Raw genomic sequence first — 282,365 nt, forward strand, 5'->3', positions numbered from 1 at the left:
AGCGTATGTCAGCTCTCCTGGGAAGTTCAGTGTTGCTGTAGAGATATTTGCTATTCTGGCCTCCAGTTTTGGACTTCTCATTTGTATTTTTATTCCAAAATGTTATATTATCTTACTAAAACCTGAGAAAAACACAAAAAGGAATATGATGGGAAAGGAGGCACTAAAATAATTCTGAAAACAAAAACAAATTAGTACCATTACAATTTTCATATCATTCAGTAATCTGTCAATTTGAACACAGTAATAACAGGCACATGCAAATACCTTTAATCCCACAAATTTTTTGATGCGCAATTAACGCATGCACATTGTGAGAATACTGTTCACCTTTCCTGCTTCAGCACCAGACCATGGTCAAGAATCTTAGGGGAGACTTATGCTCCAGAGCCAAAGTTATCTTCTCTAAGGAGTTCATCCCCCCCAGACACACACCCCTTCACCACCACATTCCACTGCCCTGTCGTCACTCACCCTGTTCCCTCTCCTAGTTCTTTCTTACCACAGCCATCTGATGTTGTCTGTTGAGCTTCAAGTCATCAAGTTTTGCTTTCCGCATAGTTTTCAAGCATGCAGTAGTTAATCTGAAAAATATTCTGGATTCTGGAAATTTTAAATTTATTTTAATATTAATAAACATACTGTATATTTGCTTAACACAAGCAAATTGTGCACTCCATGTTAAAAATAGTATTAAAATCTTGAGAGATATCAATTTGAGATACATTACGAACAGATTAATAAGCCACAAGACCTGTTATTTTGGAGATGCTCTGCTCCAGTGATTTAGGCCTCTCTATGGCCTTAGTGATTCTGTCCATCAATCTATTCAAGAAACTTTTGTTTCATGAATCTTAATGTGTTTATCCATCCTGTGCATGACTTTCTCCCCTAAAACACTTCCATTTGAACACTTAATAATGGAATTCACAGAACTAACATCAGGTAAAAGAAAGAAATATTGCATTGTAATAAATATGTGGAGATTTTTACAACCACAATGCTGATACTAACACAGTAGCAAAAATAGTACAAAGAATTTTCCTTTCACAAAAGGGTAGAACAGCCCTACAAAAATGTGTTTATAATGAGGAAATTACTGCACAGATGAGAACAGTTTTCTTCATAATATTAACAGTAATCTTTTAATTTAATGTTTAAACTGGAATTTTAAATTCAATTGTGAATTGTGTCCTCCAAAATCAAAAATGTATGATTAATAAATTCAAAATTTATAAAAGGAAAACAATTTACTGCGCAACAAAATTTTATTTCCCGACAACACATAGAGTAAATAAGCTTAAAATTTTTATACTACAATAAAACTTTAACACACCTTTAATACTCCCAATGCCAAGGAATTCTGAAAAGAACCAATAATAATTAAAATTAATTTGATGTTCTGGTTATGATTATGTTAGTATCTTAGTATGTTTAGCTTATATTATCTGCTATACCTATTTTACACCACATTTGTTTGCTAATATATATAAAAAAAAAATAAAAAATTCCCTTCTCACCCCTATGGGTGGTGTGTGTGTCTTCTTCAATCTCGGGTCCTCTACCAGAGGCCTGGGAGTTTGAGGGTTCTTCGCAGTATCTTAGCTGTTCCTAGCACTGCGCTCTTCTGGACTGAGATCTCTGATGTTGTTCCCGGGATCTGTTGGAGCCACTCTCCCAGTTTGGGGGTCACAGCCCCGAGGGTGCCGATTACCACGGGGACCACTGTTGCCTTCAACTTTCAACATCTTTTCTAGCTCTTCTTTAAGCCCTTGGTATTTCTCCAGCTTCTCATGTTCCTTTCTTTCTGATGTTGCTGTCACTTGGGATCGCTACATCTACCACTACGGCTTTCTTCTGTTGTTTGTCCACCACTACTATGTCCGGTTGGTTAGCCATCACCTGTTTGTCGGTCTGTATCTGGAAGTCCCACAGGATCTTAGCTTGGTCATTCTCCCTCACCTTTGGAGGTGTGTCCCATTTTGACCTTGTTACCTCTAGCCCATACTCGGCACAGATGTTCCTGTACACTATGCCGGCCACTTGGTTATGGCGTTCCATGTACGCTCTGCCTGCTAGCAGTGGACCGCACCCCTCGTACGGTGGCGACGACGCCGGTGGAAAACCCCAACTTTCTAACCAGTTCCTCCCAGCAGCCAAACCCACAGGTGCTGCCCTATTACTGGAGGCCTGACTATTACGCCCTCTGCCTGTGACAGAGCATCCTCCTTCCGTGGAATCTTCCAGGAGGAAGATGCTAGCATGCACTGAAAGGAGGGGAAAACCATGATGCTTCAGGGCGGTCTGGAGCTATCAGAATCACTTGCAGATCCTCCTCCTGAACCCTCAGCTGAAGGATCTGGGAGATTGGGGGAAACGCATAGAAAAGGTAACGGGGCCATGGCCGATGAGCAAAGACGTCTACCTGTAGCGGAGGGTTGTCCTTCGCACACAGAGAAAACCACAGGTCGCAGTGCCCGTTGTCGCGAGCTGCGAAAAGAGCCTATGTGGCGTGTCTCCATATCTGAGTCACCAGGCTTGGATGGAGACGCCAGTCGCCTGCACGAGGACCGCTGCGTGAAATGATATCCATGGCCACGTTGCATTCTCCTGTAATGTGCACCGCTTTCATGGAGAGAAGCTGCGTGTGAGTCCACAGCAACAGGTGACAAGCGAGGGAGAGGAGACGCGACAAGCATACCCCCCCTTGCCAGTTGATATACGCCACAGCTGTCGTGTTGTCCGTTCGGACCAGAACGTGGCAACCCCTGAACAGAGGAGAAAAGTGCTGGGACTTTCAACACTGTGAGCAGCTCTAGTTCGTTTATATGCGCTGCCTCCCTGACCATCCTGTGTTGGGGAATGATGGAGACGTGGAAATATGTGTCCTTCAGATCTATTGACATGAACTAGTCGCCTCGGTGAAGCACTGCAGGAGCTGGGCCGTCGTTAACATGTGAAATCTCCTGACCTGCAATGATTTGTTGAGACGCGTCAGATCTAGGACAGGCCTCTCCCGATTTCTTGGGAACCAGGAAATAATGGGAATAAAATCCACGGTCCACATCCACCGGTGGAACAACTGAACAACTCCGTTTGATAACAGATCTTGTATCTCTGTTAGCAACGCCCGCGCATGCGCCAAGGAGGCGAGGTGTCTATTACCCCGCTGAATGGTGGAGAGGGCCATGCAAACTGAAGAGTATGGCCGCTGTGGATGAGCTTCAGTCCCTCTGCCGCTCTCTGTGTTAGATATTGTACGGCTCTCTCTGCCATCACCGGACCCGGAAGCGGACCAGCGATAAACATAGGGAGCTCTGCCCGAAAGGGACGATGGGACATGAAAATAGCGAGGATGCCTGATTTGATATCCATAGGTGCCCTATTGTGGTCAAATCGAAGTTTAGCTGACAGAGGGCCCAAACGACACAACTGTGTGAAGGGAGTGTGCTGATTAGCATGCTCGCTCAAGTTAGCCGACACATGCTCGGCAGCGTGAGGGCTGCACTGTGTGGGAAATGTGGGGGAAACATCCATGGCTGCCTTATGACTGGCAGGTGTCAGCTGGGCTATGGAGGTATATTTGCCCTTCAGGGGGATGTAAACATGTTTATATTCCTCAGAACCATAAACATGACATATACATTCCTCAAAACACCACACATATTCACCATGCACCATCAGAACCTTTGCTGTTTGCGGGGAGGTTCGGGTGCCAGGGTAGACCAGGAGCAGGCTAGCCTAGGAGCCTTGGGGGGCTGCCGAGGAGCAGGAGGCATCTGGTCCGAGGAGGAAGGGGTCGGAGCCAGTTCTGAGGGTGGCCACCGGGAGTGGGAGCTCGGGACCTCGTGGGACGTCTCGCCCTCGGGTGATAATTATTGCGCCTATGCCCTGCCCAAAGGGTGCGAGGGTGGGCCGTCACATGACGTTGAAACCTCTCGTCTGCGGTGGATGGGAGCTCCTTAACCAGCTCCTGGAAGTATTGTCCAAATAAGCCGTCATGGCTAATGGGACCCTCCAACAAATCCTTCCTCAACGTCTCTGGGATGGGAGAGACATGCAGCCAAATATTCCGGTGCGCCATCATCTGCCACGTGGTGATGCCCACAGCAATGAGGGCACAGACAGCCAGAATAGCGCCTGCCATCTTGCATCATCTTCTCCTCATCAGGTGGGAGGGCCTTGGGGTCTTCCGCGAGGTCGGACAGGGAGTGAGCCTGGAGGGCGATGTTATTAGCTGCAGTGGCGGTCTGGAAAGTGCACTGATGGGACTTGTCCGCTAGCTGAGCAGTTGGCACATCCTTCGGATCCTCTGTTCCAGTGCTGGGACAGTGGGAAAAGGTCAGGTCAGCCACCTGCGTGACGGGGGGGACGGAGCTTTTAGTTTGGCTGGTTCCGAAGCTGCCATGGAGAGGTAAGCGGAGATGGTAGGTGATGGAGGCCAAACAGGTACACGGCGTGGCGCCTGCCGCGGCTTTTACTGGCCGAAGTGGGCATCCTGAAGCGGTTAAACCAGCTCAGGAGGGACGGGGAGCTTACACCTATTAGCCACCATCGTGATAATGCCCGGGAGCTCTTGTAATAGCTGAGCCATGGCCAGCAGAGGCGTAGAAGAGGCCGGTGTAGGCTGCTCAGGTAGCATGCAAGTGGCAGACATTTGCACCAGCTTTCCGGAGGGGAGACGGTGGAGCGGGAAGACGTCCGGCGAGTGGCATAGCAAGGAGGCAGAGTCATCTGACTCTGGGTCCAAGGCTAATACCAGGATGGGTTCAAACTCGTTATCCTGGCCGGGAGTTTCCTCGGCGGGGAGAGAGAAGGGGGAAAGTGTGGGAGCGGAGGGCAGAGCAGAGGGAGGAGGCCTCTCCTCGGTCTGCCAGCACTCTTCGGCAGCAAGAATGAAAAATTCCATTCTCTGGCGGAGTGCCTCGAGGGGCAGCCGCTTGCAGAACGCGCAGTTCGCCCTTGGAGTGAGGGCTCTGCCAGCGTGTTCCGCTCCCATGCAGTCCACGCAGCGGGGGTGCAGGTCATCCCCGAAGATGTAGCTGGTACCACACTTGCCGCAGATTCTGGTGATGGAGCAGTCTGCCGAAGTCATGTCGTTCGAAGATCTTGTTCTCAGTGCTTAGGCTGAAAAAAAGAAAAAAGGGAAGAGCTCACAAGGGAGGCCCACCCCGAGTGGGCGTAAATGAATTTCTCTTCAGTGTGCAGGCGCGAAGAGTGGATATGGCCCGTAGCGATAGCCCAGAGGGCTGCGCACCAATGAGACAGATCTACAACTGAGGAAACCTGTTTGCAGAACCAGTTTCACCCCAGCCTTTCAAGCCAAGAGACATTCATGGAAAAAAGGGCAGCTCCACTTCCAATGTGACTGCGGTCACAATGGTTGATGACAGGAAAAACCACCTGGCATTAGCCCAAACACTTGCAGGACCGCCAAAAAAACAGCGTCCACTATCTACCTGAGCATCTGCTCAAAGTAAGAAATTTTGTTTTCTCTCTATCAGTACAAGCTAATATTTGTAATTTTTACTCACAAAGGCCATGGACATAACTCAAAATTCAGACTTTCACTGAAATAGCCATGGTTTGATTCGCAGATCTCTATCAATTTAGCATGAGCTAAATTTATAATAACTCAAGTGTAATTTCAGTATAACTTTAATATTCAGATGTATCAGTTTAAATCATCTCAACTGCTCAGGTCTCCAATAGTCAGATTAATTTTGTGCTCCATTATATTCTGAAATCAAAAGCTTTAGCAATTAAATATTAAATATATATGTATGTATTATATATATATATATATATATATATATATATATATATATATATATATATATATATGTATGTATGTATATATACATATGTATAAATCCTTCTAAACCCAAAATATTGGGTCCACAGGGATAAAACATCACTGATATATGACGTTTCTGATCCAAAATGTATAAATACCTGTTCAGTGTTTTGATTTACATTAAAGGTACATTTGATTCCACCCAGTGGTATAGCTCTCAGATATTATGACGTCCACACAGAAGCCAGAGTGGGGCTGGGCACTTCTGCAACTGTTGCTCATTGCCTCTTTCTCTCAGGCTGAAGAGCTGGTTTGCAGACAGACAGAGGATCCTGAGAACCCACAGCTTTCTAAGGATGGGGACATTGTTCTGGGGGGAATTTTCTCCTTCCACAGCAGTTGGAAAGACAGACAGGAGACCTTCAAACACAAACCACTGCCACTGGAATGCACCAGGTGAACTACAGTATTTAAATGTAATTATTTAATTTTGAACATTAAAATATTAGGTGATGTATAAACAATATAAACTGTTTTCATTGATGATGAGAGTATTTTAATAGTAATACAATCAATTGCTCTAATTATATGTTATATTATATTATATTGTATTATTCCATTGTTGTTAAGTTTAAATTTCAGAGATTTCCAGTTTGCCCAGGCTATGATTTTTGCCATTGAGGAGATTAATAACAGCACAGACCTACTACCTGGCATCTCTCTGGGCTATAAGATGTATGATACATGTGGCTCTGTTGCCAGAAGTGTGAGGGCTGCACTGGCCTTGGCTAATGGTAATGAGGCTGTTTCTGCACCAACTGAGGAACAATGTACTAAACCTGCACAAGTACAGGCCATTATAGGAGAGACCTCTTCCTCTCCTTGCTTAGCTATAGCTACTGTCATTGGACCTTTTTATATTCCACTGGTGGGTAAGAGTGGTAAATATGTAATTATGTTTGTTAAAAGATCCTAAGGTATTTTTCTTGCTTAAATCAAATGTAACTGTGAATAGTTTATTGATTGGTCTTAGGACATAATTCTTTTTTTTTTTTCTTTCAGATCAGCCACTTTGCCACCTGTGCTTGTCTCAGTGACAAAACCAAGTACCCATCCTTCCTCAGAACAATACCCAGTGACTACTATCAGAGCAGAGCCCTGGCCCAGTTGGTCAAGCACTTTGGGTGGACTTGGGTTGGAGCCATTAGAAGCAACAATGATTATGGTAATAATGGCATGGCTACATTCACAGAAACTGCACAGCAGCTGGGCATCTGTCTGGAGTATTCTGTATCCTTCTTTAGAACAGATCCACCAGATAAAATAAGAAAGATAATTGACATTATCAAGGCTTCAACCTCCAAGGTGATTGTAGCTTTTCTCTCACACATGGATATGGATGTGCTAATACATGAGCTGTCGAAACACAATTTGACTGGGTACCAGTGGGTTGGCAGTGAGAGCTGGATCTTTGATTCCCAAACAGCAGAAACAGACAGACATCACATTCTGGATGGTGCCATAGGCCTGTCCATCCCCAAAGCACATGTCAGTGGCATGAGAGAGTTTATATTAAAGGTGAAGCCACTCAATTCATCTGGTCATGAAATATTTACTGAGCTCTGGGAGACATTATTTACCTGTAAGTTTAAGGAAACAGAGTCATCAACAGGAAATGAGAGAGAATGTACTGGACATGAAGATCTGACTGGAGTGCAAAATGGCTTCACTGATATGTCACTGATGCCTATATTTAACAATGTCTATAAAGCAGTTTATGCTGTGGCTCATGCACTTCATAGTATTCTTGGCTGTAATAAAACATGTCAGTACAAAGGGCAGCTAGATCCATTAACGGTGAGTTCTACAATAAATACCTCAATCTCACATTTTACATCAAGTTAAAAATTCCATATATTATTTTGATAAATAAGTTATTGCAATATATTATATTGGTATGACATCATGCTGTTCAGGCTGCAGGTAGGTGTTCATAATTCAATTCATTATCTTCACAGATTTTACAACATATAAAAACAATTAATTTCAAAACCAAGGAAGGAGATGAGGTTTACTTTAATCAGAATGGAGATCCAGCAGCAAAGTATGAAATTATAAACTGGCAGCCAACAGAAAATGGCATTGTGGACTTTGTCACAGTTGGTCTTTATGATGCATCTTTACCTGCAGACAAACAGCTGAAGCTGCAAAATAAGTCCTTAGTGTGGGCACAGAACTCTAAACAGGTAAAGTCAATATGATGATTGTAATACTTTATTACAGAATAATGATCCTAATTGTATTATTGTTACTGTATCATACAGGTGCCTGTGTCAGTTTGCAGTGAGAAATGTCCTTCAGGAACTCGTAAGGTTCTCCAGAAAGGAAAACCTGTCTGCTGCTATGACTGTATAAGATGTGCAGAGGGAGAAATAAGCAAAACAACAGGTCCAGTAAAATTTTATGTGAGGTTCAGAGGAGTATTTCTGTTATTTAGTCTATCCTTTAATATAAATGATATACACAAAATAAAGAGAACCTTCTGAAAATATATGATCGTATCTGTAATTTGAACTGTAAGATCTAAATAATTAATGATGTCATAGCTTGTCTCAAAATAAATCTACTGAGCACCTGGTTGGACTCCTGCTTTCTTATCATGTTTCAGATTCTATCACCTGTGCGAGATGTCAACCTGAATTCTGGTCAAATGAGAGAAGAGATGCCTGTGTGAAGAAGGAGGCAGAGTTTTTATCATATGAAGAAATTATGGGAGTGTTGCTCACTGCAACATCCTTATTTGGGACATGCATGACTGTTGGTGTTGCAATCATTTTCTTTAGACACAGAAAGTCTCCAATTGTCAGGGCCAACAACTCTGAGCTGAGCTTCCTGCTGCTCTTCTCCTTGACTCTGTGTTTCCTGTGTTCTCTGACCTTCATCGGCCGGCCCTCTGACTGGTCCTGCATGCTGAGACACACAGCATTCGGCATCACCTTCGTCCTCTGTATCTCTTGTGTTCTGGGGAAAACTATGGTGGTGTTAATGGCCTTTAGGGCTACACTTCCAGGTAGTAATGTCATGAAATGGTTTGGGCCTGTACAACAGAGACTCAGTGTCCTGGCCTTCACTCTCATACAGGTTGTTATTTGTGTCCTCTGGTTATCAATTTCTCCTCCTTTTCCATTTAAGAATTTCAAGCAATTCAAGGATAAAATCATCTTAGAGTGTGCCCTGGGCTCAGCTCTAGGCTTTTGGGCTGTACTGGGGTACATAGGTCTTCTGGCCATCTTATGTTTTATTCTCGCTTTTCTTGCTCGGAAATTGCCTGATAACTTTAATGAGGCCAAGTTTATCACCTTCAGCATGCTGATATTCTGTGCAGTTTGGATCACTTTTATTCCAGCATATGTCAGCTCTCCTGGGAAGTTCAGTGTTGCTGTAGAGATATTTGCTATTCTGGCCTCCAGTTTTGGACTGCTCATTTGTACTTTCATTCCAAAATGTTATATTATCTTACTGAAACCAGAGAAGAATACAAAAAAGAATATGATGGGGAAGGGATCTCCAAAGTCATTATGAAACACCACGAGGCAGTGGCAATCTCATTCTACTTTTTACATAAAAATTTGTTCAAGCTGTCAAGTAGAAATCAAGTAGTTAAGTAGAAATCTATATTCATTCACCTATACTTACTGACTCTGTGCTATTACAGTATTTCCCATCTTTATATTATTTTGTTTGTGAACTAGCATATGTATGACAGGATTTAATTCAGGATACATTCCTATCAAACAACATATGTAGAATGTAGCCTATAGGTATCAATCAACATGAAAGAGAAATAAATGCACAAGCTAAATTAACCTAACCTGCATTTCTCTACTTATTTATTAGTTCAGTCATATTATCGGTTTAAACTGTGGCAAATCATCTGCTTCCAGTTAGGGCCATATTTCAGGAAATGCTCCTACAAATCTACAGTCAAAGGGTTTATACATGTGCACATTGTAACAATTTGCATGTGCAGATATTTCACCTGCAGGTGCAAATATCCAACTAACGAGCACAAGTCATATAAAATTTTCAAGCAGAGAAAGAAGAGATGAATGTATGTTTATCACATCATGCTCAAACTGTTTTTTCTTTCTTCATTTGATAGTTGCAATACATGCCAAGTGCATTTCCTTTGGCTCCTTTCTGTGCTTGACTGACATATTTGTGTGTGACGTGACATGGGGGGAGGTTTTGGCACACTGTGGGTGGGCTCTTGGCTGTTTCTGCTATTGGCTGATGACTCCTGCTTTTGTGTATGTTATGGCAACTACTCCCAAAGACCAAGATTGTGGACAAGGAGTAACGTCACAGTGTAGGTTAAATTAACACTTCGCATTCTCTATCCTACAGTAATTCATTAATTAATTGACAGCCAAAATGTATTTCTTCTAAAAGTGTGTATGATAAAATAATTCTATAGGTTAATGATAATTTTATCAGTACCTCAGATGTCGACATTAGTTAACATGCTGGTTGATTAGCTAATCTCAATAAGAAGATGTCGACATGTCTGTATCTCAGAGAGAATGTAATATGTACACAATGCTGAAAATATAACTAAGTAATGGCACAAATAAGACTGCTGATACAGACTCTGTGTCCACTCCACTGTTAACAGCTCAGTCTTCATTATTTCCTTCCTTCTTGTCAACTAATTCTCAGCCACCAGCTGCCCCTCCACCTGAGAAGGCCAGACCCCTGTACTTAACCACCCACCAATAAATCAGTGAATTTCACAGCTTGATTTACACAGGTATATAAAATCTTCTAACATCTTTGCACTTTCCAACAAGTTTGCCTATGTGAACCATGTAGACAACTGACCACTGCAGACTCCTCTTTGCACTTTTTGTAAACAGTGGACATGAGAAAAAAAGTCCCTGGTAGACACAAAGTCTTACTGAATGCACATGCTACACTTTCAATACACACAAGCATATGGCGTTACTTCAATGTCAAAACTAAAGGGGCACTAAAACACAAGGTGAGAAATATAAATCTGCACATTTTAACAAATTTCATTTGCAAATATCTTACAAGCGAATTAAAATAACACGCTACAAATACGAAATGTGCAAGCACTGGAAGAAGAGCTTTACAATAATAATTTAATAGTCAAACAGTATTTCTTATAAAACATGTATGCCATTCTATATACTAATCATTTTTTCACTACCTCTTATGTAGACATTAGTATGATGTGACCATTGACAGTGTATAGGGGGTGGACCTATACAGTCTGATGTCACCCACAGCATTACGTGCTGCAAGAATGATGCCAATTCATTCGCCATTTTCAGATGTTATGGACATCGCCATGTTGCTTTTATGGAGCCAGAAACACCATATTTGAACAATAAGGCAGTATCTACAGAATGTTCCCATGGCAACCACTGAGCCAATCAGTAGTGAGCTTGTTGAACGTAAATGCCCCCTGATTAGAGCGTCAAAAGCTCAGAACCTAGTCTGATCTGGCCTTGGCCATAAGGCTTTGCCTAAGGCCAAACATAGATATCTGTTATGGTCAATTAATTCTACGTATAAAATGGCAGGGCAACAGCAATTTTTCTACATTGTTCTTAAATATCCAAGGAGCCACAAATGTGCCTACCATTGAAGTTCGAGTAGTCTAAAGCCATAATCTTCATGGATAAACAAGCCTGTCAATCAAACCTGTCAATCATGCCCATGTAGGGGTGGAACGAGGTGACGTGTATTAAAGGAGGCACCTGATTGGTCAGTTATTTACCCTAATATCTTGTGTTACGGAGCAAATATCTCAGTTCCCCAATGAAGATGTGTTTATATTTTATCAATCTCAGTTTCTGAAACAGAAAACATTGGTTATGTATCATAACCCAAGATTCTGTGAATTGGGCGCAGACCTCTGGGCTATAGTTATGGGTCATATCCCTTCTTCAAGCACTGAACAGAAATTCCACCTGGGGTGGGCCCCCTCGCCAGAACCAAGTGTCCCATTCACATCCAAAACTCCCAGATATAAAGCGGAGGTTTGGGCGAGCTCTTCCCTAAGAATCAAACCATTCTTTTTTTCGTGGGTTACGATACGTAACCAACGTTCTGTCTCATTGGTGCGGAGCCCTCTGGGCTATCGCTATGGGTCAAAGCGATAGCCAGAAATGCTCTACGCCTCACTGGGCTAAGAGTCCATAAAATAAAGGAAGTGTGAGTGTCCACAACATCCTGCAAGTAGAAATGCACGAAGGAACGCAAGGAGGGCCACGAGGCCGCCACACAAAAATCTTCCACTGACAACCCCTGCAGGAGAGCCATGAAGTATGACACTCTTCTAGTGGAGAGTGCGTGGATGGTAACCAGCAGCTCTCTGCCCAACGTGGAGTAAGCTTGCGCAATGGTGTTACATAACCAGTAAGCCAAATGTTCTGCAGAGAGAGGGGAGCTCAGCAAATACACTCTGTAGTGAACAAACAAGCATTCCGAATGGCCTAACTCTGCAGTGCATTCCACATTACATGGTGGAACATGCAAAGGGCAGAGAAGATGTGAAGCAGCTTCCTCTGTGGATACATGCGGAGAGGGGAAGAAACCCTCCAGCGTGATCACTCTAAATCTGAAAGAACTGAAAGAACATGCATCCCAGAAGTGTGAGGGCTGCATTCACATCACCGATCAGGCCATAACGCGTCTGCATGGAGCGAAGTGACTAAGTAAAAAGGAGATGGTCGCTTCTCTCTCCTCCGAGGGACCGTCCATCATTTGTAATGAGCTCAGTTCCACCCCCAGTTACACTATAGACTAAGTGAGCTGGGGTGTGCTGTTTTTTTTAATTTAGGGGGTGCAGGTTGTCCCCGAAGATGTAGCTGGTACCACACTCACCGCAGGTTCTACTGACATCGCAATCTGCTGAAGTCATGGTTGAAGATACTTAGGCTGAAGAAAAGAAAGGGAAGAGCTCACCTGAACTGCCACTTTCCTCCGGACTTTCCCCCAACTCAACAACTCTGAGTTTTTCACTAAACAAACTTTCTGGAATATCCCCTGAGCGTATTTTTAATAATCAAAACTACTACTGACCCATTATTATGCACTATAATGAAGTGCATCAAGAGGAACATATTGAGGCACATTAATCTGCAGTTTGCAGATCATCCCTACAATTCACCATCACCTTCTTACATCTGGCACATACGCAAATGGGGATACAAATGAATTTTTTGTCTTTCTTGTAAACTTTCTCTGTGACATCTTGTCCACTATTGGCTCTAAATTATACTGCATATTATCAATCTATAAAATTATGGATCTACATTAGGTCTGCCAAGCAACAGTTCTCTTACATTTCATGGCATATTGTATGATTTGTTCCTCTGTTTTGTAGATTACTTAACTTTAATTATGACATCTCTGTACTGGTTGGTGCTGCTCTGTCTTTAATTGTGCCCTTTGTCTTTTCCATTGTCTAATGTGGTATCTGAACTTACTTGCATGTGTGCACTTGTTCATCTTGTGTGGTTTCTGTACGTGTGTGTGTATTAAATAGACACACACACACACACACACACACACGCACAATAGTCAGCGTCAAACTATTTTTTCTGTTTAGCCACCTCCCAAAGCTTTCACAAATTTAAATGTCCACAGAGATAAAGCATGATATATGGCATACATGACATGTATAAATACTTGTGCAGTATTTTATCTCACATTCAGAAAAACATGATGCCACCCAGTGGTTTAGTTCTCTACACACAGGGGTGGCCAGAGTTCAGCTGGGCACTTCTGCAACTGTTGCTTATTGCATCTTTCTCTGAGGCTGAGAGAGGATCCTGTAGGCAGAGAGAGGATCCTGAGAACCCACAGCTTTCTAAGGATGGGGACATCATTTTAGGGGGAATGTTCTGTTTCCACAGCAGCTGGAAAAAGAGACAGGATTCCTACAAACACAAACCACTGCCACTGGAATGCACCAGGTGAACCACAGAAATGCAAATAGAATATAGATATAATAAAAAAAGTGTATGCAAAATACAAAACAGATAAAAAAGTATTAAGCTGAGTTTGAAATGACATTATTTAATTGCAAAAAGTTAAATATGCTCTGTTGTACTAATAAGGTTAATTGTGCATTGTTTTCTATTGCATTTTATTAAGTACTACTAGAAAAATTATGTAAATCTGTCCATATCAAGTTTAAATTTCAGAGAGTTCCAGTGTGCTCAGGCTATGATTTTTGCCATTGAGGAGATTAATAACAGCACAGACCTACTACCTGGCATCTCTCTGGGCTATAAGATATATGATACATGTTGCTCTGTTGCCAGAAGTGTGAGGGTTGGACTGGCCTTGGCTAATGGTAATGAGGCTGTTTCTGCACCATCTGATGAACAATGTACTAAACCTGCACAAGTACAGGCCATTATAGGAGAGGCCTCTTCTTCTGAGTCCATGGCTATAACTACTGTCATTGGACCCTTTTACATCCCAGTGGTGAGTAAAATTGATAAAGCAGTAATTGCTGTTGTTAAAAATTTTAATCTGGAATTCATCCAGCTGTTCAGAGCAAAAGTGACTGTGTTAATGTTTTATTGCTTTATTTTAGGATATAATTTATTTTTCTTTCAGATCAGCCACTTTGCCACCTGTGCTTGTCTCAGTGACAAAACCAAGTACCCATCCTTCCTCAGAACAATACCCAGTGACTACTATCAGAGCAGGGCCCTGGCCCAGTTGGTCAAGCACTTTGGGTGGACTTGGGTTGGAGCCATTAGAACTAATGATGATTATGGTAATAATGGCATGGCTACATTCACAGAAACTGCACAGCAGCTGGGCATCTGTCTGGAGTATTCTGTATCCTTCTTTAGAACAGATCCACCAGATAAAATAAGAAAAATAATTGACATTATCAAGGCTTCAACCTCCAAGGTGATTGTAGCTTTTCTCGCACGCATGGATATGGATGTGCTAATACATGAGCTGTCTAAAAACAATTTGACTGGATACCAGTGGGTTGGAAGTGAGAGCTGGATCTTTGATTCCCAAACAGCAGAAACAGACAGACATCACATTCTGGATGGTGCCATAGGACTGTCCATCCCCAAAGCACATGTCAGTGGCATGAGAGAGTTTATATTAAATGTGAAGTCACTCAATTCATCTGGTCATGACATATTTACTGAGGTCTGGGAGACATTATTTAGCTGTAAGTTTAAGCGATCAGAGTCATCAACAGGAAATGAGAGAGAATGTACTGGACATGAAGATCTGACTGGAGTGCAAAATGGCTTCACTGATATGTCACTGATGCCCATATTTAACAATGTCTATAAAGGAGTTTATGCTGTGGCCCATGCACTTCATAGTATTCTTGGCTGTAATAAAACATGTCAGTACAAGGTGCAGCTAGATCCATTAACGGTGAGTTTTACAATTAATTGGTGAAATATATCAGTCAACAGGTGGGTGTTCATCACAACTTATTATATGAGTTTTTTTGTAGATTTTACGACATATAAAAAATATTTATTTCAAAACCAAGGAAGGAGATGAGGTTTACTTTAATCAGAACGGAGATCCAGCAGCAAAGTATGAAATTATAAACTGGCAGCCAACAGAAAATGGCATTGTGGACTTTGTCACAGTTGGTCTTCATGATGCATCTTTACCTGCAGACAAACAGCTGAAGCTGCAAAATAAGTCCCTAGTGTGGGCACAGAACTCTAAACAGGTAAAGTCAATATGATGATTGTTATACTTTATTACAGAATAATGATCCTAATTGTATTCTTGTTACTGTATCATACAGGTGCCTGTGTCAGTTTGCAGTGAGAAATGTCCCCCAGGAACTCGCAAGGTTCTCCAGAAAGGAAAACCTGTCTGCTGCTATGACTGTATAAGATGTGCAGAGGGAGAAATAAGCAACACCACAGGTCTGGTAAACTTTAATGTGAGGTTCAGAGAAGTGTTTCTATAATTTAGTCTACCCTTTAATATAAATACACAAAGTATCACAAACTCCTTTTGCAACACAGTTCAAGTGCATCGGAAATATAGAATTTTTACTACTAAATGTCATGTAGTTTGTCACAAGATAAACCTAAAGAGCACCTGATTTGACCCCTGCTTTCTTGTCATGTTTCAGACTCTATCACGTGTGTGAGATGTCAACCTGAATTCTGGTCAAACGAGAGAAGAAATGCCTGTGTGAAGAAGGAGGCAGAGTTTCTATCATATGAAGAAATTATGGGAGTATTGCTCACTGCAGCATCCTTATTTGGGACATGCATGACTGTTGGTATTGCAGTCATTTTCTTTAGACACAGAAAGTCTCCTATTGTCAGGGCCAACAACTCTGAGCTGAGCTTCCTGCTGCTCTTCTCCTTGACTCTGTGTTTCTTGTGTTCTCTGACCTTCATCGGCCGGCCCTCTGACTGGTCCTGCATGCTGAGACACACAGCATTCGGCATTACCTTCGTCCTCTGTATCTCTTGTGTTCTGGGGAAAACTATGGTGGTGTTAATGGCCTTCAGGGCTACACTTCCAGGTAGTAATGTGATGAAATGGTTTGGGCCTGTACAACAGAGACTTAGTGTCCTGGCCTTCACTCTCATGCAGGTTGTTATATGTATTCTCTGGTTATCAGTTTCTCCTCCTTTTCCATTTAAGAATTTTAAGCAATTCAAGGATAAAATCATCTTAGAGTGTGCCCTGGGCTCAGCTCTAGGCTTTTGGGCTGTACTTGGGTACATAGGTCTTCTGGCCATCTTATGTTTTATTCTTGCTTTTCTAGCTCGGAAATTGCCTGATAACTTTAATGAAGCCAAGTTTATCACCTTCAGCATGCTGATATTCTGTGCAGTTTGGATCACTTTTATTCCAGCGTATGTCAGCTCTCCTGGGAAGTTCAGTGTTGCTGTAGAGATATTTGCTATTTTGGCCTCCAGTTTTGGACTTCTCATTTGTACTTTCATTCCAAAATGTTATATTATCTTACTGAAACCTGAGAAGAATACAAAAAAGAATATGATGGGGAGGGCAACTCCAAAATCATTATGAAACATCAAGAGTCAGAGGCAGTCCCGTTCTACTTTTTACATAAAAAAATTGTCTCATCTACCGTCTCTCAGAAGCTGTTTATTGCCTTAAAATTGATCTCAGTGAGAAATACTGTCCTCAATCTTTTTTTTTGAATTACTGCCTCTCAGGCACTGCATATTTCAGTTCTTCAGTTCTCAGCAGCTCAGTCTTCATTATTTTCTCCCATGTGCTGTCAACTAATTCTTAGCCACCAGCTCCCCCTTTACCTGGGAAGACCAGACCACTATATTTCAACACCCACCAGGTGCTCTGCAGTCTTTCCTAAGCGATTTGACTGACCTCCTCTGAGAGGAGCTTAAGCGATATTATTTTAGCAATTTCCTTGTAATACCCAATTTTTCCATAAATTGTTTTTAACTAGAGCAAAACACTGCTGCCAGAATTGTGCACATATCTTTAAGGTACTCACATATTACCCCTATCCTGTCATCAGTACCTACACCTGTACTGGTTCCCCATTCATTTTCACTCTGACTTTAGAGGTTTGTTACTGATTTATCAAGCTTTGCAAAGTTCCTTGCCTTCTTACCTAGTGTCTCTGCTGAAACCATATTCCCCCCTTTGGCCACTCTGCTTGCATAATGCACTCATTCTTAGAGTCCTTGCATAAGAAATCTGCTGGGTTTCATGCCTTTCACTACTGTGCCTCACTGTCCTAAATTTTACTTGCTTGTCGATTTATTTTCTATGCATATACAGATATTTTTTAATATGTTCTACATTGAATGTTTCAATTATTGCACAGTGTATTGAAATTGATGGTCAAATGCACTTTAAACACTTTTTATTTTGAATTTTGTGATTAATTCAGTGACAGTGAGCAGTTGAGCATGATCTTAATCAGAAAAGCTGCATTAATAAAACAATCAATATATCAGTGAATTTTACAGCTTGATTTACACAGTTATATAAAATCTTCTAACATCTTAGTTTGCACTTTCCAACAAGTTTCCCTATGTGAACCATGTAGACCATTGACCACTGCAGACTCCTCTGCGCTTTTTTGTAAACAGTGGACATGAAAAAAAAAGTCCCTGGTAGACACAAATGCAAGTCTTATGCACTTCATGTGAGAAGCTACAGGCTGCACATGCTACACTTTCAATACACACAAGCATATGGTGTTACCTCAATGTAAAAACTAAAGGGGCACTAAAACACAAGGTGAAAAATATAAATCTGCACATTTTAACAATTTTCATTTGCAAATATATTACAAGCGAGTGAAAATACACTACAAATGTGAAATGTCCAAGCACTGAAAGAAGAGCTTTACAATAACAATTATTTAATAGTCAAACAGTCTTTCTTTTTGTCTGTCCTTTCCTTTCGGCTGCTCCCGTCAGGGGTCGCCACAGCGAATCATCTGCCTCCATTTAACCCTATCCTCTGTATCCTCCTCACCCACACCAACTATCCTCATGTCCTCATTCACTACATCCAAGAACCTCCTCTTTGGTCTTCCTCTAGGCCACCTTCCTGGCAGCTATAACCTCAGCATCCTTTTACCAATGTATTCACTGTCCCTCCTCTGAACATGTCCAAACCATCTCAATCTGGCTTCCCTGGCTTTTTCTCCAAAACATCTAACATGAGCTGTCCCTCTGATGTACTCATTCCTGATCCTATCCATCCTCGTCACTCCCAGAGAGAACCTCAACATCTTCAGCTCTGCTACCTCCAGCTCTGCCTGCTGTCTTTTTCTCAGTGCCACTGTCTCTAAAACAATCAGCATTGCTGGTCTCACCACTGTCTTGTATACCTTTCCTTGCATTCTTGCTGACACTCTTTTGTCACACATCACACTTGACACTTTCCTCCACCCGTTCCAACCTGCTTGCACACGTCTCTTCACTTCTTTTCCACACTCTCTGTTGCTCTGGACTGTTGACCCTAGGTACTTAAAATCCTCCACCTTCTTCACCTCTACTCCCTGTAACCTCACCGTTCTACTTGAGTCCCTCTCATTTACACACATGTACTCTGTTTTACTGCACCTAAGCTTCATTCCCCTCCTTTCCAGAGCAAACCTCCATCTCTCTAGATTTTCCTCCACCTGCTCCCTGCTCTCACTACAGATGACAACGTCATCTGCAAACATCATGGTCCACGGAGATTCCTGTCTAACCTCATATGTCAGCCTGTCCATCACCACAGCAAACAAGAAGGGGCTCAAAGCAGATCCTTGGTGCAGTCCCTCTTCTACCTTGAACTCCTCTGTCACCCCTACAGCACACCTCACCACTGTCTTACAGCTCTTATACATGTCCTGCACCACTCGAACATACTTCCCTGCCACTCCAGACTTCCTCCTACAAAACCACAGCTCCTCTCTCGACACCCTGTCATACGCTTTTTCCAAATTTACAAAGACACAATGCAACTCTTTCTGGCCTTCTCTGTACTTCTCCATCAGCATTCTCAATGCAAATATTGCATCTGTGGTACTCTTTCTTGGCATGAAACCATACTGCTGCTCACAAATGCTCACTTCTGACCTCAGCCTAACCTCCACTACTCTTTCCCATAACTTCATTGTGTGACTCATCAGCTTTATTCCTCTGTAGTTTCCACAACTCTGCACATCTCCCTTGTTCTTAAAGATGGGCACCAGTACACTTCTCCTCCATTCCGCAGGCATCCTCTCACTCTCCAAGAGCTTGTTAAGTAGCCCAGTCAAAAACTCTACTGCCACCTCTCCTAAACACTTCCATACCGCCACAGGTATGTCATCAGGACCAACTGCCTTTCCACTCTTCATCCTCTTCAACGCCTTCATCCTTACTGATCTTTGCTACTTCCTGCTCCACAACAGTCACCTCTTCTACTCTGTGCCATCTGACATTTTCTTTCCTCATTCATCAACTCTTCAAAGTATTCCTTCCATCTTTCCATCACACTTGTGGCACCTGTCAACACATTTCCATCCCTGTCCTTGATCACCCTAACCTGCTGCACATCCTTCCCATCTATGTCTCTCTGCCTCGCCAACCTGTACAAATCCACCTCTCCCTCCTTAGTGTCCAACCTATCATACAAATCCTCATATGCCCTTTGTTTGCCCTTTGCCACCTCTACCTTCACCTTATGCTGTATCTCCCTGTACTCCTGTCTGTTCGCTTCTGTCCTCTCAGGGTCCCACTTCTTCTTAGCTAACCTATTCCTCTTAACACACTGCTGAACTTCCTCATTCCACCACCAAGTCTCCTTATCTGCTTTCCTCTGTCCAGATGACACACCAAGGACCCTCCTACCTGTCTCCCTGATCACTTTAGCTGTGGCTGTCCAGTCATCTGGACGAACCTCCTGACCTCCCAGAGCCTGTTTCAGCTCCTCCCTGAGAGCCACACAACACTCTTCCTTTTTCAACTTTCACCACTTGGTCCTCTGCTCTGCCCTTGTCGTCTTCATCTTCCTCACCAGAGTCATCCTACACACCACCATCCTATGCTGTCTGGCTACACTCCCCCCAGCCACTACTTTGCAGTCACTGATGTCTTTCAGGTTGTAACGTCTGCACAAGATGTAATCAACTTTTGTGCTCCTGCCTCCTCTCTTATATGTCACTTTATGCTCCTCTCTTTTCTGGAAAAATTTGTTAACTACAGCCATTTCCATCCTTTTTGCGAAGTCTACCACCATCTGTCTTTCTGCATTCCTGTCATGCATACCAAACTTACCCATCACTTCCTTGTCACTTCTGTTTCCCTCACCAACATGTCCGTTGAAGTCTGCCCCAATCACCACTCTGTCACCACTAGGGATACCGTGGATCACCTCATCCATCTCCCTCCAGAATTTCTCCTTCTCTTCTAACTCATATCCTACCTGTGGGGCATAACCACTGACAACATTCAACATCACACCTTCAACTTCCAGCTTCAGACTCATCACCCTATCTGATACTCTCTTCACCTCCAGAACATTCCTACAGGATAACATCTACTCCATTCCTCTTTCCATCCACACCATGATAAAACAGCTTGAACCCTGCTCCTAATCTATAGGCCTTGCTACCTTTCCACCTGGTCTCCTGCACATACAAGACATCCACCTTTCTTCTCTCCATCATATCAGCCAACTCTCTAGTTTTCCCTGACAAAGTCCCTACATTCAAAGTCCCTACTCTAAGTCCTACACTCCTGCCTTTCTTCTTCTATCATTGCCTATGAACACACCTTCCTCCTCTCCTTCCTTGACCAACAGTAGTCCAATTTCCACTGATCACCCCGTAAGTCAACAGCACCAGTGGTGGTCGTTGTTACCCCGGGATGCGACCGATCCGGTATGGAAGTCATATTTGTGATTTGCATGTTTGATTTGGCTTAAATTTTATGTCCTGACACAACCCTCTGCATTTACCCAGACTTGGGACTGGCACATGAAGGCACTGGATTGAGCCCCCCTGTGGTTGCATTTTAATAGTCAAACAGTATTTCTTATAAAATGTATGTATGATATGGCAATTCCATATACTAATCATTTTTTTCACTACCTCTGATGTAGAAGCCAATTCATTCGCCATTGTCAGATGTTATGGCCATTGACATGTTGCTTTTGTGGAGCCAGTAATACCATATTTGAACAATAAGGTGGTGTTTATAGAATGTTCACTTGGAGACCACTGAGCCAATCAGTAGCGAGCTTGTTGAACGTACATGCCCCCCCTGATGAGAGCGGCAAAAGCTCAGACCCCAGTCTGGCCAAACGGCTTAGCCTAAGGCTAAATATAAGTATCTATTATGCACAAGTAATTCTATGTATAAAATGGCAGGCAGCAATTATTCTACATTGTTCTTAAATGTCCAAGCAGCCGCAAATATGTTCCTACTATGGAGGTGCGAGTCACCTAAAGCTATAATGTGTATGGATAAAGAAGCCTGTCAATCATTCCCATGTAGGGGTGGAACGAGGTGACACGGATTAAAGGAGGCACCTGATTGGTCAGTTATTTACCCTAATATTTTGTGTTACAGAGCAAGTAACTCTGTTGTTCCCCCAACTAGTTGTGTTTTTATTTTATTAATCTCAGATTTTATTGATCACAGTTTCTAAAACAGAAAACTGAGATTCCCCCAACTCAACAATTCTCAGTTTTCACTAAACCCACTTTCTGGAATATCCCCTAAGCGTATAATAAAAACTACTACTCACCCATTAAACTCACATACACTATTATGAAATGCTTTAAGAGGAACATCTTGAGGTATATTAAGAGTGTGTCCCCCACCCCCCTCTATTGGACCACCTGCAGTTTGCATATCATCCCTACAATTCACCATCACCTTCCTCCATCTGGCACATATGCAAATGAAGACACAAATAAAATTTTAGTATTTCTTGTAAATTCTCTCTGTGACATCTTGTCCACTTTTGGCTACTAAGTAATACTGCATATTATCAATCTATAAAATTATGGATCTACATTAGGTCTGCCAAGCAACAGTCTTTCATGGCATATTGTATATATTGTTCCTCAACTTTGTTTTGCAGTTTACTTAACTTTAATTATAACATCTCTGTACTGGTCGGTGCTGCACTGTCTTTAACTGTGCCCTTGTCTTTTCCATTGTCTAATGTGGTATCTGAACTTACTTGCATGTGTGCAGTTGTTCATCTTGTGTAGTTTCTGCACGTGTGTGTGTATTAAATAGACACACACACAATAGGCAGCTTTAAACTATTTATTCTGTTTAGCCACCTCCCAAATCTTTCGCAACTTAAATGTCCAAAGAGATGAAACATGACATACATGAAATGTATAAATACTTGTGCAGTATTTTAACTAACATTCAGACAAACATGATGCCACCCAGTGGTTTAGTTGTTTCAGACATTATGGCATCGACACAGAGGTGGCCAGAGTGGGGCTGGGCACTTCTGCAACTGTTGCTTATTGCATCTTTCTCTCAGGCTGAAGAGCTGGTTTGCAGGCAGACAGAGGATCCTGAGAACCCACAGCTTTCTAAGGATGGGGACATCATTTTAGGAGGAATCTTCTCTTTCCACAGCAGCTGGAAAAACAGACAGGATTCCTACAAATACAAACCACTGCCACTGGAATGCACCAGGTGAACCATACAAATACATATAGAATATACATATAAAATTGAAAGTGGATCCAAAATACAAAACAGATTAAAACAGAGTTTATCAAGCTGAGTTTGAAATTACATTATTTAATTGTAAAAAGTAAAATATGCTCTGTTGTACTAATAAGGTTAATTGTGCATTGTTTTATATTACATTGTACTAAATACTACTACTAGAAAAACGATGTAAATCTGTCTGCATCAAGTTTAAATTTCAGAGAGTTCCAGTGTGCTCAGGCTATGATTTTTGCCATTGAAGAGATTAATAACAGCACAGACCTACTACCCGGCATCTCTCTGGGCTATAAGATGTATGATACATGTGGCTCTGTTGCCAGAAGTGTGAGGGCTGCACTGGCCTTGGCTAATGGTAATGAGGCTGTTTCTGCACCATCTGAGGAACAATGTACTAAACCTGCACAAGTACAGGCCATTATAGGAGAGACCTCGTCCTCTCCTTGCATGGCCATAGCTACTGTCATTGGACCCTTTTATATCCCAGTGGTGAGTAAAATTGATAAAGCAGTAATTGCTGTTGTTAAAAATTTTAACAAATGTCACTGTGTAAATGTTTTATTGCTTTATTTTAGGATATAATCTTTTTTTTCTTTTAGATCAGCCACTTTGCCACCTGTGCTTGTCTCAGTGACAAAACCAAGTACCCATCCTTCCTCAGAACAATACCCAGTGACTACTATCAGAGCAGAGCCCTGGCCCAGTTGGTCAAGCACTTTGGGTGGACTTGGGTTGGAGCTATTAGAACTAATGATGATTATGGCAATAATGGCATGGCTACATTCACAGAAACTGCACAGCAGCTGGGCATCTGTCTGGAGTATTCTGTATCCTTCTTTAGAACAGATCCACCAGATAAAATAAGAAAGATAATTGACATTATCAAGGCTTCAAACTCCAAGGTGATTGTTGCTTTTCTCTCATACTTGGATATGGATGTGCTAATACATGGGTTGTCGAAACACAAATTGACTGGATACCAGTGGGTTGGTAGTGAGAGCTGGATCTTTGATTCCCAAACAGCAGAAACAGACAGACATCACATTCTGGATGGTGCCATAGGCCTGTCCATGCCCAAAGCACATGTCAGTGGCATGAGAGAGTTTATATTAAATGTGAAGCCACTCAATTCATCTGGTCATGAAATATTTACTGAGCTCTGGGAGACATTATTTAGCTGTAAGTTTAAGCAATCAGAGTCATCAACAGGAAATGAGAGAGAATGTACTGGACATGAAGATCTGACTGGAGAGAAAAATGGCTTCACTGATATGTCACTGATGCCTATATTTAACAATGTCTATAAAGCAGTTTATGCTGTGGCCCATGCACTTCATAGTATTCTTGGCTGTAATCAAACATGTCAGTACAAGGTGCAGCTAGATCCATTAACGGTATGATCTACAATAAATTGGTGAAATATATGTCAACAGGTGGGTGTTCATCCTAACTAATATGATTCTTTTGCAGATTTTACAACATATAAAAACAATTAATTTCAAAACCAAGGAAGGAGATGAGGTTTACTTTAATAAGAATGGAGACCCAGCAGCAAAGTATGAAATTATAAATTGGCAGCCAACAGAAAATGGCATTGTGGACTTTGTCACAGTTGGTCTTTATGAAGCGTCTTTACCTGCAGACAAACAGCTGAAGCTGCAAAATAATTCCTTAGTGTGGGCACAGAACTCGAAACAGGTAAAGTCAATATGATGATTGTAATACTTTATTACAGAATAATGTTCCTAATTGAATTCTTGTTACTGTATTATACAGGTGCCTGTGTCAGTTTGCAGTGAGAAATGTCCCCCAGGAACTCGCAAGGTTCTCCAGAAAGGAAAACCTGTCTGCTGCTATGACTGTATAAGATGTGCAGAGGGAGAAATAAGCAACACCACAGGTCTGGTAAACTTTAATGTGAGGTTCAGAGAAGTGTTTCTATTATTTAGTCTGTCTTTCAAAATAAATTATATATACACAAAATATCACAAACCCCTTTTGCAACACAGTTTAAGTGCATCGGAAATATACAATTTTCACTACAAGATCTAAATGTCATGTAGTTTGTCTCAAGGTAAAGCCACTGAGCACCTGATCTGACTCCTGCTTTCTTGTCATGTTTCAAACTCAAGGATATTTTTATGTTAGCAATATATTTTTAGCCCACTAATTCAGTGGACCTCAGATTCATTACAGGATTAGTAATTGTATGCCCAATTAAATAAAAGATCATTGATGGAGTGCGAGTAGAAGTGAATTCTTGTTACCAGAGCTCTGACAAAAACAGAAATTTATGAAATATTTTTAGACAGAAAAATAAATAAATACCAAAACTTCCAACACCACAATGTATACTTATAATGATATCCATTAATGTGTATGTCATCATCATGTAGTGTCATTCTACTGGGCATGTCTGATAAATGCTTCTATGTCATGTTTCAGACTCTATCACCTGTGTGAGATGTCAACCTGAATTCTGGTCAAATGAGAGAAGAGATGCCTGTGTGAAGAAGGAGGCAGAGTTTCTATCATATGAAGAAATTATGGGAGTGTTGCTCATTGCAGCATCCTTATTTGGGACATTCATGACTGTTGGTGTTGCAGTCATTTTCTTTAGACACAGAAAATCTCCTATTGTCAGGGCCAACAACTCTGAGCTGAGCTTCCTGCTGCTCTTCTCCTTGACTCTGTGTTTCCTGTGTTCTCTGACCTTCATCGGCCGGCCCTCTGACTGGTCCTGCATGCTGAGACACACAGCATTCGGCATCACCTTCGTCCTCTGTATCTCTTGTGTTCTGGGGAAAACTATGGTGGTGTTAATGGCCTTCAGGGCTACACTTCCAGGTAGTAATGTGATGAAATGGTTTGGGCCTGTACAACAGAGACTCAGTGTCCTGGCCTTCACTCTCATACAGGTTGTTATATGTATTCTCTGGTTATCAATTTCTCCTCCTTTTCCATTTAAGAATTTCAAGCAATTCAAGGACAAAATCATCTTAGAGTGTGCCCTGGGCTCAGCTCTAGGCTTTTGGGCTGTACTTGGGTACATAGGTCTTCTGGCCATCTTATGTTTTATTCTTGCTTTTCTGGCCCGGAAATTGCCTGATAACTTTAATGAAGCCAAGTTTATCACCTTCAGCATGCTGATATTCTGTGCAGTTTGGATCACTTTTATTCCAGCGTATGTCAGCTCTCCTGGGAAGTTCAGTGTTGCTGTAGAGATATTTGCTATTCTGGCCTCCAGTTTTGGACTGCTCATTTGTACTTTCATTCCAAAATGTTATATTATCTTACTGAAACCTGAGAAGAATACAAAAAAGAATATGATGGGAAAGGCAATGCCAAAATCGTTATGAACCACCAAGAAATCCAGAGGCAGTCTAGCATGTTTTAACATCATTTTTTCAAGCTTTCATGTGTCTATGATAAGTCTATGATTTTACTGACATTTATTGTGCTATTAAAGTATTTTCTCTCTTTATTTAGAAAACTCAAATGACATTTGATGCATTTAATGTGATAAACAGTCAAATCAACCAACATAGACTCTACAGTAGGCCTACATCCTTTTTGATTTCACATTTAGTGCAGTCTGAATACAATGTACATTTTCATAGACAATTATGATTTCTTAGCTTTCTCAGACAATTGTTTTTATTCTTATTTGTTTTTTTATCATTTGTTTATTTGTGTGTATTTCATGTATTACCATAAAGTTATAATTCTATCATAAACCAACCCAGCTTTATTTGTGAAATTTGGAAGAATTTGTGCACCAAACACAGAACTGACAAGAATTGTTGTTGTAATGTAAACACTTGATCACAAGTCAGTCACACAGTCTTTAGCTGCGCCTCTTTGCATTTGACCACCTGGAGAACTGATTCTTTACTGTCAGAAGGAAAGCTGACTGCAACATTTCCTCACTGAAAGAGCTTTTACTGTGGCTGGTAGGGCTGTCAACCTTGGCCCACATGGCCCCAAGGCCTGCTGTACTCTGACAAGGGCAACTAGACTAAATAACACAACCTTAACAAGGCTTGAAACAATGACAGTTATCATCACCTTTCTGCACACAATCCAGCATCTGTGTGTCACAGTCCAGTGACTGTCTTTAGAGTTTTGGACAGTGGAGTTTGTAGCTAGGACTTTTGTCAAAAAAGGGCAAGAATACAGTGAAATTTATTATATATGTTACATTTTGCACTGTGGATCCAAATGCAGAGAACATGGAGACCAGGTAACATTATTAACCCAACTCAAAGAAACTGAAGAATAGAAATAACCGAGGACATTATCTGACATTTACTAGTAACTAAACTGAGTACTAAAGACTTAAGACCATAGGCAGGAACTGTGCTACATGCACCATGAAACCAGAACAAGATAATCCTTCAGCACTGAAGATCAGGAGGAGCAGGGCTTAAATAGAACTCCTGATGACTGATTGGGAACAGCTGAATCTAATTGGCTGTTCAACCACACATCTCTTACCAACTCACTGCAAGAAAGTGAAACAGAACACTCAGGCTTACGCAAACAACCACCAGTACTAACAATTTATATATATTACTGTATTGGAATATAATGCATTTCTATCATTTTGTTGTTACCTTCTGCACTGGCTAAATAAAGTACTTCACCCATAGTTAAAGTAGAAGTTTCCTGGTGTTAAATTAGAAGGAACCTGTATGAACCTAGGTTTCTGTTTGCTCAGACTTTTATTTTGGTTTCCTGTGCTGGGCTTATGATTATAATGGTAACTTTATTGCCCATTAGTTCATAGTTTTCACCTTTGTTAATTACCTTCGGTTCTGTCTATATATACCCCCTGTGTTTCTTTGTTCATTGTCAGAGTATCGCGTTACATGTATCACGACAAGTTTGAGGAGTATTTTCCGTCCATGCTGGTCTCTGTTTGTTTTTGTGTCTCAAACGCAAGTGGCAGAGATTTCTTGTATACTTTGTCCCTGAGCCCTGGACGATCCAGGGGAAATAAAACCTGCTCGTGTCTGCACTTGGGTCCTACCTCTACTCCTTCATCATCACACCCCCACCACTTCGTAACAGAGGCGATCAAGTGCTGCCACTAACAACTATTGTTCTAATCTAATTTACTATTTCACCCATCAGTTGACTAATCTAAATTACTAATCTACCTTTTCTCTAAGTAATAAATGACAGTTTAATTTTTATATTGACAACAAATGACACCACTTTGTAATGCCACATCAAACGAAATGTAAACAAAGATTTACCTATTAAAGTGCAAACCTACAGGTTTAGTCTTAGCAACTTCAGCTCGATAAAAAAATAAATACACAAGAAAGAAAGAGCAACTATTAATGAAAATCTAAAACAAAAAAAATAAAAAAAAATCACATGAAAAGACAGTGGTTTAGCATTTTGTGGGGGGATTCATCATCCGCTAGTACTGCGGTGGTACCCCAGTGAAAATTTGCTATCGAGGCTTTAGGACTTTGAAAACTTATAATGAACTTCTTTTACAAAATGCAATCCAACTTTGCTGCAGCTGCCATGATTTTTGGAAACTGTAGCACTATGTCCAAGCCTACCGCTGACGTATGGAGCAAAAAAAAAAATTAAAAAAAAAAACTGACAAAGCGCATACTAGTATATAGAAGGATGTTTGTGTCATGTTTTTGAGGGTTAAAATCATTTAGGACCAAAAATGCACCCAAAAAACGTGCCTTGGTTACTTAAGCTGTGGGGACATGAGATGGAACCGCTGGCTGAGTGTTCGGAAGAGGGGGCTCCATTTGCTATGGTTCTGAGGGCAAGATCGGGTTGGGTGACACTGACTTGCCGTCGCCGACTCTGCTTCTTCCTACGAGGCGGTGCTGGAGACTGCAGTGCTGGACTTCTCCGGCGGCGGCGACTCTGTTGCTATTGTCGAGGCGGCAAGTCAGCTGGTTGTGGAGGCTCTGGATGGTGTGGTGAGGGAGACTGGGGAACCTTTCTGGCAGCCCTCTGGGTTGGATGGCTAGGCGGCGGCGACTGGGTCTGTCTACACGGCTAATAAAATTTAAAAAAAAAAAAAAAACTTGCTGGGCAAGGTAGTACCAGGAGATGGAAAAAACAGGGTGTGGTCCATTTGTTGATGTCCAGGTGATACTGTCACGTTTTGAGGATTAAAATTATTTAGGACCAAAAATGCGCCCACTCTGGTACTCAAGGTCACAATACAACTTTAACAGAAGAATCAATGACAACTAGAAACAAGGAGAGAGGAAAACTGGAGACAAGGTTTTCAAAACAAGAGCAAGAACTACAGAAAGTGTGAGCACATGAAAACAGAGGGGACAAGATGTGGGACCTGGGACACACACACCTACAAGGACTCGAAGACAAGACGGGTTCAGACACACCAGACTACAGGAAAACACAAAACATGAACTAGAAGGGGAACAAGGCATGAGGGTCTGGGTCACACACAACTGAGGGGACTCACCAGACCAAGGGGAAACGTGAACATGAAAGGGGAACAAGGCATGGACAAGAACTCAAACACTAGGGAACAAGGCATGAACAAAGGGAGCTAGACAAGAACACAAGACATGGTGAAAAGACCTGAAAACACAGAAAACACACATGAAAAGAGGTAGACAACTTAACTTAAACCTGGGGAAACAAAAGGGCACTCCGTGATCAAAAGTCCAAAAAACAGAAAAAACAAGCAGCGTCAAGCATGACAAAAATTAAGCCCTCACGGCATAGGACATAGGTTTTCTCAACAGCTCTCAAACAATGTTTTAACAGATCACCTGTCAAAGAAACTATGAGTGAACTGAGGTATAAAAAGGGGTGAAACACAAACAAGGCACAGGTGAAGCAACTAACTAATTAGGTCAAAGTAAAGTGAACCAAAATAAAACAAAACCAGTTCCTGCATGACCCTTTCAAACTAAAAGTCCAAACCAGGAAGTCAAAAAGTGTGCATCATGACAGTTTGAGTTAAGGAATTGACTGTTATGAATCAAACATGGATTGGCCACAAACCAAAGCGCTAATAAAGATTATGCGTAATGAAAACTATTGACCTCAACGCATTTTTTAGCATCAACGTAATTGGTGTCACTGACTGACTGCAGCAGCCCTAAAGTCATGGGTAACTAAAGTTGTGCTGTGTGGTAGAATGCACATCAACAAGGCCGTGATATTACATACCATTTCTAGCATCGTTCAATTCACAATGTTGTCTTTACTGTCGGAGTTGTACCTGTTTCCCAGGATGGACTTTTTTAATCCACTTCCTGTCATTCTTCTCATCTGGCTTTACATGCTAATCAATGCTTCATACACATTTAGCTATGTCTTATTATCGCTGCCTCTCAGTCCATTTAAGTTGTCATCTCCTTTCAAGCACTGCCAGATTATAACTTGCCATGTGTAGTTCTTTCCAGCCTCCTACATTGAAGTCTCATATTCTGATCCTACTTCGCTTCCTGTGCTTCGAATCTATATCCCTCCAGTTTGGTTTCTGATTCACAGAGCTCCTTGTTTGTACCGTTGTCGATTATAAATACTCTTATTTTGACTTGCTTTTGACCTGCTTTGGTTGGACCTGCGTCCAGCCTCTCTTATCCCACTGAAACAGCAGCCCGATAATTTTCTCCAGTTTTCCTCAGCTCTTCCATGGTACGCCAGCACAGACCAGAGCTCTGAGTGCGCCAAGCAATCCTCTGGCTTTAGACCAGTGCCTCTCTCTTTTCCCCTTTCTTCTGCTGTACTAAGTGCCCACACATCTTTTACCAAGTTTACCAAGCATCTCCATCCTCTTATCTGAACTCAAAGGTCACTCTTGAGTTTAAACTCTTTTTCTGTAGTTTCTAATGGACCCAGACATAACCAGTCATCTCCTCGTGCAAGGTTCTCCCTGCTGCTGAGCCACTGAACTGATTCCTGCACCTGGAACAAGTTCTAAGTACAAGATCAATAGAAGCTGCAGTCTTCCACACTAGGTAGGAACTCCGATGCAGACAATCCAGCTCAAAACATTGGAATATAAGATGCTAGCAAGTAAAGGGTACATGGAACGCCACAACCAAGTGGATTGTATGCAGAAACATCTGTGCAGAGTATGAGCTGGAAGTCTCAAGATCAAAATGGGAAATGCCCCCAAAGGTGGTTGAAAATGACCAGAATTAGATCCTGTGGAAATGCCAAGGACAGATAGAGTGGTACTGACTAAATAACCAGATATAGTAGTGGTGGACAAGCAGGGGGACAAGAATGTATTTGTAAATGTATGCAATTGTGGTCACTGTTGTATTCAGACTGTGACCCCAAACTGGGGGAGTAGCTCCATCAGTTTACAGGAACACTATCCAAGATCTCTGTCCAGAAGAGTAAAATGTAACATCCTAATCTTATTATAAATACAGCAAAGATATTGTAAAAAATGCTACAGCCTTGTTTGTTTGTCTTTTTTTACTTTGATTTTTAGTTCTCATCTCACCTTGAGGTCCACAGAGATTAAATAATCTTGCCTTGCTTTATTTTTTATGACGATCCAAAATGTATAAATACCAGTGTAAGATTGTGATTTACATTGTTACATGTGATGCTCTCTTAGAGAGTATGACATCCATACAGAGGGGGCCAGAGAGGGGATGGGCACTTCTACAGCTGCTGCTGGTAGTGTCTTTTTCTGAGGCAAAGGAGCCAGTGTGCAGGCAGAGAGGAGATCCTGAGAATCCCCACCTTTCCAAAGATGGAATTGTTATACTGGGGGGAATTTTTTCTTTTCACAGCAGCTGGAAAAACAGACAGAATACTTACATGAGCAAACCACTGCCACTGGAATGCATCAGGTAAACTGCAACATAGGAATTATTTAGAGTTAAAACTAGATAGATGTAAATAGGTGTAAAAAAAGTTGATCAAATAGATTTTTATTAGTACAATTTGGAAATGAAATTGTTTCCTCTTGCTGTAATATTAATAAATACTTTACTTTATTACTCAGTTGTTTCTGTTTGTATTATAACTATTTAAAAAACAATTTGCATCAAGTTTAAATTTCAGAGGGTTCCAGTTTGCCCAGGCTATGATTTTTGCCGTTGAGGAGATTAATAACAGCACAGACCTACTACCTGGCATCTCTCTGGGCTATAAGATGTATGATACATGTGGCTCTGTTGCCAGAAGTGTGAGGGCTGCACTGGCCTTGGCTAATGGTAATGAGGCTGTTTCTGCACCATCTGAAGAACAATGTACTAAACCTGCACAAGTACAGGCCATTATAGGAGAGGCCTCGTCCTCTCCTTGCATGGCCATAGCTACTGTCATTGGACCCTTTTATATCCCAGTGGTGAGTAAAATTGATAAAGCAGTAATTGCTGTTGTTAAAAATTTTAACAAATGTCACTGTGTTAATGTTTTATTGCTTTATTTTAGGATATAATCTTTTTTTTTCTTTCAGATCAGCCACTTTGCCACCTGTGCTTGTCTCAGTGACAAAACCAAGTACCCATCCTTCCTCAGAACAATACCCAGTGACTACTATCAGAGCAGAGCCCTGGCCCAGTTGGTCAAGCACTTTGGGTGGACTTGGGTTGGAGCCATTAGAACTAATGATGATTATGGTAATAATGGCATGGCTACATTCACAGAAACTGCACAGCAGCTGGGCATCTGTCTGGAGTATTCTGTACCTTTCTTTAGAACAGATTCACCAGATAAAATAAGAAAGATAATTGACATTATCAAGGCTTCAACCTCCAAGGTGATTGTAGCTTTTCTCTCATACTTGGATATGGATGTGCTAAAACACGAAATGTCGAAACACAATATGACTGGATACCAGTGGGTTGGCAGTGAGGGGTGGATCTTTGATTCCCAAACAGCAGAAACAGACAGACATCACATTCTGGATGGTGCCATAGGATTGTCCATCCCCAAAGCACATGTCAGTGGCATGAGAGAGTTTATATTAAATGTGAAGCCACTCAATTCATCTGGTCATGAAATATTTACTGAGTTTTGGGAGACATTATTTAGCTGTAAGTTTAAGCAATCAGAGTCATCAACAGGAAATGAGAGAGAATGTACTGGACATGAAGATCTGACTGGAGTGCAAAATGGCTTCACTGATATGTCACTGATGCCTATATTTAACAATGTCTATAAAGGAGTTTATGCTGTGGCTCATGCACTTCATAGTATTCTTGGCTGTAATAAAACATGTCAGTACAAGGTGCAGCTAGATCCATTAACGGTGAGTTCCACATTAAATGTATGTAAGCCTACTTTTAGTAAAATTAAGTATCACTAATTACAAACAAATTATTGGTGACATGCTTCATAATAAATTATACCAAATATCTTTTTTAGATTTTTCAACACATAAAAAAGATTAATTTCAAAACTAAGGAAGGAGATGAGGTTTACTTTAATCAGAATGGAGAGCCACCTGCAAAATATGAAATTATAAACTGGCAGCCGAAAGAAAATGGCTTTGTGGACTTTGTCACAGTTGGTCTTTATGATGCATCTTTACCTGCAGACAAACATCTGAAGCTGCAAAATAATTCCTTAGTGTGGGCACAGAACTCTAAACAGGTAAAGTCAATATGATGATTGTAATACTTTATTACAAAATAATGATCCTAATTGTATTCTTGTTACTGTATCATACAGGTGCCTGTGTCAGTTTGCAGTGAGAAATGTCCCTCAGGAACTCGCAAGGTTCTCCAGAAAGGAAAACCTGTCTGATGCTATGACTGTATAAGATGTGCAGAGGGAGAAATAAGCAACACCACAGGTCTAGTAACATTTAACGTGAGGTTCAGAAAAGTATTAGAAAGTTCATCCATCAAAAATATATAACATTTTAACTTTAGGATCAAAACAAATAATGAATCATAATGTCTCAAGATAAAGCTACTGAGCACCTGGTTTGACTCCTGCTTTCTTGTCATGTTTCAGACTCTGTCACCTGTGTGAGATGTCAACCTGAATTCTGGTCAAATGAGAGAAGAGATGCCTGTGTGAAGAAGGAGGCAGAGTTTCTATCATATGAAGAAATTATGGGAGTGTTGCTCACTGCAACATCCTTATTTGGGACATGCATGACTGTTGGTGTTGCAGTCATTTTCTTTAGACACAGAAAATCTCCTATTGTCAGGGCCAACAACTCTGAGCTGAGCTTCCTGCTGCTCTTCTCCTTGACTCTGTGTTTCCTGTGTTCTCTGACCTTCATCGGCCGGCCCTCTGACTGGTCCTGCATGCTGAGACACACAGCATTCGGCATCACCTTCGTCCTCTGTATCTCTTGTGTTCTGGGGAAAACTATGGTGGTGTTAATGGCCTTCAGGGCTACACTTCCAGGTAGTAATGTCATGAAATGGTTTGGGCCTGTACAACAGAGACTCAGTGTCCTGGCCTTCACTCTCATACAGGTTGTTATATGTATTCTCTGGTTATCAATTTCTCCTCCTTTTCCATTTAAGAATTTCAAGCAATTCAAGGACAAAATCATCTTAGAGTGTGCCCTGGGCTCAGCTCTAGGCTTTTGGGCTGTACTTGGGTACATAGGTCTTCTGGCCATCTTATGTTTTATTCTTGCTTTTCTGGCCCGGAAATTGCCTGATAACTTTAATGAAGCCAAGTTTATCACCTTCAGCATGCTGATATTCTGTGCAGTTTGGATCACTTTTATTCCAGCGTATGTCAGCTCTCCTGGGAAGTTCAGTGTTGCTGTAGAGATATTTGCTATTCTGGCCTCCAGTTTTGGACTGCTCATTTGTACTTTCATTCCAAAATGTTATATTGTCTTACTGAAACCTGAGCAGAATACAAAAAAGAATATGATGGGGAGGGCAACTCCAAAATTATTATGAAACACCAAGAAAGGAATAACAAAGGCAGTCTCCTTCTAGTTTTTACATAAACATTTATTCAAGCTGTCAAGTAGAAACCTACATATATTCACCTATACTTACTGACATTTATTGTGCTATTACAGTAGTTTCACTCTTTATATACTTTCGTTTGTGACATACAAATACAGTGCAACATTCCTATCAGATAATATATATACAGAATATGCCTTATATGTAACAGTATAAGATGTAGAATCAAATGCACAAGCTTATAATCTAATTCATTTGTGCTTTCATAACATTAAGTGCAGTTTGAATAAAATCTACATCTTCTTAGACTGAAGTTTTAAATTACTGAGGTCCGATGACTGCAGAAGTAAGAAAAACAAAACCAATATACTAGACATCATTTAAATTGATCTGCATATACTGACCCACAGTAGGAAGTGAGAGCAGCCAGAGAAAACCAACGCAGACCAAAGGGAACATGTAGGCCCCACACAGAAACGCCATGGAATGTGGGACCCTTCTTTATTGATTTATTAGTTATTAATTTTTAAACAGTCATATTAACGGTTTAATCTGTAGCAAATCATCTGCTTCCAAGGCCATATTTCAGGAAATGCTCCTACAAATCTACAGTCAAAGGGTCTAAACATGTGGTTACCTAAAGGTGTGGCACAATGGTGAGTCAAGAAGCAAGGGTGCGGTGGCTTATTGTCACAAGGCAATGTAATTTTTGTCTACCACTTACCTACATTGCAAGCACCTTGTACACATGTTTTTGAGATGCTCAACATATGCATTGTGCTTTGCACATGCTACACTTGACGTGTAAGAACTAGTATGGCAATACATTAATGTCAAAATTAGAGCACTATAAAATACATGGTGAACAAAATAAACCTGCACATTGTAATAATTTGCATGTGCAAATATCTCCCTTGCTGTTACAAATCAAATCTGAAATTATCTAGCAAAGAAAGAAGAGATGAATGTATGTTTATCATAATATCATGTTGAAACTCTATTTGTTCCTTCTCAAATGTTTCTTTTCCTTCTCAATTTTATAGTTATCTTTGGCTGCATTGGTTTTTCCTTGGCTGCTCTCTGTGCTGGACTGACATTTTTGTACTTGACGTAACATGACATGGGGGCTAGTTTTGACAATTTGGGGGTGGGCTTATGGCTGTTTCTGTTATCAAATACTATTGGCTCATGACTCCTGCTTTTGTGATTGACTATACATCATGCCAAATTCTCCCAAAAACCAAGACTGAGACTGAGGATTAATGTTGGGATGTAGATTAATTTAACACTTTCCTTTCTCTTATGGTAACATTAATTACTTAATAGTCAAACTGTGGATATTCTATAAGCTAATGATAATTTTATCACTACCTCAGATGCTCAGATGTAGACATTATTTAATAACATGATGTTTGATTAGCTAAACTGAATAAGGAGATGTCGACATGTCTGTATCAAGGAAATTGTAATATGTACATAATGATTAAAATATAACTAAGTAATCCCACAGTGATTAACTTAATGATACTGAGCAGTTGATCACAAGCTTAATCAGTAAAGGTGCATTAATAAAACAGAAACACATCTTAATGGAGGAACAGAATTCAACAAACCTTTGCAGCTAGCTCTAATAGTTACCCCATTTTGTTATATCTTCTATTTTGTTTTCTTCTGACTCTAATAGTGAAGTTAATTTGGTTGAAATCATGTTTATTCTGAGTACACAGAGCTGTGTCCAAATGCCTTTTAAGGCATCGTATAGTGCAAATTCATTTCACAACAGCCTTTAGAGCTAACTGCTTCATTTCCTTATCCAGGTATATAATACTAAATTAACTCTATCTAGAGGTTGAGTCATGGAAGTGGATTTTCAGTTTTTTTTGTTTTTGTTTTTTTGTTTCATGGCAAGTCCAGTTGCCATGACTTAACCTCTAGATAACCTTTCGTGAACGACAGAATCTTCACAGATAAATTAACTTTAGGTTGCGCTAGCATGTTTTAGCAAATCAAATTTCTGCTAAACTCTACATCAAAGACAGAGAGAAAATTAGAATAGCCTATAGAGTCACCATACCATACACAACTTTTAGGAGAAATACTGTTAAAGAATTAATGTTATAAGATGATGGAAGCACAGTGTGCAGCTCTTCTTTCCGTGTTTGCAAGTTTCACATGTGCTCAGAACTGAGATATTTGCACTCACAAGTTAGATATTTGCACTTGCAAATTGTTAAAATGTGAAGGCTTATATTAGTGCCCTTTAGTTTTGACATTGATGTAACACCATATGCTTGTCTGTATTGAAAGTGTACAATGTGCAGCATGTATCTTGTCACATGAAGTGTGTAAGACTTTGTCACACTCATTTGTGTCTATACCAGTTCCTTTTTCTCTGATGCATTGGTGGTCCAATGTTTACCAAGAGCACAGAGAGGAGTCTGCAAGAAAATGGGAAATCTATGGACCAAAAATGACAAAACAATATTATTGTCTTATATCAACCTGAGAAAAAAACCCATGATAAAACATAATAAAATAAATGAAAATAATGCAAGACTTGAAAAGATCTGTGTTCAGTAGGGCTGCGTTAATAAATTATGTATATATATATATATATATATTTTTTTTTTTCAAAAGTATGGACTATTAGTAGTTTTTGTCAGTTAATAATTAAATGTATGAGATTACTGTAATGATGTTGAGATTACTATAATGATGTCATTCAGCAAATAAATAATAATAATTCAGAGTCATCAATTAACCTAACCCCAAGCGGCTTTCTCCTTGGTGTGTCTTGGACACAAGGTTGGTCTACTGGTCCACTGGTCTTTATGTTTCATATAGGAAAACTTGTTGCAAAGAGCAAACTCGATGTCATGGGAAGTTGTTTATATAATTGTGTAAATCAAGCTGTACAATTGATTGTATAGCATGGACTGATAATAAAAGCAGCTATATCAGTAAAGTCTAAACAGGAATTTTATTTGCTTCACCTAAGTCTAAAATGAATGTGTTTCCATATGACCAATAGTGACCTGTATTTCACATTCAAAAAAGGGTATATGTTATTCTATCTTTCACAACTCCTGGATCAGTTATGGTATTTTCTGGACTTTAAGTTGCACCAGAATATTAGTCACTTTTAGCAAAAATGGCCTTGAGTAGAAAGTCAAATATAGCAGCAACATTAGGTTGCTTGTATGTATAAGTAAAATTTTTAATTATACTAATTATAGTCTAAATTAGCCTATGAATAAGGTAGACCAGGGATAATAACGAGCAGAAACACCTTATCACATTGATTCATTCATGTCAAGTAATGTAAAAAAACTATTCCAAAATCACAGTGAAGGTGAAGCAACATGTTATGTTTCAGCTGCAAATTGTATTATCTGCAGCTTAAAATCTGCAATGTATATGTATATGTATATATATATATATATATATATATATATATATATATATGGAATAAATACATACATCTATATATATATATATATATATATATATATATATATATATATATATATATATGTGTGTGTATGTATTTATTCCATATGATATGGAGGACAGCTTTGGAGAATTTTTTTTTTGTTTGGCCACCTCCCAAATCTTTCCTAAATTCAAATGTCCACAGAGATGAGACATCACTTTTATATTTATTTATATTGATACAAAATGTATAAATATCGGTGCAGTGTTTAAACTCACATTGAGATGCACATGATGCCACCCAGTGGTTTAGCTCTCTCAGACATTATGACAGACACACAAAGGTGGCCAGAGTGGGGCTGCGTATTTCTGCAACTATTATTGGCAGTGTCTTTCTCTCAGGCTGAAGACATGGTTTGCCATGTGAGAGAGGATCCGGAGAACCCCCAGTTTTCTAAGGATGGGGTTATTATTCTGGGGGGAATCTTTTCTTTCCACAGCAGCTGGAAAGAAAGACAGGATACGTTCAGACTCAAACCACTGCCACTGGAATGCATCAGGTAAACTAAAAATTTGAAATGTATTTAAAATTTCTAAGTGAAAGTAGATATACACACAACAAAGAAAACATATATATCTAACTGAGTTAGAAATTAAAATATTTAACTGTATAAAAATAAGATAATCCCTGTTGTATTTAGAATAATTGAATTATTTTCTATTATATTGTTTCTAAGTACTACCTGAACACTAAAATATCTGCATCAAGTTTAAATTTCAGAGAGTTCCAGTGTGCTCAGGCTATGATTTTTGCCATTGAGGAGATTAATAACAGCACAGACCTACTACCTGGCATCTCTTTGGGCTATAAGATGTATGATACATGTGGCGCTGTTGCCAGAAGTGTGAGGGTTGGACTGGCCTTGGCTAATGGTAATGAGGCTGTTTCTGCACCATCTGAGGAACAATGTACTAAACCTGCACAAGTACAGGCCATTATAGGAGAGGCCTCTTCCTCTCCTTGCATGGCCATAGCTACTGTCATTGGACCCTTTTACATCCCAGTGGTGGGTATGGTTGGTAAATATGTGACTGCAATTGTAAAAAATTACTTAAAACTTGGAATTTTCCCAGTTGTTCAGAGAAAATGTCACTGTGTATATGTTTTATTATTTGGTCTTAGGAGGTAATCTCTTTTTTCTTTTAGATCAGCCACTTTGCCACCTGTGCTTGTCTGAATGACAAAACCAAGTACCCATCCTTCCTCAGAACAATACCCAGTGACTACTATCAGAGCAGGGCCCTGGCCCAGTTGGTCAAGCACTTTGGGTGGACTTGGGTTGGAGCCATTAGAACTAATGATGATTATGGTAATAATGGCATGGCTACATTCACAGAAACTGCACAGCAGCTGGGCATCTGTCTGGAGTATTCTGTATCCTTCTTTAGAACAGATCCACCAGATAAAATAAGAAAGATAATTGACATTATCAAGGCTTCATCCTCCAAGGTGATTGTAGCTTTTCTCTCATACTTGGATATGGATGTGCTAATACATGAGTTGTCTAAAAACAATATGACTGGATACCAGTGGGTTGGAAGTGAGGGATGGATCCTTGATTCCCAAACAGCAGAAACAGACAGACATCACATTCTGGATGGTGCCATAGGCCTGTCCTTGCCCAAAGCCCATGTCAGTGGCATGAGAGAGTTTATATTAAAGGTGAAGCCACTCAATTCATCTGGTCATGAAATATTTACTGAGCTCTGGGAGACATTATTTAGCTGTAAGTTTAAGCAATCAGAGTCATCAACAGGAAATGAGAGAGAATGTACTGGACATGAAGATCTGACTGGAGTGCAAAATGGCTTCACTGATATGTCACTGATGCCTATATTTAACAATGTCTATAAAGGAGTTTATGCTGTGGCTCATGCACTTCATAGTATTCTTGGCTGTAATAAAACATGTCAGTACAAGGGGCAGCTAGATCCATTAACGGTGAGTTTTACATTAAATATAAAAGTGTATGGATGTTAATTATACTTATAGGTAATTAAAAAAAAGCTAATTAAAAAAAATGGTGAAATATGTCCGTTATAATGTAGAAAAAAACAGGCCCACATGTATGTGTTTATAATAATTCATTATACTAAATATCTTTTTAGATTTTACAACACATAAAAGATGTTCATTTCAAAACCAAGGAAGGAGATGAGGTTTACTTTAATCAGAATGGAGAGCCACCGGCAAAGTATGAAATTATAAACTGGCAGCCAACAGAAAATGGCATTGTGGACTTTGTCACAGTTGGTCTTTATGATGCATCTTTACCTGCAGACAAACAGCTGAAGCTGCAAAATAATTCCTTAGTGTGGGCACAGAACTCTAAACAGGTAAAGTCAATATGATGATTGTAATACGTTATTACAGAATAATGATCCTAATTGTATTCTTGTTACTGTATCATACAGGTGCCTGTGTCAGTTTGCAGTGAGAAATGTCCCCCAGGAACTCGCAAGGTTCTCCAGAAAGGAAAACCTGTCTGCTGCTATGACTGTATAAGATGTGCAGAGGGAGAAATAAGCAACACCACAGGTCTGGTAAACTTTAATGTGAGGTTCAGAGAAGTGTTTCTGTTATTTGGTCTATCATTTAATATAGATGACATAGAAAGAATAAGAAACTTCTGAACTGTATATTGCAGTACAATTCATATGCAGCAGAAACATAATCTTCCAGAAATGTCCCATCTTTAAAAGCCAATCCATTGCACATGTGAATGAAATTATTGCAGTGTCTGTATTGATGATTGATGATGATGTCATGTAGCTTGACACGAGATAAATCTACTGAGCACCTGGATTGACTCCTGCTTTCTTGTGATGTTTCAGACTCTATCACCTGTGTGAGATGTCAACCTGAATTCTGGTCAAATGAGAGAAGAGATGCCTGTGTGAAGAAGGAGGCAGAGTTTCTATCATATGAAGAAATTATGGGAGTGTTGCTCACTGCAGCATCCTTATTTGGGACATGCATGACTGTTGGTGTTGCAGTCATTTTCTTTAGACACAGAAAATCTCCTATTGTCAGGGCCAACAACTCTGAGCTGAGCTTCCTGCTGCTCTTCTCCTTGACTCTGTGTTTCTTGTGTTCTCTGACCTTCATCGGCCGGCCCTCTGACTGGTCCTGCATGCTGAGACACACAGCATTCGGCATCACCTTCGTCCTCTGTATCTCTTGTGTTCTGGGGAAAACTATGGTGGTGTTAATGGCCTTCAGGGCTACACTTCCAGGTAGTAATGTCATGAAATGGTTTGGGCCTGTACAACAGAGACTCAGTGTCCTGGCCTTCACTCTCATACAGGTTGTTATTTGTATTCTCTGGTTATCAATTTCTCCTCCTTTTCCATTTAAGAATTTTAAGCAATTCAAGGACAAAATCATCTTAGAGTGTGCCCTGGGCTCAGCTCTAGGCTTTTGGGCTGTACTTGGGTACATAGGTCTGCTGGCTGTCTTATGTTTTATTCTCGCTTTTCTTGCTCGGAAATTGCCTGATAACTTTAATGAGGCCAAGTTTATCACCTTCAGCATGCTGATATTCTGTGCAGTTTGGATCACTTTTATTCCAGCGTATGTCAGCTCTCCTGGGAAGTTCAGTGTTGCTGTAGAGATATTTGCTATTCTGGCCTCTAGTTTTGGACTTCTCATTTGTACATTCATTCCAAAATGTTATATTATCTTACTGAAACCTGAGAAGAATACAAGACAGAATATGATGGGTAGAGGAACTTCAAAATCATTATGAAACATCAAGAAAGGAATAACAAAAGCAGTCTCCTTCTAGTTTTAGCATGAAAATGTGTTCAAGCAGTCATTTATACAAATATCACATATCATATATACATATATTCACAAATACTTACTGTCATTTAATTTCTTATATTTATTACAGTAGTTCCACTTTTTATATACTTTCATTTGTGAAAAACAAATGGTGTACAATATACTAGACATCATTTAACCTAACCTGCATATACTGACCAATGTCAAAATTAGAGAGCATGAAAATACATGGTGAACAATATAAACCTGCACATTGTAACAGGTTGCCTGAGCAAGTATCTCCCTTGCTATTACAAATCAAATCTGAAATTCTCTAGCAAAGAAAGAAGAGATGAATGTATGTTTATTATAATATCATATTGAAACTCTATTTGTTCCTTCTCAATTTTATAGTTATCTTTGGCTGCATTGGATTTCCCTTGGCTGCTCTGACATTGACATTTTTGTACTTGACGTAACTTTTCGTGATTGACTATACATCATACCAAATTCTCCCAAAAACCAAGACTGAGACTGAGGAATTAATGTTGGAATGTAGATTAACTTAACACTTTCCCTTCTCTTATGGTAACATTAATTATTTAATAGTCAAACTGTATTTCTCCTGAAGTGTCTATGATGTGGATATTCTATAAGCAAATTATAATTTTATCACTACCTCAGATGCTCAGATGTAGACATTATTTAATAACATGATATTTGATTAGCTAAACTGAATAATGAGATGTCGACATGTTTCTATCAAAGGAATTGTAATATGTACATAATGGTTAAAATATAACTAAGTAATCCCACAGTAAGTAATTTAATGACACTGAACAGTTGCACATGAGCTTAAGCAGAAAAGGTGCATTAATAAAACAGTAACATCTCAATGGAGGAACAGAATTCAACAAACCTTTACAGCTATCGAGGTATTTATCACTGAATTAACCTTCGCTTGCACTAGCGTGTTTTAGCTAATCAAATTTCTACTAAAGTCTACATCAAAGACAGAGAGAAAATTAGAATAATCTATAGAATCACCATACCATACACAACTTTTTGAAGGTTTCACATGTGTGCTCAGAACTGAGATATTTGCACTCACAAGTTAGATATTTGCACATGCTAATTGTTAAAATGTGCAGGTTGATATTTTTCACCTTATTTTTTAGTGCCCTTTGGTTTTGACATTGTTGTAACACCATATGCTTGTCTGTATTGAAAGTGTACAATGTGCAGCATGTATCTTGTCACATGAAGTGTGTAAGACTTTGTCACACTCATTTGTGTCTATACCAGGGCCTTTTTCTCTCATGCATTGGTGGTCCAATGTTTACCAAGAGCACAGAGAGGAGTCTGCAAGAAAATGGGAAATCTATGGTGCAAAAATGACAAAACAATATTATTGTAATGAACTAGCAGCTGGCTAGGTAACTAACTGTGAGAGCTACTTAACTAATGCAGGAACGCACACTGACTCACACCGGACGACCCAGAAAGCTTGTTTATTTAAATCCAACACAGAGCATAACAACAGCTCCAACTCCAACCAAAGTGAATACACCTAACTCAGGGGGGCCCTCCACAACAACCTTTCACAGTGATGGTGTCATAACACCCCTCTCCAAAACACACATCCCCCTACACTTTATAACCCCTACAATAACCCACACACATTGAACAATTAGAACACAAACATGAACAGTAGAACAAAAGAGAACAACACAGATACAGTGGATACGGAAAGTATTCACACCCCTTTAAATTTTTCACTCTTTGTGTCATTGCAGCCATTTGCCAAAATCAAAAAAGTTCATTTTATTTCTCATTAATGTACACTCAGCACCCCATCTTGACAGAAAAAAACAGAAATGTAGAATTTTTTGCAAATTTATTAAAAAAGAAAAACTGAAATATCACATGGTCATAAGTATTCAGACCCTTTGCATTGACACTCATATTTAACTCACATGCTGTCCATTTCTTCTGATCCTCCTTGAGATGGTTCTGCTCCTTCATTGGAGTCCAGCTGTGTTTAATTAAACTGATTGGACTTGATTAGGAAAGGCACACACCTGTCTACATAAGACCTTACAGCTCACAGTGCATGTCAGAGCAAATGAGAATCATGAGGTCGAAGGAAAACTGCCCAAGGAGCTCAGAGACAGAATTGTGGCAAGGCACAGATCTGGCCAAGGTTACAAAAGAATTTCTGCAGCACTCAAGGTTCCTAAGAGCACAGTGGCCTCCATAATCCTCAAATGGAAAAAGTTTGGGACGACCAGAACTCTTCCTAGACCTGGCCGTCCAGCCAAACTGAGCAATCGTGGGAGAAGAGCCTTGGTGAGAGAGGTAAAGAAGAACCCAAAGATCACTGTGGCTGAGCTCCAGAGATGCAGTAGGGAGATGGGAGAAAGTTCCACAAAGTCAACTATCACTGCAGCCCTCCACCAGTCGGGGCTTTATGGCAGAGTGGCCCGACGGAAGCCTCTCCTCAGTGCAAGACATGAAAACCTGAATAGAGTTTACCAAAAAACACATGAAGGACTCGCAGACTATGACAAATAAGATTCTCTGGTCTGATGAGACCAAGATTGAACTTTTTGGCGTTAATTGTAAGCAGTATGTGTGGAGAAAACCAGGCACTGCTCATCACCTGCCCAATACAATCCCTACAGTGAAACATGGTGGTGGGAGCATCATGTTGTGGGGGTGTTTTTCAGCTGCAGGGACAGGACGACTGGTTGCAATTGAAGGAAAGATGAATGCGGCCAAGTACAGAGATATCCTGGAAGAAAACCTCTTCCAGAGTGCTCAGGACCTCAGACTGGGCCGAACGTTCACCTTTCAACAGGACAATGACCCTAAGCACACAGCTAAAATAACAAAGGAGTGGCTTCAGAGCAACTCTGTGACCGTTCTTGACTGGCCCAGCCAGAGCCCTGACCTAAACCCAATTGAGCATCTCTGGAGAGACCTGAAAATGGCTGTCCACCAACGTTCACCATCCAACCTGACAGAACTGGAGAGGATCTGCAAGGAAGAATGACAGAGGATCCCCAAATCCAGGTGTGAAAAACTTGTTGCATCATTCCCAAGAAGACTCATGGCTGTACTAGCTCAAAAGGGTGCTTTTACTCAATACTGAGCACAGGATCTGAATACTTATGACCATGTGATATTTCAGTTTTTCTTTTTTAATAGATTTACAAAAATTTCTACATTTCTGTTTTTTTCTGTCAAGATGGGGTGCTGAGTGTACATTAATGAGAAATAAAATGAACTTTTTTGATTTTGGCAAATGGCTGCAATGACACAAAGAATGAAAAATTTAAAGGGGTCTGAATACTTTCCGTACCCACTGTAACCTGCTTTCCCTTGCCCACAGTCCTTTGCATCATGCACTCTCCTATGGTCGCTACAATATTCTGTCTTAGACCAACCTGACAATAAAACCCATGATAAAACACAAGAAAACAAATGAAAAAATGCAACACTTGAAAAGATCTGTGTTCATTAGAACTGCTATAATAAATTATATCATTTTTTGATAAATTTTTCTTTCAAAGTATGAGCTATTAGTAGATTTTGTGAGTTAAGATTTGTATGATAGGTCGGACTCTAAGGAGGGAGAGGTGGATTTGTACAGGTTGGCGAAGCAGAGAGACAGAGATGGGAAGGATGTGCAGCAGGTTAGGGTAATCAAGGACAGGGATGGAATGTGTTGACAGGTGCCACAAGTGTGATGGAAAGATGGAAGGAATACTTTGAAGAGTTGATGAATGAGGAAAATGTTAGAGAGCACAGAGTAGAAGAGGTGACTGTTGTGGAGTAGGAAGTAGCAAAGATCAGTAAGGATGAAGGCATTGAAGAGGATGAAGAGTGGAAAGCCAGTTGGTCCTGACGACATACCTGTGGAGGTATGGGAGTGTTTAGGAGAGGTGGCAGCAGAGTTTTTGACTGGACTACTTAACTAGATCTTGGAGAGTGAGAGGGTGCCTGAGAAATGGAGGAGAAGTGTACTGGTGTTCAACTTTAAGAACAAGGGAGATGTGCAGAGTTGTGGAAACTACAGAGGAATAAAGCTGATGAGTCACACAATGAAGTTATGGGAAAGAGCCTAGTGGAGGCTAGGCTGAGGTCAGAAGTGAGCATTTGTGAGCAGAAGTATGGTTTCATGCCAGGAAAGTGTACCACAGATGCAATACTTGCTTTGATAATGCTGATGGAGAAGTACAGAGAAGGCCAGAAGGAGTTGCATTGTGTCTTTGTAGATTTAGAAAAGGCGTATGACAGAGTGCCGAGAGAGGAGCTGTGGTTTTGTATGAGGAAGTCCGGAGTGGCAGAGAAGTATGTTCGAGTGGTGCAGGACATGCATGAGAGCTGTAAGACAGTGGTGAGGTGTGCTGTAGGGGTGACAGAGGAGTTCAAGGTGGAGGTGGGACTACACCAAAGATCGGCTTTGAGCCCCTTCTTGTTTGCTGTAGTGATGGACAGGCTGACAGATGAGGTTAGACAGGAATCTCCGTGGACCATGATGTTTGCAGATGACATTGTCATTTGTAGTGAGAGCAGAGAGCAGGTGGAGGAAAATCTAGAGAGATGGAGGTTTGCTCTGGAAAGGAGAGGAATGAAGGTTAGCCACAGTAAAACAGAGTACATGTGTGTAAATGAGAGGGACTCAAGTAGAACGGTGAGGTTACAGGGAGTAGAGGTGAAGAAGGTGGAGGATTTTAAGTACCTAGGGTCAACAGTCCAGAGCAACAGAGTGTGGAAAAGAAGTGAAGAGACGTGTGCAAGCAGGTTGGAACGGGTGGAGGAAAGTGTCAGGTGTGATGGGTGACAAAAGAGTGTGAGCAAGAATAAAAGGAAAGGTGTACAAGACAGTGGTGAGACCAGCAATGTTGTCTGGTTTAGAGACAGTGGCACTGAGAAAAAGACAGGAGGCAGAGCTGGAGGTAGCAGAGCTGAAGATGTTGAGGTTCTCTCTGGGAGTGACGAGGATGGATAGGATCAGGAATGAGTACATCAGAGGGACAGCTCATGTTAGATGTTTTGGAGAAAAAGCCAGGGAAGCCAGTTTGAGATGGTTTGGACATGTTCAGAGGAGGGACAGTGAATGCATTGGTAAAAGGATGCTGAGGTTATAGCTGCCAGGAAGGAGGCCTAGAAGAAGACCAAAGAGGAGGTTCTTGGATGTAGTGAAGGAGGACATGAGGATAGTTGGTGTGGGTGAGGAGGATACATAGGATAGGGTTAAATGGAGGCAGATGATTCTCTGTGGCGACCCCTGAAGGAAGCAGCCAAAAGGAGAAGAAGAATAATTAATTTTATGAGATTACTGTAATAATGTCATTCATCAAATAAATAATAATAATTCAGAGTCATCAATTAACCTAACCCCAAACAGCTTTCTCCTTGGTGTGCCTTGGACACAAGGTTGGTCTACTGGTCCACTGGTCTTTATGTTTCATATAGGAAAACTTGTTGCAAAGAGCAAACTAGATGTCACGGGAAGGTTTTTATATAATTGTGTAAATCAAGCTGTACAACTGATTGTATAGCATGGACTGATAATAAAAGCAACTATGTCAGTAAAGTCTAAACAGGAATTTTATTTTCTTCACCTAAGTCTAAAAATGAATGTGTTTCCATATGACCAATACTGACCTGTATTTCACATTCAAAAAAAGGTTTTATTCTATCTTTCTCTATCTCTATGGCCACCTCCCAACTCTTTTGTGAATTCAAACGTCCACAAAGATGAAACATCACTTTTATATTTATTTATATTGATACAAAATGTATAAATATCGGTGCAGTGTTTAAACTCACATTGAGATGCACATGATGCCACCCAGTGGTTTAGCTCTCTCAGACATTATGACATCCGCACAAAGGTGGCCAGAGTGGCGCTGCGTATTTCTGCAACTGTTATTGGCAGTGTCTTTCTCTCAGGCTGAAGACATGGTTTGCCATCTGAGAGAGGATCCAGAGAACCCCCAGTTTTTTAAGGATCGGGTTATTATTCTGGGGGGAATCTTTTCTTTTCACAGCAGCTGGAAAGAAAGACAGGATACGTTCAGACTCAAACCACTGCCACTGGAATGCATCAGGTAAACTAAAAATTTGAAATGTATTTAAAATTTCTAAATGAAAGTAGATATACACACAACAAAGAAAACATATATATCTAACTGAGTTAGAAATTAAAATATTTAACTGTATAAAAATAAGATAATCCCTGTTGTATTTAGAATAATTGAATTATTTTCTATTATATTGTTTCTAAGTACTACTTGAACACTAAAATATCTGCATCAAGTTTAAATTTCAGAGAGTTCCAGTGTGCTCAGGCTATGATTTTTGCCATTGAGGAGATTAATAACAGCACAGACCTACTACCTGGCATCTCTTTGGGCTATAAGATGTATGATACATGTGGCGCTGTTGCCAGAAGTGTGAGGGCTGCATTGGCCTTGGCTAATGGTAATGAGGCTGTTTCTGCACCATCTGAGGAACAATGTACTAAACCTGCACAAGTACAGGCCATTATAGGAGAGACCACTTCCTCTCCCTGCATGGCCATAGCTACTGTCATTGGACCCTTTTATATCCCAGTGGTGTGTATGGTTGGTAAATATGTGACTGCAATTGTAAAAAACTTACTTAAAACTTGGAATTTTCCCAGCTGTTCAGAGCAAAGGTCACTGTGTATATGTTTCATTACTTGGTCTTAGGAGGTAATCTCTTTTTTCTTTTAGATCAGCCACTTTGCCACCTGTGCTTGTCTGAATGACAAAACCAAGTACCCATCCTTCCTCAGAACAATACCCAGTGACTACTATCAGAGCAGGGCCCTGGCCCAATTGGTCAAGCACTTTGGGTGGACTTGGGTTGGAGCCATTAGAAGCAACAATGATTATGGCAATAATGGCATGGCTACATTCACAGAAACTGCACAGCAGCTGGGCATCTGTCTGGAGTATTCTGTATCCTTCTTTAGAACAGATCCACCAGATAAAATAAGAAAAATATTTGACATTATCAAGGCTTCAACCTCCAAGGTGATTGTTGCTTTTCTCTCATACTTGGATATGGATGTGCTAATACATGAGTTGTCTAAAAACAATATGACTGGATATCAGTGGGTTGGCAGTGAGAGCTGGATCCTTGATTCCCAAACAGCAGAAACAGACAGACATCACATTCTGGATGGTGCAATAGGCCTGTCCATGCCCAAAGCACATGTCAGTGGCGTGAGAGAGTTTATATTAAATGTGAAGCCACTCAATTCATCTGGTCATGAAATATTTACTGAGTTCTGGGAGACATTATTTAGCTGTAAGTTTAAGCAATCAGAGTCATCAACAGGAAATGAGAGAGAATGTACTGGACATGAAGATCTGACTGGAGTGCAAAATGGCTTCACTGATATGTCACTGATGCCTATATTTAACAATGTCTATAAAGCAGTTTATGCTGTGGCCCATGCACTTCATAGTATTCTTGGCTGTAATCAAACATGTCAGTACAAGGGGCAGCTAGATCCATTAACGGTGAGTTTTACAATGAATGTAAAAGTGCATGGATGTTAATTATACTTAGATTAAATTTTTAAAAAACAAAGTTAAAAAATAGTGAAATATGTCAGTTATGATGTAGAAAAAAACAGCCCCACAGGTGGATGTTTATTATAATTAATTATATTAAATATCTTTTTAGATTTTACAACACATAAAAGATGTTAATTTCAAAACCAAGGAAGGAGATGATGTTTACTTTAATCAGAATGGAGAGCCACCGGCAAAGTATGAAATTATAAACTGGCAGCCAACAGAAAATGGCATTGTGGACTTTGTCACAGTTGGTCTTCATGATGCATCTTTACCTGCAGACAAACAGCTGAAGCTGGAAAATAAGTCCTTAGTGTGGGCACAGAACTCTAAACAGGTAAAGTCAATATGATGATTGTAATACTTTATTACAGAATAATGATCCTAATTGTATTCTTGTTACTGTATCATACAGGTGCCTGTGTCAGTTTGCAGTGAGAAATGTCCCCCAGGAACTCGCAAGGTTCTCCAGAAAGGAAAACCTGTCTGCTGCTATGACTGTATAAGATGTGCAGAGGGAGAAATAAGCAACACCACAGGTCTGGTAACATTTAACGTGAGGTTCAGAGAAGTCTTTCTGTTATTTTGTCTGTCCTAACACTTTAATTGACACGAAAGAAAAATCATAGGAACCTTTGTCAGTATATTGCAATATAGTTCAAATGTATTAGAAAGTTCATCCATCAAAAAGATATAACATTTTAACTTTAGGATCAAAACAAATAGTGAAGCTTAATGTCTCAATATAAAGCTACTGATCACCTGGTTTGACTCTTGCTTTCTTGTCATGTTTCAGACTCTATCACCTGTGTGAGATGTCAACCTGAATTCTGGTCAAATGAGAGAAGAGATGCCTGTGTGAAGAAGGAGGCAGAGTTTCTATCCTATGAAGAAATTATGGGAGTGTTGCTCACTGCAACATCCTTATTTGGGACATGCATGACTGTTGGTGTTGCAGTCATTTTCTTTAGACACAGAAAATCTCCTATTGTCAGGGCCAACAACTCTGAGCTGAGCTTCCTGCTGCTCTTCTCCTTGACTCTGTGTTTCCTGTGTTCTCTGACCTTCATCGGCCGGCCCTCTGACTGGTCCTGCATGCTGAGACACACAGCATTCGGCATCACCTTCGTCCTCTGTATCTCTTGTGTTCTGGGGAAAACTATGGTGGTGTTAATGGCCTTCAGGGCTACACTTCCAGGTAGTAATGTGATGAAATGGTTTGGGCCTGTACAACAGAGACTCAGTGTCCTGGCCTTCACTCTCATACAGGTTGTTATTTGTATTCTCTGGTTATCAATTTCTCCTCCTTTTCCATTTAAGAATTTTAAGCAATTCAAGGACAAAATCATCTTAGAGTGTGCCCTGGGCTCAGCTCTAGGCTTTTGGGCAGTACTTGGGTACATAGGTCTTCTGGCCATCTTATGTTTTATTCTTGCCTTCATGGCTCGGAAATTGCCTGATAACTTTAATGAGGCCAAGTTTATCACCTTCAGCATGCTGATATTCTGTGCAGTTTGGATCACTTTTATTCCAGCGTATGTCAGCTCTCCTGGAAAGTTCAGTGTTGCTGTAGAGATATTTGCTATTCTGGCCTCCAGTTTTGGACTGCTCATTTGTACTTTCATTCCAAAATGTTATATTATCTTACTGAAACCTGAGCAGAATACAAAAAAGAACATGATGGGAAAGGCAATGCCAAAATCATTATGAGCCAGTAATAAAGGAGTGGCAGAGGCACTGGCATTCTTGTCTTTACATAACTTGTCAAGCAGAAGCCTATACACATTTTATTGACATGTATTGTGCTAATTTAGTGTTTTCCCCCTTGATGTAGCATGAAATGAGAGCATTTAATGCAATGTACATTTAAAGAAACCAGAATCTATATCCTTTTTGATTTCAACACATACATAACATCCTGAAATCACAAAACATCCCAAAATTTTTTTTTATCTCATCATTCATTGGAGCCTAAATACACTCCACATTTTCACAGACATTAACTGATATTTTAGTTTTTTCAGACAGTCTCACAAATACAAATATGTAAAAAAAATATAGTTACAATATTTTCTGGACTATAAGTGACATCTTTTAGCAAAAACAATCTTTTTGAACAGAAAAAAAAACATAGATAAGTCATTTCGGTTTATAAGTTGCATTTCTAATTATACTAATTGTAGTCCGTATTAGCCTATGAAGAATATAGGCCAGACATTACAACAAGAGAACAGAAGTGCATTATGAAATTCTTCCATGTTAATTAACCTTAAACAATCCACCAACATCGGGGAGAAGGTGAAGCAGCGTGTCCTCCTCTCTCAGGTTGTCTGAATGCCGACGCTCAGTGCAAATTTTATTTCAGATGCAGATATTATTATCTGCACTTCGTCGTCTGGAGTATATCTCTTCCTTTTGGGCTGCATTTCCACTTGTGTTAGGAGTTATATTTTAGCGTAAACATGAATTTTTTTACTTTTTTGGCAATATAATTTTCTATTGAATCCAGAGTCAATCTGATGCTAGTGACTATTTGACAAATGACTGGAAATATAAACAAAATAATTGCATTAAACGCCAGAGGAGTAAAAAAAAAAGTGACTTATAATCTAAAAACTACGGTATCTATTGTTGGTTGTTGGTTTATCTCTGTGTATTTTATTCTGTATTTGATACATTACCATAAAATTATAAGTCTTTCTTAAATCAGCTGAGCTTATATTTTAGAGAACTCTGTTATGCTCAAGCAATGTCTACTACTTTAAATATGTGCAACAAACTGTGACAAACTGAACCAACTGAGATCATGGCTACCAAAATATGATGTTAGATGTAAGGTGTCTTTTTGCCTAACTGTTACTCATGCTTATGGCTAATTGATGTACTTGCGTGACTATGTACCTTCATTTGATATCTTACAAAACAATCATTTTAAATACTTGCTATGTGTGTTACAAAAACACTATTAGCTATAGTCTAAAAAGTTAGGTGTTTTAAACTTGCTTGGTGGAAAAAGAGCAGGTATTATTATTGGTAACATTATTAGTATTGTTAATTTTAACCCAGCTATAACAAGAGAGCAGAGACAAGAACCCATTGTTTCACATAGCGCTCACACCAGTAAAATTACACCGTTGCAGTCAGCTGATTGTGAACAAATCACCATTAAGAATTGAGCGTATTCCCAGATCATCCAGATTGCTGCAACCATGATTACTAACCAATGAGATGAACTCCCCGCCTGGCGTGGTAGGATATAAACAAGCTCACACAGTCACAGAGAAGCACCACCAAGCAGAGATGCCCACAGCACTACAGAGAGATACTGACGGAACACAAACGCTTACAAGAGCTTGTCTCTGTGTTTCCGCAAAAGAGGAAGAGAACCAGATTAGAAGACATTAACCCACTAAGTATGTCCTTCCTTGCAGTGTTGTCCCATAGCTATATAGCTCATTTTAAACACAGCCAAGTTCAGTTTCAGAAGTTGTAAGAGGCCAGACGAGTGGAGACACCAACAAGAGCTATCCGACTGTACAGGCTTAGAGAAACACATCCAAGATCCTTACGGCAAGGAACACTTATCTGGCCAAAACTTCAATTAGTGCCCCCAGAACCTCAGCCAAGGAACCCAATTTAGAACCAGCAGTCAAGCCTCTCTGACGTTATTATCCTTTCAAAATTTGCAAGCATCAAGTGGTAGCTTTAGCATAACTGTCCTCTGCTCAAAACTTTGCACTTACACATGGATTCTTTTTCAACATTTTATTGTCAAAATTAGAAGCACAGGTAATAAAAAATAAAACAAAGTATTTTTGTGTGATGACATTTAGAGTTTATTACAATAAAAAAGCACTTTACTACAATTTCACTTAAAGCAAAAGTGAGTGGTGCATTAACCCTAATAAAGGGACGCGCTTTAAGATATGCACTTGTACATTATCGTGGTGAGCTGCATGTAAAAATGCAGTTGTCTAAGGGATATGGACCAGACATTAGCTGGACTTTGCTCCAAGAGTTCCCCTGTAAAAAGTCTGGGTAGTGTTGTGGTGTGTCCCAGTGGCGTACAACCATGCTGGGAGCACTGTGCGCAGGACATAAAATAGTAGCAGGATCAGTTGATGGACTCTCAGAATAGCAACCATAGCACGCAGCAGCTGTCCACCTGCTTGTCTACCAATATCGCTCGCATTTAAAAAGTGGCCTGAGATGGAGTCAAATTACCGGCGCGAGAATGAGTCAGCCATTATGTGAGCTCTGTTGTGTCTCCTGGTGTGTTGTGGAGTATTGTCTAATATGTAGCCTTAACATTTATTTTACCTTACCATATAAAGTGGAAATGCATAACTTCACCAGATGTGTGAAAGAATGTCTGCTAAAGAAGTAATAAAACAGTCTGTGCTGGATTAGCAGAGGACATGTAGGTGCACTCAGTATCCAAACACAGCTGTGGGGATGTAAAGCTTTACATTTAGGACCATAAATCCACTGGTTCCGGTAAATGTATGCAGAAGGTATATGGTAGCTTGTTGTCTGTCTTATTACAGGTGGAACATGAATGTTTTTCCAACTTTACTGCAGTACTACAGATCTGATGCATACAGTCATTGAGAATCATTGAAAGTCCAGAGGTGTGTGATAATGTAGATCACGACAGCTGACTACATTTTTTATTTTATTTTATTTTATTTTTTTTGACGAGTTTACTAAATTACTATCTATTGTATGCATTGATTTTGATTGCATTGTTGTAGTGGGTGACTTTAACATTCATGTTGATAATCTCAATGATGCAAGTGCAAAAGAACTCTTGAATATCCTGGACAACTTTGGGCTTTCTCAGCATGTAACAGATCCAACAAATATCAAGGGACACACACTGGATCTAATAATCTCTAAAGGTCTCAATATTTCTGAGGTGGTGGTGACCGATGTTGCTCTTTCTGATCATTGCTGTGTTTTTTTAAAAACAACCACCCCTGCTGCTTTGAACAAAGGTGAAACAGAGGTAGTCAAATACGGAATATTAACGAGAAGAGCTGTGCATTATTCATTCACGCTTTTGCACTATCGCCAACCATGCCATCAGCCCCTGTTGATGATCTTGTAAGCAGTTTCAGCTCCAAAGTAATGACTGTTATTGATTCCATTGCCCCAATTAAGACCAAGGTATTGTCAGCAAGAAAAAAAGTCACCTTGGAGAAATGCCACAGTGGTTAAAATTCAGAAAAGAATATGCAGACAGGCAGAATGCAAGTTCAAAATAATACAAGGCAATCATTTTTCTCAGAGGTTATCAATAGAAACAGCAATACAGCACATTGTTTTCTGTTGTAGACAGACTCACAAACCCAGCAGCCTCTGTTCCTTCTGAACTGCTGTCCAAAAAGTCATGCAATGATTTTGCAGCTTTTTTCACAGACAAAATATCATAGATAAGACAGACTATATCTAGCTGCAGTCCAAGGAACATGACAATATCACCTGTGCCTCCTTGTTCTCCAGTGAATCTAGAACATTTTGATCTCCTTGATCACAGAGCTCTGGCAGAAACGTTTCTACAATTAAAATCTACATCATGTTGCCTTGATATTTTACCAACAAATTTTTTAAAAGATGTTTTTAACAGCTTAGCTCCAGATGTATTGCAGATTGTCAATAGTTCTCTTCAGTCAGGACAGTTTCCCCAGGCCTTAAAAACTGCTGTTATAAAACCTCTTCTTAAAAAGCCTAATCTAGATGCTTCAGCAGTAAGTAACTACAGGCCAATATCAAATCTTCCATTTTTGGGAAAAATACTTGAAAAAGTAGTTTTTCAACAAATTCAGTTTTATGGTGCAAAACAATCTTTTTAATGGACTACAGTATGGATTTCACACACACCACAGCACTGAGACTGCACTTATTAAAATTTTAAATGATTTACATTTGAATAATGATGAATCCGAAACCTATGTTTTAGTACTACTGGATTTCAGTGCTGCATTTGACACAGTTGATCATGATGTGCTGCTTGATAGACTAGAAACGTGGGTGGGAGTTACTGGCACAGTGTTAAATTGGTTAAAATCTTACTTACAAGATAGAGACTATTTTGTCTCACTTGGTAATTACGAGTCTGAGTGAACAAAAATTAAATGTGGGGTTCCTCAAGGGTCTATTCTTGGACCTCTCTTATTCAATATCTACAGGCTGCCCCTTGCTCAGATTATGGAATATTACAACATTGACAACCATATCTATGCAGATGACACCCAACTTTATATCAGTATCATCTCATGATTATAGTCCTCTAATTTCATTATGAGTGTATTAATCAAGTCAAAAAATGAATGTGCCAGAATTTTCTCCAGCTTAATACAGATAAGACAGAAGTGATTGTTTTTGGCCGCAAAAATGAAAGGTCAAAGTCATTGCTCACCTTGACTCCATGTCATTGAAAGCTATAAATCAAGCCAGAAACCTTGGTGTAATCATTGACTCAGACCTGGATTTTAACAACCACATAAAATCCATCACTAAATCTTCGTATTACTACCTGAAAAACATTGCTAGAATAAAAGGTTTTCTGTCTAATCAAGATGCAGAAAAACTTGTTCATGCATTTATCTTCAGTAGGTTAGATTATTGTAATGGCTTGTTTACAGGTCTTAGCAAAAAGTCAATCAGGCAGCTGCAGCTAATCCAGAATGCTGCTGCCAGAGTCCTTAAAAACACCAGGAAACTGGACCATATCACACCAGTTCTCAGATCACTACACTGGCTTCCTGTTAGTCAAAGGATGGATTTTAAACTCTTATTGCTAGTTTATAAAGCACTAAATGGTTGTGGACAAAATATATTCAAGATGTATTAGTTCCCTATGAGGTTTCCAGACCCCTCATCTGGGACAGGTCTACTGTGTGTTCCCAGAACCAGAACCAAACAAAGTGAAGCAGCATTCAGTTACTATGCTCCTCACTTGTGGAACAAACTTCCTGAACTCCTGAGGTCTGCTCAAACTGTCACCTCGTTTAAATCAGGACTGAAAACACTGTTGTTTACTGCTGCCTTCAAATAATTGTTCATCCTTGTTTTCTTAATGTGCTTTTACATCTTATTTTAATTTACTTTATTTTATTTAAATTTATTTTATTTTAAATGTCTTTGTTTTTAAATGCTCTTTTCCATGCTTTTAATGTAATTATATGCCTTGTAAAGCACTTTGAATTGTGTAGTGTATGAATGGTGCTATACAAATAAATTTGCCTTGCCTTACATACATCTTGGGCCTCAAGGGTCAGATGCACTGTTAAAGGGACGATGGTGGGACCCATTTTAATTGCTTGATAGACACAGGAGCTTTTGGGGTGGTTGGTGCTGACCTTAGGACCCACTGTCTAACAGCAGTGGGGTACCTGAACTCCATATTCACCTCCAGATTTTAATTGCTTTTTTATGTTGGGTACTGTGGGTTCATCAATGGACCTGGAGAGTGCATAGTTAGAGAGGGGTCTGCCGTCCCTCTACCGATTGCCCTCTGTGGTTTGAGATGGGAGTCGGCAGCTGGGGGGAAGAGGTGCTGCCCTTGGGTGTTACTGGTGGTGCCAGGGTGTTTGCCTGTTTTCGTGCATAGAACTGACTCAAACTGCGTATTTTGTTGTCATGTAGACAATGCCATGACTCACAAGTCAATCACAATCTTCAGCACTGCCACATCACATTTGACCACCTGGAGAACTGGTTCGGTCAGAAGGAAAGAACTGTTAGAAGCATAACTGACTGAGTTGCTGGTCTTCCTGGCAACATTTTCTCACTGAAAGAGCTTCAGCTCTGGCTGGCAGGGCTGTCAACCTTGGCTCACAAGGCCCCAAGGCCTGCTGTAATCTGACAAGGGTGACTAGAATAGGTTTTCACCTGTGCCTCGTTTGTGTTCTTCCCTTCATGTACCTCGTTTCAGTCTCAGTTCCTTGCTAGGTCATCTGCCCTCATATGCGTTTGTCTGCCATTACTGCCAGATCTGCCGTCTCTGCCTTTTGTTCTCCTGGGTTTCAGTTAAGTTTTGTCTGCCTCTGTTGTATGTGTTTCACCATGTCTCGTCTTCTTGTTTACCTAGCCACATGTTTAGTCCCTCTTGTTTTTGCTTTGTCCCTTTAGTCTGTGCGTTTGTTTGTGTGAGTCTGGTGTGTCCTTCGAGGTGTGTGTGACCCCAGGCCTTCGACCTTGTTGTTTTTGTGAGTCTGGTGTGTCCCCGAGGTGTGTGTGACCCCAGACCTTCGACCCTTGTTCGTTTGTGTAAGTCTGGTGTGTCCCTGAGGTGTGTGTGACCCCAGACCTTCGACCCTTGTTCGTTTGTGTAAGTCTGGTGTGTCCCCGAGGTGTGTGTGACCCCAGACCTTCGACCCTTGTTCGTTTGTGTAAGTCTGGTGTGTCCCCGAGGTGTGTGTGACCCCAGACCTTCGACCCTTGTTCGTTTGTGTAAGTCTGGTGTGTCCCCGAGGTGTGTGTGAACCCAGGCCTTTGACCTTGTTCGTTTGTGTAAGTCTGGGTGTGTGTGACCCCAGACCTTCGACCTTGTTTGTTTGTGTAAGTCTGGTGTGTCCCCGAGGTGTGTGTGACCCCAGGCCTTTGATTGTGTTTGTTTTCCCCCTTGGTGTGTGTGTGACCTTGACCCTCTTGTCTCGTCTCCTTGGTTTGTGTTGTCTTGACCCTTGGCCTATGTACCTGTGTCCCTTTAGTTCTCTATGTTCATGTTTTGGCTTTCTTGAGTTCTGTCTAAAATAAAGTTTCGTTTTAACCTTGAGTACCAGAGTGGGCAATCCTTGGTCCGATTACTAACCCCCTCAGCACCAACCCTGACAATTGCTGCTTTAAATTTTAGTATAGGTTTATCTTTTATTAACTGCGGTAAAATTAGAAGGAGGTGATCTAGGATTGCCACAGCCCACAGTCTAGTTGTTGTAATTGTGTAAGAAATATGGAGAAAAATACCTAGCAAATTGTAATATTTTTATATAACAATAAAGACAACAAAGATTTCAAGCAAACTACAGCCTTAAACATTTTTTCAGTTAAGCACCCCCATCCTTTCATCTCACCTTAAAGTCCACAGAGATGAAATAATCTTGTCTTTTTTTATTTTTTATGATGATCCAAAATGTATAAATACCAGTATAAGTTTCTGATTTGCATTAAGGTATATGCAATGCCACTGAGTGGTTTAGCTCTCTCAGACAGTATGATGTCTACACATAGGTGGCCAGAGAGGGGATGGGCACTTCTACAGCTGCTGCTGGTAGTGTCTTTTTCTCAGGCTGAGGAGCCAGTGTGCAGGCAGAGAGGAGATCCTGAGAATCCCCAGTTTTCTAGAGATGGAATTATTATATTGGGGGGGATTTTCTCTTTCCGCAGCAGCTGGAAAGACAGACAGGATGCTTATATGAACAAACCACTGCCACTGGAATGCATCGGGTAAACTGCAACATAGAAAATATTTGCAATAAAATGGGATATACATGAAAAACTGTGTAAACAATAACAATTGGATTGTTATTAACTTTTGAAAATGAAATAGTTTTCTTTTGTAATATTATGAAATGCTTGAATGTATTACTCTATTACTGTATGTATTACTCTGTTTGAATTATTAGTAATAGTGTATCTGTGTATCAAGTTTAAATTTCAGAGGGCTCCAGTTTGCTCAGGCTATGATTTTTGCCATTGAGGAGATTAATAACAGCACAGACCTACTACCTGGCATCTCTCTGGGCTATAGGATTTATGACACATGTGGCTCTGTTGCCAGAAGTGTGAGGGCTGCACTGGCCTTGGCTAATGGTAATGAGGCTGTTTCTGTACCATCTGAGGAACAATGTACTAAACCTGGACAAGTACAGGCCATTATAGGAGAGACCTCTTCCTCTCCTTGCATGGCCATAGCTACTGTCATTGGACCCTTTTATATCCCAATGGTGGGTAAGAGTGGTAAATTATAAATGTTAATCTGTAAATTGTTTCAGTTCTTGATGCTTAGAGCAAATGTGACTGTGTGAAAGTTTCACTGCTTTATCATGCGGTAAAATCACTTTTCAGATCAGCCACTTTGCCACCTGTGCTTGTCTCAGTGACAAAACCAAGTACCCATCCTTCCTCAGAACAATACCCAGTGACTACTATCAGAGCAGGGCCCTGGCCCAGTTGGTCAAGCACTTTGGGTGGACTTGGGTTGGAGCCATTAGAAGCAACAATGATTATGGCAATAATGGCATGGCTACATTCACAGAAACTGCACAGCAGCTGGGCATCTGTCTGGAGTATTCTGTACCTTTCTTTAGAACAGATCCACCAGATAAAATAAGAAAAATAATTGACATTATCAAGGCTTCAACCTCCAAGGTGATTGTAGCTTTTCTCTCACACTTGGATATGGATGTGCTAATACATGAGTTGTCTAAACACAATTTGACTGGATATCAGTGGGTTGGAAGTGAGAGCTGGATCTTTGATTCCCAAACAGCAGAAACAGACAGACATCACATTCTGGATGGTGCCATAGGCCTGTCCATCCCCAAAGCACATGTCAGTGGCATGAGAGAGTTTATATTAAATGTGAAGCCACTCAATTCATCTGGTCATGAAATATTTACTGAGCTCTGGGAGACATTATTTAGCTGTAAGTTTAAGCAATCAGAGTCATCAACAGGAAATGAGAGAGAATGTACTGGACATGAAGATCTGACTGGAGTGCAAAATGGCTTCACTGATATGTCACTGATGCCTATATTTAACAATATCTATAAAGGAGTTTATGCTGTGGCTCATGCACTTCATAGTATTCTTGGCTGTAATCAAACATGTCAGTACAAGGGGCAGCTAGAGCCATTAACGGTGAGTTCTACAATAAATATTTAAGTTCTACTCTTTACACTTAGTACATTAATAGAAAAAAGTGTGTCTCTTCCTCTGTGTTTTTCATAGTCATCTAAACTGATACCAATCTTTGTAGATTTTACAACATACAAAAAATATTCATTTCAAAACCAAGGAAGGAGATGAGGTTTACTTTAATCAGAATGGAGATCCAGCAGCAAAGTATGAAATTATAAACTGGCAGCCAACAGAAAATGGCATTGTGGACTTTGTCACAGTTGGTCTTTATGATGCATCTTTACCTGCAGACAAACAGCTGAAGCTGCAAAATAATTCCTTAGTGTGGGCACAGAACTCTAAACAGGTAAAGTCAATATGATGATTGTAATACTTTATTACAGAATAATGATCCTAATTGTATTATTGTTACTGTATCATACAGGTGCCTGTGTCAGTTTGCAGTGAGAAATGTCCCCCAGGAACTCGCAAGGTTCTGCAGAAAGGAAAACCTGTCTGCTGCTATGACTGTATAAGATGTGCAGAGGGAGAAATAAGCAACACCACAGGTCTAGTAACATTTAAAGTAAGGTTTTGGTTAAAACTATCATGTTCACATGCCACTTTTAAATAAGTGGTACATTTGTGTACATCAAGTTTAAAGTCCTAGTGTTATAAAACTAGGGTATTTAAAATATCCCATGACATGGTTAATTATCATTCAAAGTTTTGTAATCAACCTTTTTATTTTAAGCCTTCTTGTGTTACATCCATGGGAAGGGAAGTATGGTGCCATGCATTCTCAGCTTCAGAATATTATTAGGTATTAGTGGGTTACAAGGTCAGAAAATGTAATAAGTACTAAATAAATATTACATTGAAATTATTCAAATGAAACAATAGGTAAAAATTAAACACAAAAAAACCCACATTTGTCTAAAGACCATTATCTCTCTCGGAAACCTAAAGAATTATATTGAGTGTGAAATCAATGAAATGTTTATTCTGTATAATATGATGCAATAAAAGATGTAGCTGCCACATGCTTATTATCTGGTAATCACGTAGTGTCTACAACAGAAAAAATTACAGATTTCTTGAACAAGTCTGACATCTGCTTTAATGTATTTATAAAAATGCCATTCGATTGCATATGGACTTTCTCGAGGTCAAGAGGTTTCACCTTTCATTCACACAGCTTCCCCAGTTCTAACTCACTAGTGGGGAGTCCCACTAATTTAAAGTCTGTGGAGTTGTTTTGACCTTGAGGGTTGTTGAGGTCACATGTGGGTCATTGCCCCAACTGGCCATCATCTGGATTGTTAGGGTTTACATGGATCTGGATGCCAGGACTGCACTGTTGATGCATGAAGTGGTGTTACAGGCCATCTTCTCTGTTGACTGGTGGCCATTCTATTTCAATACAGCTGGCTTATTTAACTAGTCTTTAAAACCGCTGTTCTTCTCTGGCCAGGGGAGTGGAGGAGTGTCCTTTAGTATGTGGGCAGCTGCAAGGAGAAAGGAATCAAGGAAACACTTTTATAGAGATATATCCTTTCCTCTGAACCTTCATCTGAAGTATTCAATCGGCAACCAATATCTGATAAAGGGGTGTGTCGGTCCATTATGGATGATGATGAATTATCTTGTGGGTATTTTATGGGTCCAACAGGCAGCCTCGTTATTCCTCAGCCCTTGCTCCTTGCAGGAATGAAAGTTTTGGGATGATGTTCCAGTTGATTGGCCAGAATGGCTTTTTGGTTGAGTGAGGAACAAAGAATGATGTAATAAGAGAATTGGCATGTACCCTGGATGTTTTGTCCTACTGGGGCCACCTTCTGCCTTAGTGTGTTACTAGGTTTGAAATGCACGTGATGTTTAGATCCTCCTGAGTTTTTCAGAAGTACATTCTCTGCTGATAGGTGAAATGTCTGAAACGAAAGCAAGTCCTTTTGCCATCTAATAACATATTGTTGAAAATACAATGACCGGGAGGATTTACAAAGTTAGAAGTATTACTATGATATATCAATGAAATCTTAGAATGATAGACATTCCTCTTTCAATATAATTTTTTTCAGATTCTGTTTCCTGTGTGAGATGTCAACCTGAATTCTGGTCAAATGAGAGAAGAGATGCCTGTGTGAAGAAGGAGGCAGAGTTTCTATCATATGAAGAAATTATGGGAGTATTGCTCACTGCAGCATCCTTATTTGGGACATGCATGACTGTTGGTGTTGCAGTCATTTTCTTTAGACACAGAAAATCTCCTATTGTCAGGGCCAACAACTCTGAGCTGAGCTTCCTGCTGCTCTTCTCCTTGACTCTGTGTTTCCTGTGTTCTCTGACCTTCATCGGCCGGCCCTCTAAATGGTCCTGCATGCTGAGACACACAGCATTCGGCATCACCTTCGTCCTCTGTATCTCTTGTGTTCTGGGGAAAACTATGGTGGTGTTAATGGCCTTCCGGGCTACACTTCCAGGTAGTAATGTCATGAAATGGTTTGGGCCTGTGCAACAGAGACTCAGTGTCCTGGCCTTCACTCTCATACAGGTTGTTATTTGTATTCTCTGGTTATCAATTTCTCCTCCTTTTCCATTTAAGAATTTTAAGCAATTCAAGGACAAAATCATCTTAGAGTGTGCCCTGGGCTCAGCTCTAGGCTTTTGGGCAGTACTTGGGTACATAGGTCTTCTGGCCATCTTATGTTTTATTCTTGCCTTCATGGCTCGGAAATTGCCTGATAACTTTAATGAGGCCAAGTTTATCACCTTCAGCATGCTGATATTCTGTGCAGTTTGGATCACTTTTATTCCAGCGTATGTCAGCTCTCCTGGGAAGTTCAGTGTTGCTGTAGAGATATTTGCTATTCTGGCCTCCAGTTTTGGACTGCTCATTTGTACTTTCATTCCAAAATGTTACATTATCTTACTGAAACCTGAGCAGAATACAAAAAAGCATATCATGGGAAAATAATAATAATAATAATAATCAAATTGTTGTTTCAAAGGCATTCTAGTTTGTTTTTTTTAATGATTTTTAAAGTAGACACCTATGTTAATATTATTTAACTTTGGGGTACATTGTTCCCCATTGTATATGAAGTCGTTTCTTTTGTGACAGTACCTATAAATAATAATGTAATTCCACATGATATAGAATTATATCAACTAATATGCATAATTAATAACAAATACATGTCCATGTTTAGCTTAGTAGTGTTTAAAAATGTAATCAAAGAAGAAAATCAACATTCTTACTGACAAAAGCATCCACAGACATCCATCCTGGTTGGATAGTTCTGTGTAGTATTAGGTGAAATACCCAGGTAGGAACCTTGTATGGTATGTGGGGTTGCTTGGAAGATGAATAAAGGAGAGAGCACAAACTAATGGCGTGTGGCATGTCTGTCCTGTGTCTGCTAAACTCCTCACTAATGAAAATAGCTATTGGATATCCTAAAGTCACTAGAATTTGCTAGATCATCACCTAATTGGTCATGCACATGTAATTGTAATGGACACTGTAGGAGAGAGCAATAATGTCATAGGAGAGACAAAAAGTTAGGGTAAAAAAAAATTACACTACAAGTGAATTTCTTTTTTTTAATGTAACAATTCCAACTCACCTCCTTTATCTGGCTTTGGGAACATCTTGTTTTTTGGTTTAGTTTTCTTAAGTCTGGTTTGGTTTTTACTTCATGGTCCACTTAGGAGTCCTACAACAAGTCACAGTAAATAAATAAAAATAAATATTTTTTTGTGTATAATATACATTAGCAATCTAAATGGACCAAAAACTAGGTTTGATTTGCAGTCTGAGGTCCTCAGGACTGTTGTATACAACAACTTTTCATGCATGTTAACATTTGTATTCATGTGTGTGTTGTAGCCCTTTTTGGAGTCCTAATGGGCAGATCTAGATCAACGTAGACTGTCAAGATATTTTGAAGTTACCAAGTTGATATCCACAACATCACAAGCTCTGGTTGAGAATTTCAAATCCGTCTTCATAGGTCATGGAATACCTGAAGAGATGTGCTCAACATCAGTTTAGTTCCAAACATCTCAGAACATTTACACAAGATTGGTGCTTCAAACTTGTAATTTCCAGTCCCCACTTTCCACAGAGCAATCGAGAGGCAGAGCGAGCTGTGCAGAGAGTTAAGAGTCTTCACAGGAAATCCAGGAATCCTTATCTCGCTTATCCCCAAGACATTTTGGAAAAAGGCACAATAATTGCTGACAGCCTGCAGCCACAGCAGGAGACACAACAAAGCTCACACAAGGGCCAGACTGAGACATTTATTTTGATTCCATCCCAGGCCACTTTGAAAATGGGAACAGTATTGACAGACAAGCAGGTTGACAGTTGGTAGGTCTTATGGTTGTTATCTACTACGATTGCTGTGCACATTGAGCAGCTCACACCACGACACTACCCAGACCTCTAACAAAAAAGGTAACCTTATGTGTTGGTATGAGATGCAAAAGACCAATAGACAGAAACAGTGTCATGTTTAAGCCCCAAGACTACGTGGGTTAGTTAGGTTTTGCCACAAAATAATTCATAATAATTAATAATAATTAATCTATATGCTGTTGAGATTAGGAATGACAGCTGTGTGCTGAGGTTTAGGGAACAAAAACTACTTGGTTACACTGAGGTAATGAATAGACATGATTAGGTTTAGGAAAAAAAACTACATCATTAAATTTAGGCAGAGAAGAACATTTCTTCTGCAAAATTCCTCTCATACAGATGCAAAAGTCAAAAAGCAAGAAAAACTTGCAACTTCCAAGTGTAGCTTACATCAATTTTGTTTATATTCTGCATGTCTTTGTTGATGCTGTTTGCACTTACCTTCAGACAAATCCATCTGAGCAATCAACCTTTAATATGGAACTAATGTTCAAGAGGACTATTATTAGAGATGAACAGAATAGAAGATGAAAGCAAGTTATTGTTGTTATATATACTGTGCCTTGCAAAAATATTCACCCCCTCTTTGCTTTTTTACAAGTTGTAATTGGAAATGGATTGATTTACAAATATTTGATTTAGACAACATGCTTACAACTTTTGAGATGCAAAATGTTTTTTTATTGTGAAGCAAACAAAGAGAAGCCAAAAAAACTGAAAATTTAGGTGTGCATAACTATTCACCCCCTCAAGGTTAATGCATTGTAAAGAAGCGTTTTGTAGCAATTACAGCTGAAAGTCTCTTTGGGTATAGCTCTATGAGCTTATCATATCAAGCCACTGAGATCTTTGCCCATTCTTGCAGGCAAAACCGCTCCAGCTCCTTCAAGTTGGATGGGTTCCACTGAGGTATAGCAGTCTTTAACTCAGACCACAGATTGTCTGTTGGAACACCACTACATTTAAATGTTTCTCCCAAAACCACTTGAGTGTTGCTTTAGCAGTGTGTTTAGGGTTATTGTCTTGCTGGAAGGTGAACTCCTTCCCAACTCTCTCGTAGACCGAAACAGGGTTTCTTCAAGAATTGCCTTGTATTCAGCACCATCCATCATTAGTACCTGCTTATGAAAAATATCCTCATACCATGATACTGCCACCACCATGCTTCACTTTGGGGGTGACGTTCTAAGGGTGATAAGAACTGTTGGGTTTGTGCCATACATGGCATGGTGAGTTTGTGCCAGACACAGTGTTTTCTTTGACGGCGAAAAAGTTAACTTTTTCAGTCTTATCTCTCCACAGTACCTTCTTCCTGACATTTTGAAAGTCTCTCACGCACCTTTTAGCAAACTCTTCAGGTACCCGTGTCACTTTGCAGTGAGAAATGTCGCCCAGGAACTCTCAAGGTTCTCCAGAAAGACTTGTGGTCTGTGAGTTTTGGTGGGCAGTCCTCCCTTGAAAAGTATTTATTTATTACAGTTAAAAAAAAAGAGCTGCCTGTATTTAATTTAACTAATTGTTATGATGGGAGAACTATGTTTCCGGTTTTGGACATTTATTTTGGTTTCTGATTTCTTGCGTTACCCTTCTTCGTGATAGGTAACTTTATGTCTTGTTAATTTATTGTTTTCACCTGCATTTCGTTAGACTTTTGCTTCCCCTGTATAAATACTTCCCGACTTCCTTTTTTCCTCACCGGAGGAACTGTGTCCTGCATTTGGGTTCTGCGCCTCTGTTTCAATACCACCACACTGCAACACTAATTATGTGACTTCTTAGGGCAATTGGTAGCACCCAAACTTATTTAGCAGCTTCATAGCAAAGGGAATACAAGTGCATATGGCAAATTATAGTTTTTTTTATTTTTTAGAACTTTTTAAGATATGTTTTTTTTATTTTACTTTCACTTTATTAACTTCAACTATTTTGTTTAGATCCACACCATAAAACCCAAATAAAAATCCATCTAATTACAGGTTGTAAAACAACAAAATACCAAATACAATGCACTGTTGGTCAAAGTGTAGAAGACAGATTTTTAAAGTGTGAAGTCCTACTAACTAAGCTACACTTAATAACAACTTCATGGATCAATAAAGGCTAATAAAAGTTACGAAGACAAGGATGTTTTCTACTTTTGAAACAAGCAGCCAATAAGGGGCATTCAGTGTTACATTGTAGTGAGTTATCAAACACTGTGTGGTGTTTATTGTTAAGAGTAGAACTTACAAATTACATGTGTAAAAAGTAAAATAAAATAAGGATAAAAACTGACTATTCTTGCCTGATTATATGGTGCCTATATAAGACAAACTACAGCTCTGAACTTTTTTTTTCTGTTTGGCCACCTCCCCACTCTTTTCCCAAAATTGAGCATGCACAGAGATGAAACATGCCTGTTGTATTTTCATACTGAACCAAAATGTATAAATAGCTGTGGAGTGTTTTAATTTATATTCAGATACACATGATGCCACCCAGTGGTCTCGCACCTTCAGACATTATGGCATCCACACAGAGGTGGCCAGAATGGAGCTGGGTACTTCTGCAACTGTTATTGGCAGTGTCTTTCTCTCAGGCTGAGGAGCTGGTTTGCCAACAGACAGGGGATTATGAGAATCCCCAGCTTTCTAAGAATGGGGGTGTTATTTTGGGGGGAATATTTTCTTTCCACAGCAGCTGGAAAAACAGACAGGATTCTTACAAACACAAACCACTGCCACTGGAATGCACCAGGTAATGTAGATATGCACACAACACAGATACACAAAGTTAATCAAACTAAGGTTTAACCTAAATTAATTTTGAGAAGTAACATATTCCCTGTTGTACTAATACCATCAAACGCATTATATGTATTTCAAGTACTCCTACTAGTACTACTGTGTAAAACTGTGTCTATCAAGTTTAAATTTCAGAGAGTTCCAGTTTGCCCAGGCTATGATTTTTGCCATTGAAGAGATTAATAACAGTACAGACCTACTACCTGGCATCTCTCTGGGCTATAAGATGTATGATACATGTGGTGCTGTTGCCAGAAGTGTGAGGGTTGGACTGGCCTTGGCTAATGGTAATGAGGCTGTTTCTGCACCATCTGAGGAACAATGTACTAAACCTGCACAAGTACAGGCCATTATAGGAGAGACCTCTTCCTCTCCTTGCATGGCCATAGCTACTGTCATTGGACCCTTTTATATCCCAATGGTGGGTATGGTTGGTATAGATGTAATTGTAATTGTTAAAATTTATAAATAATCTGCAATGCTTTTGGTCTGACCACGGGTGAGTGTGAAAGCTTTATTGCTTTATCTTAGGATATGATTTTTTTTTCTTTCAGATCAGCCACTTTGCCACCTGTGCTTGTCTCAGTGACAAAACCAAGTACCCATCCTTCCTCAGAACAATACCCAGTGACTACTATCAGAGCAGAGCCCTGGCCCAGTTGGTCAAGCACTTTGGGTGGACTTGGGTTGGAGCCATTAGAACTAATGATGATTATGGCAATAATGGCATGGCTACATTCACAGAAACTGCACAGCAGCTGGGCATCTGTCTGGAGTATTCTGTACCTTTCTTTAGAACAGACCCACCAGATAAAATAAGAAAAATAATTGACATTATCAAGGCTTCAACCTCCAAGGTGATTGTAGCTTTTCTCTCACACATGGATATGGATGTGCTAATACATGAGCTGTCTAAACACAATTTGACTGGATATCAGTGGGTTGGAAGTGAGAGCTGGATCTTTGATTCCCAAACAGCAGAAACAGACAGACATCACATTCTGGATGGTGCCATAGGATTGTCCATCCCCAAAGCACATGTCAGTGGCATGAGAGAGTTTATATTAAATGTGAAGCCACTCAATTCATCTGGTCATGAAATATTTACTGAACTCTGGGAGACATTATTTAGCTGTAAGTTTAAGCAATCAGAGTCATCAACAGGAAATGAGAGAGAATGTACTGGACATGAAGATCTGACTGGAGTGCAAAATGGCTTCACTGATATGTCACTGATGCCTATATTTAACAATGTCTATAAAGGAGTTTATGCTGTGGCCCATGCACTTCATAGTATTTTTGGCTGTAATCAAACATGTCAGTACAAAGGGCAGCTAGATCCATTAACGGTGAGTTTTACTTTAAGTTGTAAAATTCCACCTAGAGCCAACAGCATGTGCAATATAATTACTAAAATTAATAACTATGTTCATAGATATTACAGCACATAAAAAAAAATCAGTTCAAAACCAAAGAAGGAGATGAGGTTTACTTTAATAAGAATGGAGATCCAGCAGCAAAGTATGAAATTATAAACTGGCAGCCAACAGAAAATGGCATTGTGGACTTTGTCACAGTTGGTCTTCATGATGCATCTTTACCTGCAGACAAACAGCTGAAGCTGCAAAATAAGTCCTTAGTGTGGGCACAGAACTCTAAACAGGTAAAGTCAATATGATGATTGTTATACTTTATTACAGAATAATGATCCTAATTGTATTCTTGTTACTGTATCATACAGGTGCCTGTGTCAGTTTGCAGTGAGAAATGTACCCCAGGAACTCGCAAGGTTCTCCAGAAAGGAAAACCTGTCTGCTGCTATGACTGTATAAGATGTGCAGAGGGAGAAATAAGCAACACCACAGGTCTGGTAACATTTAACGTGAGGTTCAGAGAAGTATTAGAAAGTTCATCCGTCAAAAAGATATAACATTTTAACTTTAGGATCAAAACAAATAATGAATGTCTCAAGATAAGGCCTCACAGCAAGAAAGTCCTGGCTTCGCAACCTGGCCTTTCTGTGTGGAGTTTGCATGTTCTCCCTGTCCTTGCGTGGGTTTACTCCGGGTACTCTGGTTTCCTCCCACAGTCCAAAAACATGTGTGTCAGATTGATCGGTGACTCTAAATTGCCCATAGAAGTGAGTGTGAGTGTGTGTGGTGGTTTGTATTTGTGTGTCTATATGTGGCCCTGTGATGGACTGGTGACCTGTCCAGTGTGAGCACCTGATTTGATTCCGGCCTTCTTGTCATGTTTCAGATTCGATCACCTGTGTGCGATGTCAACCTGAATTCTGGTCAAATGAGAGAAGAGATGCCTGTGTGAAGAAGGAGGCAGAGTTTCTATCATATGAAGAAATTATGGGAGTGTTGCTCACTGCAGCATCCTTATTTGGGACATGCATGACTGTTGGTGTTGCAATCATTTTCTTTAGACACAGAAAATCTCCTATTGTCAGGGCCAACAACTCTGAGCTGAGCTTCCTGCTGCTCTTCTCCTTGACTCTGTGTTTCCTGTGTTCTCTGACCTTCATCGGCCGGCCCTCTGACTGGTCCTGCATGCTGAGACACACAGCATTCGGCATCACCTTCGTCCTCTGTATCTCTTGTGTTCTGGGGAAAACTATGGTGGTGTTAATGGCCTTCCGGGCTACACTTCCAGGTAGTAATGTGATGAAATGGTTTGGGCCTGTACAACAGAGACTCAGTGTCCTGGCCTTCACTCTCATACAGGTTGTTATTTGTATTCTCTGGTTATCAATTTCTCCTCCTTTTCCATTTAAGAATTTTAAGCAATTCAAGGACAAAATCATCTTAGAGTGTGCCCTGGGCTCAGCTATAGGCTTTTGGGCTGTACTTGGGTACATAGGTCTTCTGGCCATCTTATGTTTTATTCTTGCTTTTCTAGCCCGGAAATTGCCTGATAACTTTAATGAGGCCAAGTTTATCACCTTCAGCATGCTGATATTCTGTGCAGTCTGGATCACTTTTATTCCAGCATATGTCAGCTCTCCTGGAAAGTTCAGTGTTGCTGTAGAGATATTTGCTATTCTGGCCTCCAGTTTTGGACTGCTCATTTGTACTTTCATTCCAAAATGTTATATTATCTTACTGAAACCAGAGAAGAATACAAGACAGAATATGATGGGGAGAGGAACTCCAAAATCATTATGAAAACATCAAATTTTTGTGCCATAGTTGATTTTCATTATGATATGTTAAGGTTGTCAAATAGAAACCTATTTTACTCATTTGTATTGTGGTTCTCTGTAATGTTTATTTATATCAGTTAATTTGTGACATTAGATTTGAGAATAACAGTATTTAATGCATAATACCCTATAGCTATATCAATTAGTGTATGAAAAAAATATGCTGTATCAATATTATTAAAATAGATGCATGTTTTATATCAAATGACTTTCTGATGTCATAAGATTTAGTTCATTTAATCATAAAGGAAAATATATATCCATATTTTCTAAAACAAAATAGTTAGAGATGGTGATGGTTGTTATCAGGATATGCCCTCACAAAAGCAGGCATTAAGATTGGATGATAGTCAGTTGATAGTGTCAGACAAGTTTTTAAACTTTTTAAAATGAGACCATTAGGCCATATTAGAATTGTTGTTTTGCTATCAAACGACTTTTCATTGAAGTAGATTAAAGAATCCAGGACCCTCTGCCTGAAATCCATACAATAGTATGTGTCACATAGTGGACTATAAGGACATCATGGTATATATGAAAGTATTTAACAAATGTGGAGACATTCCTATTTCTGTCTCATAGTACTTAGATTAATTTCTTTGTTTAGGATTTTGCAGCATGGATGCCTCTGCATTACTCAGCAGAATGGAATCACTGAAAAAAACAAAACAACAAAGCATCTGCAGTGCTACTGTGGCTCTTGCAAGGATTTTGTTTTTCTAGAGGAATTGCTGGTAAATGGTAAAAAATGTGCCACCCTGAAAATAAATTTAAAGCAACCAGCACGGAGGGTTGATGTGAAAGAAGTTTGCTGATTAAAGTCTGTCCCTAAAAATTCAGCCATGTAGCCAAAACCTAATGACATTAGGAGTAATATTAATGTGAATAAAACCCACGTGGTGATTGTGTTTCAGTTCAATACAATTTTATTTGTATACCACCAATTTCTAATAAAAATGAGTATTCTTAAGGCACTTTAAATAGAAACCCTACAAATCCCTCCTGATCTTGGCCACTATGGGGAGTAGGGAAAACTACCTTTAATAGAACTATATATCTAGTTTATAGAATATATATATATATATATATATATATATATACACCACAGGAATATATATATAATAACAAAATTGTTATAATAACAAATTAAACAAATTCTAAATCACAGTTTTAGCCTGGAGTATATCTAATTGCCAGATGAATCAGTCTACATCTTCTCTATGTGTTTTTATTTTAGTGCAATACATTTTTCATCACATTTTATTATTGTATTGGTTTATTAATAAATCATATTATGTATCTGTAATTAAGTCATTTAATTACCCTATTAACTTATTTTTCTAAGGACTAATCAATGCATTTGTAATAAAGTTTGATTATAATGATGTTGGTGGTGGTTAGTTTGTTTGGTTTCCTCTGGTGTCCTGAGGCTTCGATTTAACCATGACATCTTCCCCCTTTGTTGCTGAAGCTGTATAAAGCTCTGTCATGAGCTATAAAGCTGATTGACTTGGTATGCAAAAGAAGCAGAGCTATGCCTTGGCTGAGTCTGCTCCTCTTGATTTTACTAATGAGAAAAGGAGCGTCTGTGTGCCGACTGCAGGGCTTAGCACAACCACCTGAACTGGCCCAGGATGGTGTTCTGGTTATTGGAGGGATATTTTCATTTCGCACAGAACAGGATTTTGTAACTAATACATTTCAGAAAACTCCAGAAGTACGGAAATGCAAAAAGTATGTACTGTCAGATGTGTATATTTAAATATGAAATTGTGTACTGTTGATATTAACATAGAAATTGTTTTAAATCTGTTTTTCACTTCTTCAGTTTCAATTTTAGAGAATTCAAATTTGCTCAAGCCATGATCTTTGCTCTAAATGAAATCAATCAAAATCCTGACATTCTGCCTAATGTTAAACTTGGCTACAAGATTTATGATAACTGCGGGGCCATGGATATACTGAGAGCTGCACTGGCACTTTTGAGTGGACTGAAGGGAGAAATTAGTGATGACCACTGTACTGAAAGTGAGACAGTGCAAGCTGTTTTGGGGCATTCAGGATCTGGACCAACTATTGCAATTGAGCAGGTTGTTGGAAGATTTCATATTCCTGTGGTAAGTCAGAGAAGAAAAGTCAATGAAGAAAATATGATGTGTTATTTAAGTGTACTGTTGTGTATCTATAATTTATTACTCTTTTTTTTTTAGTAAAGATCATACATTTTTAATTGTTAAATGTTTTTGTTGCTGCCAGTCAAATGTTATTTCATTGCAGATAAGCCATTTTGCGACCTGTGCTTGTCTCAGCAACAGGAAAGAGTATCCCACTGTTTTCAGAACTATTCCCAGTGACTACTACCAGAGCAGAGCCCTGGCAAAACTGGTCAAGCACTTTGGATGGACCTGGATTGGGACTATAGCTGTGAATAATGCATATGGACTTGATGGCATAGATGCATTTATCCAAGTCGCACAAGAATTTGGAGTGTGCACTGAGTATTATGAAACATTTTTGTCATCAGACCCACCTGAAAGTATATTAAGAATTATAAAGGTCATTAAGCAAGCCACATCCAAAGTGATTATAGCTTTTATGTCTCACAGAGAAATTAAATTACTAGCATCTGAGTTGTACAAACAGAATATCACAGGACTGCAGTGGGTTGGTAGTGATGCCTGGATCACAGATCCCTCTCTAGCTGATAGTGAGGGACATAGCATCCTGGTGGGGTCCTTGGGCTTTGTTGTCAGCAACGCTAAGATCCCAGGGCTGGAGGAGCACCTGAGGAGGCTCCACCCCTCACAGTTTCCCAACAGTCAGTTTGTCAGAGATTTCTGGGAATACATGTTTCATTGCTCTCTGAATGACACTGCAAACACACAAAAAAAGGCATGCAGTGGTTTAGAAAGCCTGCAGAATGTTCAGTCGTATTTTACAGATGTTTCTGACCTGCGATTTGTCAACAGTGTATACAAGTCAGTTTATGCAGTGGCCCATGCTCTGCACAACCTGGTCACATGTGAAGAAAACAAAGGCCCATTCTATAATGGGACCTGTGCAGACACTAAACACATTCAACCATGGCAGGTGAGGAATCACCAGTTAAGGGATTAAAGAGCAGAAAATGAATACCAGTTGTTTGATCCCTGTATAATTTCTTTACTAGGTTTTGCAATATCTCAACACTGTGAATTTCACCACTAAGGAAGGAGAAAGAGTTTATTTTGACAGTAATGGAGATTCACCAGCAAGATATGAACTTGTTAATTTACGGATGACAAATAAAGGAACCATGGAAGGCATAACAATTGGCATCTATGATGCATCACTTCCAGAGAGTCAACACATTATAATGAATAATATCCCTGTTGTGTGGGGAAATGGGCTGACAAAGGTAAAGCAAAGATCTACGTTTGAACCTCATAATTATTCACTGAATTATTGAAAATATTTACATTCTCTACATTTAACCTATAAATACTATGATATGTATATTTAATATTTTTGATTCATATAAAAATCAACATATGCATTTTAAAATCAACGTATTGAATTAGTGTCTGTTTATATGTGTAGGAGATGCCTGTGTCAGTCTGCAGTGAGAGCTGTCCCCCAGGAACTCTTAAGGTTCTCCAAAAAGGAAAGCCAGTCTGTTGTTACGATTGCATACCCTGCCCAGTAGGCGAGATCAGTAATTTAACAAGTAAATAAACAATGTACCAGTATTACAGAAACACAGAAATGCAATTTTATGAATGTTGACCTCTAAAATCATAACCCTGAGTTAATGCCACATTTCTCTATTTTGTTTTCCATTTTGCAGATTCAGTACACTGTGTGAAATGCTCAGTGGAATACTGGTCCAACAAACAAAGAAATGCCTGCATCCCCAAAGCTATGGAATACCTGGCATATGATGAAATCCTGGGAACACTGTTAGCCTTATTTTCATTTTTGGGAGTTTTTCTATCAATGATCACATCACTAGTCTTTTACTGCCACAAAGAAACCCCACTAGTGCGAGCAAACAACTCTGAGCTGAGCTTCCTGCTGCTCTTCTCCCTGACTCTGTGTTTCTTATGTTCATTAACTTTCATTGGAGCACCCTCTGACTGGTCCTGCATGCTGCGCCACACAGCATTCGGGATCACCTTTGTCCTCTGTATCTCTTGTGTTCTGGGGAAAACAATAGTTGTGTTAATGGCCTTCAAAGCCACACTTCCAGGTAGTAATGTCATGAAATGGTTTGGTCCTGCACAGCAAAGATTCAGTGTTCTGGCTTTCACTCTCATACAGATTTTGATTTGTATACTGTGGCTGGCAATCAGTCCTCCTTTCCCTTTCAAGAATATGTTGCTCTATACAGACAGAATCATATTAGAGTGCCACCTTGGCTCAGCTGTATGGTTCTGGGCTGTGTTAGGATACATTGGACTGTTAGCTGTCCTGTGTTTTGTACTGGCTTTTCTGGCTCGAAAGTTACCTGATAATTTCAATGAAGCCAAGTTTATCACCTTCAGCATGCTGATATTCTGTGCAGTCTGGATCACTTTTATCCCAGCATACATCAGTTCTCCTGGAAAATTCACAGTTGCTGTGGAAATATTTGCTATTCTGGCCTCTAGCTACGGACTACTTTTGTGCATTTTTCTGCCAAAATGTTATATAATTTTGTTTAGGCCTGATCACAACACCAAGAAACACATAATGGGAAAGACATCAAGTAATGGCATGCATTAGTGACTATTTAAGTTTTTTGAATGAATTGTTTCTGCTTTCATGCTGTTTTCTTCTGTGTGTCATATAAAAATAAATCACACAAAGTCTTCTAAGAGGACATGAGTGGAGTCAAAAATAAAGTTAAGTGACTTGTAATATTGTAATGGTAAGGCTTATACTTGTAGAGCGCTTTTCTACACTCAGAGCAGTTCTGCATTATTTGCCCATTCACCCATTCTTGCACACAATCACAAACACACTCATACACCAATGGAACAGCCACCAGGGTCATCTTGGGGTTCAGTGTCTTGCCCAAGACTGAACAGGATATGAGTGTTGCACATGGTTAACTGCAATACTCTGAGCTGATCACATATTCTGTATCGCTAGTTATTGTAAAAAATATTTGCACAGTGATTCCCGGCTAAAATGCAGTAAAAGGATAGTGAGTGAGGAATTCCATCTTTAAAAAATAGTTTCTGCTTCTATAGTTTGCTTTTGTCTACCACTTAGAATTCCCTTTTGTGTTTTTCTCCTAGACCATTCGCTAGCAATTCTGTGATTAGGCATTAATACAGTTTCCAATGCTTCCCTTTAGATACTACCTGTATCTTAATTAAAGCATCAAATAGAAAAAGTGACTGTAGTCTTCTAAGGAGTTTTCCTATTATATTCGAATGTGGTTTTAAATTCAATGTAAGGTATCCAGTGGTAAAAGTGTAGGATTTATAATCTAATACTACACTGTACTAACCTGTAGCCATAGCTGCAACTCAAAATTAAAAACACTAGATGGCTATTTTGTAGTAACTGAGAAACTTTATGATAGCACTAATACCAACTAGTTTTGATATTGTTCAATAAAGCATGAAACATGCAATTTGGACCCAGAGTTCCCCTGACACCAATAAAATAAATATTTGTACTGACACTGTTGTTCTCAAGTTCAAATATAGAATGATGCAATACAAGAGAAATAAAGGTTACATGAGTACAAAAAACAACAAGGGAGACAAACAGAATATGATAAATGAGTACCCATCTGTTGTACATATGACATTATTACCCAGAGGCTTGACTCCTGTGGGAAAGATGCTGTATGGCTCCAAAATACAGACACAAGAGATTAAACTTTGCTTCATCCTTCTAAGCAACAATGGAAACAGCAGGTGGCATATTGCTTCAATCAGAATAAAAATATGGTCTCTACTAATTAATACCTTTGTCACAACATGTGAATGTTGTGTATTAAATTAATTAAGGGTTTGTTTTGATCTGTTGCCCTCCCTCCCTCCCTCCCTCCCTTCCTTTCTTGTTATTCGGTTTTGTTTTAGCTCTGAACTCAGGTCTCCTGTATAGTATTATTCTTGTGCCCTATGAAGAAGTTAAATTAAAGGTTGTATTTTAAAAAATGATGAAAGCATGAAAATATAAGGACTATTATATTTAAATATATGTTTTCCATTGTTTCTGATTGTTTTAGAACCCTGGAAGAATTTAAAGGCCCTAAATCTCAGGTCCTGTGTGCCTGTGTCAAAAGTTACTTGTTGCAAGGGTCAGGGTGTAATCAAAATTTATGCAACATTATCAGTGTTCTAAATTATGTTCTGATTATGTCAAAGCACAGAGGATTAGTGGTTATCACAGGAAGCAGGTTCCTGGTTCGAAACCCTGCAGGGGCCTTTCTGTGTGGAGTTTGCATGTTCTCCCTGTCCTTGCATGGGTTTTCTCCAGGTACTTTGGTTTTCTCCCACAGTCCAAAAACATGTATGTCAGGTTGATTGGTGACTCTAAATTGTCCACAGGAGTGAGTGTGAGTGTGTGTGGTGGTTTGTATTTGTGTGTCTATATGTGGCCCTGTGATGGACTGGTGACCTGTCCAGGGTGTACCCCTGCCTTTCACCCAAAGAGAGCTGGGATAGGCTCCAGCAGATCCATGTGACCTTACGTAGGAATAAGCCGGTATAGATAACACACACACAACTAGAAAGTGAAGAACCGTGGCTGCCCTCAGTAGTGCCATCTTGGATAATAACGCGTCCCCTGATGCTGTTGATAGTACTGTATCTGTGGATTTCCAGGGCAAATCAATTCCAGGGTGGTCAATCAAGAGGGCCGCTAGGTCGCTACATGTACTTGTTGTTGCTACTTGGTGTGTTTTATCATTCATGCTGCTGTACCATAAAGCAGTAGTTAGTAGTAGTAGCTTTAAACAGCATTGGGACGTGCCTCTGAGTGCTCTGAATAAACATGATTTATGTTTGTTGTTTGATTGTTTACATGTTAACCATTACAGCCAAATGCAGAGGTGCCCCATTTCCAACACCAATTGAATCACACTGAACTAAAGCTAACTAGCACTGTTGTGTTTTAGCTAATCAAACATCACATCATACTAATATCTAAATACTGGGTAATGATAACACTATCATTAGCTTATAAAAACTCCATGTCATACATATTTTGACGCAATAGCCTACTGCTTATTAAATAATTTATGTTAGCATAAGATAAAGTACAGTGTTCATACATTCAGTATATAGTTATACTAATCTCTGATGATTCCTGCAACTGTGAAATCATAATCCTTTCCGTGGAATATTTACTACATTATATAATGACATGTTTGTCTGACGTTCCTCCTTGTCTGCCATCTTGGGCTTCTGGAAGGTATCTGGAGGTATCAGTTAATCACAGTCAATCATTCAATGTACAGTCAATCATAAAAGCAATCAACAGCATTTACTGACAGAAACATCCTTGTGCCCATCCTCAAATCGTCAAAACCATCCCTCATGTCATGCCATGAATAAAAAATGTCAATTGAGCACAGAGAGCAGTTGAGGAAAATCCATTCAACATTACAGGAAGAAAAACACAGTGAGTGTGATATTATGATAAACATACATATGGGAAACTTTTCTTTCTGTTCATGCAAATTTCACCTTTGTGCTTGCAAGCTTTACTTTTGCAGTCGCCAGTGGGATATTTTAGATATTTATATTTTTCACCCTCTAGTACTGACGTTTATGTAACACCATAGAATATGCCTGTTGCATACTATTCAACTACTGTAAATGTCACACCTTTTTTTCTTTTTCCCTATGGGATCTACCTTGTTCCTTTTACACCCTAAAGCAGTATGAACCTATGAACCTATGAATGAGCCTGGACATGAACTAGGATGAACATTCACGTGCAGAGTATAAAGAGCATCATTTCATACAGCCTCCAGAGCAAAGCAATGCCACTGCTGAAGCTGGTCATCCTCATTCTTTTTCTGGGCAGGGTGAAGTCGATGTGTTGGCTGCAGGGGACGGTACAGCCACCTGAGCTGACCAAAGGTGGAGACTACATCTTAGGTGGCATCTTCACATTTCACACTGGGTACAAAGGCAGTGTACCCACCTTTCAAACCTTACCTGGTCCACCAACATGCCTGAAGTGAGTAGGCCTATGTGTTTTTATGGTTTTATTTATGTGCTTTTATTTTTTGTTTAATATTTTGTGTGAATAACAAAGCAATGTATTTTTTCTAGTATCAACATAAGAGAGTTCCAATTTGCTCTGACCATGATTTTTGCAATTGAGGAAATAAATAAAAATCCTGCAATTCTCCCAAATCACACCCTGGGCTACAAGATTTACAATTCCTGTGGAATGGCAAACATTATAAAGTCTGCTATAGATTTAGTCAGCGGGCCAAGGGAGATCATTGACGAGAGGAATTGTACAAATGCTGACACTGCACAGGCTTTATTGGGCCACTCTGGCTCTGCACCTACTGTGGGATTTGCTCGGATTATAGGGAGGTTTCAGATACCTGTGGTAAATATTTTACTTGCATTATGTGCATAAATAATTTTGAAAAAGCCCAAATGAAAGCATTTTTATAAATCACTATCATTTAGGTTAAAGTGATCTCTGATATGTCTAATTCTTTGTAGATCTTTACTTTAAATTCTGTAATATATGAAAATGTGACTGTTGTGTTTAATCTTTTGCACAGCTTAGCCACTTTGCAACCTGTGCATGTCTGAGCAACAGAAAAGAGTTTCCATCCTTCTTCCGCACAATTCCCAGCGATCTGCACCAGAGCAGAGCACTGGCAAAGCTGGTCAAGTTCTTTGGTTGGACCTGGGTGGGGGTAATAAGTAATAAAAATGAATATGGCATCTATGGCATCACTGCTTTTATAGAAGCTGCACAAGAAGAGGGGGTGTGCATAGAGTATCACCAAACCTTTGAGCAAACAGGTCCTCTTCACGAGTTATTAAATGTAGTTGAAACTGTGAAGAACTCCACCTCTAAGGTCATTGTGGCCTTCATGTCCCACAGAGAAATTAATGTACTGGCATCTGAGTTGTACAAACAGAATATCACAGAACTGCAGTGGGTTGGTAGTGATGCCTGGATCACAGATCCCTCTCTGCCTGACAGTGAGGGACATAGCATCCTGGTGGGCTCCTTGGGCTTTGTTGTCAGCAACGCTAAGATCCCAGGGCTGGAGGAGCACCTGAGGCGGCTCCACCCCTCGCAGTTTCCCAACAGTCAGTTTGTCAGAGATTTCTGGGAATACATGTTTCATTGCTCTCTGAATGACACTGCAAACACACAAAAAAAGGCATGCAGTGGTTTAGAAAGCCTGAAGAATGTTCAGTCGCATTTTACAGATGTTTCTGACCTGCGATTCATCAACAATGTATACAAATCAGTTTATGCAGTGGCCCATGCTCTGCACAACCTGGTCACATGTGAGGAAAACAAAGGCCCATTCTATAATGGGACCTGTGCAGACACTAAACACATTCAACCATGGCAGGTGAGGGAGAAAACTAAGAGATCACCGATTTGCTTTTTTAAAATCAATTGTTCATATATTTTAAATAAATCTGATGTAAATTGGAATTTCACAAGTTTACAAAGAAAATAAGCCAACTGCTTTTAAGTCTAATGCTTTCCTTTTCTCTACAGGTGTTGTATTATTTACAGAATATCAACTTCACAAGTCAGGGAGAGAGAGTGACTTTTGACCAGAATGGAGATATACATGCAAAATATGAGCTCATAAATTTACAAAATATGACTCTGGGGACCATGCATGTTGCCACAGTCGGTGTTTTTGATGCCACTCTGCCCCTCGAACATCAGTTATTAATGGATACTACAAAGATAATATGGAGAGGAGGAAGTCAAATGGTACATATTTATATTTTGTTATGGTCACATTTCTCTGTTGTCAGTCAAAATGCCATTCTGCATAATATGCCGTAAGTCACTGTAATAAAGTGCTGCAAGTATATAACCATGTTTAATGTTTCTGAATGAAATCCAAAAAAAGTGGTCACACCTTACATCACATACAATATAACTCCTGTACATATTCACACATCAGATGCCTGTGTCAGTGTGCAGTGAGAGCTGTCCCCCAGGAAAACGCAAACTCCTGCAGAAACGAAAACCTGTTTGCTGTTATGACTGCGTACCATGTGCAGAAGGAGAAATCAGTAACACCACAGGTTTGATTTAGAAAAAAATAAATTTGACATGTGATTATTAACAGAAAGAACAGAAAATGTGCATATAGACCTAATGAACTTCATTGTCTCTTTTCAAAACAGACTCTACGGAGTGCCTCAAATGTCCTGTTGATTATTGGCCGAATACTCAAGGAGACAGATGCCTCTTGAAGGAAACTGAATTTCTGTCTTTTGCAGAGATCATGGGGATCATTTTAACATTGTTTAGTTTAATGGGAGCAATTTTGACAACTATGATAGCATTAGTGTTCTTTCACTTCCAAGAAACTCCTATTGTCAGGGCCAACAACTCTGAGCTGAGCTTCCTGCTGCTCTTCTCCTTGACTCTGTGTTTCCTGTGTTCTCTGACCTTCATCGGCCGGCCCTCTGAGTGGTCCTGCATGCTGAGACACACAGCATTCGGCATCACCTTCGTCCTCTGTATCTCTTGTGTTCTGGGGAAAACTATGGTGGTGTTAATGGCCTTCAAAGCTACACTTCCAGGTAGTAATGTCATGAAATGGTTTGGGCCTGTACAACAGAGACTCAGTGTCCTGGCTTTTACTCTTATACAAATTTTGATTTGCATACTTTGGCTAGCAATCAACCCTCCTTTTCCTTACAAAAATACGAACCATTACAAGGAGAAGATTATTCTTGAGTGTGCCCTGGGATCACCTGTGTGGTTCTGGGCTGTGTTAGGATACATTGGACTGTTAGCTGTCCTGTGCTTTATTCTTGCTTTTCTGGCCCGGAAACTGCCTGATAATTTTAATGAAGCCAAGTTTATCACCTTCAGCATGCTGATATTCTGTGCAGTCTGGATCACTTTTATCCCAGCATATGTCAGCTCTCCTGGGAAGTTTACTGTGGCTGTAGAGATATTTGCCATTCTGGCCTCTAGTTATGGACTTCTTGTCTGCATTTATATCCCCAAATGTTATATTATTTTACTGAGACCAAAACAAAATACCAAAAAGCATTTAATGAGCAAAACAAAAGATATTCAATGTTAACTTGATAATATAAGTGGCTATGAAAGTTCTAAAATCATGTTTTTTCCTGTTGTGTAAAGGAAACTATTATTCTTCCTGACATTATTATTACCTTACTATTCTAATGTCAAATATGTGCTACTGGTAATAAACTGACTTGAATTGCATAATTACTTGAGTATTCCGACTCAATAAAAGCATACATTTCTATACATTAATAATGAAGACGGGATAGTCTTTGAAAACCTATAAACCAACATGCATTGGAGAGAAAGCAATAATGTAAAATCAAAAAATTCTTACACTCTGTAAACAAATACTAATTAACTAAACTATAAACTTAATAGGAAATAAGTTATAAAGTAATTCAGAAATAGAAAACCACTTGAATGCACTCCAAAATACAGAACAATCAAGCTGAACTGGAAAATACAGTCAATACACACATACTGTATTTCAATTCCTACTGAAATAAATGTCCTGTAGGAGCAAGGGTCTGAAAAAGTGAACCGCTAGGTGTCAGTGTGACCTTCTCTGTAAAAATAAAATGTCTACCCATGTAGGCAGGACTCCAGGGACCACAATACAACACCACAAAAGTCCAGCAAATAAATAATATAGGTGGAAGCAGTAATAATGGTAAGCTAAAACAAAGAGACAACAGCATTTGTGGCTAGAAACTTTTTTTTGTCTAATGCTCCAGGTATCCAGAACTGGTGACATTTTTTTTTCATTTTTTTTCTCATTAGGATGTAGAATTTATGATTGTAAATATACTGCAGGTCAACCTAGAGTTTAGATAGTAATGATTTAATGTCCATTTGTCTCACATTGTTTAGTTTTTATTTGTTGATGAAGAATATTGGGCGTATAATCAGAGTTCTTGTTTAAAAAGGTTTTATTATGTTGTAGTCATCTTGAAAACTAGGGCAACAGTAGATATTGATGAACAGCAATCGACACACCTAGTGCAAACAGAACCTTGCACGTTTGTGTTCATGCATCTATTGTATAAAATAGTAAAACCATATTTTGAGCTTAGACATTTTGATTGTCATAGTAGGTAACTGCCAGGTTTAAACAATAACTTTTTTTTTTTTTACTGTGGGATGTAGTTATTCTTGAACAATACATTTTCAGATTTACCATTATTTGGAAACAATGCACGTTTGTATTCTTATCAGAATTCATACTTCATGCATGCATGAATATGTTCTTCAAGTCTTACTCATAAAACAAATTTGCATGTACCTCTGAGAATGGTCCAGAAAGTTGCCTCCTACATCTGGGAAGCAGTAAGGAAACTATAAAATACATCTTTCCACAAAATGTGACCGTGCCAAAGGCGAAGCTCTGAGATGACAACAGTCACTTTTGTCTTATTGACATTGTTCACTTGGATGGTGTCCTCTGGCACATGGCTCAGACTAGACCGCTGTACTGAGCTTAGTCAATATGGGCATGATGAAGAAACAAAGGGCTTCATCTCAAGTGCATCATATAAAAATATGGTTGTTCTTGATGAAACAAAGCTGAAACTGACAAATAAAAGGTAAGTAAATTGTTGGTAAATTGCAATATATTCTGTTTCCTCCAGTTTGTTCACTTGTATCTTGCTGATTGACTTTTTTTTTTCTGTAAAGGATTTAGACAGCCCAGTGTGGTTTCCCACTGATTCATTAGGAATTACCTTGGAATTTAATGATTTCCTCAGTGGTAAACAAATCTGAATTATGGGGGCCTAAACACCACATTCAGAGACCCCTCAAAAGTCAATTAGACAATCTCATGGGGAGCTTTTACAAGTAAATTACAATTTGAATTCATTTTACTGTGATTATACGGAAAGCAACAGGCGCACACTTCGGTTATTGTCCTTTTCTGAAGATGTTTTAGCAGCATTTCACATTTTCAGCTTTTTGACGGATTATTATATTTTTGCCACTTGCATATAATTAGAATTTACTGTATAATCTGGTAATAATTGTATCCTTGTCATTTGGTTAGATCTAATGAAATGATTGGTACCTTGGAGAGGATTTTCACAAAGGACATCACCAAAGACTGTATGCTCTGTCCTCGTGTGACTTTAAATAGTATGCTCTTTAATGACTGCGTGGACAGCTTGCAAATACTGAAGGAGACTGTGAATGGAGAAAGGCAAAACAGGCATTCCTGCAAATGTAAAATGCAGTTTTCTAAGACCTGCTGTCTTCTGGTTACACTAAAGGTAAGCATCAGAGGTAAACACAACAACAAAAAAAAAAAAAAACATGTTCATACTGCAAGTGAAAAGAAACTGGAATTTGAATTTAAAAATGTACACTCAACAAATACTGCCTTTCTTGTTTATAAAAATAATGATATAATAATAAATAATAATACATTTACCTATAAGACAGAGTCGTGATCTTATTTGTAATTTTCTGTCATGCAGATAAAGACTGAAAATCACAGAAATATCTGTCATTCATCTGTTCTTCTGAAATGTGCATCTCACTGCCCCAGCACCATTGCCCTTATTCTAGTGGACCGCTGGAAATCAATTTATTGTATCTGCATCTGTAAGGCATGCTACTTTGAGGTCACAGTCCTAGAAGGTTCTTTGTGCAGAGAAATTGGACCTGCAGTTTCAGAATTCCTCATCCTGAGAAAAGTGAGCTTGATATGTTCAGAAGAATCAAATAAATCATTTGCCAGGCCCTGTTGTTTGCATTTGTACCTGCAGTATTTCTGTTCAGGGGGTTCATTTCACCACTTTATTTTGAAAGAGTAATGTATCACAGTATTATCAGTGTTCATCCCTGCAAGTGGAGTTGTAATCAATACAAATAGTCTAGTAAAATGTTAAACTGAGCCAGGAACAGTATGTATTAATTAAACTTTAGCAAAAGCAGGTAACACACTTCACATTTTATCTTTAGAGAGGGATGTTGTGAAGACAAACTGTCATATTGAATCTGTGGATTTGCACAAATCTGCGCCTTACGTGTAGTAACACATTTTTATATCTTGTAATCAGATGCCATCAAAGCTGTATGCAACCAGCCAAAATGAGGCATTTTCTACACAACCAGGTAATATTAAGAAAAAACATAGAAAGAATGTTTTTTTTTTAGTTCCTTAAACAGGTCCAGTATAGGATAACCTTTTCTTGTTGTTTTATCAGATGGCATCAAATTTACTGGAGATACACAGAAGGTGGGGATTCTGTGGACTACAGTTGCCAGGACTTGGATTGGAAGAGTGTTTCTGGCAGCTGTTTTACTGCTTGGAATTTACATGAAAAGAATAAGAACATTTTCAAATAGGCTCAATCCTATTCTTGAAAGTAATGCCACAGTAATGATGTTTTTTACTGTGACATTGCACTGTTTTTCACCATCGGTTACCATCCATCAGCCCTTTCAGTGGTCCCACATAGCTGTTGGGACGTCTTTTGTCTTCTGCCTTTCCTGTGCTCTAGGGAGACATGTGCAAGTGCTACTTGCATGCAGGGCTGCACATACTGTCATGACATTATTCTGTCCTACACAGCAGAAATTCAGGGTACTTCCTGTAATGGTGCTTTTTCTCTGGTTGACATTAAGCCCTTCTTTTACAAATAAGAACCTGAAAAACTGTTTGGAAGACTTACTTCTTGAATTTAGTGTGGGATCAACACTAAAATCCTGGGCAATGTTAGCAGAGATAGAGCTACTGGCTACTTTGTTTTGTGTGTTTGTCTTACTTCCCAGTTTGCTACAATCCATTATCACTAAACTGAATTTTTTAAGTGTCTTCTTACATGTGCAACTGGTAACCTGTCTTCAGAATTCAAGGGTACCTATAAAGTATGTACTGGTTATTAAGATCAATGGGTTAATTTATTTATCATGTGTACTTCTATATCAATAAATCTGTCATATTATGTGCAAATTTGAACATGAACCTTTGTTTCTCCCTGCAATAATAGTATCATTTAAGAATGCAGCCTTAAAAACAAAAACATCTTCAGTAGCTGAAGTGATGGTGCTCTTTGAGCAAACAATGACCACTTGTAGAGTTGAGTTGTTAAGTATATTAAAAACATTTTTTTAAACAAAAAATGTCTCCTGTGTGTTTATTCACAATAATGTAAAACTTTATAAGAGGGATGATCCTGATCTGAGTCAGTACAGAGTATCTGACGATATTAGTCCCAATCCAATACATGTATTTTAATATATAATACATGCACAGTGCACACTTCAAATACATTAAGGTTATTCAAAGCAATCCAGTGTATATGCTTGAAAATTTAATAGCTCTGCAATGCATTAACAAAAAAATTACCTGCATGCAAGCTGTTCCTTAAAGAGCATATGACAGGTTTTCTTAATTCTTAATTAATCGGCCTTGAAAAAATACGTAATAAATGATAGTTTTACATACTGAGTGGTTGATTTTTAAATTTGCAATTTTCTGGTGTTTTTCGGTTGTTTTTCTGTTAAACTACCATTACTCACGGGGTGCCTCGAACTTGTCCAACCATAATTTAATTGCTTGTTGGACTAGACCAAACAATATCAGCTATGGCCTAACTTCTCTCCTGTGTCCATTGTTTCTTATTCTTGGCTGCCCAATGCTCTGTCTCATTTTGGACAGACTCAAAAGTGTATTATTCTGGTCTGTCATATACAGTGGGTACGGAAAGTATTCAAACCCCTTTAAATTTTTCACTCTTTGTGTCATTGCAGCCATTTGCCAAAATCAAAAAAGTTCATTTTATTTCTCATTAATGTACACTCAGCACCCCATCTTGACAGAAAAAACCAGAAATGTAGAAATTTTTGCAAATTTATTAAAAAAGAAAAACTGAAATATCACATGGTCATAAGTATTCAGACCCTGTGCTCAGTATTGAGTAGAAGCACCATTTTGAGCTAGTACAGCCATGAGTCTTCTTGGGAATGATGCAACAAGTTTTTCACACCTGGATTTGGGGATCCTCTGCCATTCTTCCTTGCAGATCCTCTCCAGTTCTGTCAGGTTGGTTGGTGAACGTTGGTGGACAGCCATTTTCAGGTCTCTCCAGAGATGCTCAATTGGGTTTAGGTCTGGGCTCTGGCTGGGCCAGTCAAGAACGGTCACAGAGTTGTTCCGAAGCCACTCCTTTGTTATTTTAGCTGTGTGCTTAGGGTCATTGTCCTGTTGAAAGGTGAACCTTCGGCCCAGTCTGAGGTCCTGAGCACTCTGGAAGAGGTTTTCTTCCAGGATATCTCTGTACTTGGCCACATTCATCTTTCCTTCAGTTGCAACCAGTCGTCCTGTCCCTGCAGCTGAAAAACACCCCCACAACATGATGCTCCCACCACCATGTTTCACTGTAGGGATTGTATTGGGCAGGTGATGAGCAGTGCCTGGTTTTCTCCACACATACCGCTTACAATTAACGCCAAAAAGTTCAATCTTGGTCTCATCAGACCAGAGAATCTTATTTCTCTTAGTCTGGGAGTCCTTCATGTGTTTTTTGGCAAACTCTATGCGGGCTTTCATGTGTCTTGCACTGAGGAGAGGCTTCCGTCGGGCCACTCTGCCATAAAGCCCCGACTGGTGGAGGCTGACTTTGTGGAACTTTCTCCCATCTCCCTACTGCATCTCTGGAGCTCAGCCACAGTGATCTTTGGGTTCTTCTTTACCTCTCTCACCAAGGCTCTTCTCCCACGATTGCTCAGTTTGACTGGACGGCCAGGTCTAGGCAGAGTTCTGGTCATCCCAAACTTTTTCCATTTGAGGATTATGGAGGCCACTGTGCTCTTAGGAACCTTGAGTGCTGCAGAAATTCTTTGGTAACCTTGGCCAGATCTGTGCCTTGCCACAATTCTGTCTCTAAGCTCCTTGGGCAGTTCCTTCGACCCCATGATTCTCATTTGCTCTGACATGCACTGTGAGCTGTAAGGTCTTATATAGACAGGTGTGTGCCTTTCCTAATCAAGTCCAATCAGTTTAATTAAACACAGCTGGACTCCAATGAAGGAGCAGAACCATCTCAAGGAGGATCAGAAGAAATGGACAGCATGTGAGTTAAATATAAGTGTCACTGCAAAGGGTCTGGAGACTTATGACCATGTGATATTTCAGTCTTTTTTAATAAATTTGCAAAAATTTCTACATTTCTGGTTTTTTCTGTCAAGATGGGGTGCTGAGTGTACATTAATGAGAAATAAATGAACTTTTTTGATGTTGGCAAATGGCTGCAATGACGCAAAGAGTGAAAAATTTAAAGGGGTCTGAATACTTTCCGTACCCACTGTATTTGTGAAAAGACATGTTCATCGGTTTCATGCTCCATTGTCTAAGATTGTTCATTGACGCTAGTTTGTTTACCCCATAACTTTTTTCACCGAAATCACAAATATAATGATTTTTCCTATGCTCTGATGATATTGGTTCTCCAATCTGTCCTATCTGCTTTGTAGTGATATCAACTAAAATTATTTTTATATGGCTATTCTTCTCAGTGCAGTGTTGTTTTTTGTTTCTTTTTAACAAAATAACCAATTAAACAAAGTAAAAATATTTCTTGAATACCTTACTTCCACTTAATCCAGCATTGTAATTGTTAGGCCCCGAGTCTTGTTTCTTGTTTGTCTTTTATTTTGGTCAGTTTCCTGTGTTTCCGGCTTTGTGTTTCGTGTTGATTAGTTTAGATTACGTTCACCTGTGTCCTGAGTTCTGTCTATACATGTCCCCGGCTTTCCTTTGTTCCCCGCCAGAGCATTTAATAATGTTTGCCAAAAAAGGTGTGAAGAGCGTTTCTGTTTCCCTGTCTTGCCTGCCTGCCTGTCTGCCTGCCAGCCGAGCGGCTTAGATTCCTTATGTTTTGTACCAGAGCCTGGAAGATCCAGGTAAATAAAGCCTGTTGTGTCCTGAATTTGGGTCCTCACCACTCTTTCCTTCACCGACACCACCAGATAGCATAACAGAATGCTCCGGCCACATACTGACCCAGCGGACACCGAGGGGAGATGGAGCAAAGGGCTTCTTCGGCTGTTTAAGGATTATACGGCGCTGATTGTTTGGTGTGACCAGCAGGAACGGGTACTTCGGTGCGCCCTCCGCGAGACGCAGAGTGAGAGAGGACAGAAGGTTGGTGACCTCTTTTCCTCCCTCCACATCCTGTTGGAGATGTGTAGGAATCTGCCGGTCCCCTTCTCTGTTGCCAGGCAGCTATGCCTTGCCCAGCTCCAGCCTTTGTTTCCCAAACTCCCAGCCTGTATGTCAGATCCCTGGTCCCCGGCGTCCCAGCCGCCAGATACCCTCCTCGCTGCTGTCCAGTCCGAGCCCCTCCTCGCTGCTGCCCAGCCACCTAAAACTCCAACCCGGCTGCCTCAGTGCCAGCGTCGCTGCCGCCCTAAGAGGCAGAAGCCAGAGCCGCAGTGCGCCAACGACGACGTCCCTGCTGTGGCCCCCGTCCAGTTTCCGAGCCTCAGTGCGCCGACGACGACGTCCCCGCTGAGGCCCCCGTTCAAGTTCCCAAACCTCAGTGCGCCGATGTGTCCGTCCCTGCTCAGGTTCCACCGCAGCAGCCCGAACCTCAGTGCGCCGACGTGTCCGTCCCTGCTGAGGTTCCACCACAGCAGCCCGAACCTCAGTGCGCCGACATGCCCGTCCCCGCTGAGGTTCCACTGCAGCAGCCCTGGTCCCAGTCTCAGTCTCCAGGACGCCAGTCCCGGTTCCAGTCTCAGTCCCCAGGGCACCAGTCCCGGTCCCGGTCCCAGTCTCAGTCCCCCAGTCTCAGTCCCGATCCCCAGAGTTCCCCGAGCTCGAGCTGCGGCGGCGGAAGCAGCAGCCGCTGCCACCACCACCACCACCACCAGAGACTCCCACCAGAGCCGCCGGACTGGCCAGAGTCACCAGAGTGGCCCGAACCGCCTGACTGGCCACAGCCGCCTGAGGTTCCTGAGTCGCCAGAGTCTCGTCCTCCAGGGCTGCCCCGTCGGTCAGCTCCACAATCTTCAGCGCCACCCCCTATGACCTCGCCTGTTTCCTGGTACACCATCGTGTCCAAACCTGCCTCCAGTTAGCCTCATCTGAAACCCAGTCCTGCAGCAGCCTGGTCCACCGCAGCCAGTGCGCACAGCACTGACGTCTCCAGCACTGTCACAGTTACCCGGACCTCCGGTGCCGCTTCGCCGGTCACCGCCTCCACTGATCCCACAAATGTCGGAGCTGTCTGAACTACCGGAGTGGTCAAACCTGCCAGAACTTCCAGAATTCCCTTGCCCGTCTGAGCCCTTCCAGACGCCAGGTTCTCCGGAGCCCCCACTACTTCCTGAATTCCCAGGCCTGTCTGAGTTTCTCCAGTTGCCACAGCTTCCCGATCCGCCACAGCTTCCTGAGCCGCTGCCACAGCCACCTGATGTACCTGAGCCGCTGCCGCAGCACCCAGAGTGTCCAGAGCCACCGCAGCGGCAGCAACCAGAGCCGTCTCAGCTTCCCCAGCCGTCAGAGAGCCCAGGGCCGCCGCCGCTCTTCCCAGAGAGCCCAGGGCTGCTGCCGCTCTTCCCAGAGAGCAGTGCTGCCCGAACGGCTTCGGTCCCATGTCTGCTGGAGAGGCCGTCCGCGTGAACGGCCTTGGACTATGTTCGCCCCAGGGGTCGATCCCCAGGGCGACCCAGAACTCTGTCCTGTCGTGCCCTGTGGATGCAGCTCCCTCCCTCCCTCCCACCCTGGACATTGTGATGGGACCTTTTAGGCCGTCTGGGAGCCGGCCTTTTAGGGGGGGGTACTGTTAGGCCCCAAGTATTGTTTCTTGTTTGTCTTTTATTTTTGTCAGTTTCCTGTGTTTCCGGTTCTGTTGTATTAATCCCAGGCAGCTTTGTGTTTCGTGTTGATTAGTTTAGATTACGTTCACCTGTGTCCCGAGTTCTGTCTATATATGTCCCCGGCTTTCCTTTGTTCCCCGCCAGAGCATTTAATAATGTTTGCCGACGAAGGTGTGAAGAGCGTTTCTGTTTCCCTGCCTTGCCTGCCTGCCTGCCTGTCTGCCTGCCCGCCGAGCGGCAGAGATTCCTTATGTTTTGTACCAGAGCCTGGAAGATCCAGGTAAATAAAGCCTGTTGTATCCTGAATTTGGGTCCTCACCACTCTTTCCTTCACCGACACCACCAGATAGCATAACAGTAATAGTAAAACACTCAAAATGAGTAACACAATCATAATCCCATTTTAGAGTAGGGTAATACCTTTGACATTAACATTAGCAACAAATACAATTTAAGTGTTTATTTATTAGGTGTCAAACTGCTAGTACTGAATGTACTGTAGCTCTGTTGCTATTACTTTGTGAAATGCCTGTGTTGTACTGTGGGCTGCATGTGAGACAAGAGCCACAGCGAGAGAAATGGTAGATTCGATACCAGTTATCTGTGTTTCTTTTGCAGTGGCATCTTTGCAGATTTCTGTATGAAAAATGCTATTGCACTGGAACATGCTATTGCATGACGGAAGGCCTCATCTGCTACCATGGGCTGTTGGGGCCTCATTTTCACACTATAGCCAAGGGCTGCACATACTGTCATGACATTATTCTGTTCTACACAGCAGAAATTCAGGTAAGGAGAAAGCAGGTTTAAAATTTGCTTTCAGTATGGCACATGTTTATTTGAAACATTGTTGACATTTAGAACAAATTTGAGGATAGAAACAGTTTTTAAAGATCACATCATTATTAAAGTTCAGCAGTAAACTTACACTTTCTGTGCTTGCAAAACACAGGCATCAGTATATTCAGTTTAACACACACTATTATGTAAACACACTGCTAAATTGAAAAGAAATGTAGGAATGCAATATTTTGCACACCTGATGGTAATTTGTGACAGGTATTGTTTTGTTATGGCAAAATTTTCTGATGCTAAGTTAGGGCACATTGTCAGTGATCTTCTTAAGATCATTGGGTAATTGTGGGCTTTCAAACATTATACGCCCTCACTCACAATTGAGGCTGACCAAGTCTCAACTTGTGCCCTACCAAGACTGCAGAGAGCTAGTTGAATCAAAAACAAATGAAACAGAATTTTATATATATATATAAACATATATATATGTATAATTTATTTGACCTCTTCTACACTCAATGTAGTGATATAGGTCATCTACTAGAGTGGACATTACCTCTCCTGACACTGAGCAAACTCCATTGATGATTCTGGCTCAGATGGCAAATGGCGTGCAAGTGTTTTGTTCATTATGGACATACCAAACTATATTCACACACTGCAATGGATTCAATAGCTGCTCATTTAAATGTGTGAAATGTGACAGTGGTGTCTTTGTGTAAGATAGTGTATACACTATCCAATACTGTATGTTTGCCCTTTGCATATAGCAAAGAGCATTCCCAGGGTCACCAAATCTAGAAGTGCCTTGCCCTGTAGGGAATAAAACCACCTTTTATGGAAGCGAGCACCTCGATCTATATTTGACATACTTGTTATAAGAGCTGCATCTCCATCTCTTCTTAAAAAAATGAAGAGCAGACATGCTGAGATTGATATTACTATCTTTGTCTGTTCTCCATCCCAACACAGTTTCTTCCTGTGAACTGTTTGGCAGGTTTCACATGCCAAGTTTGTTTAAGCAGGGAGACATAATGATCGGAGGGATTTTCCCAGTTTTCAACAAGGAGATAAGCAACACTTACACATTTGAGAAGGAGCCACCAGGAGTGAAATGTGCAGGGTAAGATTCTGTTTTGTTTGTATGTATTTTCCAAAACTTCTAGTACATGTATAATAGCAGTTCTGAAATTTAAATCCTATTTCAATCAAAAAAATGTTTTGATTTTTTTAGATTTGACCTACGAGTTTTTCAATGGACTCAAGTGATGATATTTTCAATTGAAGAAATCAACAAAGACCCTGCTCTCCTGCCAAACATATCTCTTGGCTACAAGATCCTAGACTCTTGTGCATCACCTACCATCACTTTACGTGCTGCTCTAACACTGGCTGGTAGACCAGAGGAGACAGAATCAACTTTACCTTGTCCTCCAGCTATATCTGCCCTCATTGCAGAGTCAGGATCATCTCAGTCTTTAGTTGTGGCTGGAATGCTTGGACCATTTCAAGTACCAATAGTAAGAGATTAAATGTTTTATAACTTTAATGTTATGTGATATTTGATGTTTTTGTTGTGTTTGTTTTATGGGATTTTTTTTCCCATTTCTTTTGCAATTCTTTTTATAGGTCAGTTACTTCTCAACATGTGCCTGCCTGAGTAACAGACTGAAATATCCCTCCTTTTTTCGGACAATTCCCAGCGACTACTTCCAGGCAAAAGCTTTGGCAGCGCTGGTCAAACATTTTGGCTGGCAGTGGATTGGGGTTATACAGTCTGATAATGATTATGGCCATAATGGGATCCTGGCATTTAGTGAGGAAGTTAAAAAGTTTGGAGTCTGTATTGCATTTGTTGGGAAAGTTCTACGTACATACACTATGGATAAAATTCTGAATGTTGTAGAAATGATCAAGAAGTCAACTGTCAAAGTCATTTTAGCTTTTGCTGCTGAGGGTGACCTTTATCCTTTGATGAAAGAAGTAGTAAAACAAAACATTACAGGAATTCAGTGGATTGCGAGTGAAGCCTGGATAACAGCATCTCGACCCTCCACGCCAGAGATTTACCAAGCCTTTGGTGGAGCCCTAGGATTTGCAGTTCAGAAGATGGCTATCCCAAACCTAAAACCATTTCTTGCAGGTATTAGCCCATATAAGGATCCAAGTGCAGCCTTTGTGAGGGATTTCTGGGAGATTATGGTTGGATGCAGACTTGTTTTACCTGGGGAATACATCGATGCTGCAGCAACAAATGTAATATGCAAAGGCAATGAGACTTTAATTAATTTCCAGAATGTGTTTTTTAATGTGACACAACTGAGAGAGACCTATAATGTGCATAAGGCAGTTTATGCCATTGCACACGCCCTACATCAACTGGTATTCTGCCAACCAGCTGGAGAAAAACCAGTGAAGCCGTGTTTGAATGTATCAGAGATTCAGCCCAAACAGGTGTGAAATAGTGCTAGTAAATCCAAGGTCCTCAACATGTTCACAAATACACTGATTGAATGTGTCTGGTATTTTTTCATATGATAATTTGATCTGTTCTTTTTCTCAGGTGACTGAGCACTTACAAAGGGTAAATTTCAAAAATGAATTTGGGGATCACATTTACTTTGATAAGAACGGTGATCCCCCTGCTTCATATGACATTATTAACTGGCAGCTGAATGACGGGCATGTAGAACATGTGACACTGGGTCATTTTGCCTCTGATACTAACGGTGACTACAAGCTCAGCATTCAGGAGGAACACATAGTGTGGAGGACAGGGAACATGGTATCGTGGATAGTTTTCATGCAATAAGATTTAAGTAAAATTGTGTTTTCTTTCCACTACATTTTAAAATTGTCTTCTGACTTTATGTTTTTCAGGTTCCAACATCAGTGTGCTCTGATGTTTGTCCAGTAGGGACCAGGAAAGCTCAAATTAAGGGGAAACCCACCTGTTGCTTTGACTGTATCCCATGTGCTGATGGGACTATAGCCAATTTAACAGGTAGTACATATTAAATACACATATTAACAGCATTGAAACAAATGTGCATAATCCAGTATCCAGTTATTGTAACTGCACCATTTTTGAATTTTCTTGCTCTGACTTTCTTGCATTTTTTGGGGCAGTATTGTTTTGAGCAAACATGATATCTGGATGCACAGCTCATGTTTCATTTTTACCCTAAACAGGTGCAGCAGACTGCACACCCTGTCCGCAGGAATTCTGGTCCAATGAGAGGAAAGACCAGTGCATTCCTAAAACGGTTGAGTTCCTGACATATCACGAGCCCATGGGAATCGCTATAACAGTTGTATCCATATTAGGAGCTTCCCTGTCGCTGGCCACAATTATGGTTTTCTTCCACTACAGAGAAACCCCTGTGATAAAGGCCAGCAACTCTGAACTGAGCTGTTTTCTGTTGTTTTGTCTTTTTTTGTGTTTTCTCTGTCCTCTCACTTTCATCGGCAGACCCACAGTTTGGACATGCATGCTGCGCCACACAGCTTTCGGTGTGACGTTTGCACTTTGTATTTCCTGTGTCTTGGGAAAAACTATTGTTGTTATCACAGCTTTTAAAGCCACAGTTCCTGGCAACAAAATTGCAAGAAAGTTTGGTCCTGCACAGCAAAGGATCATAGTGTTCTCCTGCACTTTGATTCAGATAGTGATATGTATACTATGGCTTGAGCTGAAGCCACCTTTTCCAGACATGGTTTTCAGATACAGCAATAAGAAAATAGTTTTAGAATGTAATACAGGCTCTGAGGCTGCGTTCTATGCAGTGCTGGGGTACATAGCATTTCTTGCAATTACATGTTTGGTCCTGGCATTTCTAGCAAGAAAGCTACCTGATAACTTTAATGAAGCCAAATTCATCACATTCAGCATGCTGATATTCTGCACTGTCTGGATCACCTTTATTCCAGCATACATCAGCTCTCCAGGAAAGTTCACTGTAGCTGTGGAAACCTTTGCCATTTTGTCTTCAGCATTTGGCTTATTCATTTGCATTTTTGCACCTAAATGCTACATAATATTGATCAAACCTGAGAAAAATACAAAGAGACATGTTATGGGAAAAAACTGAACATAAAATTTGATTTAAGTTTTTTTTTTTAAAACTCGTATGACTTTTTTAAGACTCATATGTACTCGTTCATATGTATTGTAGCATCATATGGGTGCTTTAACAGACAGGAGGTAGTATGTCATGCAGTATGTCTTGTCTGAGGTACAGCAGCTAATTAATAAAAAACATGTATGAATGGTAATGTTTGTACATTAGCCAACATGAAAACTTGGCTTTTTTGGGTAAAATTAAATAAACCCCTTTGTTTTCTTTAAATCTTTTGAAAGAATTTCCCCTATCCTTGGCACCAATACTGTAAATAACAGTAAAGATATTTACAAATGTATATACAATAACAATCTAATAAAAACATAATACAAAAATACAAAAAATATATAATAATGAACTAAAGGACATATTGCACTCTGGCGTAGTTGAATATTTACAGTTTATTACAGCCTTTGGTCAACTCGGGATGTGGGGAGATGTGTCAGCTGGGAGCAGTGCTGGTTGTACACTCTGACAGGAGCAGGAAGGAGCTGTGGTAGAGCTTTGGGATGGAGCAGTCTGTCACTGAGAGTGCAGTGTTTTCTGAGTCCTGTGCATAGGATGAATTACTCTCCAGCAGGGATGTTAGATTGCCTTCTTGTGTACAGCTTTCAGCCCTTCTCTATCCCCTGATATAAGATCTAGAGAGATTTCAAGGGAAGAGTCTCTGTCTGTATCTAAACTTAACTATGCAGTTTTGTTTTCTCTAAGTGTAACTTCATGTTCTGTCTCATTGGTGCCCAGCCCTCTGGGCTATCGCTATGGGTCATATTCCCTCTTCGCACCTGCGCACTGGCCAACCCGGGGTTGGTCCCTCTCGCCCAGACCGAGTGTCCACACATCTGCAGCTCCCATATATAAGGCAGCGGTTTGGGCAAGCTCTTCCCTTTCTTTTCTTCAGCCTAAACACTGAAAACAAGATCTTCGAACGACATGACTTCGGCAGACTGCAGCATCACCAGAATCTGCGACGAGTGTGGTACCGGCTACATTTTCAGGGACGACCCGCACCCCCGCTGCGTGGGCTGCAAGGGAGCGGAACACGCTGGCTGAGCCCTGACCCCAAGGGCGAACTGCGCAATCTGCAAGCGGCTGCCCCTCGAGGCACTCCGCCAGAAAGTGGACTTTTTCATTCTTCTTCAGGATGCCCACTTCGGCTGGTACAACCCGCGGCAGGCACCACGCCATGTACCTGTTGGGCCTCGATCACCTACCATCTCCGCTTACCTCTCCATGGCAGTGTTGGAGCCAGCCAAGCTAAAAGCTCCAGTGTCAAACCTTCTCCCCCATCACGCAGGTGGCTGGGTTGCAATGTTGTGTGCAATGGCATAGTTTGAGCGGGGTATCAGAAGGAATATACATTCATGTGGAAAAACCATTATTTAGAGGTTGGGGGCTCAGACACAACCTGTCTCTGAACTACCAAGCTGCCCTTTCATCCATTCTCAGGAAGTTAAGGGGCACGTTGAACATCCTTTAAGGAGGACACAGTCAACACCCAGTTTGTGGTTCATTGATGTCACAAGAGTTGTTCATTAGACCCCAACAACCCTCATATTTGCTCACTTCCATTGTTCCACTAACAAGCCTATTCAGACCAGGTATGAAGCAAAACTACAGTGGCAGCGGTTCAAAGTGTCGATAAATGGCCACTTTCACAACTGTCATTTGTTCTGCAGCATGCCTTGAGTTCATGTGTTACACTACAGTGTCTGTAGGTGCCATTTAGCTTGCATGAATGTGTAGGCCTACTTAGAACCTGAAGTAAAAAATAAATCCAAAGGTCAGGGTTTGATGTAAACTGATTATTGTGTGAAGATCAGGTTACATTAATATTTATGCTTAACTGAGTGAGGACAATCAGTCAACCCTTTATTTTTTCAGGACTTATCATGTACTTCCTGTCTTAGACTTTTATTTTGTGGTTATTCACTGTATTACCCCAGTCTATGTTTTGCTCCTTTATGTGCTTGTTTGCCTTTACTGACTTCAAACTACACACACACACACACACGTCATGGGAACATCAAACGTTGTGGGGACAAAATATGCCAATGTGATTTTTAGGTTTGGCCCAAAAGTCACCTTTTATCCAAAAAGTGAGTGTGGGACATGTGCTCACTAGCCCCGCTTCCACATTTGAAACTGGTATTGCACTCACTCCTGCACACTCACTGTCAGGTTTACGCTACACTGACTCGGTTCTTTTCCCTGAAGGCAATGAAACACACGACAACTTTGTACCGAGTATATGCCTGCAAGTGAAAAAGGCCTCAGTTGCAGAGGGAAAGAAGAGACTTTCTTCTCTCCCCCATGCGACCTTGACTCTCCTTAGCCTCCTTTCCCTGAGCAGTCCTTTATTTTTATAGTGAGGAACAAACAAGGCACATGATGCGTGGGTGCAGTCATTTACACAGGTCAAAAGGTTATGTGGTTTATCTGGTAAGATAGACACCTGCTAAAACATCTTACACAAACATGGTATTGTCTTCAAATCATGTTACACAATGACAACAGTTGTACTTTTGACCTCATGACCCCAACACTCACACTACTTCCACATAGGGTCAGTCCCACCCACCTATCTAGGTCCCCATTAGGAATGTTTTCAATGGCGACGAATTTGATTGGAATGTAATAACCGTCATAGCCAACTGTAGATGGAAGCTAATGAAATAAGGACTAAACAGCATGGTGTTTAAAAAAAAGAAATAAATGGAAAACGTAGCTTTTTTATGTCGCCGCTATAAAAGTTATTCAAACTTTGTTCATACCATCCCTGTTGCAGCGTTTCTTTCTTGCAGGTGTTTTCATTGTTGCAGCGTTTCTCTCTTGCAGGTGTTTTTGTTGTTGCAGCGTTTCTCTTTTGCAGGTGTTTTCATTGTCGCAGCGTTTCTTTCTTGTAGGTGTTATCGATGTTGCAGCGTTTCTTTCTTGCAGGTGTTTTTGTTGTTGCAGCATTTCTTTCTTGCAGGTGTTTTCGTTGTTGCAGCGTTTCTCTCTTGCAGGTGTTTTCGTTGTTGCAGCGCGTTTGCCCTTGTCGGCCACTGTACTTATCTGTGCATCCACAAACAAGCCAAAAGATTTGATCACACCTGGTAACAGGAAGGAGAACTGCATGTCATAGTCCACTTAACGAGCCCATTCAGGCTAAGTGAATCCAACCTGGAGGATAACTTTTGAGTTCCCCCAGAATGAAGAAGCCACTTGGATGAGTCGTGAAACATTTCAAGATGTCCAATTGCCATGATTCAGCCTCTAGATAACTTACACTGATTTGCTCTGACAAAATTAGATATTTTAGACAATGTTGTGTTATATGTTCAATGTACATCAATACTGTTGTTACAGTATTATTATGAACCAACATATAAATTGATGTCAGCTGTTTTTTTTTCTTTTTTTAAAAGCCATCCTTCTGAATTAGTTATCTGACCTTTATTAGTCTATATACAGTAGATATAATAAGTTTAGCCTATAGTTGCATTCTTTCCATAGGCATTGTTATTAAAGTGACTATAACAAATCAATTTACCTCTTGGGATCAATAGATAGATTTTGGAATTAAATAAGATTTGATGCTATGAGACAAAACTAAAAATTGAAAAACTAAACTATTAGCAGACAGAACTGATCAAGTCAGAGGGCAAAAGGGAAATATTTGACCACCACCTGGGATCTATCTGTGCAAGTGTGTCATGTGGGAAATAAATCAACATTTTACAAAGCACCGACATTGGACACAGTTCTTATAAGAGCTGTGTTAACATCTCTAAAAAAACACAGAGCAGACATGCAGATAACTATTGTTACATCTTTGTCTATTCTCTATCTGAACACAGTTTGCTGTTGTGAACTGTTTGGCAGGTTTCACATGCCAAGTTTGTTTAAGCAGGGAGACATAATGATCGGAGGGATTTTCCCAGTTTTCAACAAAGAGATAAGCAACACTTACACATTTGAGAGGGAGCCACCAGGAGTGAAATGTGCAGGGTAAGATTTATTACTGTACATCTGACTTTTATGTATTTCATAGTAGCTCATCTGCTCTTATTTCCCAGACTTCCTGCAGTGTGTACATGTACAATAACAGTCCTTTAATTTTTACATATGTCAATCACCAAAATCTTTTTAGATTTGACCTACGAGCTTTTCAATGCACTCAAGTGATGATATTTTCAATTGAAGAAATCAACAAAGACCCTGCTCTCCTGCCAAACATATCTCTTGGCTACAAGATCCTTAATTCTTGTTCTACTCCTACAAATACTTTACGTGCTGCTCTAACACTGGCTGGTAGACCAGAGGAGACAGAATCAACTTTAGCTTGTCCTCCAGCTATATCTGCCCTCATTGCAGAGTCAGGATCATCTCAGTCTTTAGTTGTGGCTGGAATGCTTGGACCATTTCAAGTGCCAATAGTAAGAGATTAAATGTTTTATAACTTTAATGTTATGTGATATTTGATGTTTTTGTAGTGCTTGTTTTACGGGATTTTTTTCCCATTTCTTTTGCAATTCTTTTTATAGGTCAGTTACTTCTCAACATGTGCCTGCCTGAGTAACAAACTGAAATATCCCTCCTTTTTTCGGACAATTCCCAGCGACTACTTCCAGGCAAAAGCTTTGGCAGCACTGGTCAAACATTTTGGCTGGCAGTGGATTGGGGTTATACAGTCTGATAATGATTATGGCCGAAATGGGATCCTGGCATTTAGTGAGGAAGTTAAAAAGTTTGGAGTCTGTGTTGCATTTGTTGGGACTATTCTACGTACATACACTATGGATAAAATTCTGAATGTTGTAGAAATGATCAAGCAGTCAACTGTCAAAGTCATTTTAGGTTTTGCTGCTGAGGGTGACTTTTATCCTTTGATGAAAGAAGTAATAAAACAAAACATTACAGGAATTCAGTGGATTGCAAGTGAAGCCTGGATAACAGTATCTCGAATCTCCACGCCAGAAACCTACCAATCTTTTGGTGGAGCCCTAGGATTTGCTTTACAGAAGATGGCTATCCCAAACCTGAAACCATTTCTTGAAGGTATTAGCCCATATAAGGATCCAAGTGCAGCCTTTGTGAGGGATTTCTGGGAGATTATGGTTGGATGCAGACCTGTTTTACCTGGGGAATACATCGATGCTGAGGCAACAAATGTAATATGCAAAGGCAATGAGACTTTAATGAATTTCCAGAATGTGTTTTTTAATGTGACACAACTGAGAGAGACCTATAATGTGCATAAGGCAGTTTATGCCATTGCACACGCCCTACATCAACTGGTATTCTGCCAACCAGCTGGAGAAAAACCAGTGAAGCCGTGTTTGAATGTATCAGAGATTCAGCCCAAACAGGTGTGAAATAGTGCTAGTAAATCCAAGGTCCTCAACATGTTCACAAATACACTGATTGAATGTGTCTGGTATTTTTTCATATGATAATTTGATCTGTTCTTTTTCTCAGGTGACTGAGCACTTACAAAGGGTAAATTTCAAAAATGAATTTGGGGATCATATTTACTTTGATAAGAACGGTGATCCCCCTGCTTCATATGACATTATTAACTGGCAGCTGAGTGACGGGCAGGTAGAACATGTGACACTGGGTCATTTTGCCTCTGATACTAACGGTGACTACAAGCTCAGCATTCAGGAGGAACACATAGTGTGGAGGACAGGGAACATGGTATCGTGGATAGTTTTCATGCAATAAGATTTAAGTAAAATAGTGTTTTCTTTCCACTACATTTTAAAATTTTCTTCTGACTTTATGTTTTTCAGGTTCCAAGATCAGTGTGCTCTGATGTTTGTCCAGTAGGGACCAGGAAAGCTCAAATTAAGGGGAAACCCATCTGTTGCTTTGACTGTATCCCATGTGCTGATGGGACTATAGCCAATTTAACAGGTAGTACATTTTAAATACACATATTAACAGCATTGAAACAAATGTGCATAATCCAGTATCCAATTATTGTCACTGCACCATTTTTTAATTTTCTTGCTCTGACTTTCTTGCATTTTTTGGGGCAGTATTGTTTTGAGCAAACATGATATCTGGATGCACAGCTCATGCTTCATGTTTACCCTAAACAGGTGCAGCAGACTGCACACCCTGTCCCCAGGAATTCTGGTCCAATGAGAGGAAAGACCATTGCATTCCTAAAACGGTTGAGTTCCTGACATATCACGAGCCCATGGGAATCGCTATAACAGTTGTATCCATATTAGGAGCTTCCCTGTCGCTGGCCACAATTATGGTTTTCTTCCACTACAGAGAAACCCCTGTGATAAAGGCCAGCAACTCTGAACTGAGCTGTTTTCTGTTGTTTTGTCTTTTTTTGTGTTTTCTCTGTCCTCTCACTTTCATCGGCAGACCCACAGTTTGGACATGCATGCTGCGCCACACAGTTTTCGGTGTGACGTTTGCACTTTGTATTTCCTGTGTCTTGGGAAAAACTATTGTTGTTGTCACAGCTTTTAAAGCCACAGTTCCTGGCAACAAAATTGCAAGAAAGTTTGGTCCTGCACAGCAAAGGATCATAGTGTTCTCCTGCACTTTGATTCAGATAGTGATATGTATACTATGGCTTGAGTTGAAGCCACCTTTTCCAGACATGGTTTTCAGATACAGCAATAAGAAAATAGTTTTGGAATGTAATACAGGCTCTGAGGCTGCGTTCTATGCAGTGCTGGGGTACATAGGACTTCTCGCAATTACATGTTTGGTCCTGGCATTTCTAGCAAGAAAGCTACCTGATAACTTTAATGAAGCCAAATTCATCACATTCAGCATGCTGATATTCTGCACTGTCTGGATCACCTTTATTCCAGCATACATCAGCTCTCCAGGAAAGTTCACTGTAGCTGTGGAAACCTTTGCCATTTTGTCTTCAGCATTTGGCTTATTCATTTGCATTTTTGCACCTAAATGCTACATAATATTGATCAAACCTGAGAAAAATACAAAAAGACATGTTATGGGAAAAAACTGAACATAAAATTTTTAAGTTTTTTTTTTAAGACTCATATGTACTCGTTCGTATGTATTTTAGCACCATATGGGTGCTTTAACAGACAGGAGGTTGTATGTTTTGTCTGAGGTACAGCAGCTAATTAATAAAAAACATGTATGAATGGTAATGTTTGTACATTAACCAACATTAAAACTTGGCTTTTATGGGTAAAATTAAATAAACCCCTTTGTTTTGTTTTTTCTTTAAATCTTTTGAAAGAATTTCCCCTATTCTTGGCACCAATACTGTAAATAACAGTAAAGATATTTACAAATGTATATACAATAAAAATCTAATAAAAACATAATACCAAAAATATATAATAAAGAACTAAAGGACATATTGCACTCTGGCGTAGTTGAATATTTACAGTTTATTACAGCCTTTGGTCAACTCGGGATGTGGGGAGATGTGTCAGCTGGGATCAGTGCTGGTTGTACAACCTTTGGTCAACTCGGGATGTGGGGAGATGTGTCAGCTGGGAGCAGTGCTGGTTGTACACTCTGACAGGAGCAGGAAGGAGCTGTGGTAGAGCTTTGGGATGGAGCAGTCTGTCACTGAGAGTGCAGTGTTTTCTTTCTGAAGGATGTGTTGGAGGGTCCCGTTAGCCATGGCGGCTTATTTGGAACACATTTCCAGGAGCTGGTTAAGGAGCTCCAATCCGCCGCAGACGAGGCGGAGACGTTTCAACGCCATGTGACGGATCCCTTGGGCAGGGCGTGGGCGCCATGATTATCGCCCGAGGGCGAGCTGTCCCACCAGGTCCCGAGCTCCCAATCCCGGTCACCACCCTCAACCAGCAATCGCTCCGGCTCCGACCCCTTCCTCCTCAGACCAGAGGCCTCCTGCTCCTCGGTGGCATTCCAAGGCTCCTAGGCTATCCTGCTCCTGGTCCACCCCGGCACCCGAACCACCCTGGAAATAGCACAGGTTCTGATGGTGCGCAGGGAATGTATTTGGTGTTCGAAGTTTTGAGGAATGTATAAGTCATGTTTATGGTTCTGAGAAAAATAAACATGTTTACATCCCCCTGAAGGGCAAATATTTCTCAGTAGCTCAGTTGACTCCTGCCAGTCATAAGGCAGCCGTGGCTGTTTCATACATATTTCCCACACAGTGCAGCCGTCACAAGCATGCTAATCAGCACACTTCCTTCACACAGCTGTCTCGTTTGGGCCTGTCGGCTAATCTTAGATTTGACCACAAGAGGGCGCCCGCGGATAGCAAATCAGACATCCGCGCTAGTTCCATGTCCTATCGTCCCTTTCGGGCAGAGCTCCCCATGGTTACGTACAATGGCTGTCACAGAGAGTGGCAGAGGGGCTTCACATGACAGCTGTCCTCTCTTGGATTTTTATTCAGAGTGGCGCAGGCGTTGCGAGATGGACCACTGGATGGACAAGCTCATCACAAGCTGTTGACGGATCACCACATCCTGGTCCGAATGGAAAACATAACAGCTGCAGCATATATCAACCGGCAAGGGGGGCTATGCTCGGCACGTCTCTTCTCCCTCGCTCGTCGCCTGTTGCTGTGGACTCACGCATTTTCTCTCCGTGAAAGTGGTACGCACTGCAGGAGAATGCAACATGGGCGTGGATATCATGTCATGCAGCAGTTCTCATGCAGGGGATTGACGTCTCCATCCAAGCCTGGTGGCTCAGATATGGAGACGGTTCGGACAAGCCGCAGTGGATCTTTTCGCAGCTTGCGACAATGCGCACTGCAACCTGTGGTTTTCTCTGTGTACGAAGGACAACCCTCCGCTGGGGGTAGATGCCTTCGCTCAAGAACCATGGCCCTGTTACCTTCTCTATGCATTTCCCCCGATTCCCACCCTCAACTGCTGCCCTGGTTCAGTAGGAGGATCTGCAAGTGATTCTGATACCTCGGGACCGCCCCAGAGCTTAATGGTTTTCCCCTTCTTTCAGCGCATGCTAGCATCTTCCCCCTGGAAGATTCCATGGAGGGAGGATGCTCTGTCACAGGCAGGGGGCGTGATACGCAGGCCTCCGGTAATAGGGCAGCACCTGTCGTTTTGGCTACTGAGAGGACCTGCTTAGAGAGTTTGGGGTTTTCCACTACAGCATCGTATGGCCGCATTTGAGAGATGGTGCACAGAGTTTCTTCCATCGAATGCCCTCTCCAGTTATTACTGGAGAGAAACTTCGCATTTAGCACCATTAAAACATATGCTGCGGCTATTTCCTCATGCCATGAAGGGTTCGGCGACAGATCAGTGTTCAGTCACCCGCTCACAGAACATTTTCTGAGGGGAGTGCGCAGGTAGTGCCCCGTCGCATGTCCCCTGGCTCCGCAATGGGACCTCGCTGTGGTTGCCGTTACAGCAGGTCCCTCTCCGTTTTTTATCGGGAAAAACCTCTCTTCTGCTGTTGTTAGCCTCCGCAAAGAGGGTCAGCCAACTGTCGGCTCTATCAGTATTCCCGGAATGTCTTCTGATCAGGGAGGATCGCAGTGCGGTAGGTCTGCATCCTGCATATATGCCTAGATGCATCACCAGTTCTTTCAGATCTAAAGTGATCATGCTGGAGGACTTCTTTCCCCCTCCACACGCATCTTCTGTGCCCGGTGCGCACTCTGGCATATTATGCAGAACGTACAGCGGAGGTAGGCCATTTGGACCACTTGTTTGTTCACTACAGAGAGTGTTCACTGGGCTCCCCCCTCCCTGCAGAACGTTTGCCTGCATTAAGCAGGGAGCCTCCGGTCGGCATCCATGCACACTCCACTAGAGTAGAGCATTTCTGGCTATCACTTTGACCTATAGCGATAGCCCAGAGGGCTGCGCACCAATGAGACAGAATGTTGGTTACGTATCGTAACCCAAGATTTTGTGAATTGGGCGTAGCCCTTGTTAAATACACATGTGATTTACCCAGGTCCGTTGATGAGGTAGTACACAGAGGCGGCTGAAGTGGTTCAGCAGAGCGCTCTGGAGATCAACCCTCATGGGACACACGGAGAGATCTGAACTATAGGTGGAAACTATACAATGTATATAACTGTTGGCCACCGCCCAACCATACCAGTACTTTTCCACCTAAAGGAATTTAGTCTATTACCATATATGGAGTTGTTATTCCCTTATGTCTCCCCTATAGTGAAGAGCGGTGACCCTGTCACGTGTCTAAACATATAGGATTACACTTTACACACTATGCTGCAGTACTAGTCATACAAAGTGTGTCTGCATTCCCACACCCTCTGGGCTGTGGGCCCCAGTGGTCCCTTGAGCCGGCTGAAGAAAACTTTCGTAGGGAAAGCTTGCCCGAACTGCCGCCTTACAAATGGGAACTGCAGATGTGTGGACACTCACTTTTTTTCTACAGAAACCCTTAGCCAGGTAGTTTTTCTATCTAAGCCTTTCTACTTAGTTTGCGTTTCAAATCCAAAGCAAAACAACAGCTAACCATGTACTTTCGGATCTTAAACTGAACCACATTGTGTCAAACCAAAGTTACGTTTCATCTAATAATGATATTGAGTTTTATCTACTAGAGTCAGTATGTGATGTAGTGGGAAGAGAACATGCAGGAAATACATACAGGCCAGGATGCACCCAAGGACAAAAAAGAAACCAACTTCTGAACAAGTGCAAGTTAAGGCCCTTAGCTAAGACATCTCTTTCTGTTTGGGAGAGTTTTCTGTCTGAGAGGTTCTTCATCCTTTTGTCTATATTTTGAACATTTTGCGTTTTTGAGTCACGTCCTGATCAAACTGTAATATTGTTTTAATGTTTAATTTTGACGTCATTGCAGATATTTCCAAGTATGCAGGACATGAAGTCCGCAGAAGGTCCCCATGCTGCTCCTACCTCAGAAGCAGAAGTGGTTGATCCTGCATGTGTGAAGTGTCCTCAGGAAGCATGTTTGCGTTAGTGTGTGGGAATGCAAGAAATGCTGATGAGGAATTTGATGATTTTTGAGGTGGTCATTAAATGCAATGAGTTTTCTCTTTCCTGATTCCAGGACAGAGTAGTTCCTGTGTATAATAAGTAATTATGCTAGAATTGAAGAAATTCTGTATTTAGCCAAAATATATTTTGATTCTATTTACTGTTGGTAAACAAACAAAAAAAAACCTTCAAATACAGCATGTATATTAAAAATTTCTGTTTTTTTTTTTTTTTTCATAGCATCTACATACAGGATAGATGGTGAAAATGCACCAGGTCCAAGAGCTGGACCTGGCAGAATGTAAAATTTTACATTTACAACTCTTACAGGCTGTCCCCAGAAAGGCATGTTCAGAACATTTGTCATCAGAAAGATCGGAATTGTGTGTATTTGAAGATGTGTATGAGCTCTTTGTACAATGGCAAATTTACCAGATTTTTTTCAGACCTTTAGGACTTGGAGAAACGGTAGTCCCTGCAAGTGATGATTAAAAACTTTGTCCCCAGTACGCACGAAGACCCGTATGGGTGTGTGTGTGTGTGTGAAGTGGGTTGGGATTTTACTGAAATCTTTACTATCTTCATAAAATGACCGTTTCTACTTTTTTTTTTAAGTCTGCAGGCAAAGGTCCTACAGAATAAGACGTCCACTTATTTCTGTTCCTATTTAGGCTCATGGGAATAAGTGTACACAAAGATGTTTTAATTCTAGCAAACTGTAGATGGTGTTTACTATTTTAGTAACTTATGGTGTTGTGCTCCAGATTTAATAGATCTTTGACAAGATATGTGAAACCTGGTGTAACAGATTATTTGTTGATGGCTGTACCTACATATATAGGGTGGCCGACAAGGGCAAACGCGCTGCAACAGCCAAAACACCTGCAAGAGAGAAATGCTGCAACACCGAAAACATCTGCAAAAGAGAAAACACAATGGAAATGTGCCAGGCCGACAGGGGGACCCCGAACTGAGGGATGCTATGAACACAGTTTGGTTAACTTTTACAGAGGCGATATAAAAAAAGGTATGTTTTCCATTTATTTCTTTTTAAACACTTGGCCATCATGTTTTACAGTATCATGAAAGTATATTATTGTAAAAGATGACAGCCAAGTGTTTAAAAAGTAACAAATGGAAAACGCACCTTCAGATCTCCCACCTGCACCCCCATGTCTCCCAATGTTGTATGACACTTTTGATCAAGTAAACAAATGTAGTAGAACATATGAGAACAATCATCTGAGAACGCTCATTTTGTTGCAATTCAAAACTATAAGCTGCATCTCACTGCGCAGCCTCCGAAATGAGACGTGACTTATATCACTACGTGTCTCTCCCGTCTCTGTAAAAGTTCGGGGTCCCCCTATCGGCTTGGTGCACTTCCGTTGTGTTTTCGCTCTTGCATGCGTTTTCGTTGTTGCAGCGTTTCTTTCTTGCAGGTGTTTTCATTGTTGCAGCGTTTCTTTCTTGCAGGTGTTTTCGTTGTTGCAGCATTTCGTTCTTGCAGGCGTTTTCGTTGTTGCAGCGTTTCTCTTTCGCAGGTGTTTTCGTTGTTGCAGTGTTTCTTTCTTGCAGGTGTTTTCGTTGTTGCAGCGTTTCTCTCTTGCAGGTGTTTTCGTTGTTGCAGCACGTTTGCCTTTGTCGGCCACTGTACTTATCTGTGCATCCACAAACAAGCCAATTGATTTGATCACACCTTGTAACAGGGAGGAGAACTGCATATCGAATTTTTTTTAAGCCTAGTGACGGGTTAAACTCTGAACTAAATCTTATTGAGCAAGAAATGTCTGCTGTGACTGAAAACCAAAAAAGCAATAACTTTAAAAACAGGAGCCATGGAGCAAGTCAGAGAAACAGAGACAAAGAATCTGTGACAAATGTGAAGGACAGGGTTATCCTTCTGCTTGGAGACGGTGCTATCAGTTACATAAACAACAGCAGAATTATTACATGCAGCTACCCAAGTGCAATGGTCACTGATATAACAGCTCTCCCCCCCCAGGTCATCTCAAAACACCATGGAGTCAAACAGCTAATCCTGCATGTGGGTGCAGAGGACACCAGAAAGGGAGAATCAGAGGTTTTAAAACAGGACTTCTCTAAATTATTAGAGAAACTTAACAAACTGAAAATCCAGTCATTTGTCAGTGGACCTCTCCCAAACATCGACAGGAGGATTAATAAATTCAGCCAGCTGCTTGCATTGAACACATGGCTGTCCAAGACCTGTGAGATAAGACGAGTGCACTTCATTGATAACTTCAACCTGTTTTGGCAATGCGCCGATTCAAGGGAAAGGGCCCATATCTGAGCAGGAGTGGAGTGAGACGGCAAACGGATAACCTCCTCCACTCTCTGAGACACCACACTGGGTCTGGATGACCATCTGAACAGACAAGGCTCCTCTGAGAGAAGAGAGGAGTGAAGTAAACACTCATACCACACCAGCAATGGAACCCTCATCAGCCAAGGATCCCCCTTCAACAGCACCTTCAACTGCCTTGGGCCCCGCCAGCTGCATCCACATCCTCTGCAGACTCATCATTGACCATCCCATCCCCAGCTTCACCAATGGGATTTCCAAATCATTTGGAAACCTTGGTGAAATCAGGAATTAAAATGGTGCCTCTTACCCCTAACCTGGCAAGGTCACGGGTATTGTCATCAACGCCAGTGAATTCATCCCCCCAGCAAACACCGCCCTCTTTGCCACCCAGGAGCATGACCTCTGTCCCTCAATCAATTAAAACTCCACCAGCTCGACCACCTCGGCCAACACCTACACCCGTCTTTCCTCAGAACACCCATGTCAGACCCCCCGGGCTGCTCCCGGACCAAAGATCCTGACTAGCGTCAATGCTGCTATCAGCAACTAGGACACCCAGGGCCTCTGCTGTTCTAGGACTTATAGCCATAATAAACCACTTATGGACCTGAGGCCCAGGGAGAGAACACTCTCCCCTAGTGCTCCAGTCAAAACACGCAGAGCGGCTAAAAGAGTGACAGTTAGACTGTCCAATCGGAGAAATCTAATTCAAATCCCTTGCAGACAGATAGTTTCAGGTCCTACTCAAACTAATCTGAAACTTGCAGTGCCCAATGTCAGATCTTTATGTAATCTTTATGTGATCATTTTTAATCAATAATTTTATCTCCTCTTACAATCTTGATTTTATGTTTTTAACAGAAACATGGTTAGATAGCAGGACAGCAAATGCAGTTCTTATTGAATCCACCCCACCTAATTTTACATTTCTATCAGAAACACGAGAAAAACAAAAAGGGTCTGTGCCTTTTTTAGGGATAATATGGTTACCCACAGGCTGTCATTTGGGGAGTTCTTATCATTTGAGTATGTATCTTTTAAAATGGAGCAAAAATTATCTCCCTTTGTACTTTTTATTATGATTTACAAACCTCCCCAATGCTGTCAAAATTTTATTGATGAATTTACTGAGATGCTTTCAGTTGTCTTCACAGAGTTTGACTGTTTGGTTATTACAGGTGATTTTAATGTTCACATGGATAAGGCCTGTGACAGATATGCTAAAGAACTTTCTGCCGTCCTTGAAACTTATGGCCTTAGCCAACACGTTAGGGAGCCGACCCATACCAGAGGTCACACTCTGGACCTTGTCATTACTAAGGGTGTTAACGCTTCTAATATCACTGTGACTGATGTTGCTTTGTCTGATCATTTTTGTGTCTTTTTTGATTTGTCCATAATTCTTAAAGATGCAACTGGACCTACACTTGTTCAGAAAAGACACATAAATGATAACACAAGGAAACTGTTTATGGAGATGATTAGGTTTGAAAATACCACTTTCTCACATGTTGAAGATTTGTTGAATTCATATACTTCAAGTGTTCTAAATGTCATAGATGTGATTGCTCCTGTTAAGGATAAATTAATCAGGAACAGGCAAAAGCTACCATGGAGAAATGATGACTCGGTCAGGGCACAGAAAAGGGAGTGCCGGAAGGCTGAACGAAGATGGCGTAAATCAAAGCTCCAGGTTCATTATGACATTTATAAGCAGATGTTGTGTGTGTTCAATGAAACTCTACGTAGAAAGAGAGAAATGTATTTTTCTGAAATCATCAACAACAGTAGTAACAACTCATGTGTTCTGTTTGCTACAGTGAGTAGGTTAATAAACCCTCCATCTCCATTGCCACTGGAACTAATTTCAACATCTAAATGTAATGAATTTGCATTATTTTTTAATGACAAGATTCAGGGTATTAAACAAACAAATTGCACAAGGCAGATACCAACTCTGCAGCCATCCAGGAAACACTTGGTAGAACTGTCACACTTTACACCAGTAAATGACATAACCGTTGAAGAGATCATCTCCAGTCTGAGCTCATCCACCTGTTGCCTTGATGTTTTACCCACTAAATTTCTGAAATCAGTACTAAGCAGTTTGTTACCACAACTCACTCAATTAGTTAATAACTCATTACAGTCTGGAACATTTCCAAGGGCCTTGAAAATTGCTGTCATCAAGCCTCTCCTGAAGAAAAGCAGTCTTGATGCCATGGTATTGAACAACTACCGGCCCATATCAAACCTGCCGTTTTTAGGCAAAATCATTGAAAAAGTTGTTTACCAACAACTTAATGACTTTCTCATGCTAAACAACTGCATTGATGATTTTCAGTCAGGTTTTAGGCCCCATCACAGCACTGAAACTGTCCTCATCAAGGTGACAAATGACATTCGTCTGAACACCGACACTGGCAGAGTCTCTGTCTTAGTACTGCTGGATCTAAGTGCTGCTTTTGACACAGTGGACCATGTGGTCCTGTTACAAAGGTTTGAGGACTGGATAGGCATTTCTGGTACTGCCCTTAAATGGTTTAAGTCCTATCTTGAAGACAGGAAGTATTTCATTGAAGTTGGTAACTGTGTCTCAGACCAAATGGTGTCGACATGTGAGGTCCCCCAAGGGTCCATCTTGGGACCCCTTTTGTTCAATCTTTATATGTTTCCTTTAGGCCAGTTAATACACAGCAATAATGTGTCCTACCATAACTATGCAGATGACACTCAGATTTACATTTCACTCACAGGTGGTGAATATGGACCAGTTGATTCACTGTGCAGCTGTATTGAACAGATCACTCTGTGGATGTAAAATAACTCTCTCCAAATAAACAGTGATAAGACTGAAATAATTATCTTTGGGCCTCAGAAACAAAGAGAAAGTGTCAGCAGTCACCTCGAGTCTCTTTCTCTAAAATTTAAAAATCAAGTTAGAAATCTAGGGGTAATCATGGACTCAGACTTGAATTTTAACAGCCACATTAAATCGATAACATCGTCAGCATTTTACCATCTGAAAAACATTGCCAGAATCAAAATGATCATGTCTAAACCAGACTTGGAAAGACTCATCCATGCTTTTATCTCTAGCAGGTTAGATTACTGTAACGGCCTGTTCACGGGGCTCTCAAAACGAGCTGTAAGGCAGCTATAGTACATTCAGAATGCTGCTGCTCGGGTCCTGACTAGAACCAGAAAGTACAACCACATTACCCCTGTTCTCAGATCTCTGCACTGGCTTCCTGTCTCTCAGAGAATAGACTTCAAAACAGCACTGCTTATGTATAGGTCTCTTCATGGCTCAGCACCACATTACATCTCTGACATGCTGAAGCCATATGAACCATCTCGAACTCTGAGAACATCAGGGACAGGCCTTCTGCTCGTGCTCAGAGTCAGGACTAAACAGGGAGAAGAGGCGTTTCAGTACTATGCAGCTAAAACCTGGAATAGTATTCCTGATTATGTTAGACAAGCCTCATGTCTGGCAATGTTTAAGTCCAAGCTTTTTTTTAGTGTGGCATAAGATATATGACCTGACTAGACATGACAGTGTTTTATCCAAACCGATCTATCTGCAATCAGTTTCCTCTAATATTAATTTTTAATTAATGTTAACTTTTTATTATTATTATTTTTATTCCTGCTTATGTATTTTTAACCTGTCTTTTATTTCTGTAAAGCACTTTGAATTACTCTGTGTATGAATTGTGCTATATAAATAAACTTGCCTTGCCTTGCCTTGCCTTAAAACCGCCCATTCCTGATACAACTCCACCACCAAGGCACTGCAAACAAATCACAATAAAAAACCATGATATTTGAATCTCTACAAATGTTACGTAAAGACTAAGTGTTGGCCTAATAACTCTCATTGACTGATTTCCATAGTCCACTTAACGAGCCCATTCAGGCTAAGTGAATCCAACCTGGAGGATAACTTTTGAGTTCCCCCAGAATGAAGAAGCCACTTGGATGAGTCGTGAAACATTTCAAGATGTCCAATTGCCATGATTCAGCCTCTAGATAACTTACACTGATTTGCTCTGACAAAATTAGATATTTTAGACAATGTTGTGTTATATTTTCAATGTACATCAATACTGTTGTTACAGTATTATTATGAACCAACATATAAATTGATGTCAGCTGTTTTTTTCCTTTTTTAAAAGCCATCCTTCTGAATTAGTTATCTGACCTTTATTAGCCTATATATAGTAGATATCACAAGTTTAGCCTATAGTTGCATTCTTTCCATAGGCATTGTTATTAAAGTGACTATAACAAATCAATTTACCTCTTGGGATCAATAGATAGATTTTGGAATTAAATTAGATTTGATGCTATGAGACAAAACTAAAAATTGAAAAACTAAACTATTAGCAGACAGAACTGATCAAGTCAGAGGGCAAAAGGGAAATATTTGACCACCACCTGGGATCTATCTGTGCAAGTGTGTCATGTGGGAAATAAATCAACATTTTACAAAGCACCTACATTGGACACAGTTCTTATAAGAGCTGTGTTAACATCTCTAAAAAAACACAGAGCAGACATGCAGATAACTATTGTTACATCTTTGTCTATTCTCTATCTGAACACAGTTTGCTGTTGTGAACTGTTTGGCAGGTTTCACATGCCAAGTTTGTTTAAGCAGGGAGACATAATGATCGGAGGGATTTTCCCAGTTTTCAACAAAGAGATAAGCAACACTTACACATTTGAGAGGGAGCCACCAGGAGTGAAATGTGTAGGGTAAGATTTATTACTGTACATCTGACTTTTATGTATTTCATCGTAGCTCATCTGCTCTTATTTTCCAGACTTCCTGCAGTGTGTACATGTACAATAACAGTCCTTTAATTTTTACATATGTCAATCACCAAAATCTTTTTAGATTTGACCTACGAGCTTTTCAATGCACTCAAGTGATGATATTTTCAATTGAAGAAATCAACAAAAACCCTGCTCTCCTGCCAAACATATCTCTTGGCTACAAGATCCTTAATTCTTGTTCTACTCCTACAAATACTTTACGTGCTGCTCTAACACTGGCTGGTAGACCAGAGGAGACAGAATCAACTTTACCTTGTCCACCAGCTATATCTGCCCTCATTGCAGAGGCAGGATCATCTCAGTCTTTAGTTGTGGCTGGAATGCTTGGACCATTTCAAGTGCCAATAGTAAGAGATTAAATGTTTTATAACTTTAATGTTATGTGATATTTGATGTTTTTGTAGTGCTTGTTTTATGGGATTTTTTCCCATTTCTTTTGCAATTCTTTTTATAGGTCAGTTACTTCTCAACATGTGCCTGCCTGAGTAACAGACTGAAATATCCCTCCTTTTTTCGGACAATTCCCAGCGACTACTTCCAGGCAAAAGCTTTGGCAGCACTGGTCAAACATTTTGGCTGGCAGTGGATTGGGGTTATACAGTCTGATAATGATTATGGCCGAAATGGGATCCTGGCATTTAGTGAGGAAGTAAAAAAGTTTGGAGTCTGTATTGCATTTGTTGGGACTATTCTACGTACATACACTATGGATAAAATTCTGAATGTTGTAGAAATGATCAAGCAGTCAACTGTCAAAGTCATTTTAGGTTTTGCTGCTGAGGGTGACTTTTATCCTTTGATGAAAGAAGTAATAAAACAAAACATTACAGGAATTCAGTGGATTGCAAGTGAAGCCTGGATAACAGTATCTCGAATCTCCACACCAGAAACCTACCAATCTTTTGGTGGAGCCCTAGGATTTGCTTTACAGAAGATGGCTATCCCAAACCTAAAACCATTCCTTGCAGGTATTAGCCCATATAAGGATCCAAGTGCAGCCTTTGTGAGGGATTTCTGGGAGATTATGGTTGGTTGCAGACCTGTTTTACCTGGGGAATACATCGATGCTGAGGCAACAAATGTAATATGCAAAGGCAATGAGACTTTAATGAATTTCCAGAATGTGTTTTTTAATGTGACACAACTGAGAGAGACCTATAATGTGCATAAGGCAGTTTATGCCATTGCACACGCCCTACATCAACTGGTATTCTGCCAACCAGCTGGAGAAAAACCAGTGAAGCCATGTTTGAATGTATCAGAGATTCAGCCCAAACAGGTGTGAAATAGTGCTAGTAAATCCAAGGTCCTCAACATGTTCACAAATACACTGATTGAATGTGTCTGGTATTTTTTCATATGATAATTTAATCTGTTCTTTTTCTCAGGTGACTGAGCACTTACAAAGGGTAAATTTCAAAAATGAATTTGGGGATCATATTTACTTTGATAAGAACGGTGATCCCCCTGCTTCATATGACATTATTAACTGGCAGCTGAATGACGGGCAGGTAGAACATGTGACACTGGGTCATTTTGCCTCTGATACTAACGGTGACTACAAGCTCAGCATTCAGGAGGAACACATAGTGTGGAGGACAGGGAACATGGTATCGTGGATAGTTTTCATGCAATAAGATTTAAGTAAAATAGTGTTTTCTTTCCACTACATTTTAAAATTGTCTTCTGACTTTATGTTTTTCAGGTTCCAACATCAGTGTGCTCTGATGTTTGTCCAGTAGGGACCAGGAAAGCTCAAATTAAAGGGAAACCCATCTGTTGCTTTGACTGTATCCCATGTGCTGATGGGACTATAGCCAATTTAACAGGTAGTACATATTAAATACACATATTAACAGCATTGAAACAAATGTGCATAATCCAGTATCCAATTATTGTCACTGCACCATTTTTGAATTTTCTTGCTCTGACTTTCTTGCATTTTTTGGGGCAGTATTGTTTTGAGCAAACATGATATCTGGATGTACAGCTCATGCTTCATGTTTACCCTAAACAGGTGCAGCAGACTGCACACCCTGTCCGCAGGAATTCTGGTCCAGTGAGAGGAAAGACCAGTGCATTCCTAAAACGGTTGAGTTCCTGACATATCACGAGCCCATGGGAATCGCTATAACAGTTGTATCCATATTAGGAGCTTCCCTGTCGCTGGCCACAATTATGGTTTTCTTCCACTACAGAGAAACCCCTGTGATAAAGGCCAGCAACTCTGAACTGAGCTGTTTTCTGTTGTTTTGTCTTTTTTTGTGTTTTCTCTGTCCTCTCACTTTCATCGGCAGACCCACAGTTTGGACATGCATGCTGCGCCACACAGCTTTCGGTGTGACGTTTGCACTTTGTATTTCCTGTGTCTTGGGAAAAACTATTGTTGTTGTCACAGCTTTTAAAGCCACAGTTCCTGGCAACAAAATTGCAAGAAAGTTTGGTCCTGCACAGCAAAGGATCATAGTGTTCTCCTGCACTTTGATTCAGATAGTGATATGTATACTATGGCTTGAGTTGAAGCCACCTTTTCCAGACATGGTTTTCAGATACAGCAACAAGAAAATGGTTTTAGAATGTAATACAGGCTCTGAGGCTGCGTTCTATGCAGTGCTGGGGTACATAGGACTTCTCGCAATTACATGTTTAGTCCTGGCATTTCTAGCAAGAAAGCTACCTGATAACTTTAATGAAGCCAAATTCATCACATTCAGCATGCTGATATTCTGCACTGTCTGGATCACCTTTATTCCAGCATACATCAGCTCTCCAGGAAAGTTCACTGTAGCTGTGGAAACCTTTGCCATTTTGTCTTCAGCATTTGGCTTATTTATTTGCATTTTTGCACCTAAATGCTACATAATATTGATCAAACCTGAGAAAAATACAAAGAAACATGTTATGGGAAAAATCTGAACCAAAAATTTTATTTAAGTGTTTTTTTTTAAGACTTGTTAATTTTATGTAATGTACAAATGTTTAAATCTGCCAATAAATTATTAAGTATTCTGTGATGGTAAAGATGTTCATGATGTTCTGTAATTTGTTTAAAAACCATGGATGAAAATAACATCATGACACATCATTTCCCAGTAATTGGTGAATGATCATTTTAGATTCCATATTCTTTTCCAAGTCATTGTCATTCTAGTTTACAAAGTAATTCAATTATGTCTTATGGACTTTGAGTCTCAGGTCCGGCAGGAATTGTCAGTGGCTCAGAGTGAATATCCAGCGCTCTGTCCACCTTCAATAGAGACCCTTGAGCAAGGCACCAGACCCCCAACTGCTCCCCGGGCGTCGCAGCGCTGGCTGCCCACTGCTCCAGGTGTGTGTTCAGTGCTGTGTGTGTGCGTTTGGAATTGGGTTAAATGCAGAGCACAAATTCCGAGTATGGGTCACCATACTTGGCCATATAAGTCACTTTCACTTTTTCACTTTCACCTTCCCAGCAATCTCCTGTTTTGTCTGCCTGCATGTCTGTTATTTGTATGTCCATTTAATGGACAAATGACACTCATTTGAAGACAAGGATGTACTTACATAGTTTGGACAGATAGTTTGAGCGGGGTATCAGAAGGAATATACATTCAAGTGGAAAAACCATTATTTAGAGGTTGGGGGCTCAGACACAACCTGTCTCTGAACTACCAAACTTCCCTTTCGTCCATTCTCAGGAAGTTAAGGGGCACGTTGCACATCCTTTAGGGGAGGACACAGTTGACACCCAGTTTGTGGCTCATTGGTGTCACAAGAGTCGTTCATTAGACCCCAACAACCCTCATATTTGCTCACTTCCATTGTTCCACTAACAAGCCTATTCAGACCAGGTATGAAGCAAAACTACAGTGGCAGCGGTTCAAAGTCGATAAATGGCCACTTTCACAACTGTCATTTGTTCTGCAGCATGCCTTCGAGTTCATGTGTTACACTACAGTGTCTGTAGGTGCCATTTAGCTTGCATGAATGTGTAGGCCTACTTAGAGCCTGAAGTAAAAAATAAATCCAAAGGTCAGGGTTTGATGTAAACTGATTATTGTGTGAAGATCAGGTTACATTAATATTTTGGAAATTTATGCTTAACTGAGTGAGGACAATCAGTCAACCCTTTACTTTTTCAGGACTCATCATGTACTTCCTGTCTTGGACTTTTATTTTGTGCTTATTCATTGTATTACCCGAGTCTATGTTCTGCTACTTTATGTGCTTGTTTGCCTTTACTGACTTCGAACTACACACACGCACACACGTCATGGGAACATGAAACGTTGTGTAGACAAAAGTGACATCCCTAAAAGGGAAAAGCTGTCGAATGATGGAGCTATGCTATACAGTATATGCCAATGTGATTTTTAGGTTTGGCCCAAAAGTCACCTTTTATCCAAAAAGTGAGTGTGGAACATGTGCTCACTAGCCCCGCTTCCACTTTTGAAGCTGGTATTGCACTCACTCCTTCACACTCACACTACTTCCACATATGGTCAGTCCCACCCAGCTATCTAGGTCCCCATTAGGAATGTTTTCAATGGCGACGATTTTGATTGGAATGTAATAACCGTCATGGCCAACTGTAGATGGAAGCTAATGAAATAAGGACTAAACAGCAAACTAAACCAAAAGGTAAACACTTTTAATGGATTTTTTCTGTATTTAGAAGTATGTAAACTTGCTGCTCACATATTATTGTATCCCTGTTTGTGCTGATTACAGTGTTATCAGACTTTAGCCATTAATATGTTTAAAAGCAACTGAAAAAAGCACAAATGTCAGGGCATGTCAAAACTTGTCCAGGGCCCCAAAACACCCTCAAACCGCAGAGGGTTAAAATTAATGAGCTGACATCACATGTGTCTTAAGTAGCATCAACAACCTGTAAGCTAACTCGATGATTGAAAGGTGATGTCTGTGATCTAATGTTTAGGCTACCCAATTTAAAATGAATGAGGAGGACACTGCAATACTATAACATAAAAACCTCATTTTTGATTTTATTTTGGTAAAATTGCACTGTATTCTTGGACATTTAGGATGTCCCCACAATGCACTTTGGGGCATTGGGTGAATCCAGTGTTTGTGTAAAGTAGTCAAAGAACCAGACATGGTCCCTTTAAGGGACTACAGCTTGTGTGTGTCAAGTGTACCCATGAAACAAGTTTGCATTAGTGTGTGGGGATGCAAGACATGCTGATGAGGAATTGGATGAATTTTGAGAAAATTTGTTTATATTTTGAACATATTTTTAAGAATGTTGTGTTATATGTTCAATGTACATCAATACTGTTGTTACAGTATTACTATGAACCAACATATAAATTGATGTCAGCTGGGTTTTTTTTCCCTTTTTTTAAAGCCATCCTTCTGAATTAGTTATCTGACCTTCATTAGTCTATATACAGTAGATATAATAAGTTTAGCTTGTAGTTGCATTCTTTCCATAGGCATTGTTATTAAAGTGACTATAACAAATCAATTTACCTCTTGGGGTCAATAGATAGATTTTGGAATTAAATAAGATTTGATGCTATGAGACAAAACTAAAAATTGAAAAACTAAACTATTCGCAGACAGAACTGATCAAGTCAGAGGGCAAAAGGGAAATATTTGACCACCACCTGGGATCTATCTGTGCAAGTGTGTCATGTGGGAAATAAATCAACATTTTACAAAGCACCGACATTGGACACAGTTCTTATAAGAGCTGTGTTAACATCTCTAAAAAAACACAGAGCAGACATGCAGATAACTATTGTTACATCTTTGTCTATTCTCTATCTGAACACAGTTTGCTGTTGTGAACTGTTTGGCAGGTTTCACATGCCAAGTTTGTTTAAGCAGGGAGACATAATGATCGGAGGGATTTTCCCAGTTTTCAACAAAGAGATAAGCAACACTTACACATTTGAGAGGGAGCCACCAGGAGTGAAATGTGCAGGGTAAGATTTAATACTGTACATCTGACTTTTATGTATTTCATAGTAGCTCATCTGCTCTTATTTCCCAGACTTCCTGCAGTGTGTACATGTACAATAACAGTTCTTTAATTTTTACATATGTCAATCACCAAAATCTTTTTAGATTTGACCTACGAGCTTTTCAATGGAGTCAAGTGATGATATTTTCAATTGAAGAAATCAACAAAGACCCTGCTCTCCTGCCAAACATATCTCTTGGCTACAAGATCCTTAATTCTTGTTCTTCTCCTACAAATACTTTACGTGCTGCTCTAACACTGGCTGGTAGACCAGAGGAGACAGAATCAACTTTACTTTGTCCTCCAGCTATATCTGCCCTCATTGCAGAGGCAGGATCATCTCAGTCTTTAGTTGTGGCTGGAATGCTTGGACCATTTCAAGTGCCAATAGTAAGAGATTAAATGTTTTATAACTTTAATGTTATTTGATATTTGATGTTTTTGCAGTGCTTGTTTTATGGGATTTTTTTCCCATTTCTATTGCAATTCTTTTTATAGGTCAGTTACTTCTCAACATGTGCCTGCCTGAGTAACAAACTGAAATATCCCTCCTTTTTTCGGACAATTCCCAGCGACTACTTCCAGGCAAAAGCTTTGGCAGCACTGGTCAAACATTTTGGCTGGCAGTGGATTGGGGTTATACAGTCTGATAATGATTATGGCCGAAATGGGATCCTGGCATTTACTGAGGAGGTTAGAAAGTTTGGAGTCTGTATTGCATTTGTTGAGAAAGTCCTACGTACATACACTATGGATAAAATTCTCAATGTTGTAGAAATGATCAAGAAGTCAACTGTCAAAGTCATTTTAGGTTTTGCTGCTGAGGGTGACTTTTATCCTTTGATGAAAGAAGTAGTAAAACAAAACATTACAGGAATTCAGTGGATTGCAAGTGAAGCCTGGATAACAGCATCTCGAATCTCCACACCAGAAACCTACCAATCCTTTGGTGGAGCCCTAGGATTTGCATTACAGAGGATGGCTATCCCAAACCTAAAACCATTCCTTGCAGGTATTAGCCCATATAAGGATCCAAGTGCAGCCTTTGTGAGGGATTTCTGGGAGATTATGGTTGGTTGCAGACCTGTTTTACCTGGGGAATACATCGATGCTGAGGCAACAAATGTAATATGCAAAGGCAATGAGACATTAATTAATTTTCAAGATGTGTTTTTTAATGTGACACAACTGAGAGAGACCTATAATGTGCATAAGGCAGTTTATGCCATTGCACACGCCCTACATCAACTGGTATTCTGCCAACCAGCTGGAGAAAAACCAGTGAAGCCGTGTTTGAATGTATCAGAGATTCAGCCCAAACAGGTGTGAAATAGTGCTAGTAAATCCAAGGTCCTCAACATGTTCACAAATACACTGTTTGAATGTGTCTGGTATTTTTTCATATGATAATTTGATCTGTTCTTTTTCTCAGGTGACTGAGCACTTACAAAGGGTAAATTTCAAAAATGAATTTGGGGATTATATTTACTTTGATAAGAACGGTGATCCCCCTGCTTCATATGACATTATTAACTGGCAGCTGAGTGACGGGCAGGTAGAACATGTGACACTGGGTCATTTTGCCTCTGATACTAACGGTGACTACAAGCTCAGCATTCAGGAGGAACACATAGTGTGGAGGACAGGGAACATGGTATCGTGGATAGTTTTCATGCAATAAGATTTAAGTAAAATAGTGTTTTCTTTCCACTACATTTTAAAATTGTCTTCTGACTTTATGTTTTTCAGGTTCCAACATCAGTGTGCTCTGATGTTTGTCCAGTAGGGACCAGGAAAGCTCAAATTAAGGGGAAACCCATCTGTTGCTTTGACTGTATCCCATGTGCTGATGGGACTATAGCCAATTTAACAGGTAGTACATATTAAATACACATATTAACAGCATTGAAACAAATGTGCATAATCCAGTATCCAATTATTGTCACTGCACCATTTTGAGTTTTCTTGCTCTGACTTTCTTGCATTTTTTGGGGCAGTATTGTTTTGAGCAAACATGATATCTGGATGCACAGCTCATGCTTCATGTTTACCCTAAACAGGTGCAGCAGACTGCACACCCTGTCCGCAGGAATTCTGGTCCAATGAGAGGAAAGACCAGTGCATTCCTAAAACGGTTGAGTTCCTGACATATCACGAGCCCATGGGAATCGCTATAACAGTTGTATCCATATTAGGAGCTTCCCTGTCGCTGGCCACAATTATGGTTTTCTTCCACTACAGAGAAACCCCTGTGATAAAGGCCAGCAACTCTGAACTGAGCTGTTTTCTGTTGTTTTGTCTTTTTTTGTGTTTTCTCTGTCCTCTCACTTTCATCGGCAGACCCACAGTTTGGACATGCATGCTGCGCCACACAGCTTTCGGTGTGACGTTTGCACTTTGTATTTCCTGTGTCTTGGGAAAAACTATTGTTGTTGTCACAGCTTTTAAAGCCACAGTTCCTGGCAACAAAATTGCAAGAAAGTTTGGTCCTGCACAGCAAAGGATCATAGTGTTCTCCTGCACTTTGATTCAGATAGCGACATGTATACTATGGCTTGAGTTGAAGCCACCTTTTCCAGACATGGTTTTCAGATACAGCAACAAGAAAATGGTTTTAGAATGTAATACAGGCTCTGAGGCTGCGTTCTATGCAGTGCTGGGGTACATAGGACTTCTCGCAATTACATGTTTGGTCCTGGCATTTCTAGCAAGAAAGCTACCTGATAACTTTAATGAAGCCAAATTCATCACATTCAGCATGCTGATATTCTGCACTGTCTGGATCACCTTTATTCCAGCATACATCAGCTCTCCAGGAAAGTTCACTGTAGCTGTGGAAACCTTTGCCATTTTGTCTTCAGCATTTGGCTTATTTATTTGCATTTTTGCACCTAAATGCTACATAATATTGATCAAACCTGAGAAAAATACAAAGAAACATGTTATGGGAAAAAACTGAACAAAATCTAATTCCCTAATTTGATTCAAAACACTTTTAATCTTTATATGATTAATTATAGGAGAATATGTAAATCTGTAAATTTGATATTGCAATTTTTTTCTTGGCCTATGTAATGTGACTGTATAAATGCACATAATGTTTAGTAATGTGTTTCAAAACCATCACCAAATGCATAATTTGTCAGTAATTAATGAATGACAATTTTTGTGTTGCAGATTTTTATGTAATCACTATTAATTAATTTTTAATGACATTCTTTCATATATGCCATTTTCAGCCCATTGAAAACCTGAAAGCGTGCTGAAGAGTGCTGAAAAAATTCTGTTTTATTACTAAACATCATTTAGAAACCTATCTTCCATGTTTAATACCATTTACTTAAATAAATTCTCCATTTTTTTCTTTTATTTTTTTTCTTTGAAGCTAAAATTCTGTTTTTGTGAATGTCAGTGTCAATCCTACATATTTTTTTTCAACTTTGGTGAACGCAATACACTTCCATAGAAATATGGTAAATGTAAAACAAGTAAATACATTTTTTTTTCTTTATTCTTTCTTGCATGAAGATTTAATATTTCATGACAACACAAAGATATTTCAATAAAAATTGCTTTCTAATGCATAGAAATTCTTTATCAGCACTTTTATCTTTGCATCAATGTTTTCTTGATTTTTTAGTTTTTTTCAAGTTTGAAAATTTGGAAAAAGAAGGTAGCTCAATGGTACAGTTCACATATCTGCACCTTAATGCAGACATTGCAAAGTCGGGAAAGAAAGGGGCTTTCCACAAACTTAGAATTTTATCTAGCCTGGAAAAACAGTGTAATAACATAAAAAAAAACTCTGTAAAGCCAGATCTGTTCAACTATTCATCTGTAATAGAGGAAATAAGAACAATCCCAGATTTGAAGCCAGGCTGACATAAAGTTACAGCTCTTTTAATTCCAATGTTCCCTTAGCTTTCAGCAGTGTTGACTTTGAATTTCTTTTACGCAATAAAATCATAACCACTGTACTTCCTGCTTCTGCTGGACAGTCATCTGAACAGCCAAAGGCTCCTCTGAGAGAAGAGAGGAGTGAATAAAGCACTCATACCTCACCAGCAACGGACCCCTCATCAGCTAAGGATCCCCTCTCGACAGCACCTTAATCGGTGCCCCCTGCAATGACCTGGGCCCACCCAGCTGCATCCACATAGGACACCCAGGGCCTCTGCTGTTCCAGGACTTATAGCCATAATAAAACCACTTATCGACCTGAGGCCCAGGGAGAAAACATTCTCCCCTAGTGCTATAGTTCCAGTCAAAAGACTAGAGTGGCTAAAAGAGTGACAGTTAGACTGTCCAATCAGAGAAATCTAATTCAAATCCCTTGCAGACAGATAGTTTCAGGTCTTACTCAAACTAATCTGAAACTTGCAGTGCTCAATGTCAGATCTTTATGTAACAAATCCTTTTTAATCAATAATTTTATTTCCTCTTACAATCTTGACAAAAAGGGTCTGTGCCTTTTTTAGGGATAATGTGGTTACCCACAGGCTGTCATTTGGGGAGGCCTTATCATTTGAGTATGTATCTTTTAAAATGGAACAAAAATTATCTCCCTCTGTACTTTTTATAATCATTTCCAAACCTCCCCAATGCTGTCAAAATTCTATTGATGGATTTACTGAGATGCTTTCAGTTGTCCTGACAGAGTTTGACTGTTTGGTTATTACAGGTGATTTTAATGTTCACGTGGATAAGGCCTGTGACAGATATGCTAAAGAACTTTCTGCCATCCTTGAAACCTATGGCTCCAAGGGACACTCTCTGTATAACACAGTACATCAGTCCAACACACTTCACTTCCTCCCAGCTCGAGGCACTAAATTCCACAGGACTCCTGAGACCACCTTTGGCAGCCCCCACCTGCCAATGCAACCCTATGTAACTCCTGCCTGTTGATTTAATTCTAATAATTAAATATTTGACAGAATACATTATCCCATATGCAGGTGTTAACAAAAAATGAACTGACCTCTAATAAATACAAAAGAAATCACACTGCATCTATATGAGAGTGTGTGCATATTTCCAGGCACTATGCAGTGTATCATCGTTTATAATGTTCAGCCCTTTAACGCTGGTCGCACACTAACAATATAGCTACTTTAGAAGTTATAGCTTTGGCCTCCATCACTACTGTAAAAAACCTTGGAGTTATTTTGGTTGCACCTCTCTATAATCCAAGAGCTGGCACGAACTGACCTGCTGGCAGCAACAGCCTGTCTGGTCCATGTTCTCAGGTGTCGCAAACTCAAACTACTGAAGAGCTGAAGTCTCCTCCATACTTCACGTTTACTTTTAGAGAAAACTGCAGTGCAACTATACTGTGTCAAATTTCAGCTCTAATGCCTAAATGCATTCAGCAGGACATTCAGATCTGAGGTGATCACTCTGGAGGAACTCCCCCCTTCCTTCCTCTTGTTTCTTGTAAGGTCCAGTGAGGCATGGAGCATCTCTCAGGGACCAATGAGACAGAACATTAGTTATGTGCTGTAACCCAAGTTTCTGCATTTTGAGGGGGGGGGGGGGGGGTCATAGACAATTTTCTCTTTAGTGCTTAGCATGAGGAATGGGATAAGACCCATTAGCTAAAGCTCAGATACCTGTGCCCAATTCACAGAATCTTGGGTTACAATATGTAGCCAGTGGTACTGGCCCCATCAACCTGCACAGTGTTTATTGTTTTTTGTTGTTGTTGTTCTCCTCTATCACTCACCCCAATCAGTCGAGGTAAACTGAATCCGGTTCTGCTAGAGGTTTCCTCTCCACTGTCGCCAAGTGTTTGCTCATAATTCCTCACTGCCTGACTGGTGTGTAGTTTACTACACTGAAACAGAGAGTTGAATTTTCAAAATGAGTGTGATTATTTTACAATGTTATGGTCATATTTTGTAGGCTACTAGTCTGTATTCATTTTATAATGCTAAAACAATTAATTCAAATAATTGAGTCCATAGAATGACACAATAATAACAATTTATGCCATAGCAGTAACTGTATGTCAATACTTTGCTTACGACCCCCCCCCAAAAAAAAAAAAAAAAAAAACACACACACACATGGGCAACTGTAATAATTACCCAACCCTAGGAACATCAGGTGTTACCTTTAATGATGTCACAGTCTGACTGTACTCCTTGCAGTATATACATCAGCTGTGTCCTGAAATACCATTATCAAAAAAGTATGTGATCAGAAAGAGCAGCTACTCTTGTATATTGCTGAGCTGGAGCTTTCCCTCACACAGGAGCCAGTCATGCCACTGAAAGCTACAAACTTTCTTCTGTTTCTTTCCCTCTTTAGGAGTACACCAGTCTCTGCTGCTACTCTGGATAACTGTGTTTTCTTGGGAGAAGAGGAGAAAAACAATTTGTATGAAGATGGAGATGTAGTTATAGGAGGCTTATTCCCTCTACACTACAGCCCTGTTGTTTCTTTTCCAACATACAAGACAAAACCAGCCCCTATTATATATAAATAGTAAGTATTTTGTGCTGTAAAAGCTGTCTTACGTAACACCAAAAGAATGTATTATATTGGATTTGTATTAAGGGTATTACGTTTGCTTGCTCCATGTGATGAACCACTTTGCACTTCTTCATAGTTTTATCCCTCGTGCCTTGCGCTGGGTGCAGACCATGGTTTTTGCAATCAAAGAGATAAACCAGCGCAGTGACCTCCTGCCACAGCTCAAGCTGGGTTTCCATATCCGTGACAGCTGTGATGACATACCTGTGTCTCTCAGAGCATTGTTGGTGTTGGCAAATGGGCAGCCAGAGAGATCCACAACCGAGAGTTTGAACAGAGCTGAAGGTGTAGAAAGAAACATTAGTGATTCAACATTAGGCTGTGATGCTGTCCACAGGGCTGTGTCCCATGTTATCATAGGAGATGCTGCCTCTGGAGTGTCTATGGCTCTGCTAAGAAGCCTGGGTTCTTTCCATATCCCCCTGGTGAGACTGCTTGAGCAATCCTGCTGTGATAAACTAAATCATGTGTTATTACCATGTTAAATCAATGTGTCAAACAGTTGCAAAGTTGTTACTGTCCACTCCAAAATGTGACTTTTCATTAGCTAGGAAATAATTTAAATCTCTGCACTGATTTACATATCCTTGTATTATAGCTTAAGGTAAGTTTCCTGAATGCATAAAACATTGTGTAATCTTTTATCGCCAAATTTATAAAATTTTTGTTGGACAGAGATGCAGTCACTTGCATGAAAGTGACAAGATTAATTATAATTATTGATTTATTAACCATTTCAAATGTCTGTATTTCAAAACCAGTAATAATTCAGCTTCTTTCTTGCAACTGACAGACTAAACTCCCATTTTAATTTCAAACACAGGGTTTCTGCCTCACTGAATCCTTCTATAAAAAGGTGGCATTGTTTAGTGGAATTTGATGCTTATTTTAGAGGCTTTTCAGTGGACGAGGTGAGCTGAACGTGAACTATTGTCTGCTATATTTCTAGGTGAGCTATTTTGCGTCCTGCAGCTGTCTGAGTAACCAGAGGGAGTTCCCCACTTTCATGCGCACAATGCCTAGTGACGCCTTCCAGATCAGAGCACTGGCCCAGCTGGTTAGTTATTTTGGTTGGACCTGGGTAGGAGTGATTGGTGTGGACTCTGATTATGCTCGCTTTGCAATCCAGCTCTTCCTCCAGGAGTCTGTGAAATATGGTGTTTGTGCTGCTTACACTCATTTATACCCTGTGACCTTGGGTCAGCAGGCTCTAGATGAGCTTCTGGATGTGATTCAGGTACAACACTTTATTAACTGCATTTATAGCATATACTGGAATTGAATATCATGTCACTGTGTTTTATTATTTTTGCACCCCATATACCATGTAACATGTTTATGCACATTCTAAAATCTCTCCTTATATATAGTATTTTTGGGGCTTGAATATATATTATATAAATTACATGAGGACAAACAAAGAAAACATCCCTTAACTGTTCTACCTTGAACAACTTAAGTGTATCTACGTTTTCCCTGTTCAGATGGCATCTTCAAAGGTCATCATTAACTTTGCTAGTGAGTCAGAGATGCAGGGCATTTTGAGAGAAATCAGAAAACGGAATATAAAAGGCCTGCAATGGATTGCCAGTGAGGCCTGGGCCACCGCCAAAGCACTCTGGGAAAAGTTTGCAGATCTCCTGATGGGAACACTGGGTTTTGCAATCCGCAGAGCTGATGTGATTCCAGGGCTGAAGCAGCATCTCCTTGGTCTCAGGCCACCATATATTCACAAATCAGCTTTCTTGGCAGAACTGTGGGAAGAGACATTTAACTGTCGACTTAATGGGTCTGTCAACAGCCACTATCATGGGACCGGCAATTACCTCGACAGAGAGCCATGTAAAGGAACAGAGAATTTAAACGACGTTTACTCTGCTTATTCAGATGTGACACAGCTAAGAGTGTCATATAATGTCTACAAGGCTGTGTATCTGGTGGCCCATGCCTTGGAAGATATGAGCAACTGCAAAGTGGGAATGGGGCCGTTCCTAAATGACACCTGTGCAGACCCAAAGAATTTTAAACCGTGGCAGGTGAGACTGATTGCACGTTCCAAATAATTATAATCTGTATAATGTTTTGAGTACTAATGTAAAAAATGTGATAAACAAATTAAAATCACAATTTTTTTTAACATCATTTTGTTTCTCCCTCAGCTAATCTACTACATGAAACGTGCCAATTTTTCAGCACTCGGGGAAATTATCAATTTTGATCAAAACGGTGACCCCATTGCTTATTATGATCTTGTAAACTGGCAGAGGAAGCCTGATGGTTCACTAAATTTGGTTAAAGTCGGTTTCTATGATGCCTCATCGCCTGCTGGACAGAGTCTGATCATAAATGACTCAGTAATTCAGTGGCCTATTGGGAAGCAGGTGTGTTCTCTGCAAACAGGCTTGAGACCATGTTCCCCTCTTAGACTGTTATATGTCCTCTTGATCCAGACAGCTGCCAATTTGTTCTTATTAGTATGTAATATACTTAATGATTAAACAAGCAAGAAAATGGCACCTTCAAACACAACCTACTAAGGCCGACAGGAGTCGCACGTGACCGCTGAAAACATAAACAGGATTAATAATTTAAACTGCAATATCAGATTGCAGTTACGTATCGCTTTACAAAAATTGGGGTAGCTACACTTATGAAGTGTGAAATTTTACAAATTGTATAGATTCCGTTGGTATTAGATTGGTAGGAAAGCTTTTGTTTCCATATTACAAATAAAAATATTTTATGCTACGATTACTAATGTAGTAAATATGTGTGTAGGAAAACATACAGTCATGTTTTATGTTATTGGGAATTTAAATATGACAAAAGCATGATCATTTTCATATTGACCAGCAGGTAATTATAATTTAACAATTACCCCCTTTTTGTAATTCTGTCAACAACTTAACATAAGTTATATTCAACTGTAACAACAGCATTTAAGGTCACACTGGAATCCATTTGCACAACTATTTTATGTTTTAGTCTGTAGGTGAAGTGAACCTATAGTGACAGAATCAGAATTAAACTCAGAATTTCTGAGTGGCTGAACTTTGCCTCTCAGGCTCTCCGGTCTGTATGCAGTGACAGTTGTCCTCCAGGTTCCCGCATCGCCAGGAGAAAGGGGGAACCCATGTGCTGTTTTGACTGTGTCCCCTGTGCTGAAGGAGAAGTTAGCAATAATACAGGTGTGTTGTGTTCTGTCATTTTTTTTTTTTTTTTTGTTATTCAAATATAAACTGAGCTGCATTTGTGCAAAATCAGCTTCTCTAAACTTAAGGGTGGTCTTTCTCTCCAATGTCAGATTCATTAGAGTGCTCACGCTGTTCAGAGGACACATGGCCCAATAAAGCCAGAGATCTCTGCATCCCAAAGGTTACTGAGTACCTGTCTTACCATGAATTAACAGGCATTTTGCTGTGTGGTGTCTCTGTCCTCGGAGCTTGTATTTCCCTCTCCATCATCGGCATGTTCCTCACCTACAAAGACACGCCACTGGTTCGGGCAAATAACATGGAATTGAGCTTCCTTCTCTTGATGTTCCTTGCTGTTTGTTTTCTTGTTGGCCTGTTGTTCATTGGGGAGCCTTCAGACTGGTTTTGCTACCTCAGGTACCCTGCCTTTGGGATCAGTTTTGCCCTCTGCATTTCATGCCTCCTGGCCAAGACAGCAGTAGTTCTAATGGCTTTTAGGTCCACACTTCCAGGAAGTACTGTCATGAAGTGGTTTGGCCCCAACCAACAGAGAGCCAGTGTGCTTTTAGGAACAGCGGTCCAGGTAGAAACACTTTCCATAAGCCAACTATATAAATACTCTGTCAGTCGTGTCAGTTAAAAATGATCATTCTGCTGCTTTTCCCTTCTGTTCAGGTAATAATCTGTCTTATTTGGCTGCTGACCAGTCCACCTCATGCCAACAACAACACAAATTACCACAGGGCTACCATCATTATTGAGTGTGTCACTGGTTCAGAGGTTGGCTTCTGGTGTGTTCTTGGATACATTGGCATCCTGGCCTGTATGTGTTTCTTAATGGCTTTTTTGGCTCGGAAGCTGCCTGATAATTTTAATGAGGCAAAGTTCATCACCTTCAGTATGCTGATATTCTTTGTGGTGTGGATTACTTTTATTCCAGTGTATGTAAGCACAGCTGGAAAATACACAGTGGCTGTCCATATTTTTGCTATTTTAGCTTCAGCTAATGGACTCCTGTTTTGTATTTTTGCACCAAAGTGCTATATCATAATTTTCAAACCTGAAAAAAACAACAAGAAAACATTGATGCAAAGATAAAAGTGCTGATAAAGAATTTGTATGTGTAAGGAAAGCAATTTCTATTGAAATATCTTTGTGTTGTCCTATGAACTATTAAATATTCATGCTGAAAAGAATAAAAAAAGTTTTTATTTATTTACTTTTTTGACACAGTTAATATTTTATTCACTTTTATACCATTTTCTATAACAGGCTATTGTCAGATCTAAATTAAAAACATACATAGATTGATTTTTATTATTATGTTAATAGACGTCCTCCTCTGACACTCATTATAAGATGATCTGATCCCAGATGGAGCATGTACAAGTTGAATAACACTGGCCAACGATTCTAACCCTGGGCAACTCCACATATAATGGTCTACTCAGATTTATGATTATAAATGGAAATAACATAATGTCATCCACACACAAATGGCTAAACTGAAAACGCAGCACCCAACTACATTAATAGACATGACAGCAGACATCAGTTGTGTTCACCCTGGGTGCATGATGGCACAGCATGCAGTTGTTCCAGGAAAAGCTAGCTTATGAGTGTTTCTCCTTCACCCCTGAGAAGTGATAGCAGGCCGATCACTATTAGTATGTTTACCTTGGTATATATTTTAGCCTATAGTTGCATTCATTCCAAAGGCATTGTTATTAAAGTTGCTATAACAAATCAATATACCTCTTAGAATCCCTTCTCTTCAAAGAGTGTTTCTGCAGAAAGAAACTGACAAAGTCAGAGGGCGGGTGTTTGAGCACCACCTGGGATCTATCTGTGCAAGTGTGTCATGTGGGAAATAAATCACCATTTTACAAAGCACTGACATTGGACACAGTTCTTATAAGAACTGTGTTAACATCTCTAAAAAAACACAGAGCAGACATGCAGATAACTATTGTTACATCTTTGTCTATCCTCTATGTGAACACAGTTTGCTGTTGTGAACTGTTTGGCAGGTTTCACATGCCAAGTTTGTTTAAGCAGGGAGACATAATGATCGGAGGGATTTTCCCAGTTTTCAACAAAGAGATAAGCAACACTTACACATTTGAGAGGGAGCCACCAGGAGTGAAATGTGCAGGGTAAGATTTAATACTGTACATCTGACTCTTTTTATTTCATATTTGCTTTTCTGCTCTTATTTTCCAGACTTCCTGCAGTGTGTACATGTACAATAACAGTTCTTTAATTTTTTACATATGTCAATCACCAAAATCTTTTTAGATTTGACCTACGAGCTTTTCAATGGAGTCAAGTGATGATATTTTCAATTGAAGAAATCAACAAAGACCCTGCTCTCCTGCCAAACATATCTCTTGGCTACAAGATCCTTAATTCTTGTTCTTCTCCTACAAATACTTTACGTGCTGCTCTAACACTGGCTGGTAGACCAGAGGAGACAGAGTCAACTTTACCTTGTCCTCCAGCTATATCTGCCCTCATTGCAGAGTCAGGATCATCTCAGTCTTTAGTTGTGGCTGGAATGCTTGGACCATTTCAAGTGCCAATAGTAAGAGATTAAATGTTTTATAACTTTAATGTTATGTGATATTTGATGTTTTTGTTGTGTTTGTTCTATGGGATTTTTTCCCATTTCTTTTGCAATTCTTTTTATAGGTCAGTTACTTCTCAACATGTGCCTGCCTGAGTAACAGACTGGAATATCCCTCCTTTTTTCGGACAATTCCCAGCGACTACTTCCAGGCAAAAGCTTTGGCAGCACTGGTCAAACATTTTGGCTGGCAGTGGATTGGGGTTATACAGTCTGATGAAGATTATGGCCGAAATGGGATCCTGGCATTTAGTGAGGAAGTTAAAAAGTTTGGAGTCTGTATTGCATTTGTTGAGAAAGTTCTACGTACATACACTATGGATAAAATTCTCAATGTTGTAGAAATGATCAAGCAGTCAACTGTAAATGTCATTTTAGCTTTTGCTGCTGAGGGTGACTTTTATCCTTTGATGAAAGAAGTAATAAAACAAAACATTACAGGAATTCAGTGGATTGCAAGTGAAGCCTGGATAACAGCATCTCGAATCTCCACACCAGAAACCTACCAATCTTTTGGTGGAGCCCTAGGATTTGCATTACAGAGGATGGCTATCCCAAACCTAAAACCATTTCTTGCAGGTATTAGCCCATATAAGGATCCAAGTGCAGCCTTTGTGAGGGATTTCTGGGAGATTATGGTTGGTTGCAGACCTGTTTTACCTGGGGAATACATCGATGCTGAGGCAACAAATGTAATATGCAAAGGCAATGAGACATTAATTAATTTTCAAGATGTGTTTTTTAATGTGACACAACTGAGAGAGACCTATAATGTGCATAAGGCAGTTTATGCCATTGCACACGCCCTACATCAACTGGTATTCTGCCAACCAGCTGGAGAAAAACCAGTGAAGCCATGTTTGAATGTATCAGAGATTCAGCCCAAACAGGTGTGAAATAGTGCTAGTAAATCCAAGGTCCTCAACATGTTCACAAATACACTGATTGAATGTGTCTGGTATTTTTTCATATGATAATTTAATCTGTTCTTTTTCTCAGGTGACTGAGCACTTACAAAGGGTAAATTTCAAAAATGAATTTGGGGATCATATTTACTTTGATAAGAACGGTGATCCCCCTGCTTCATATGACATTATTAACTGGCAGCTGAGTGACGGGCAGGTAGAACATGTGACACTGGGTCATTTTGCCTCTGATACTAACGGTGACTACAAGCTCAGCATTCAGGAGGAACACATAGTGTGGAGGACAGGGAACATGGTATCGTGGATAGTTTTCATGCAATAAGATTTAAGTAAAATAGTGTTTTCTTTGCACTACATTTTAAAATTGTCTTCTGACTTTATGTTTTTCAGGTTCCAACATCAGTGTGCTCTGATGTTTGTCCAGTAGGGACCAGGAAAGCTCAAATTAAGGGGAAACCCACCTGTTGCTTTGACTGTATCCCATGTGCTGATGGGACTATAGCCAATTTAACAGGTAGTACATATTAAATACACATATTAACAGCATTGAAACAAATGTGCATAATCCAGTATCCAATTATTGTCACTGCACCATTTTTTGAATTTTCTTGCTCTGACTTTCTTGCATTTTTTGGGGCAGTATTGTTTTGAGCAAACATGATATCTGGATGTACAGCTCATGCTTCATTTTTACCCTAAACAGGTGCAGCAGACTGCACACCCTGTCCCCAGGAATTCTGGTCCAATGAGAGGAAAGACCAGTGCATTCCTAAAACGGTTGAGTTCCTGACATATCACGAGCCCATGGGAATCGCTATAACAGTTGTATCCATATTAGGAGCTTCCCTGTCGCTGGCCACAATTATGGTTTTCTTCCACTACAGAGAAACCCCTGTGATAAAGGCCAGCAACTCTGAACTGAGCTGTTTTCTGTTGTTTTGTCTTTTTTTGTGTTTTCTCTGTCCTCTCACTTTCATCGGCAGACCCACAGTTTGGACATGCATGCTGCGCCACACAGCTTTCGGTGTGACGTTTGCACTTTGTATTTCCTGTGTCTTGGGAAAAACTATTGTTGTTGTCACAGCTTTTAAAGCCACAGTTCCTGGCAACAAAATTGCAAGAAAGTTTGGTCCTGCACAGCAAAGGATCATAGTGTTCTCCTGCACTTTGATTCAGATAGTGATATGTATACTATGGCTTGAGTTGAAGCCACCTTTTCCAGACATGGTTTTCAGATACAGCAATAAGAAAATAGTTTTGGAATGTAATACAGGCTCTGAGGCTGCGTTCTATGCAGTGCTGGGGTACATAGGACTTCTCGCAATTACATGTTTGGTTCTGGCATTTCTAGCAAGAAAGCTACCTGATAACTTTAATGAAGCCAAATTCATCACATTCAGCATGCTGATATTCTGCGCTGTGTGGATTACCTTTATTCCAGCATACATCAGCTCTCCAGGAAAGTTCACTGTAGCTGTGGAAACTTTCGCCATTTTGTCTTCAGCATTTGGCTTATTCATTTGCATTTTTGCACCTAAATGCTACATAATATTGATCAAACCTGAGAAAAATACCAAGAGACATGTTATGGGAAAAATCTGAACCAAAAATATGATCTTTTAGATCGATAGATAGAAGTTACTCTTATTTCTAATTATTATATAATGTAGTGTAGAAGTACTGTTTTATTAATAAACAGTATTGTATGATACAGTTTATATTCTTAAAGCTGATGTTTAATTAATGTTATACTTATCCAATATGATGGTATACAGTGGGTACGGAAAGTATTCAGACCCCTTTAAATTTTTCACTCTTTGTGTCATTGCAGCCATTTGCCAAAATCAAAAAAGTTCATTTTATTTCTCATTAATGTACACTCAGCACCCCATCTTGACAGAAAAAAACAGAAATGTAGACATTTTTGCAAATTTATTAAAAAAGAAAAACTGAAATATCGCATGGTCATAAGTATTCAGACCCTTTGCAGTGACACTCATATTTAACTCACATGCTGTCCATTTCTTCTGATCCTCCTTGAGATGGTTCTGCTCCTTCATTGGAGTCCAGCTGTGTTTAATTAAACTGATTGGACTTGATTAGGAAAGGCACACACCTGTCTATATAAGACCTTACAGCTCACAGTGCATGTCAGAGCAAATGAGAATCATGAGGTCGAACGAACTGCCCAAGGAGCTTAGAGACAGAATTGTGGCAAGGCACAGAGATGAGATGCTCAATTGGGTTTAGGTCAGGGCTCTGGCTGGGCCAGTCAAGAACGGTCACAGAGTTGTTCCGAAGCCACTCCTTTGTTATTTTAGCTGTGTGCTTAGGGTCATTGTCCTGTTGAAAGGTGAACGTTCGGCCCAGTCTGAGGTCCTGAGCACTCTGGAAGAGGTTTTCTTCCAGGATATCTCTGTACTTGGCCGCATTCATCTTTCCTTCAATTGCAACCAGTCGTCCTGTCCCTGCAGCTGAAAAACACCCCCACAACATGATGCTCCCACCACCATGTTTCACTGTAGGGATTGTATTGGGCAGGTGATGAGCAGTGCCTGGTTTTCTCCACACATACCGCTTACAATTAACGCCAAAAACTTCAATCTTGGTCTCATCAGACCAGAGAATCTTATTTCTCATAGTCTGGGAGTCCTTCATGTGTTTTTTGGCAAACTCTATGCGGGCTTTCATGTGTCTTGCACTGAGTAGAGTCTTCCGTCGGGCCACTCTGCCATAAAGCCCCGACTGGTGGAGGGCTGCAGTGATAGTTGACTTTGTGGAACTTTCTCCCATCTCCCTACTGCATCTCTGGAGCTCAGCCACAGTGATCTTTGGGTTCTTCTTTACCTCTCTCACCAAGGCTCTTCTCCCACAATTGCTCAGTTTGGCTGGACGGCCAGGTCTAGGAAGAGTTCTGGTCGTCCCAAACTTTTTCCATTTGAGGATTATGGAGGCCACTGTGCTCTTAGGAACCTTGAGTGCTGCAGAAATTCTTTTGTAACCTTGGCCAGATCTGTGCCTTGCCACAATTCTGTCTCTAAGCTCCTTAGGCAGTTCGTTCGACCTCATGATTCTCATTTGCTCTGACATGCACTGTGAGCTGTAAGGTCTTATATGGACAGGTGTGTGCCTTTCCTAATCAAGTCCAATCAGTTTAATTAAACACAGCTGGACTCCAATGAAGGAGCGGAACCATCTCAAGGAGGATCAGAAGAAATGGACGGCATGTGAGTTAAATATGAGTCACTGCAAAGGGTCTGAATACTTATGACCATGTGATATTTCAGTTTTTCTTTTTTAATAAATTTGCAAAAATGTCTACATTTCTGGTTTTTTCTGTCAAGATGGGGTGCTGAGTGTACATTAATGAGAAATAAAATGAACTTTTTTGATTTTGGCAAATGGCTGCAATGACACAAAGACTGAAAAATTTAAAGGGGTCTGAATACTTTCCATACCCACTGTATATGGACAGGATGTGCTTTACTGTATTTGAAAACCACTGATAATATCAGAATTTTGTAATGCACATATTTATTTCATTTCAAAAATGTCAATAAATGGTGTTTATTAGATATTTAATTCTTCTAAAACCTTTTATTTTTTTGATATGTAAATATTCTGGATTTGTGTAGATTTTGTAACTTTGAGAACACTGAATTAACTATTCAAAGTTCAATCGTGCTAGATATTATTGGATTCACTAGTCTGAGCCAGGCTGTGAAGCTTTACGTGTACTGTATATAGTGATTTACACTGGGGCCTGCAACTGGGAGCACTACTTTTATCTTATATTTTTTATGTTATGAAATATTAATTATACCCTATTAGGTTTTATTAACAATCTTGGCTATGTACAATTGGATATACTGACAAGTATTGCTACATTATGTTGCTAAAAAGTGACTTAAGAGCATGGTGATTTTCAGGCATGTTCTAGAGCATTCCAATCCATACGCCCCAGTAAGTGAGAATCAATGTTAATTTCATTGAAGAAATATTTTCGTTATAATTTTCGTCACTGACATGTCACTGACGAAAACTAAATGAAAGTTAAATGATGATGACTAAAACAATAATTAAAATATATTGACATTTTTGTTAACTAATAAAAATGAGACGAAAATGTGAGTCAGGGATGTTTCTGGAAAAGATCCAGTCAGAATTAATCTTCTAAGACATGTAAGACGCATTTGAAAAGTAACTGATCCACCTGATGACACGGGATGCGCGAGTGTACAACATCATCTTGAATAGCCTACATTGGGTTTCTGTCTGACTTAAACTATAATGAAATGGCAAAAGCTGGGAGAAAACAAAGAGAAGATATATCTGTCAATTTCATGCTTGATGCATTGGGATTACTGCCAAATAAAGTTTTTTGTTTTGAGTTGCACTTTTGCTTAAAAGAATGAAGAATGTCATATGCAAGTTATAAACCATGTATATCTAATTTTTGATCTTTTGCGGAAAGGCCATTTTCCATATATTTAATGAACATTGTTCTTATTTAATTTTAATTCAGAATATTTTGTATATTACAATAGTTGAACTAAGTTATACTTAAATTTAACCCAATATATTTTAGTCTAAAACTAAACTAAACTAAAACTAAAATTGCATTTTAGTTAAAGACTATGACTAAAACTAAATTAAAATCTGCTGTCAAAATTAACACTGGCAAGAATTACACCATACGTCATTATGAGATACGATCTGACATGTTTTTCCTTTGGTGAATGCAGTGCACTTCCATATGAATATGGTAAATGTAAAAACGTTTAAAAAAAAAGTTAAAAACTTTTTTATTATTTGCAGCATGAATATTTTTTAGTTCATAGGACAACACAAAGATATTTCAATAAAAATTTCTTTCACATACAAATTCTTTATCAGCACTTTTATCTTTGCATCAATGTTTTCTTGTTGTTTTTTTCAGGTTTGAAAATTATGATATAGCACTTTGGTGCAAAAATACAAAACAGGAGTCCATTAGCTGAAGCTAAAATAGCAAAAATATGGACAGCCACTGTGTATTTTCCAGCTGTGCTTACATACACTGGAATAAAAGTAATCCACACCGCAAAGAATATCAGCATACTGAAGGTGATGAACTTTGCCTCATTAAAATTATCAGGCAGCTTCCGAGCCAAAAAAGCCATTAAGAAACACATACAGGCCAGGATGCCAATGTATCCAAGAACACACCAGAAGCCAACCTCTGAACCAGTGACACACTCAATAATGATGGTAGCCATGTGGTAATTTGTGTTGTTGTTGGCATGAGGTGGACTGGTCAGCAGCCAAATAAGACAGATTATTACCTGAACAGAAGGGAAAAGCAGCAGAATGATCATTTTTAACTGACACGACTGACAGAGTATTTATATAGTTGGCTTATGGAAAGTGTTTCTACCTGGACCGCTGTTCCTAAAAGCACACTGGCTCTCTGTTGGTTGGGGCCAAACCACTTCATGACAGTACTTCCTGGAAGTGTGGACCTAAAAGCCATTAGAACTACTGCTGTCTTGGCCAGGAGGCATGAAATGCAGAGGGCAAAACTGATCCCAAAGGCAGGGTACCTGATGTAGCAAAACCAGTCTGAAGGCTCCCCAATGAACAACAGGCCAACAAGAAAACAAACAGCAAGGAACATCAAGAGAAGGAAGCTCAATTCCATGTTGTTTGCCCGAACCAGTGGCGTGTCTTTGTAGGTGAGGAACATGCCGAGGATGGAGAGGGAAATACAAGCTCCGAGGACAGAGACACCACACAGCAAAATGCCTGTTAATTCATGGTAAGACAGGTACTCAGTAACCTTTGGGATGCAGAGATCTCTGGCTTTATTGGGCCATGTGTCCTCTGAACAGCGTGAGCACTCTAATGAATCTGACATTGGAGAGAAAGACCACCCTTAAGTTTAGAGAAGCTGATTTTGCACAAATGCAGCTCAGTTTATATTTGAATAACAAAAAAAAAAAAAAAAAATGACAGAACACAACACACCTGTATTATTGCTAACTTCTCCTTCAGCACAGGGGACACAGTCAAAACAGCACAGGGGTTCCCCCTTTCTCCTGGCGATGCGGGAACCTGGAGGACAACTGTCACTGCATACAGACCGGAGAGCCTGAGAGGCAAAGTTCAGCCACTCAGAAAGACTGATTTTAATTCTGATTCTGTCACTATAGGTTCACTTCACCTACAGACTAAAACATAAAATAGTTGTGCAAATGGATTCCAGTGTGACCTTAAATGCTGTTGTTACAGTTGAATATAACTTATGTTAAGTTGTTGACAGAATTACAAAAAGGGGGTAATTGTTAAATTATAATTACCTGCTGGTCAATATGAAAATGATCATGCTTTTGTCATATTTAAATTCCCAATAACATAAAACATGACTGTATGTTTTCCTACACACATATTTACTACATTAGTAATCGTAGCATAAGGTATTTTTATTTGTAATATGGAAACAAAAGCTTTCCTACCAATCTAATACCAATGGAATCTATACAATTTGTAAAATTTCACACTTCATAAATTTAGCTACCCCCATTTTTCTATAGCAATACGTAACTGCAATCTGATATTGCAGTTTAAATTATTAATCCTGTTTATGTTTTCAGCAGTCACGTGCGACTCCTGTCGGCCTTAGTAGGTTGTGTTTGAAGGTGCCATTTTCTTGCTTGTTTAATCATTAAGTATATTACATACTAATAAGAACAAATTGGCAGCTGTCTGGATCAAGAGGACATATAACAGTCTAAGAGGGGAACATGGTCTCAAGCCTGTTTGCAGAGAACACACCTGCTTCCCAACAGGCCACTGAATTACTGAGTCATTTATGATCAGACTCTGTCCAGCAGGCGATGAGGCATCATAGAAACCGACTTTAACCAAATTTAGTGAACCATCAGGCTTCCTCTGCCAGTTTACGAGATCATAATAAGCAATGGGGTCACCGTTTTGATCAAAAATGACTTTTTCCCCGAGTGCTGAAAAATTGGCACGTTTCATGTAGTAGATTAGCTGAGGGAGAAACAAAATGATGTTAAAAAAAATGTGATTTTCATTTATCACATTTTTTAAATTTCTACACAAAACATTATATAGATTATAATTATTTGGAACGTGCAATCAGTCTCACCTGCCACGGTTTAAAATTCTTTGGGTCTGCACAGGTGTCATTTAGGAACGGCCCCATTCCCACTTTGCAGTTGCTCATATCTTCCAAGGCATGGGCCACCAGATACACAGCCTTGTAGACATTATATGACACTCTTAGCTGTGTCACATCTGAATAAGCAGAGTAAACGTCATTTAAATTCTCTGTTCCTTTACATGGCTCTCTGTCAAGGTAATTGCCAGTCCCATGATAGTGGCTGTTGACAGACCCATTAAGTTTACAGTTAAATGTCTCTTCCCACAGTTCTGCCAAGAAAGCTGATTTGTGAATATATGGTGGCCTGAGACCAAGGAGATGCTGCCTCAGCCCTGGAATCACATCAGCTCTGCGGATTGCAAAACCCAGTGTTCCCATCAGGAGATCTCCAGAATTTTCCCAGAGTGCTGTGGCAGTGGCCCAGGCCTCACTGGCAATCCATTGCAGGCCTTTTATATTACGTTTTCTGATTTCTGTCAAAATGCTCTGCATCTCTGACTCACTAGAAAAGTTAATGATGACCTTTGAGGATGCCATCTGAATATGGAAAGTGTAAATGCAATTAATATTTGATGAAGTTTTTATGCAGTAACAAATAAAGAAATACATGAAATTAACTATTAATTATCGGTTGTAAGGTAATACACATATTCAGGCAATTATAATAATAGTGATACATGTAGAAATGTAAAGATAAAGTTAGACTACTGCCCTAATGAATATGTATTATAGGGTGAAAAAAAATATTGCATGTCTCAAGTGCAGTTCATAAACAGAGAGAGATATTGGAAAAAATCTATTGCCATTTTTTTAAAGCAAAGATTTGAGTGCTACAGTACAAATTGGTGTGAGTGTTGTCAACTAAAAATCAATATAAGCTGAATGAGAAAAGGGCAAAAAAGATTTTTAGTAACGAAGACTACATATAGGTCTTATAGTAGCCTATATCGATAATTTATGTGGTAATTTTATGTAGGTTTATGTATGTTATAAGTGGTTAGATATGTACTGTAATTATATTTCAAATAAATGGCTAAACTTGTTTAGCAAATGCTCAGAATGTAGTTCACACTTCCCTGTTTATATTACTGTATGTTTTCTGCCCTGTCTGCACCTATATGAGAAAATTTTAATGATGCAGTGGTACCTGAATAATACCCAGAAGCTCATCTAGAGCCTGCTGACCCAAGGTCACAGGGTATAAATGAGTGTAAGCAGCACAAACACCATATTTCACAGACTCCTGGAGGAAGAGCTGGATTGCAAAGCGAGCATAATCAGAGTCCACACCAATCACTCCTACCCAGGTCCAACCAAAATAACTAACCAGCTGGGCCAGTGCTCTGATCTGGAAGGCGTCACTAGGCATTGTGCGCATGAAAGTGGGGAACTCCCTCTGGTTACTCAGACAGCTGCAGGATGCAAAATAGCTCACCTAGAAATATAGCAGACAATAGTTCACGTTCAGCTCACCTCGTCCACTGAAAAGCCTCTAAAATAAGCATCAAATTCCACTAAACAATGCCACCTTTTTATAGAAGGATTCAGTGAGGCAGAAACCCTGTGTTTGAAATTAAAATGGGAGTTCAGGCTGTCAGTTGCAAGAAAGAAGCTGAATTATTACTGGTTTTGAAATACAGACATTTGAAATGGTTAATAAATCAATAATTATAATTAATCTTGTCATTTTCAAGTGCAAGTGACTGCATCTCTGTCCAACAAAAATGTTTATAAATTTGGCGATAAAAGATTACACAATGTTTTATGCGTTCAGGAAACTTACCTTAAGCTATAATACAAGGATATGTAAATCAGTGCAGAGATTTAAATTATTTCCTAGCTAATGAAAAGTCACATTTTGGAGTGGACAGTAACAGCTTTGCAACTGTTTGACACATTGATTTAACATGGTAATAACACATGATTTAGTTTATCACAGCAGGATTGCTCAAGCAGTCTCACCAGGGGGATATGGAAAGAACCCAGGCTTCTTAGCATAGCTATAGACACTCCAGAGGCAGCATCTCCTATGATAACATGGGACACAGCCCTGTGGACAGCATCACAGCCTAATGTTGAATCACTAATGTTTCTTTCTACACCTTCAGCTCTGTTCAAACTCTCGGTTGTGGATCTCTCTGGCTGCCCATTTGCCAACACCAACAATGCTCTGAGAGACACAGGTATGTCATTACAGCTGTCACGGATATGGAAACCCAGCTTGAGCTGTGGCAGGAGGTCACTGCGCTGGTTTATCTCTTTGATTGCAAAAGCCATGGTCTGCATCCAGCGCAAGGTACGAGAGCTGAAACTATAAAGAAGTGCAAAGTGGTTCATCACACAACAAATAACCACAATACCGGGAATGCAAATCCAAAAAAATGTAATATGCATAATAAACAAGCAAATACTATGACATATATTCAAAAAAGTCACCTACTACTTATATATAATAGGGGCTGGTTTTGTTTTGTATGTTGGAAAAGAAGCAACAGGGCTGTAGTGTAGAGGGAATAAGCCTCCTATAACTATATCTCCATCTTCATACAAATTGTTTTTCTCCTCTTCTCCCAAGAAAACACAGTTATCCAGAGTAGCAGCAGAGACTGGTGTACTCCTAAAGAGGGAAAGAAACAGAAGAAAGTTTGTAGCTTTCAGTGGCATGACTGGCTCCTGTGTGAGGGAAAGCTCCAGCTCAGCAATATACAAGAGTAGCTGCTCTTTCTGATCACATACTTTTTTGATAATGGTATTTCAGGACACAGCTGATGTATATACTGCAAGGAGTACAGTCAGACTGTGACATCATTAAAGGTAACACCTGATGTTCCTAGGGTTAGGTGTGGCCTAAATGGCAGTGGGTGTGGGGGGAGTATCTTTATAATCAGCTCTTTATTTATTGAAAATTCTGCTGCTGTTTTAATTTGCTCAATCAGTCATGTTTAATATAATGTAAAATTTTAATTTTTAAATTAATTGTTGTGAGTGAAGCCCTGTGATGTACTGGTGACCTTTCCAGGGTGTCACCCTGCCTTTCACCCAAAGACAACTGGGATAGGCTCCAGTAAGAGGGTATAGATAATGAATGACCCCTGTGATAAAGGCCAGCAACTCTGAACTGAGCTGTTTTCTGTTGTTTTGTCTTTTTTTGCCTTTTCTCTGTCCTCTCACTTTCATCGGCAGACCCACAGTTTGGACATGAATGCTGCGCCACACAGCTTTCGGTGTGACGTTTTCACTTTGTATTTCCTGTGACATTTTGTCTTCAGCATTTGGCTTATTCATTTGCATTTTTGCACCTAAATGCTACATAATATTGATCAAACCTGAGAAAAATACCAAGAGACATGTTATGGGAAAAATCTGAACCAAAAATATGATCTTTTAGATCGATAGATAGAAGTTACTCTTATTTCTAATTATTATATAATGTAGTGTAGAAGTACTGTTTTATTAATAAACAGTATTGTATGATACAGTTTATATTCCTAAAGCTGATGTTTAATTAATGTTATACTTATCCAATATGATGGTATATATGGGCAGGATGTGCTTTACTGTATTTGAAAACCACTGATGAAAATGATTACTTGATATTTATTACTATGATATATCAAAATAATATCAGATTTTTGTAATACACATTTATTTTTGTTGAAAAATGTCAATAAATGGGGTGTATTAGATATTTAATTCTTTTAAAACCTTTATATATATATATATATATATATATATATATATATATATATATATATATATATATATATATGAATATTCTGGATTTGTGTACATATTGTAACTTTGAGAACACTGAATTTACTATTCAAAGTTCAATCGTGCTAGATGCTATTGAATTCATTAATGTGAGCCAGGCTGTGAAGCTTTACGTGTACTGTATATAGTGATTTACACTGGGGCCTGCAACTGGGAGCACTACTTCAATCCTACATTTTTTATGTTATGAAATGTTAAGTATACCCAATTAGGTTTTATTAACAATCTTGGCTATGTACAATTTTATATACTGACAAGTATTGCTACATTATGTTGCTAAAAAGTGACTTAAGAGCATGGTGATTTTCAGGCATGTTCTAGAGCATTCCAATCCATACGCCCCAGTAAGTGAGAATTACACCATACGTCATTATGAGATACGATCTGACATTTTTTCCTTTGGTGAATGCAATAAATTTCCATATAAAAATGGTAAATGTAAAACAGTAAATAAAAACTTTTTTTATTCTTTTCAGCATGAATATTTAATAGTTCATAGGACAACACAAAGATATTTCAATAAAAATTGCTTTCCTTACACATACAAATTCTTTATCAGCACTTTTATCTTTGCATCAATGTTTTCTTGTTGTTTTTTTCAGGTTTGAAAATTATGATATAGCACTTTGGTGCAAAAATACAAAACAGGAGTCCATTAGCTGAAGCTAAAATAGCAAAAATATGCACAGCCACTGTGTATTTTCCAGCTGTGCTTACATACACTGGAATAAAAGTAATCCACACCGCAAAGAATATCAGCATACTGAAGGTGATGAACTTTGCCTCATTAAAATTATCAGGCAGCTTCCGAGCCAAAAAAGCCATTATGAAACACATACAGGCCAGGATGCCAATGTATCCAAGAACACACCAGAAGCCAACCTCTGAACCAGTGACACACTCAATAATGATGGTAGCCCTGTGGTAATTTGTGTTGTTGTTGGCATGAGGTGGACTGGTCAGCAGCCAAATAAGACAGATTATTACCTGAACAGAAGGGAAAAGCAGCAGAATGATCATTTTTAACTGACACGACTGACAGAGTATTTATATAGTTGGCTTATGGAAAGTGTTTCTACCTGGACCGCTGTTCCTAAAAGCACACTGGCTCTCTGTTGATTGGGGCCAAACCACTTCATGACAGTACTTCCTGGAAGTGTGGACCTAAAAGCCATTAGAACTACTGCTGTCTTGGCCAGGAGGCATGAAATGCAGAGGGCAAAACTGATCCCAAAGGCAGGGTACCTGATGTAGCAAAACCAGTCTGAAGGCTCCCCAATGAACAACAGGCCAACAAGAAAACAAACAGCAAGGAACATCAAGAGAAGGAAGCTCAATTCCATGTTGTTTGCCCGAACCAGTGGCGTGTCTTTGTAGGTGAGGAACATGCCGATGATGGAGAGGGAAATACAAGCTCCGAGGACAGAGACACCACACAGCAAAATGCCTGTTAATTCATGGTAAGACAGGTACTCAGTAACCTTTGGGATGCAGAGATCTCTGGCTTTATTGGGCCATGTGTCCTCTGAACAGCGTGAGCACTCTAATGAATCTGACATTGGAGAGAAAAGACCACCCTTAAGTTTAGAGAAGCTGATTTTGCACAAATGCAGCTCAGTTTACATTTGAATAACAAAAAAAAAAAAAACAAAAAAAAAAAAAAAAATGACAGAACACAACACACCTGTATTATTGCTAACTTCTCCTTCAGCACAGGGGACACAGTCAAAACAGCACATGGGTTCCCCCTTTCTCCTGGCGATGCGGGAACCTGGAGGACAACTGTCACTGCATACAGACCGGAGAGCCTGAGAGGCAAAGTTCAGCCACTCAGAAAGACTGATTTTAATTCTGATTCTGTCACTATAGGTTCACTTCACTTACAGACTAAAACATAAAATAGTTGTGCAAATGGATTCCAGTGTGACCTTAAATGCTGTTGTTACAGTTGAATATAACTTATGTTAAGTTGTTGACAGAATTACAAAAAGGGGGTAATTGTTAAATTATAATTACCTGCTGGTCAATATGAAAATGATCATGCTTTTGTCATATTTAAATTCCCAATAACATAAAACATGACTGTATGTTTTCCTACACACATATTTACTACATTAGTAATCGTAGCATAAGGTATTTTTATTTGTAATATGGAAACAAAAGCTTTCCTACCAATCTAATACCAACGGAATCTATACAATTTGTAAAATTTCACACTTCATAAATTTAGCTACCCCAATTTTTCTATAGCGATACGTAACTGCAATCTGATATTGCAGTTTAAATTATTAATCCTGTTGGCCTTAGTAGGTTGTGTTTGAAGGTGCCATTTTCTTGCTTGTTTAATCATTAAGTATATTACATACTAATAAGAACAAATTGGCAGCTGTCTGGATCAAGAGAACATATAACAGTCTAAGAGGGGAACATGGTCTCAAGCCTGTTTGCAGAGAACACACCTGCTTCCCAACAGGCCACTGAATTACGGAGTCATTTATGATCAGACTCTGTCCAGCAGGCGATGAGGCATCATAGAAACCGACTTTAACCAAATTTAGTGAACCATCAGGCTTCCTCTGCCAGTTTACGAGATCATAATAAGCAATGGGGTCACCGTTTTGATCAAAATTGATAATTTCCCCGAGTGCTGAAAAATTGGCACGTTTCATGTAGTAGATTAGCTGAGGGAGAAACAAAATGATGTTAAAAAAAATTGTGATTTTAATTTGTTTATCACATTTTTTTCATTTCTACTCAAAACATTATACAGATTATAATTATTTGGAACGTGCAATCAGTCTCACCTGCCACGGTTTAAAATTCTTTGGGTCTGCACAGGTGTCATTTAGGAACGGCCCCATTCCCACTTTGCAGTTGCTCATATCTTCCAAGGCATGGGCCACCAGATACACAGCCTTGTAGACATTATATGACACTCTTAGCTGTGTCACATCTGAATAAGCAGAGTAAACGTCATTTAAATTCTCTGTTCCTTTACATGGCTCTCTGTCGAGGTAATTGCCAGTCCCATGATAGTGGCTGTTGACAGACCCATTAAGTCGACAGTTAAATGTCTCTTCCCACAGTTCTGCCAAGAAAGCTGATTTGTGAATATATGGTGGCCTGAGACCAAGGAGATGCTGCTTCAGCCCTGGAATCACATCAGCTCTGCGGATTGCAAAACCCAGTGTTCCCATCAGGAGATCTCCAGAATTTTCCCAGAGTGTTGTGGCAGTGGCCCAGGCCTCACTGGCAATCCATTGCAGGCCTTTTATATTACGTTTTCTGATTTCTGTCAAAATGCCCTGCATCTCTGACTCACTAGAAAAGTTAATGATGACCTTTGAGGATGCCATCTGAATATGGAAAGTGTAAATGCAATTAATATTTGATGAGGTTAAAGCAGTAAAAAAAAAAATATATATATATATATATATATATGTATATATACATATATGTTAAATTAACTATTAATTATCAGATTATCAGTTCTTTATGTAAGGTAATACACATATTCAGGCATTTATAATAGTGATAAATAGTTATAAACAGGCATTTAAGATTGAATATGTATAGGTATTTTAGGGTGAAAAAAATATATTGCATCTCTCAAGTGCAGTTCATAAACAGTCCAAGAGGTATTGAAAAAATAAGTATTTAAAAGTAATAAGTGTTGTCATTTTTTTCAAAGTAAAGATTTGAGTGCTACAGTACCAATTGGTGTGAGTCTTGTCAACTGAAAATAATATAAGCTGGATGAAAAATGCGCAAACAAGATTTTTAGTAACTAAAACTACATATAAGTCTTATAGTAGCTTATATCCATAATTTATATGCTAATTTTATGTAGGTTTGTGATTTTTTTGTTACATGCACATGGATATATATACATATATACATCTATACACATATGTATCATAGATGTAGATATGTACTGTAATTATATTTCAAATAAATTTCTCAACTTGTTTAGCAAATGCTCAGAATGTAGTTCACACTTCCTTGTTTATATTACTGTATGTTTTCTGCCCTGTCTGCACCTATATGAGAAAATTGTAATGATGCAGTGGTACCTGAATAATACCCAGAAGCTCATCTAGAGCCTGCTGACCCAAGGTCACAGGGTATAAATGAGTGTAAGCAGCACAAACACCATATTTCACAGACTCCTGGAGGAAGAGCAGGATTGCAAAGCGAGCATAATCAGAGTTCACACCAATCACTCCTACCCAGGTCCAACCAAAATAACTAACCAGCTGGGCCAGTGCTCTGATCTGGAAGGCGTCACTAGGCATTGTGCGCATGAAAGTGGGGAACTCCCTCTGGTTACTCAGACAGCTGCAGGATGCAAAATAGCTCACCTAGAAATATAGCAGACAATAGTTCACGTTCAGCTCACCTCGTCCACTGAAAAGCCTCTAAAATAAGCATCAAATTCCACTAAACAATGCCACCTTTTTATAGAAGGATTCAGTGAGGCAGAAACCCTGTGTTTGAAATTAAAATGGGAGTTTAGTCTGTCAGTTGCAAGAAAGAAGCTGAATTATTACTGGTTTTGAAATACAGACATTTGAAATGGTTAATAAATCAATAATTATAATTAATCTTGTCACTTTCAAGTGCAAGTGACTGCATCTCTGTCCAACAAAAATTTTATAAATTTGGCGATAAAAGATTACACAATGTTTTATGCATTCAGGAAACTTACCTTAAGCTATAATACAAGGATATGTAAATCAGTGCAGAGATTTAAATTATTTCCTAGCTAATGAAAAGTCACATTTTGGAGTGGACAGCAACAACTTTGCAACTGTTTGACACATTGATTTAACATGGTAATAATACATATGATTTAGTTTATCACAGCAGGATTGCTCAAGCAGTCTCACCAGGGGGATATGGAAAGAACCCAGGCTTCTTAGCAGAGCCATAGACACTCCAGAGGCAGCATCTCCTATGATAACATGGGACACAGCCCTGTGGACAGCATCACAGCCTAATGTTGAATCACTAATGTTTCTTTCTACACCTTCAGCTCTGTTCAAACTCTCGGTTGTGGATCTCTCTGGCTGCCCATTTGCCAACACCAACAATGCTCTGAGAGACACAGGTATGTCATCACAGCTGTCACGGATATGGAAACCCAGCTTGAGCTGTGGCAGGAGGTCACTGCGCTGGTTTATCTCTTTGATTGCAAAAACCATGGTCTGCATCCAGCGCAAGGTACGAGAGCTGAAACTATAAAGAAGTGCAAAGTGGTTCATCACACAACAAATAACCACAATACCGGGAATGCAAATCCAAAAAATGTAATATGCATAATAAACAAGCAAATACTATAGCATATATTCAAAAAAGTCACCTACTACTTATATATAATAGGGGCTGGTTTTGTTTTGTATGCTGGAAAAGAAACAACAGGGCTGTAGTGTAGAGGGAATAAGCCTCCTATAACTATATCTCCATCTTCATACAAATTGTTTTTCTCCTCTTCTCCCAAGAAAACACAGTTATCCAGAGTAGCAGCAGAGACTGGTGTACTCCTAAAGAGGGAAAGAAACAGAAGAAAGTTTGTAGCTTTCAGTGGCATGACTGGCTCCTGTGTGAGGGAAAGCTCCAGCTCAGCAATATACAAGAGTAGCTGCTCTTTCTGATCACATACTTTTTTGATAATGGTATTTCAGGACACAGCTGATGTATATACTGCAAGGAGTACAGTCAGACTGTGACATCATTAAAGGTAACACCTGATGTTCCTAGGGTTAGGTGTGGCCTAAATGGCAGTGGGTGTGGGGGGAGTATCTTTATAATCAGCTCTTTATTTATTCAAAGTGTGCTGCTTTTTTAATTTGCTCAATCAGTCATGTTAAAAATAATGTAAAATTTTAATTTTTAAATTAATTGTTGTGAGTGAAGCCCTGCGATGTACTGGTGACCTTTCCAGGGTGTGCCCCTGCCTTTCATCCAAAGACAGCTGGGATAGGCTCCAGTAAGAGGGTATAGAAAATGCATGAATATTTTAAGTAAAACAAGTGAGTGTTTAGTGAGCTGTTACACCTTTGAGCATCAGTTTGATCCAAGTTCTTGTGGAAACAAAACAATAAGATACCAGTGCCATCCATTTTAAGTGGATTTATTTGGATTATTTACGAGTACGGGGAAGATGGGGAATCTAATGACTTCAGCACACTGGAACAACTAGACTAGGACAAATAGCATTTTGCAATGAAGGAAAAAGATTAAAAATCAAAGTCTGTATCTAAACATATAAAAAGAGAGTAATCAGTTCTCCCTTTTCTCATCCTACATCGGTTTAAGAATATTTAAGTTAGTAGAATATATGAAGATAGCATTTTACAACAGAGTAATATACAGTAATTCACATACATAAATAGGAATAAGAATAACACTAAGAACCTACTTCTAACACCATACTAGCAATACTTTCAGTAAGTTTAGCTATTTCAAGTAAACGTGAACCTAAGCTTTACCACAAATTACTTCAGTTTGGGTTGTTGAGGATTAATTTTCTTAGACATTTTAAACATTTAAATCTCAAGAGTAAAATTTTTACATGGAAAACAAGAATCTGACAGAAATTCCTAATGATATCATAAAATAGCAGAGTATCCATCCTTTACACTGATTAAGGGCCTGCTTTCCGTAACGCTTACAAAGCCTGTCATTTATACAAAGAGTGTCTGGTCTCTGTTCAGGATCAAAGGTTTTTGATTCCTTGGCAGAGAAGCATTTATCAGAGCAGTGTTAATTCCAGTCCCATAGCATAATAAATATAGTTTGGCATGAATAAAGCAGCATGGAGCATGACTTGGGGAAACCTGTGTTTTTGTGTTTGGGGAGGCCTTGGAGTAGTACTTAGGTGACTGATAATGCAGGTGCAGTGGGCAAATACAAATATGTTGTAGTCAGTCTTAATATTAGTGTCATATATCTTTAGTGATTACTCTCATGTAAAGTCTATTTGTGAACTCTTCAGCCAAATGATGTATTGGCTCAGATGACCAACACTGTGGCAAAGTGCAATACACTTACATTATTTTGTGATATACTGTAGGACAGTGATTCCCAAAATGTGGGTCATTTATTGTTATTCATAGTATAGTAGTGGTCAGGTGTATGGCTAGTGAATACAGGCAATTGGGATCCAACAGAGTTAAAAGCAAAGTCAGATAAACTGTAAAAAAATAAAGAAAATAGAAAGAAATACTGAATAACAAGCTTGAATATTGTTTTTAAGAAAAAAAGATCAGTAAATAATTGGTTTGTTTTGCCTTAATATATCATTGGACAGTTGGTTAGTAGTTGTACTCTTACATCTCTTTCATCCACAGATATAATCTCTTATTTAGCCCTCTTACATTTATGCTGTTTTCCTTACTATTTTGTTTTATTTGATGATTTCACATGATCCCAATCATGGTAATATATCTGCAATCTCAGACCTAGTCAGAAGCATGTTTGTTCTCAGGCTTATTTTCGAAGTGGACACGCAAAGATGCCGACAACAAATATTTAAATGTGCAGTTAATGTCCGCCAATCAACAATCACCCAGAGTGGAACATGTTGGTAGGAAATGAAAGTAGGAATTACTGCATTTAGACTGTTGGCAACTAAACTTGCATTAACAAAAATGTATTTATGTTTTCATAGCCAAACCTATCTTCAGTTGCATTTTCCTATTGCATCATTCATTTTTTGCTATGCATTTTACATCAACCCGCTTTAGTAAATAAGGCGGGACTAAAGATGTCCAATCCAGATTAATTTTGTCATTAATAAAATACAAGAAAGCGAAGCTCAGTACTGTATATAAGATGTCTAAATAATTGCATTCTCTCTCTTTCTTTCTAACAATGACTCTACTTGCCTTATTTCCTTTGCTTTACTCTGTCTGTGTCCTCATTTTAACTTACAGCCCAGTGTCTTGCTTCACTTCTCCAGCCCCAGCTGCAGCTGAAGTCTGCACTCTTCGAAACAGCTTTCAACCAGGCTTTGTGTCCAAGGGTGACTATGTTATTGGGGGGATCTTCCCCCTCCATTATAACCAGGAGATGCCAGACATCAACTACACATACAGACCACCACCAGTGAAGTGCAATGGGTGAGTTTAATAAATAAATATTGGAAACAATAATTGTAGAAATTAAAGTTAAGATTTCGTTGCTCAGACGTAAATATAAATATATTGTGAAGCATAGATTTATGTTTACCTGTATTAAGAACAACAATTTAATACAATTAACACTAGTACAAGAATGTTGGCTTTTCAAGCAAAGATCTTCAAAATCATTGTTGAATTATTAAAAAAAAACTATAAACCTATAAAATACAGCACTGCCAAAAAATCATAACTTTGTAATATACTGAATTAGGAAATTATATGAAATATGGATGAAGCATAAAAGCACATGAAGTTGCATTGCAATCAGCTTAACTTGAAATTACATATTTACATATTTATCTCATTCTTTGTTACTTTTCCCCTTCACTTGTGTTCAGTGTGTGTGTATTTACATCTCTGTCTGCTGAAAAACAGATTTGATCCAAGGGCTTTCCGCTGGGCTCTGACTATGAGGTTGGCAGTGGAGGAGATAAATCAGAGTCCAGAGTTATTGCCCAATTACACCCTTGGGTACAAAATCTTTGATTCATGTGCATACCCACTGACTGGCCAGAGGGCTGCCCTGGCAGTGTTGAATGGGCAGAGTGCGGATGACTCTCCTACATGTAGTGGTGCCTCTCCACTCCTCGCCATCATTGGAGAATCTGGGTCTGCTCAGTCTATTGTGGTGTCGAGAATCCTGCAGCCCTTCAAAATCCCAATGGTAATGCTGAATGCTTTCCTCTGTAATCAACAAATAACATTAACCTGATCTGCCTCACTGTACTAATTATATTCCCTCTTTAAAGATCAGCTACTTTTCTTCGTGCGCATGTTTAGCCGACAGAAAAAAATACCCTAACTTCTTCAGAGTAATCCCTAATGATGATTATCAGGTAAGAGTTTTTACCAAGATTTAAAAAAAAAAAAAGATTTGGACAAGTGTTCAATTCTGTACTGATAAAAACAAACTTTCTGTTTCTTACTAAGTACACTGCAGTTTTGAAATAATTGAAAAAGGACAAGGTAGTTGAATTCAACCATCAAGGAAAACAATTGTTACGTTAGGTTTTTAATATTCTCACTAGTAAGAACTTGGCCATTTTATCTTGCAATGCTATAAAAAAACAATAGAGGCAAATTTATAAATACATATATAAAATGGTGCCAGATAAAAAGCAATTTATTTTATGTTAATTGTCTGCAATTGAGACCTGAGTGACCTGAGGCACTTTTCTGTCGAGCACAGGTGAAGGCCATTGCTCAGCTGCTGGTACGATTCAACTGGACGTGGGTGGGGATAGTGCTAGGGGACCATCAATATGGCCGCTCCGCTGTGCAAGGTTTGCTGAGGGCATTACAGGGTACCAAAGTATGTGTTGCATACCAAGAAATGATACCTCTGCTCTACAGTCGCCAGAGGGCACTGCAAATCATGCAGGTACATGCAAATAAATACTGAATAAGTTATAGCATTCAGTAATCTAATTTTATCTAAATAACCTTTCAAATTAAATAATACAAAAATAAATATAACAATTAGTGACAATAAAACTTCACAACAGTTTAGTAAAAAAATATTTTGTTTCAGACTACATGTTAATTTAATTAACATGCTGAAGATAAGATAAGATCCCACCCGGAAAATTGTTAATTTTACGGGTGGGATCTATAGTGGGGAAAGGAAGTGGGGTTTGGTGTATGCAAAGTTTCTTTTTGTCATTATCACTAGATGTCAACAGGTGTCAGAATTTTCAAATCCTACATAATATGATCAAAAAATAATTATGTTACACCCCTGAGTCTTATTCACTTTATTTTAATTTCCTCTCTTTCTGCCTTCCCCTAAAACACCTTATCATCTAAAGGTGATGGGTAGCTCTACAGCAAGAGTGGTGGTGGTATTTTCAGCTGAGGGGGAGATGACTCCATTCTTGAGAGACTACATGACTCAGAACATCACTGGAATACAATGGGTGGCTAGTGAAGCCTGGGTCACAGCATCTGTGTTTACAGGAAGTCAGTATTACCCTTACCTGGGTGGCACCATTGGGTTTGCCATCAGAAAAGGTTATATCTCCGGACTCAGTGACTACCTGAAGACAGTAAACCCTCAGATGTATCCCAATAACTCTTTGGTACATGAGCTGTGGGAGGCTCTGTATGGTTGCAGTTCTGCATCCTCTGGTTCCCAGTTGCCTCCATGCTCAGGACAGGAATCACTGTTGGAGCAGCATTCAGCCTACATGAATACATCCAGCACTAGAGTCTCCTATAATGTCTATAAGGCTGTATATGCAATTGCTCATTCCCTTCACAACCTTCTTCTGTGTCAACCAGATAGTGGCCCTTTTCCAAATAACTCATGTGCTCAAAGCAATAATGTACACTCCTGGCAGGTATATTCTGATGTTCTTTCAGTTACAATATTACACTTAAAATGTTTGCAGTATTTTTGGGTATCTCATGTTATCTATTGGTCTTTAAGCTCCAGTACTACCTCCAAGAAGTAAAGTTTAATATTGCTGGAGACGAGATGAGCTTTGATTCGATGGGTGATTCCATACCCTATTATGATATCATCAACTGGCAGAGAGGCACAGGCGGGAACATTGAGTTTGTCAACGTGGGGGTGTTTGATGGAACCAAGCCTGCTGGAGAGGAGCTGGTGATCCAGGAGGACAGGATAATATGGACAGGGCATCAGAGTGAGGCAAGCTGCTCACACTGTGTTTTTACCTTCATCAGATGCCAACTGTTGAAGTTCTGTAGGTTGAGGTGGAGGTAAGTCAGGTGGGCAGCACAAGCTGGGTCTGATATCAGTTTCTTTCCATTCATAGAGTAAACAACAGTGATTCAAGGCCCACCATGCAGTATGAGAAGTTTAGTGATTCAACTCTTCACATTATATTCTTTATAGTACAATGCTTTAAACATAAATGCAGTAGGCATGTATCATTTGAATACTTATTGAATATTTATTGCATTAAATTGAAACATTTGTATCCACAAACACACAAAGGCACAAAGACGCAGTATTGCTGACTATGGAAGACCAATTCAATCCAGAAACAATATGTTACATTACATTTTGAAATTACCCTAATTTTATCTGTAGAAAAAGTCTGTTGTTTCCATTGTATTGTGTTAAATGCATTTCATACGCTGTACACAGTATATACACACAGTGCTATTTTCTGTTTGCATTTTCTGAACAAATACTGAAGTAATAGTTCTAAGATTGCAACGTTGATTAATCAGGTAAACATTTGATTAATAATTGAATTGTTTTCATACTCTTTAATTTCAGTGGGAAAATGGTTATCACAATTTTCTACTCTTTCTAATGTGACTCCAGCAGATTGCTTATCTTGGCCAATAGAATGAAATGCAAAGGTGTTCAGATTACAATGTTGGCAAACATAAAAGCAATAAAAACATCAAGGGTGAGGAGCATAAATCAGCAGATATTGCAGATGTGCCAACCTGCACACATTTTTGCCTAGCGAGTATGCATTTTGATGTCAAGTATGTGTTTACAATTTGTCAGTCTGAAGTACTGTATGCAAAAACTAGTAATGCCTTTTGAGTTCAGGCCCATTTCATGTTCTGCAAAAGAAGAGTCTTCGCCAACCTAATATGCAAAAAGTTCACAATCATGTTGGTCATTTCTGTCTCTTTGTGCTTTCTAGGTGCCAGTGTCTGTGTGCAGTACCAGCTGTCTTCCAGGATCCCGGAAGGCTGTCCGTCGTGGGGAACCTGTCTGCTGCTTTGACTGTCTTCTATGTGACAGTGGGAAAATTAGCAATCAGACAAGTGAGCTAAAGAAAAAAAGGAAATATTTAAAATTTACAACAATTAAAATTTTATATTATTGTTGTAATATGTCATTTCTGAATGTGTGAAATGTTTGTTTTTTTATTTACCATCTACCCTTCAGACTCAATAGAGTGCACAGTTTGTCCTGAGGACTTCTGGTCAAACAAAGACAGAACAGCTTGTATTCCCAAAAAAGTGGAGTTTTTGGGCTATGATTCATTAGGTATTGCCCTAACAGTCATCTCAGTAGTGGGTGCCTGCCTCACCATTGCTGTCTTTGGAGTCTTCTTCTATCACAGAAACACACCCATCGTCCGTGTGAATAATTCTGAACTCAGCTTCTTCATCCTGTTTGCATTGATGCTGTGTTTCCTGTGTTGCCTGGTGTTCATTGGAGAGCCAACATCTTGGTCCTGCATGCTGCGCCACACTGCCTTTAGCATCACATTTTCACTCTGCATTTCCTGCATCCTTGGGAAGACTCTGGTGGTGTTGGCTGCTTTCACTGCCACCAGGCCAGGAGACAACATCATGAAGTGGTTGGGGCCCAGGCAGCAGAAGGCCATTATCTTCAGCTGCACTTTGGTTCAGGTGGTTATCTGTGCTGCCTGGCTCATTGACACCCCCCCTTTTCCATCTCGAAATACACAGTATGAAAGCTCAAAGATCATACTGGAATGCAGTGTGGGCTCCACCCTTGCATTCTGGTGTGTTCTGGGATATATTGGTCTACAGGCCTGTTTGTGTTTTGTACTTGCTTTTCTGGCCCGAAAGCTGCCGGGCAACTTCAACGAGGCCAAGTTCATTACTTTCAGTATCCTGATCTTTTGTGCTGTGTGGCTAGCATTCATCCCAGCTTATATTAGCTCTCCTGGAAAATACGCTGATGCCGTAGAGTCATTTGCTATTTTGGCTTCTAGCTTTGGCTTGTTGTTCTGTCTGTTTGCTCCAAAATGTTACATTATTTTACTGAAGCCAGAAAAGAATACAAAACAACACCTAATGGGAAATAAAAAGAAGTGACTTGCTGTAAATTATCATGTAAACTCTCTATTCATTGCTTTAGAAATAGCCTTTAAAAGTCATTATGTATTTCAAATTGATACTAACTAGGCATTGCTAATGTAGTCAGTCTACATGAAAATAAACATTATTACCCTTAACGTTTATTTTGAAAAAAGAAAAAGTGTGGTGAATATTCTTTGGATATTCTCAGGCTTGGTTTTTTGGAAAAATACTTTATACTGTTCTTAAGCCCTTTTTCTTGCCTCTGTGCCGGCGATAGCCATGGCTGGAGGCAATATGTTTTTGGGTTGCCCATACATCCATCCATTTATCCCATACTTGTGAATGTGACATCTCAAGAGGAACTTGCTTCAAATGTGGCACAAATGTCCAGGTCTAGAGTCAGAGTTACGGTGTCGTCATGTTCTTTCTATTCTTGAAACTGATTGATGAACTGATTAGAATTTGGTGGTTAAACACCACATGAACTATCAAAATAGGTTTGTCAGGCTCTGACCAAGTAGGACCCAGATGCATGACAGAATGACAACAGGTTAAATGTCTCTCAGAAAATACAGTAAATATAGGGAGTGGGGGTATCTAATGGGCGGAAGGCACTGAAACCCTAAGGGGAATGAAGAGGAAGAACGGCGAAACTGGCTGCTGAGGAAGCAGTGACAACCATACTTAGCGTAAGGAACTTACCATGGAAATAGGTGAAGTGGCAGGCTGGGTCTCAGCTTGCCTTTCCCTTGTTGCATTCAACTGTAAATTTTATTCTAGTTTTTAATGCATACTGTTTTTACAGTGTTGTTCTTTGCCTCTGTAAAGCACAAAAAATTGTCTGTGTTTAAAATGTGTTATAAAGATATAACCACTTTGCCGAAGTATATTATAAAATTGAATGGTGGGAACAAAACTAGACTGAAAAATGTTTTTTTTAAAGCACATCAATAGCACATCCTATCTTCAGTCCTGTTATACCTGTTACTTTTTGTTCATAAAGCCTGCCTCAACCCACGTCAATCCTGAGCCACCCAATCCAAATCAATCTGTCATTAATTAGATGCAAAAGTAAGGTTATGCACTCTATATAACAGGTTTGTATCCTTGCTCTCTTGTTTTCTTTGGGGATGTATAACAATATGACTCTACTTGCCTTATTTCCTTTGCTTTACTCTGTCTGTGTCCTTATTTTAACTTACAGCCCAGTGTCTTGCTTCACTTCCCCAGCCCCAGCTGCAGCTGAAGTCTGCACTCTTCGAAACAGCTTTCAACCAGGCTTTGTGTCCAAGGGTGACTATGTTATTGGGGGGATCTTCCCCCTCCATTATAACCAGGAGATGCCAGATCTCAACTACACATACAGACCACCACCAGTGAAGTGCAATGGGTGAGTTTAATACATGTCAATTAGAAATCATACTATAAAGCATTTGTTATACTGTTTTAATTCAGTTTCATTTTGTTTCATAGACATGTAACACTGTTATTCTAGGAGATAAATCAAGAGTTTGGTGTAGTGCATAATTACATTTACTAGTATTTATAAGAAAGTAATAATTTAATGCAATATAATACAATTAACCAAATGACCATACCTATTTCCCCTAAGAATAATTCTAAATTACTTGGGTATTTTAAGATAACATTTTTGGGAAAAATCATACCTGTAAAATACAGCATTACCAAAGAATCATAACATATTAGGACAACAATATGAGAGAAAATGGATAAAGCAAAAATGAAAGAAACCATTGACCTTTTTTCAACACATTACACTGCATTACAAATAAGCTGTTTATACTAATTCAAAATCAGATATCATCTTATTGTTTAATCCTGTTTCCCACACTTGTTGTGTTTAATGTGTGTGTTGTATATACATCTCTGCTGAGAAACAGATTTGATCCCAGAGCTTTAAGATGGGCTGTGACTATGATGTTGGCAGTGGAGGAGATAAATCAGAGTCCAGAGCTATTGCCCAATCACACCCTTGGGTACAAAATCTCTGATTCATGTGCATACCCACTGACTGGCCAGAGGGCTGCCCTGGCAGTGTTGAATGGGCAGAGTGAGGATGAACCTCCATTGTGCAGTGATGCCTCCCCACTCCTTGCTGTCGTTGGGGAATCTGGAGCTGCTCAGTCTATTCTGGTGTCAAGAATACTGCAGCCATTCAGAATTCCAATGGTAATGTCGAATCTGTGTCTCTGTAATCCACAAATAACATTAACTAATTATATTATTACCTGTTTTACTATAGTTTTTGTTTTTCCTTCTTTACAAAGATCAGCTACTTTTCTTCATGTGCATGTTCAGCTGACAGAAAGAAATACCCTAACTTCTTCAGAGTAGTACCTAATGATGATTACCCGGTAAGAATTTGAACTCAGAAACATTACTTACACTTAAAAAATGTTTGATAACTGTTCTGTAGCAGTAACAACATATTTGGCACATATTTCTGCGTTGTGCAGTAAAAACTATATATACTTCATAAGCTGAAATTAAATGTTTTAATTAGTACATTTTTTTACTTATTAGTACTCTTTGTTTATGTGAACTATCATGCATTAGAGTTCATGCAATAGTTCTGACATATTTTGTATGTTCTACGTATGTAAGTTTCTCATCTGTCACTACAGGTAACACTGATCTACAAATTTTGGGAAATTATTGACCTCTGAGATAAAATGTGCTAATTTTTACATATTTTGACCAGTTGAATTAGAAAACAGGTGATAAAGGTACTGGTTGACTAAAGTTTTCAAGATATTTCCAAATAAATATTTATAATTATCTATACACAGGCGAGTATATTTGCTTACAAGGAAGGGCGGGTGTCTGATAATCATGATGCCTCGCAACTTCTTGGCAAAGTATGGTAGAAGCTACACAGCAACAGGACCAAGCCACCCACAATTCGGTCAGTTTTTCATAAAAAAGCATTAAAATGTTACATAAAAATCCAAAAAATGACTGGCAAGTTCCATTATTGGTATCAATAAAAAGATACATTTATAATGATTGTTGTGGTTCCATTGTGATTGCTATATCACATTTTGCAGGAAAGTTATGCAGCATAATCATACACCCCTCTCCTAATTTTGAAATATTTTGGTGCAATTTAGACCTGAAGCTGTATCTTGGAAACTGGAGCCAATTAATGCTCACGACTTAATTTGCCTTTATTAGTAATCCAATTCTGGTAAACTTTAGCTACTTTCATTTCTCAGGATTTGTCCCTATAGACCTTTGTAAACGTACAATCTTCTTACTATGTGGTCATATTTCCTTGCTGTGCTATGAAAGATCAAGTGTCTGGTTTTGACAGCAGGTGAGTTGGAGCTCTTTTCTGTTAAAACCAGGTGAAGTCTATTGCTCAACTGTTGGTACACTTCAACTGGACATGGGTGGGGCTGCTGCGATCGGATGATGAATACGGCCGTTTCGTTGTGCAGGGTTTGCTGAGAGCATTAGAGGGTACTAAAGTGTGCGTTGCATACCAAGAAATTATCCCTCTGCCCTACAATCACAAGCGGGCACTGCAGATCATGCAGGTAAATACAATGACACTTTGGAAATGTTTTTTTTCCACCTCAAGAATCTTACATAATTGGTGCTGAAATAATTATTTTGTCATATAAATGTGACAATCCTAGTGAAGATGTTTCAGTAGACATATTTTCCAGTCGCACTTTTTTACTCCTCTGGGTTGTAGTGCAACTTATATAGCGAAGCCACTTATATGTGTATTTACAGTCATTTTGCCAAATAGTCACTAGAGTTAGATGGCACTCTTGACTCAACTGAAGAAAATATTATACCATCGAAAAAGTAAAAATGCTTATGTTCATGCTAAACTACAATTCGTAGTGTAACAAGTCAAAATGCAGACCAAAAGAAAGAGCTGTTAGGCTTTGTTAGCGTGCATTGCTGTCTGCCAAAATGTGTTTTTGATACTACCCCTAGATGTCTACAAATATGGAAATTTTCAAATTCCACATGATGTATATGGTCTTTAATTACTTAAATACAATTATCACACCTGAGTCTTGTTCAAGGTCCCTTATTTTAAATTGCTTTCTTTCTGCCTTCTTGTAAAACTACTCATTTGTCATCTGAAGGTGATGCGTAGATCTACAGCAAAAGTGGTGGTGGTATTTTCAGCTGAGGGGGAGATGGCTCCATTCTGGCGAGACTACATGACTCAGAACATCACTGGAATACAATGGGTGGCTAGTGAAGCCTGGGTCACAGCATCTCTCTTTACTGGGAGCCAGTATTACCCTTACCTGGGTGGAACAATTGGGTTTGCCATCAGAAAAGGTGATATCTCCAAACTCAGTGAATACCTGAAGACAGTAAACCCTCAGATGTATCCCAATAACTCTTTGGTACATGAGCTGTGGGAGGCTCTATATGGTTGCAGTTCTTCTCCACTATTTGATTCCCAGTTTCCTCCATGCACAGGGCAGGAACCAGTGTTGCCGCTACATTCAGCCTACCTGAATATGTCCACTCTTAGAGTCTCCTATAATGTCTATAAGGCTGTATATGCAATTGCTCATTCCCTTCACAACCTTCTTCTGTGTCAACCAGATAGTGGACCCTTTCAAAATAACTCATGCGCTCAAAGCAGCAATGTACACTCCTGGCAGGTATATTCTGATGTTCTTTCAGTTACAATTTTACAATGTAAATTGTTGCATTATTTTAGTGTATTTCATATTATTTATTGTTTTCAAGCTCCAATACTATCTCCAGGACATTAAATTTATCATTGCTGGAGAGGTGGTGAACTTTGACTCAAAGGGTGATTCCATACCCTATTATGATATCATCAACTGGCAGAAAGGAACAGGTGGGAACACTGAGTTTGTCAACGTGGGCGTGTTTGATGGATCCAAGCCTGCTGGAGAGGAGTTGGTGATCCAGGAGGACAGGCTAATATGGGCAGGGCATCAGAGTGAGGCAAGCTGCTCACACTGTGTTTTTACCTTCAACAGATGCCAACTGTTGATGTTCAGTAAGTTGAGGTGGAGGTAAGTCAGGCGGATCTAATTGGAGTCCTTCTGCATTCGAAAGCTCATCATATAGTATGCCATGCTTGAAGTTCTAAAACTTATATTTCAGTTATTTCCCATTTTCCCATTATTTATTGCAGTCATATGCAAATGCACTTTTTATGATATCACAGAGGCATTTTCAGACATATTAAACATAACAATACATTCATAAATAGTTTATAGGCAATAACTCAGGCCTTAGTGTCTAAAATGTGGCTTAGCTTCTCAACTACTTTATTTGTGTTTGCAATTTCCATAGAAATATTTCCCACATGGCAACTAATAAATACAATACTTATTAAAATTTCAGATAATGTCTATCTATTTTCTGCTGCTTAACCAGGTTATGGGGCCCGCAATTTAAGAAATTAATCTAGCTCCCTTCACCCTGGAGCCTCCTACAAGTTGCCTAGAATACTTCCAAAGAGTGGCATACATGAAGCAGCCTGATAAGATGCCCAAACCACCCCAACTGGCTCCTTTTGATATGAAAGCTCCACTCTGAGCTACTTCTGGATGTCCAAACTCCATATCGTATATAACAATACTTTGTTTACAAAAAGTACACAGAGGAACCTTTAGGAACACCTAGCAAAAAGGAAAGGGTCCAAAACTCTGATCCATAGTGTTTTTTCGGCTTCTTAGGTGCCAGTGTCTGTGTGCAGTACCAGCTGTCTTCCAGGATCCCGGAAGGCTGTCCGTCGTGGGGAGTCTGTCTGCTGCTTTGACTGTGTTCTATGTGACAGTGGGAAAATTAGCAATCAGACAAGTGAGCTAAAAAAAAAGTAATATTTAAAATGACAATAGTTAAAACATAATATTATTGTTGTAATATGTCATTTCTGAATGTGTGAAATGTTGTTTTTTGTATTTACCATCTACCCTTCAGACTCAATAGAGTGCACAGTTTGTCCCGAGGACTTCTGGTCAAACAAAGACAGAACAGCTTGTATTCCCAAAAAGGTGGAGTTTTTGGGCTATGATTCATTAGGTATTGCCCTAACAGTCATCTCAGTAGTGGGTGCCTGCCTCACCATTGCTGTCTTTGGAGTCTTCTTCTATCACAGAAACACACCCATCGTCCGTGTGAATAATTCTGAACTCAGCTTCTTCATCCTGTTTGCATTGATGCTGTGTTTCCTGTGTTGCCTGGTGTTCATTGGAGAGCCAACATCTTGGTCCTGCATGCTGCGCCACACTGCCTTTAGCATCACATTTTCACTCTGCATTTCCTGCATCCTTGGGAAGACTCTGGTGGTGTTGGCTGCTTTCACTGCCACCAGGCCAGGAGACAACATCATGAAGTGGTTGGTGCCCAGGCAGCAGAAGGCCATTATTTTCAGCTGCACTTTGGTTCAGGTGGTTATCTGTGCTGCCTGGCTCATTGACACTCCCCCTTTTCCATCTCGAAATAAACATTATGAAAGCTCAAAGATCATACTGGAATGCAGTGTGGGCTCCACCCTTGCATTCTGGTGTGTTCTGGGATATATTGGTCTACAGGCCTGTTTGTGTTTTGTACTTGCTTTTCTGGCCCGAAATCTGCCGGGCAACTTCAACGAGGCCAAGTTCATTACTTTCAGTATCCTGATCTTTTGTGCTGTGTGGCTTGCATTCATCCCAGCTTATATTAGCTCTCCTGGAAAATATGCTGATGCCGTAGAGTCATTTGCTATTTTGGCTTCTAGCTTTGGCTTGTTGTTCTGTCTGTTTGCTCCAAAATGTTACATTATTTTACTGAAGCCAGAAAAGAATACAAAACAACATCTAATGGGTAAAGAAAAGACATGATTTGCTGTAAATTAACCTGTAAAAAATATCTTTTCATTGATTTTCATCCCTACTCACCCACTGGAACCTACTGGTAGGTTCAGTAGGTTAGCAACTGACATTGCTAATGCTAATGGTAATGGCCATTGACTTGCATTGTCTCCGGTAAGTGAGTAGGCTCGTACTGACCTATATAAATAGGACTGATGTATGCTGATAATGCTATTCAGTAGTAACAGTCAAATTTGCTGGATTTACGATCATGAGTTTAGAATTGTGAACACTAGACAAAAAAATTAAATGTTAAGTAATTATTGATTATACTGTCCCAAAGATTTAGACTTTTAAAAAATACCATCTGCTAATGTATTGTATTGGTACATGATCAGTAATTGTAGGAATAGACAAACTGCCATGAAAAAGCAAAATAGGAAATAATTTGAACAATTGTGCACCACTATAAGCATAAGGTGAGAGTTGACTGAATTCAAAGTGTCTTCCTATATCAAATATAATATTAATACTTGCGCACACAATCTCATTAGTTTAAATTATATATATATGTGTTTAAGTGGTACAGTTTTTTTTTTTACAATGCTGTTAGTTGCACTCCTGCATAGCTTCTTCACATTGTAAACATTATACAGGTTATGTGGTTGCATCTCTTGATGTTTGGTGGACATATCAGTGCACTTACAATGTTTAAAGCCCTGATGTTTTGTGAACTAAATGGATCAAATTTTAAACTACCCATTTCAGTTCTTATTTGCTGAGGTGGCATACACAGTACTCCACACACTCCAGTCATATTAATTTACACTGAATTTACACAGACACTGAAAACCCTGTTTCACCCATAAGAGCCCATGGTAACTCAGGTTTTGCAAACCCTTTGAATGTACTGGAAAGTTCCTTATACAACTTTATCCTTGACCTAAACTCGTGCAGTGACATTATTAAACACACTGGTACAGTCATGTGACAGTTTGTGAATTTGTTAACCCATGACTTAATTTTAAAAATTCTGTTTGTTACACCTGTGTTGCATTGTGTTCTTGTGGGTTAAATCACATTGTAAAATTCAACAAATTTGATAAAGTTTATTTTGTTTCACATTAAAATATTCAAAATCTTCATAACATTTTGAGCATAAAAAAATTATTTTCATGTTTTCAAATTAAAAAGTGTGTATTGTAACTTGCATTGACCATTTAAAATGACCACCTACAACATAAATGTTCATCTGGGATATTTCCCAGTAATGCCTTTTTTAATATTTCTTTCAGGCTGCAGTAAAATGACATAACATTTGGGAAAAAATATACACAGTAACAGTCCAAAACTGGAAGCTAATATAGCAAATATTTCCACAGCCACAGTAAACTTCCCAGGAGAGCTGACATAAGCTGGGATGAATGAGACCCACACTGTACAGAAGATCAGCATGCTGAAAGTGATGAGCTTTGCCTCATTGAATGTATCAGGTAACTTGCGTCCAAGGAATGCCAGGAGGAGGCAGATGAAGGCAAGCAGGCCAATGTAGCCTAGGACCAGGTAAAATCCAGGAGGCCATGGTTCCTTACACTCCACAACAATCTAATTCCAACAAGGCACGAATATATATCAATCAATACATACAATGCTATTTCCATGAGACTGTTATATAACTAATTTATTATAATTATTATCGTTTCTGAGCCCCTGTGTGTTGGCTTTGAACATTTCGGATTTAGCAATTCCTAAAGAGGGTATCTAAAAGAGATACTGTGGGAACTATCAACATGTGTTGTTCTTACTTTTCCGGTTGTGGCTTGGTAGGTTGGATTCCTGAATGGGAAAGGAGGTGCGCCTAACAGACAGCCAGCACAGAGACAAACCTGAGGTCAAGATATGAAATCAGTTCTTTAAAAAAAACACTGTCACAAGTTAAGATTAAAAAGTTACAGCGGTTTTGTAAACAAACCTGAGGAGCTGTGGTGCAGAGGATCAGAATCCTCTGTTGAGCAGGACCGAACAGCTTCAGAGCCCTGGAACCAGGTACACTCGACCGGAAGGCCAGAAGAACGACAATGGTCTTAACAAGGAGGCAAGACAGACAGAGCACAAAACTAATACCAAATGCTGCCTGTCGTAGCCTGCATGTCCATACTGATGGCTGGCCAATAAACAACAGGGAGCACAAGAAGCAGAGCTTGAGTGACAACAGAAGCAAAAAACTTATTTCGGAGTTGTTTGCCTTGACAATGGGCGTAGAACGAAAATAGTGAAAGACAGTGGTGATGAAGGTTGTCAGAACAACACCCAGAACAGTGAGTGCGACCAGGATGATGCCCATGGTGTCGGTGAAAGACAGGAAATCTTCAACCCCAGCAATACATTTCACCTTGTCTTTGTCTGACCAGTAGTATTCCGGACATTTAGTGCACTCAGTGGAACCTTTCGGGACATAGAGTTAACACATGTTTTATAAAACACAGAACCTAGAATTTGAATAGACTTCTGGTTCATGCAGAAGTTGTAAAATATGGGAATAAAACATGGATGGGTTACCAGTCTGGTTGTTGATCTCTCCATCAGCACAGGTTAAACAGTCAAAGCAGCAGTGAGGTTCTCTTGGACGTCTGGCCTGCCTGGTGCCAGGGGGGCAAGGAGGGCTGCACTGAGACACAGGGCACCTGCACAAAGACCAGACAGACAGATTTTTACAGCAGAAACAAATAATCGAATCATGTAGCTCATGTCATTTTAACATTTGCATTGCTTAAAGTAACATTCCAATAATTTTTAAAATGTTATCAAAATTATTTTAGGAGAAATACAACCCACCTGTGAATGTCCTTTTGTCCATACAATATTTATGTGGTCCATCTGTAACTGTTGTCCCACTAGAGCTGAACCATCATAGCTTCCCACTGTGGTAAATCTAAACACAGCACAAGATTATTTAAAACTATGTGGGACAATTTTGCATCATTACTCAAACTACATAGCTACAATAAAATAAATAAAAAGTCTAAATCATAATTGCCTAAACAATTGAATTCCTTCTAAGAGTATAATATTACACCTAATTTCACGCCTGCTGTCCTTCTGCCAGTTGATAATGTCATAGAGAGGGGCTGGTTCTCCATTGGAGTCAAAATAGATCTTCTCTTCAAATTGGTTAGTGAAATTCACTGCCTTCAAGTGATTGAGTAACTATGAAAAGACAGGAAAAAAAAAAAAAAAACAAAGAATAGAGAAGTCAGCCAAAAGAATAACAATAACTCAAAATAATCAGGTGACCATTTATTTATGTATTTTGTAGTCTTGAATTTACCTGCCCCGAAGTAAATGATTTCTGTTTTTCACACATTCCTTTAAGTCCTCCAGAATCACAGTTCATTAAAGTGTGCAGAGCATGGGCGATGGCATACACAGCTTTATACACATTATATGATATTCTGACTGGAGATACATCCGTGTAACTGCTCTCAGTGTTCCTCAGGTCCTCAAACCCTGTGCATAGAGGATTTTCTGCAGCAGTTTTGTACTTTTCATCAGCTGTGTTATTTTTTCCTACAATAGACCTGTCTAAGGACCCTGAATTGTTTTGAAAGTCTGATCTGTAATCAAAAATATCCAATGCTGCTTCATTTTTGTTAAATCTGGCTTCTCCAAACTCTATTCTACAGCCAAACAACTCTTCCCAGAACATATTGATAAATTCCATTCCAGGTTCAGGAGAAGGACGAACACTCAACAGGAACTCTTTCAGGCCGGGGATTGTGACTCCAGGAAAGGAGAAGCCCAGTGTGCCTTCAAGTAGAGGGTGGAAGCGGGGAGAGGTAAGCAGTCTAGCAGTCACCCAGGCTTCACTAGCTACCCACTGGATACCAGTCACATTTCTCACAACGAGCTGAAAATTTGACAATGATTCCCATGAGCATGTTAATCTCAATTTAATGCTGTTAATTCTCACATTAGTAATTTTAAAAATTAAAAAACACTTTATATTTTATGCTTGGTTACAGTAACTGACATATTTACCTCTACGAACAGATCCAGCAGCTGTCCCTCTGTTGCAAAGACCACCACAACTTTTGCAGATGAACTCTGAAGCCTATCTGCCATTTGTTGTATTTCAGCCACTGTTGGAGATTTGGGGATATTCAGGTGAAATGCCACGCACCCTCCTTGTTGTCTAAACTGATTAGAGAATGCTTGGATACCATATTGACTGTAGTCATCCTGATAGATAGAAATACATTGTAAATCATGTTGGTGTGTTGCTACAGTAAATTAAAAAATAATAATAAAAATAATGCTTTTTGTCTCACCATGGTCCCTATTGTGCCCACCCAAAGCCAGTCTAAGAAGGTGACCAGTTGTACAAGACCTCTAACTTGAAAGAGATCACTTGGTACAGTCCTCAAGAATGATGGGTACATTTGTTTGTTAGTCAGACAGGTACAAGTAGCAAAATAACTGACCTATAAGGAGATAAAGTTAACTTAAGCCAACAGAACAGAAGCACAAAGCGAAACATTATTTACATTTTAAAAGTTGTGTGCTTTACTGCAAAAAATTAAGCAGTGGAAAGATAGACAGCTTTTGTAAAAATAAAATTCTTACCAGTGGGACACTAAATGGGCCAAGAGTGTGAGCTACAGCCCTTGAAGGTGAAGAGGATGCAAGGCCGATCATAGCAGGCACAGGAGAACCAGCCAGACATGAGGGCAAAGTTTCCACTTGTGCCCTCGTAGCTATTCTCCCCTCTGTTACATTTTCTTTTAAGTAATTTCTATTATTTTCAACACCAGTATTTTTTACTGTGGTCAGCATCCTTTTCTTTCTTACTTTTTCAACTGTATTTGCCATCTCCATTCTAGCACCCCTGTTCTTTTGCATGTTTAATCTGTTTTCATTTTCTTCCATTTGTTTTCTCCCACTCACTTTGGCACGAGTGACTAAAGAGAAAAGAGCTTGTAAACTGGTGTGGACATGATCACAGCTGTCCATGAGCCGATAGCCAAGTTTAACGCCTGGTAATAAACTCGAATTACGGTTAATCTCCTCCACTGTAAACACCATGGTCATCATCCAGCGGAAAGCTCTGTGGTCAAAGCTGCAGAAATTTAAATGAAAACATGAAGGCATTCTGTGTAATTCAGTATAGTGTAATTCAGTATAAACCACAAAAAACAACACAATATCAATTATAACTTATCTAATCACAGCATGAAGAAATATTTTTTGTCTCTTATTTGTGTAACAATATCAGATGCATATGGGGTTAAGAAAGACAAATCAAAATGAATGTCAGATATAAACCGTATTCACACACTCACCCACTACAAGGTGCAAGCTGGGGTCTGCTAGAGTAGCTATACAGTTGCTCAGGGCCCACATAATGCAGAGGGAAAAATCCACCAATCACAACATCCCCTTCTGACTCCAGGGCCAGAGACTCACTGTCTTCCAATTTCACACACTGAGGTGAACTAGAATCAAGATCACTCACTCTTTCTATCCTGAAACCATTTAGTCTTTCTGTTATATTCTCTTGGTCTTTCACCACACCTCCCTCCAAACCTAGTCTTTTCTTATCATCCACATCATAAGGAACATCAGACAACACTAGTAAAAGAAGGCTAGATAAGGCCCATAGAAACACAGACAGAGGAGACCCAGCCAGGGTTGAAGGCAAGATCCATGCTGACCCCATAAAGATTGAGTGTGTGCTGGAGCTGATGGTTCACCAACCGAATCTCTAAAAGACAACATGGGAGACCATATAAAAATGCTTGCTTCATTTCATAGGTCGTGTGAGTCACTGGCATTTTGGCCAATCACAGAAGACAGGATAAGGATCGTGTGAGCTAAGGGTTGTCTTATATCCAAGTGGATTGTGTTTGGTTAGAGGTGACAATCAAAAAAAGCACTAAAATCATGTTCCTTACTTGCTCCTGTCTTTTTAAACAATGATCACTATTTTATCTAATTTTATTGAACTTTTTTTATCAAATGTTATCCACTTTCTGTGCGTGTGTGTGCGTGTATGTGTGTGTATGTGTATCACAGCTGTAATCATGCATGAAACTTGCCTTAACAATTAAATTTTAAGTTTAACTTCAATTTCAATACTACTTGACCATACCTATATAGATAAATTATTATGATTATTATTATTAATATTATTATTATATTCTTTATGCCAATGTGAAGGAGGCATACATACAATCCTGTAGTAAGACTGCTACCAAGAGGCATGTGAAGGTTTGGTCAAAGGATGCTGAAGAGGCCCTGAAGGAGTGCTTCAGGGTTACAAACTGGGACCTTTTCATGAACGCTCATGGTGAGAACATCGAAGGGATCTCTCACTGTATCAAAGATTACATCCACTTCTGTGAGGACAATGTTCTTACATCCAAAAAAGTTTGTTGTTTCCCCAATAATAAGCCATGGATAAATAAGAACATAAAAGGCCTCCTCAGCAAGAAGAGGGCATTCATGGCAAAAGACAGGGAGGAACTCCGGGCTGTGTAGAAAGAACTCAAGAGGAAGCTGAGGGAGGCAAAGCAGCTCTATAGAGACAGAGTAGAGTGTAACAGGGTTAGAAGTGTAGTTCTGTTAGATATTTGTTCTGTGGTGTAAATTACATTGTAACATATGTAATTTTGGTAAAAAGTGTGAATTTTATTTCGTTGGATAAGTTTCCTTTCATGGTTAAGTATTTTGGGTTCTTCTTCTACGCCTGTTTCTGGTGGAAGTGATGACGTATGCCTCCTTGGTGTGCTTCATGGGCTTCCATACCTCTGCTCCTCCCTCTCCTCACAGCGCGGTTGTGCACTGCTGAGGGTAGGTCGTAATGAAAATGCTGTCGAGTGCATTTGGTTGTTTACATTTGAAATATGAATAGTTTTGCCAATGTACCTACTGTATGTTATGTCTAATAAGTCTTGCTATGTTACTGTAGGGGTTTATGTGTGTTTTGAACCGCTAACATAAGACTTCGGGAAGTTTTGTTAGTCGATTTGGGCGCTGAAGGCTCAACCGTTAGTAGTTATGCTAGCGTGAGTTCGTCAACGGTTCTGACCGTATTCCCCTATATAAATAACTACTCTGTGTACATAGGTGGCGAGATGTACATGGGGAAGAGGAAGACTATTTATGTGGTTGTGTAATTGTTTTCTGCAGGTACGCTGACTGTTATTTTGTATTTGAATGTTCTGTGTTAAACATGTTCTATTTTATGTAATTTGGTGAATGTGTGTACATTTGAAACACACAACGCGGTTGTGCACTGCTGAGGGTGTCGAGATGTACATGGGGAAGAGGAAGACAATTTATGTGGTTGTGTAATTGTCTTCTGCAGTTCTTCGGAGGAATAAACTCTGGGAACCGGTTCGTGGCTCCGCCTGTCTTTGTCTTCTCTGGAGTGGACACCTACTCACATGCACACATCCTGACGCTGTGGCCCAAGTGAAGCACAAAACCTCCATTGTACTGTACAGTGACCTCAAAGCACAAAGATATACCTGAGATTTCGGTACCATAATGCTGGCATGGGTAGATAAGCGCCGTGGCATTGTGGGCACCGTTACAAGAGCACAAATTGAGACAGAATAATATCAATGAGGTGTCGAATGGGGTGAAAATAATGACTGGCTATAAGAAGTCACACACTGCTATGGAAGGAGACTCAAAGTTTGCTAATGAACTTAACCTGTTCTTTAATAGATTTGACACCACCTCTGCGTCTTACTCCGACCCAATGTCCTCACACACTATCCCTCCTCCCTACACCAACTTAGCTGATGCCTTGGGGTCTCTTCACATCCTTCCACCCAACATCTCTGCCAATGCTGCCTCCCCATTGCCCACTGATGCCATTTCCTCTATCAGCAGCCAAACAACATTGAAGTATACCTCACCTCCAATACCTCCTCCCCTGCCCTCACCATCTGACTCCTCATCAACACTACACAGGTCCAGGCTGGTGTGGAGCCACCGAGCTCAGGGTCTGTTAGCGGTCCAAGGGCAGCTCCGGAGCAGCCCAGAGAATTAGCCTGGGTGACGGTCCGAAGGAAACATACTCCTAAGCAGAAGCCCACGGCTCATCACCTGCCTGTTCACGTTTCTAATAGATTTTCCCCGCTCAGCGACACACCCGCTGAGAAACCGACTCTGATAATTGGCGATTCCATAGTCAGGAACGTGAAGCTAGAGACACCAGCGACCATAGTCAAATGTATTCCTGGGGCCAGAGCGGGCGACATCGAGTCAAATCTGAAGCTGCTGGCTAAGGCTAATCGTAAATATGGGAAAATTGTTATTCATGTCGGCAGCAATGACACCCGATTACGCCAATCGGAGGTCACTAAAATTAATGTTGAGTCGGTGTGTAACTTTGCTAAATTAATGTCGGACTCCGTAGTTTTCTCTGGACCCCTCCCCAATCTGACCAGCGATGACATGTTTAGCGCATGTCATCGTTCCGTCGCTGGCTGTCTAGGTGGTGTCCAGCAAACGATGTGGGCTTCATAGACAATTGGGCCACTTTCTGGGGAAAACCCGGTCTGATAGCGAGAGATGGCATCCATCCCACTTTGAATGGTGCAGCTCTCATCTCTAGGAATTTGGCCGAGTTTCTTAGCCGACCTAAAGCCTGATAATCCAGGGTGGGGACCGGGATGCAGAGACTCAGTCTAAAACGCTTCTCTGCAGTTTCCTTAGAGCCGCCGCCCCCTTCAAACCACATAGAGACTGTGTCTGCCCCTCGAACATATAAATCAAACAAATCAGAAGTTAACAGAAGAGGAGTTATTCATAAAAACTTAATAAAAATTAAGACCACTCCTCTTATTGAACAGAAAAACAGAACTGTTAAATGTGGATTATTAAATATTAGGTCCCTTTCTTCTAAATCTCTGTTAGTAAATGATTTGATAACTGATCACCAAATTGACCTACTTTATCTTACTGAAACCTGGTTACAGCAGGATGAATATGTCAGTCTGAATGAATCAACCCCCCTCAGTCATAAAAATTATCATGTTCCTCGAAGCACAGGTCGAGGTGGAGGAGTAGCTGCAATCTTCCAGTCAAACTTATTATTAAACTTTCATCCTCAGAACAGTTATAACTCATTTGAGAGCCTCACTCTTAGTCTCTCACATACAAACTGGAAAACACAAAAACCAGTTCTACTGTCATTTTGTACCGTCCACCTGTTCTTACTCAGAGTTTTTAACTGAATTCCCTGACTTCCTGTCTGATTTAGTGCTTAGATCAGATAAAGTCATTATAGTGGGAGATTTTAACATTCATGTAGATGTTGAAAATAACAGCCTCAGCATTGCATTTAATTCTATATTAGATTCAATTGGTTTCATTCAAAACGTTAATAAACCCACCCACTGTTTTAATCACACCCTTGATCTTGTTCTGACCTATGGCATCGAAATTGAACATCTAATAATTTTTCCCCCAAATCCCGTTTTGTCAGATCATTCTTTAATAACTTTCGAATTTAAAATGATGGATCATGCAGCGTCTGGAAGAAAATTCCACTACAGCAGATGTTTATCCGACAATGCTGTTAATAAATTTAAGTAAATGATTCCGTCTTTATTTGCATCTATGCCAAGTATAAACATAGTGGAGGGCAGCTGCCTTAATCCTACTCCCTACCAAATTGATCATGTTGTTGACAGCGCTGTAACCTCACTGCGTGAAACGCTTGATTCTGTAGCCCCTCTGAAAAAGAAGTTAGTGATTCAGAGAAGACTAGCCCCATGGTATAATTTACATGTTCGTACCTTAAAGCAGGCATCACGAAGGCTGGAAAGGAAGTGGCGTTCCACAAACTTAGAGGAAATTTTTCTAGCCTGGAAAAACAGTCTACTAACATATAAAAAAGCTCTCCGTAAAGCCAGAACTGCATACTATTCATCACTAATAGAGGAAAATAAGAACAATCCCAGGTTTCTTTTCAGCACTGTAGCCAGGCTGACAAAAAGTCACAGCTCCGTTGAGCCCAGTGTTCCCTTAGCTCTCAGCAGTGATGAATTTATGAGTTTCTTTACAAATAAAATCACAACTATTAGAGATAAAATTCAGCAGATGCTTCCTATACCTGCAATAAATGAATCTTTTACTACAGTAGCTCTTGAATCATCTGTAGGACCTCAGTTATGTTTAGACTGCTTCTCTCCTATAGATCTCTCTGAATTTACATCAGTAGTTGCTTCATCGAAATCATCAACGTGTCTCTTGGACCCCATCCCGACTAGACTGCTTAAAGGCACCCTGCCATTAATGAACTCATCTTTATTGGACTTGGTAAATTTATCTCTAGTATCAGGCTACGTACCACAGGCCTTTAAGACTGCAGTAATCAAACCTTTACTCAAAAAGCCTAGTCTTGATCCAGGAGTCTTGGCTAATTATAGACCAATATCCAACCTGCCATTTATTTCTAAAATCCTAGAAAAAGCTGTTGCTAAGCAGCTATCAGACCACTTACACAGGAATGAACTATTTGAAGATTTCCAATCAGGATTTAGAGCACATCATAGTACAGAAACAGCACTGTTGAAAGTTACCAACGATCTTCTCTTAGCCTCAGATAATGGACTTGTTTCGATACTTGTCCTCCTAGACCTTAGTGCAGCATTCGACACCATTGACCACAACATCTTATTACAGAGACTGGAGCATGTGATTGGTATCAGAGGAACAGCGTTAAAGTGGTTCCAATCCTATTTATCGGACAGATTCCAGTTTGTTCATGTCCATGATGAACCTTCCACACGAACAAAAGTTAGTTATGGAGTTCCACAAGGTTCTGTGCTAGGACCGATTCTGTTCACCCTGTACATGCTTCCTTTAGGATATATCATTAGGAAGCACTCTATTAATTACCACTGCTATGCGGATGACACTCAGTTATATCTATCTATTAAACCTGTTAACACAAACCAGTTAACCAGACTTCAAGCCTGTCTAACTGACATAAAGGCCTGGATGACCAGTAACTTTTTACTTTTAAACTCGGAGAAAACAGAAGTCATTATATTTGGGCCTAAAAATCTCAGAAATAACTTTTCTAAAATTATAGCTACTCTAGATGGCATAGCCCTGGCCTCCAGCACTACTGTAAAAAACCTTGGAGTTATTTTTGACCAGGACATGTCCTTTAACTCACACATAAAACAAATTTCTAGAACTGCATTCTTTCACCTGCGCAACATTTCCAAAATTAGGAACATCCTGTCTCAAAATGATGCAGAAAAACTAGTCCATGCATTTGTTTCCTCAAGGCTGGATTACTGTAACTCATTACTATCTGGATGTCCTAATATCTTAATAAAAAGCATCCAATTAATCCAGAATGCCGCAGCCAGAGTCCTGACAGGAACTAGCAAGAGAGATCATATTTCTCCTATATTGGCTTCTCTTCATTGGCTCCCTGTAAAATATAGAATAGAATTTAAAATCCTTCTTCTCACATACAAATCCCTTCATAATCAAGCTCCTTCATACCTTAAAGACCTCATAGTACCATATTATCCCAATAGACCACTTCGCTCTCAGAGTGCAGGCCTACTTGTGGTTCCCAGAGTTCTCAAAAGCAGAATGGGAGGCAGAGCCTTTAGCTATCAAGCTCCTCTCCTGTGGAACCAGCTCTCAGCCTGGGTTCAGGAGGCAGACACTCTCTGTACTTTTAAGGCTAGACTTAAAACCTTCCTCTTTGACAAAGCATATAGTTAGGGCTGGCTTCAGGCAACCCTGAGCCATCCCTTAGTTAGTTATGCTGCTATAGGCCTAGACTGCCCGAGGACCATCGGTGCACTGAGCTCCCGTACCCTAACCCCCCCCCCCCTCCCACCTCATGTATATTCCACCATTGAATGTTACTAACCTTGTGCTCTCTCTCTCCCCTAGTTTGTGCTCTCTCCCTCCCTCTCTCTCTCTCTCTCTCTCTCTGTACCTTCTGCAGGTGTCCCTGGTCCTGGAGCTGTTTATCGCTGATGTGCAGTCACTGGCCCCACCAACTTGCAGTGTCTATTTGTTGTTTATTGTTGCTGTTCTTTTCTCTCTGCTCTATCCACTCACCCCAACCGGTCGAGGCAGATGGCCGCCCAAACTGAGCCCGGTTCTGCTGGAGGTTTTTTTCTTCCGTTAAAGGGAGTTTTTTCCTCTCCACTGTCGCCAAGTGCTTGCTCATAAGGAAATTGTTGGGTTTTTAGTTTTAGTTTTTGGAAAGTGCCTTGAGATGATTTATATTGTGATTTGGCGCTATACAAATAAAATTGAATTGAATTGAATTGAACTATTCAGTTGCCACAGACATGGTGGCATGGATCAAAGACTACCTCACTGGGCGTCCACAGTTTGTTCGCTTAGATGACTGCATATCTGATATGGTGATGAACAGCACCGGTGCACCCCAAGGTACTGTACTGGTACCGTTCCTGTTTATACTCTACACCTCAGACTGCCGCTACAACTCAGGAACCTGTCACCTCCAGAAGTTCTCTGATGACTCTTCAATCATTGGATGCATCAATAATGATAACAATGAGGAATACAGACACTTGATGAGCTTTGTTGATTGGTGTAACAACAACTGTCTAAAACTCAATATCGAGAAAATTGACATGCCTTGGTTTCCTGTAGTCTGGTGCGTCTCCCCGAGTGTGTGCGACCCAGAATTTCTTGCCTTGTCCCCTCTCTCATGCCTTGGTTTCCTGTAGTCTGGTGCGTCTCCCCAAGTGTGTGTGACCCAAACTCCCATGCCCTGCCTTGTCCCTTAGCTTATGTTCCCAAGCCGTTTGTTCGTAGCTTTGATCCGCCCCGTTGCCCTGCCTTGTATTTCTGTTCCTTCTTTTTTTTTTCCTTGCTTTGAAAATAAAGTTAATTTTTAGTACTTCTGAGTACCAGAGTGGGCGTATCCTTCGTCCGAATTACAATTAACTTCCTCGAAACGTGACACCCAGTCCCTGTCTATATCCTTGGAGACGAAGTAGAGATTGTGGACTCCTACAAATACCTTGGAGTCCACATTAACAAAAAAACTGGACTGGTCAAACAATACAGTTGCACTCTTCAGGAAAGGACAGAGCAGACTGTTCTTCCTCTGGAGACTCTGTTCCTTTGGCGTATGCAACAAACTACTGCACATGTTCTATCAGTCTGTAGTAGTGAGTGCACTGTTCTTTGCAGTCGTGTCCTGGGGAGGTGGCATCAAGGCTGGTGAGGCCAATAGACCAAACAAGTTGAACAGGAAGGCAAAATCTGTTGTTAGACTGGAACTGGACAGTCTGGAGGCTGTGGCAGAAAGGAGGATGGTGGACAAAATCAACTCCATACTGGACAATTCTGCCCACCCACTTCATGAGGAACTGTAGCGAATAGGAAGTTCATTCAGCCACAGACTAATTCCTCCTAAAGCCAAGACTCAGAGATTCAGGAAGTCTTTTGTGTCCATGCCAATAAGACTCTATACATTATATATATTCCACAATAAAAATAATAATGCTGACACACACACACCACATACACACGGATACACGCACGCACGCACACGCACACACACACACACACACACACACAAACCCCCCAAAATAAATTATTACTTTATTACTTTATTAATTACTTTATTAATTACTATTCATTAATACAATTTAAATACTATTAAATTTAATAACTTTAAATTAGAATAACTGCTGTAACAATTGAATTTCCCCTTGGGGATTACTAAGGTACTTCTTCTTCTTCTTCTTCTTATATACCTGCCCCTCATCCCTAAATTTGACACCCCAGAAAACAGCTTGGTATACTGCTTCTGTTTGACGTGCACTACTTATTCGTCTTCCTTGAACCTTCCTACACCAGGTTAGCCAAGGTCATATCACAGGGGTTTATTGTGAACCGAAGAGGTGAACAAAGAGAGACAATGAGCACAAAAAGCAGGACTAACACCAGTGAAGCTAGTGAATGACCTAGGGCAGGTGTAAGGGGTCTGGAGGAGGGACTCAGAGTGGACCACCAACAGGAGGACAGAAGACCATGTATTTTCATTGCCAGGACTGAAGGCTGACACTGATCGGGGGGAGGAAGGACCTTGTTAGCGGATGGTGACAGGAGCAGGACAGTTTCTTACATGAGCATTAACTAGTTATAAAAAGGATACGTAGTGAGGGAATATGTTTTGGGTTTTTTTTTTGGCACAACTCCAGCTTTCTTCACAGTTAATTATCCAAGACAAGAAAAAAAACACATCCCCATTGAGAGTGAAACTTTCCTAAAAGAGACCCTCATAAGTTACAGGAATCTTTTGTTAAAGTTCAGGATGCAGGGAATAAAACAATATTTTAATTTAATTTAAAACAACATTGCCATGTTTGTAATTATGGAATTGATAAGACAAGTAATAATAGCATGAGCAATATGCAAATATTATAAAATACAGTTCAAACTGAAAAAAGGCTCCTTCTGAATACTTAGCAATGATCTAGCCTTACATCACAAAAAAATGCCAACCCCAACTGTAGTTGAGGCAGATATTTTCTACAGATGCCTGATGTGCTTCCTCTTTCTTTTACAGGCCTGTAAATCTGTCACACTCTCTCTCTTCTTGATATTGGTTCACACCAGATATGTATGGAATGGTTTCAGAAAGAGGATTGTATATTCAAAGGTGAGCTAATTTCAGGTCAAGTTGGCCAAGTGGCCCTAAATGAGTGATGCCTCATGTCCTTGGTGTGCCAGTTACTTTCCCTTAGGGCTTATCTAATTATCTGTTCATCTCATGGATAGTTAGACTTGGCTATATTTCAAAATGAAATATTAGGCAAAGACCAGTTTTGTCAAAATAAAAAGAATTTGCAAATTTTTGTGAATAATACATTTTATTTTACCCTATAATATATTTTCACTGAACAGTTTTTGTAAACAAAGGATTGACAAACACTGCTACTTGGGCGACACTCATAAAAACAATCTCAGGATCATTTAGAACCTACAAAGACACAGGGAGTTTCAGATACTGCTTTAGATGATGTTGTTTCAAATACCACATACAATTTATTCCTGTGTTTAATTATGGTGTAAGCTAAACTAAGAAAAATTTAACAGAAAAACACATTTAGAACTTAGTTACAATGACCCATCTAACACTTTAAATTGCTACTACAATTATTTTCAATGCAGTGTCCTTATGTAATGTGTAAGGTGCACAGGCTATTTTGACTACCACTCTGGCCCAACGTTGTAGAATTACAACATAGACATAAGGTGCACAAGATGCCCGGACCTATAAACACTTCTTCTATCCAATAGCATTGTGAGGACAAACAATAGGACCCATTAACTATGTAAATGTGGTCTTGAGAAAAAAAAAAAAAACATTTGCAGGCCATTTTTTAGAATAGTTAAAAGTGATGTTGAAATATTTCAAATGGCAAATGACAAAATGGCATAACATAATAATGATACAATAACAAAATGAATTAAAACCGTTGTTGACTGCATAAATGCCACTATATTGTATATTGCCATATTAAATATTTCTTCAAAAATCATATTAGGATTGATTTTTATTCATCAGATGTTTCTTGGTGTTCTTCTCTGGTTTGAACAAAATGATAAAACACTTTGGAGCAAATATACACAATGTTAATCCAAAACTGGAGGCCAGAATGGCAAATATCTCCACAGCCACAGTAAACTTCCCAGGAGAGCTGACATATGCTGGGATAAAAGTGATCCAGACTGCACAGAATATCAGCATGCTGAAGGTGATAAACTTGGCTTCATTAAAATTATCAGGCAGTTTCCGGGCCAGGACAGCTAACACAAAGCAAAAGACAGCCAACAGGCCTATGTACCCGAGCACAGCCCAGAACCCAATAGCTGAGCCTAACGCACACTCCAGGATGATTCTTTCTTTGTATATGGTGAAGTTTTTCATTGGAAAAGGGGGACTAACAATCAACCAAATAGTACATATTAAAACTTGGATGAATGTAAATGATAATACAGTAATTCTTTGCTGTGGAGGACCAAACCATTTCATGACATTACTACCTGGAAGTGTAGCTTTGAAGGCCATTAACACCACCATAGTTTTCCCCAGAACACAAGAGATACAGAGGACAAAGGTGATCCCAAACGCTGTGTGGCGCAGCATGCAGGACCACTCAGAGGGTGCTCCAATGAAAGTTAATGAACATAAGAAACACAGAGTCAGGGAGAAGAGCAGCAGGAAGCTCAGCTCAGAGTTGTTGGCCCTGACAATCGGGGATGTTCTGTGTTGAAAGAATATAGTCGCTGTTATAATGGCCAGACAGGCACCACCAACTGAGAACGTAGCCAGGATGACTCCCAGGATCTCACTGAAGGAAAGAAACTCTACAGGCTTGGGAAAACATGTGTCTTTCTCTGCATTAGGCCAGAACTCATTGGGACAAGGGAAACAATCAGTGGAATCTGAAAATATAAATCAAAAAGGACCTTTAGCAGTCCCATCATTGATGTGGTGATATACATGAGAAAACAATGGATTTTACCTGTAGCATTGCTAATCTCTCCCTCAGGACATGGTACACAATCATAACAGCAGATGGGTTTTCCTTTCTGCAGCACTTTATGAGTTCCTTTAGGACAGCTGTCAGTGCACACTGACACAGGAACCTGACAGACACAATACACAATGACAGAATCACACAGATATGCAGTTTTGATACAACAGCTGATATGACTCAGTTCACCAATGTTGAATATATCAATGTTCCTCACTTGTGTCCTGCCTTCCACCCAGGTGATGTTCCTGTTGATATGGAACTCCTGGCCCAGTGGCAGTGATGCATCATATTGCCCTACTGTCACCAACACAATGCTGCCACTCTCACTTTTCTGCCAGTTAACCAGCTCATATGTGGCCACAGGATCCCCATTGGCATCAAATGACACAGGATAACCATTTTGGGAAAAATTTACTTTCTTCAGATGAGTAAGAACCTGTGAGGATGAAAAAAGTAGAAGAAAGAAACACAGAAAACAATTAACAAGAACATTTCAATTCATAAAATAAACCTACTGCTAAAGAAAGTAATTGAACTGTTCATTCTATTATTTAACTGACCTGTTTGGGCTCTATGCTGCTGGTTCTGTCACAATGAGTTGTAGAATTAGTCTCCTGACACACTGCATTATGAATGGCATGTGCTATTGCATAAACAGCCTTGTACACCATGTTAGTGATTCGGAGCTGAGATGTGTCAGTGTACGGGCTCTGGAGTTTCTGTATGTCCTCGGTTCCATCACACACATTCTTGTCTGTGGCAGCACCTGCAAACATATAAAAACAGATGCAAGAAATTTCTGTCCTTGACACTCAGTCTCTTATGATGTTTATCATGAATTTTTAAAAAAATATATCTACTATGACTTTTTTCAATATCTGTACATTTCAAAAATATTTGTAGTGTTTAAATCATGTACTTTCACACATGAAGCTCCACTCAGACATGCAATGGACAAAACAGCAAAACTATTTGGGTACAAACATGACCATAACCTGTAGGATTATAATTCAATTCGGCAGCTTTCTTACTTTTTTCCAGTCTGCAGTTGAATGCACTCTCCCAGAACTCAGTAAGAATTGGAGAAGCTGCCAGTTTAGTGGGAGAGAGATCCAGCAGGAAGTCTCTAAAACCTGGGATGACAGATTTCTGAATCCCAAATCCGATGGCTCCAGCACAAAAAGTGAACCTAAGCAGGTCTGCATGGGTTATCCAGGCCTCACTGCCTATCCACTGACGAGGTGGGGAAGTTTCTCGAGACAGCTCCTCCAGCAGGATCCTCATGTCTCCAGTGGTTGAAAATGCCACAACAACCTTAGATGTTGACCTAAACAATTTATATCGTACAAATTTAAATTGGTTTGAAAGATGCCTCCAGATTAAGAACACAAACATTAAAAATAGGTGATTCTGTTAATGTATAGTATTGTTCTCACTGATATGAAAAAACTTTTGAATTTTCATCTGACTAAATATTCTGAGGTCATTCATACATAAATGCAGTGTCTGTACATGGAAAACAAGCACAATCAGAGATGTAGAAACCTGCGGATAACATCAGCCACTCTCTGGATCCTGCTACGTGGGTTGGTCCGATAGAAAGATTCAGAGTATTCAACACAGATCCCCTCTTTGTGTGCTGCCTCCAGAAAAGATGCCATGCCATTATTTCCATAGTCTGAATCTGACCGGACAGCACCTATCCAAGTCCAGCCAAAGTGTTTCACCAGCTTGGCCAGAGCAGCAGCCTGGAAATGGTCACTGGGAATTGTTCTGAAGAAACTTGGGTACTGATGTTTATTGGATAGGCATGCACAAGTGGCCGAGTGGCTCACCTGAGAACAAAACAATGCCATTCATGAATGTTTGGATAAAAACATAATTGAAGGTAACATATTTTATGGAAAAGACAAAATATTTACTTGAGGAATATTAAAGGACCCAATGACGCGTGAAATGGTGATGGATGGCGTGGACCCAGATTCACCAACAACAGCCATCACTGTACCAGATTTTGAGCAGTTGTCGCTGGTATACAACTCAGGATCCAGACCATTAGAAACCTGAAATGCCACATGCACCGCCATGAGCACTGAGGCACATGAGTCATAGATCTGATAACCGAGCCTGATGCCTGGGAGCAGCTTTGTACTGTTGTTAATCTCCTCGATGGCAAAGACCATTGCACGTGAAAAGCGCAGTTCACGGGTGTCAATGCTGCACACAAAGACAATTTATAATTGGAAGAAATGCAATTCGTAGTTATCAATAATAATTAGTTGTTGCACTGCCTCCAAAATCACCAAACATTAACAACAAATCTGTAGTTTCACTTAAAAGTAAGAAAAATGCTTTTTTCACATAGATGCTGTCTGCTTTTGTTTTTCTTCTATTTTATGTATAATTTATGAGTTAATAGCCTACCTAATGTAGGTCTTCAATGTGAATCAATAGATTGCCAAGCTCCAGTCAATGCTGCACACAATCATGTATCAGTTGACATCTAGGCTACATGATGAAGACTATTCATAATTTTCACATACTTATAGAGTATCAATGAGAACTGCACATTACTAATTAATAACCATGCTTTTCACACAGCCTTAGTTTGCTAATACTGTGAATATATTATTTGGAATTAAAAAATGTAACTAATTTAATACAAATTAAAACATAGCTGTCTTACACACCAGCTTTTCGTACTAACCTCCCTGTGCACTTTAATGGCCCAGGCACTGTGGTGTAGTCACGGTCCACTGTCTGCACATAATGGTGCATAGAGAAAACACCTCCAATAACATAATCACCATCCATTGAGAAAGCAGAAGGAAGAGTGGTACCTTGCAGTTTACATTTCACAGATAAAGCCTCAGCACTGACCCCAGCAGCAGCTCTAATCTCTGTGCACACATCACTTTGTTTCAGACCATCCCCACAACCATTCAACGTAAGAGCTGAGTTCAACCCAGTCAAACCCAGAGCTATTCTCAGACCAATAAAGAGAAAAGAGATCTCCATCTCTTAGGTGCATGTGAAAATAATTTTGTTTTCACTGGTTTATATAGTTTTACAGAAAAGCTTCACTCCTTCTGCTGTACGTCAGCTTACATTAGAGGACGCTGTTCCACGGTTTTCTAACGTTTAAATATTAGTCTTTTTTCCTACACATACTGTACAGCCTTTACAAGTTGCCTAATTTTTCTAATAAATTTACCACAGTAAACCATATAAAGCTTTAATAATGAACCTTTTACATGGGTTTCACTCATGTTACAGTGTTTGTATGTACATATATTATTCTTCCAAGTGCCTTAGATAAATGGAGTTGGAACAGCAAATTTAGATTTGGGCATTTAAAATAATAGTTGGTCTTGAAAATAAAAACTTGAAAAAAGTAAATATTGGCATTGAAAAATCTTTATTGAAAAAAGCTGTATTAGTATTTTAAAAAGTATTAATACTGAAATAAGCTGAATTAAACAAATCTATTATGTCCCTTTCATTTTATATTTTTTAAATTCAGAATTTTTTAAAAAATTTTATTTACGCTCCCTGTTTATAGTTATGGACAGTGTTTTTCAGTGTTAGATTTCTGTCAATGTTTTGGTACAAAGGACGGGCTTTGAAGGGAGGAGCTAAGGGTTGCTACATTTTCTGCATATAATTTGCATAACAAGGAGAGAACAGCGTGATTAATGACTTGCTGTTCGCTCTGACTGTATCCTAATTCAGGGGCCGCTTCCTTTAAGGACACAGTCTACAAAAGCATGACCTCCATAACCGTTGTAGACCGCATAGGCTGAGCTATGGGCCAAACCAAAGTGAGACTGACAAAACTACAGAGGATTTCGTATTTGCATCACCAGCGGTTCCTGCCCCTACCAATAAGTCACAAAGCACCACTCCTGTCACCTAGCAACCTTCACTGGTGCAGTTGGACCAGAATTACACAATAGTGGTATGAAAATTTAAATTAGTGATAGAGCCAGAAATTTTGCTTGCCATATTTTTCAGACTATAATTCGCACCGGAGTATAAGTTGCTTCAGCAAAAACAGCCTTCAACAGAAAAAAACATATAGTCACATATCTAACTATACTAATAGTCTAAATTAGCCTATGAAGAATGTAAACAGGACATAACAACAGAAGCAGAAGTGCATTTTGAAATTCATTCATCCGTGTCAATTAACATTAAACATCCGCACCAATGTCAGGGTAGGAGGAGATGAAACAGCACCTCCTCCACTCCTGGGTTGTCTGAATGCTGACACTCACTCCAAACTTTGTTTCAGCTGCATTGTCTGTCCAGACCAGAACATGATAGGCCTTCAACAGTGGCAAAGTTCATAACTATTCACATTGTGAGGAGTTCTTTCTTGTTTATGTGAGCAGTTCTTTCTTCTTTATGTGTGCCATCTTCCTGGACAGCCACTCCCCTCTCACTACCTGCGAGAGGCACGTTCCCTCCGTAGCTGAACAGAGAGGTGTCCGTGAAGATGGACACGAGTTGACAGAAGGCCCAGGGGAACCGCGTGTCAGCGTGAGGTGGCTTCCCCAGTACAGCAGGTCCGAGCCCATTGTTGGCAGGAGGAATAGCCTATGTTGCTAGTGCAGCACTTGGTCAAGCCTCAGGCGAAGGGACCACAGCTAAAGTTGCCTCGTATGTAATAGGCTAAGCAGCACTACTGGATGATCCTCCGACATCATCCCCACTACGCAAATTAATGGATCAAGCAGTGACTACATGATGATTAAAAAACCTAAGCGCTCAAACTAGCTCCACTGTCTGCCTCCATTACTTCTCTTGGGAGCAAGCCAGCAGAAGCAGGTCGTCAAGATAAAACAGAACCCCCATTTTCTGTCTGTGCAGGGGCTCCTTTGCCATCTTGACACACTTGGTAAAGGAGCTGGCGAGTAGCTGAACAGCAGACAGTTGAACTGGTAGCTGATCCCCTGAAAATGGAAGCTTATGAATTTCCTCAGTTGGTGAATAATCAAAACATAGAAATAAGTGTCCTTCAAGTCTACAGACGTGAACCAGTCCTGGTGAATGCACCACAGGAGCTGAGCAGTCATGAGCATTTGAAATGTTCTGACCTGCATCACCTTAAGCTGCGTCAGATTGAGAAAGGTCCTCATCTATCCCAGTTCCTTGGGGACCAGGAAAGAACAAGAGTAAAATCCACATGCAATATCCAGCAGTAAATAACGTATCTGGTATTTCTGTTAGCAGCACTCGTGCATGTGCTGCATTAAGGTAGTAATCTACATTTACCCCACTGAAAGGGTGAGGGGGCTATGCAAACTGAAAAGCATGGCTGGGCCTGGTGGTACCAGTGGTTGACAGTGAGAACCGGGAGGCCAGGAGGAGGACATCTTGGCCTCGGGCAATTCATGGAATCCCCGCCATCCCCCTGTGGAATGAGCCAATGATGCCGAAACTTCTCAGCTTCATCTGCACCAAATTGGAGCTCCTTCCCGCACAGGATTGGCTCAGAGATACAGCCAGATGTTTCTAGGTGCTATTGTCTGCTAGGCGGGCTGGTCCCATGCTCACTGGGGTGCAGAGGTCCAGGATCGTGCTATGTTATGTTTACCTTCTTGAAGATCAGGCACGGTCAGGCGGGAGGGCTTCAGGGTCCACCAGCAGTTCAGAGAGGGGGTGATGTTGTTTGTCTCAGCTGTAGTCTAGAAGACACATTCATGGGAACTATCCAGTAGCCTAGCAGTTAACGCTTCTTATGGAGTGGGCCGCCGACTGTCATTACACTTTTACCTGAACGGCAATGCCAGATTCTGTTCCAATGCTGGGACATTGGGAAAACCACTCAGCAACAGGTGGACCACCTGCATGATGGGGGATAAGGTCGATACCAAGTACCCACCAAACAGTCTACAACGCCACCATGGAAAGAGAAGGAGATAAGTGGTGATGGTGGGAGATCACTGCAAGACTCACACACGGCCGGGCAGGAGATTTTCCTTGGTGGAAAAAGTATTTCATTGTTTTTTTGGTTTGTCCCTTTGTGTTTCCATCTGGCAGAGCTTCTCAAGGGGCAGCTTCTTGAAGAATGCACAAGTCACCCTTGTAGTGAGGGCCCTGCCGATGTGATCTGCTCCAATGCAGCCCACACAACAGGGGGGCAGGTAATTCTCGGAAGGTGTAGCCACTTGCTGCAGTCTGCAGAAGCCATCTCTTTTGGAAACAGATGCTCTTTAGCTTGGAATAGTGCTCTTTATTGCTTAGGCTGAAGAAAACAAAGGGAAGAGTGTGCCCAAACCGCTGCTTATTTCTGAGTGCTGCGGATGTGATTGAGACACTAAGTTCAAGTGAGGGGGGCCCACACCAGGTGGGCATAGATGCATTTCTCTCCAGTGTGCAGCCACGAAGAAGCAATATGATCCATTAACAATAGTCCAGAGAGCTGTGCAACTTATATGTGTATATTTACAGTAATTTTGTGAAGTTGACACGAATGTTAGATGGCACTCTTAACATACGTCTTAAATAAAAATAATATTATACTGCCGAAAAAAAAATAGAAGCGTTTATGTTCATGCTAACGTAGAACTCCTTTCATCTTCCATAACCCCAACATTGACGCAGTTGTTTAATGTTATTTGACATGGATGAATACATTTCATAATGCAATTCAGCTTGTCAGCTTGCTAGCCTACATTCTTCCTGGGCTAATGTAGACATTAATTAGTATAATTAAATGTGACTTATAAACTAAAGTGATTTATAACATGAAAATTACAGGACAAATTAAATTAATAAATTCAGTCTAGTATATAATACAGGTATGTGCTAAAAAAAAAAAAACTTGTCATTTTGATATTGTTAGTTACTGAATGTGCTGGGATGTTTAACCTATGTTTGCGCTGCTTCTTTCGACAAGCACATTCATAAAGAAGAATTATAGAGAAAATGATTTTTATATTAATTCATTTAGTGGCTAAAATAAAATAATAGCACTTGAGAAACATACAAATTTATATGAGAAACATTATAACAATGACAAAGATAAAATATTTAAAACTTTGTTGAATCTGTTTAAAGGTTTAGGTCCTATATTATATGCTGCCATAATAACTATCTCCAAGCATCAGAAACTGTACTAGGATTGATTTTTGTTCATCAGATGTTTCTTGGTGTTCTTCTCTGGCTTAAACAAAATGATAAAACACTTTGGAGCAAATATACACAATATTAGTCCAAAACTGGAGGCCAGAATGGCAAATATCTCCACAGCCACAGTAAACTTCCCAGGAGAGCTGACATATGCTGGGATAAAAGTGATCCAGACTGCACAGAATATCAGCATGCTGAAGGTGATAAACTTGGCTTCATTGAAATTATCAGGCAGTTTCCGGGCCAGGACCGCTAACACAAAGCAAAAGACAGCCAACAGGCCTATGTACCCGAGCACAGCCCAGAACCCAGTAGCTGAGCCTAATGCACACTCCAGGATGATTCTTTCTTTGTATATGGTGAAGTTTTTCATTGGAAAAGGGGGACTAACAATCAACCAAATAGTACATATTAAAACTTGGATAAATGTAAATAATATTACAGTCATTCTTTGCTGTAGAGGACCAAACCATTTCATGACATTACTACCTGGAAGTGTAGCTTTGAAGGCCATTAACACCACCATAGTTTTCCCCAGAACACAAGAGATACAGAGGACAAAGGTGATCCCAAACGCTGTGTGGCGCAGCATGCAGGACCACTCAGAGGGTGCTCCAATGAAAGTTAATGAACATAAGAAACACAGAGTCAGGGAGAAGAGCAGCAGGAAGCTCAGCTCAGAGTTGTTGGCCCTGACAATCGGGGATGTTCTGTGTTGAAAGAATATAGTCGCTGTTATAATGGCCAGACAGGCACCACCAACTGAGAACGTAGCCAGGATGACTCCCAGGATCTCACTGAAGGAAAGAAACTCTACAGGCTTGGGAAAACATGAGTCTTTCTCTGCATTAGGCCAGAACTCATTGGGACAAGGGAAACAATCAGTGGAATCTGAAAATATAAATCAAAAAGGACCTTTAGCAGTCCCATCATTGATGTGGTGATATACATGAGAAAACAATGGATTTTACCTGTAGCATTGCTAATCTCTCCCTCAGGACATGGTACACAATCATAACAGCAGATGGGTTTTCCTTTCTGCAGCACTTTATGAGTTCCTTTAGGACAGCTGTCAGTGCACACTGACACAGGAACCTGACAGACACAATACACAATGACAGAATCACACAGATATGCAGTTTTGATTCAACAGCTGATATGATTCAGTTCACCAATGTTGAATATATCAATGTTCCTCACTTGTGTCCTGCCTTCCACCCAGGTGATGTTCCTGTTGATATGGAACTCCTGGCCCAGTGGCAGTGATGCATCATATTGCCCTACTGTCACCAACACAATGCTGCCACTCTCACTTTTCTGCCAGTTAACCAGCTCATATGTGGCCACAGGATCCCCATTGGCATCAAATGACACAGGATAACCATTTTGGGAAAAATTTACTTTCTTCAGGTGAGTAAGAACCTGTGAGGATGAAAAAAGTAGAAGAAAGAAATACAGAAAACAAATTCATTTATTTAACAATAACATTTCAATTCATAAAATAAACCTACTGCTAAAGAAAGTCATTGAACAGTTCATTGTATTATTTAACTGACCTGTTTGGGCTCTATGCTGCTGATTCTGTCACACTGAGTTGTAGAATTAGTCTCCTGACACACTGCATTATGAATGGCATGTGCTATTGCATAAACAGCCTTGTACACCATTTTAGTGATTCGGAGCTGAGATGTGTCAGTGTACGGGCTCTGGAGTTTCTGTATGTCCTCAGTTCCATCACACACATTCTTGTCTGTGGCAGAACCTACAAACATACAGAGACAGAAACACAAGCAGCAAATTTCTGTACTTGACACTGAATACTTTATATTTAGCATGCATTTCTTTTCAATTTTTACTAAATTTTCTGTCTGCTATGTCTTTTTTCAGTATCTGTACATTTCAGAAAGATTTGTTTTAAATAATTTGTTTTAACACATGAAGCTCCACTTAGATATGCAATGAACAAAACAGCAAAACAATAGAGATCCAAACATGTGATCATGATATAGGATGATAATTCAGTCATGCAACTTTCTCACTTTTTTCCAGTCTGCAGTTGAATGCACTCTCCCAGAACTCAGTAAGAATTGGCGAAGCTGCCAGTTTAGTAGGAGAGAGATCCAGCAAGAAGTCTCTAAAACCTGGGATGACAGATTTCTGAATCCCAAATCCGATGGCTCCAGCACAAAAAGTGAACCTAAGCAGGGCTGCATGGGTTATCCAGGCCTCACTGCCTATCCACTGACGAGGTGGGGAAGGTTCTCGAGACAGCTCCTCCAGCAAGATCCTCATGTCTCCAGTGTGTAAAAATGCCACAACAACCTTAGATGTTGACCTAAACAATTTACATTGTACACATTTAAACTGGTTTGAAATATGCCTCCAGATTAAGAACACAAACATAACAAAAATATATGATTCTGTTAATATATGGTATTTTTCTCACCGACACAATAAAATCTTTTTGAATTTTCATCTGACTAAACATTCTGTGGTTTTTCATACATAAATGCAGTGTCTGTACATGGAAAACAAGCACAATCAGTGATGTGGAAACCTGCGAATAATATCAGCCACTCTCTGGATCTTGCTACGTGGGTTGGTCCGATAGAAATATTCAGAGTATTCAACACAGATCCCCTCTTTGTGTGCTGCCTCCAGAAAAGATGCCATGCCATTATGTCCATAGTCTGAATCTGACCGGACAGCACCTATCCAAGTCCAGCCAAAGTGTTTCACCAGCTTGGCCAGAGCAGCAGCCTGGAAATGGTCACTGGGAATTGTTCTGAAGAAACTTGGGTACTGATGTTTATTGGATAGGCATGCACAAGTGGCCGAGTGGCTCACCTGAGAACAAAACAATGCCATTCATGAATGTTTGGATAAAAACATAATTGAAGGTAACATATTTTATGGAAAAGACAAAATATTTACTTGAGGAATATTAAAGGACCCAATGATGCGTGAAATGCTGATTGATGGCGTGGACCCAGATTCACCAACAACAGCCATCACCATACCAGATTTTGAGCAGTTGTCACTGGTATAAAACTCAGGGTCCAGACCATTAGAAACCTGAAATGCCACATGCACCGCCATGAGCACTGAGGCACATGAGTCATAGATCTGATAACCGAGCCTGATGCCTGGGAGCAGCTTTGTACTGTTGTTAATCTCCTCGATGGCAAAGACCATTGCACGTGAAAAGCGCAGTTCACGGGTGTCAATGCTGCACACAGATACTTATGTTACTGTTGATAATGCAGGATACATGATAAAGACAATTTATAATTGGAAGAAATGCAATTCATAGTTATCAATAATAATTAGTTGTTGCACTGCCTCCGAAATCACCAAACATTAACAACAAATCTGTAGTTTCACTTAAAAGTAAGAAAAATGCTTTTTTCACATAGATGCTGTCTGCTTTTGTTTTTCTTCTATTTTATGTATAATTTATGAGTTAATAGCCTACCTAATGTAGGTCTTCAATGTGAATCAATAGATTGCCAAGCTCCAGTCAATGCTGCACACAATCATGTATCAGTTGACATCTAGGCTACATGATGAGGACTATTCATAATTTTCACATACTTATAGAGTATCAATGAGAACTACACATTACTAATTAATAATCATGCTTTTCACACAGCCTTAGTTTGCTAATACTGTGAATATATTATTTGGAATTAAAAAATGTAACTAATTTAATACAAATTAAAACATAGCTGTCTTACACACCAGCTTTTCGTACTAACCTCCCTGTGCACTTTAATGGCCCAGGCACTGTGGTGTAGTCACGGTCCACTGTCTGCACATAATGGTGCATAGAGAAAACACCTCCAATAACATAATCACCATCCATTGAGAAAGCAGAAGGAAGAGTGGTACCTTGCAGTTTACATTTCACAGATAAAGCCTCAGCACTGACCCCAGCAGCAGCTCTAATCTCTGTGCACACATCACTTTGTTTCAGACCATCCCCACAACCATTCAACGTAAGAGCTGAGTTCAACCCAGTCAAACCCAGAGCTAATCTCAGACCAATAAAGAGAAAAGAGATCTCCATCTCTTAGGTGCATGTGAAAATAATTTTGTTTTCACTGGTTTATATAGTTTTACAGAAAAGCTTCACTCCTTCTGCTGTACGTCAGCTTACATTAGAGGACGCTGTTCCACGGTTTTCTAACGTTTAAATATTAGTCTTTTTTCCTACACATACTGTACAGCCTTTACAAGTTGCCTAATTTTTCTAATAAATTTACCACAGTAAACCATATAAAGCTTTAATAATGAACCTTTTACATGGGTTTCACTCATGTTACAGTGTTTGTATGTACATATATTATTCTTCCAAGTGCCTTAGATAAATGGAGTTGGAACAGCAAATTTAGATTTGGGCATTTAAAATAATAGTTGGTCTTGAAAATAAAAACTTGAAAAAAGTAAATATTGGCATTGAAAAATCTTTATTGAAAAAAGCTGTATTAGTATTTTAAAAAGTATTAATACTGAAATAAGCTGAATTAAACAAATCTATTATGTCCCTTTCATTTTATATTTTTTAAATTCAGAATTTTTTTAAAATTTTATTTACGCTCCCTGTTTATAGTTATGGACAGTGTTTTTCAGTGTTAGATTTCTGTCAATGTTTTGGTACAAAGGACGGGCTTTGAAGGGAGGAGCTAAGGGTTGCTACATTTTCTGCATATAATTTGCATAACAAGGAGAGAACAGCGTGATTAATGACTTGCTGTTCGCTCTGACTGTATCCTAATTCAGGGGCCGCTTCCTTTAAGGACACAGTCTACAAAAGCATGACCTCCATAACCGTTGTAGACCGCATAGGCTGAGCTATGGGCCAAACCAAAGTGAGACTGACAAAACTACAGAGGATTTCGTATTTGCATCACCAGCGGTTCCTGCCCCTACCAATAAGTCACAAAGCACCACTCCTGTCACCTAGCAACCTTCACTGGTGCAGTTGGACCAGAATTACACAATAGTGGTATGAAAATTTAAATTAGTGATAGAGCCAGAAATTTTGCTTGCCATATTTTTCAGACTATAATTCGCACCGGAGTATAAGTTGCTTCAGCAAAAACAGCCTTCAACAGAAAAAAACATATAGTCACATATCTAACTATACGAATAGTCTAAATTAGCCTATGAAGAATGTAAACAGGACATAACAGCAGAAGCAGAAGTGCATTTTGAAATTCATTCATCCGTGTCAATTAACATTAAACATCTGCACCAATGTCAGGGTAGGAGGAGATGAAACAGCACCTCCTCCACTCCTGGGTTGTCTGAATGCTGACACTCACTCCAAACTTTGTTTCAGCTGCATTGTCTGTCCAGACCAGAACATGATAGGCCTTCAACAGTGGCAAAGTTCATAACTATTCACATTGTGAGCAGTTCTTTCTTGTTTATGTGAGCAGTTCTTTCTTCTTTATGTGTGCCATCTTCCTGGACAGCCACTCCCCTCTCACTACCTGCGAGAGGCACGTTCCCTCCGTAGCTGAACAGAGAGGTGTCCGTGAAGATGGACACGAGTCGACAGAAGGCCCAGGGGAACCGCGTGACAGCGTGAGGTGGCTTCCCCAGTACAGCAGGTCCGAGCCCATTGTTGGCAGGAGGAATAGCCTATGTTGCTGGTGCAGCATTGGGTCAAGCCTCAGGCGAAGGGACCACAGCTAAAGTTGCCTCGTATGTAATAGGCTAAGCAGCACTACTGGATGATCCTCCGACATCATCCCCACTACGCAAATGAATGGATCAAGCAGTGACTACATGATGATTAAAAAACCTAAGCGCTCAAACTAGCTCCACTGTCTGCCTCCATTACTTCTCTTGGGAGCAAGCCAGCAGAAGCAGGTCGTCAAGATAAAACAGAACCCCCATTTTCTGTCTGTGCAGGGGCTCCTTTGCCATCTTGACACACTTGGTAAAGGAGCTGGCGAGTAGCTGAACAGCAGACAGTTGAACTGGTAGCTGATCCCCTGAAAATGGAAGCTTATGAATTTCCTCAGTTGGTGAATAATCAAAACATAGAAATAAGTGTCCTTCAAGTCTACTGATGTGAACCAGTCCTGGTGAATGCACCACAGGAGCTGAGCTGTCATGAGCATTTGAAATGTTCTGACCTGCATCACCTTAAGCTGCGTCAGATTGAGAAAGGTCCTCATCTATCCCAGTTCCTTGGGGACCAGGAAAGAACAAGAGTAAAATCCACATGCAATATCCAGCAGTAAATAACGTATCTGGTATTTCTGTTAGCAGCACTCGTGCATGTGCTGCATTAAGGTAGTAATCTACATTTACCCCACTGAAAGGTTGAGGGGGGCCTTGCAAACTGAAAAGCATGGCTGGGCCTGGTGGTACCAGTGGTTGACAGTGGGAACCGGGAGGCCAGGAGGAGGACATCTTGGCCTCGGGCAATTCATGAAATCCCCGCCATCCCCCTGTGGAATGAGCCAATGATACCGAAACTTCTCAGCTTCATCTGCACCAAATTGGAGCTCCTTCCCGCACAGGATTGGCTCAGAGATACAGCCAGATGTTTCTAGGTGCTATTGTCTGCTAGGCGGACTGGTCCCATGCTCACTGGGGTGCAGAGGTCCAGGATTGTGCTATGTTATGTTTACCTTCTTGAAGATCAAGCACGGTCAGGCGGGAGGGCTTCAGGGTCCACCAGAGAGGGGGTGATGTTGTTTACCACAGCTGTAGTCTAGAAGACACATTCATGGGAACTATCCAGTAGCCTAGCAATTAACGCTTCTTATGGAGTGGGCCGCCGACTGTCATTACACTTTTACCTGAACGGCAATGCCAGATTCTGTTCCAATGCTGGGACATTGGGAAAACCACTCAGCATCAGGTGGGCCACCTGCATGATGGGGGATAAGGTCGATACCAAGTACCCACCAAACGGTCTACAACGCCACCATGGAAAGAGAAGGAGATAAGTGGTGATGGTGGGAGATCACTGCAAGACTCATACACGGCCGGGCAGAAGATTTTCCTTGGTGGAAAAAGTATTTCATTGTTTTTTTGGTTTGTCCCTTTGTGTTTCCATCTGGCAGAGCTTCTCAAGGGGCAGCTTCTTGAAGAATGCACAAGTCACCCTTGTAGTGAGGGCCCTGCCGATGTGATCTGCTCCAATGCAGCCCACACAACAGGGGGGCAGGTAATTCTCGGAAGGTGTAGCCACTTGCTGCAGTCTGCAGAAGCCATCTCTTTTGGAAACAGATGCTCTTTAGCTTGGAATAGTGCTCTTTATTGCTTAGGCTGAAGAAAACAAAGGGAAGAGTGTGCCCAAACCGCTGCTTATTTCTGAGTGCTGCGGATGTGATTGAGACACTAAGTTCAAGTGAGGGGGGCCCACACCAGGTGGGCATAGATGCATTTCTCTCCAGTGTGCAGCCACGAAGAAGCAATATGATCCATTAACAATAGTCCAGAGGGCTGTGCAACTTATATGTGTATATTTACAGTAATTTTGTGAAGTTGACACGAATGTTAGATGGCACTCTTAACATACGTCTTAAATAAAAATAATATTATACTGCCGAAAAAATAGAAGCGTTTATGTTCATGCTAACGTAGAACTCCTTTCATCTTCCATAACCCCAACATTGACGCAGTTGTTTAATGTTATTTGACATGGATGAATACATTTCATAATGCAATTCAGCTTGTCAGCTTGCTAGCCTACATTCTTCCTGGGCTAATGTAGACATTAATTAGTATAATTAAATGTGACTTATAAACTAAAGTGATTTATAACATGAAAATTACAGGACAAATTAAATTAATAAATTCAGTCTAGTATATAATACAGGTATGTGCTGAAAAAAAAAAACTTGTCATTTTGATATTGTTAGTTACTGAATGTGCTGGGATGTTTAACCTATGTTTGCGCTGCTTCTTTCGACAAGCACATTCATAAAGAAGAATTATAGAGAAAATGATTTTTATATTAATTAATTTAGTGGCTAAAATAAAATAATAGCACTTGAGAAACATACAAATTTATATGAGAAACATTATAACAATGACAAAGATAAAATATTTAAAACTTTGTTGAATCTGTTTAAAGGTTTAGGTCCTATATTATATGCTGCCATAATAACTATCTCCAAGCATCAGAAACTGTACTAGGATTGATTTTTGTTCATCAGATGTTTCTTGGTGTTCTTCTCTGGCTTAAACAAAATGATAAAACACTTTGGAGCAAATATACACAATATTAGTCCAAAACTGGAGGCCAGAATGGCAAATATCTCCACAGCCACAGTAAACTTCCCAGGAGAGCTGACATATGCTGGGATAAAAGTGATCCAGACTGCACAGAATATCAGCATGCTGAAGGTGATAAACTTGGCTTCATTAAAATTATCAGGCAGTTTCCGGGCCAGGACAGCTAACACAAAGCAAAAGACAGCCAGCAGGCCTATGTACCCGAGCACAGCCCAGAACCCAATAGCTGAGCCTAACGCACACTCCAGGATGATTCTTTCTTTGTATATGGTGAAGTTTTTCATTGGAAAAGGGGGACTAACAATCAACCAAACAGTACATATTAAAACCTGGATAAATGTAAATGACATTACAGTCATTCTTTGCTGTAGAGGACCAAACCATTTCATGACATTACTACCTGGAAGTGTAGCTTTGAAGGCCATTAACACCACCATAGTTTTCCCCAGAACACAAGAGATACAGAGGACAAAGGTGATCCCAAACGCTGTGTGGCGCAGCATGCAGGACCACTCAGAGGGTGCTCCAATGAAAGTTAATGAACATAAGAAACACAGAGTCAGGGAGAAGAGCAGCAGGAAGCTCAGCTCAGAGTTGTTGGCCCTGACAATCGGGGATGTTCTGTGTTGAAAGAATATAGTCGCTGTTATAATGGCCAGACAGGCACCACCAACTGAGAACGTAGCCAGGATGACTCCCAGGATCTCACTGAAGGAAAGAAACTCTACAGGCTTGGGAAAACATGAGTCTTTCTCTGCATTAGGCCAGAACTCATTGGGACAAGGGAAACAATCAGTGGAATCTGAAAATATAAATCAAAAAGGACCTTTAGCAGTCACATCATTGATGTGGTGATATACATGAGAAAACACTGGATTTTACCTGTAGCATTGCTAATCTCTCCCTCAGGACATGGTACACAATCATAACAGCAGATGGGTTTTCCTTTCTGCAGCACTTTATGAGTTCCTTTAGGACAGCTGTCAGTGCACACTGACACAGGAACCTGACAGACGCAATACACAATGACAGAATCACACAGATATGCAGTTTTGATACAACAGCTGATATGACTCAGTTCACCAATGTTGAATATATCAATGTTCCTCACTTGTGTCCTGCCTTCCACCCAGGTGATGTTCCTGTTGATATGGAACTCCTGGCCCAGTGGCAGTGATGCATCATATTGCCCTACTGTCACAAACACAATGCTGCCACTCTCGCTTTTCTGCCAGTTAACCAGCTCATATGTGGCCACAGGATCCCCATTGGCATCAAATGACACAGGATAACCATTTTGGGAGAAATTTACTTTCTTCAGATGAGTAAGAACCTGTGAGGATGAAAAAAGTAGAAGAAAGAAATACAGAAAACAAAGTAATTTAATTAACAAAAACGTTTCAATTCATAAAACAAACCTACTGCTAAAGAAAGTCATTGAACTGTTCATTCTATTATTTTAATTGACCTGTTTGGGCTCTATGCTGTTGATTCTGTCACACTGAGTTGTAGAATTAGTCTCCTGACACACTGCATTATGAATGGCATGTGCTATTGCATAAACAGCCTTGTACATCATGTTAGAGAGTCGGAGCTGAGATGTGTCAGTGTACGGGCTCTGGAGTTTCTGTATGTCCTCGGTTCCATCACACACATTCTTGTCTGTGGCAGAACCTACAAACATACAGAGACAGAAACACAAGCAGCAAATTTATGTACTTGACACTGAATACTTTATATTTATCATGCATTTCTTTTCAATTTTTACTAAATTTTCTGTCTGCTATGTCTTTTTTCAGTATCTGTACATTTCAGAAAGATTTGTTTTAAATAATTTGTTTTAACACATGAAGCTCCACTCAGACATGCAATGGACAAAACAGCAAAACTATTTGGATACAAACATGTGATCATGACATAGGATGATAATTCAGTCAAGCAACTTTCTCACTTTTTTCCAGTCTGCAGTTGAATGCACTTTCCCAGAACTCAGTAAGAATTGGAGAAGCTGCCAGTTTAGTGGGAGAGAGATCCAGCAGGAAGTCTCTAAAACCTGGGATGACAGATTTCTGAATCCCAAATCCAATGGCTCCAGCACAAAAAGTGAACCTAAGCAGGTCTGCATGGGTTATCCAGGCCTCACTGCCTATCCACTGACGAGGTGGGGAAGGTTCTCGAGACAGCTCATCCAGCAAGATCTCCATGTCTCCAGTATGTAAAAATGCCACAACAACCTTAGATGTTGACCTAAACAATATATATCATACAAATTTAAACTGGTTTGAAATATGCTTCCAGATTAAGAACACAAACATTAAAAATAGATGATTCTGTTAATGTATAGTATTGTTCTCACTGATATGAAAAAACATTTTGAATTTTCATCTGACTAAACATTCTGAGGTTATTCATACATAAATGCAGTGTCTGTACATGGAAAACAAGCACAATCAGAAATGGAGAAACCTGCGGATAACATCAGCCACTCTCTGGATCCTGCTACGTGGGTTGGTCCGATAGAAAGATTCAGAGTATTCAACACAGATCCCCTCTTTGTGTGCTGACTCCAGAAAAGACGCCATGCCATTATTTCCATAGTCTGTATCTGACCGGACAGCACCTATCCAAGTCCAGCCAAAGTGTTTCACCAGATTGGCCAGAGCAGCAGCCTGGAAATGGTCACTGGGAATTGTTCTGAAGAAACTCGGGTACTGATGTTTATTGGATAGGCATGCACAAGTGGCAGAGTGGCTCACCTGAAAACAAAACAAAGCCATTCATTAGTGATGGAATAAAAGCATCATTGAAGGTAACATATTTTATGGAAATATTGCAAATATTTACTTGAGGAATATTAAAGGACCCAATGATGTGTGAAATGCTGATTGATTGTGTGGACCCAGATTCACCAACAACAGCCATCACTATACCAGATTTTGAGCAGTTGTCACTGGTATAAAACTCAGGGTCCAGACCATTAGAAAGCTGAAATGCCATATGCACCGCCATGGGCACTGAGGCACATGAGTCATAGATCTGATAACCGAGACTGATGCCTGGGAGCAGCTTTGTACTGTTGTTAATCTCCTCGATGGCAAAGACCATTGCACGTGAAATGCGCAGTCCACGGGTGTCAATGCTGCATAAGGATATTCATGTCATTGTTGAAATGCAGGATAAGTGATAAGAACAATTCACAATTTTCATAGAAATCTTACAATGTATGATTATAGCAATTCACAGTTACAATTGCAGTACACCAGACTTCAACAACACCTATATTTTCAGTTAAGAAACACATAAATGTTTTTTTTTTCACCATATAGGCATAACCTGATAGTGTTATGAATACATTTTATTGGTATTACCTAATATTGATTTCGCCCATAATGTTTATCAGAAGTAATGATTTTTTTTTGAGTTTTCAACAGTACACAAAAACTTTTCAACAAGCCTGTAACAACATCCTACAAATGAAAACATCTCTGTCACACACAATATCACATCCTTTTATCCCCCATTGTTCCCTCTTACTAACCTCCCTCTGCACTTCAGTGGCTGAGGCACTGTGGTGTAGGTATAATTCACAATTTGCATGTTGTAGTGTATAGCAAAAACACCTCCAATAATGTAATCACCATCCATTGAGAAAGCAGAAGGAAGAGTGGTACCTTGCAGTTTACATTTCACAGATGAAGCCTCAGTACTGACCCCAGCAGCAGCTCTAATCTCTGTGCACACATCACTTTCTTTCCGACCCCCCCCACAACCATTCAATGTAAGAGCTAAATTCAACCCAGTCAAGCCCAGAGCTATTCTCAGACCAATAAAGAGAAAAGAGATCTCCATCTCTCAGGTGTGTCTGTGCACAAGTGTGTTTTCACTGGTTTATATAGTTTTACAGACAAAAGCTTCCCTCCTTCTGCTGTACGTCAGCTTACAGTAGAGGATGCTCTTCCAAAATTTTCAAATGTTTAAATATTAATCTTTTTACCTACACATACTGTACAGCCTTCACAAGTTGTCCTTTTTTCCTTTTTTTCTAATCGACCACAGAAAACCAAATAAAGCTTTAATATTTCACCTTTTACATGGGCTTAACTCATATTACAGTGTTTGTATGTACATATAGAATACGGTTCTTCCAATGCAAATAAACTGTGTTATGAACTTTTAACTTGTATTTTAACTTTTATTGTCTCACTAAGCTAATTTGCTACTAAGTGTTGAAGTGTTAGTGCCTGAGATTAATGGAGTTGGAAATTTAGATTTCGGCATTAAAAATAATAGTTGGACTTGAAAATAAAACCTTGACAAAAGTAAATATTGGCATTGAAAAGCTCTGATTGAAAATAACTATTAGTACTAAAGAAAAGTATTAATACTGGAATAAGCTGCACTAAAAAACAAATCCATTATGTCCTTTTCATTTTATATTTTTTAAATTCTAACATTTTTTTTTTTTTATGCCCAGTTTATAGCTGAGGAAAGTGTTTTTCAGTTTCAGATTTCTGTCAAAGTTTTAGTGCAAAGGAAGGACTCTTAGGGGAGGATTTAAGGGACATGGTTTCTACATGTTCTTCATATAATTTGCATATTAAGGAGAGACCAGCATGATTCATGACTCGCTGTTTGCTCTGATCGTATCCCAATTAGGGGGCCGCTGCCTTTAAAGGCCACATTCTACAAAAGCATGACCTCCATAGCTGCTGTAGAGTCATAGGCTGAGCTATGGGCCAAACAAAAGTGAGACAGACAAAACTATAGAGGATTTCCTATTTGCATCACCATCGGTTCCAGTCCCCACCAAAAAGTCACAAAGCACCACTCCTTTCACCTAGCAACCTTCACTGGTGCAGTTGGACCAGAATTAGACAATAGAGATATGCAATTTTAATCAGTGATGGAGCCAGAATTTTTGATTACCATATTTTCTGGACAATAACTTGTACCAGAGTATAAGTCGCTTTAGCAAAAACAGCCTTGTTAAACAGAAAAAAACTCCCCCCTCATTGCTTGCAATAGGCACATCCCCCCTAACTGGATATAGAGGTCTCCTTGAACCGAGTCGACAGAATGCCCAGGGGAACCATGTTTCAGTGTGAGGGGGCTTCCCCAGTACAACAAATCCAAGCCCACTATTGGTAGGAATACCATATGTTGCTGGTGCTGCACTGGGTCAAGGCTAAGGCTAAGTGGGACCACTGGATAAGCCTCTGCTATCATCCCCAGTAAGCGCATAACTGATAAAGCCTCAAAGTAGCTCCACTGTCTGCCTCCAAGACTTATCGTGGGAGCATGCCAGCAGAAGCAGGTTGTCGAGATGAAAAAGAAACACTCATTCTCTGTCTCTTCAGGGGCTCCTTAGTAGTGTATATTGGTTTGTCCTATGGGCTATTAAGGGGGGTCACTTTTTACGACCATCATAAATCAAGATATAAAACCATAAAAACGACAGTCACGCTCTCCTCCCACTGGGCGGCGCTATTTTCCTATTGAACATGACGTTGTTTCGTGGGATGCGGCGTGCTGACGTGAATACCGTTACGTCTGTCTGTACCACGTGTCAGGGCATTTAAATATTTGCAACAAGCGCGAGGCTGCCTTTTCCTACCACTCGTTTATTAGTAAAAACTGTGGGGAACAAACATGGTGATCTTTCCTTCAGGTACGTGTGTCCTGACGTGTGTCCTGCAAAGAAGTCTGTCTGTCTTTAAAGAGACGCAGAGAGATTTTAACCGAAATAAACAGTCAAAGTGAGTATGCATATGGTGGTAGGTTTATATTAAAAAAGTTGAAGTATTGTTTTATCAGCGGGGTGTAGCTGATCATCTTTTATACATTCTGGTAATGCAGGCTGTTCCGAGAGCGCGGTGAACGGACGGTCGGGAGGAACCCCCCGCGGGTCAGTGCGAGCCGCCTGCTCAATGCTGCCCAGAGTCTCAGTGCTTCCGGCGAGCCCCGATGGTCTAATGAGGAAGGAAGAGCTCTCTGGACGGGCGAATCTCCATCAGGAGCGTGTGATAACTCCGCGCATACAATTCTGTGATTACGATAGCGAGGGTACAAAATTGATAAAAATTGCATCTCAACACATTTAAATAAACTGGTTGTTTTTAACCAAAATAATGTGGAAATATTGCGACAGGCATGCAGGATTTACCGCTCCGCATTCATGCAGTGTACAGAGACTGACCCTTTTGCGTTCACGACTCTGGCATCAAGTTACATGGGTGTTTCTGAGCTCTTCCTGCCTCAGGACACTCTGGCTCTCACATATGATGACATGTACCTATAAAGCATTCTCAGATGTGGCTGTGCAGTGGGTAGAATATGTTGGCTATTCCGAAAAGAGGGTGAACAGACATGCCCTGAGAGGCGGTGAGCACAAGGTCGGGTCCTACTGTGTTGATGGATTTGATGCAGCCTGAAACACCTGTTTTGAATCTGCAGGTTGCTATTATCACCGCTGTATCAAGTGCTACCCAGAATCCACTACCAAGAATAATGTAGGGCTTTACACACAGTTTACCAACAAAGTTGAAGCTCTACGGCTTGTTGAAAAGTCAGACCTTGTGACCTTCACCCCGAGTTCATTAATGGAGAGTTAACAGAGGACGGAATGGAAGTTAGGAATCGGCACACCGGTTTATTGTAAAAGTACAGAGACGTCTCCGGAGATCCACTCACACACGCAGGCAGAGAGATCTAAACAAGAGATGGAAACTATACAATGTTTAAACTGTTGGGCAGCGCCCCACCAAAAGGAATTTATGATATTACCCTATATGGAGTTGTTATTGCCAACTGTCTTCTATGTGTTCTGGGTGTGGGTCACTTGAGCAAACCAAGGCCAGTTACTTCCTTTATCTTATGTGAAGTCCCCATGGGTGCATCTGCATTCCACAAGTCCCCCTTTTGGGCTCTCCTAAGAGCCCATCTAAACAAATTGGAATTTTGCTATCCCTCTCTTGATCTCCCTTAGGAGATCACATCTCTTGGAGCTGTACCCCGTCTAGGTCATCACTGACGTCATCTGAGCCCTGGGCCAATAAGGGCATCAGAACTTTTGGGTCGTGTTTCTCTAAAGTAGACGATATGAGTCTAACTGCGAGGGAACGCAGGCATGGAATGAAGGAGCACCCACAGGTGACTAAGACCCCTACAAACACAGCAATAGAAACTACTACAGACATAATGAGGTTTTTTTTTCCACTGACCAAACACAAAACAACAATCATTACAGTCAGGGTCGTATGGACCCCCAATACCTTCCCAAATCCAAACATCTCCGCTTTAACTCCCCAATTGTTAACTAAACTATCTAATAATGGCTAAGCATACACAATAAACTAAATAAATCAACAGCTAATACTACCCCTCAAAATCACAACCAATAATCGCTCGACATTGCCTCCCTCTGCGCTCTAATTCGTCGGCTGGAGGCTTGGCACACCTCTTTTTCACCCCCTCCCTCTCGGACAGCTTCTTCTCTCTTCGGACTGAGGGTGGACTACCTCAGTACCTGACTCACTCCCCGGGGATTATTCTGCCCCTTTCTGAGGAGGGTCCTTCTCTGCCTCAGCCGAGACAGAGGTATGTTGTAGCAGGTCCTCCTGGACCTTGGTCAAAGATCTGGATGGCGGTTCTCCTGGTGCACACTGTGACCAGTGGTACCAGGTGTCCCCTTTTCCCTTTAACCTCACTGCGTGGGACGTTCTCTCTATCACCAGGTAGGGTCCTGTCCACCGCGGCTCTGACCACTTCCTCTTGATCACCTTCAGCAGCACCCAGTTGGCGTCGGGTGTAGTTTGTGTTTCGTGCTGGTCCGCCACCAGATGTGAGAAAGCTGAAAAGAGAGCTTGTAGAAAGTTAAAATATGCTTTGGCTGACAGACCCTCATTCTCTACAATGGTTACTGGGCTAGTGGTGTGGGCCCTGGAAAGGGTCTCCCTGTTTTAAGTTCGAAAGGGGTAAACCCAGTGGATTGGTTAACAGAACAGCGAATGGACATGAGTGCCAATGGCAATGCATCAACCCAGTTCAATTTAGTCTGTGTACAGATTTTTGCCAATTTGGTTTTTACAGTTTGATTCATCCTTTCCACCTTTCCTTGAGACTGTGGATGATACACCATTCCAAACCCATGTTTCAACCCCATCATGGCCTCCACCTTCTGCAAATCCTGATTCTTGAAATGTGTCCCATTATCTGACCTAATTTTCTCTGGGAAACCATGGTTGGGGATGTAATAATTTATCAAACATTTAATAACCGTTTTACTGTCTTCCCTTTTGGCGGGCCACGCTTCTGGCCACCCTGAATACGCATCCACACACATCAGTACGTACCTGTACCCTCAAACGGTGGTGCCCATATCTGTGAAATCAATTACAATCTCTCGTCCAGGCCTGGTAATGAGTGGATACCTACCGATCTCTGGTTTCACTGTCAGTCTGGTGTTGTACTTAGTACAAATGTCACATTCCCTGACCAGCTCTTTAGCCATATCTTTGAGATATGGATGCCACCATTGCTCTAAGTTCTTCAACATTTGGACTGTACCAACATGCCCTACCCCGTGAGCTTCCAAGAGGGCTGTCCTCCTGATTCCGGGAGGAAGTATGGGGCGACCATCCGATCCCCTCCACAATCCTTCTACCTCAGTAGCCCCTCTCTCTTTCCAAAGACTTCTCTCCTGGGGGGATGCCCCCTTTTGCAGTCTCTTGAGTTCCTCCAAGTTAGGTCTTTCTTTAATCTCTTGCGTCACATCCAGCAGCATTAATTTAACTTGGTATCCCGCTGCTTCCTTGGCTGCTTGGTCTGCAGCCTGATTTCCTTTTGCCATAGGGCTGTTGGACTGATCATGTCCCTTACGCTTGATCACTGCCACAGCTAGCGGTTCCAAGAGGGCATCTGCTAGTTCTCTCATCTCTTTCTCATGTTTAATGGGCTGATTAGACGCTGTTAGGAACCCTGCTCTAAGCCATTGTCCTAATTCAACATGTACGGCTCCTGTCGCATATGCTGAGTCTGTGAAGATGTTCACCTTTTGGCCCCTTGCCCAATTTCAGAGCTGCCACCACGGCCATCAGTTCTGCCCTCTGTGCCGACTGTTGTTCTTCCAGTCTTTCTGCCACCCTTACCTGCAACTCCCCTCCTGTGTCTTCCACCAACGCATAAGCCGTTGGCAACTGCGTCCTTTACAGAAACATCCAAGAAGAAGGGCTGAGTATAATCAGGAATGGCCAGATCTGTGGCCGTTGCCAGAGCTTGCTTGAGGGAGATGAAGTTCCGTTCTGCCTCAGTTGTCCAAATGAGCGGTGCCGAAAGATTCCGCATGCCCTGTTCTTTGACTAGCTGTCGAAGTGGAGTGGTAAGGTTGGCATAGTCGGGAATGTAAGAGTGGCTGTAGCCCGTGAGCCCCAGAAAGGAGAGCATATCTTTGACCAGTACTGGCCGAGGGTGGTGCAGGATGGTAGACCTGTGAGCAGGTGATAATCCCGCCCCTGCTTGCGAAATCAGTCGGCCCAAAAAGGCAACTTGTTTACGGCACACTTGTAGTTTAGATTTGCTGAACTTAAAGCCCCTCTCGGCTAGATGACGCAGCACGGACTCCGTGGCCTGGAGACAGGTTCCGACGGAGGGTGCGGCGAGCAGAAGGTCATCAACATACTGGATTAAGGTGGTGCCTTCCGGCAAAGCGCAGGAATGTAGCACCTGTTTCAAGATCTGATTGAAAATACCGGGCGAGAGCGCGAAGCCCTGAGGGAGTCTGGTGTACCTGAGCTGGCATCCCCGATAAGTAAAAGAGAAAATGTCACGACACTCCTCTGCCAACGGGAGGCAGAAGAAGGCATTGGCCAGATCAATACAAGAAAACCAAGTCTGGCTAGGATCCAGGTTAGCCAGAGCCACTGTGGGAATCATTACTTCTATTACATTACAGTTTAAGGTATAAGGCAGTATTAGATTACTTGCATCATATTATCGATCAAACTTTTAAGGCATTATTACAGTATAATCATGAAGCATTCTAGTATGTGTGAAACAGTAGTAGTTTAGACATGCACTTGTTTTTCAGTAATTGCAAGGTTTCCCACAGGATGAGAAATAAATTAGACATAACATCAGATAGGATGTGCCTGGTACTTTTGTTGTTGAACTCTGTCTTACAGGGCAGCTTGACCTCTGCCAGGAGGCATAGCAACAGGGATATCTCGGGACATCCCAGCGTTTCAACCTATGGGAGAAGAACACGCCAGTTTCCTAAAGATTGCACATTTCATTCTGTAATATTATCACCGGGTTAAGGGAAAAATAGTCAGTCAGACTTTGTGCCCTGACAGAGACTGTTATTGGCTAGGGAGAGTTTGACCCGGAGCTCTGTAACTGCTTTATTCAGTGTGTTTTATTAAATGGCTAATTTGAGACCACATTCATCTCCTCCGTTTCATCAATCAAACGAACATGCGGAACTGAGGGAGAAAATTCCAGTTCCAACACCACATATGGGTTGGGAACCGGAACGGTGGAAGTTACTAATATATCATTGATGAACCTAAGATCATGTGCCATACGGAACTTACCTGTACCCTTTTTCTCAACCGGTAAAATGGGTGTGTTCCACCATGACGAGGAGGGTTCTTGCACCCCCGCTCGTATTAGGCCTTCAATAGTATCCCTGATCCCCTCCTCTGCCTGAGGTTTATGTGGATATTGGCGGATCCAAAGGGGAAGCCCCCTTTGGACCTGGAAGGTGACCGGGGGACAGTCCGTTAAGCCCACGTCCGTGGGAGACTGAGCCCATAAAAAGTCCGGCAGCTGAGATAACATGTCTGCCGCTAGGTGATGGTCAATGCGTGCCATGTCATGGTACCTAGACACCTCTCTGTGTTCCAATATAGCAGGGTCTGTGGCTGTCAGCTGAATGCAAAAAGTTTTAATCTGGGGAGCGTACCAGACCTGCGCTATGGGGGTGGTCTGCCAGTCTTTGTGGGCCAACGCCCTCCTGAGGATATCTCCCAGTTCTTTAGCCTCATGGTTAGGATGTAGGGCGAGAGACACATGTGGTGCACTGTCCTCACCCATGCGAAACCAATCTTTTTGGGCCGGGAGAAGCTGCACTCCCGCCACCACCCCCTCGGGGGCGACATAGATATTCTCGGTGTCGACGCTCCAGGAGTCCCCCTCCAATACCGCCTGTTGGTACCACTCCCTTTGGGGACCCGATTTACCTGGGTGACACCCTGTCTGTCGGATCCACAACTCTTTACTCTGGTCTAAGAAGACTCTGGGGTTGTCTTTAACGTTCCAAGTCACCTTTGGGACTGCTGCTGAGTTTGGCAGCGGATATTTCTCGCGGATTGCCTTGCTCAGGTCACCAGCCCACCGGGCAAACGGCTCCTCATCCGGTCTGCGGAGGGTGCCCGCAGCCTTCTCTATATCTCTTGCATCCATGCTGGTCAGGCATCTCTGAATCACAGCTCTAAAATCTCCAATAGCTAGTCTCTGTCCTGCGGTCAGCGAGTCCAATTTGCCGAGCCACAGGCCTCCCCCTTCTGCTACTGGGGGAAGTTGGTCCACCAAAGCCTGCACATCCCCCAACCCGTAAGGCCGGTATTTAAACCCACCTCCGGTGGCCATCAAGGGGAACATCAACACATCATTCTGGGACCTCAGTCCCCCACAGCTCGGTCCTCCGTTGTCCACATCCCAGTCTTTCTCTTCCTCAGATCTTACTGTTAGTGTCTGGCTCGGCGGAGGGGAGCGCTGTGGTCGCCATTCCTTGCCTGTCCTTGCCGGTTTCTTCCTGGTCTCTTGTCTTGGAGACTCACACTCTCTGTATGGAGACCAGGACAGCTTATCATGTTCATCTGTGTCCTGAGGTCCCTCCTCAGGTCTCCATTTTCCTTCCGCCCATAATAGTATAGACCCAGGGGGTCGAGAACCCTCCTGTGGTGTGAACCTTAACAGCACTTCTCGCTCACTTCTGTCTCTCTCTCTTTGTGCAGGCTTCTCTACCTGTAGCTGCGGTGTAGGTTGTCTGGAGGGCTGTTCACGTCTGGCCCGATCCTGGAATGGGTGACTGTCCTCTCCACTGTCATAGGACGGCTTCTTATCACGAGGGGGCTATTCCCCTCCTCTGCAGTCCCCATCCCAGTGATCCGGGGGAGGAGGTTCTGGGCACAGGAGGCATATTCGACACCTGTAATTCTCCCTTGGAGATGTCCATCACCAGATATAGTCCTGCTGGAGGGGGTGCAGTCGGCCTACTCACAGAATAAGGCGGTGGTGAATGCTTCACTTCTATTTCCACTGTTTTCTTCCATTCTTTGTTCTTGTGCATATACTGAGTCCCCTGCCACCAGAGGGCTAGATTGGTCCATCGGTGTGGTTCAGTTTCCTGTTCTGTTGCTCTCTGTCTCAGTTTGCTCCGGTTAAAAGTAGAGGCCTTGGGATGAGGGCAGTATGATCCATTGGTGTCTTACCTTTATCCTTTATGAGCCGCATCAGCATCTCCTTATACTTATCCATCTCTGCCTGGGCATCCTTTTCCCTACATGTCATTCTTCCTGCCTTTAAAATAGATTCAACTTGAATCCCCAGGTCGACCCATTTTTCTGGTGGGCCCCATCTGTCATTATTCATCTCATGATCAAATTCTCCATCCATTTTGATCTTTTCTTTATTTATTTATATTTAGTTGTAATTCAATATTTCCTCCACCAGATGGAGCAATTTTCCAATTCCTGTTGCAGTACCTCCCGCCTCCTGCGGGTGTCAGCAGCTTCTCCTGCAGTTCTGCTCGGCGCCACTAGAGGGAGCCAAATAGTGGGAGGAGCAACCTCTGAATCACTTCACCTCTACTTCCTGGTTCTGTGGTCAGTGTGAATCAAGGTCCCCTCAGAGACACTTCCTGTTCGTACTGACCTCTTCACTCACCACATGCCTCTCATAAATATCTTTACTTACCACTTTCACTCAGTTGATATTTAATATCACACTTACATCTATATTCCTATGTTATAACAGATATTATACTTATGCACCATATAACAATTTATACACCTTAGACCCTTTGTCCAATAACAATAACTACATCGAATAATGCAATATTAATTGCCTTTCACACAATTTCACATTCATACGAATATCTCCTGATCGTACGCGGCTGAGATTTACACTCACACTGCGTCTGCCGATCGAACACGCACAGACACATTCAGTTTCCCTCCCGATCGAACACGGCTGAGGTTTTACACTCACACTTTTCCTCCCAGTCGAACATGACTGAGGAATTTTTATTAATTTCTTTTTCGGGGTCTCCCCAGCTACCCGGGTCTTTCAACCCAGTTCACCCAGCCCCCCGTCGAGAACTGGTGGGGTCCATCACGACCCGAGAGTTGAATACTCTAATCCGCCGATCACACACGCACGGATTTTTATTAATCTATCCGCCGATCGCACACGCACAGATTTTACTTAATCTATCCGCCGATCACACACGCACGGATAGTTTTTCTTTTATTGTATTTTCTTTGTATATTTTACTTTCGATTTATAATTTTCAATCCATCACAATTTGTAACCAATCCAAAATAACACATCGACAGTATCCATTTTAGTGGTATTCAATTCAGCAGAATTTAATATAATAGGTTTCTGCCTTACCTTTTGTTTGGCGCCTCAGAAACTGTCAATGTGATGTTTCGGACGGTTTTTCAGTCCAATTTCCCTCTCCAAGACCGGACGAGCCTCCAAATTGTTGAAAAGTCAGACCTTGTGACCTTCACCCCGAGTTCATTAATGGAGAGTTAACAGAGGACGGAATGGAAGTTAGGAATCGGCACACCGGTTTATTGTAAAAGTACAGAGACGTCTCCGGAGATCCACTCACACACGCAGGCAGAGAGATCTAAACAAGAGATGGAAACTATACAATGTTTAAACTGTTGGGCAGCGCCCCACCAAAAGGAATTTATGATATTACCCTATATGGAGTTGTTATTGCCAACTGTCTTCTATGTGTTCTGGGTGGGGTTCGCTTGTGCAAACCAAGGCCAGTTACTTCCTTTATCTTATGTGAAGTCCCCATGGGTTCATCTGCATTCCACAGGCTCCAGCATGGGGTCAGTGTGGTTGTCATGTGGGAGTGTGAGTGGAATCTGATAAAACAGACAGCTCCAGCTGTCAAGGCATTCCTTGCAGACTACAAGAAGCCTAAGCGTCTGAATCCTAGGGATGCACTATTCGGCGGTAGGACAAATGCAATGAAGCTCTTGCATGTGACAGAGTGTGCAGATGGAGAAAAAGTGCATTATTTCAATTTCACAAGCTTGTATCCTACTGTGCAGGCTAAGAAAGATTATCCGATTGGCCATCCCGAAATAATTGTAGGCAATTTTGACAGCATTGAAAATTATTTTCAATGCACTCAATGCACTGTTTTGCCCCTTAGAGGTCTGTACCATCCTGTTTTTCCATACAGGTGTCACCATAAGCTCATGTTCCCCCTCTGCCGTACATGTTGCGAGGAGTCGAATCAGGTCAGTGAGTGTAATCACAGCGACTGTGAGAGACAGCTGACAGGGACATGGGTCTCATTTGATCTTGAAAAAGCTGTCAAGAAGGGCTACCGGATTGTGGGCATTGATGAAGTGTGGCATTTTCCAAAAAAGACTAACATGCTATTTAGGTAATATGTTAAGTTGTACCAGTCTTTGTATTTACCTGTAGCTTTTCCTGCACGCCCTGGAACTTCAGTGGTGTGTAAAATACCATTGTCTTTGTATTTCACAATTTGCCCTGCCTTCAGACTGAAATCTGTCCTTTGCTTTGTGTCACTTGTGAGATCTTCTGCAGGTTCTATTTGCATGAACCTTTGTTGCACTTGAGACCCAATGTGTTCTGTGTTCTCTGCATTACTATCGGCAATTCCTTGTCCTTGTTCAGAGTCTGCGTCATTTTCAGCATCATCCTCTGTGACATGTTGTTCCATGGTTACTGCATTCACTTTTCTTAGTCTGAGATGATGTACCCGAATGCAGGTTACTCCATGTCTGATAAAGACCACAGCACCATCCTGACCGATGACCATTCCCGGCCCTTTCCACTCAGGGCAGTCCACTCATTTGTAGTATACTTTGTCTCCAGCTTCATATTTCTCATCTGTATGACGTGTTTGTTTCCTCAGTGCTCTACGTATTCTTTCTGAACACTCTGCTTTTGTAAAAGCCTTTCTTGATGCATGTAAAGCAGAGATGTGTTTTGCTACCCATTCGCTTTTTGTTGTACCCTCTAAAGCTGGGAGTTTATCAGTGAGCACAGAGGGCAGGTTGGGATTTTGTCCAAAAACTAACTGATGAGGACTGTAGCCATGGACATTTTGCATTGTATTCTTTGCCATGAGAGCCCAGTCCATAGCAGTGCTCCAGTCACAGCCATTACTTGCCTTCACTTTAATTATGATCTCAGTAAGCGTTTGATTGTGTCGCTCCAGAAGTCCATTACTCCATGGGCTATAGGCAGCTGTTGTCTTAACCTCTATGTTGAAGTTCTCTGCCATATCCCTCATTTCATCATTATTAAACTCTCCTCCGTTGTCACTGAACAGCTTCTGGGGTGGGCCGTGCACACTTATCCAGTCATGGATAAGTTTCACTATTTCGGAAGACTTTTTTGTGGTCAGAATGCTACCTGCACTAAACCGTGTGAACTGATCAATAATGTGGAGATACCACACACCCGGTACAAGCTCATGCAGATCTACAGCCACAGTCTCATTGTGTTGCGATGCCAGTGGTAAGCCGACAGCAGGCTTAGGTGCAGTCTTACTCTATCTTTGACACACTTCACAATTACTTACAATCTTTTGCAAGATGTTGTGGTAGTCTGTATTGTTGTTTCCTGAGCTCTTTAACAGCCGCTGTAACTTGTCAGCAGAAGCATGTCCAAACTGTTTGTGCAGTTTCAGCAAGATTCTTCGTTTTGTCGCTAGGTTCATTTCCTCTGAGACTGTGAGGATTTCATCCTCAGAGCTCCCCTTTTTTTCTGATGAAGTGACATTTTCTGCAGTTGTCAACACCCGTTCATCACACCGAATGCTCTTGTTCTTGTTGTTCATAATGTTCACACAGTAATGACCAGAGCTTGTAAAGTCAAGTTTTATCGGTTTGTTGAACATCACTGCTCTGTCATTTTCCATATCCAGTACTGTCTCTGGTCTTTTCAATGAGGCTTTACTTAAAAGCAATGGAATGTCAACTGGGACGACATCAGTTTCAATGTGACATTCAGTATCTCCAATTTTTGCAGGAATTTTTAATTTTTTTGTAGAGTGTATCACTTGTCCATCTCCAAACCTGAAGGGTCTGTGACTGTAGTGTTTCAGTTTTCTTTACCTCATTTAACTCTCTCTCACTTAGCTCAGTGATGTAGCGATCCAGCCACTGTTGTCCACACACAGTCCGTGTGCATGCAGTGTCGATAATAGCTGAACCAAAACACTCGGTCAAAAGGATTTCTGCTGCAGTGAGTGAATCTTCTGTGTACAGAGTGATATTACACTCCTCTACTTGATCATTAGCAATCACTTCAGTCAACTTGACTTGCTCACTTTTGTGTGGACAGTCCTTGGCCCAGTGAAATGTGGACTGACACACGGCACACTTTGATCTCCAGCCATATCTGTCCAGTGGGTTTGTGCCAGGCGCCAGCGTTCTCTGTTGATCCTTTTGTGGCCATGACTTGCCCCTCTGTCGTCTCTGTTCTGTGATACATACACTTTCTTGATAAATTCCTATTCCGGATACAGCGGCCGGATTTCCTCCAAATATCCTCTTCAGCGCCGACTTCATAGATGCAAAAGTAAGATCCGTGCATGTGTAGCAGGTTGGATTTGCTATATGTTTAGTTGGGTAGAAACAAGACACCCCTCTTTTTTTTTTTGTTACTTGTGAACTAGTAGCTATTTAGTACCTACTCTGTTGTAGTGGCATTTTTAAGACAGTAGAGGGCGCCACTGCTGGGTGGATTCACTGAGAGGAACATTGGTTAGCGACCTAGCTGAGTGCTTCAGTGTTAAACGAGCACTGGCTTTGACAAGACGTTTATGTCAGTTCCTCTTCATTAATCCACAGGTACTGTCAAACTTTATATATTCATGCTCCGGGTTGTTTAAACATCAATGGATGCAAAATGTGTTTGTGATGATTTTCGTGCCATTCTGAGACGTGTTAGATGTATTTGGAGTTAGTAATTAAGAGGAGGAAGTTGTATATTTCCTACCGACATCCGTATGGTTAGTTGTAGCATCATAGCATTGTATTAACCAAGAGGCAGTGTGAATGCTCTGTAACGGGGGAAATATATGTTTTGAATGTTTTAAAAAAGTGCTGATTAGCTTAGTTTGGTTACTTATAAGAACTGCATTGTTATGTTATGGGTGTTGTAGAGAAGCATGATTGTAGTGACCCCCTGCCGCCATTATATGGACAATAAGACCAAATGGCGCCAGTGAAAACATTAGAGAAACCATGTCGATGTTAAAATCCAGAACAATTGGTTAAATGTGGAATACGTCATGAATGTGTACCTGTATCTATGTTTTAAGGAAATTCAACATTAGTTAAAGTATTTTCCTTATTTTGGCACATTGAGGTACATGTTTATACAGTTTTTCATCTCGCTTAATTTAACTGTACTTTTTCTGTTAATGTGATTATGTTAATGACATGAAACATTATTGAAAGAAATTCAAGTATTAAACGAGCACTGGCTTTGGCAAGGCGTTTATATGTCTGTTCCTCTTCATTAATCCACAGGCCTTACGGATTGTGTATCACTTGCTGCCGGCACGGATTTCCCCTAGGTCTGGCGCCGGTAACACATGCTGTGAGAGCTAACTGTCGTTCTTTCGTACCCAGGCATGCAGTATCCAACAGTTTAAAAGCCAAAACAGCACTCGAGAGTAACGTTGTTCAAAATCTATAATGTAGTCCGCCATAGACATACTGCTCGTAACCCTGTCGAAGCTTGAATAAGCGTCATATGCTCTGTCTTTTTCTTCTTTAAGAAACAAATTATCAAGTTTGGATAGCAATGTGTTCATACCGGTGTCTTTCAGTGGCACACTGAACACCAAGCAGCTTTCAACAAACTCAAGCGTTGGCTAACGACAGCCCGTCTTCGGTTGTCCACTTGACCATGTTGAAATGATATTGGACACTGATGCAAGCAACACCGGCATTGATGCCCTACTGTCACAAGTACAACAGGGCACAGAGCATGTGTTAGCATATGGCCGCAAGCTGGCTAAGCCTGAACAAAATTACTGCACTACAAGGCAAGAACTACTAGCCATCGTGGAATTCACGTCACATTTCCGGCAGTACCTACTCGGGCGGCCTTTCAAAGTGCGTACCGAGCACAGCAGCCTGCGCTGGCTGACTAAAATGAAAGAGCCCGAAGGACAATTAGCTAGATGGCTAGAGAGGCTTGCTGAGTATGAGTTCGAAATCATTCATCGTCCTGGTCGCACGCACACCAATGCAGATAGTCTCTCCAGAAGACCTTGCCGTCAGTCATGCCCTTGTATGTTGCAGGATCCTTCCCTTCCTCACATCACGGGAACAAAACTCATCAAGCAGTTCAGTGCGAATTGGACTCTGACACCAGCCCCCTGATGCTGAGTCCAGTGGGGGTAGAGAGACTCCTGGCGACTGCAGCAGTGAGTCCAGTGGGGATAAGTGGAAACACCCCAACCAGTGCAGACATTTTAAACCTAAATGAGAAAATCTGTGTGACAAAAACCAATGAGACTGCATTGTTTCCTGGCTGGACCATTGATGAGTTATGCCAGGCTCAGGACATGGATGCAGACATTGCACCTGTACGGGCTTGGATGGAGGCCAGCAAGGAGCGGCCCCCACTGTTTCACCATGCAGCCCAGCCACCAAGACTTATTGGAGTCAGTGGAAGAGACTGTACATCAGAAATGGAATTCTACTCCGTCGATTCTACTGTCTAGACAGCACCCAGTTTTACCATCACGCGAGCTTCAGCCTGATGTCATGAGCCAAATGCATGAGGGGCCGGTGGGCAGACATTTTTGTGTGGAACATACCATGGCTAGACTATGGACCAGATACTACTGGTACCATATGAGGGAAGACGTGGCTCTCTGGTGCCATACTTGTGTCAGCTGCGCATCTAGGGCCAGACCCCAAAAGGCACCACAGGCCCCGATGGGAACTGTTCGGGTGGGGGCTTCTATGGAGCGCATCGCACTGGACATTATGGGCCCACTGAATGAGATGGAACGTAGAAACCGCTATGTGCTTGTAATACAGGACTACTTCACGAAGTGGACAGAGGCGTTTTTCTATCGCAGATGAGAAAGATGTAACCGTGGCCAATGTCGTTGCATCAGAGTGGGTGTGCCGCTATGGAATACCTCAGATGCTGCACAGTGACCAGGGACGCAATTTTGAGTCTGAGGTATTCCAGGAAATGTGCAGCCTGTTTGGCACTGAAAAAACTCACACTAGACCATTCAATAACACCACAGTCAGATGGCCAAATCTCTTTTGGAGACAGATGCTCTTTAGCTTGAAATAGTGCTCTTTATTGCTTTTACTGCTTAGGCTGAAGAAAACAAAGGGAAGAGTGTGCCCAAACCGCTGCTTATTTCTGAGTGCTGAGAATGTGATTGAGACACTAAGTTCAAGTGAGGGGGGGCCTACATCAAGTGGGCATAAATGCATTTCTCTCCAGCGTGCAGGCACGAAGAAGCAATATGATCCATTAACAATAGTCCAGAGGGCTGTGCAACTTATATGTGTATATTTACAGTAATTTTGTGGAGTTGTCACGAATGTTAGATGGCACTCTTAATATACGTCTTAAATGAAGATAATATTATACTGCCGAAAAAATAGAAGCATTTATGTTCATGCTAATGTAAAACTCCTTTCATCTTCCATAACCCCAGCATTGACGCAGTTGTTTAATGTTATTTGACATGGATGAATACATTTCGTAATGCATTTCAGCTTGTTGCTATGCCTACCCTACATTCCTCCTGGGCTAATGTAGACTTTAATTAGTATAATTAGAAATGTGACTTATACAATAAAGTAAATGATAACATGGAAATTACAGAACATTAATAAATTCAGTCTAGTATATAATACAGGTATGTGCTAAAGAAAAAATTTTGATATTATTAGTCTCTTATTGTGCTGTGTTTAACCTACGGTTGCACTGCTTCTTTCATCAAACACATGCATAGAGGAGAATTATAGAGAAAATATTTTTTACAGTAAATTCATTTAGTGGCAAAAATAAAATAATAACACATGAGAGACATACTCACAAATTTATAAGAAACATAACAATGACAAAGATAAAATATTAAAAACTTTGTTGAATCTGTTTAAAGGTTTAGGTCCTATATTATATGGTGCCATAATAACTATCTCCAAGCATCAGAAACTGTACTAGGATTGATTTTTGTTCATCAGATGTTTCTTGGTGTTCTTCTCTGGCTTAAACAAAATGATAAAACACTTTGGAGCAAATATACACAATATTAGTCCAAAACTGGAGGCCAGAATGGCAAATATCTCCACAGCCACAGTAAACTTCCCAGGAGAGCTGACATATGCTGGGATAAAAGTGATCCAGACTGCACAGAATATCAGCATGCTGAAGGTGATAAACTTGGCTTCGTTAAAATTATCAGGCAGTTTCCGGGCCAGGACAGCTAACACAAAGCAAAAGACAGCCAACAGGCCTATGTACCCGAGCACAGCCCAGAACCCAATAGCTGAGCCTAACGCACACTCCAGGATGATTCTTTCTTTGTATATGGTGAAGTTTTTCATTGGAAAAGGGGGACTAACAATCAACCAAACAGTACATATTAAAACTTGGATGAATGTAAATGATAATACAGTCATTCTTTGCTGGGTAGGACCAAACCATTTCATGACATTACTACCTGGAAGTGTAGCTTTGAAGGCCATTAACACCACCATAGTTTTCCCCAGAACACAAGAGATACAGAGGACAAAGGTGATCCCAAAAGCTGTGTGGCGCAGCATGCAGGACCACTCAGAGGGTGCTCCAATGAAAGTTAATGAACATAAGAAACACAGAGTCAGGGAGAAGAGCAGCAGGAAGCTCAGCTCAGAGTTGTTGGCCCTGACAATCGGGGATGTTCTGTGTCGAAAGAATATAGTCGCTGTTATAATGGCCAGACAGGCACCACCAACTGAGGACGTAGCCAGGATGACTCCCAGGATCTCACTGAAGGAAAGAAACTCTACAGGCTTGGGAAAACATGTGTCTTTCTCTTCATTAGGCCAGAACTCATTGGGACAAGGGAAACAATCAGTGGAATCTGAAAATATAAATCAAAAAGGACCTTTAGCAGTCACATCATTGATGTGGTGATATACATGAGAAAACAATGGATTTTACCTGTAGCATTGCTAATCTCTCCCTCAGGACATGGTACACAATCATAACAGCAGATGGGTTTTCCTTTCTGCAGCACTTTATGAGTTCCTTTAGGACAGCTGTCAGTGCACACTGACACAGGAACCTGACAGACACAATACACAATGAGAGAATCACACAGATATGCAGTTTTGATTCAACAGCTGATATGATTCAGTTCACCAATGTTGAATATATCAATGTTCCTCACTTGTGTCCTGCCTTCCACCCAGGTGATGTTCCTGTTGATATGGAACTCCTGGCCCAGTGGCAGTGATGCATCATATTGCCCTACTGTCACAAACACAATGCTGCCACTCTCACTTTTCTGCCAGTTAACCAGCTCATATGTGGCCACAGGATCCCCATTGGCATCAAATGACACAGGATAACCATTTTGGGAAAAGTTTACTTTCTTCAGATGAGTAAGAACCTGTGAGGATGAAACAAGTAGAAGAAAGACAGACAGAAAACGAAGTAATTTAATTAACAATAACATTTCAATTCATAAAATAATCCTACTACTAAAGAAAGTCATTGAACAGTTCATTGTATTATTTAACTGACCTGTTTGGGCTCTATGCTGTTGATCCTGTCACACTGAGTTGTCGAATTAGTCTCCTGACACACTGCATTATGAATGGCATGTGCTATTGCATAAACAGCCTTGTACATCATGTTAGAGAGTCGGAGCTGAGATGTGTCAGTGTACGGGCTCTGGAGTTTCTGTATGTCCTCGGTTCCATCACACACATTCTTGTCTGTGGCAGAACCTACAAAGACACAGAAACACAAGCAGCAAATTTCTGTACTTGACACTGATTACTTTATGATATTTATCATAAATTTCTTTTCAATTTCTGCTACATTTCCTGTCTTCAGTGCTGCTGTCTTTTTTCAATATCTGTACATTTCAAAAAGATTTGTAGTGTTTAAATCATTTGTTTTATCACACGAAGCTCCACTTGGATATGCAATGAACAAAACAGCAAAACAATAGAGATCCAAACATGTGATCATGACATAAGATGATAATTCAGTCAGGCAACTTTCTCACTTTTTTCCAGTCTGCAGTTGAATGCACTCTCCCAGAACTCAGTAAGAATTGGCGAAGCTGCCAGTTTAGTAGGAGAAAGATCCAGCAGGAAGTCCCTAAAACCTGGGATGACAGATTTCTGAATCCCAAATCCGATGGCTCCGGCACAGAAGGTAAAACTTAACATGTCCTGATGGGTTATCCAGTCCTCACTGCCTATCCACTGACGAGGTGGGGAAGGTTTACGGGACAGCTCCTCCAACAGAATTTTAATGTCTCCAGAGGCTGCAAATGCCACAACAACCATAGATGTTGACCTGGAGACACATTACAGTGCATAATATTATACAAATATAAACACAAATCTATTTAAATCCTTTCTGCTTAAATGTATGGCAAAACAAATTGCATTGAAAGAACGTCATTAAGATCTCTTAAGGACCCTATACTGAAATGCCTGTGGGATTTATTTAAAAATGTGTTTGTTGTCTTTAAGTGAGTATTCTTATTATTGTCTTATTGAAGATGCAACTTTTTCCATTGCTTTTTTCTTAGTCAGGATGATAAAGGTGTAAATACACCTCAAGTTTATTGACAAATAAATCCATGTGTCCTTATAAATATATTATAAATACATTACATTATAAATACATAATAAGTACATCATGTCCTGCAGGACTCACTGTTTGATTATAAGGGTCTTGTGCACAAAAATGCATTGACAACACACAGAACACAAGCACAATCAGAGATGTAGAAACCTGCGGATAACATCAGCCACTCTCTGGATCCTGCTACGTGGGTTGGTCCGATAGAAAGATTCAGAGTATTCAACACAGATCCCCTCTTTGTGTGCTGCTTCCAGAAAAGACGCCATGCCATTATTTCCATAGTCTGAATCTGACCGGACAGCACCTATCCAAGTCCAGCCAAAGTGTTTCACCAGCTTGGCCAGAGCAGCAGCCTGGAAATGGTCACTGGGAACTGTCCTGAAGAAATTCGGGTACTGACGCTTATCAGATAGGCATGCACAAGTGGCAGAGTAACTCACCTGAAGGAAACAATACAGGATCATTCTGTAACAATACATTATAACATCACTATGGGCATAGTTCAAAGCATAATTTGTCAAAAATGTACCATATTTACCTGAGGAATATTAAAGGACCCAATGATGCGTGAAATGCTGATGGATGGTGTGGACCCAGATTCACCAACAACAGCCATCACCATACCAGATTTTGAGCAGTTGTCACTGGTATAAAACTCAGGGTCCAGACCATTAGAAAGCTGAAATGCCACATGCACTGCCATGGGCACTGAGGCACATGAGTCATAGATCTGATAACCAAGACTGATGCCTGGGAGCAGCTTTGTACTGTTGTTAATCTCCTCAATGGCAAAGACCATTGCACGTGAAATGCGCAGTCCACGGGCATTAATGCTGCATAAGGATATTCATGTCATTATTGAAATGCAGGATAAGTGATAAAGACAATTCACAATTTTCACAGAAATCTCACAATGTATGATTATAGTAATTCACAGTTACAACTGCAGTACACCAGACTTCAACAACACCTATATTTTCAGTTAAGAGAAACATATAAATGTTTTTTGTTCACCATATAGGCATAACCTAATAGTGTTATGAATACCTTTAATTGGTATTACCTAATATTGATTTGGCCCTTAATGTTTATCAGAAGAAATGATTTTTTTGAGTATTCAGCAGTACACAAAATAGACTTTGCAAGAAGCTTGTAACAACATCCTACAAATGAAAACATGTCACACACACTATCACATCCGTTTATCCCCCATTGTTCCCTCTTACTAACCTCCCTGTGCACTTCAGTGGCTTAGGCACTGTGGTGTAGGTATAATTCACAGTTTGCATGTTGTAGTGTATAGCAAAAACACCCCCAATAATGTAATCACCATCCATTGAGAAGGCAGAAGGAAGAGTGGTACCTTGCAGTTTACATTTCTCAGATGAAGCTTCAGCACTGACCCCAGCAGCAGCTCTAATCTCTGTGCACCCATCACTTTGTTTCAGACCATCCCCACAACCATTCAACGTAAGAGCTGAGTTCAACCCAGTCAAACCCAGAGCTATTGTCAGACCAATAAAGAGAAAAGAGATCTCCATCTCTCAGTTGTTTCTGTGCACAAGTGTGTTTTCACTGGTTTATATAGTTTTACAGACAAAAGCTTCCCTCCTTCTGCTGTACGTCAGCTTACAGTAGAGGATGCTCTTCCAAAATTTTCTAATGTTTAAATATTAATCTTTTTACCTACACATACTGTACAGCCTTCACAAGTTGTCCTTTTTTCCTTTTTTTCTAATCGACCACAGTAAACAAAATAAAGCTTTAATATTTCACCTTTTACATGGGCTTGACACATATTACAGTGTTTGTATGTACATATAACATATGATTCTTCCAGTGCAAATAAACTGTGTTATGATCTTTTAACTTGTATTTTAACTTTTATTGTATCATTAAGCTAATTTGCTACATAGTGTTAAAGTGTTAGTGCCTGAGATTAATGGAGTTGGAAATTTAGATTTCGGCATTGAAAATAACAGTTGGACTTGAAAATAAAACTATAAATAAAACCTTGACAAAAGTAAATATTGGCATTGAAAAGATCTGATTGAAAATAACTGTATTATTACTAAAGAAAAGTATTAATATTGAAATAAGCTGCAGTAAAAAACAAATCCATTATATTTTTTAAATTCTAACTTTTTTTTTTCATTTATGCTCACTGTTTATAGTTGAGGAAAGTGTTTTTCAATTTCAGATTTCTTTCAAGTTTTAGTGCAAAGGAAGGACTCTGAGGGGAGGATTTAAGGGACATGGTTTCTACATGTTCTGCATATATTTAGCATATTAAGGAGAGACCAGAATGACTCATGACTCACCATTTGCTCTCACTGTATCCCAGTTAGGGGGCTGCTGCCTTTAAAGGCCACATTCTACAAAAGCATGACCTCCATAGCTGCTGTAGAGTCATAGGCTGAGCCATGGGCCAAACAAAAGTGAGACAGACAAAACTACAGAGAATTTCCTATTTGCATTACCATCGGTTCCGGTCCCCACCAAAAAGTCACAAAGCACCACTCCTTTCACCTAGCAACCTTCACTGGTACAGTTGGACCAGTATTAGACAATCTTCTTCTTCTTCTTCTCCTTTCGGCTCCCTGTGGGGTGCCACACAGGGCACATCCACAGCGAATCATCTGCCTCCATTTAACCATATCCTCTGTATCCTCCTCACCCACACCAACAATGCTCATGTCCTGCTTCACTACATCCAAGAACCTCCTCTTTGGTCTTCCTCTAGGCCTCCTTCCTGGCAGCTCTAACCTCAGCATCCTTTTACCAATATATTCACTGTCCCTCCTCTGAACATGTCCAAACCATCTCAATCTGGCTTCCCTGGCTTTTTCTCCAAAACATCTAACATGAGCTGTCCCTCTGATGTCCTCATTCCTGATCCTATCCATCCTCGTCACTCCCAGAGAGAACCTCAACATCTTCAGCTCTGCTACCTCCAGCTCTGCCTCCTGTCTTTTTCTCAGTGCCACTGTCTCTAAACCAGACAACTTTGCTGGTCTCACCACTGTCTTGTCCACCTTTCCTTTCATTTTTGCTGACACTCTTTTGTCACATATCACACCTGACACTTTCCTCCACCCGTTCCAACCTGCTTGCACACGTCTCTTCACTTCTTTTCCACACTCTCCGTTGCTCTGGACTGCTGACCCTAGGAACTTAAAATCCTCCACCTTCTTCACCTCTGCTCCCTGTAATCTCATCGTTCTACTTGAGTCTCTCTCATTTACACACATGCTCTGTTTTACTGCGGCTAACCTTCATTCCTTCCCTTTCCAGAGCAAACCTCCACCTCTCTAGATTTTCCTCCACCTGCTCCCTGCTCTCACTACAGATGACAATGTCATCTGCAAACATCATGGTCCATGGAGATTCCTGTCTAACCTCTCATCTGTCAGCCTGTCCATCACCACAGCAAACAAGAAGGGGCTCAAAGCCGATCTTTGGTGCAGCCCCACCTCCACCTTGAACTCCTCTGTCACCCCTACAGCACACCTCACCACTGTCTTACAGCTCTCGTACATGTCTTGCACCACTCGAGCACACTTTTCTGTCACTCCAGACTTCCTCCTACAAAACCACCGCTCCTCTCTCGGCACCCTGTCATACGCCTTTTCCAAATCTACAAAGACACAATGCAGTTCCTTTTGGCCTTCTCCATCAGCATTCTCAAAGCAAATATTGCATCTGTAGTTCCCTTTCTCTCACAAATGCTCACTTCTGACCTCAGCCTAGCCTCCACTACTCTTTCCCATAACTTCATTGTGTGACTCATCAGCTTTATTCCTCTGTAGTTTCCACAACTCTGCACGTCTCCCTTGTTCTTAAAGTTGAACACCAGTACACTTCACCTCCATTCCTCAGGCATCCTCTCACTCTCCAAGATCTTGTTAAGTAGCCCAGTCAAAAACTCTACTGCCACCTCTCCAGGGTTCTCAAAATTTCAAAATCCCTGGTAGCCCTTCCGGCAGACACTCTTCAATAATCAACTTAAATATTTGTTTCTAACTGAACAGAAATTCCTATAAACTTTTAAGAACAGTGTAGAACATTTATCAGTCTGTGTCAGATTCTGAATCTGAAATTTCAACTGAAGTCACCGATGAAAAATTGCCACTCGATGTTGAGGGCATAGGATCTCCTTTGTCAGCTTTCACTTCCTGTACACTGGCCTCCACTTCACTACTCTTTGTAATTGTCTGGGTTTTATGATACAGGTGTCTTGAACCTTTTCCAGAAAACATCCAGAAAAAAAGTGACTCATCAAAAAGATTAAACGATTCCCCATTAATGGAGAGTCGCATGCAGTCATTCAGTGTTTTAGGCTGTAGAGAGGTACGATGTGTTGTCTTCATTCAATTCATGCAAGAAAATCCTCTCTCACAGATGGCTGTTGATGGACTAAGTGTCAGCATTAATTTCACCAGCAACAAGATATAGGAGAGGTGTTCTGGATTCTCCGAGAGGAGATCTCTGTATAAGCAGTCTACCTTGCTACCTCTGTGTTCTGCAAGCCATATTTTTAGATCCATCTATTCTCTGGGGCAGGGAAGAGTGGAAGGGTCAAAAACCTTGAAACAAGAGAGAGGCTTTTCACACAGATTTTTAAATCTGTTGTCCATGTACTTGATTGTGTTGTCAATAATTTTCTGAATCTCTGCACCAAAGGTGTCTTTGTCTGTGCTCTCACCTCTTCTAGCAGGTCGCTGACTTTTTGTGAGCTGAGTTCCACAGTAGCAAATGCTGCCATCTTCGTTCACTGTGAACTTCGTGTCCAAAGTTTTCTGGTATTCTCCTGGTTTTGTTTTCAGGCTGAGTAAGCGTGATGTGGTGCTCTCAACTAACTGATTTGTTCATGTGATTTTTAGGTTATCATGCTGAAAATCTGTACTGCACTTCGATAAGATGGTACTGTAGTCCAACATGAAATGCAGGAAGCGAACAGATTTCTCAGTCTTCATCTCCTGCACCACCCCCTTACCTTTAGCTGTATCCTCTGACTTGACATCACTTTCTCCTGCTATGTTCTCCATATTGTTACGCCCGACCTAGGGGAAACCTGGACATAACATGATTTAACTTTCTCCAACTTTCCCACTCTCAACAGAATCCAGCAGCACACCAAATACAAGTAAAGGTAGCCATTTATTTTTCTTCTAATAACCAATGCCCAAAATAACAAACAAAAACTCTAAGGCAACCCTAAACTTACCTAACCAAACAAAAACCAACAAAAAGACAGGTATTCTACCCTGAACTTCTAACCAAAAACAGGAGAAAATGAAAATAAAAATAACTGGGCTTCTCACGACAAAGAAATGCTCCCTGGTGCTCAATATTTACAGTGCAACTAATTTCACAATGTCCTTTCTCTAAGGTTACAACTCTCAAAATGACAATTTGTTCCACACATCGATAGGCTTCTTACAAATACAAATTTCCACAACAAAGAGTGCTGGTTTGGGAGTGGCAGAGATGGAGAAGAGCTCTGGGGCTGCAGACAGTTGGTGCTTTTGTAGTCTGCAGGGAAGGACTGGACCAATCCTGGGACATCAATTTAGTTTGAATGGGCCAACCCCATGAATCCACCTATACTCCACGCCCACTCCTTTCTCTCTCTCACATACACACACATACACACACACCAAGAACCAGGGGAGGAGAGAGAGCTAACAATCAAATCATAAACCTTATTAATAATGACCCAGGGTCATAACAATATGAACAACAGTGGGAGTGTAATTTTTTTCTACAGCCTTCACATCTCAGCCGGCTTGGAAGCCACCGTGTGCTTTTCAGGCCACTAAGATGTGCCATTTTCTCATTTAGCAGTTCACTTATTTCTGTCAGTTCTCTTTGCTTCTTTGGGGAATAGTAGTACATCTTAAAGATGGTTTTCAGTGCATCTTCGAATTTCATTGAGGGAAACTCACGACACACCCGGCAGAACCTCATGTTATTCAGCTTGTCATATTCCAGCCACAGAAATTCTTTTGTCCATGAAACAAAAAAGGCTGCACTTTCTTTTTGCCTCATAGTCTGATTTTTCAGACGTTTTCCACTTTGTGATAGACAGCTTTTCTTTGGCTGTCACTTCTTCACCCTGACCTGTCTTATTTGGCTCAGCAGAACTAAAATACTTGCGCAAATCCATGTGCCGCTTATTTTTACACACGCACACACATAACGGTCAGCGATTTTTGAAATTCTCTCCACTGCGCAATTAACCTCTATCACACATTTAAGCTTGCGGTGGGAGTTTTCACTTGTCACTTGAGGATAGGCTAATAACTGACAGGACGATGTCAGAGGAATTGGTGCGCAACTATTCCGTCACTGACTAATCAGTACTGCAGTTCGCGCGATCGCAATGTTAAAGTAAAAAACAACAACAAAAAAAAAAAAACAAGCGTGAGTTCAAACGTAATTTCAATACTTCACATATTGACAGTGGCTCCCCGATGCCCGAAAATTATATAATTATCCAACTATATTTAAGAAAGAATGCAGAAGCATTGAAATATATTTTTCCTCCCCATATGATAGCCCGATGGGCAGAGCTGAGAAAGATTTTGGTAGCCCGACTGGAAGACACAATAGCCCCGGGACGTCGGGCTGGCGATTTTGCGAGCCCTGCTCTCCTAAACATTCCATACCTCCACAGGTATGTCATCCGGACCAACTGCCTTTCCACTCTTCATCCTCTTCAACGCCTTCCTCTCTTCAGACTTACTGATCTTTGCTACTTCCTGCTCCACAACAGTCACCTCTTCTACTCTGTACTCTCTGACATTTTCCTCATTCATCATCTCTTCAAAATATTCCTTCCATCTTTCCATCACACTTGTGGCACCTGTCAACACATTTCCATCCCTGTCCTTGATCACCCTAACCTGCTGCACATCCTTCCCATCTCTGTCTGTCTGCCTCGCCAACCTGTACAAATCCACCTCTCCCTCCTTTGTGTCCAAACTATCATACAAATCCTCATATGCCCTTTGTTTGGCCTTTCCCACCTCTACCTTCACCTTACGCTACATCTTCCTGTACTCCTGTCTGTTCTCTTCTGTTCTCTCAGTGTCCCACCTCTTCTTAGCTAATCTTTTCCTCTCAACACAATCCTGAACTTCCTCATTCCACCACCAAGTCTCCTTATCTGCTTTCCTCTTTCCAGATGACACACAAAGTACCCTCCTACCTGTCTCCCTGATCACTTTAGCTGTAGCTGTCCAGTCATCTGGAAGAACCTCCTGACCTCCCAGAGCTTGTTTCAGTTCCTCCCTGAAAGCCACACAACACTCTTCCTTTTTCAACTTCCACCACTTGGTCCTCTGCTCTGCCCTTGTCCTCTTCATCTTCCTCACCACCAGAGTCATCCTACACACCACCATCCTACACAGTCTGGCTACACTCTCCCCAGCCACTACTTTGCAGTCACTGATCTCTTTCAGGTTGGAACGTCTGCACAAGATGTAATAAACTTGTGTGCTCCTGCCTCCACTCTTATATGTCACCCTATGCTCCTCCCTTTTCTGGAAAAATGTGTTCACTACAGCTGACCTCAGCATCCATGATGGCTAGAAATGCCTTGTCCTCTATGGAGAGTGCCGTTTTATTATCGTTCTTGGATGAATCAAACACTGAACATCCTAAAGCATCTGTGCTTGGTGTGCGATGTGCATCTTCCTCATTCTTTGGGAAGGGTGGATTGTGACCTTGTGTCCAGTTTCCATAGACTACCTTCACATGGATGTTGTTCAGACATGGTTTGAGAAAGGATGTACGGCCACTGTTCAGTACGTGTGTTTTGTAGACATTCGCTTCTAATGGTTTGTGGGATGTTCCTAAGCACACCTCTCCTACAATAACCCAACCTAAGTCCAAACGCTGTGCATAAGGTGCCTTGTGAGGCCCATTGATATGTTCCCTCATTTTATGTAACCTGAGAATGTCTCTCTCCAATAGCAAGAGGATTGGAGCATCTGGATCTACATGTTGGATACTGTCGGCGACTCGAAGTAGGTGAGGATGATGACGTGCGATTTCTGGGGAGGGAATTTCTGACCTGTCATCTGGTACCATGTCGCATTCTATTAAAGAGGTTGAAAAACTCTGTCTTGGCCAGAGACCTGTTACTTTGTTCATCAAGCACAACGTACATTTTGACTGCTTCATTTTCTTTCCCTGCAGGATACACCTTCACCAGACAGATTTTAGAGCATAAACGTGGCCCGACAGCCTGTCCACAGATCTCTGTACACTTAGAAGTTACTGAAGATAAACCTTGCTTTGGCTCCCCGCTGTCATCTTTTTCAGTTGCAACATTTTCTGTTAATATTTGAAGAGGACCTGAATGTAGTGCTGCAATGTGTCTATTGCTGTCACACTCAGCTGTCAACACTTGACAGTTGCCTTGCAATCTCTCGCTAAATGTAGGACAGACCCACAACATCTGTAGCAGATGTGATGATCCCTGAGGTATGCTCTGCGCTCTTCCAAAGGTTTGTTTCTAAACAGTTTGCATTCTTTCAGTGGGTGGGGTTTCTTGTGTATAGGGCACTGACGATCTGGTTCCTCTAATTTCTTTGACTCAGGATTAGTTTGGATGCTTGGTGTCTCCACTGGGATGTCTGTTTTGTGCACAGCTACAGTGGCTTTGCGGCTATGCTGAACGGGGTTTTCTCTCCCATGAGGAGCGTGACTGCTGGTGGTGAGTATGATGAAACTTGGGTCGTTCTTTATTTTTGCCTGGTGTTGAACGAACCTGGTACAAACGGAGAAGGGAGGAAAGGCTACTCTGTGATCCTCCTTGTACTGGCTTCCCACAGTTGTCCATTTTTCCTGGAGGTTAAAAGGAAGTTTTTTCTACTATTTGTTTGAACCCTCGAGCTGTATCCAGATATGCGAGGCCGGGTAAGGCCCCATCCCACTTGGCACAGTCCAGTTCTAGGAGAATGTCACTTAACTCTCTGAGTTTGATATTATCCTTATTGGTCAGCCTCGGGAAGTCCTCAATCTTTTTTAACAGCGCATCTTCGATGACCTCAGGTGTCCCATAGCACTTTTCGAGTCGTTGCCACACAGTATCAACACCTGTAGAGGGATCGAGGGTGTGCGTTGGAGATCAGAAGGCCCAGCTTTGATGGAGGGTTCTCTGCTGAACTCCCTGACCTCCACTTCCTCTTCCTCATAAGATAGCGCGGCAAAACCGGAAGGAAAAACATAGACAGGGTGACGAGCGAGTGACAGGAGCACTCACTCTGTCTCTTTTCCTTTCACAAACTTGCAGTTTGAACATACTGTAATACCCCTACAAGTAACCAGGCGTTCTTGTAGTTTCTTAGAAGCCTTTATTTAAGAAACTCCTTAATTGTGCTGATGTTATAGCCGCAGCACACGCTAACACAAAACTCTGCCCCGAACCAGCATCCACACATACACCCAGGCTCTCTCTCCCTCTCTTGCTCTGTCGCTCCATACACACGGGCACACCTCCACAGCTCCCTCTCACATACTCCCGGCAATAACAAGTTTACCATAACTGTAACTATTACAATACCTTTAGTACATTTAACTTTAAAGGCAGCACAACAGCCATTTCCATCCTTTTTGCAAAGTCTACCACCATCTGTCCTTCTGCATTCCTGTCCTGCATACCAAACTTACCCTTCACTTCCTCATCACCTCTGTTTCCCTCACCAACCTCCTAATTTATTAGACAATACTGGTGTGAAATTTTAATCAGTGATGGAACCAGAAATTTTGATTACCATATTTTCTGGACAATAACTCATACCGGAGTATACAGTAAGTCGCTTTAGCAAAAACAGCCATTTTGAACAGAAAAAAACATACTGTTGCATATCTTACTGGAAGTGAAATTCATTCATCCGTGTCAAGAAACATTAAACAACTGTATCAACACCAGGGTGTGTGTGTATGTGTCTGTGTGCGTGTGTGTGTGTGTGCATTGTCTGTCAGGACCTCCACATGGTAGCCCTGTAAGAAAGGGAATGTGCCAGAGAACTGTTCACACCATGAGCATGCTTGTTTAAATGTGCCATCTCCCTGGGCAGCCACTCTCCCCTCATTGCCTGCGAGAGGCACATTCCCCCCTAGCTGGACAGAGAGGTGTACGTAAATATGGACACGAATTGACAGAACACCAAGGGAAACTGTATATCAGCATTAGGGGGCTTCACCCCGGTACAGTGGATGATAGTGGGCGCCTGGAGGCAAGGAGGACATCTCGGCCTCAGACAATTCATGGCATCCCTGCAATTCTCAACAACAACAAGTCTAAGGGGGGTGCCAAGACATGGCACTGAAAGCTCTCCACTTCATCTTCTTCCCAGCTCCAGAAAGTGGGGTCCAAATACACCTTCTCAGCTGATGGAACCCACTGACTCCCTCTTCACCATCACCGGGATCGGGGAGAGATGCAGCCACATGATTCTGTCGACTGCCAGGCAGTGATGTGGGCCTTTCCCCCGGTGATAGGGTGCAGATGGCCAGGCTCGTACCCACTGTCTTTTTTACCTTCTCGATGTGATCAGGCACAATCAGGCGGGAGGGCTTCAGTGTTCACTGCCAGCTCAGAGAGGGAATGAACCACGATGGTGATGTTGTTCACCACAGCAGCGCAAGGCACATTGATGGGACCTCCCTCTTGGACTTGCTGGCCTAGCAGGTAACGCTTGTTATGGAGCCAGCCGCCGACTGGGATAACACTCTCATTATTTCTCTTTCTTTGTAAGTCAGTTGCTCAAACAGACAAGCCTGTTTTACATGTTCAGCTCACTTTTTCTGAACAACATGCCCTGACAGTGAAGGGTGTGGATGTGGCAGGTGTTGCTAAGTATCTGCAGACATCGTTTTAATAAATGAATTTACTGTTCAGAAGACCTTTTTCTTTCTCCATTTTTCTGTGTATTGCTGCATTTTCAATTTCTCCTGCTCCGGGCTAGGCTACAAATCAAACAGGAAATGTGCGCTGCATTAATCACTTGTTAATAAAATTAGTGCCATTAAAATTAGTTTGTGTTAATGCATTATTAACACACTAACTCTGACAGCCCTAGTATATTTAGGGTAATTTTGTCAAGCAGTCACTAAAGGTTAGATGGCACTCTTAAGATAAATGAAGATAATATTGTCTCACCAAAAAAGTAAAAATGTTTCTGTTCACCGTAAACTATAAGGCGTAGTGTCACACAAGTGAAAATGCTGCCAAAACAAAAGAGCTACACAGTAGATTTAAAGCTGAAGGTAATAAAGTTTGCATCTGAAACAACATTTGCAGTGTGACTGTCTGCATTCAGGCAACCTAAGAGAGGAGGCAGACATGCCGCTTCATCTCCCACCACCCCAATGTTGCAGCAGCTGTTATTTGACACGGATGAATAAATTTCGTAATGCAATTCTGCTTGTTACTATGCCTATCCTCTTGAGACCCAAGGAAAATAAGTGTCTTCCAATTTCTTGTTTTTGTAATTTCCTACCTATTTCTGGTTAAAAAAAAACATGTTACAATTTAGACTTTTTTAAATTTATTTTTATTTTTAATTTTATAGCATGTCCACTGTAGTGGACCATAGGACCATTTGGATGTGAACAAACTGTCCACTACAAGGGACACAAGTCAGTGGGCTGGGTCTCAGGAGGCTATCCTACATTCTTCATGGGCTAATTTAGACTTTAATATAATTACAAATGTGACTTATACACCAAAATGATTTATAGCATGGAAAATACAATGCAAATTAAATGAATATGCTAATGAATATGCTATATAATATGCTAAAGCAAAAAACATATATTATATACAAGGTATTATATACTTTAGCTAACTTATATATTATTAGTCTTTTATTGCGCTTGGATGTTTAACATATGATTGCAGTGCTTCTTTAGACAAAATTGAAACATTTTTTTAAAGTAAATTTATTTAGTGGTTAAAAGAAGGCAATAACATATGTGAGACATACTCACAAAATGATATGAAAAACATTATAATAATGACATAATATCAAAGATAAAATATTTAACGGGTTAGTTCCTCTATTACATGTTGCCATAAAACCTATCGCCAAACATCAGAAACTGTACTAGGATTGATTTTTGTTCATCAGATGTTTCTTAGTGTTCTTCTCTGGCTTAAACAAAATGATGAAACACTTTGGAGCAAATATACACAATATTAGTCCAAAACTGGAGGCCAGAATGGCAAATATCTCCACAGCCACAGTGAACTTCCCAGGAGAGCTGACATATGCTGGGATAAAAGTGATCCAGACTGCACAGAATATCAGCATGCTGAAGGTGATAAACTTGGCTTCATTAAAATTATCAGGCAGTTTACGGGCCAGGACAGCTAACACAAAGCAAAAGACAGCCAGCAGGCCTATGTACCCGAGCACAGCCCAGAACCCAATAGCTGAGCCTAACGCACACTCCAGGATGATTCTTTCTTTGTATATGGTGAAGTTTTTCATTGGAAAAGGGGGACTAACAATCAACCAAACAGTACATATTAAAACTTGGATAAATGTAAATGATAATACAGTCATTCTTTGCTGTAGAGGACCAAACCATTTCATGACATTACTACCTGGAAGTGTAGCTTTGAAGGCCATTAACACCACCATAGTTTTCCCCAGAACACAAGAGATACAGAGGACAAAGGTGATCCCAAACGCTGTGTGGCGCAGCATGCAGGACCACTCAGAGGGTGCTCCAATGAAAGTTAATGAACATAAGAAACACAGAGTCAGGGAGAAGAGCAGCAGGAAGCTCAGCTCAGAGTTGTTGGCCCTGACAATCGGGGATGTTCTGTGTCGAAAAAATATAGTCGCTGTTATAATGGCCAGACAGGCACCGCCAACTGAGAACGTAGCCAGGATGACTCCCAGGATCTCACTGAAGGAAAGAAACTCTACAGGCTTGGGAACACATGTGTCTTTCTCTGCGTTAGGCCAGAACTCATTGGGACAAGGGAAACAATCAGTGGAATCTGAAAATATAAATCAAAAAGGACCTTTAGCAGTCACATCATTGATGTGGTGATATACATGAGAAAACACTGGATTTTACCTGTAGCATTGCTAATCTCTCCCTCAGGACATGGTACACAATCATAACAGCAGATGGGTTTTCCTTTCTGCAGCACTTTATGAGTTCCTTTAGGACAGCTGTCAGTGCACACTGACACAGGAACCTGACAGACACAATACACAATGACAGAATCACACAGATATGCAGTTTTGATACAACAGCTGATATGATTCAGTTCACCAATGTTGAATATATCAATGTTCCTCACTTGTGTCCTGCCTTCCACCCAGGTGATGTTCCTGTTGATATGGAACTCCTGGCCCAGTGGCAGTGATGCGTCATATTGCCCTACTGTCACAAACACAATGCTGCCACTCTCACTTTTCTGCCAGTTAACCAGCTCATATGTGGCCACAGGATCCCCATTGGCATCAAATGACACAGGATAACCATTTTGGGAGAAGTTTACTTTCTTCAGATTAGTAAGAACCTGTGAGGATGAAACAAGAAGAAGAAAGACAGACAGAAAACAAAGTAATTTAATTAACAAGAACATTTCAATTCATAAAATAAACCTACTGCTAAAGAAAGTCATTGAACAGTTCATTGTATTATTTAACTGACCTGTTTGGGCTCTATGCTGCTGATTCTGTCACACTGAGTTGTAGAATTAGTCTCCTGACACACTGCATTATGAATGGCATGTGCTATTGCATAAACAGCCTTGTACACCATGTTAGTGATTCGGAGCTGAGATGTGTCAGTGTACAGGCTCTGGAGTTTCTGTATGTCCTCGGTTCCATCACACACTTTGTGGCCTGTGGTAGCACCTACAAACAAATATAGAGACAGAAGCAGAAGATCTTTCTGAGAATTATATTACATTGTTATTCTTATGCATTTACTATTCTCTTACTTTTTTTTGTTTTATTAACCCCCACATATGTACCTTAGACAAACTCAGGTATTTATGTTCCAATTTATTTGTGAAGCATATTTAATTTATATTTCATGACACTTTGTAATATTCAACTTTAAGTTTGAGTTTGGTATCTTGACTTGAAAGATCATAACATTGTTTGAAATTCATCACATGAAGACTACAGTTCAATAACCTAAACTTGAACCTAAACTTAACCTTACAAGAAATAAACCCTTTATTTTTTTTTACAAAAACAACACAATCACCAAAACCCAAATGTGATTTTCACCTAATGAAATAATCAGGTGACTTTCTCACTTTTTTCCAGTCTGCAGTTGAATGTACTCTCCCAGAACTCAGTAAGAATTGGGGAAACTGCCACTTTAGTGGGAGACAGATCCAGCAGGAAGTTTCTAAAACCTGGGATGACAGATTTCTGAATCCCAAATCCGATGGCTCCATCACAGATGCTGAAACTCAGCATGTCTGGGTTCGTTAACCAGGATTCACTGCCTATCCACTGAAGAGGTGGGGAAGGTTCTCGAGACAGCTCCTCCAAAAGAATCCTCATGTCTCCATAGGTTGCAAATGCAACAACTACCTTAGATGTTGACCTGGAAACACATTGCACTATATTATGTAATAAAAGAGAAAAATTTTGAAATATGTCCAAATATGAATTAAAACAGCCAAACATAACTAACATTTTATCTTTAATTATTCTGAAATTGCAGTTTTATTAATGTTTCAATTATTATGATCATTTAAAATGATTCAAAATGATTGCTAATTTGCCAGCAAGATATTAACACAATGTTTTTTTGTAATCATCAATTTAAATACTAAATACTAGTTTTAAGTACAGAAATTTCGATGCAGAAACCTGCGGATAACATCAGCCACTCTCTGGATCCTGCTACGTGGGTTGGTCCGATAGAAAGATTCAGAGTATTCAACACAGATCCCCTCTTTGTGTGCTGCCTCCAGAAAAGACGCCATGCCATTATTTCCATAGTCTGAATCTGACCGGACAGCACCTATCCAAGTCCAGCCAAAGTGTTTCACCAGTTTGGCCAGAGCAGCAGCCTGGAAATGGTCACTGGGAATTGTTCTGAAGAAATTTGGGTACTGACGCTTATTGGATAGGCATGCACAAGTGGCAAAGTGACTCACCTGAAGGAATAAGGAAAATTAAATAGTTAATTCTGTAAGTAAAAAAAAAAAAAAAAAAAGTTTTTTCTTCAAAACACAAAATATTTACTTGAGGAATATTAAAGGACCCAATGATGCGTGAAATGCTGATTGATGGTGTGGACCCAGATTCACCAACAACAGCCATCACCGTACCAGATTTTGAGCAGTTGTCACTGGTATGAAACTCAGGGTCCAGGCCATTAGAAAGCTGAAATGCCACATGCACCGCCATGGGCACTGAGGCACATGAGTCATAGATCTGATAACCGAGCCTGATGCCTGGGAGCAGCTTTGTACTGTTGTTAATCTCCTCAATGGCAAAGATCATTGCACGTGAGAGGCGCAGTTCACGGCCATCAATGCTGCACAAAGATATTCAGATAAATCTATATTTAAGGACATTCATAGTTATGACAGATACAACAAAGGAGAAATTCATTTCATATTCATGGATAGTAACTACTTACTGCGCTTTACTAAAATTTTTTAACATACGTATACACAAGAAACAGATACACATTAGGTATAGTCACTTTCTCAAATTGCTATGAATATATTAATAGATACAAGCGATATTGAAGTGGTACTTAATTTTTAAAACATGTCACATTAAACATCAAAATAATTTTTTTTTTTCAATTTTTGAATTTTTTCACAAACGCTCTTATCAAAATAGTGTCATACAAAACATCTCTGTCCCACACACATTCATTAAAAACCCTTCTCCTTACTGACCTTCCTATGCACTTCAGTGGCTCAGGCTTAAAAGTGTAGTTATGGTGCATTGTGTTCAGGTATTCATGTATAGAGAAAACACCCCCAATAATGTAATCACCATCCATGGAGAATGCAGGAAAACAGGCGTTGACTTGCAGTTTACATTTCCCATATGAAACCTCTGCGCTGACCCCGGCAGCAGCTCTAATCTCCCCACAACCACTCATGGCGAGAGCTGAGTTCAACAGAAAGAAACCCAGAGCTAATCTCAGACCAATAAAGAGAAAAGGGATCTCCATCCCTAAAGTGCATCTGTGCACAAGTGTGTGTTTATTGGTTTATATAACTTCACAGACAAAATCTTCCCTCCTTCTATTGGACGTCAGCTTATTCTACATTCGAAAGATGATCCCCTTCATCCATTGTTATTTTAACTTATGAATAATGTTCGGTGTTTTGCATCAGTCCTAAAATACTGGACAATGTAGTTAAACAATCTTTAAAAATCTTTAGGGTAAACTTTATGGCGTTTTCAGACTGAACACCAACATTAAATAGGTGTAATAATCATCATTACTTATGTCTTAAATAAGTACAATAATTACTATTGTCTGTGTTTACAAGTACATGTCGCACTATGTATGTGTGTGTGCATGTATGTCTTATTATTATTTCATTTTCTTATTACAATTTTTACTATCATTTTAACCTTGTGCCTCAATTTCATTGTACTTGTACAATGATAGTAAAAGGAATCTAAATTCAGAAAACACAGCACTGAGACTTCACTGAAAAAGATAAATGACAAAAAAGTGAAACTTCACCTTTGTTGCTGATCTTATATTTCTTGTTGAGCGCATTTGTGATACTGAAGAAAAAAGGGTGGAATTTTTATTCATTGTACTTTTCATTTACTTATCTTGAAGGCAGGGGTCATGTTGTTTCCGTTCACAGTCTAGTAAATAATACAGGCAATGATAAAGAAGCTAAAGATGACTTTTCACTTTGATATCATTAGTCTTTTGTGCTGTGATCTCTACTCTAGGTAATATTTTTCATTATGCTAGTAGAGATGTGTTATTATGTGAATCTTATTCACATAATGCATATATCATAATGCATTTAGCATGTTTTTATTGGCCTTGCTTTTTGAAAGTAATACATCAAGCCTTGTATTTGCAATTAGCCTGGATGTTTATATTTTAACCTCTAAGGAAGTCTCACTGTCACTGAAATGTTATCTTCAAAGTCAGGCTGTTGAATTGCGCTCCATTTTCCTGCAAATACTCATGCTTGCCTACTGCTTTTTTGAGTCTGACTTTATTTATCCATGGGATCATCGGCACAGTCCAAGTTTTGTCTCATTGGTGCACAGCTCTCTGGGCTATCGCTGTGGGTCATATCCCCTCTTCGCACCTGTGCATTAAAGAGAAATTCGTTTATGCCCACCTGGGGTGGGTCCCCCTCGCCCAAACCGAGTGTCCCACATATCCGCAGCTCCCAGATATAAGGCGGCAGTTCAGGCGAGCCCTTCCCTTTCTTTTCTTCAGCCTAAGCACTGAGAACAAGATCTTTGATGACATGACTTTGGCAGACTGATGCCAACCGAGGAGAGGCCTCCTCCCTCTTTCTGCCCTCCACTCCCACGGCTTTCCCCATCTCTCTCCCCGCCGAGGAAACGCCCAGCCGGGATGATGAGCTCGAACCCATCCTGGAATTAGCCTTGGACCCAGAGTCAAACGATTCTGCCTCCTTGCTATGCCACTCACTGGACGGCTTCCCGCTCCACCCCCTCCCCTCCAGAGAGCTGGTGCATTGGCCTCTTCTACTTTTCCGCCGGCCATGGCTCAGCTGTTACAAGAGCTCCCAGGCATCATTATGACAGTGGCTAACAGGTGTAAGCTCCCTGTCCTTCCTGAGCTGGTCCAACCGCTTCAGGATGCCCACTTCATCTGGTACAACCCGCAGCAGATGCCATGCCATGTACCAGTTTGGCCTTGATCACCTGGTTAAGGAGCTCCTATCTGCCGCAGATGTGGTGGAAAGGATTCGACGCCATGTGACGGCCCCCCCTCGCACCCCTTGGGCATGGCGTGGGTGCCATGATTATCGCCTGAGGGCGAGACATCCTATTGGGCCCCGAGCTCCCGCTCCCAGTCATCGCCCTCAACCAGCGGTTGCTCCAGATCCAACCCCTTCCTCCTTGGACCAGATGCCTCCTGATCCTTGGCGGCCTCCAAAGACCACTAGGCTAGCCTGGTCTACCCTAGCATCTGAACCTCCCCGCAAACAGCGAAGGTTCTGATAGTATGTGGGGAATGCGTGTGGTGTTCTAGGTTCTGAGGAATGTATATGTCATGCTGACGGTTCTGAGGAAAGTAAACATGTTTACATCCCCCTGAAGGGCAAATATTCCTCTGTAGCTCAGCTGACTCCTGCCAGTCATAAGGTAACCGTGGCTATTTCACACATATTTCCCACATAGTGCAAGCCTCACACTGCCGATCACGACCCGGCCATCTTGAGCGAGCATGCTAATCAGCACACTCCCTTCACACAGCTGTCTCATTTGGGCCCTCTGTCAGCTAATCTTTGATTTGACCACAAGATCGAATAGCAAATCAGACATTCACGCTATTTCCATGTCCCACTGTCCTTTCAGGCAGAGATCCCCATGGGTTAAGGGTGTGGTGACGCTGTCACAGAGAGTGGCAGAGCGGCTTCACATGATGGCTCGCCCTCTCTCGGATTTTTATCCAGAGTGGCGCAGGCGTTGCAAGATGGACCACTGGATGGACAAGCTCAGCGGGGTGACAGACACTCGCCTCGCCTTGTAGCGTGCTAACAGAGATGCACAATCTTTGTTATCAAAGGGAGTTGTTTCTGTCGTTCCACCGCTGGATGTGGCCCATGGATTTTATTCCCATTATTTTCTGGTCCCTCAGAAATCGGGAGAGATGATGCCCGTCCTAGACCTGACACGACTCAACAAATCAATGCAGGTCCGGAGATTTCACAAGTTAACGATGATCCAGCTCCTGCGGTGCGTTCACCGAGGCGACTGGTTCACGTCGATAGATCTGAAGGATGTGTATTTTCATGTCTCCATCATTCCCCAACACAGGGAAGTTTTGCACTTCTGTTTCCTGGAAATCAGCTACCAGTACAACCGCCTGCCGTTCGGGTACTCGCTGGCTCCCCGCACTTTCTCGAAATGTGTCAAGACGGCACTGGAGCCCCTTGGGAGACAGGGAATGAGAGTCCTTTTCTACTTCGATGACCTGCTTCTGCTGGCCCACTCCCCACAGGAGTCATGGCAGCAGATGCCGGAACTAGTGGATCATTTGGGCGCTTTAGGTTTCACCATAAATTGGAAAAAGAGTGCGCCCCAGCCCACTCAGTCCATAGTGTATCTGGGGGTGGAAGTGAACTCATTACAAATAAGGGCCCGACTCTCGAAGGAGAGATCGGTGACCCTCTCCTCCCTACTGCGTCACTTGACTCCACACTTCGCTCCAATCAATTGTTTCATCTTCCCTTATGAACTTTGCATTGCCACTTTTGGAATGGCTGGGAGATTTACACACTTGCAGTACAGACAGTCTGATGCACGCGATCAGCATTCGTCCTCCTGTATGCCTGGACAATAAAATTGAGCCGTCATACGCTGCAGTGTCTACTCTTACGCTATGTGTCCTGCTATAAGGTTATGATAGGCCACCTGGAAAACCATTTCCAACAGCTGTGATCTGTTATTGTTATCTGTTTGGGTGTTATGACTAACCCTGCACAATCTGTCTCATCATTTTTCAATCTGAATCATCATGAGACTGCTCGAGTGGAAAATCTTCCATGGAGTTTCTTGGGAAGTCCCCACTGTTTCCCAGTCCCTCTCTGCAGTGTTGGACAACCTCATGTCAACAAGCTAATTCTCACAGGCACCATAGGATATGTGTGAATATTCACATGGACACACTGAATCTGTACCTGTGAAGCCCTAGTTTGCACCAGGTTTTTGAATGAAGCCCCACAGGACCGCATTCATGAGGCATTCTCCTTCCCAATTGTTGAGATGAAGCACTATTCTGCTCCTCCACTGGGCTGGAACTGGGCAAATGGCCACTGTGCTCTCCTCTGACCCACTAGCAGGAAGAGCTGTACTCCTCCACAGGCTTGGCACTGGGCAGACTTTCCATGAGTTCCCCTCCAGGCCCATGGGTTGGAAAACCATCCTTCTCCACAGGGCTGGCAAAGGGGAGATGATTGAAAGCTCACCCAGTCTTTGGCCTCTACCACAGCTTTCCTCACCCACCCATACAACCGAACACACTGAGCTTTCCCTAGCTATGAAGGTTGTGTTTTGCTTCTAAAGGTGGCTTCTACTGTTGGAGCTCCAGTAACAGTCATAACTGAATCCTATTTTTAGCTGTTGGATGAAGGTAATTGTAAATATGGTAAGATTTTAGTTCTGTTGGTACCAGTGGTACCCAATTACACCAATTCGAAGTCGCTAAAATGAATATTGAGTTGGTGTATGACTTTGTCAAAATAGCATCAGACATTGTAGTTTTCTCTCTCCAATTTGACAATGTTGACATGTTTAGCCACATGTTGCTGTTCCACCACTGGCTGTCTAGGCGGTGTCCAACAAACATGAGTTTCATAGAAAGTCTAGTTGCCTTAACTGTATTCCAGTTGCCCTGTCTTCTTGTGTTCGAGTTGTGTTATTTCCTTACCATATTTCCCAGAATTCCTGTTGCTTGGTCTTTCCCGTGTTTTGGATTTAATGTTGTTCAGGTTGTTCAGTAATTCTTTGTATTTACCTTGTGCTCTCTGCATACTTGAATCCTCCTGTTCCTCGCTACAATCCAGTGTTTTCCTGCCTTGTTGCTTGTTTATTAAAGTTGCCTGCAATTGGGTCCTTTTCTTTGCTGAAAATCGTAACAATATAACATATGACAATTCAGAGTTGAGATGCAGAGACTATCTTACAAATTTCTTAGCTGTTTATCTAGCTGCCAACCCCCCAATTCACTCACTGTTTCAACCCTCAGCAGTTGCATGCCCCTCCAAATCACATGACCGATTTAAGATGACATAGCAACAAGACCCTCACTTTCAACTTGTTTCCAAAGACGAGCAGACATCAAACTCCGCACCAGTTTTTCAATAGTATTGATAAGCCAAATAAAACTAGAGATATGATATACGGGACACACGTGTTTTAAATTTTACAAATCAGGACACAACTGGCGATGCCTTGTTACAAACACTGGTAAAAATGACAACCTCCTCTGAATTAAATCTTAGATATGATGGAGAGGTATTACTGAAATAACATTTTTGTTAAAGTATCAAGAAATATTTTCTGTAACATTTATATAAAAAATGTGAATGTATTTATTTAATATTTAATTTTTTCAGCACACGAAGAAAATCTAATTATAAAATGAAACAATGACATATTAACAGGATATTCACAAAATTACAAAACAACATAACACAATGAAACTAATGATAATATTAAACATTGCCAAAATAGTACAAGGATTGATTTTTGTTCATCAGATGTTTCTTAATGTTCTTCTCTGGCTTAAACAAAATGATAAAACACTTTGGAGCAAATATACACAATATTAGTCCAAAACTGGAGGCCAGAATGGCAAATATCTCCACAGCCACAGTAAACTTCCCAGGAGAGCTGACATATGCTGGGATAAAAGTGATCCAGACTGCACAGAATATCAGCATGCTGAAGGTGATAAACTTGGCTTCATTAAAATTATCAGGCAGTTTCCGGGCCAGGACAGCTAACACAAAGCAAAAGACAGCCAACAGGCCTATGTACCCGAGCACAGCCCAGAACCCAATAGCTGAGCCTAACGCACACTCCAAGATGATTCTTTCTTTGTATATGGTGAAGTTTTTCATTGGAAAAGGGGGACTAACAATCAACCAAACAGTACATATTAAAACTTGGATAAATGTAAATGATAATACAGTCATTCTTTGCTGTAGAGGACCAAACCATTTCATGACATTACTACCTGGAAGTGTAGCTTTGAAGGCCATTAACACCACCATAGTTTTCCCCAGAACACAAGAGATACAGAGGACAAAGGTGATCCCAAAAGCTGTGTGGCGCAGCATGCAGGACCACTCAGAGGGTGCTCCAATGAAAGTTAATGAACATAAGAAACACAGAGTCAGGGAGAAGAGCAGCAGGAAGCTCAGCTCAGAGTTGTTGGCCCTGACAATCGGGGATGTTCTGTGTCGAAAGAATATAGTCGCTGTTATAATGGCCAGACAGGCACCACCAACTGAGAATGTAGCCAGGATGACTCCCAGGATCTCACTGAATGACAGAAACTCTACAGCCTTGGAAACACATGTGTCTTTCTCTGCATTAGGCCAGAACTCATTGGGACAAGGGAAACAATCAATGGAATCTGAAAATATAAATCAAAAAGGACCTTTAGCAGTCACATCATTGATGTGGTGATATACATGAGAAAACAATGGATTTTACCTGTAGCATTGCTAATCTCTCCCTCAGGACATGGTACACAATCATAACAGCAGATGGGTTTTCCTTTCTGCAGCACTTTATGAGTTCCTTTAGGACAGCTGTCAGTGCACACTGACACAGGAACCTGACAGACACAATACACAATGACAGAATCACACAGATATGCAGTTTTGATACAACAGCTGATATGATTCAGTTCACCAATGTTGAATATATCAATGTTCCTCACTTGTGTCCTGCCTTCCACCCAGGTGATGTTCCTGTTGATATGGAACTCCTGGCCCAGTGGCAGTGATGCATCATATTGCCCTACTGTCACAAACACAATGCTGCCACTCTCACTTTTCTGCCAGTTAACCAGCTCATATGTGGCCACAGGATCCCCATTGGCATCAAATGACACAGGATAACCATTTTGGGAAAAATTTACTTTCTTCAGATGATTAAGAACCTGTGAGGATAATAGGGGAAATAAAGGAAATCATATTAAATTAATTAACTTCATAGCCCTTAATGATCAAGCACCATCACATCTTACATGATAGATAAGACAAAGATAAGCTTCATGTAATGAATGAATAAAATGTTAATTTTATAAAAAGTGCATTATTGCTAAATATAGGCTTTGGACTGTTAATTTACTAGTTTTAACTGACCTGTTTGGGCTCTATGCTGCTGATTCTGTCACACTGAGTTGTAGAATTAGTCTCCTGACACACTGCATTATGAATGGCATGTGCTATTGCATAAACAGCCTTGTACACCATGTTAGTGATTCGAAGCTGAGATGTGTCAGTGTACGGGCTCTGGAGTTTCTGTATGTCCTCGGTTCCATCACACACATTCTTGTCTGTGGCAGCACCTACAAACATACAGAGATGGAGATTTTAACTTTGACAGTTTGATTTTCTTTTTGTATTTATTTGTAAATCATGGTTTACATTTCAAAATTCTTTTGGTATCTGGTAACTTTCTCACTTTTTTCCAGTCTGCAGTTGAATGCACTCTCCCAAAACTCAGTAAGAATTGAGGAAGCTGCCACTTTAGTAGGAGAGAGATCCAGCAGGAAGTTTCTCAGACCTGGGATGACAGATTTCTGAATCCCAAATCCAATGGCTCCAGCACAGAAGTTGAAAATCAGCAGGTCTGGATGGGTTATCCAGTCCTCACTGCCTATCCACTGACGAGGTGGGGAAGGTTCACGAGACAGCTCTTCCAGCAGGATCCTCATGTCTCCAGTGGATGCAAATGCCACAATAGTCTTAGATGTTGACCTAAAGACACATTACATTAGAACAAAACAAATGCAAACGATTTTGAAATGAGTCCAAATATCGTCAAAATTGCCAAAAATAAATATTTTTTTTCTCTTCTTTTTTTTGTGTTATAAGAGGGCAGTTTTGGTTTTTCTTTTTATCAATATAAATGATGAAAAAAGATGAATTGCCACTTAGCCAATAATGTATTATAATAATCTTATAAAAATGCTCTCTTTAAATTTGCTACGGCTTTGTTTACAGAAATGAAGTGACATTACAAGAAACACAAGTAAAATCATTGATGTAGAAACCTGCGGATAACATCAGCCACTCTCTGGATCCTGCTACGTGGGTTGGTCCGAGTGAAAGATTCAGAGTATTCAACACAGATCCCCTCTTTGTGCGCAGCGTACAGAAAAGACGCCATGCCATTATTTCCATAGTCTGAATCTGACCGGACAGCACCTATCCAAGTCCAGCCAAAGTGTTTCACCAGCTTGGCCAGAGCAGCAGCCTGGAAATGGTCACTGGGAATTGTTCTGAAGAAATTTGGGTATTGATGTTTATTGGATAGGCATGCACAAGTGGCAAAGTGACTCACCTGTAGGAATCAATAAACAACACAGCATAATCCTGTAAGTGCAAAGTAAAAAACAGCAGAAATGAATTTTAAAAAATATTTTGTCAAAAAAATCAAATATTTACTTGAGGAATATTAAAGGCCCCAGTGATGCGAGAAATGCTGATGGATGGTGTGGACCCAGATTCACCAACAACAGCCATCACCGTACCAGATTTTGAGCAGTTGTCACTGGTATAAAACTCAGGGTCCAGACCATTAGAAAGCTGAAATGCCACATGCACCGCCATGGGCACTGAGGCACATGAGTCATAGATCTGATAACCGAGCCTGATGCCTGGGAGCAGCTTTGTACTGTTGTTAATCTCCTCAATGGCAAAGACCATTGCACGTAAAATGCGCAGTCCACGGCCATCAATGCTGCACACAGATACTCATGTCATTGTTGAAAATCCAGGATAAGTGATAAAGACAATTCACAATTTTCACAGAAAACATATAATGGAGTATAACAGTTCAGTTACAATTGAAGTACTGCTTTTGTTAGCCAGTAAACAAACCAGTACACCAAACTTCAACAATACACCTATATTTTTAGTTAAGAAAAACAAAAATGTTTTTTTTATCATATAGGCATAAGCTGATATTGTTATGAATACCTGTAATTGTTATAAGCTAATATTGATTTGGCCCTTAATGTGAAACAGAAGAAAGACTTTTTTTGAGTATTCAACAGTACACAAAAACTTAGCAAGAAGCTTGTAACAACATCCTTCAAATGAAAACATCTCTGTCACACACAATATCACATCCTTTTATCCCCCATTGTTCCCTCTTACTAACCTCCCTCTGCACTTCAGTGGCTGAGGCACTGTGGTGTAGGTATAATTCACAGTTTGCATGTTGTAGTGTATAGAGAAAACACCCCCAATAACATAATCACCATCCATTGAGAAGGCAGGACGAAGAGTGGTACCTTGCAGTTTACATTTCTCAGATAAAGCCTCAGCACTGACCCCAGCAGCAGCTCTAATCTCTGTGCACCCATCACTTTGTTTCAGACCAACCCAACAATCATTCAACCTAAGAGCTGAGTTCAACCCAGTCAAACCCAGAGCTATTCTCAGACCAATAAAGAGAAAAGAGATCTCCATCTCTCAGGTGCATCTGTGCACAAGTGTGTTTTCACTGGTTTATAAAGGTTTTCTGACACAAGGCTCTTGCTCTCTGCTGTACCTCAGCCTACATCAGACAGGGGGTGCCCTTACCCAGTTTGCCTTATTAACTCAAAGTATTTTAATTTGTTGGGCTGCATGTAACATATAACCTCCATAAAGTGTCTCTGTTTTCTTTTTTCCCCTTTTGTAAATTTACTGTTGTAAACACAGGTGTCTTCTTTTTTTTGTCATGTCTGTTTTGCTTGGTTTTTAGATCACATTACAGTCCGACATGTGCTGTTACCATGAAATTAATGTTAAAAGTACATGTATTTGTATTATCATTATTCCCATATTTATTTCACACTGATTTCCTTTTAGTTGTATTTATGGCTGTTCATATTATCGACTTCTCAATATAAAGCTAGGAATGCTAGTGTAATGTGATTTAAAGACCACGCCTGGGTCATAGTATGTGTGATGTATTCATTATGTCTGATATTCATCAAGGCAGTTTAGCTGATTAACTGAAATGATATTTTTTCATAAAAGGAACCTGAATGTATCCCAAAATGCAAATGCAAGTACTTAAAAAACACATGAAAGAAAAAATGACACATAGAAGTATCACCACATTTTCATTCACAACCTTTTCAACTTTATTTTAGTTAATTTTGGTTTTATTGTTTGTGGTAAAAACTGTTTACCTTTTCTTGTCTAGGATCAGCACCCCCACCTGTACTTGGGCTGGTCATGTAAAATCACACCTACACAAGAGGCTGTTAGCAGTGGTCTGTGGTCTATTTGACACTTTAGTTCTGTTGCAGCATATGAAATTTATTTGTAAGGGTGTTAAAATATTGAGCAATGTTGTCTGAGTTGCAGAGCTTTCCCACCCTCTCCGTGTTTTCATATAATTTTCTGATGTTACCCAGTCCATATCAAAAAGGGCATATAATATAAATAGATACACATCTTTTTTATTGAATCTCTGCCTGTGTCACTTAATCTAAAAATAGACTGTCAACTCACACTGATAATCTATTGCCATCATTTCATCTGAGTAAAAATCTGCTCTGGCAAACATAATGCATCATGGGGAAACAACAGAATCAAAATTGAGAATACAGAAAAGCTGATTGCAGATGGAGAAAAAAAAAAACAATCTCTGGTTTCACTAAGAGAACCTTACAAATAGGCTTCACATTTAAGCCTTTTGCCCTAACATTATCAACATATTAATAATGCTAAATCCTTTTTTCTCATTATTGAGAAGCACAGTAAGTCCCTGACTTACCTGAAAAAATAAGTCTGATATGTTTGCATTTGGGCAACAACTCTGGGCAACACTGTTTGGTGGTTTTTATTGTTGCCTCTGTGGAGACTTGGAATTAATTAGTTGTTAAAACAGGTACCCCATAAGGAATTAATTAGTTGTTAAATCAGGTACCCCATAATTTTCAGCAATCTTCAGGGTTTGTTAATTGCTGGTTGTATCTTCATTATAAATATGCACTGGTTCCAATTCAACTGAAAATGAGTAAGTGTATTACCTATGCTTGCCGATAGAGGGCGTATGAGGCGCAAGTGATGGAGAGTAAAGCTGCACATCACCAGAGGAAGAATAAATCCTCTCGTGGAGTTACAGCAGCTCAACATGTGTGCTCTCTTTATTCTTTATCACAGGTTAGTAAACACATGGAAATAAGTACATCTTATGGTTTTGCAAGCTACAAGATATCGCTGATGATGTAGTTGCATGTTGTGAAATGTGAAACAGATTTTGTTGTGAAAGATGTCTGAGTATTGAGTGAATAAGTGTTGGGGTAACCATGCTAATGCTAGAGGTAGCGTCTAGGGATACGATGTACGACAAACTAGTCTAAACCAGCCACGGTAAAGGAACCATTTGTGTACTGAATAAGGGTATTAGGAAACATTTTCATCCAATGACATTTTTCTGGATACTTTGTCACTGCATTGACATATTGTGGGTTGTTTCCATTCGCCAGAAGAAAATGCTATTGAAGTTTAGTATATTAAACACAGTAAATGGCGGCTAATGTGAAGTTAGCTAGTAGAAGGTGCTATGTAAGAAGTACCGATAATTCATGATTGTATAAATATGATTTCATGGATTATGGTATTGTAAATAATTGTACATGTTGAAAGTAAACACGTTATAACTATTGTTTTTGTACTGCAATCTCATGATAGAATGTTAAAAGAGATTGACCAGAGGAAGAATAAATCCTCTCGTTGTGGAGTTACAGCAGCTCAACATGTGTGCTCTCTTTATTCTTTATCACAGATTATATGCCCCCCTGAGCTGAGTCTTCTGGGGGAGCAACACCGAACAGCACAAATGTTTTCTGGTTATAAACCCAGCAACAGGCCTTTCTGTGTAGAGTTTGCGTGTTCTCCTTGTGCTTGTGTGGGTTTTTCTCTGGGTACTCTAAAAACTTGTTGCATCATTCCCAAGAAGACTCATGGCTGTACTAGCTCAAAAGGGTGCTTCTACTCAATGCTGAGCACAGGGTCTGAATACTTATGACCATGTGATATTTCAGTTTTTCTTTTTTAATAAATTTGCAAAAATTTCTACATTTCTGTTTTTTTTCTGTCAAGATGGGGTGCTGAGTGTACATTCATAAGAAATAAAATGAACTTTTTTGATTTTGGCAAATGGCCGCAATGTCACAAAGAGTGAAAAATTTAAAGGGGTCTGAATACTTTCCGTACCCACCGCCGTATATATTCTTTTTATATATATATAAATATGCATATATATATATATATATATATATATAATTTTTTTCTTGCAAAGGTTTTTGAGTTGGATTGTATGGACAGGCCCCATGAATACATATTTGTGGATGAAGCAGCATTCAATTTGGCAAAGAGGAGAAGCAGAGACAAAGACTTTATTAGCAACCATGCCATAGTGCAATTCCTAGGTCAGAATGGTGGAAATGTCACACTGTTTGCTGCAATCAGTAACCTAGGAGATCTACACCATCATCCTGTCTTGGGCCCATACAACACACAGAGCTTGCTTACATTTTGGCATGGTCTCCGTGATGTTCTTATTGGCCATGTACAGCAAGAAAATGATCAAGCAGAATATACAGTTTATGTCATCGTCTGGGATTATGTTAGTTTTCACAAAGACCTGCTTGTCCATGAGTGGTTCAACACATATCACCAATTTCCTTTCTTAAACCCAACAGAAGAATTCTTTTCTGCATGGCGATGGAAGGTCTATGACCAACAACACTACACTCAGGAAAATCTCTTACTAGGATTGATTTTTGTTCATCAGATGTTTCTTGGTGTTCTTCTCTGGCTTAAACAAAATGATAAAACACTTTGGAGCAAATATACACAATATTAGTCCAAAACTGGAAGCCAGAATGGCAAATATCTCCACAGCCACAGTAAACTTCCCAGGAGAGCTGACATATGCTGGGATAAAAGTGATCCAGACTGCACAGAATATCAGCATGCTGAAGGTGATAAACTTGGCTTCATTAAAATTATCAGGCAGTTTCCGGGCCAGGACAGCTAACACAAAGCAAAAGACAGCCAGCAGGCCTATGTACCCGAGCACAGCCCAGAACCCAATAGCTGAGCCTAACGCACACTCCAGGATGATTCTTTCTTTGTATATGGTGAAGTTTTTCATTGGAAAAGGGGGACTAACAATCAACCAAACAGTACATATTAAAACTTGGATAAATGTAAATGATAATACAGTCATTCTTTGCTGGGTAGGACCAAACCATTTCATGACATTACTACCTGGAAGTGTAGCTTTGAAGGCCATTAACACCACCATAGTTTTCCCCAGAACACAAGAGATACAGAGGACAAAGGTGATCCCAAACGCTGTGTGGCGCAGCATGCAGGACCACTCAGAGGGTGCTCCAATGAAAGTTAATGAACATAAGAAACACAGAGTCAGGGAGAAGAGCAGCAGGAAGCTCAGCTCAGAGTTGTTGGCCCTGACAATCGGGGATGTTCTGTGTTGAAAGAATATAGTCGCTGTTATAATGGCCAGACAGGCACCACCAACTGAGAACGTAGCCAGGATGACTCCCAGGATCTCACTGAAGGAAAGAAACTCTACGGGCTTGGGAAAACATGTGTCTTTCTCTGCATTAGGCCAGAACTCATTGGGACAAGGGAAACAATCAGTGGAATCTGAAAATATAAATCAAAAAGGACCTTTAGCAGTCCCATCATTGATGTGGTGATATACATGAGAAAACAATGGATTTTACCTGTAGCATTGCTAATCTCTCCCTCAGGACATGGTACACAATCATAACAGCAGATGGGTTTTCCTTTCTGCAGCACTTTATGAGTTCCTTTAGGACAGCTGTCAGTGCACACTGACACAGGAACCTGACAGACACAATACACAATGACAGAATCACACAGATATGCAGTTTTGATACAACAGCTGATATGATTCAGTTCACCAATGTTGAATATATCAATGTTCCTCACTTGTGTCCTGCCTTCCACCCAGGTGATGTTCCTGTTGATATGGAACTCCTGGCCCAGTGGCAGTGATGCATCATATTGCCCTACTGTCACAAACACAATGCTGCCGCTCTCACTTTTCTGCCAGTTAACCAGCTCATATGTGGCCACAGGATCCCCATTGGCATCAAATGACACAGGATAACCATTTTGGGAAAAGTTTACTTTCTTCAGTTGACTAAGAACCTGTGAGGACAATGAGTGAGGAATAGCAACAAACTGTTTAAAATAAAATCTTGTTTCTCAATTCATAAAACTTAAAAGGTATTGATGTCTTCATTTATTCACTTGAACTGACCTGTTTGGGCTCTATGCTGTTGATTCTGTCACACTGAGTTGTAGAATTAGTCTCCTGACACACTGCATTATGAATGGCATGTGCTATTGCATAAACAGCCTTGTACACCATGTTAGTGATTCGGAGCTGAGATGTGTCAGTGTACGGGCTCTGGAGTTTCTGTATGTCCTCGGTTCCATCACACACTTTCCTATCTGTGGCAGCACCTACAAACATACGGAAACACAAGCAGCAAATTTCTGTACTTGATACTCAGTACCTTATGATATGTATCATGCATTTATTTTAAATTTTTGCTCAAATGTTCTGTCTGCTATATGTTTTTTCAATATCTCTACATTTCAAAAAGATTTGTGTTTAAACCTTTTGTTTCATCACATGAAAAGCCACCTAGATATGCAATAAAAAAAAAAGCAAAATCATAGGGATCCAAACACATGACCATCATCTATAGGATGATAATTCAGTCGGGCAACATGCTCACTTTTTTCCAGCCTGCAGTTGAATGCACTCTCCCAGAACTCAGTAAGAATTGGGGAGGCTGCCACTTTAGTGGGAGACAGATCCCGTAGGAAGTTTCTAAAACCTGGGATGACAGATTTCTGAATCCCAAATCCGATAGCTCCATCACAGTAAGTGAACCTAAGCAGGTCTGCATGCGTTATCCAGGCCTCACTGCCTATCCACTGACGAGGTGGGGAATGTTCACGAGACAGCTCCTCCAGCAAGGTCCTCATGTCTCCAGGGGTTAAAAATGCCACAATAATCTTAGATGTTGACCTGGAGACACATTACATTACAGCGATACAAATGCATAGGCTTGTGAAATACAACCAAATATCATCAACACAACCAAAAACAAATCTTTTTTTGTGTTATAAGAAGGCAGTTATGGCATTGCTATTTATCAATATAAATGATGGAAAAAGATGAATTGCCAATTAGCGATTAATTTATTAAAATAATATTTTTAAAAATGCTTTCTTTAAATTTGTTGAGGCCTTTTTTTACAGGAATGAAATGACATTACAAGAAACAAAAGCACAATCAGAGACAGAAACCTGCGGATAACATCAGCCACTCTCTGGATTCTGCTACTTGGGCTGGCCCTATAGAAAGATTCAGAGTATTCAACACAGATCCCCTCTTTGTGTGCTGCTTCCAGAAAAGACGCCATGCCATTATTTCCATAGTCTGAATCTGAACGGACAGCACCTATCCAAGTCCAGCCAAAGTGTTTCACCAGCTTGGCCAGAGCAGCAGCCTGGAAATGGTCACTGGGAATTGTTCTGAAGAAACTTGGGTATTGACGCTTATTGGATAGGCATGCACAAGTGGCAAAGTGACTCACCTGAAGGAAAAAAAAAATGAGTACAAATCTTTACTGTCACATAAAAAAAACAGCGTAATCACATTATTTTGGTAATAAAAATTAAATATGTACTTGAGAGATATTTAAAGATCCCAATGATGCGTGAAATGCTGATTGATGGTGTGGACCCAGATTCACCAACAACAGCCATCACCATACCAGATTTTGAGCAGTTGTCACTGGTATAAAACTCAGGGTCCAGACCATTAGAAAGCTGAAATGCCACATGCACCGCCATGGGCACTGAGGCACATGAGTCATAGTTGTGATAACCAAGCCTGATGCCTGGGAGCAGCTTTGTACTGTTGTTAATCTCCTCAATGGCAAAGACCATTGCACGTGAAAATCGCAGTTCACGGGCTTCAATGCTGCATAAAGATACTCATGTTACTTTTTCATCTTAAAGCACTAAATTATTTAAAATACATATAGTTTCATTGTTGCCTAAAAGATTTTTAACAAAATACCATCATACAAAACATCTCTGTCCCACACACCAACATTTTTTAAAAACCCTTCTCCTCCTTACTGACCTTCCTATGCACTTCAGTGTCTCAGGCATAAAGGTGTAGTTATGGTGCATTGTGTTCAGGTATTCATGTATAGAGAAAACACCCCCAATAATGTAATCACCATCCATTGAGAAGGCAGGAGGAAGAGTGGTACCTTGCAGTTTACATTTCACAGATAAAGCCTCAGCACTGACCCCAGCAGCAGCTCTAATCTCTGTGCACCCATCACTTTGTTTCAGACCATCCCAACAATCATTCAATGTAAGAGCTGAGTTCAACCCAGTAAAACCCAGAGCTAATGTCAGACCAATAAAGAAAAAAGACATCTCCATCTCTCAGGTGCATCTGTGCACAAATGTGTTTTTATTGGTTTACATAAATTTACAGACAAAATCTTCCCTCCTTCTACTGTACGTCAGCATACTCTACATCCAACCGAGGACGTCATTACTCAGTGTTATTTATGCTAATACATTTTTTCTATGTCATGAATTTGCATCTTTTATTTTTTCAGTGAACAAAGCAAAACCATCAAACTGGCCATTAATTCTTCCATTTCAAACAACAGAACTTGATCACTCCAGCGGCCGTGTGTGAACAATTTGGTTACTTTCTTTTGTATCAGTCCTAAAACACTTTTTAAACCAACCATCTTAAAACATAATTTCTGTAGAAATTAATATACCTAAAATTACAAATGGCTTAATACAATCAGACATTTTTCCCAGTTATTAAGTCCCTTCTGAAGTATAATACTTATAAGGATATCGCAAATCTTCACATGACTGGAAACATATTGGGAACAGCGATTCAGCTTAAAAATGTTTTAAATGGCCTTTAGGGCAGACTTCAATGGGGATTCAGAAAATATTGGTTGCGTATTGTAATGAGAGATTCTGTGAATTGGGTGCAGCACTCTAGGCTATTGCTAAAAAAAGAAACAACATTTTTCATTTTGATAACATTCTCGTGCTATTTCTTCATACTTGTAGGGAGTTCTCATTTATGAATCTTATTCACATAATGCATATTTAATAATGCATTTAGTACGAATTTATTGGCATTATTTTTGAAAGAGATATATTAAGCTTTTTCTTTGTTATGGATATTTTTTGGTTTAGGATATTTTTATGCAATGTAACCAGTGTTGTATTTTAACTTCTGAAGACGTTACACTGTCACTCAAAAGTCAGCTTAAAAGGTAATAAAGTATATACGTTATCAGTGTGGAACTGTGCTCTGGCTTTTTGCAAATATTTTTGCCTTCTTTTTGAGTTTGATTTTAATTACTTTGAAATTAAAAGTAAACTCACAAAATGACATCATAGCAACAGTGACAGAAAATGCATGTGAAAATTTTAGCAAGTGTGTTAAACAGCTTAACGTCGATGTTGTAATGTATGTTGCCATCTTAACTATGACAAAACCTCAATAAAAGAACTAGGATTGATTTTTGTTCATCAGATGTTTCTTAGTGTTCTTCTCTGGGTTAAACAAAATGATAAAACACTTTGGAGCAAATATACACAATATTAGTCCCAAAACTGGAGGCCAGAATGGCAAATATCTCCACAGCCACAGTGAACTTCCCAGGAGAGCTGACATATGCTGGGATAAAAGTGATCCAGACTGCACAGAATATCAGCATGCTGAAGGTGATAAACTTGGCTTCATTAAAATTATCAGGCAGTTTCCGGGCCAGGACAGCTAACACAAAGCAAAAGACAGCCAGCAGACCTATGTACCCGAGCACAGCCCAGAACCCAATAGCTGAGCCTAACGCACACTCCAGGATGATTCTTTCTTTGTATATGGTGAAGTTTTTCATTGGAAAAGGGGGACTAACAATCAACCAAACAGTACATATTAAAACCTGGATAAATGTAAATGATAATACAGTCATTCTCTGCTGTAGAGGACCAAACCATTTCATGACATTACTACCTGGAAGTGTAGCTTTGAAGGCCATTAACACCACCATAGTTTTCCCCAGAACACAAGAGATACAGAGGACAAAGGTGATCCCAAACGCTGTGTGGCGCAGCATGCAGGACCACTCAGAGGGTGCTCCAATGAAAGTTAATGAGCATAAGAAACACAGAGTCAGGGAGAAGAGCAGCAGGAAGCTCAGCTCAGAGTTGTTGGCCCTGACAATCGGGGATGTTCTGTGTTGAAAGAATATAGTCGCTGTTATAATGGCCAGACAGGCACCACCAACTGAGAACGTAGCCAGGATGACTCCCAGGATCTCACTGAAGGAAAGAAACTCTACAGGCTTGGGAAAACATGTGTCTTTCTCTGCATTAGGCCAGAACTCATTGGGACAAGGGAAACAATCAGTGGAATCTGAAAATATAAATCAAAAAGGACCTTTAGCAGTCCCATCATTGATGTGGTGATATACATGAGAAAACAATGGACTTTACCTGTAGCATTGCTAATCTCTCCCTCAGGACATGGTACACAATCATAACAGCAGATGGGTTTTCCTTTCTGCAGCACTTTATGAGTTCCTTTAGGACAGCTGTCAGTGCACACTGACACAGGAACCTGACAGACACAATACACAATGACAGAATCACACAGATATGCAGTTTTGATACAACAGCTGATATGATTCAGTTCACCAATGTTGAATATATCAAGGTTCCTCACTTGTGTCCTGCCTTCCACCCAGGTGATGTTCCTGTTGATATGGAACTCCTGGCCCAGTGGCAGTGATGCATCATATTGCCCTACTGTCACCAACACAATGCTGCCGCTCTCACTTTTCTGCCAGTTAACCAGCTCATATGTGGCCACAGGATCCCCATTGGCATCAAATGACACAGGATAACCATTTTGGGAAAATTTTACTTTCTTCAGTTTAGTAAGAACCTGTGAGGATAATGGGGGACATAAAAGAAATCATGTTAAAGTAAAATAATTAACATCATAGCGCTTAATGATCAAGCTCCATCATCTCTTACATGATTTTTTTTGATGAAATGTTATAAAGAGAAACTTTATGTAATGAACTAGGTACTAAGTAGTGAAGGTAGTCATTAACAGTACAGTTCATGTTGATTTATCATGTGCCATTGGCTAAAGTGGCCTGATGGCAAAGGGGATGAAGGATCTCCTGTATTGTGTAGTCCTGCAGCACAGTGAGGTGAGTCGACTACTGCAGCTCCTTCTCTGCTCCATCGGGATGTTGTTGAGGGGATAATCACTATATTCAAGAATAGCCTTGAATAGAACAGCGATTTTTCTTTCTGCATTTCTCCACCACACCCTCCAGTGAGTTCAACTTTGTTCCAGTCACTGAACCAGCTTTTTGCACCAGTGTGTCGAGCTACCTTACATCATTGTGGTTTATGCTCCAACAGACTGCAGCATAAAACAACACACTTACTGCAATAGTTTCGTAAAACATGTGCAGCATCTTCCTGACATCAAAAGACCTAATCCATGGAGCCAAAACAATGAAAGTTAAGTTTGGCAGTGAAAAATTACACTTGGCAGTGGAGACAAAATTGGACCAGAAAAATAAAACATTGGTATTGAAACATTTGTGCTGAAAAGAAAAACATTGAAAAAAGTATTAATGCTGACAATAATTACAATCTTCTCTTTTTTTTTTCTTTGTGTATGTGTTTTTCAGTGCCAAACTCCATTTTTTTTTTTTTTTTTTTTGAAGGACGATCTTTTTGATTTAATGCCAAAGTTGTTTTTCACTTTCTGATTTCTGTCAGTGTTTTGGCATGGAGCAGAGGGCTAAGGGATGTTATTACATGTTCTGCATGTTCTGACTGATGAAGCCACTTGGAAGGGTGGTGAAACATTTCGACCTAAAAACTGAAAGTCCAGTTGCCATGAACTCTCTAGCTAACTCTAGGTAACTTGCCCTGGACGACTGACAATCCTCACAGACATAAATGTTCTGCATTTAATTTGTCATTTGTCCAGAAAGACTGTACTTCCTACAGCAGTTCAGGAAGTTTATCCTGCCACAGGAGCTGCTTGTCACCTTCCACACTGCCATTGTACAGTCTGTCCTTTGACAGGCTAGACGAAAAGGCCAATCTTGTTGGCAGACAAGAACAGATTGCAATGGGCAGTCTGGTTATATACTGCAGAGACGATCATTGGGGCCAATCTTCCCTCCACCTCCATTGGTGCTGATTTTTCAATGGAAGTCCGTATGAGCCAGGGCTTGTTGGAGTGAGTGGCTACTTCCTCTATGGCCTCAAACCTGGATGTGGACTTGTTATGTCCACCGCTTCTACAGTCATTGACCAGTTCAGTACAATTACAGTTCAGTGACCAGTCCAACTTGTTCTCCAGGTGGACACCCAGATAGTTCAGCGGATTTGACTGTTGTTTTACTGTTGAACAGGTGTTATCAGCATACATTATGTCACGGGGTGTTGGTGGAGTGGTGTGAAGGAGGAGAGGTGAGGACCCAAATGCAGGACAAACCAAGGCTTTATTTCCCCCCCGGGACATCCAGGGCTCAAGACAATGCCAAACTAGGGAACCCGATTACACGGTAAGACTCGAAAGGACCGAGTGAGACGGTCACAACGCAAAACACACTTCAGCATACGAACACCAACTAAACTATAACAATAACTAATGCTTCGGCAGAGGACAAAGGAAGAGGGGAGGTATAAATAGAGGAAACACAAAAGGTAATCAAACCCAGGTGAAACTAATAAACACATAACTAACAAAGCTGCCAGGGACCAGAACACAGGGAAAAGGAAGTCTTAACAAAATAAGAGTCCTCTGGCAGGAAGTCCCCAGAGGGACTCATGACACATTAGTCCTATTTATATAGCTCAGTGGGAGCCTACTGACCTACTGGAGACAATGCAAGTCAATGGCGATTAGCATAAGCATTAGCATGAGAAACTTCAGTTGATAATGCTAATGCTATACATTTTTGTTCATTTTATTTCTTAAAGCTAATCAAGACATTTTAATGCCTAAACCTAGCCAACATGCTTTAATGTCGAAATATAACCGAGTAGTTATATTTAAACTTAAGAGCGTAACTTACGTAATCTACGTAATGATGACAAAGGACAAATGAAGATCTATGGGATAAAAACAAAACGGTAGGTTCAAGTAGGTGAGTAGAGACCTAATGAAACCTATATTGGACCTACTGGAGCTACGTTGAGCTTGTCTCTGAGTATAGCTGGTTGGAATGTATAGAACGAACTTAAAAAATCAAAGTGCAGTCCAGACCATCCAGCCAATCATCTAATCTCTAGTTTTCTATTTTCATTATGATTTGACACTATATAAATAAATCTAAACTAATCTGAACTGACTAAAAAGTACATTATGGCTAAAGAAATATGTGGGACTTGTAATTTATTCACTTGAACTGACCTGTTTGGGCTCTATCCCGTTGATTCTGTCACACTGAGTTGTAGAATTAGTCTCCTGGCATACTGCATTATGAATGGCATGTGCTATTGCATAAACAGCCTTGTACACCATGTTAGTGATTCGGAGCTGAGATGTGTCAGTGTACGGGCTCTGGAGTTTCTGTATGTTCTCGGTTCCATCACACACATTCTTGTCTGTGGCAGCACCTACAAACATATGGAGATAGAAACAGGAGATTTTTATTCCAGTCAATTATATTACATTACTTATATGACTTAACCATCAAAATATACCTTGCACAAATTATTATATCTATATTGTGCTAATGCATTATCATTTTGAGCATTTGAATCTGGCCTTTGTACTTTTACATATATGAACAGAGATTTGAGTGAGTGATCAGTCAGTCATGTGTCAAATAAATGTCAAGCAGCTTTTTTTTTAATCGCCAACTGACTTGACCTGTTTGAATATGTATAAAATGAAGAAGTGCTATGAAATGCCTGTCAGTGTAACAGACCTAATGTAGATATACTGCAACTGTTATATGCCAGCAAAAAGCATATATATATAGGTCCCACATCCTCTTCATGTAGCCCCTATCGCTGGGGTTACTCATGTAGTAGCACTCCAACAATTCTCTGTTATCAGCCCTCGTCCACGAGTGTCTTGTTCCAGAAGCCCATTTCTCATCAGGTTGCCCTGGTCCCCTAGCACCTGACGCGGACCTTGTTGACCCGGGCGACGTCCGAGCCGGTATGACTCCAGTATTTCTATCACTCATTTGTACTGAGGTAGGCTAGTAGCGCTAAGGACCTTGCCTAAGGGCCCACACTGGTGATGCCCTGGTCGGGATTCGAACCCCCGACCATTTGGTCTACCCGCACCGAAGTCAGTGGCCTTAACCACTGAGCTGGCCAAAAGAGGACATAGAAGCCACTGATGTCAAGACAAGGAAGCTCCTCACAATGCATGGAGGACTTCACCCCAAAACCAGCATACTGAGACTGTACGCTAAGAGGAAGGAAGGAGGCCGGGGACTGGTGAGCGTCAGAGCCACCATCCAAGATGAAACGGCCAAGATCCATGAGTACATCAGGAAGATGGCCCCAAGCGATGGAATACTTAGTGAATATCTCAGGCAACAGAAGCCCGATGCAGAGGACGAGGAGCAAGAACCATCATGGCAGGACAAACCCCTGCACGGCATGTACCACCGACAGATACAAGAAGTGGCTGATATCGAAAAGTCCTACCGGTGGCTGGAAAAAGCTGGACTGAAAGACAGCACAGAGGCACTGATCGTAGCAGCACAAGAGCAGGCCCTGAGCACAAGATCGATAGAGGCCGGGATCTACCGCACCAGGCAGGACCCCAGGTGCAGGCTGTGCAAAGATGCCCCTGAGACAATCCAGCACATAACAGCAGGTTGTAAGATGCTAGCAGGCAGAGCGTACATGGAACGCCATAACCAAGTGGCCGGCATAGTGTACAGGAACATCTGTGCCGAGTATGGGCTGGAGGTAACAAGGTCAAAATGGGACACACCTCCAAAGGTGAGGGAAAATGACCGAGCTAAGATCCTGTGGGACTTCCAGATACAGACCGACAAACAGGTGATGGCTAACCAACCGGACATAGTAGTGGTGGACAAACAACAGAAGAAAGCCATAGTGGTAGATGTAGCGATCCCAAGTGACAGCAACATCAGAAAGAAGGAACATGAGAAGCTGGAGAAATACCAAGGGCTTAAAGAAGAGCTAGAAAAGATGTGGAAGGTGAAGGCAACAGTGGTCCCCGTGGTAATCGGCACCCTCGGGGCTGTGACCCCCAAACTGGGAGAGTGGCTCCACCAGATCCCGGGAACAACATCAGAGATCTCAGTCCAGAAGAGCGCAGTGCTAGGAACAGCTAAGATACTGCGAAGAACCCTCAAACTCCCAGGCCTCTGGTAGAGGACCCGAGATTGAGGAAGACACACCACCCATAGGGGGTGAGACGGGAAATTTTTTTTATATATATATATATAATTTACTCATGGCTTTTTTCCTATAGTTCACACAGAATGATGATCAAAATGTATGATTTTTCGCCCAAATAAACTTTATGTTTTGCTTCAAGTTATTGTTCAATTTCAATGCAGTTCAATAAATAACTGGGGTTTGGTCTCAACCTTTTAACACAGAAAGCTACATGTGTGCAATGAAAAATAAAAAACACAACTACCACAAGTATCCAGCTGTGACTATAACCAATATTATTTTAAAATATCTGGTGACTTTCTCACTTTTTTCCAGTCTGCAGTTGAATGCACTCTCCCAGAACTTAGTAAGAACTGGGGAAGCTGCCACTTTAGTAGGAGAGAGATCCAGCAGGAAGTTTCTCAGACCTGGGATGATAGATTTCTGAATCCCAAATCCGACAGCTCCAGCACAGAATGTGAAACTCAACATGTCTGTGTGAGTTACCCAGGACTCACTGCCTATCCACTGACGAGGTTGGGAAGGTTTACGGGACAGCTCCTCCAACAGGATCATCATGTCTCCAAAGGATGCAAATGCAACAACAACCATAGATGTTGACCTGGAGACACATTACAGTACATGATATTATACAAATATAAAGACAAATCTCTTTTAACTACATGTCAACATTATTGACAAACACAAAAGACACCTTTATTTTATTTATTTATTTATTTATTGCTGTCCTGAATGAGTAATTTTGGTTTCAATCTGTTTCATTACATCAGACCTATAAAAATTATTTAAAAGCCCAGGTGCCACATTCCTATTATGATACCCACAAGATCCCCTTCTGATCATGTACTTAATATTCCAAGTTTGTGTGCACATAAATGCATTGACAACACACAGAATACAAGCACAATCAGAGATGTAGAAACCTGCGGATAACATCAGCCACTCTCTGGATCCTGCTACGTGGGTTGGTCCGATAGAAAGATTCAGAGTATTCAACACAGATCCCCTCTTTGTGTGCAGCGTACAGAAAAGACGCCATGCCATTATTTCCATAGTCTGAATCTGACCGGACAGCACCTATCCAAGTCCAGCCAAAGTGTTTCACCAACTTGGCCAGAGCAGCAGCCTGGAAAAGGTCACTGGGAATTGTTCTGAAGAAATTCGCATACTGATGTTTATTGGATAGGCATGAACAAGTGGCAAAGTGACTCACCTGATGGAAAACAATAAACAACTCAGTATAATCCTGTAAGTGCAAAGTAAAAAACAGCATAAATGAATTTTAAAAAATATTTTGCCCAAAAAATTAATATTTACTTGAGGAATATTAAAAGACCCAATGATGCGTGAAATGCTGATGGATGGTGTGGACCCAGATTCACCAACAACAGCCATCACTATACCAGATTTTGAGCAGTTATCTCTGGTATAAAACTCAGGGTCCAGACCATTAGAAAGCTGAAATGCCACATGCACCGCCATGGGCACTGAGGCACATGAGTCATAGATCTGATAACCGAGCCTGATGCCTGGGAGCAGCTTTGTACTGTTGTTAATCTCCTCAATGGCAAAGACCATTGCACGTGAAAAACGCAGTCCACGGCCATCAATGCTGCACACAGATACTCATTTCATTGTTCAAATTCAGGATAAGTGATAAAGACAATTCACAATTTTCACAGAAAATGTATAATGAAGGAGTATAGAAATTTACAGTTACAATAGTAGTACTGCATTTGTTAGCCAATACAGGAAACCAGTACACCAAACTTCAACAACACACCTATATTTTTAGTTAAGAAACGCAAAAATATTTTTTTTAACCATATAGGCATAACCTGATATTGTTATCAGTACCTGTAATTGATATAAGCTAATTTTGATTTGGCCCTTAATGTGAAACAGAAGAAAGAATTTTTTCGAGCATTCGACAATACACAAAAACTTTGCAATAACAACATCCTTCAAATGAAAACATCTCTGTCTTACACTATCACATCCTTTTATCCCCCGTTGTTCCCTCTTACTAACCTCCCTCTGCACTTCAGTGGCTGAGGCACTGTGGTGTAGGTATAATTCACAGTTTGCATGTTGTAGTGTATAGCAAAAACACCCCCAATAACGTAATCACCATCCATTGAGAAGGCAGAAGGAAGAGTGGTACCTTGCAGTTTACATTTCACATATAAAGCCTCAGCACTGACCCCAGCAGCAGCTCTAATCTCTGTGCACCCATCACTTTGTTTCAGACCATCCCCACAATCATTCAACCTAAGAGCTGAGTTCAACCCAGTCAAACCCAGAGCTATTCTCAGACCAATAAAGAGAAAAGAGATCTCCATCTCTCAGGTGTATCTGTGCACAAGTGTGTTTTCACTGGCTTATAAAGGTTTTCTGACACAAGGCTCTTGCTCTCTGCTGTACCTCAGCCTACATCAGACAGGGGGTGCCCTTACCCAGTTTGCTTTACTAACTCAAAGTCTTTTACTTTGTTGGGCTGCATTTAATGTATAACTTCCACAAAGTGTCTCTGCTTTTCTTTTTTCCCCTTTTGTAAATTTGCTGTTGTAAACACAGGTGTCTTCCTTTTTTTGTCTTGTCTGTTTTGCTTGGTTTTTAGATCACATTACAGTCCGACATGTGCTGTTACCATGAAATTAATGTGAAAAGTACATGTATTTGTATTATCATTATTCCCATATTTATTTCACACTGACTTCCTTTTAGTTGTATTTATGGCTGTTCATATTATCGACTGCTCAATATAAAGCTAGGAATGCTAGTGTAATGTCATTTAAGGACCACACCTGGGTCGTAGTACAGTGGGTATGGAAAGTATTCAGACCCCTTTAAATTTTTCACTCTTTGTGTCATTGCAGCCATTTGCCAAAATCAAAAAAGTTCATTTTATTTCTCATTAATGTACACTCAGCGCCCCATCTTGACAGAAAAAACCAGAAATGTAGAAATTTTTGCAAATTTATTAAAAAAGAAAAACTGAAATATCACATGGTCATAAGTATTCAGACCCTTTGCAGTGACACTCATATTTAACTCACATGCTGTCCATTTCTTCTGATCCTCCTTGAGATGGTTCTGCTCCTTCATTGGAGTCCAGCTGTGTTTAATTAAACTGATTGGACTTGATTAGGAAAAGGCACACACCTGTCTATATAAGACCTTACAGCTCACAGTGCATGTCAGAGCAAATGAGAATCATGAGGTCGAAGAACTGCCCAAGGAGCTCAGAGACAGAATTGTGGCAAGCACAGATCTGGCCAAGGTTACAAAGAATTTCTGCAGCACTCAAGGTTCCTAAGAGCACAGTGGCCTCCATAATCCTCAAATGGAAAAGTTGGGACGACCAGAACTCTTCCTAGACCTGGCCGTCCAGCCAAACTGAGCAGTCGTGGGAGAAGAGCCTTGGTGAGAGAGGTAAAGAAGAACCCAAAGATCAATGTGGCTGAGCTCCAGAGATGCAGTAGGGAGATGGGAGAAAGTTCCACAAAGTCAACTATCACTGCAGCCCTCCACCAGTCGGGGCTTTATGGCAGAGGGGCCCGACGGAAGCCTCTCCTCAGTGCAAGACACATGAAAACCTGCATAGAGTTTGCCAAAAAACACATGGACTCCCAGACTATGAGAAATAAGATTCTCTGGTCTGATGAGACCAAGATTGAATCTTTTTTTTAATTCTAAGCGACATGTGTGGATTAAACCAGGCACTGCTCATCACCTGCACAATACAATCCCTACAGTGCAACATGGTGGTGGGAGCATCATGTTGTGGGGGTGTTTTTCAGCTGCAGGGACAGGACGACTGGTTGCAATTGAAGGAAAGATGAATGCGGCCAAGTACAGAGATATCCTGGAAGAAACCTCTTCCAGAGTGCTCAGGACCTCAGACTGGGCCGAAGGTTCACCTTTCAACAGGACAATGACCCTAAGCACACAGCTAAAATAACAAGGGAGTGGCTTCGGAACAACTCTGTGACCGTTCTTGACTGGCCCAGCCAGAGCCCTGACCTAAACCCAGTTGAACATCTCTGGAGAGACCTTGAAAATGGCTGTCCACCAACGTTCACCATCCAACCTGACAGAACTGGAGAGGATCTGCAAGGAAGAATGGCAGAGGATCCCCAAATCCAGGTGTGAAAAACTTGTTGCATCATCCCAAGAAGACTCATGGCTGTACTAGCTCAAAAGGGTGCTTCTACTCAATACTGAGCAAAGGGTCTGAATACTTATGACCATGTGATATTTCAGTTTTTCTTTTTAATAAATTGCAAAAATTTCTACATTCTGTTTTTTTCTGTCAAGATGGGGTGCTGAGTGTACATTAATGAGAAATAAAATGAACTTTTTTGATCCCAAAGTCTTTAAAAAAAATTGAAAGAAAAAATGACACATAAAAATATCACATTTTCATTCACAACCTTTACAACTTTATTTTATTAACTTTTGGCTTTATTGTTTGTGGTAAAAGCTTTTTTTTTTTTTCTTGTCCAAGATCAGTACCCCCACCTGGACTTGGGATGATCATGTAAAATCACACCTACACAAGAGGCTGTTAGTGGGTACCTGTTCTCACTATTGAGAAGCACAGTAAATCCCTGAATTACCTCAAAAAATAAGGCTGATATGTTTGCATCTGGGCATCGCTGCAGTTTGGTGGTTTTTACTGTTGCCTCACAGCACAATTGTTTTCTGGGTATAAACCCAACAACGGGCCTTTCTGTGTAGAGTTTGTGTGTTCTCCTTGTGCCTGTGTGGATTTTCTCCGGGTACTCTTTATTTCCTCCCACAGTCCAAAAACATTAAGGTCAGGTTGATTGGTGAATTTAAATTGCCCAATGAAACAGTTTATTTAGATCCTGTCTTGAAGCCAGGGGCCATGTTGTTTTTGTTGTTGCACAAACATTTGAATAGATCACAAGGCAATGTGGAGTTCTCAACCTTCAGTTCTTGGGCTACTGTTATTCCATCTGTGCATACTTACCCTGACTCCCCCTGACAAAGGTTTTGCTTAATACAACAACACTTTGTATTATTTTTCCATTAGCGCTCATAAAATATATTTTTTTATTTATTTATTTGTTTCAGTTGGGTTGTATAGACAGGCCCCATGAATAGATATTTGGGGATGAAGCGGCATTCAATTTGGCAGAGAGGAAGGGCAGAGGCAGGGACTTCATTAACAAAATCAAAATCTCTTACTAGGATTGATTTTTGTTCATCAGATTTTTCTTGGTGTTCTTCTCTGGCTTAAACAAAATGATGAAACACTTTGGAGCAAATATACACAATATTAGTCCAAAACTGGAGGCCAGAATGGCAAATATCTCCACAGCCACAGTAAACTTCCCAGGAGAGCTGACATATGCTGGGATAAAAGTGATCCAGACTGCACAGAATATCAGCATGCTGAAGGTGATAAACTTGGCTTCGTTAAAATTATCAGGCAGTTTCCGGGCCAGGACAGCTAACACAAAGCAAAAGACAGCCAGCAGGCCTATGTACCCGAGCACAGCCCAGAACCCAATAGCTGAGCCTAACGCACACTCCAGGATGATTCTTTCTTTGTATATGGTGAAGTTTTTCATTGGAAAAGGGGGACTAACAATCAACCAAACAGTACATATTAAAACTTGGATAAATGTAAATAATATTACAGTCATTCTTTGCTGGGTAGGACCAAACCATTTCATGACATTACTACCTGGAAGTGTAGCTTTGAAGGCCATTAACACCACCATAGTTTTCCCCAGGACACAAGAGATACAGAGGACAAAGGTGATCCCAAACGCTGTGTGGCGCAGCATGCAGGACCACTCAGAGGGTGCTCCAATGAAAGTTAATGAACATAAGAAACACAGAGTCAGGGAGAAGAGCAGCAGGAAGCTCAGCTCAGAGTTGTTGGCCCTGACAATCGGGGATGTTCTGTGTTGAAAGAATATAGTCGCTGTTATAATGGCCAGACAGGCACCACCAACTGAGAACGTAGCCAGGATGACTCCCAGGATCTCACTGAAGGAAAGAAACTCTACAGGCTTGGGAAAACATGTGTCTTTCTCTGCATTAGGCCAGAACTCATTGGGACAAGGGAAACAATCAGTGGAATCTGAAAATATAAATCAAAAAGGACCTTTAGCAGTCCCATCATTGATGTGGTGATATACATGAGAAAACAATGGATTTTACCTGTAGCATTGCTAATCTCTCCCTCAGGACATGGTACACAATCATAACAGCAGATGGGTTTTCCTTTCTGCAGCACTTTATGAGTTCCTTTAGGACAGCTGTCAGTGCACACTGACACAGGAACCTGACAGACACAATACACAATGACAGAATCACACAGATATGTAGTTCTGATACAACAGCTGATATGATTCAGTTCACCAATGTTGAATATATCAGTATTCCTCACTTGTGTCCTGCCTTCCACCCAGGTGATGTTCCTGTTGATATGGAACTCCTGGCCCAGTGGCAGTGATGCATCATATTGCCCTACTGTCACAAACACAATGCTGCCACTCTCACTTTTCTGCCAGTTAACCAGCTCATATGTGGCCAAAGGATCCCCATTGGCATCAAATGACACAGGATAACCATTTTGGGAAAAGTTTACTTTCTTCAGATGTGTAAGAACCTGTGAGAACAATAATGATCACCTTCCATCATAGCTTAAATAAATATGATAATTTGTAACTGTTGTAACTATTTAAACTATTGTAAGTATAAAACTGAACTTTGCTGAATTGAATAAAAAATGCATTATGGCTAAAGAAATATGAGACTGTTCATTTATTGATTTTTAACTGACCTGTTTGGGCTCTATGCTGTTGATTCTGTCACACTGAGTTGTAGAATTAGTCTCCTGACACACTGCATTATGAATGGCATGTGCTATTGCATAAACAGCCTTGTACACCATGTTAGTGATTCGGAGTTGAGATGTTTCAGTGTACGGGTTCTGGAGTTTCTGTATGTCCTCAGTTCCATCACACACTTTCTTGTCTGTGGCAGCACCTACAAACATACAGAGATAGAAACACGATTTTTATTCCTATTGATTATTTCCATTATTACTTTCTTATGCATTTATTGTTTTTTTCTAACTTATTAAGCCTTGTTCTAACTAATATATCTAAATTCGTGCAATAGAATTTGTAAAGCATTTGAGTCTGGCCTTTTTATACTTTTTACACATACTAATGGAGATTAAAATGAATCAGTCATTAGACAGTTATATGGCAGAAAAAAATTCGTATCTTTGTTTAATATCAATACAGTTCAATAAAGATCTGGGCCCGTATTCACTAAGCTTCTTAGAATCCTCTCAGAGAGCTCCTGTCTTAGCCTACAATGTCCTAGCTGGGAGTCCTAGACTAAAAGTGATTTGGGAAACTACTCAGAGAAACTTTGAGTAAGGAAAGTACAAAATCCTTTATCTTAGTGAGGAGGAGTGGTTGACCCGATTGCTAGGGTTGACGCAGCATTTCAAGGACTGTGATTGGTTGATTAAAAACTATCTGTAAAGGTCTTAAAATGTGTGCTTTGTGAAAATACAATACATGATAATAGAATTGACAGTGAAATTATAAAATGTTTGTATTAAGAAACTGATTAATCATGAATACAGGCTATTTTATGCAAAATTCCTTTTGGCTAAATATCTTAAAGTTAATTAAAACAGTCAAATGTTGAAAATGTTCCACAGAGTAGTTATTATTTGTAAGTGCTTACATTCATTTCCCATACTGATTTTATTACTTGTAATCGATTTGAGATTGATGGTAGCAAAGACAGTCTATTTAAGTTGCACTTTTGGATGGCATCAATCCAGCATGGAATCCAAGAAAGATCGAAGGAAGTAAAAGAACAAGACAACCAAATTGGACAGAGGAGACTGAGAAACCAGAAGATTTCTGTGTCACCAGATGAGGCTGTGAAAGCGTTTCAATAGTTTGTGCGATCACTCTGCGGATGGAAGGTTGTGACAGACACAGGTCATCACTACTGCACTGTTGCATTTTTCCAGTTGGCAAATACCTCAGTGTTGTGATCACTTTCATTTCTGGCGTTATGACATTACTACGTCGGGTGCATCTCTAATAAGTTCGCCCACGAACATCCCATCACGATCCAATCTTAGGTGAATCACGATGTTCGTGTTTGGAGATATTCTTTGCAGTTGAGTCCTTAAAGAACTCGACTCTTAAAGCCCTCCTACTCCTAGATTCAATTAAAGGGAATTATTCTAGAACATGCAAATGACAAGCAAAAGTAACAGATTACAGTTTAACATACTATTATTTTTTTCTATAAATCAGGTAACTTTCTCACTTTTTTCCAGTCTGCAGTTGAATGCACTCTCCCAGAACTCAGTAAGAATTGGGGAAGCTGCCACTTTAGTAGGAGACAGATCCAGCAGGAAATTTCTCAGGCCTGGGATGACAGATTTCTGAATCCCAAATCCGATGGCTCCGGCACAAAAGGTAAAACTTAACATGTCTGGATGGGTTATCCAGTCCTCACTGCCTATCCACTGACGAGGTGGGGAAGGTTTACGGGACAGCTCCTCCAACAGGATTTTAATGTCTCCAGAGGCTGCAAATGCCACAACAACCATAGATGTTGACCTGGAGACACATTAAAGTGCATAATATTATACAAATATAATCACAAATTTATTTAAATCCTTTCTGCTTAAATGTATGGCAAAACAAATTGCATTGAAAGAACATCATTAAGATCTCTTAAGGAACCTATACTGAAATGCCTGTGGGATTTATTTAAAAATTTGTTTGTTGTCTTTAAGTGATTATTGTTATTATTGTCTTATTGAAGATGCAACTTTTTCCATTGCTTTTTTCTTAGTCAGGATGATAAAGGTGTAAATACACCTCAAGTTTATTGACAAATAAATCCATGTGTCGTTATAAATATATTATAAATACATTACATTATAAATACATAATAAGTACATCATGTCCTGCAGGAGTAATTTTGGACTCACTGTTTGATTATAGGGGTCTTGTGCACAGAAATGCATTGACAACACACAGAACACAAGCACAATCAGAGATGTAGAAACCTGCGGATAACATCAGCCACTCTCTGGATCCTGCTACGTGGGTTGGTCCGATAGAAAGATTCAGAGTATTCAACACAGATCCCCTCTTTGTGTGCTGTCTCCAGAAAAGACACCATGCCATTATTTCCATAGTCTGAATCTGACCGGACAGCACCTATCCAAGTCCAGCCAAAGTGTTTCACCAGCTTGGCCAGAGCAGCAGCCTGGAAATGGTCACTAGGGATTGTTCTGAAGAAATTCGGGTACTGATGTTTATCAGATAGGCATGCACAAGTGGCAGAGTAACTCACCTGAAGGAAAACAATACAGGATCATTCTGTAAAAACACATTATAAAGTCACCATGTGCATAGTTTAAAAGCATAATTTGTCAAAAATTTAACATATTTACTTGAGGAATATTAAAGGACCCAATGATGCGTGAAATGCTGATGGATGGTGTGGACCCAGATTCACCAATAACAGCCATCACCATACCAGATTTTGAGCAGTTGTCACTGGTATAAAACTCAGGGTCCAGACCATTAGAAAGCTGAAATGCCACATTCACCGCCATGGGCACTGAGGCACATGAGTCATAGATCTGATAACCGAGCCTGATGCCTGGGAGCAGCTTTGTACTGTTGTTAATCTCCTCAATGGCAAAGACCATTGCACGTGAAAAGCGCAGTTCACGGGCGTCAATGCTGCACACAGATACTCATGTTACTACTGATATGCAGGCTAAGGGATAAAGTGAATTCACGATTTTGTCAGAAAACATATATTGAAAGAGAATTGTAATTCATAGTTACAGTTACAATACCGCTTTTGTTAGCAAATACACCAAACCTCTTCAACAGACCTTTGTTTTCAGTTAAGAAAGGCAAAAATTCATCATATGGGCACAACCTGATATTGTTATGAATACCTGTAACTGATAAGAGCTAATATTGTGAAAAAAAAAGAAATTATTTTTTTATGTATCCAATATTACAAAAAAACTTTGCAAGAAGATTGTAACAACATCCTAGAAATTAAAACATTTGTGTCGCACACAATATCAAATCTTTTAACCCCATACTTTACTCTTACTAACCTCCCTGTGCACTTCAGTGGCTCAGGCTTTGTGGTGTAGTTATTCTCCACTGTTTGCCCATAAAGGTGTATAGAGACGACACCCCCGATAACGTAATCACCATCCATTGAGAAGGCAGGAAGACGATTGGAACCTTGCAGTTTACATTTCACATATAAAGCCTCAGCACTGACTCCAGCATCAGCTCTAATCTCTGTGCACCCATCACTTTGTTTCAGACCATCCCAACAACCATTCAATGTAAGAGCTGAGTTCAACCCAGTCAAACCCAAAGCTATTCTCAGACTAATAAAGAGAAAAGAGATCTCCATCTCTCAGGTGCAACTGTGCACAAGTGTGTTTTCTCTGCTTTATATAGCTTTTGTGACCAAAGTTTCTTGCTCTTTGCTGTACCTCAGCCTACATCAGACAGGGGGTGCCCTTATCCAATTTGCTTTATTAACTCAAAGTATGTTAGTTTGTCTGTGATGGACTGGTGATCTGTGCAGGGTGTACCCCTGCCTTTCACCCAAAGAGAGCTGAGATAGGCTCCAGCAGATCCTCATGACCCTAATTAGTAATAAGCGGTATAGATAATTAATGAATGAATGTTAGTTTGTTGGGCTGCATGTAATGTATAATTTCCACAGAGTGTTCCTGTTTTCTTTTTCTCTTTTGTAAATTTACTTTTGTAAACACCAGATTTGTCATTATTTTTGCCCTGTCCTCAGTTTTCTTGGTTTTAGCTCACAGTCTTAGCACTGCATGTGCTGCACCCATTTCCATTTTTCTTTCATATTGACTTCCTTTTAGTTATATATCTTTTAGTTATATATATATCAAATTCAGTGCAGTTTAAGTGCAATATCGTTACATAAATGGGACCTGATTGTATCCCAAAATACAAATGCAAGTCAATGAAAAACACATACAAATAAAAATAAATGACACATAAAAGAAACAATACACTGTTTTAACTCACAACTTTTTCAACTTTATTTTATTTATGTATTTAGTTTTTTGTTCTGTTGCAGCATGTGGAAGTTATTAGTAAGGGTGATAATATTTTAAGTAATTTTGTCAGGGATCCAGGTCTTTCCCACCTTCCGTGTTTTCATATCTGTTTCTGTTGTTACCTAGTCCACACCAGTTTCTTTTAAAAAGGTTATATAATGTAAATGAAAATACATCTCTTTTTATGGTGTCTGTGTCTGTGTCTTGTAATCCAGCATTAGACCACTCAACTCAAACTGATAATTTGATGTGTAAAAAACTGAATATTGACACTACTGGACCCGAGGAGGTAAAAATTACATGTTCTGCATGTAATTTACATATTAAGGAACAAACAGCACATCTTATGCTCTGGCATTCGCCCTAACTACTGTTCTGTGTGTTATTTTTGTGTTATTTTTTGCTGCCAAAGTTTATTTTTCAGTGCCAGAGTTTTACTGGCACTCTTTCTGGCTCCATAAACCTTTCTATCTGAGTTAACCTTGACCCAAAAAGTTGCACTTCATCTGGCAACAGTGTTGTTTTAGACTCAGCTTGATCACCTCCACTGGTTCTTGAGCACACACGCTATGTTCACTTTTACATACTTGTAGAAGTAGGTCTCAGGCCTTTGCCTAATCCATGCTGTTGAATTTACTCTGTATTCCTTAGCTATGGGACATTCTAAGCACAGAAAAAATATATTCTAGGCTCAATAAAAATACAGAATATGTAGGCTTGTTATTATCCACAAAAAACTGCATTAATAAACTCTGTGGCTCACCTTTTCTTATTTGCCCTCTCACAAATTACTGCTGTTTGCACTCACCTCCTACTCTGTCACTTTGTCAGAGAGACAGATAAGTTGCTTTCTAGCATAAACTGGGCCAGCATCAAGGTCAAACCAGGTGGTACAGCGCAGATCTTGATGATAAAGCACAGGTACAGGGCCTACAGTTCGGTCTTCTATCACTGTTGTTATGGCCCCTGATGTTTTATGATGCGCCCATTTCAAGGGTAGAGAAGCTAGGGAAAACTCAGTGCTTACATTTGAAAGTGGCTGGAAGATCCACGCTGCCTAAGCAGTGTGTGCCTGTATGGTAAAAGGATTTTGGAGTTCTCCATAACAAGTTTTACAGAGGAGTTTAAATGTTCTAAGGTTAGACGGGAGTTGACTTTATGAGAGTCTAGAGATGTAGCAGTGTGGAGCACAGAGCCAACAGTCTCAGCAGGGACTGATGAACAAGTTTATAGTTTTTATCACCGCAGTGGAAAGTTACAGCCAGGTGTGCCTACATATTTATAAATTTTCAAATATCAGCTGTTACACTGACTGCAACTGCACTCTAGATTTCTTCCTCGGCCCACTCCTTTTCCTCCTCATATTTCTGGCTTGAAAGCCTAAAATGAAAAAATGATAAAAGTGTAATATATGTTAGCAAAGTGGTTATGTACAGTTTAAACTCCGTTCACATACTTTTCTGGTTGGCAGAACATATAAGGGATCAAGGTGGAGAAGCAGCCCTCTGAACCCCTCATCTTCGACAAGACTAAGCAGCTGACAGTCTTTAATGATTATGTTCACCACAGCCTGATCCACCGCTTGCGTTCTAGAAGCTTGGAGTCCAAAAGGGAAATGTATGTTTATTAAAGTGGAATGCCTTTAATAATATGCACTTATTAATTATAAGGTAAAACTTTTAGTGAGAATTACAAAATTTTTCAGTTTTAATACTTTTGTTTTTTAATTGTTTCATGCTACAGCATCCATGGCTGCAATGATCAGAATTCAACTAGCGCTTGTGTTGAGTTGGGAGGTTCAGGTGACAATAATGCAATTATACAGGAAATCAATCTTTCATAGTTTGAAGCACCTGCATACATAAATTATGCTTTGGGGGTAACTGCAACATATCATGCTCCAACTTTGTTTCTACTAAAAAAGAAAAATTGTCCATGACTCTAAGACAACTCTGTCTAATAACATCATTTTCACCTTTCCATCTCATTGTATTTAGTTTATTTGTTTATATTGTGCTTTTTAATGGATATTGTTTTATTGTCATTTTAATACTTTATTACCTGTAAAGCACTTTCAGTTGTCTATTTCAAATAAACTTTGCTTCTCTCATGTTTTACAGTGGCTGCAGTCAATCTGATGAAAATATACTTTGAGTGTGTGTTTACAAACATTGTGTTAAAACTCATAATTGAATTGTAATAAGTTTACCTTTTGATTACACAGTGGGTAAATTACTATAAATGACCTAAAAAATGTACAAATTTATGTCTGTTTCGTGTATATGATACAGAGGTTATATATTATTGAAATAACACTTGTCAAAATTTAGAAACGATTTGTCACATTTATATTATGGAGGTGGTATTTATTTATTTTATTCTATTTTTTCACCACATAATATGAATGTCATTCTAAAATGAAAGGATGACACTTTAAAAAACAAAATTCACAAAATTGTAAAATAACATAACACAAGGAAACATTGGTGTTTATATTAAATGTGCACAACCTCAAAATATTACTAGGATTGATTTTTGTTCATCAGATGTTTCTTGGTGTTCTTCTCTGGCTTAAACAAAATGATAAAACACTTTGGAGCAAATATACACAATATTAGTCCAAAACTGGAGGCCAGAATGGCAAATATCTCCACAGCCACAGTAAACTTCCCAGGAGAGCTGACATATGCTGGGATAAAAGTGATCCAGACTGCACAGAATATCAGCATGCTGAAGGTGATAAACTTGGCTTCATTAAAATTATCAGGCAGTTTCCTGGCCAGGACAGCTAACACAAAGCAAAAGACAGCCAGCAGGCCTATGTACCCGAGCACAGCCCAGAACCCAATAGCTGAGCCTAACGCACACTCCAGGATGATTCTTTCTTTGTATATGGTGAAGTTTTTCATTGGAAAAGGGGGACTAACAATCAACCAAACAGTACATATTAAAACTTGGATAAATGTAAATGATAATACAGTCATTCTTTGCTGGGTAGGACCAAACCATTTCATGACATTACTACCTGGAAGTGTAGCTTTGAAGGCCATTAACACCACCATAGTTTTCCCCAGAACACAAGAGATACAGAGGACAAAGGTGATCCCAAACGCTGTGTGGCACAGCATGCAGGACCACTCAGAGGGTGCTCCAATGAAAGTTAATGAACATAAGAAACACAGAGTCAGGGAGAAGAGCAGCAGGAAGCTCAGCTCAGAGTTGTTGGCCCTGACAATCGGGGAGGTTCTGTGTTGAAAGAATATAGTCGCTGTTATAATGGCCAGACAGGCACCACCAACTGAGAACGTAGCCAGGATGACTCCCAGGATCTCACTGAAGGAAAGAAACTCTACAAGCTTAGGAAAACATGTGTCTTTCTCTGCGTTAGGCCAGAACTCATTGGGACAAGGGAAACAATCAGTGGAATCTGAAAATATAAATCAAAAAAAATCTTTAGCAGTCCCATCATTGATGTGGTGATATACATCAGAAAACAATGGACTTTACCTGTAGCATTGCTAATCTCTCCCTCAGGACATGGTACACAATCATAACAGCAGATGGGTTTTCCTTTCTGCAGCACTTTATGAGTTCCTTTAGGACAGCTGTCAGTGCACACTGACACAGGAACCTGACAGACACAATACACAATGACAGAATCACACAGATATGCAGTTTTGATACAACAGCTGATATGATTCAGTTCACCAATGTTGAATATATCAATGTTCCTCACTTGTGTCCTGCCTTCCACCCAGGTGATGTTCCTGTTGATATGGAACTCCTGGCCCAGTGGCAGTGATGCATCATATTGCCCTACTGTCACCAACACAATGCTGCCACTCTCACTTTTCTGCCAGTTAACCAGCTCATATGTGGCCACAGGATCCCCATTGGCATCAAATGACACAGGATAACCATTTTGGGAGAAATTTACTTTCTTCAGATGAGTAAGAACCTGTGAGGACAATGAGTGAGGAATAGCAACAAACTGTAAAATAAATAAGAAGAAATAATAAGAAAAGTGACATCATTGCTAAAGAAGAGTATTGGCTTCTTTATTTATTCACTTTAACTGTGTCAGGACTGGGGGAACTATTATAAATTTTGGACCAAGGAAGCGCCCACACTGGTACCTAATGTTCAACACAAGACTTTATTAACAGGACTAGGAAAAACAAGAACAAAACTCAAGGCAAAAGGGGATAGGTCTAGGCAGGGTAGCAAGGACAAAACATGAACATAGGACAAGGACACGAGGGAACAAGGCCGGAGGAGTCTGGGTCACACACACTTGGGAGACGCACCAGATCACACAGACTCTTGAACATGAGAGACGGGGAGTCAGGGCATGAAGGTCTGGGTCACACACACACAATTAGGGAGACGCACCAGATCACACACAAACGCTTGAACATGAAAGACGGGGTCGGGGCATGAAGGTCTGGGTCACACACACACACCTTGGGAGACGCACCAGACCACACAGGAAACATGAACGTGGACAGGGGATCAAGCATGAAGGGATCTGGGTCACACACACAACTGGGGAGACGCATCAGACTACACAGGGAGCAGGAACATGGACACAAGGGTAACAGGGCATGAAGGGTCTGGGTCACACACATTTAAGGAGACGCACCAGACACACGGGAAGCGAGAGCATGAATACGGGGAATCAAGGCATGGAAACAACAAGGGCATAAAACATGAAACGAGACTAAGACACATGAACAGAGGACATGGGAAAAGGACCAGAAAACTAACAAAGACCAAAAGAGACAAAATACTTAACTCTGGGAGAACAAAAGGTAGTCCACTCAAAACACTGTCTTGGCAGCACTCAAAAGAATACATAACAGACAACCCGGCAACTAAAACAAGAAACAACCAAGGTATATAAAGACCGGGCACAAAACAAAAAACAGGTGAAAATAATCAACTAATTAGGTCAACATAAAGAAACTGAAATAATCAAAAACCAGTTCCTGTCAGGATCCTTCAAAATAAAATAACAGGAAGTCCAGAGAAATGGATCCTGACAAACTGACCTGTTTGGGCTCTATGCTGTTGATTCTGTCACACTGAGTTGTAGAATTAGTCTCCTGACACACTGCATTATGAATGGCATGTGCTATTGCATAAACAGCCTTGTACACCATGTTAGTGATTCGGAGCTGAGATGTGTCAGTGTACGGGCTCTGGAGTTTCTGTATGTCCTCAGTTCCATCACACACTTTCTTGTCTGTGGCAGCACCTACAAACATATAGAGATAGAAACAGGAGATTTTTATTCCAGTCAATTATATTACATTACTTTTATGACTTAACCATCAAAATATACCTTGCACTAACTATTATATCTATATTGTGCTAATGCATTATCATTTTGAGCATTTGAATCTGGCCTTTGTACTTTTACATATATGAACAGAGATTGAGTGAGTCATCAGACAGTCATATGTCAAATAAATGTCAAGCAGCTTTTTCTTTAATTGCCAACTGACTTGACCTGTTTGAATATGTATAAAATAAAGAAGTGATATGAAATGCCTGTCAGTGTAATAGACCTACTGTAAATATACTACAACTGTTATAAGCCAGCAAAAGGCTATATTTATCTGTGGTTTATTCACTGTTTATATATGTATATGTGCATTTGATCAGGGCTTTTTTTTAAAAAACACTTTATCCTCTTTAACAGAAAATCATCTCCAAGACTGTACCACGCAGTTCACACAGAAAGATCAATAAAAAACCTCTGAGATTTCTGGCTCAGATAAACCATATGTTTACTTTATGTCTTTGTTCTGGATAGATAGACAGATAAATAGATACTTTATTGATCCTAAAGGAAATCCGATGCAGTTCAATAAATAACTGGTGTTTGGTCTCAAACTTTTAACACAGAAAGCTATATGTGTGCATTGAATAAAACAAATCTACCACAAGTATCCAGCTGTAACTATCACTAATATAAATTTTTTTAAAAAATCAGGTGACTTTCTCACTTTTTTCCAGTCTGCAGTTGAATGCACTCTCCCAGAACTCAGTAAGAATTGGGGAAGCTGCCACTTTAGTAGGAGAGAGATCCAGCAGGAAGTTTCTCAGACCTGGGATGACAGATTTCTGAATCCCAAATCCAATGGCTCCGGCACAAAAGGTAAAACTTAACATGTCTGGATGGGTTATCCAGTCCTCACTGCCTATCCACTGACGAGGTTGGGAAGGTTTATGGGACAGCTCCTCCAACAGGATCATCATGTCTCCAGGGGATGCAAATGCAACCACAACCATAGATGTTGACCTGGAGACACATTACAGTACATGATATTATACAAATATAAAGGCACATCTGTTTTAAAATACATGTCAATATTGACGAACACAAAAGGCACATTTATTTCAATATTTCATTATTAATTTATTTTTCGTGACCTGAATGAGTAATTTTGGTTTAAGTCTGCTTCATTATATAAGGCCAATAAAATGATTTAAAAGCTACATTGCCAGATTCCGTATTATGATACCCACAAGACCCCATTCTGAGCTTGTACTAAATATTTCAAGTTTGTGTGCACAGAAATGCATTGACAACGCACAGAACACAAGCACAATCAGAGATGTAGAAACCTGTGGATAATATCAGCCACTCTCTGGATCCTGCTACGTGGGTTGGTCCGATAGAAAGATTCAGAGTATTCAACACAGATCCCCTCTTTGTGTGCTGCCTCCAGAAAAGACGCCATGCCATTATTTCCATAGACTGAATCTGACCGGACAGCACCTATCCAAGTCCAGCCAAAGTCTTTCACCAGCTTGGCCAGAGCAGCAGCCTGGAAATGGTCACTGGGAATTGTTCTGAAGAAATTCGGGTACTGACGCTTATTGGATAGGCATGCACAAGTGGCAAAGTGACTCACCTGAAGGAAACAATAAATAATACAGCATAATCCTATAGTTACACAGTAAATGAACAGCATAAATTAATTTTAAAAAATATTTTGTTAAAAATTTAACATATTTACTTGAGGAATATTAAAGGATCCAATGATGCGTGAAATGCTGATGGATGATGTGGACCCAGATTCAGCAACAACAGCCATCACCATACCAGATTTTGAGCAGTTGTCACTGGTATAAAACTCAGGGTCCAGACCATTAGAAAGCTGAAATGCCACATTCACCGCCATGGGCACTGAGGCACATGAGTCATAGATCTGATAACCGAGCCTGATGCCTGGGAGCAGCTTTGTACTGTTGTTAATCTCCTCAATGGCAAAGACCATTGCACGTGAAAAGCGCAGTTCACGGGTGTCAGTGCTGCATAAAGATATTCATGTCATTGTTCAAATGCAGGATTAGTGATAAGGTGGATTCACAATTTTCATAGAAAACATATATTGAAAGAGAATTGCAATACATAGTTACAGTTTTAATACCGCTATATTTTCAGTTAAGAAAGACACAAATGTTTATTCATCATATAGGACCAACCTGACATTGTTATCAGTACCTGTAATTGATATAAGCTAATATTGATTTGGCCTTTAATGTGAAAAAGAAGAAAGAATTTTTTCGAGCAGTCGACAATACACAAAAACTTTGCAATAACAACATCCTTCAAATGAAAACATCTCTGTCTTACACAATATCACATCCTTTTATCCCCCATTGTTCCCTCTTACTAACCTCCCTGTGCACTTCAGTGGCTGAGGCACTGTGGTGTAGGTATAATTCACAGTTTGCATGTTGTAGTGTATAGCAAAAACACCCCCAATAACGTAATCACCATCCATTGAGAAGGCAGAAGGAAGAGTGGTACCTTGCAGTTTACATTTCACATATAAAGCCTCAGCACTGACCCCAGCAGCAGCTCTAATCTCTGTGCACCCATCACTTTGTTTCAGACCATCCCCACAACCATTCAACGTAAGAGCTGAGTTCAACCCAGTCAAACCCAGAGCTATTCTCAGACCAATAAAGAGAAAAGAGATCTCCATCTCTCAGGTGTGTCTGTGCACAAGTGTGTTTTCACTGGTTTATAAAGCTTTTCTGACACAAGTCTCTTGCTCTCTGCTGTACCTCAGCCTACATCAGACAGGGGGTGCCCCTACCCAGTTTGCTTTACTAACTCAAAGTCTTTTACTTTGTTGGGCTGCATGTAATGTATAACTTCCACAAAGTGTCTCTGCTTTTCTTTTGTAAATTTGCTGTTGTAAACACAGGTGTCTTCCTGCTTTTGTCTTGTCTGTTTTGCTTGGTTTTTAGATTACATTACAGTCCGACATGTGCTGTTACCATGAAATTAATGTGAAAAGTACATGTATTTGTATTATCATTATTCCCATATTTATTTCACACTGATTTCCTTTTAGTTGTATTTATGGCTGTTCATATTATCGACTGCTCAATATAAAGCTAGGAATGCTAGTGTAATGTCATTTAAGGACCACACCTGGGTCATAGTATGTGTGATGTATTCATTATGTCTGATATTCATCAAGGCAGTTTAGCTGATTAACTGAAATGATATTTTTTCATAAAAGGGACATGAATGTATCCCAAAGTCTTTAAAAAAACTTGAAACAAAAAATGACACAAAAATATCACATTTTCATTAACAACCTTTACAACTTTGTTTTATTTATTTTTGGTTTTATTGTTTGTGGTAAAAACTATTTCTTTTTTCTTGTCCAAGATCAGTACCCCCACCTGGACTGAGCCTGATCATGTAAAATCACACCTACACAGGAGGCTGTTAGTGGGTACCTGTTCTCACTATTGAGAAGCACAGTAAATCCCTGAATGACCTCAAAAAATAAGTCTGATATGTTTGCATCTGGGCATCACTGCAGTTTGGTGGTTTTTACTGTTGCCTTACAGCACAAATGTTTTCTGGTTATAAACCCAGCAACGGGCCTTTCTGTGTAGAGTTTGCATGTTCTTCTTGTGCTTGTGTGGATTTTCTCCGAGTACGCTAGTTTTCTCCCACAGTCCAAAAACATGTAGGTCAGGTTGATTGGTGAATTTAAATTGCCCAAAGAAACAGTTTGTTTAGATCCTGTCTTGAAGCCAGGGGACATGCTGTTTTTGTTGTTACACAAACATTTGAACAGATCACAAGGCAATATGGAGTTCTCAGCGTTCAGTTCTTGGGCTACTGTTATTCCATCTGTGCATACTTCCCCTGACTCCCCCTGACAAAGGTTTTGCTTAATACAACAACACTTTTTATTATGCTTTTTTTTGTTTTTTTTTTCCCCATAGATTTTTTCAGTTGGATTGTATGGACAGGCCCCATGAATACATATTTGTGGATGAAGCGACATTCAATTTGGCAGAGAGGAAGGGCAGAGGCAGGCACTTCATTAACAAACATGCCATAGTGCAATTCCCGGGTCAGAGTGGTGAAAATGTCACGCTGTGTGCTGCAATCAGTAACCCAGGAGTTCTACACCAACATCCTGTCTTGGGTCCATATAAGACAAAGCGCTTGCTGACGTTTTTGGATGGTCTCCGTTATGTGCTTATTGGCCATGTACAGCAAGAAAATGATCAAGCAGAATATACAGTTTATGTCATCGCCTAAGACTGTGTTGGCTTTCACAGAGGTCTGCTGGTCTGTGAGTGGTTCAACAAAAATTTCATTGGTGATTTCCACCAATTTCCTGTCTTAAACCCAACAGAAGAATTCTTTTCTGCATGGCGATGGAAGGTCTATGACCGACAACCCTACACTCAGGAAATTCTCTTACTAGGATTGATTTTTGTTCATCAGATGTTTCTTGGTGTTCTTCTCTGGCTTAAACAAAATGATAAAACACTTTGGAGCAAATATACACAGTATCAGTCCAAAACTGGAGGCCAGAATGGCAAATATCTCCACAGCCACAGTAAACTTCCCAGGAGAGCTGACATATGCTGGAATAAAAGTGATCCAGACTGCACAGAATATCAGCATGCTGAAGGTGATAAACTTGGCTTCGTTAAAATTATCAGGCAGTTTCCGGGCCAGGACAGCTAACACAAAAGGAAAAGACAGCCAGCAAGTCTATGTACCCGAGCACAGCCCAGAACCCAATAGCTGAGCCTAACGCACACTCCAGGATGATTGTTTCTTTGTATATGGTGAAGATTTTCATTAGAAAAGGGGGGCTAACAATCAACCAAACAGTACATATTAAAACTTGGATAAATGTAAATAATCCATCCATCCATCCATCTTCTATACCCGCTTTTCCTGGCTCAGGGTCACGGGGATCTGCTGGAGCCTATCCCAGCTCTCTCTCGGGTGGAAGGGAGGGGTACACCCTGGACAGGTCACCAGTCCATCACAGGGCCACATATAGACACACAAAGACAGACAACCTCACACACTCACACTCACTCCTACGGCAATTTAGAGTCACCAATCAACCTAACATGCATGTTTTTGGACTGTGGGAGGAAACCGGAGTACCCGGAGTAAAAATGTAAATAATATTACAGTCATTCTTTGCTGTAGAGGGCCAAACCATTTCATGACATTACTACCTGGAAGTGTAGCTTTGAAGGCCATTAACACCACCATAGTTTTCCCCAGAACACAAGAGATACAGAGGACAAAGGTGATCCCAAACGCTGTGTGGCGCAGCATGCAGGACCACTCAGAGGGTGCTCCAATGAAAGTTAATGAACATAAGAAACACAGAGTCAGGGAGAAGAGCAGCAGGAAGCTCAGCTCAGAGTTGTTGGCCCTGACAATCGGGGAGGTTCTGTGTTGAAAGAATATAGTCGCTGTTATAATGGCCAGACAGGCACCACCAACTGAGAATGTAGCCAGGATGACTCCCAGGATCTCACTGAAGGAAAGAAACTCTACAGGCTTGGGAAAACATGTGTCTTTCTCTGCATTAGGCCAGAACTCATTGGGACAAGGGAAACAATCAGTGGAATCTGAAAATATAAATCAAAAAGGACCTTTAGCAGTCCCATCATTGATGTGGTGATATACATGAGAAAACATTGGACTTTACCTGTAGCATTGCTAATCTCTCCCTCAGGACATGGTACACAATCATAACAGCAGATGGGTTTTCCTTTCTGCAGCACTTTATGAGTTCCTTTAGGACAGCTGTCAGTGCACACTGACACAGGAACCTGACAGACACAATACACAATGACAGAATCACACAGATATGCAGTTTTGATATAACAGCTGATATGATTCAGTTCACCAATGCTGAATATATCAGTGTTCCTCACTTGTGTCCTGCCTTCCACCCAGGTGATGTTCCTGTTGATATGGAACTCCTGGCCCAGTGGCAGTGATGCATCATATTGCCCTACTGTCACAAACACAATGCTGCCACTCTCACTTTTTTGCCAGTTAACCAGCTCATATGTGGCCACAGGATCCCCATTGGCATCAAATGACACAGGATAACCATTTTGGGAAAAATGTACTTTCTTCAGATTAGTAAGAACCTGTGAAAATAATTATTAATAACAAAACAAGCTCAAGATCATGGCGTAAATGCCAAGTATTTTCATTCAGTCACTTGAACTGACCTGTTTGGGCTCAATGCTGTTGATTCTGTCACACTGAGTTGTAGAATTAGTCTCCTGACACACTGCATTATGAATGGCATGTGCTATTGCATAAACAGCCTTGTACACCATGTTAGTGAATCGGAGCTGAGATGTGTCAGTGTACGGGCTCTGGAGTTTCTGTATGTCCTCAGTTCCATCACACACTTTCTTGTCTGTGGCAGCACCTACAAACATACAGAGGTCGAAACAGGAGATTTTTATTCCTGTCAATTATATTACATTTTTCTTTCATATGTATTTATTGTTTTCTGACTTATTAAACCTTGTTCTAACTAATATATCCATATTTTTACAGGAATATTTGTAATTCATTTGACTCTGGCCTTTTATACTTTTATACATACTAATGGAGATTAACATGAATGAGTCATCAGACAGTCTTAAACAAAAAATTTGTTTAGTCACCCACTGCCCTGGCATCTGTTATGTGTATAAAATATATGATGTAAAATTCCTGTCAGTTTAATAGATCAATTAGTCCTGATTTACATATACTGCAATTGTTACACTGTATGATATGAAGAAAAAAATCAGGTAACTTTCTCACTTTTTTCCAGTCTGCAGTTGAATGCACTCTCCCAGAACTCAGTAAGAATTGGGGAGGCTGCCACTTTAGTAGGAGAGAGATCCAGCAGGAAGTTTCTCAGGCCTGGGATGACAGATTTCTGAATCCCAAATCCAATGGCTCCGGCACAAAAGGTAAAACTTATCATGTCTGGATGGGTTATCCAGTCCTCACTGCCTATCCACTGATGAGGTGGGGAAGGTTCCTGAGACATCTCCTTCAGCAGGAACTTCAGGTCTTCAAAGGCTGCAAATGCCACAACAACCAGAGCTGTTGACCTGGAGACACATTAAAGTGCA

At 40.4% G+C, this 282,365-nt stretch overlaps 28 protein-coding genes and 2 pseudogenes across 28 annotated transcripts in view; 18 read left to right on the top strand and 12 right to left on the bottom strand.

Annotated features, from left to right (window-relative positions):
* LOC113145684 (extracellular calcium-sensing receptor-like) overlaps positions 1-172 on the top strand; it is a 4,215-nt gene extending 4,043 nt beyond the window's left edge. Inside the window, exon 6 of the mRNA XM_026332695.1 lies at positions 1-172. This exon is cut by the window's left edge and continues 736 nt beyond it. Within this exon, the coding sequence (XP_026188480.1) occupies positions 1-172 (172 nt within the window).
* Positions 173-6,062: 5,890 nt separating this feature from the next.
* On the top strand, positions 6,063-9,379 carry LOC113145109 (extracellular calcium-sensing receptor-like). Its single transcript, XM_026331493.1, has 6 exons — positions 6,063-6,253; positions 6,428-6,725; positions 6,860-7,654; positions 7,816-8,043; positions 8,122-8,245; positions 8,466-9,379. Exons 2-6 carry the CDS (start codon positions 6,462-6,464, stop codon positions 9,377-9,379), a joined length of 2,325 nt encoding a protein of 774 aa, XP_026187278.1. The 5' UTR covers positions 6,063-6,253; positions 6,428-6,461.
* A 4,236-nt stretch (positions 9,380-13,615) lies between these two features.
* On the top strand, positions 13,616-26,399 carry LOC113134281 (extracellular calcium-sensing receptor-like). Its single transcript, XM_026313565.1, has 12 exons — positions 13,616-13,806; positions 14,026-14,323; positions 14,459-15,253; positions 15,336-15,563; positions 15,642-15,765; positions 15,978-16,882; positions 22,847-23,004; positions 23,232-23,529; positions 23,640-24,406; positions 24,474-24,738; positions 24,817-24,940; positions 25,486-26,399. Exons 1-12 carry the CDS (start codon positions 13,730-13,732, stop codon positions 26,397-26,399), a joined length of 4,953 nt encoding a protein of 1,650 aa, XP_026169350.1. The 5' UTR covers positions 13,616-13,729.
* Positions 26,400-31,845: 5,446 nt separating this feature from the next.
* Positions 31,846-34,907, top strand: LOC113134284 (extracellular calcium-sensing receptor-like; annotated as a pseudogene).
* A 3,825-nt stretch (positions 34,908-38,732) lies between these two features.
* Positions 38,733-42,160, top strand: LOC113142810 (extracellular calcium-sensing receptor-like). The gene is made up of 6 exons (XM_026328094.1): positions 38,733-38,911; positions 39,121-39,418; positions 39,559-40,353; positions 40,521-40,748; positions 40,827-40,950; positions 41,247-42,160. Exons 1-6 carry the CDS (start codon positions 38,763-38,765, stop codon positions 42,158-42,160), a joined length of 2,508 nt encoding a protein of 835 aa, XP_026183879.1. The 5' UTR covers positions 38,733-38,762.
* A 5,960-nt stretch (positions 42,161-48,120) lies between these two features.
* LOC113142800 (extracellular calcium-sensing receptor-like) lies at positions 48,121-51,509 on the top strand. Its single transcript, XM_026328084.1, has 6 exons — positions 48,121-48,299; positions 48,509-48,806; positions 48,948-49,742; positions 49,909-50,136; positions 50,215-50,338; positions 50,596-51,509. Exons 1-6 carry the CDS (start codon positions 48,151-48,153, stop codon positions 51,507-51,509), a joined length of 2,508 nt encoding a protein of 835 aa, XP_026183869.1. The 5' UTR covers positions 48,121-48,150.
* A 7,576-nt stretch (positions 51,510-59,085) lies between these two features.
* Positions 59,086-63,621, top strand: LOC113144615 (extracellular calcium-sensing receptor-like). The gene is made up of 6 exons (XM_026330802.1): positions 59,086-59,249; positions 59,452-59,749; positions 59,871-60,665; positions 60,784-61,011; positions 61,090-61,213; positions 62,726-63,621. The coding sequence occupies exons 1-6, from the start codon at positions 59,218-59,220 to the stop codon at positions 63,619-63,621; spliced, it is 2,373 nt and encodes a 790-aa protein (XP_026186587.1). The 5' UTR covers positions 59,086-59,217.
* Positions 63,622-67,615: 3,994 nt separating this feature from the next.
* Positions 67,616-71,023, top strand: LOC113144906 (extracellular calcium-sensing receptor-like). The gene is made up of 6 exons (XM_026331210.1): positions 67,616-67,803; positions 67,974-68,271; positions 68,405-69,199; positions 69,286-69,513; positions 69,592-69,715; positions 70,110-71,023. Exons 2-6 carry the CDS (start codon positions 68,008-68,010, stop codon positions 71,021-71,023), a joined length of 2,325 nt encoding a protein of 774 aa, XP_026186995.1. The 5' UTR covers positions 67,616-67,803; positions 67,974-68,007.
* Positions 71,024-72,631: 1,608 nt separating this feature from the next.
* LOC113134291 (extracellular calcium-sensing receptor-like) lies at positions 72,632-75,804 on the top strand. The gene is made up of 7 exons (XM_026313591.1): positions 72,632-72,795; positions 72,890-73,178; positions 73,339-73,867; positions 73,943-74,151; positions 74,231-74,458; positions 74,641-74,767; positions 74,888-75,804. Exons 1-7 carry the CDS (start codon positions 72,632-72,634, stop codon positions 75,802-75,804), a joined length of 2,463 nt encoding a protein of 820 aa, XP_026169376.1.
* Positions 75,805-78,967: 3,163 nt separating this feature from the next.
* LOC113134299 (extracellular calcium-sensing receptor-like) lies at positions 78,968-82,318 on the top strand (annotated as a pseudogene).
* A 10,597-nt stretch (positions 82,319-92,915) lies between these two features.
* On the top strand, positions 92,916-95,972 carry LOC113122689 (extracellular calcium-sensing receptor-like). The gene is made up of 6 exons (XM_026294187.1): positions 92,916-93,004; positions 93,116-93,401; positions 93,511-94,083; positions 94,445-94,567; positions 94,762-94,885; positions 95,080-95,972. The coding sequence occupies exons 1-6, from the start codon at positions 92,916-92,918 to the stop codon at positions 95,970-95,972; spliced, it is 2,088 nt and encodes a 695-aa protein (XP_026149972.1).
* A 791-nt stretch (positions 95,973-96,763) lies between these two features.
* On the top strand, positions 96,764-102,993 carry LOC113134306 (vomeronasal type-2 receptor 1-like). The gene is made up of 7 exons (XM_026313615.1): positions 96,764-97,299; positions 99,870-99,995; positions 100,138-100,423; positions 100,532-101,356; positions 101,466-101,687; positions 101,783-101,906; positions 102,095-102,993. The coding sequence occupies exons 1-7, from the start codon at positions 96,764-96,766 to the stop codon at positions 102,991-102,993; spliced, it is 3,018 nt and encodes a 1,005-aa protein (XP_026169400.1).
* A 10,941-nt stretch (positions 102,994-113,934) lies between these two features.
* On the top strand, positions 113,935-117,020 carry LOC113122707 (extracellular calcium-sensing receptor-like). The gene is made up of 7 exons (XM_026294223.1): positions 113,935-114,023; positions 114,103-114,105; positions 114,166-114,451; positions 114,559-115,131; positions 115,493-115,615; positions 115,810-115,933; positions 116,128-117,020. The coding sequence occupies exons 1-7, from the start codon at positions 113,935-113,937 to the stop codon at positions 117,018-117,020; spliced, it is 2,091 nt and encodes a 696-aa protein (XP_026150008.1).
* Positions 117,021-119,948: 2,928 nt separating this feature from the next.
* LOC113123899 (extracellular calcium-sensing receptor-like) lies at positions 119,949-123,034 on the top strand. Its single transcript, XM_026296267.1, has 7 exons — positions 119,949-120,037; positions 120,117-120,119; positions 120,180-120,465; positions 120,574-121,146; positions 121,508-121,630; positions 121,825-121,948; positions 122,142-123,034. Exons 1-7 carry the CDS (start codon positions 119,949-119,951, stop codon positions 123,032-123,034), a joined length of 2,091 nt encoding a protein of 696 aa, XP_026152052.1.
* A 1,794-nt stretch (positions 123,035-124,828) lies between these two features.
* On the top strand, positions 124,829-130,904 carry LOC113134316 (extracellular calcium-sensing receptor-like). The gene is made up of 9 exons (XM_026313627.1): positions 124,829-124,965; positions 126,388-126,564; positions 126,689-127,037; positions 127,562-127,849; positions 128,097-128,648; positions 128,772-128,993; positions 129,677-129,800; positions 129,917-130,389; positions 130,482-130,904. Exons 1-9 carry the CDS (start codon positions 124,829-124,831, stop codon positions 130,902-130,904), a joined length of 2,745 nt encoding a protein of 914 aa, XP_026169412.1.
* A 969-nt stretch (positions 130,905-131,873) lies between these two features.
* LOC113122968 (extracellular calcium-sensing receptor-like) lies at positions 131,874-134,960 on the top strand. Its single transcript, XM_026294676.1, has 7 exons — positions 131,874-131,962; positions 132,041-132,043; positions 132,105-132,390; positions 132,498-133,070; positions 133,432-133,554; positions 133,749-133,872; positions 134,068-134,960. The coding sequence occupies exons 1-7, from the start codon at positions 131,874-131,876 to the stop codon at positions 134,958-134,960; spliced, it is 2,091 nt and encodes a 696-aa protein (XP_026150461.1).
* A 3,299-nt stretch (positions 134,961-138,259) lies between these two features.
* Positions 138,260-142,827, bottom strand: LOC113134326 (extracellular calcium-sensing receptor-like). The gene is made up of 7 exons (XM_026313641.1): positions 142,489-142,827; positions 141,674-141,961; positions 140,512-141,063; positions 140,172-140,393; positions 139,365-139,488; positions 138,775-139,247; positions 138,260-138,682 (listed from the first exon to the last, which is right to left on the bottom strand). The coding sequence occupies exons 1-7, from the start codon at positions 142,810-142,812 to the stop codon at positions 138,260-138,262; spliced, it is 2,406 nt and encodes an 801-aa protein (XP_026169426.1). The 5' UTR covers positions 142,813-142,827.
* Positions 142,828-144,864: 2,037 nt separating this feature from the next.
* On the bottom strand, positions 144,865-149,528 carry LOC113134329 (extracellular calcium-sensing receptor-like). The gene is made up of 7 exons (XM_026313653.1): positions 149,190-149,528; positions 148,374-148,661; positions 147,105-147,656; positions 146,760-146,981; positions 145,985-146,108; positions 145,380-145,852; positions 144,865-145,287 (listed from the first exon to the last, which is right to left on the bottom strand). The coding sequence occupies exons 1-7, from the start codon at positions 149,511-149,513 to the stop codon at positions 144,865-144,867; spliced, it is 2,406 nt and encodes an 801-aa protein (XP_026169438.1). The 5' UTR covers positions 149,514-149,528.
* A 2,354-nt stretch (positions 149,529-151,882) lies between these two features.
* On the top strand, positions 151,883-157,265 carry LOC113134337 (extracellular calcium-sensing receptor-like). Its single transcript, XM_026313664.1, has 10 exons — positions 151,883-151,901; positions 152,264-152,423; positions 152,859-153,147; positions 153,233-153,319; positions 153,673-153,864; positions 154,292-154,561; positions 154,619-154,822; positions 154,912-155,131; positions 156,123-156,239; positions 156,364-157,265. The coding sequence occupies exons 1-10, from the start codon at positions 151,883-151,885 to the stop codon at positions 157,263-157,265; spliced, it is 2,460 nt and encodes an 819-aa protein (XP_026169449.1).
* Positions 157,266-158,313: 1,048 nt separating this feature from the next.
* On the top strand, positions 158,314-164,110 carry LOC113134346 (extracellular calcium-sensing receptor-like). Its single transcript, XM_026313678.1, has 10 exons — positions 158,314-158,321; positions 158,455-158,640; positions 159,152-159,440; positions 159,539-159,625; positions 160,619-160,810; positions 161,378-161,647; positions 161,708-161,911; positions 162,000-162,219; positions 162,972-163,088; positions 163,209-164,110. The coding sequence occupies exons 1-10, from the start codon at positions 158,314-158,316 to the stop codon at positions 164,108-164,110; spliced, it is 2,475 nt and encodes an 824-aa protein (XP_026169463.1).
* A 1,218-nt stretch (positions 164,111-165,328) lies between these two features.
* olfcu1 (olfactory receptor C family, u1) lies at positions 165,329-169,523 on the bottom strand. Its single transcript, XM_026298453.1, has 13 exons — positions 169,420-169,523; positions 169,033-169,196; positions 168,704-168,834; positions 168,409-168,561; positions 168,119-168,319; positions 167,737-167,987; positions 167,409-167,613; positions 167,157-167,287; positions 166,914-167,012; positions 166,640-166,761; positions 166,053-166,525; positions 165,886-165,966; positions 165,329-165,685 (listed from the first exon to the last, which is right to left on the bottom strand). The coding sequence occupies exons 2-13, from the start codon at positions 169,169-169,171 to the stop codon at positions 165,329-165,331; spliced, it is 2,343 nt and encodes a 780-aa protein (XP_026154238.1). The 5' UTR covers positions 169,172-169,196; positions 169,420-169,523.
* Positions 169,524-179,663: 10,140 nt separating this feature from the next.
* On the bottom strand, positions 179,664-191,665 carry LOC113134350 (uncharacterized). The gene is made up of 19 exons (XM_026313692.1): positions 191,559-191,665; positions 190,735-191,029; positions 190,358-190,647; positions 189,840-190,135; positions 189,357-189,562; positions 189,001-189,222; positions 188,772-188,895; positions 187,788-188,691; positions 186,750-186,913; positions 186,442-186,512; positions 186,263-186,353; positions 183,371-183,527; positions 182,586-182,880; positions 182,209-182,498; positions 181,659-181,990; positions 181,224-181,429; positions 180,878-181,099; positions 180,649-180,772; positions 179,664-180,568 (listed from the first exon to the last, which is right to left on the bottom strand). The coding sequence occupies exons 1-19, from the start codon at positions 191,663-191,665 to the stop codon at positions 179,664-179,666; spliced, it is 5,301 nt and encodes a 1,766-aa protein (XP_026169477.1).
* A 4,297-nt stretch (positions 191,666-195,962) lies between these two features.
* LOC113123497 (extracellular calcium-sensing receptor-like) lies at positions 195,963-199,779 on the bottom strand. The gene is made up of 8 exons (XM_026295644.1): positions 199,604-199,779; positions 198,910-199,204; positions 198,532-198,821; positions 198,017-198,312; positions 197,534-197,739; positions 197,177-197,398; positions 196,948-197,071; positions 195,963-196,867 (listed from the first exon to the last, which is right to left on the bottom strand). The coding sequence occupies exons 1-8, from the start codon at positions 199,708-199,710 to the stop codon at positions 195,963-195,965; spliced, it is 2,445 nt and encodes an 814-aa protein (XP_026151429.1). The 5' UTR covers positions 199,711-199,779.
* A 16,787-nt stretch (positions 199,780-216,566) lies between these two features.
* LOC113121718 (extracellular calcium-sensing receptor-like) lies at positions 216,567-220,589 on the bottom strand. The gene is made up of 8 exons (XM_026292444.1): positions 220,447-220,589; positions 219,755-220,049; positions 219,367-219,656; positions 218,627-218,922; positions 218,137-218,342; positions 217,781-218,002; positions 217,552-217,675; positions 216,567-217,471 (listed from the first exon to the last, which is right to left on the bottom strand). The coding sequence occupies exons 1-8, from the start codon at positions 220,551-220,553 to the stop codon at positions 216,567-216,569; spliced, it is 2,445 nt and encodes an 814-aa protein (XP_026148229.1). The 5' UTR covers positions 220,554-220,589.
* Positions 220,590-231,338: 10,749 nt separating this feature from the next.
* Positions 231,339-235,242, bottom strand: LOC113122699 (extracellular calcium-sensing receptor-like). The gene is made up of 8 exons (XM_026294210.1): positions 235,136-235,242; positions 234,468-234,762; positions 234,090-234,379; positions 233,525-233,820; positions 232,909-233,114; positions 232,553-232,774; positions 232,324-232,447; positions 231,339-232,243 (listed from the first exon to the last, which is right to left on the bottom strand). The coding sequence occupies exons 1-8, from the start codon at positions 235,240-235,242 to the stop codon at positions 231,339-231,341; spliced, it is 2,445 nt and encodes an 814-aa protein (XP_026149995.1).
* Positions 235,243-240,640: 5,398 nt separating this feature from the next.
* Positions 240,641-244,435, bottom strand: LOC113134357 (extracellular calcium-sensing receptor-like). Its single transcript, XM_026313705.1, has 8 exons — positions 244,329-244,435; positions 243,611-243,905; positions 243,217-243,506; positions 242,625-242,920; positions 242,303-242,508; positions 241,876-242,097; positions 241,647-241,770; positions 240,641-241,566 (listed from the first exon to the last, which is right to left on the bottom strand). Exons 1-8 carry the CDS (start codon positions 244,433-244,435, stop codon positions 240,641-240,643), a joined length of 2,466 nt encoding a protein of 821 aa, XP_026169490.1.
* A 3,505-nt stretch (positions 244,436-247,940) lies between these two features.
* On the bottom strand, positions 247,941-251,500 carry LOC113122985 (extracellular calcium-sensing receptor-like). Its single transcript, XM_026294697.1, has 8 exons — positions 251,394-251,500; positions 250,944-251,228; positions 250,550-250,849; positions 249,973-250,268; positions 249,489-249,694; positions 249,155-249,376; positions 248,926-249,049; positions 247,941-248,845 (listed from the first exon to the last, which is right to left on the bottom strand). The coding sequence occupies exons 1-8, from the start codon at positions 251,498-251,500 to the stop codon at positions 247,941-247,943; spliced, it is 2,445 nt and encodes an 814-aa protein (XP_026150482.1).
* A 1,361-nt stretch (positions 251,501-252,861) lies between these two features.
* On the bottom strand, positions 252,862-260,874 carry LOC113125141 (extracellular calcium-sensing receptor-like). The gene is made up of 8 exons (XM_026298452.1): positions 260,768-260,874; positions 260,054-260,348; positions 259,660-259,949; positions 259,042-259,337; positions 256,755-256,960; positions 254,028-254,249; positions 253,799-253,922; positions 252,862-253,718 (listed from the first exon to the last, which is right to left on the bottom strand). Exons 1-8 carry the CDS (start codon positions 260,872-260,874, stop codon positions 252,862-252,864), a joined length of 2,397 nt encoding a protein of 798 aa, XP_026154237.1.
* Positions 260,875-263,952: 3,078 nt separating this feature from the next.
* Positions 263,953-269,059, bottom strand: LOC113124122 (extracellular calcium-sensing receptor-like). The gene is made up of 8 exons (XM_026296580.1): positions 268,914-269,059; positions 268,227-268,521; positions 267,837-268,126; positions 267,086-267,381; positions 265,563-265,768; positions 265,167-265,388; positions 264,938-265,061; positions 263,953-264,857 (listed from the first exon to the last, which is right to left on the bottom strand). Exons 1-8 carry the CDS (start codon positions 269,018-269,020, stop codon positions 263,953-263,955), a joined length of 2,445 nt encoding a protein of 814 aa, XP_026152365.1. The 5' UTR covers positions 269,021-269,059.
* A 3,369-nt stretch (positions 269,060-272,428) lies between these two features.
* Positions 272,429-277,705, bottom strand: LOC113124016 (extracellular calcium-sensing receptor-like). The gene is made up of 8 exons (XM_026296464.1): positions 277,599-277,705; positions 276,935-277,229; positions 276,540-276,829; positions 275,918-276,213; positions 274,958-275,163; positions 273,643-273,864; positions 273,414-273,537; positions 272,429-273,333 (listed from the first exon to the last, which is right to left on the bottom strand). The coding sequence occupies exons 1-8, from the start codon at positions 277,703-277,705 to the stop codon at positions 272,429-272,431; spliced, it is 2,445 nt and encodes an 814-aa protein (XP_026152249.1).
* Positions 277,706-282,365: the final 4,660 nt, after the last annotated feature.

Source organism: Mastacembelus armatus, chromosome 13, assembly GCF_900324485.2.
Source record: "Mastacembelus armatus chromosome 13, fMasArm1.2, whole genome shotgun sequence".
Taxonomy (NCBI): domain Eukaryota; kingdom Metazoa; phylum Chordata; class Actinopteri; order Synbranchiformes; family Mastacembelidae; genus Mastacembelus; species Mastacembelus armatus.

What these genes read in the sequence shown, in the direction of transcription:
- LOC113145109 (XM_026331493.1), top strand. Translation starts at nt 6,462, where the DNA reads ATGATTTTTGCCATTGAGGAGATTAATAACAGCACAGACCTACTACCT. An exon ending in GACCTTTTTATATTCCACTG is followed by an intron (nt 6,726 to 6,859) that starts GTGGGTAAGAGT and finishes TTTTTCTTTCAG; the next exon opens with ATCAGCCACTTTGCCACCTG. An exon ending in GGCAGCTAGATCCATTAACG is followed by an intron (nt 7,655 to 7,815) that starts GTGAGTTCTACA and finishes TTATCTTCACAG; the next exon opens with ATTTTACAACATATAAAAAC.
- LOC113134281 (XM_026313565.1), top strand. Translation starts at nt 13,730, where the DNA reads ATGTTCTGTTTCCACAGCAGCTGGAAAAAGAGACAGGATTCCTACAAA. An exon ending in CTGCCACTGGAATGCACCAG is followed by an intron (nt 13,807 to 14,025) that starts GTGAACCACAGA and finishes GTCCATATCAAG; the next exon opens with TTTAAATTTCAGAGAGTTCC. An exon ending in AGAAATAAGCAACACCACAG is followed by an intron (nt 24,941 to 25,485) that starts GTCTGGTAAACT and finishes GTCATGTTTCAG; the next exon opens with ACTCTATCACCTGTGTGAGA.
- LOC113142810 (XM_026328094.1), top strand. Translation starts at nt 38,763, where the DNA reads ATGGTTTGCCATGTGAGAGAGGATCCGGAGAACCCCCAGTTTTCTAAG. An exon ending in GGGCACAGAACTCTAAACAG is followed by an intron (nt 40,749 to 40,826) that starts GTAAAGTCAATA and finishes TGTATCATACAG; the next exon opens with GTGCCTGTGTCAGTTTGCAG. An exon ending in AGAAATAAGCAACACCACAG is followed by an intron (nt 40,951 to 41,246) that starts GTCTGGTAAACT and finishes GTGATGTTTCAG; the next exon opens with ACTCTATCACCTGTGTGAGA.
- LOC113142800 (XM_026328084.1), top strand. Translation starts at nt 48,151, where the DNA reads ATGGTTTGCCATCTGAGAGAGGATCCAGAGAACCCCCAGTTTTTTAAG. An exon ending in CTGCCACTGGAATGCATCAG is followed by an intron (nt 48,300 to 48,508) that starts GTAAACTAAAAA and finishes ATCTGCATCAAG; the next exon opens with TTTAAATTTCAGAGAGTTCC. An exon ending in AGAAATAAGCAACACCACAG is followed by an intron (nt 50,339 to 50,595) that starts GTCTGGTAACAT and finishes GTCATGTTTCAG; the next exon opens with ACTCTATCACCTGTGTGAGA.
- LOC113144615 (XM_026330802.1), top strand. Translation starts at nt 59,218, where the DNA reads ATGAACAAACCACTGCCACTGGAATGCATCGG. An exon ending in CTGCCACTGGAATGCATCGG is followed by an intron (nt 59,250 to 59,451) that starts GTAAACTGCAAC and finishes CTGTGTATCAAG; the next exon opens with TTTAAATTTCAGAGGGCTCC. An exon ending in GACCCTTTTATATCCCAATG is followed by an intron (nt 59,750 to 59,870) that starts GTGGGTAAGAGT and finishes ATCACTTTTCAG; the next exon opens with ATCAGCCACTTTGCCACCTG.
- LOC113144906 (XM_026331210.1), top strand. Translation starts at nt 68,008, where the DNA reads ATGATTTTTGCCATTGAAGAGATTAATAACAGTACAGACCTACTACCT. An exon ending in GGCAGCTAGATCCATTAACG is followed by an intron (nt 69,200 to 69,285) that starts GTGAGTTTTACT and finishes CTATGTTCATAG; the next exon opens with ATATTACAGCACATAAAAAA. An exon ending in AGAAATAAGCAACACCACAG is followed by an intron (nt 69,716 to 70,109) that starts GTCTGGTAACAT and finishes GTCATGTTTCAG; the next exon opens with ATTCGATCACCTGTGTGCGA.
- LOC113134291 (XM_026313591.1), top strand. Translation starts at nt 72,632, where the DNA reads ATGAGAAAAGGAGCGTCTGTGTGCCGACTGCAGGGCTTAGCACAACCA. An exon ending in GAGGAGGCTCCACCCCTCAC is followed by an intron (nt 73,868 to 73,942) that starts AGTTTCCCAACA and finishes ACACTGCAAACA; the next exon opens with CACAAAAAAAGGCATGCAGT. An exon ending in CGAGATCAGTAATTTAACAA is followed by an intron (nt 74,768 to 74,887) that starts GTAAATAAACAA and finishes TCCATTTTGCAG; the next exon opens with ATTCAGTACACTGTGTGAAA.
- LOC113122689 (XM_026294187.1), top strand. Translation starts at nt 92,916, where the DNA reads ATGATCGGAGGGATTTTCCCAGTTTTCAACAAGGAGATAAGCAACACT. An exon ending in GGGATTTCTGGGAGATTATG is followed by an intron (nt 94,084 to 94,444) that starts GTTGGATGCAGA and finishes TCTTTTTCTCAG; the next exon opens with GTGACTGAGCACTTACAAAG. An exon ending in GGCAGCTGAATGACGGGCAT is followed by an intron (nt 94,568 to 94,761) that starts GTAGAACATGTG and finishes TATGTTTTTCAG; the next exon opens with GTTCCAACATCAGTGTGCTC.
- LOC113134306 (XM_026313615.1), top strand. Translation starts at nt 96,764, where the DNA reads ATGGGTCATATTCCCTCTTCGCACCTGCGCACTGGCCAACCCGGGGTT. An exon ending in CCTTCTCCCCCATCACGCAG is followed by an intron (nt 97,300 to 99,869) that starts GTGGCTGGGTTG and finishes ACTGTTTGGCAG; the next exon opens with GTTTCACATGCCAAGTTTGT. An exon ending in GACCATTTCAAGTGCCAATA is followed by an intron (nt 100,424 to 100,531) that starts GTAAGAGATTAA and finishes TTCTTTTTATAG; the next exon opens with GTCAGTTACTTCTCAACATG.
- LOC113122707 (XM_026294223.1), top strand. Translation starts at nt 113,935, where the DNA reads ATGATCGGAGGGATTTTCCCAGTTTTCAACAAAGAGATAAGCAACACT. An exon ending in GGGATTTCTGGGAGATTATG is followed by an intron (nt 115,132 to 115,492) that starts GTTGGTTGCAGA and finishes TCTTTTTCTCAG; the next exon opens with GTGACTGAGCACTTACAAAG. An exon ending in GACTATAGCCAATTTAACAG is followed by an intron (nt 115,934 to 116,127) that starts GTAGTACATATT and finishes AAACAGGTGCAG; the next exon opens with CAGACTGCACACCCTGTCCG.
- LOC113123899 (XM_026296267.1), top strand. Translation starts at nt 119,949, where the DNA reads ATGATCGGAGGGATTTTCCCAGTTTTCAACAAAGAGATAAGCAACACT. An exon ending in GACCATTTCAAGTGCCAATA is followed by an intron (nt 120,466 to 120,573) that starts GTAAGAGATTAA and finishes TTCTTTTTATAG; the next exon opens with GTCAGTTACTTCTCAACATG. An exon ending in GGGATTTCTGGGAGATTATG is followed by an intron (nt 121,147 to 121,507) that starts GTTGGTTGCAGA and finishes TCTTTTTCTCAG; the next exon opens with GTGACTGAGCACTTACAAAG.
- LOC113134316 (XM_026313627.1), top strand. Translation starts at nt 124,829, where the DNA reads ATGGCTCCAAGGGACACTCTCTGTATAACACAGTACATCAGTCCAACA. An exon ending in AGAATTTTAAACCGTGGCAG is followed by an intron (nt 128,649 to 128,771) that starts GTGAGACTGATT and finishes TTTCTCCCTCAG; the next exon opens with CTAATCTACTACATGAAACG. An exon ending in AGTGGCCTATTGGGAAGCAG is followed by an intron (nt 128,994 to 129,676) that starts GTGTGTTCTCTG and finishes TTTGCCTCTCAG; the next exon opens with GCTCTCCGGTCTGTATGCAG.
- LOC113122968 (XM_026294676.1), top strand. Translation starts at nt 131,874, where the DNA reads ATGATCGGAGGGATTTTCCCAGTTTTCAACAAAGAGATAAGCAACACT. An exon ending in GACCATTTCAAGTGCCAATA is followed by an intron (nt 132,391 to 132,497) that starts GTAAGAGATTAA and finishes TTCTTTTTATAG; the next exon opens with GTCAGTTACTTCTCAACATG. An exon ending in GGCAGCTGAGTGACGGGCAG is followed by an intron (nt 133,555 to 133,748) that starts GTAGAACATGTG and finishes TATGTTTTTCAG; the next exon opens with GTTCCAACATCAGTGTGCTC.
- LOC113134326 (XM_026313641.1), bottom strand. Translation starts at nt 142,812, where the DNA reads ATGCAGACCATGGCTTTTGCAATCAAAGAGATAAACCAGCGCAGTGAC. An exon ending in AGAATTTTAAACCGTGGCAG is followed by an intron (nt 140,394 to 140,511) that starts GTGAGACTGATT and finishes TTTCTCCCTCAG; the next exon opens with CTAATCTACTACATGAAACG. An exon ending in TTTTAGGAACAGCGGTCCAG is followed by an intron (nt 138,683 to 138,774) that starts GTAGAAACACTT and finishes CCTTCTGTTCAG; the next exon opens with GTAATAATCTGTCTTATTTG.
- LOC113134329 (XM_026313653.1), bottom strand. Translation starts at nt 149,513, where the DNA reads ATGCAGACCATGGTTTTTGCAATCAAAGAGATAAACCAGCGCAGTGAC. An exon ending in AGAATTTTAAACCGTGGCAG is followed by an intron (nt 146,982 to 147,104) that starts GTGAGACTGATT and finishes TTTCTCCCTCAG; the next exon opens with CTAATCTACTACATGAAACG. An exon ending in TTTTAGGAACAGCGGTCCAG is followed by an intron (nt 145,288 to 145,379) that starts GTAGAAACACTT and finishes CCTTCTGTTCAG; the next exon opens with GTAATAATCTGTCTTATTTG.
- LOC113134337 (XM_026313664.1), top strand. An exon ending in TGTATCCCAATAACTCTTTG is followed by an intron (nt 154,562 to 154,618) that starts GTACATGAGCTG and finishes TCTGGTTCCCAG; the next exon opens with TTGCCTCCATGCTCAGGACA. An exon ending in AATATGGACAGGGCATCAGA is followed by an intron (nt 155,132 to 156,122) that starts GTGAGGCAAGCT and finishes TCTAGGTGCCAG; the next exon opens with TGTCTGTGTGCAGTACCAGC.
- LOC113134346 (XM_026313678.1), top strand. An exon ending in CCACCAGTGAAGTGCAATGG is followed by an intron (nt 158,641 to 159,151) that starts GTGAGTTTAATA and finishes GCTGAGAAACAG; the next exon opens with ATTTGATCCCAGAGCTTTAA. An exon ending in GCAATGTACACTCCTGGCAG is followed by an intron (nt 161,912 to 161,999) that starts GTATATTCTGAT and finishes ATTGTTTTCAAG; the next exon opens with CTCCAATACTATCTCCAGGA.
- olfcu1 (XM_026298453.1), bottom strand. Translation starts at nt 169,171, where the DNA reads ATGATGACCATGGTGTTTACAGTGGAGGAGATTAACCGTAATTCGAGT. An exon ending in TGCTGGATCTGTTCGTAGAG is followed by an intron (nt 167,988 to 168,118) that starts GTAAATATGTCA and finishes TCAAATTTTCAG; the next exon opens with CTCGTTGTGAGAAATGTGAC. An exon ending in GACAGCAGGCGTGAAATTAG is followed by an intron (nt 167,013 to 167,156) that starts GTGTAATATTAT and finishes TGCTGTGTTTAG; the next exon opens with ATTTACCACAGTGGGAAGCT.
- LOC113134350 (XM_026313692.1), bottom strand. Translation starts at nt 191,665, where the DNA reads ATGGATGGTGATTATGTTATTGGAGGTGTTTTCTCTATGCACCATTAT. An exon ending in GCAGGGCCCTCACTACAAGG is followed by an intron (nt 186,513 to 186,749) that starts GTGACTTGTGCA and finishes CCCATCATGCAG; the next exon opens with GTGGTCCACCTGTTGCTGAG. An exon ending in GCAGCATAGAGCCCAAACAG is followed by an intron (nt 181,100 to 181,223) that starts GTCAGTTAAATA and finishes TCATCCTCACAG; the next exon opens with GTTCTTACTCATCTGAAGAA.
- LOC113123497 (XM_026295644.1), bottom strand. Translation starts at nt 199,710, where the DNA reads ATGGATGGTGATTACATTATTGGAGGTGTTTTTGCTATACACTACAAC. An exon ending in GGGTGGAAGGCAGGACACAA is followed by an intron (nt 197,072 to 197,176) that starts GTGAGGAACATT and finishes TGCGTCTGTCAG; the next exon opens with GTTCCTGTGTCAGTGTGCAC. An exon ending in AGAGATTAGCAATGCTACAG is followed by an intron (nt 196,868 to 196,947) that starts GTAAAATCCAGT and finishes TTATATTTTCAG; the next exon opens with ATTCCACTGATTGTTTCCCT.
- LOC113121718 (XM_026292444.1), bottom strand. Translation starts at nt 220,553, where the DNA reads ATGGATGGTGATTACATTATTGGGGGTGTTTTTGCTATACACTACAAC. An exon ending in CCACTGAAGTGCACAGGGAG is followed by an intron (nt 220,050 to 220,446) that starts GTTAGTAAGAGG and finishes ATCCTTATGCAG; the next exon opens with CATTAATGCCCGTGGACTGC. An exon ending in ACAGCATAGAGCCCAAACAG is followed by an intron (nt 218,003 to 218,136) that starts GTCAGTTAAATA and finishes TCATCCTCACAG; the next exon opens with GTTCTTACTCATCTGAAGAA.
- LOC113122699 (XM_026294210.1), bottom strand. Translation starts at nt 235,242, where the DNA reads ATGGATGGTGATTACATTATTGGGGGTGTTTTCTCTATACATGAATAC. An exon ending in GGTCCTTTAATATTCCTCAA is followed by an intron (nt 234,380 to 234,467) that starts GTAAATATTTTG and finishes TTATTCCTTCAG; the next exon opens with GTGAGTCACTTTGCCACTTG. An exon ending in GGGTGGAAGGCAGGACACAA is followed by an intron (nt 232,448 to 232,552) that starts GTGAGGAACATT and finishes TGTGTCTGTCAG; the next exon opens with GTTCCTGTGTCAGTGTGCAC.
- LOC113134357 (XM_026313705.1), bottom strand. Translation starts at nt 244,435, where the DNA reads ATGGATGGTGATTATGTTATTGGGGGTGTTTTCTCTATACACTACAAC. An exon ending in GTGGCTGATGTTATCCGCAG is followed by an intron (nt 242,921 to 243,216) that starts GTTTCTACATCA and finishes ATGTGTCTTTAG; the next exon opens with GTCAACATCTAAGACTATTG. An exon ending in AGAGATTAGCAATGCTACAG is followed by an intron (nt 241,567 to 241,646) that starts GTAAAATCCATT and finishes TTATATTTTCAG; the next exon opens with ATTCCATTGATTGTTTCCCT.
- LOC113122985 (XM_026294697.1), bottom strand. Translation starts at nt 251,500, where the DNA reads ATGGATGGTGATTACATTATTGGGGGTGTTTTCTCTATACATGAATAC. An exon ending in CGCATCATTGGGATCTTTAA is followed by an intron (nt 250,850 to 250,943) that starts ATATCTCTCAAG and finishes ACTCATTTTTTT; the next exon opens with TTTCCTTCAGGTGAGTCACT. An exon ending in ACAGCATAGAGCCCAAACAG is followed by an intron (nt 249,377 to 249,488) that starts GTCAGTTCAAGT and finishes TTGTCCTCACAG; the next exon opens with GTTCTTAGTCAACTGAAGAA.
- LOC113125141 (XM_026298452.1), bottom strand. Translation starts at nt 260,874, where the DNA reads ATGGATGGTGATTACGTTATTGGGGGTGTTTTTGCTATACACTACAAC. An exon ending in CAACTGCAGACTGGAAAAAA is followed by an intron (nt 256,961 to 259,041) that starts GTGAGAAAGTCA and finishes ATATGTTTGTAG; the next exon opens with GTGCTGCCACAGACAAGAAT. An exon ending in ACGGGATAGAGCCCAAACAG is followed by an intron (nt 254,250 to 256,754) that starts GTCAGTTCAAGT and finishes TTATCCTCACAG; the next exon opens with GTTCTTACTAAACTGAAGAA.
- LOC113124122 (XM_026296580.1), bottom strand. Translation starts at nt 269,020, where the DNA reads ATGGATGGTGATTACGTTATCGGGGGTGTCGTCTCTATACACCTTTAT. An exon ending in CAACTGCAGACTGGAAAAAA is followed by an intron (nt 265,769 to 267,085) that starts GTGAGAAAGTTA and finishes GTATGTTTGTAG; the next exon opens with GTGCTGCCACAGACAAGAAA. An exon ending in GGGTGGAAGGCAGGACACAA is followed by an intron (nt 265,062 to 265,166) that starts GTGAGGAATACT and finishes TGTGTCTGTCAG; the next exon opens with GTTCCTGTGTCAGTGTGCAC.
- LOC113124016 (XM_026296464.1), bottom strand. Translation starts at nt 277,705, where the DNA reads ATGGATGGTGATTACGTTATTGGGGGTGTTTTTGCTATACACTACAAC. An exon ending in CAACTGCAGACTGGAAAAAA is followed by an intron (nt 275,164 to 275,917) that starts GTGAGAAAGTCA and finishes ATATGTTTGTAG; the next exon opens with GTGCTGCCACAGACAAGAAA. An exon ending in AGAGATTAGCAATGCTACAG is followed by an intron (nt 273,334 to 273,413) that starts GTAAAGTCCATT and finishes TTATATTTTCAG; the next exon opens with ATTCCACTGATTGTTTCCCT.